Source organism: Centroberyx gerrardi, chromosome 9 (genome assembly GCF_048128805.1).
Source record: "Centroberyx gerrardi isolate f3 chromosome 9, fCenGer3.hap1.cur.20231027, whole genome shotgun sequence".
Lineage (NCBI taxonomy): Eukaryota > Metazoa > Chordata > Actinopteri > Beryciformes > Berycidae > Centroberyx > Centroberyx gerrardi.
The window spans coordinates 16966704-17253041 of NC_136005.1; the positions used below are offsets into that span (position 1 = coordinate 16966704).

At 43.2% G+C, this 286338-nt stretch overlaps 13 protein-coding genes across 34 annotated transcripts in view; 4 read left to right on the forward strand and 9 right to left on the reverse strand.

Moving 5' to 3' along the window:
• Positions 1-342: 342 nt before the first annotated feature.
• dcun1d4 (DCN1, defective in cullin neddylation 1, domain containing 4 (S. cerevisiae)) lies at positions 343-7509 on the reverse strand. Of its 3 annotated transcripts, none has more exons than XM_071895571.2 (11): positions 7432-7509; positions 5505-5575; positions 5322-5361; positions 5008-5095; positions 4628-4716; positions 4139-4209; positions 3773-3864; positions 3500-3608; positions 2920-3024; positions 2638-2740; positions 343-2540 (listed from the first exon to the last, which is right to left on the reverse strand). In XM_071895571.2, the coding sequence occupies exons 4-11, from the start codon at positions 5076-5078 to the stop codon at positions 2485-2487; spliced, it is 696 nt and encodes a 231-aa protein (XP_071751672.1). In that variant the 5' UTR covers positions 5079-5095; positions 5322-5361; positions 5505-5575; positions 7432-7509; the 3' UTR covers positions 343-2484. The 3 variants fall into 3 exon arrangements, with proteins under 3 accessions (XP_071751672.1, XP_071751669.1, XP_071751671.1); XM_071895568.2 differs by lacking the exon at positions 7432-7509 and adding an exon at positions 6966-7014; XM_071895570.2 differs by lacking the exon at positions 7432-7509 and adding an exon at positions 5986-6285.
• Positions 7510-9214: 1705 nt separating this feature from the next.
• Positions 9215-12916, forward strand: ociad2 (OCIA domain containing 2). Its single transcript, XM_071895659.2, has 7 exons — positions 9215-9427; positions 9515-9599; positions 10900-10953; positions 11055-11102; positions 11193-11304; positions 12653-12727; positions 12825-12916. Exons 1-6 carry the CDS (start codon positions 9335-9337, stop codon positions 12723-12725), a joined length of 465 nt encoding a protein of 154 aa, XP_071751760.1. The 5' UTR covers positions 9215-9334; the 3' UTR covers positions 12726-12727; positions 12825-12916.
• Positions 12917-15227: 2311 nt separating this feature from the next.
• On the forward strand, positions 15228-90407 carry fryl (furry homolog, like). 12 transcript variants are annotated; one of them, XM_078285776.1, is made up of 64 exons: positions 15228-15365; positions 22540-22609; positions 33960-34025; positions 46429-46637; positions 47927-47980; positions 50128-50267; positions 50416-50512; positions 51488-51567; positions 52078-52158; positions 52345-52513; positions 53401-53493; positions 53637-53735; positions 53923-54024; positions 56498-56542; positions 57816-57919; positions 58069-58177; positions 58291-58377; positions 58471-58642; positions 58769-58901; positions 59004-59111; positions 59234-59471; positions 59639-59818; positions 59962-60048; positions 60141-60409; positions 62062-62281; positions 62623-62747; positions 64392-64449; positions 64543-64634; positions 64768-64940; positions 65107-65267; positions 65368-65478; positions 65608-65762; positions 65874-65973; positions 66126-66294; positions 67001-67269; positions 67382-67522; positions 67626-67794; positions 67902-67986; positions 68960-69072; positions 69166-69316; positions 69403-69506; positions 69746-69928; positions 70712-70913; positions 71266-71387; positions 71487-71674; positions 72200-72294; positions 72422-73029; positions 73375-73643; positions 73785-73925; positions 74687-74887; positions 74999-75160; positions 75275-75385; positions 75521-75697; positions 76762-76962; positions 78585-78794; positions 80802-81169; positions 82801-83008; positions 83136-83285; positions 83527-83625; positions 84485-84553; positions 85534-85551; positions 87262-87372; positions 88084-88277; positions 88388-90407. In XM_078285776.1, the coding sequence occupies exons 4-64, from the start codon at positions 46518-46520 to the stop codon at positions 88626-88628; spliced, it is 9291 nt and encodes a 3096-aa protein (XP_078141902.1). In that variant the 5' UTR covers positions 15228-15365; positions 22540-22609; positions 33960-34025; positions 46429-46517; the 3' UTR covers positions 88629-90407. The 12 variants fall into 12 exon arrangements, with proteins under 12 accessions (XP_078141902.1, XP_078141901.1, XP_071751786.2 ...); XM_078285775.1 differs by lacking the exon at positions 33960-34025; XM_071895685.2 differs by lacking the exons at positions 15228-15365; positions 22540-22609 and adding an exon at positions 31847-32073.
• Positions 90408-91663: 1256 nt separating this feature from the next.
• zar1 (zygote arrest 1) lies at positions 91664-93510 on the reverse strand. The gene is made up of 4 exons (XM_071895679.1): positions 92866-93510; positions 92279-92371; positions 91895-91969; positions 91664-91807 (listed from the first exon to the last, which is right to left on the reverse strand). The coding sequence occupies exons 1-4, from the start codon at positions 93508-93510 to the stop codon at positions 91664-91666; spliced, it is 957 nt and encodes a 318-aa protein (XP_071751780.1).
• A 935-nt stretch (positions 93511-94445) lies between these two features.
• slc10a4 (solute carrier family 10 member 4) lies at positions 94446-96310 on the reverse strand. The gene is made up of 3 exons (XM_071895690.2): positions 95889-96310; positions 95342-95552; positions 94446-94976 (listed from the first exon to the last, which is right to left on the reverse strand). The coding sequence occupies exons 1-3, from the start codon at positions 96281-96283 to the stop codon at positions 94446-94448; spliced, it is 1137 nt and encodes a 378-aa protein (XP_071751791.1). The 5' UTR covers positions 96284-96310.
• A 2711-nt stretch (positions 96311-99021) lies between these two features.
• Positions 99022-115950, reverse strand: slain2 (SLAIN motif family, member 2). Of its 6 annotated transcripts, none has more exons than XM_078285792.1 (10): positions 115267-115950; positions 112159-112301; positions 106220-106390; positions 105957-106130; positions 105486-105839; positions 105207-105353; positions 103746-103829; positions 101604-101642; positions 100932-101142; positions 99022-100791 (listed from the first exon to the last, which is right to left on the reverse strand). In XM_078285792.1, the coding sequence occupies exons 1-10, from the start codon at positions 115746-115748 to the stop codon at positions 100728-100730; spliced, it is 1869 nt and encodes a 622-aa protein (XP_078141918.1). In that variant the 5' UTR covers positions 115749-115950; the 3' UTR covers positions 99022-100727. The 6 variants fall into 6 exon arrangements, with proteins under 6 accessions (XP_078141918.1, XP_078141917.1, XP_078141921.1 ...); XM_078285791.1 differs by having other exon boundaries at positions 103746-103832; XM_078285795.1 differs by lacking the exon at positions 103746-103829.
• A 441-nt stretch (positions 115951-116391) lies between these two features.
• On the reverse strand, positions 116392-125164 carry anapc4 (anaphase promoting complex subunit 4). The gene is made up of 28 exons (XM_071912830.2): positions 125035-125164; positions 124301-124416; positions 124098-124203; positions 123850-123982; positions 123670-123744; positions 123525-123551; positions 123375-123419; positions 123156-123240; positions 122282-122389; positions 121982-122152; positions 121820-121884; positions 121503-121545; positions 121316-121392; positions 121120-121220; positions 120971-121022; positions 120767-120822; positions 120402-120448; positions 120229-120285; positions 120088-120144; positions 119900-119993; positions 119623-119720; positions 118299-118360; positions 118158-118196; positions 117956-118057; positions 117776-117844; positions 117480-117644; positions 116996-117119; positions 116392-116734 (listed from the first exon to the last, which is right to left on the reverse strand). The coding sequence occupies exons 2-28, from the start codon at positions 124406-124408 to the stop codon at positions 116498-116500; spliced, it is 2403 nt and encodes an 800-aa protein (XP_071768931.1). The 5' UTR covers positions 124409-124416; positions 125035-125164; the 3' UTR covers positions 116392-116497.
• Positions 125165-129600: 4436 nt separating this feature from the next.
• Positions 129601-185987, forward strand: palld (palladin, cytoskeletal associated protein). Of its 4 annotated transcripts, XM_071912825.2 has the most exons (22): positions 129601-130598; positions 151421-151596; positions 151947-152007; positions 152833-152950; positions 153084-153152; positions 154340-154481; positions 154606-154629; positions 155501-155620; positions 156568-157027; positions 157955-157990; positions 172165-172872; positions 173849-173993; positions 174396-174497; positions 176220-176258; positions 177652-177873; positions 178874-179023; positions 179469-179557; positions 180757-180889; positions 182880-183087; positions 183186-183351; positions 183713-183846; positions 183957-185987. In XM_071912825.2, exons 1-22 carry the CDS (start codon positions 129601-129603, stop codon positions 184115-184117), a joined length of 4461 nt encoding a protein of 1486 aa, XP_071768926.2. In that variant the 3' UTR covers positions 184118-185987. The 4 variants fall into 4 exon arrangements, with proteins under 4 accessions (XP_071768926.2, XP_071768927.2, XP_078141622.1 ...); XM_071912826.2 differs by lacking the exon at positions 157955-157990; XM_078285496.1 differs by lacking the exons at positions 129601-130598; positions 151421-151596; positions 151947-152007; ... (5 more) ...; positions 156568-157027; positions 157955-157990 and adding an exon at positions 164764-164886.
• A 117-nt stretch (positions 185988-186104) lies between these two features.
• On the reverse strand, positions 186105-190085 carry cbr4 (carbonyl reductase 4). Its single transcript, XM_071912847.2, has 6 exons — positions 189968-190085; positions 189188-189338; positions 188243-188363; positions 188012-188148; positions 187619-187753; positions 186105-187481 (listed from the first exon to the last, which is right to left on the reverse strand). Exons 2-6 carry the CDS (start codon positions 189330-189332, stop codon positions 187303-187305), a joined length of 717 nt encoding a protein of 238 aa, XP_071768948.2. The 5' UTR covers positions 189333-189338; positions 189968-190085; the 3' UTR covers positions 186105-187302.
• A 3450-nt stretch (positions 190086-193535) lies between these two features.
• On the reverse strand, positions 193536-229255 carry sh3rf1 (SH3 domain containing ring finger 1). Its single transcript, XM_071912820.2, has 12 exons — positions 229065-229255; positions 227528-228034; positions 207730-208005; positions 207056-207151; positions 205332-205637; positions 201837-201947; positions 200029-200156; positions 199053-199223; positions 198100-198383; positions 197690-198006; positions 196683-197032; positions 193536-196526 (listed from the first exon to the last, which is right to left on the reverse strand). The coding sequence occupies exons 2-12, from the start codon at positions 227906-227908 to the stop codon at positions 196358-196360; spliced, it is 2589 nt and encodes an 862-aa protein (XP_071768921.2). The 5' UTR covers positions 227909-228034; positions 229065-229255; the 3' UTR covers positions 193536-196357.
• Positions 229256-233206: 3951 nt separating this feature from the next.
• nek1 (NIMA-related kinase 1) lies at positions 233207-250550 on the reverse strand. The gene is made up of 35 exons (XM_078285767.1): positions 250515-250550; positions 249962-250110; positions 249735-249831; positions 249499-249596; positions 249130-249213; positions 248956-249023; positions 248758-248844; positions 248175-248229; positions 247649-247849; positions 247481-247553; positions 246578-246729; positions 246294-246359; positions 245901-245960; positions 245767-245814; positions 245568-245648; positions 245183-245382; positions 244982-245104; positions 244742-244844; positions 243570-243653; positions 243393-243470; positions 243180-243275; positions 242464-242667; positions 242323-242376; positions 241941-242178; positions 241484-241597; positions 241191-241349; positions 240105-240290; positions 239888-239993; positions 239641-239717; positions 239005-239222; positions 238002-238159; positions 237189-237550; positions 236324-236457; positions 235280-235412; positions 233207-234110 (listed from the first exon to the last, which is right to left on the reverse strand). The coding sequence occupies exons 2-35, from the start codon at positions 250076-250078 to the stop codon at positions 234097-234099; spliced, it is 4128 nt and encodes a 1375-aa protein (XP_078141893.1). The 5' UTR covers positions 250079-250110; positions 250515-250550; the 3' UTR covers positions 233207-234096.
• Positions 250551-258471: 7921 nt separating this feature from the next.
• fbxl5 (F-box and leucine-rich repeat protein 5) lies at positions 258472-267699 on the forward strand. The gene is made up of 11 exons (XM_071912822.2): positions 258472-258564; positions 259316-259531; positions 261211-261306; positions 261469-261664; positions 262277-262462; positions 262584-262709; positions 263777-263922; positions 264048-264130; positions 264294-265025; positions 265723-265871; positions 266422-267699. Exons 1-11 carry the CDS (start codon positions 258481-258483, stop codon positions 266496-266498), a joined length of 2091 nt encoding a protein of 696 aa, XP_071768923.2. The 5' UTR covers positions 258472-258480; the 3' UTR covers positions 266499-267699.
• A 221-nt stretch (positions 267700-267920) lies between these two features.
• Positions 267921-286338, reverse strand: part of cc2d2a (coiled-coil and C2 domain containing 2A) — a 19483-nt gene continuing 1065 nt past the window's right edge. The window contains exons 3-36 of the mRNA XM_078285672.1: positions 286233-286338; positions 286003-286083; positions 285751-285852; positions 285558-285638; positions 285242-285460; positions 284553-284712; positions 284095-284231; positions 283870-284001; positions 282334-282543; positions 282025-282131; positions 281761-281901; positions 278401-278557; positions 277747-278006; positions 277149-277326; positions 276839-276992; positions 276478-276625; positions 276197-276335; positions 275875-276078; positions 275673-275765; positions 275473-275564; positions 272946-273113; positions 272356-272458; positions 272140-272249; positions 271395-271491; positions 271169-271267; positions 270893-271069; positions 269994-270197; positions 269766-269855; positions 269561-269674; positions 269145-269279; positions 268898-269020; positions 268751-268809; positions 268469-268646; positions 267921-268229 (exon numbers count right to left, since the gene is read on the reverse strand). The exon at positions 286233-286338 is cut by the window's right edge and continues 50 nt beyond it. Coding sequence (XP_078141798.1) covers positions 268044-268229; positions 268469-268646; positions 268751-268809; positions 268898-269020; positions 269145-269279; positions 269561-269674; positions 269766-269855; positions 269994-270197; positions 270893-271069; positions 271169-271267; positions 271395-271491; positions 272140-272249; positions 272356-272458; positions 272946-273113; positions 275473-275564; positions 275673-275765; positions 275875-276078; positions 276197-276335; positions 276478-276625; positions 276839-276992; positions 277149-277326; positions 277747-278006; positions 278401-278557; positions 281761-281901; positions 282025-282131; positions 282334-282543; positions 283870-284001; positions 284095-284231; positions 284553-284712; positions 285242-285460; positions 285558-285638; positions 285751-285852; positions 286003-286083; positions 286233-286338 — 4744 coding nt within the window. The 3' untranslated portion in view covers positions 267921-268043. The remainder of the gene's footprint in view (positions 268230-268468; positions 268647-268750; positions 268810-268897; positions 269021-269144; positions 269280-269560; positions 269675-269765; positions 269856-269993; positions 270198-270892; positions 271070-271168; positions 271268-271394; positions 271492-272139; positions 272250-272355; positions 272459-272945; positions 273114-275472; positions 275565-275672; positions 275766-275874; positions 276079-276196; positions 276336-276477; positions 276626-276838; positions 276993-277148; positions 277327-277746; positions 278007-278400; positions 278558-281760; positions 281902-282024; positions 282132-282333; positions 282544-283869; positions 284002-284094; positions 284232-284552; positions 284713-285241; positions 285461-285557; positions 285639-285750; positions 285853-286002; positions 286084-286232) is intronic.

Below are 286338 nucleotides of genomic sequence, written 5' to 3' on the forward strand. Positions count from 1 at the left end.
AAATGTTAAATAATTTAAATCCAAGGGATTATTGTGAGATGGTACCCTATATGTTGCACATCTTGATTTTTTATTTCTATAACTTGTTTTTAAACTCATCCATCTATTTTGTCTACCTTTAATCAATTTTGCAAAGAAAATTCATCATGTTCTCTTAATCATGTGTCATTGATAAATTAACTGTAAGAGACCTTAAACTCGTCTGTTCATCTATGAGAAATATAATGTTCATCTAATAATCATCACATTTACACATGACAACAGCAGTGACGGTATAGCAAGGAACATGTGTTGTATAGTTATGGATAACCTGTATTAATTGAAGAGGCCAAATATCAGACATTAAGTTAATAAACCCCTTTATTTTTGTATATAGACATAGGTTATAGTGAAAACAGACATATAGACACGTACATACATAGTTTACATACATATATACAGTTAGGACTAGGTTGTTCATCCTCCTGCATTATCATGGAAGAATACTAAATGAATTAGCTCTTATACAAGGATTTAGTGAGCAATCTATCAACTAGGTCCATCTTAAATTTTTATATGCTGATGATCGATGCATTGCAACATTATGGCAATAGAAGCTTTTACACAGTTTAGACTGCAATGGAATGCACTGACATGAAAGCTGATAGTAATGTTTGATATTACTTTCAAAACTAATTTCAATGTCAATTTTTTGATGTGTGTGGTTGAAAAGTTGTAACAAAGGTTAAGCACTTCCAATAAATAAAATTAGACCCTGTACACTAGAGGCCCGTTCCTAGAGCTTTACAGCATGTGTGAGGATGTGTAATATGGGGTAAATGCAGGAGGGAACTCCTGTTCCACCGTGAGGTTACAGGTGTGTTCCAGGTCTTAACAGACACGATCATGACTTTCATAAGTTAAGAGAACATGATCGTGAATATCAAATGAAGCACAAAACACTTGCACAAAATTCCTGTACAAAACAAAACAAACAAAAAAACATTTTCAAAAAACTCATCCATTCACAAAAGGCTCTGATGGAGCATGCATGCAAATATTAAATCTTCTGACGATTCTGCATCACACCACAGCCAGAGACAAAAGTTTATACATGTGTTACAAGAACATTATACTAGGCGAAAAGAACAGCATAGCATCATTACACAGTTCCAAACTGTCAGTGTCCATCGTTTTGATTAGACCCTAGGGGTGATACAAAGCAACGCATTCAGCAAACCTACCTTTCTACTTGAGCCTAAAGGACCTCATCCTGAGAGGGTCACTGGTCTTCCACTGTAGTTCTATTAACACTGTCAGTGTTGGGGAGAGATGCTACTAGTAATTGGAGACCTGAAACTATCAATGGACTAAGGAAGACACAACAGATGCCACATATCAAGACAAAATGGACACCAACTAGTTCTATTTCAACTCAAAACACAGCCCCAACAGTCTGAATTCATCCTGAAATAATCCCTGACCACTCGGTGTGTTTGTGTGTGTGCGTGTGTATATACATGTGGGTTTGTTGGTATGTGTGTGAGACACACAAAGTGACTTCCATGTTTTGAGGCACAAAAATACTCTTACCAACACAGCATAGATACATAAATTGGCCATTAGACCAATAAATGCTGATCAGAGCGCCAGTGACTGATCGCTGTACTGTAATAAGAGTTAGTAAGCAGCAATGCTGATTTGTTTAGTGTTATGAGGTCTGAAGCCTTTGCAGGGGGTTAGCAAACTGTAGCATAAGCTGGAGCAACAGAGTAAGAGGGGAGAAAAACTGAAAGAGAAAAAAAAAAAACTCACTGGCACAAATCAATAGTAAACTGTCCAGGCATCAGAAGCCTGCATTCAACCATTTGACACAGTGTGCTTCTTTAAGAATTCCAATCCAACTCAAAATAGGAGAAACTATGGTCGCTGTCATCTGTCACTGATGGTTATTGTCATCTGTCCAGACAAGCACGAGTTCAAGTTCAATGCACAGATATACAATATTCAAATGTGCCCAGGCCAAAGTGACCCTATTTAAGACTCAGACAAAATGCATGAATGGTCACTTCTGTTGGTTTCTCTGTGCTGGAGACAAGGGGTGAGGAGTGGTTCTCCCACACAATACCATTTTGCTTACATCATCCATTTATGATACCATGTTATCCTAACACAGACAGCAATATGACATGTCACAGTGAGGGAGAGCAATGCCACTGGGGCTTGCTGCAAGCTTACCCACTATGCAACATTGGTAGGGAACATGACTCCACAATGACAGCCCTCAGCCTTAACACTCTGGGCAGCATGCACCCAGGCTGAAACACGGCCCCCCGACCCTCACCCACCCACAGCCCAAACCCCTCCGTTACCAGGAAGCACCCACTGTCATTGCTGACATTCACCTTTACCATTTTTGTATTGTTTACTTATTAGTTGTTGATTCTCAAAGCCGTTGTTGTCATAGTCATCTTTTTTTACAAGTCTTCTGTTTTTGCTCTGCAGCTATGACATCTCTCTTTCCTTGTACCATTCCACAAACTCATCCAACAAAACTGGCCCTGACAAAAGAAGGAGATTAGAATGGTTATTTGCACAACACTCTCCTGAAATGCTACTGTCAAATATATGTATGGCGTTCACAGTGTGTTCACTCACAGGCACCATCCTCATCATAGTTACTGAGGTCCAGGTTGATTGTCCTGCTGAACTCTAAAACATTGCACCATTGGTCTTTGTTGATGACTTTGTACTTGGATTGCTGAAGAACACATAAATGCCTTGGGTCAATACAACACAACAACCTTTTTAGTTACAGCAACTCTATCCAAGGTCAAACTGTAACTGTAACAGTCTTAGATATACCTATGAGATATGGTCTGATCTACACTATTGTAATGGCTGCTGGGGCTGGCAGAAAATTCTGGACAAGGCTCTTACCTCTAGAAACTGATTAAACACAGGAAACAGAGGCCACGTCTTCCCAAGAAGAAGTCCCAGCATACACTTGGCCGTGTTCAAGTCCAAACTCCTCTGATCCTTTTCCTGTCCAACCAAAAACACCCAGGGGTTCATGAGGTCAAGGTGTAATGTCTATCAACCATAGTTCAAACAGAGGGACACTCCAGTAACATCATTATCTGCAACCTTAGACCCCATACACAAAACAGATCAAATTCTCAAACCCATTGCTTAATGATTGTGTTAATCAAATATGGCATTATTGTCGCAGTCACTGCATGTTTTCATTCACTATTATTTATGCTTTCATGCACTATAACCTCCGAGTGAGTTGCTTTCCTGAAAGCATGTCTACTTCAGCCAAACGCCAGGATATGTAAACAGATCAAGCTACACGTTTGATAAGAGCTTTCGCACTGCAAGTCAAACTGGAAAATGATCTTGGCATACTCAAATGATCAAGAGTGTTCCAAACACTGGTTTGGATAGGTCCTGAAGGAGGTTTTAAGTACTACTTAGCAAAGAAGTATGTGAGCATTTTAGGCTTTGCTGGACTCACCCGAGCAAAATCAAAGGCATATCTGTAAATGAGCTTAAAACTGGTGGTGTCATTTAGGACAGATCTCAGGTAGTCAAGGGAGTTCCTCAGCCTCTCCGTGGAGTCACACCTGACAACAGCAGAAAACCACCTTAGCCACACTCCTCACTCCACCAGCTGCTCTAGTGACCACTGAAGCACCATTACAAGACATGAGAGACAGAGAAAAACAGCAAGGCAAGAATCAAACTTGAATACAACATCTACAAAACAAATGGTAGGAGACCGACTTACTGCAGCGAGCCCATGCCTCTCAGCCACTCCTGCAGAGTGAAATAGCCCATACTCTGGGCATCCAGCTTCCAGGCCAGAACCAGCATCACCACCTGGGCACAAACAACACCCTTTATGTCCACAGATATCCTTTCGTGTGAGATGATGCTATCGATCTAGATTATTCATCCAACAAGTGAACTGGCAAAGTCCATTAGATGTCAAACAGAGAACAGATGTCCAGATGCGTGTTTGATACTTTGTTTTGTCAAAGAATCAATGTAAAGAAGTAGAGGGCTAAAGAAATTGAAACTATGCAGCTGTAACAAAAACTGTATAACTAGTCAAAAAATTGAGAAACTCTAAAAAGGCAAATAAGCTCCTTACATTCTCTGGTTCCACTCCAATGTCCTCACAGAACTTCTCCATGCCCTCTGGACCCACCACATCATCACAGCCTGTTTTAGACAGACGAGCATGAAGCCATTATCCACCATGTACAGCATCAATCTAAACACCTGAGACTAAACACCGATTGTATTGACCAGTGGTCTTATATGACACCATGCATACGATACAGTAATACACTTTCTACAGCATAGTTGCAAAGAGTAAACAAAGAATGTATGATGGTCATTCCAATCCAAAATGCTCTGCGCACAGCAAGGTGCTAGCGGCAAGAAACATGCGAACCTGACGAAGCTTTGGCGAAATGCGTTGTTCGCCATCTTAACCTGTCTAATAAAGTAATGGTATAAATGATGGTTGGCCTGGCTTCTCAGTGAGTGCGGTGGACTACTTAAGATTTGAAAGAATGCATGATGTTCTGAACGGAGCGGCCGATAGCTGATATTAACAAATACGCCAATACCTCACCTGCATACTCATAGAACCACTCCAAGCATCTTTTACTGGAAAATGTCTCCTCCTCACGGATTTGTGTTGTCTCATGTTTTCTGAAAACACTGCAGATAAAAGAAGACAATTTTAGTCACACGCTGAGCAGGATTACAGCAAGCATAACACTTCCCTAACTTCAGAATATTAAAACTAGACAATGTGATTTAAAAAAAAGCCTATTTCTAACAAATCTCTGCAGGGTGTGTACACACATTGTGCTATAATAGGCCTCCTCAACACTCAATGCTTCGACATGACTGGAGAAGATTATGAGTTATCACTATGCTATTAGACAGGCAGTCTTTGAATCTTTTGTAACATTTTAATGAGAGTTATGAACAATAGGGATGGCATACCTGTCCTGACGACTTTTCTTGGCTGACATGTCATCTCCAGCAGAGGGTCTCCTCTTTTTCCTAGGAGGCATGGCTCTAGAGCAACAAGCTGGGGATGGAAGGGGAAGACAAAATGAAAGAGCATATTATAAGCAATTCATAGATAATGCATATTTACTCTAACGTGCATGTTCTCTAACATGTTGGCAGTAAAACTCAGAGCAGCAAAACCCCACCATGGTAGGAGTTTTTACACGACTATGTCCCAGTAATAGTGACAGCATTTAAAGTTGCAAGCTATAGCAAATGCACACAAGGACCAGCTGTGTTAGTACCTGAGGGGTGACTATCCTGTCCAACGTCTTCCGTCAGGTTCTGTCAAGAGAGATACACAAAAATGTTAGCCACATGCTTGTGGGCAGACACACGTGTACACAGTGCACGCTCACACACGCACTGCGCTCACTCACACACACACACACACAGCTAAAATATACAAGCTGCCAATATGTATTTACCAGCCTGTGCAGGGTGTGGTAGATCTTGTGGATGCTGGCCAGTGTAGTCAAGTGGGAATTCAGCTGAAAATCTATTCCCACAAAAAAAGAGACAACTTTATGAAAATTAATACCATACCAGTGTACATACGCTTCAGCTCTTAATAAAACTCAAGAGCAAGATACAAGTAAATGAGCATAGTTCACACTATCCTGCATATTGAGAACAGTTCATTTTTAACTCTATCAAAGCAGTTGTGATGACTGGACGGTGACATCATTATGGCACTAAACGTATAAATCTGAGCTCGAGCTGTTTTCTTCAATAATCAAGATAGATCTTACAATGCTCAGATTACTCTCTTCTCGTCTCAATTCCTATGATTACAGGTTTAAAAAGTATAAAACGACAGAAAAATGATCATGCACGCATGAGGGAGTCTCTGTCTGCTCTCCTCGACATACATGCAAACACTAAAGTATTTTTTGTCGTGCAAGCTACCTTGTCGCCAAATGTCATCTAGTCATTTGTGTTCAAAAGCTGTCATCCAGTACAGTTGCTTTCAATATGTTTCCAAAGGCCAAAACGAGACAAATCAACACAGTGCCGAGTAGATAGCACTAGCTGCATACCTAAAATAGCAGTGCAGACGCACAACTTGCACAGAGTTTACAAAGTATCTAGAGAGTTGGGTACATGGGCGTTGTAGTCCATTTCCGTAAAAGGGGCCATAGAAACCTCGGCTCTGCTTGGGAAATCAAACTACAATTCCCAAGCCTTGAAAAACAATTATTTCATTCAGACCCCTCTCCCCCCAACATTCACCCCAACTGATTGAATGCATTTTACATTGTTCCAAAAAATGTAACATTAAATGTCTACTAGCACATAAGCATTGCGCAGATCTTTTGCAGCAGCTGATGTAGGTGCCGCAGAGCCCGACAGCACTACTGCAGCAGGCAATGAAAGATGTTTTACACAACTGCGTCACAATTTTCATTCTCTGTAATTGTCCGCAGTTGACTGGAAAAATGACCGATTTACAATTGCATTATGTTGTTCCCAAGTTTGAGTTGACACGCATAGCGCAACCTCAGTAATAATCCATATAGAGACTCCAACGCATCAATTATGGCCGAAAATCTTGTTAATTTTAACTCACGTAGGCTGCATTCAACTGAACAACGCTAACGTTACACGAAAACGGACTTAAGGACAACTGCCGTGTCAAAAGTAGCCTACTGCATGTCCACAGCAACTGAAATTACACTATTCCTCCTTTGTTGTCGCCCCAAGACAGCACTGGAAAATACAAAGAGACCAGCAATAGCACGGAATTCATGCGTTATCAGCTTGTACAGAACCACGGGCCAAAAGCGGGCGTAGAAACACAAAGCATCTGGCTGCTTGTCTCCGATAAACGCTGTATCATCGATGTGTATTAAATGATCGACAAAAGCCTCTGTAACGTTACTACTTACTTGCCGCATCAGAGTGCATTTTTATGAAACATACAACTGTCTGTGGGAAGTCCGCAGACCGGCCAATAGGCGGGACTTGTCAACGTAAGCCACGCCCACTGGTGATTTAGATTAGAAAGGAGCCTGTTGGCCGCGCCTTTGTTCGCCGTCGATTGGCTGCTCAAGGTGTCATGTCACGAGGAGGTAGACAAAGAAATACATCCCTCCCATGAACAAATATGACTGGTCAGAGTTCCCAAACAGGCTGTGCTAGCGCAGCCATTCATTGGTTGGTGAATCTATATGCACACGTCAATCACCAGAATTTCCTCGTGCAAGAATGAAAACCAGCCCACGATGGAATTTTATTGGTCAATTCAGTAATAACGAACCTCCCCTTGTAACCCGCTCTTTGGGTTCGTTCGTAAAGGCAACCGGGTTGAGATTGGTGCGTCGGTCAGTGGGAGTTTTGTCGGTCAACGCCTACCTCGCCTGCCCTCCGCCTGGGCAGCACTCGGTAGAGACCGTTCTTACGGGCCACGGTAGAGACCTGAGGTGTCTGCTGATGTCTCGACCCAGAGCATCGGTTACGGTGCAACTCTTGAAGTTCACGCAGTCCGGAACAACACCGACGAACAGCACTGCTCTGGTCAACTCGGTCAGATGATTGGAAATCCTACATATGATGAAAACGAGCGACTCCGATGCTTTCACTCAAACGCAGTTACGTTGGTTGTGAAGTATGATTGGTTTGGACCGCGAAGGGTGTGATTTTCTGTTGTTGGCCCCCTTAGTTGTTTTTGAATTGCTGTAAAGTGAATTACATGGCACTGTGTGCAAAGCAGAGTTATACAGCGAGTAACTACCACTAGCCTAATGTACTCTGGTTAGTGTACTTGAGTACATTTTTAGAGTTAGGAGCGGCCTTGGTGATTTGGGGGCCCTATAGGTAAAGGCAAGCATGGAGCTCCCTAAATCCCAACTCTTTACAATCCCTCACCCTTTCCAATCTCCATCCTTTCTACCTTCAAGTTGCATGCATACTTCAAAGTATGTATGTATATTTTACTTGTGCATGAGTATATTTTCAGGATTTGTCCAGGAGTATATATTTTTTTTAGACCTAAGAGTAGTTGGCACATATGATATCTGCCATTTATAGTCGATCAATAGGGTGGCAGGGTTGCATAGTGAATAGGGAGACTGCTCCTCAAATGGAGAGCTTGGGTTCAAGCCTCTAGCCAAGCCTACTGAAGTGTCCTTGAGCAAGACACTGAAGCACCAGGGAAGTTGTGCTGTCATGGATACTGCTTCCTTGTGGAGAGGGACAAAGTGATTTCCCTATCAATTGAGTATCACATTCTTATTAAACCATTCATTAAGGACTCAAATTCTCACAACTGTAGTGTAATCTGATATGAGCTGAAAAGGAATCAGCCCCAGTCAGACCTTGGACTAGAAGCAGGAGGCTACCTTTAATTACAGTAAGTAAAATATTTCAGTACTCTTTTCTCCTCTGCTGCAAAGTAGGGTCTCACCTTTATGTAACGTATTTTGTTTGTTCGTAATTGTACTGTCCACTAAATTGTGTATTTCATGTATGAAAAAACAACCCATTCACCTGCTTATCAGCACGAGAAACACAAGATTATTTTCAACATTCAACCATTTCAACATGAAACACTGATTGCTTCTATTTTACAGTAGACCTAATGTTAAGATTATGGCAAGACTTTGGAAGAGACAGCAGACTTTGGACCAACTCACTCATTTATGGATTTATGATCACGTTTTATCATTATATCCCATGAATAATTGCAAATGATAATGATTGATCTGCTAAACAAGGATATAAAAGAAAGACATGAAAGAAGCCACACTAAACGCTACCCATATAAATCAAGGTGTTTCTTGCAGTGTACAGAGGTGAGCCTGAACCTGAACACTGTATCAGCCAGATGGCCACAATGTGTGTCTTTCACCTCAAAAGACTCAGAAAAACATTTTATTTTGCATGACACATTTTCTTTTCTAATTTTTTAAATCTAGGTTTACTATCCAATTAGTTTTGTCCTGCACAATCTCAATTTACCCATAATGCCTAATCAAATAGAGTGAGAAATAGATATAGAGAGAGCTGCTCTGGTGGTCTATACTATGTTAAAATGTTTCAACAACCCTTAATGGATAGGGCCTCTTATTTACTCCAAGTGGGGTGGAGTTAAGGACGTAGTAATGGGAGGACCAATTACACTTAGATAGACTTGAGTAGCTGAGAGAGGGAAGGATACGCACGGCTGAAAAAGTTCCGCATTACAGATCCAAAAGGGATTACTGGAAGTTGAGAGACTAACACACACAGCGATATTTTGTTGCTGACCATTTGCATCATGACTTCTGAAGTAACTGAGCAAACGGTTGTAGTTAAGGCAGAGGGAGCTGCTGCTGCTGCTGGTTCAGCTGCGGTGCAAGGGGAGAGGAAGGTGAGAGGCAAGGAAGTGATTTGTACAGGTCGGTGTGGGCCAAAGTGGGCCAGATGTGATATCTGACTTGTCCTGTGTGTCTTGCAGTGTCCCCTTGGTGATCGCCACATCCATAGAGATGATGTGAGACAGGTGTGGAAGGAATGCCAGGAGGAAAGCTTCTGGTACAGAGGTATTCTCTTTTAGACACACACACACACACACATACGTTTTAATGTTTCCTCAAATGGAAAACTAACAAATCCTCAAGGTGTGAGACCATTTGGCATGGTTGGCCAATCTTGGGTGTATTCTTCCAGGTGTATTATGTAAGTCCTCTATTATAGCAGCAGTTGGGCAGGACTCATCGATCAACACCCTGTTCACTAAACAATGTGTGTTTACATTCTGCTTAGTGAAATTCAATCTGTGGCCTCTGAAAACACCATCTGTGGAGACAGAGTGATGTTAGAAATGGCAACATGATGTTATTATTGCCATTTTACAAAAACCCCACTAATGATTTAGGTTAGGAAAGGGTTTGTCTCGTTTACTTATACTTGTACTCATACACTTACTTATTTACTTATGTTCATTCTCTATAGTGAATACAATGGATGAATAATATAATTTTTGAGTCATTTTCCAGGCCTCTATAGTGTTTTTTTAAAATGTTTTTAGAAGAGAGTAGATGATGATGTAAACTTTGCATATTATTTACTGCCATATCATGTTATTTCTAAATATCTCTGTGTAATACATTCATAGCAGTTCCTCTGCATTGTTTGTTTTACAATTTCTGTCCTACAAAGAGAAAAAACAATAACCCAGATTTTTGGTAAAAAAAAAATAGATTTTATAATTTATGTCATATTTTGGTCTTGCTTTAGCTTGTGGGAAAATATTTTGTCTCTACTGTGTGGCATTTCAGATAAAATATGGGACAGAATGTACCAGAGAAATCAAGGCAAATCACAGTAACTTTCCTTACTGTATTTTTGCTTTTGCTGCATCAAGCATTGAAGTAAATTACTGTACTATGGCTTTGTCCAAATCAAAATGGAAAACTTACCATAAAAATTATAAGCCTGATGAGAATATAGTAATAATGAGTAATAATAACAGTTTAAATTGTAGTTCCTACCTTTTGCTTTGGTATTACTCTTCCTTTTGTGTTGACCATACTTAGGTAGACTACAGTAATTTTCATATAAGAGGTAGAGGTCAAGCCTGAGGTCAGTATTAATATGGAAAGAATTACCACTTACTAAATCAAAAAATTTTCAAATATCACAGTCATTTGGCTTGGCAAATTACGAAACTTTAAAGGCCATTTTTCTCAGTTTTATACTCTGAGCAGCTACTGCCTTTTCCTTTTGTAGGGAAGTTGACTAGGATGTGATATATCAAACTTTGTTCTGATTCTTATAGGTATCAGTTTCTGGGCAGGTGGCGTAATTGACCTCAGTCCTTCTGTTTACATTTTCCCATAGCTCTCCCCCTCTCTCTGGGTAGCATGGCTGTCACTGGGGGACTCATCTACAATGGTAAGACACTGACATTCAAACCTCACTCTGCTATCATATTATAAAGAGATCAGTAAAGCAACTATTTATGTAATCACCGAATTTATACTCTTTCCATGCAGACATTTGGAAATCATCAAAGCGATTTGGGCCCTTTCCAAAACTAGCAGGTTTGTCTATTGGACTTCATTTTGTAGGTGGTAACACTTACAACTATCAGTCAGCAGTCACTGGTTCATGATTATGACTTTTTTCTTCAGTGGCTGGAATCCTTGGTTATGCAGTGGGGAAGGCGTCTTATGTTGGAACTTGCCGAAGCAAGTTCCAGAAGCTTGGGTTTGGACCTGGTGAAAGCCATGGCTCTGGACACAGGTGGGAAAAATAAAGTGAATTTATAGGTTTCACAAACTTGTTTTGGTGGGGAGATCTAGTAAATCCTGTTTCTTATCACTGCCTTTTCATGTCAGGAGCTTATCTTGTAGTTTGGAATTAAAACACAAGTCTGCATGAGTATGCCAGCGAAAGAAATGTGGTGCTGTGTTATAGTAATAACAGAATCACTGGCGTGCACAAGGCAAGAGTGAAAATCTGAAAAAGGTGCTTCTCTAAGATAATATTCTTTGTAAATCCTACATTTTGTTGACTTCTGAGAAAGGAAACCGTATTTAATTCTAAACCTAAAACAGAGTATCCTTATCATGGAAAACCAAATGAAGGGACTGGGGACTTTTTTTTTTTTTTATGAATTCCAGAACTCTTAATTCAAGATGCTTTTGATACAAGAACCTCTTGATACTGACAGTATAAGACAGATAGTTTTGAATTTTTTTTAATACATATTTAAATTGCAGGAGGTTTGCTTCTCTTTGTATAACAATTGCCCCCAAGGGACAAATTAAGTTCTATCTAACTGAAAACATCGGATTGAAATTATATATGCAATGGTGGAATGACATTTTTTCAAAAAGCTTATTTTCCATCCATTAGTCATACCATTTGAGAATAGTACAAGTGAAGAAAAACTGCAGATTAAAGATGCAAAGGTCACATTTTGACTGTTAAATTGTAGCTATACTCAAATGTGGCCCCTGTGGTCCATCTGAATGAAAATAGAGCATAAAACCCAGCAAGGTGCTGATGGCATGAGTATATCAATTTCACACTCTTTTCTCAATTGTGTGATGATTATTGACCACCAACGTTTCAGCACAAGCCATTCAAAGATGAAAGCCTTTTATCTTTGTGCTGAAACATTGGTGGTCAATAAAAGTCACACAGGGGCTTCCTGGTGACCATGTAACAGTGACGTCCTGGGCTTAAATTCGGCCTAAGACCTTTGTCACATGTCATCCCCCTCTCTCTTAACCATGTTTCCTGTCTTTCTCTACCTTGAGCTGTCTAATAAAACAGAAATGTCATAAAAAAAAAAATCCATCACACAATTGAGAAATGAGCCTCCTGAGTGGGTCACCTGTGTTCAGGTTTCACTCAAGGCCTTTACCAGAAAGCTTGTTCCTTAGTATGACTTCTGTTGAAACAAATAGTCGTCTTCGTGTGTGAGCTTTTAGGCAGAATTAAAAATTACAACTGAAATTCAGACCGACAGATAGATTGCCCTTTGCCCTGCTCAGCTATTGCTTCAAGAGAAAGATGAATGTTAAAATCCCTCAGGCAGTGTTTAACCCTGTGCATGTCACTGAACACAGTCTTATCCCAACAGATTCTGCCACCATGTGTGTGAGCAATGCAAGAGTAAAGCTCCACCTGCACCTGCGGAGAAAGCGCAAAGCTAGAGGTAAATGGATCATATACTCACAGAGCTACATACACAGACACACGCATGCACACACAAATAAATGCATTGGTTAAATCTATTCCTCTCCATTTTTCAGCCTCTACAGAACACCAAAGGACTGACTGTGGACTGGTGGAGATCAGTTGCAGCTTTTTGTTTCTACAGTGCAATAAATACTGCATATAAGAATTTTTTTTTTCTGGTGCGACATACCTTATTTTGTGACATGGTATATGCATTCAGGTGAGGCCATGCAAGGCATTGCCACAAGGGAGAGCCACCATCCTTTCAGTCTCAACTCTGTACAGACTTGAGTGGGGCAGAAAGATCTTGAGTGTGTTTACAGTTTTATTTGAATCGGGACCAAAGGATAAAGTCAATATATCAAAGTCATTAGGTTTAATTACCAGCTGCCTTGTAGTTTTGCAGGACAATCTAAGTAGGGTGAAATATAAAATCTTCATTGCTGACAATTAATCTGTACTGTTACAGATTAATTGTCAGCAATAAAATGAACAACTCCTATTTTCAGTTGAGCGAACCAATCATGTAGACTGTCCATCAGTGAATAGAGTCACAGTTACATTTACAGTAACAGATGAACAACAATTCCTTTTCAACACAAGTTTTACAATGGCAAAACACAGACCAACACTGTATGCGCAGGCTTATCAGTCTGGTTTGACATCATAAATGCAGCTCTCTCAAACCGATAGCCAAATCCTTCCTCACTCAGTTAAACATTAAGTCATTCAAACTCGCTACAGATAGGGATGGCTTTCACCAAGATGAAAAGATACTATCAACGTTGTCCTCTTCATCCTCTTTGACTCTGCGCTGATGTTTGGGACTTTTGTGACAATATTTGTGTTCTTCAGGAGTTATCATACTGTGCATTATGGGAATATTACTTCTGATACAGCTCCTTTAATAATCTCACTCATCCCATTTATCTCCACATTTGTTCTGACTATGAAGAAAAAAGTCAACAATAGAAAATCAGACACAAATCAGACCCTCTGATTGTGTAATTGACAGTTCATTGTCTCACTTAATGACAATAGTGTTTGCTATGTTCAACCAAGATTTCCTATTCATTGTACAGAAAATGCTCACCATCTTTTTGGGGGACAGGTATTTCAGAAGAAAAGTCCTGAACCAGTCCTTTGGGTCAGGGTAACTTCATAGTTCTCACAATTTTTGAGTCAAAGGTCCTCATATAGGACAGGCTTCTTTTTGGACGTCTCATCACCCAAGAAGACACTGAAACATGAAAAAGTCAAGGTTAACTGACATAATGAGCAAGGTTCATAATGCTCTCCTAGAAAGAAATGCCATTCTTCTTAATCAGAGTCTTGAGTTTCATTAAGACAGAGACCACCAAAATAAATATTTAGTCTAATACTCATACTACAGGCTACTTTAGGCAAGGAACCAGTGTGGTGCTGGTGTCAGGACTCCTACGTGTGGAAGACAAAGTACAAGCCGTTTCCAGAAACTTAGTTTTGAAGATATACTTTGTAAGGCAAACTCTTGGGAAGACAGACCTCTTGAAACAAGCAATTGAGTGGCAGTCATTCAACAAACAAGGTGAATTTCCCCTTGCCCCTCATATGATGTGTGCGACTGAGAATATGTAAAGACATAGCTACACTAACTGTCCTAGTGTTATAAAGCCACTGAACAGGTTACAACATGTACTTGATCCATACATTGCATCTGTGAGTGGCTCGTTACTTCAAAAGTAATCCATGAATGTTTTAACCAATTATTTACAACACAATTTAGGTTAAGGAGAGGTCGAGCAGTTTTAAATAGAGAGACAACTCTACACACAAATTTCACAGCTGACCTCCTGAATTACCAACTTTGATGAAACTTGTTTACTAACAAGGGATAGCCCGATTGGGCGGCGCTGACGCTCTTGTCTTTCCTAACAATAAAGTGACACAAATCAGTAAAATTGTTAGAAAAAGAGTCATTTATGTTTTCCTGAAATTCATTTGATTTCTTCCATCTGATTGATACTATTTATTACTATGTTGTTTGCTATAAATGTATGTATTATTTCGTAAAACGATATAGGTCATCAAAGGTGGGTAAACTCTACTCTATACATAAAAGGGTAAACGGTATTTGGGTGGGTCTACCCTTCACTAAATTTGTGATAATATCTGTTTGCCTTTGGTTATCTTTGAAATTTGTTCGATCCACAAAACAAGGACTCCGACTGTCTTTTCTCTGCCCCGTAACGGACCTTTGAAATAGAAGGTAAAAAATATCTCTCGGGTCCTGAATCGAACTCATCCAATCTCACCCCCAAAATGTCATCCAATCACCAGGGCGTTTTCTTATGATTGCCACGTATTTGCTGAAATAGAACGGTCGATTCTATGTGGGCGTACACAATCACAGCCAATCCTAAGCAAGAAGGCGGGCCAGATAGGCTACTGCTCTGACAGTGGCGCTAGCTCCCACCACTAGAACCCAGATTGAGAAAAAAAAAAATCACACCTCTACGTAAATCCTTCCGATGGAGGAGGGCCAGGACGTTGAAGCTTGTTGGTCAAAATGAAAAGAACGTTCCAATCTGCAAGCTAGCTACCTAGCTAAAGTAAAGGAAGAGGAGACAAAAGTTGTGAGTAACGTTAGCTGAACGAATGTTGAAGTAATTGAGGACACAGCAGTTGCTATCTAATATAGTTAACGTTAGCTAACGTTAAGTTTCGTGATTTGATTAACTGCACCGTTAACGTTAGCTTTCAAACTATGGTACCAAAACTGGCTACCGTAGTTTAGCATGCTAAAGGAGTTTGGCTCGTCCGCTAGTGTTGGATAATTACCTAGCTACCTTGCCAGTTAAAGTGTAAGCACTGTCGAGATTCCGGTTCTCATCAGTTATAGCGTTGTCAGTTAGTTGGGCTATTAAGTCAGCTATTGTTTTGGCTTGTTGAACGTTAACCTTCAGTTGACAACTGATTGGCCAGCTAAATCAAGTTGCTGCTATTGCTAGCTAGCCACCTGCTTAACGTTAGCAGCTTGCCCAACACAGTATCGACATCAGGCTAGTTGCTAACTAAAAGCTACCTTAGGCTAGCTAACGTTATCTTTAGCTACTGCATGCCAGCAGGCTCCATGTCTACTTATGCTTGTTTATGTTAGCTAACTAATGTCTACGTATTCACTAGCAAACTTGTAATATGCACTGACGTTGGCAAACGTTAAAAACGTGACTTCACAGCGAATATTACAAGAATGCAAGCAAATCTGTTTGCCCATCGCATTCATCTCCAGGTATTTTTCCTTGTGGCCGTTCCATGCCACCGCTAGCTGGATAATATAGCTAACCCTAACTACAAATAGTTTTAATCTTGTCATAAACTAAACAAACAAAACTATATAGGTCTTTACAATATCAAAATGTTCTGCTATGTTCTCCCTCAGTATCAAAATAACCATGCACTCTATTAGCTACCTATGCTGTTGTTAATTGCAGTGATTTCTCTCTGGGAACCAAAACAGTTAAGGAAAGCAACCATTTTTCTGTATATATCCATGAGAACAATATTTTGTATGTGTGAGGTCACTCAACAGAAGAAAGAGATAGTGTATTTGACGGGACTAAGCAAAAAAACATGCCTAAGCATGACAGTCCTCTGACAGTGAGAGAACTGTCAGCTATCCATTTAACATTCTTCTGAGGACTTTATTTTCCCTGTTCAGAGTGCATCAGACATACAATGAGGGATTTGTTCTTGTTCTGTAGCGACCCAAGCAGTGGGCCTGGGACACAGACAGAGAAAGAGGAATCTGGTCAGTCTGCTGTGAGGCTGGAGGTGGAGATGGCCAACTATTTCAGACGTAGGCACAATGCACAATGACAGGAGACAAGTCAGTTTGTTTCACTCATGGGCCCACATGAGAGTTGAATATGATCTGAATAATAAGTATCCACTTAATACAAGGACTTTGGTGCTCTTGTATAGTGTCTTGAATACTTTAGATCACAGTAGTTCAGCAGATAGAAACTCTTGTACTCCTGTTAGAAGAAGATGACATTGAATTTAATTTCCACTTATCTGACAGTGTTTGCTTTTGCTGCAATGTTATGTCAGTTGGCTAATGCAGTACTGCTGATGTGACGCTGCTATGGAGAATAATATATTTAAAGTATTTTATACACAGAGTTGACAATGTTGTGCTCGCTCTGGTCAGCCTCAGTCATGGGTCTGTGCAACTGACTGATCTCCCATGTCTCTTCAGAGATAAGCCCCTGATGGTAGTGCAGATGTGTAGTGTATTCTCCTGCACACGCACAACTACATAAACTACAGGGAATCCCTCTAGATTGCAGATAGGCATCTATCTGCGATTATCCGGGGCATAATTCCAGGGAATGTGTGTGTTTGGTTTAATCTGGTAAGACATTAATGGCATTGATGAGTATGGGGATAAAAACCAAGCTCTGTAAAAACGCTCCCTCACTGGCCCCTCACTAAGCTGCCCCCTGCTAGGATTAACTGTTAACTCAGCAGTTCAATGGTGGCTACAAAAATATTATGTAATACAGGAATAGGAACTCCATTTTTTCCTCAGTGTTCTTCCTTTAATAATCCTGTTGTTTGACAAAAAGTCTGTTGTTTGTGGATGTGGTGGTATGTTGTGTTTTATTAACACTTCTGCAGTGATGAAATGCTTCCCTCTGTTGAATTTTTTTTTTGTGTCCTGCTAGCAGCTGCTAGCATACTAGCAGCATTTTTACCAATTAAACTGTTGGATTTATCATACCATCATTCGAATTTTTTTTTTCTATTCCTTGTTAATCTACGCGGCTGCTACTGACTGCCGTTTTGCCATCTGCGGAAAACAAATTTGAGGTGTTCCTCTGTTTACATGGACTGGGAACTCACAGCTGCACACATATCTTGGCTGGTTGATTCCCTTCACCACCTGCTTCTATGACCCATGACCTCACAGCAGTTCACCTGCTTCCATATCAGCAGCACTTAGGGGAAATCCACAACTGTGTGATGTTCTCTTATGGCCATTATAACAGGTTTCATTTGTTTGGCCAGTATGCAGCAGATGACCCCTTATCTAAACCTAGACTGAATGGTTGGATACAGGTGTGTGTGTTTGTGCATCTGCATTTGCTCAGGGCTAAATTATTAACCAGAGCAATGAAGATGTGTTTAAGGATTTGCACATAAATTTGATTTGAAGCCACTCAAATTTTAATGAAGTTAAATGTTAGGCTTGACTGTTCCACTTTTGACTAGCACCCCTCTTCGTGGTCATAATGAATGATGATAATTTTTTTTACTCCTCAACATGGAAGTGTAGCATTTTGGAAATTAACAGGTATATCTCATTATCTCTCTGCTGTTCATGAAGCTCACCTCTGCCCAAGAGGCTTCTTCTCATCACAATAATGCCCTCTACATAGAAACACAAATACCCTGAAACAAACCGATTGAAAGACAATTTTGTTGATAAACTTGTCAAACTTAATGGAAATGTAAGAAGTAATATGTAACGCATATTCTGTTGTCCCCATGGAGAATATATGCTATCAGAGTAGGAATGACGTTGCGCCGCCTCTTACGGGCAAGATGAAATTGATACCAAGTCAACTGAAAATGTTGAAAATCACACACATTCATTTTAAGATTCAGTTTAAGAACTATGTTTGTTTGATAAATGTGGGTCACTGATCATAGAATAATTTTTTTTGCATTGAAAGAGTTAGTATACTGTAGTACACAACATGGAATGAGTTTAGCTAGAAATAACCTATAATTGAGCCCTGCTGAGGAAGATTATTCTTGGCTTTGGGAGAAAGGGTTTGGAGCATAATTGATGTTTGGGTCTGCCTTCACCAAAGAAACCACCCTGTCTTTGCCTTGAGGAAAGCCTCGCCTGGGTTGTCTGTATTTCTACCGTGTTTAGATCTATTGGAGCTAGTGGGATGCCTCATTTTCTGGCTATACACGTCATCCTGTACAAGATAAGGTGTGAGGAATATCTGTTGAAACATGCAAATAGGTAGTTGTTTATGCGTAGCATGAAAGCCTTCCCCGTCAGAAGAAACCAGCAATGTTTCCGCTCTAGAGGTAGTGATTACACCAGGGCCAGGCCTGTCATTTGGTGTTGGAGGAGCCAGATGTAGGCCGTTTCCCTTTGTCCCATTCGCTGTATAGCATACTGCTTGGTTATTGGCTATGAGCTACACCAACTTTTCAGGACAAGTACAACCTATGAGATTATTGCTGTGAAGATTGGACTTCCTTGTGTTTGTCCTCTGTATCTTGATGGCCGGTGTGCAACTGTGTTGCATTTTATGGCTGAAAGTGAGGGAAAATATGCAATATTGTTGCAGAAGTCGATGTGTGGCAGAAAGGTGAAGGGCACAGGGTAAAAGCTCCAGTAATAAGACATCACAAAAAACAAATAAACTTGTCAAGAGCAAGGTTGTCTTTGTCAGGCTTATCTGCTATTTCCTGGTTTGACAGATCAGCCTCCTATTTGCAGCATCCTCGCTGTGTGTTGGACTCAGAAAATTGCAGGGTGATATTAGGTGAAGTCAAGTTAACCATTGATCAGATCAGCACTGCTCTGATGACCTTTAGCTGTGTTCATGTGTTGCTGTTACAAGAGTATGTACAATGTTTAAACTTCTCACACAGAACCAACCATAATGTTATGTTACATAAATGGTCTGATTTGTTAGAATTATTTAGCATTGTTTTACTAGTGCCAGTGAAATGCATGTGTGTGTGACTGTTTCTGCTACACTCCAGTCTAAATATAGAGCAGGAGCTTAGTCTGTGGCTGTATTTGGTACAGCCTCCACAATGTACGCAGAGTTTGTCTTAGCCTTATTCTGTGGTCACACTTTTTGTTTTTTGGAGTTGCTGAGCTGGAACAGGAAGTCAGATGCATTATTCACAGGTCTGTCAGCGTGAGAAGCTGTTGTGTACGAGTGCGTCTGAGAAAGTTGAGAAAGCTTATTTTCCTGTGCTTGCGGTGGGTAGGATATGTGCGATGGTGCGTTGCTGTGACATGGGTTTTGGGTTCTCAAGGGTTTTTTCGTTTTGACTTGTCTACTCTGACCTGTTCACACACTTTGTCCACATTGCTAGAGTGGAAGTTATTCTCACACTTCAACTTCTCTGTCTGGCTCCTGTGTTGGGTCTGTGACTCACTGTCTTGCTCTTCCTCCCTTTGTTTGACTATAGTTTGAGACTGGTTAGAAAAAGCTTCTAGGCATTTCTTTTTTTTTTTTACTAGGGTTCTTTATTTTTGTCTGTCTAATGTCACTGTAGTTGCTCTGTTATGATTGCCTAATATCCATTTTCATTCTTAAAACAACCTGTGCCAGTTTTGTTTTGACCCCTTTGTATTGCTTTGGATTTATAGCTACATTCTGCTCCGAGGCACACAGCAACTGTGATTATATGACTGGAGATGAGACCTGTCTAAATGGAGGCCTTTTCAGCCACTACGATGATAAACTGGATGGAAACGTTGTGGGTTTTGGAGGCTCTGATCACTTATGTAACTGCCTCTTGGATGTAGTGGGTAATCTTCAGATTATTACTCTGCTCAGGAGGAGGTTCTAATCCTGGCCCAGCACAGAGCAAAGCAGGCTGGAGCCAACAATAGGCCGACCTACCGCTCTGTCCTATGGACTACCAAATTAAGGGTGTAGGCTTAACAATTATCTCGGTACTCAGTTACCCGTTTGAATTTTAAAACTTGGCTAATGCAAACGAATAGCTAATTGCCATAAAAGTATTATTCGCATGTGTTAAAACTGTTCGAAAAGTTCATCTACTAACCATGCACACGATGCAAAACAACCAACGCAGTCAATCATAGAGTTATTTTACACAGTCCCTTGACACTGTACAGTGCAAATTATGTGGTATTGTTTATATGTAGGTGGTGTAAATATGTAGGTGGAACAAGTAGGCTAGTATGCCTAACCACCTAAAAGCAAATCATCCTACTGTCGCTAGCACAGAGCGTCATCTCAGCTATCAGTGCTCTCATTTACTCATTTACTAAACCCACACACACCAGAAAAGAGTAATCGAATGCTATTCGATTAGAGGAAAAAGAGAAACTTGGTTACTAAATTACTAAGGGTGCTCCAATCGATCGGCCACCGATCGTTATCGGCCGATATTCGTTCTAAATAGTTTGACTGGTGGTCTCTATAAAGGCCGATCAGAAGAGCCGATCAGATGATGCAAAACACGCAAGACAATTTCTCTACGCGCTGCTAAAATGGCTTCACCGGTCTGGCAGTTCTACCAGGTGTCTGAAAAAGACAATAAATTTGCAAAAATGTTAGGGAGAGACGAGTTGGGAAGAGATCCAAACAGAAGTAGTCTCTTTGTGCGGTCTGTCTCTCGCTCTCTCTCTCTGTCTCTCGCTCACTCCCTCTATGTCGCTGTCTCTCTCCCTCTCTCTCTCTCTCTCTCTCTCTCTCTCTCTGTGTGTGTGTGTGTCGCACTCTCTGTCTCGCTCACTCTCTCTGTCTCGCTCACTCTCTCTGTCTCGCTCACTCTCTCTCTCTCGCTCACTCTCTCTCTCACTGGACCCGTCTGTTCGCCTCCCATTGCACACGCGGGCGTGAGGGATATTTTTTTTTCCATGCCAAGAAGACGACCGGCTGAATTCCCAAAAAGAAGAACTAACGTTATTCGGAATACAGCTGGGTTTCCGAGACTAGCAGATTAGCTGTATATAGGCTACTGTAGGTGCTAGTCAGTATCCACTGAGTGGACTGAAAACGTTAATATTTACTTTTTAACTCTGACTCTAAATGTTTGCTCCCTCAATCCAGATTAATATTGAAAAATATTTTGTTATGTTGCAGTTTTTATAGTCTCTAAAGTTGGAGTAAATTGATAAAGGCCCGGTGTTTTCCGTCTATTGAAATTGATTTTTGTTGCCTCAGTAGGCCTATATATAATTTATTGTTCTAACTTGGTGTGTTGTGCACATTTAGCTTTTATTCTAATTTTTATTTTATAAAATGTTATTTATTTTATTCCACAGGAAAGCTATATTTGTTAAGCTCTAAGCTGCTCCCAATAACCAAGCGTAGGCTGCTATGGTTTAAATTGTGTCTCTAAGAAAGAGAGTGGAATATGTTGCACATGTTGCCTGCCAATAAACAGTTGTCAATTCATGATACTTTCTCATCTCTTAATTTTAATACTTAATATACAATGTTGTTAAGAATAGTTAAATAAATAAATAATGCTACACGATGAATAGAAGGCTTCAAATAGACCCGGTGATCGGTATCGGCCGATACTGCTTCCAGCGATCGGTGATCGGCCCCAAAAATCCTGATCGGAGCACCCTTATAAATTACTTGTTATTACGTCCCTACACTAAATACAGTGGCTGACAGGGATTGGTGTTCTGCGGTGTAGCAAACCCTCAGAAGCTCTCGCAAATGGAGGATGGACTGTTCGAGGGGCATAAAAGCACACAGTCTAATTTGCCGTTCAAAAACTTAATTGCTTGTGTCAACAATGAACTTCCAGCACTATTATTAGAAAATAGGTTTTCATGGCTGCAGCTTCTATTCATTTTACCCATTTTGCTGACCGGTCAGGTTTCTGTCAGTGATTTAGATAAGAGGCTCTATAGTAAAGTTCAGGTAAAAGGGGATCTGTTGTACTTGGCAGTGATAAATGGCAACGACATGGGTTCTCTTTATGGTTTCTTTGACTGACTGTCTGCTACTTCTGCTGTTGAAAAAGCAGTGATTTCTGTGCTTTGTGTTTCAGGTTCTTGTGTAGTGACATTGTGGGACCCCCTCCTTCCTCCCAGTTCCAGCCACTGCTCTATGGCCTTAAGGTACGTCACACGGGTTTAGCGGGTGCTGTTCCACTGTGTGGTGTGTTTTAGGTTTTACAGGAGCTGCGAGTTAAGTAGTGTGAGAATGAATATAGTGTCGGATTAATCACTTTGTTGTTTTGCTGAATTCTGAAAAGTAGCACAGCAGAGTTTTCAGTCTTTTTGGCTGCCATTTTAAATTCTCCCTGGGCTCAGATGTGTCCAGCCTGACTGTTGTCAGGTGAGGAAGGCCTCATTCTATTCTGTCTGCATGGTTCTCTCACAACATGAGCAAGATGAAAAAAGTTTAAAAGTAATGCTTTAATCTACTACTTTCTACAACCACTAGTTGGCTTGTGTGAGTAATTTGTAAACAGTGTCTTACTTCTGTAGGCCAACTACAGGTAATATTCAACAGTGGAAGAGAACTTGCTAATGATCCTACCTGTGCTGCAGCGTTAGATTCAGTGTTGCACAAGTGCACTTCCTGATTGATTTGCAATTGAGAAGGCAATTGGCAATGGTGGCGATGGACCCCCCCCCCCCCAAAAAAAAAAAAAAAAACCTAAAACATTTGCATAACCGGTTGAGCAAATAGAGTGCATATGTGGGTAGGGTTAACCTGGTTGGCTCTAAATGCACCTCTTGCATGCATTTGTCAGTCCTGAAGATCATAGTGAGTGCTACCTGGAGTTTGACACTTGAATATTGGGTTATTGTGCTTGTTCACACCAGACATCTTTGACATCATCCTCGGCTTTGACTGGGTGCACTGCACTTGAAGGCGCTACGCACACCCCTCCCCCCCAATGCTTGTGCACCATGTCAAAGATGGCGTCACACGGACGCAGTCACATTCTCGTGCGTGCATGACATGGAGAATTTCCCCTTGCAGCTACTCCCCCATGCAATTGTTGCAAATATGAACGCAATGTTAGTCAACTTCCCTGGCTAAATAAGGGTCAATGACTACTGTGGTTGGTTCACGTTAGTTGAGCAAGCAACTGTAAATGTTGCAAAGCTAAAATGGCACTGGTTTGTTCCTCTGAATACTGTTTTTTAGTACTGTGCATTATTGTGGCCTCTGGGACATAAGCGTGATTGAAACCCTTCAGAATGTTAATTGGCCAGGACAGAGCAGAGTGTGATTTTGACCCAGGGGCTAGTCAGGTCACATTCTCACATTCCTCAGTGGTGACAACCAAGTTCCCTGTGGGTTGCCTCACAACTGTCATTCAGGATAAGGCAGAACCAGCTTGATCTCTTTGTCTGAGTGGACTGGAGTTTGTTAACCCCCTATGCATTTGTTGTTCTTATTTACAGATGAAAGACGTTTTTGTAATATGACTGAACAGCAAACTTCACTTGTAAACATTCAGATCTGAGACACTGGCATCCAGGGTCCAAAATTAACTTTTTGGCTTACCTGCCAAGGTGGCTGGTAGATGAAAAAATTTACCGCCCAGACAGATTTTTTACCAGCCAAAAATAATAAATTGCTTTTTACTATTGCAATTTGAGTATTACAAATTAATATTACATTTTGAGCTCTCATGAACCAAGATGTTCTCCAATTTCATAGTTGTAGTGCCAACAACGAAGGAATTGCCTCTGCGCTTTTCCTTTGCGTTAACACGACACACACTACAAAACATGACCCCCCTCCTTAAACTCCAGCCATGTTCTTGGAGCACCTGAATCATTGTATCGCCAGGGGGCGCTTGCATTGGCCGTGGCAGCAGTGGTCTCTTCGGCCTGAAGTTCGCCTGTTTTCTTTCTCTTTCCTGGGGGCTCCACTCCCGCAATAAATCTCCACATGGCTGGGTTTGTTTCAACTGCCCGGACGACAACAAGTACCTCACGTACTGTAACAAAAAATTACGCGGTTTGATGACTGACGCAATTACGTACTACGCACGACACACGCAGCACGGCAGATCTAGCAGATTGAAGTGACAGCAAATCAGCAGCTTTCTCCAGCGCGTGTAGGAAATTCATTTTTTTCTACCGGCCAGAGTGGCGGGTGGTCTCCATAATTTACTCGCCAAAGACTAAATTTTCCTGCATTTGGCGACTGGCGAGTGTTAATTTTGGACCCTGCTGGCATCAGTAGAGGAGTCACAGAGAATGAGAAAGTATATCATAGACAAGAACAGACAGGGAAAGTGTCTTCAGACAGCTGAGCTCTAAACTAACTTTACTTGGTAGCACTGGTGCTCCCAACCTCCAAAACTTAAGAGCCCATAAAACATTTAGGCGCACACCCAAAACATTTAAAGGAGCACCATTTAAAAAATTTAAAAAATTGAAAAATAGGCAATGCTATAAAATCATTGTTATTTTCTGTTCTGGATATGACCCATATCCAGATATGGAAAATAGAAACATATTAACACTAATTATTTACATAGAATGCCAAACACTAACTAATAATAATAATAACAATAATAAACATCACTTTTACCATCAGTTGACATGGCTTCTATGATATCTGCTCTCCAAATGTCACATCTCAGCAACTTGGTCTTCATAGAAAAACCTGAACGGTAGATTCAAAACAAACTGGCCAGTAGGGTAATGCAAGAGTCCTTGAGTGGCATTGTACTCATGTTCACTGTATATCTGAGTGCTGGACAAACCTAGACATCTCCGACTACTAACAAATGTCAGCTACTATCTAGCACACACCGGTACAAACACATGTGCACAGTTTGTAAGTTTCACTTAAGGATAACCGGCACTTGTGGAAAACACTGCCTCTTTTTTTCCTTTTTAACAGGACAAAAGAAGAAAACGCTGCCTCTTGTGAGAGGAAGCCTTAGTAAAAAAAAACATCTTTTGAACTAAATTTAAATTTGGTGTTTGATTGGCTATAAAAGAACAAATAACAAGAGTTGCCATGCTCACTCAAAAGAAGTTATTCAAATAAAGTCGCACCAAAACAGTTACTTGTATGCTCACAGTGTGCCCAAATGTAATTTCCAGGTTGCATAATTTAAATTTTGGTCACACTGCCCTGGACAGGAAGGCAGGACTGTAGCCCCAATAATGCAGTGGCACCATGAGGGGGCAGTGCAGCATTGCTTTGCAGTCCAGCTTACCTGACACAGATCTCCAACTGTTTTCTGAAACCAGATGGTGGGAGTTTCAGTTCAGATATGTGCATGCTCAAGGGTCATCAACAGGACTGTAGTAGGACCAGTGCTGACAGTGTACTGACCAGGCCCCAGCTGATTGGAGAATGGGCTCTGAGTTCTGGGCCCCAGCCCACAAGTTTTCCTGTTTTCTCATGCTTGAAAGCAGAACAAGGCAGAGGCGGGCGGGACCCAGAATGGCATAGGAACGCTGCACATTGTTCGCAGTGCTTCCTCTTCCACATTCCTGGGCTGATTGGGATCTGGGCCTCCTGTGCTGGGGTATTGTTCTAACCCGACCGCACCGCAGACCTGGCCCCAGCTTGCTGCAGCTGCCTCCACTGACCATTGTGGTGCTCAGGCCTAGCGATGACTATCTCTCCCTCATCACTCAGCTCTCTCTCTCTCTGACTCTTAGTGACTCTTACCGGGATCTGCTGCCTCAGCCTCTCTGCATCTTTGTCTAGGCCTCAATGTCTTTCATCGGCCCTACAAGCTTCTCTCCTTGCAACTCTAGGCTGTTTTTTTCTCTCTCTCTGGTGTCTGTTCGATTTAGATTTTGTTACGTCTGCTTTGGCAACCTAATTATAGTCTGGAATAACAGCAATGCTTACTTGGATCAAATTGTCCCAATAATCCATGTCTCCCGTCCTTTCTCCATGGCTGGACTCCAGATGGAGGTTAATCTGTGACATGGTTTTGGTTGAGAAAGGTTTTAAGATGGAGGCGGTGAGGAGGGGCTGACATTTGGGACAATGGTACTTAACTATTTGTGTAGCACTGTTTTAACCTGAAAGCTGACTTTGGTAGTTGACATGATGTATGAAAAGAAACAGACAGTGTAGCTACTGTTTGTTGAACATAGTCGCACATGCAGCCAGGCATTTTAAATGTAAGGGAATGGGAACTTGAAGCATCATAGTCATAGTGGCGATTTCATCATTTGGTTCATCTCGGCAAGGCCTCTTCAAATAGCGTGGACAGAGCTTTTCCACCACACAGCAGCAACTCAACATTGCATTGATATCAGTATTGGTGTAGCTTCTGTGACATTGTAATCCAGCTGACAAAACAGTTTGGAATTTAGTGAAAAACAAAACTGGAATTTTCTTTGCTTATAAATTGATTATGACAAATGGTGAACCCTGGTTGTGATTGGCCCTGTAGATAGACCTCTTAATCAACCAGTGCACCTCCTTGCTAAGGCAAATTTTTCCAGCTGACTGACAGAGCTTGCTACTACTCTCTCACTGAGGGTACTTTGGACGATTTGGCTTTTCGACTGTGACGGCCTGTTTTTTGATCGTTATGTGTGGTCACTATTATAATAATAATTGAACGTGGTAGTTGGTCAGTTTCATTTCAGTGATAACTTAAAACATGTGGCATTAGTCAATTTTTTTCACATTCATTCTAAATTTTAAGGAAAAAAACAAAAAAAAGGTCAATCCCAGGGGTGTCAATTCACTAAACCCCAAAGTATTGCAAAGTCCCTTTATCTAATATAACTTGCCACCAAAGCATGTTCTTGTATCAACTAAATTTCTATGGACAAGTGGAGTAATTGCTGATGACTGACAAGATATTATTTGCTCAATGTGATAAGTCATTAGACATGGGTCACCAAAATATCAGCCTAGAGGGAACATTAGTCGTGAATGCTCCCCTGATGTTATAACTCAATCCTAGTTTCCATTTTGCAAGTTAAATGGATTATTTGTTCAAAAGTTCTACTCTAATTCTAATGACTATAATCAGGTCCCCACTGCATGTGGCATATGGGACTGGAAAATGCTTTGAACGCACTTTTACACATATACTCGTTATCTCCTGTCATTTCCTCTGACCCACATTGTTTGTATGGGCTAGTCCTGCACACAAATCAGTTGTTGCAGGTCAAGCAGTTATCCATACACTTACTGTTGTGAAATCATCGTGAGAATATTATGTGACAGCACATGGTTCAGTCCAAACGAGTATCCCATTTTTCTGAAATTATTACAATGCCTACAATGATTCATCCCTGCGATCCCATGCATAATGAGGGGCAGTCATATCTATGTCTTACCATATCACACATCCCAATAAAATATGCATGAATAGACATGAAATACGGGTAGATATGACTTGGTGGACACCCTCACCCTTCTTGTTTAGACAAATGTTGCTCTGGCCATCTAGAGACATTCACACTTTTAGGCACCCTTGTTTGACACTACTGAGGATTAAAACAACCAGTTAAAGATCAGATATTGAGCAAAAGTAACAGCTATTCAGGATAGATTGGAAGATGGCTGTCATAAGAAGCTGGTAATTATGTTAAGATTAGAACCTGTAAATTACAACAGTGTCCCCTTAGTCCTCCCATACCTGCACTCACAAATATTGAACTGATCTTTGGAAACATAAGAGGACATTTTGGTACGTAAAAGATTGAATAAATCTAGTCATTGTGCCATATTGTGATGAATGACCTTTTAATGACTGTTTTAATGCTTTTTTTCTTTTTACATCACAGATCATACTAAAATATGCACAAATTAGTTTTATCTGACAAATGTTAATGAATTTAATATATTGTTTTCCATCCATCTGGTAACCCTAACCCTTTATCTGTTGATTAAAATAAATCTTAACATGATTTATAAACATTTCAACATGGTGATGATGATGTCGATGATGCTGTTAAAGATGATATAGTTCAGTCTTGTTCGGACTGTTTGTGTATGATTTATTGTAAGCCACATGGGCATGAATGGACACTTAAGCCTATTTTCATGGATCTGGAATGAACTCTGGTGCAGTGGTGCGAGTCACCTTTGTCACTTTTCTTTTAATGTTTGTATGTGATACTATATGTTTTATGTTGTGACGTGTTTTTATACTTGCTGCAGCAAAATCGCCCATCTGGGACAGTAAAAATTTGTCTTGACTTGACATAGAACAGTTAACAGCGAGGGGACACAATTTTATGGGGACAGAAACAAGTGCATTCCATCTATCAAAAATGCCTACATCACGTGGAGAAATGGGGTGAGGGGGTCTGAAACCCCAGCACTCTGCAAAAGCGGTGGTCAGGCAGAGTACAGCTCTAACAAGCCTTCCTGCGGTGAGGTTTGCCTTGAAATCTTGTTGAGATTTTTTTCAGCAAGCTGGGGTGGACCCTTTATCAACAGGGTTCAGTGTTTTGTTTGTGCTGCTGGCAGTGCTTTCTGCCAAATGGCCTCTAGAGGGCAGGGCTGCTGCAAAACTGCTGCACTGCATTTATCCCAAAGGCCACTTGTGTCCATTATTTGGCTGGCTGTGTTCATCGCACTCTGCCACTTTGTGCTTACTCTGCAGTCTAGGTTTGGTGCTGGATGAATGTAATGGAGAGGCATAGTTGGACTGAATAGATAATGGGACTACAATGCATTTGTGCAGAATTTTCAGAAATCAGTTTGTGTGTGTGTGCAAGAGAGAGAGAGACAGTGAGCAGTTTTTGCCCTCCCAGGCTGTTCAGTGGGTTTGTATATTGAAACAGTTACATCATCTCACTGACATTTTCACATGCTGCAGCAGAGGGTGTGAGCACTTCCTTAAAAAGTTTTTCTGACCACACATAGGCCTACATGCTTGCGCACATGCACACACACACACACACCACATTATGCACTCAGTAGCTTTACGCTAAGCAACAGTTTTCAGTAAAGGAGATGGGTACTTTGGCCTGAGGACAATCAACCCAAAATATATCTGCAACTTTGACTTAACATGAAATTGTGCTTTTTCCGTTAAATACTACTATTAGTAGGTTGTCAGGGGAGTGAACAGAATGAATTCCTAGAAGCATAATGTAGGCCTAATTATTTGTTTTATGTCTACGGCTTACCATCGCTGTGATAGTGCAACTGGAATGCCCCATGTTAAATTCAAAAGTCGCTAAAGAATAATGCACAGGACCATGGAAGAGCATTTGCCAAACAAAACAACAAAATCAGCGAAACAGTGAGGGTATCTAAAAGGGAGGGAGCCACCCGTTATACACAGATATAATGTGGGAATTTTCTAGCCCATTTATAAAAACAACATGAATGCCCTGTAATGAAGTTTCCTAGCCACCGTGGGTCATCATCTTCGGACATTATCCATATTGCTCTCCTCTCAAATAATCACACAAGGGGAACAAACAACTCCAAATATAGAGAGACTTGCTTAAGTCCTGCATGGTGCTGAGCTTGTGTATAGTCAATAAGTGCAGAATTTTGGCCCAGTTAGAGCTTTTGATAAGAAAAAAAATCTTAAAGGCACCTACAAAAACCTGGAAACATGTAGGCCTAAATAAAAGGATTTAGTCTATATTGAAAGCAATTCTGGTGTATCTGCTGTGTGAGTGCATTTGGCATTAGTTAGGTCTTGCTAGAAGGCAAGATGCATGATGCGAAACATAACACCACTTTAATGGATCATCGTCATCTTCTGATGAAGCCTTTTCTTCATCACGGGAGTGGTCTCTACTACGAAATAGGTGTCATATCCCTGCTGTAGTTAGACATTTGTAGAGTTGGCAAATGCAGCAGTAATTAACAGCATGAATTTAACATTGTCCTTGGTAAATTGCAAAGATATTTGCTTAAGATAATTGCTTAAGATGCTTAAGAAAAAATGCCATTTAGCCTATATTTGGTTGATAAATCAGTTGCCACGCAATTGTACTTTGCCCTAGTAACAGTCCAATACCACACTATTACACACACCAAGCCAAGTGACTTTGTCTTTGTGTTATTGCAGGATAATCTCACCTATTTGTTTTATAAACAGTCATTGTCCTCATGCTAAAACTATGCTTAGCTCTACAAAACTGAATAAGACCTAGGTAATGTCACCTAAAAACATTAATTTTTTTGCAAACAATGTAGTGGCATAGCCCAATTGCTTGATTGCGGTGCAAGGTGAAAGCTGTCATTATTGATGAATCTGCAGAAAAGGCTTGTCTTGAGGGTAATTTAACAGTGTGTTGGACGCTGGTACTGCAGTCATCTTTAAATTTTGTGGAATATTATAGTTTTGTATTGATATTGAGGACTGGCTATATTTGTGCTTGGATGGGCTATTAATTTTTATACATGCTTCCAGGGAATAGCAAATTGATTATTTCTTTAGGCAGCAAGCTTTTGTGAGAGTCAGCACAGTACACTCCCCCCCTCTCCTCAGCTGAGGATATTTGGAGGAGTTTGAATTTGCTGCAGGTACGAGCTGTGCAGCCAAGCAAAGCACAGCAGTCTGTCATCACACCGTTTCACAGACCCTGTCAGCTTGCTCATTCGGCTTCTCTTCATAATACTTCAGCACATTGAAGTAGAAGTGAAAGCAAGGAGGGAGGAGTGCTCTTGTTATTTGACTAAGTTAGCAAGTAAGCAAGTAAGTGAGCATGAGTGTGTTTGTGTGTTTGTTTATGCGTGCTAACACATGACACAATTCCGTCCATGATAAGTGCTATCAGTAAATGCATGCGGGCAAGTGTAGCTAGTTACATGAAGCTCAGCTAATTTTCAGGGTGTCTGTCAATCTTTTTTCCTCCCCTCTTGCTCTCCCCTTTGACTGGCGAGAGACGCAGGCCAGCAGGGTGTGGCTGGTGTCGTCTCTGTTGTGATTGGCTGGTGGCCCAGGCGTGTGTTATCTCCTGTGGAACATGTTCTAGTCCCGCCCCAGATAGTGCCTGGCACCCAGACATGGCCCGGCCCACTCCCGATTACATCACGGCCCATGAAGAGGGCCATGTCTGTTTGCTTTCTCCCTCCACTGTGAGCAGACAGGTAATGTTGTAGCGCAGGAAGTTTCTCACTCTGACATGTAGGCTACCTACAATAGACAGCTACTCCACTGCTAGCTAGTCCGGACAGAAAACTTTAGAGAGCCAGACAGGTAGTGTCTCTTTTGGTCTATAAGGGCAGTCTCAGGGGCCACACATACAGGCCGTTGCAGTAAGTGAATGTGTAGATGCTGTATGTAGACAGCAGCTCAACATTGGGTCTATACCCTGTCCGCCTGCTTGTCTGTAAATGGAGATGAGGCCGGCAGGTAGTTTGTGTGGGAGGATGTCACGCCACAGGCTGTTGAACTGCACACTAGAGTGAAGGAGAGAAAGAATCTAGTGAAACATGGAGTTTCTGAGGAGCTTGGTCCCGGCAGTCATCTCAGGCGAGGGGCCCATCGAGCATGGGGGAGCGTTGCCCAGGGAGACGGGCCCGCGGCTTCTTCGCATGAAGCGGCTGGGCCTGCTGGCTATGGGGCAGACCATCGAGGAGGATCCGGTAGACCCGGTGACTAGCTCCTCCAGACCTGCCCGCTCCATCCGGACCCACCTCAAAGGTACGACTGACTGAACAGCACAGGGATGCAGGAGTTATCTGTATTGGCTTTTGTGTTCATCCGTACTTACTAGATGGACACTCTCACTTCCTGAAACTTTGCTGCTGCTTTGCAATAGTGGTTATCCCTCAGTTGGGCTTTTCACCCTGTACATTATTAGTTTAGTTTTAACATAGGGTTGAATTATCTTTAACCCTATGTTAACACTTAGCCCAAGGTTATCTTAAACCATCTCCCCATCCCCCCATCCCCACACACACTCGCACACACTCACACACACATACTATACTCACACACACAAACAACCCAGAGCTTGCCTTAACCTTGCTTTTGAAAATCACGTTGGCGATTATTATGGCTTTTTACGGCTTGTATCTAATCCAAAGAATCAAGATAGACCATTGCTCATTTGATTGATTGCATTTATGATCCTTGGATTTAATTATGCGATACTCATAAGTCATTGTAAAACTCAATGATTCATAACTCAATAACAGTGTAACAACACAGCCAGCGTTATTTTGCTATTTTGCTTTTTTGCTTAGCCCAAGTAGCCCTGGGTTATCCCGAAAAATCTAACCTTGCTGCTTTTGTAGTGTGAAAAGGGTTAAGAGACATGTTAGCTTAGGGTTAACCCTGGTTTATATCAAAATGCAATGTAAAAAGCCCTAAAAGCTTGTTTCAATACAGCTGTGTTCTTGAACACCCAGCTACTCCAGTGTTGGCAAGCCCCCACCGTCTGTCACACTCAAATCATTATTATCATAGACATAGGGATTTACAATGAATTGTGAATTTCAGATTTAATAATCATAGAATATGTTAATATTGAAATATTTGATTTCATTTAAAACACCCACTGGACTTAAAAATAATTGAGTTGTTGTAAGATGCAAAAAGGACAATACAATAATGTAGTTCCCAAAATCATCAAGACTATTAATCTTGATTAATAATCATGATCATATTATCTACCGCAATTATTGCAATTACCATTTTAGCCATAATTGTGTGACCATACATAAGCTATCTTATAACATGGGAAGACATCTGTGGAAGTTAGGAGGCTGGCATGCTGTCATCTACTTGTCCTCTACTCCTGACAGATGGCACCGTACAATACAGAGTTTGTAGCACAAATTTAGGGGCTGTTCTTGAGCAAAAAGCAAATCCCGCTGCCACATTTAGAATGTTTTATGGAGGTCTAAAAGTACTTTTTAAAAACACTTTATCTGCTTGTACCATGTTAATTCTGTGATTTAGCTGGCTAAATGATGGCCAAGTTTTATTTTAAAGTTTAAAAACTTTTGGTTCTTTATGGCTCTAATGATGACTTGAGTTGAGGACGTTTCCCGTTTAGTAGCCCATTTGCATCAGCAGCAGGGTGATGACTCGTCGGTCTCTCAGCATGGCTTTGTGTGCAGTGCTGCCTGTCAGAACATGCCTGTTCCCTGTTTGCTCATGGCTAAAACATGGCGGAAGGCTTCTTACTCCTCCACTCACCCTGGGCTTTAAGGATAGGGCTAGGCTACACATTGACGGCTAGCTAAACTAACCTACAGCCTACTGCCAGGGATAGGTTGGCTTGGGCAACAATGAAGACAGAAAGAAAATGTTTTGCTTTAGCTTGACTGGGTCAGTGTCGTGTGTGTTCAGCTCAGACTGACAGTGATATACAGACATTCATATTGAAAGACAAATAGGTGACTTGCTTCTGGTTAGAATGGACAAAGATACCCCCCCCCTTCCTCTACCCTAGTTCTTTCCTGTATAGAGCTGGTAGGGTTGTCCAGGTTAACACCATCACCCCTTCACACAGAATGGCTTGGAGAAGCAACCAGGAATAAAACTGTTCTTTTTTTCTTTCCTTCTTTCTTTCCAACTAGGACACATCCGAAATAATAGAAAAGTCTCCTTTGCAAATCTGGCTGGTCGTGGTAGAGGTCAAGATGGTGAGTTATGTAATGGAAGGAAGAGATGTGATTTTTACAGTAGTTGGGGCAAGGAGAGGTGTGGAGACATGGTAGTTAGTATGGTTTAAGGTATTCGTACCTCAGGCTTCAGAATCACGTCCGTGTTTATTACAGGGCTGAGTGCCACTCCCTTCTGTTGTCTAACTGGCATGGCTTGAGTTGGCTTTTAAGGTGGTGCTGCTCTTTTCTTTCTGTCATTTGTCATTCTACGCACACAGTGACATCATCTGATTGCTGGATGTACAGCTGAATTTTAGGGAAGGGTTTGATTAGGAGGAGTATTTGGTTAAAGGGTGCTGCAGGTTTCCCATTTGTAATTCGGGTGTGTTTGGAGCATGTGACTGAACATGGGTGTGTGCTGGTGGGATGTACTACTGTAATGAAAGATGTGTATGTGATTTTTGTCTGAATAGCCTGGTTCATAGGGTGTGTATCCAGACAGCTTGGACAAACATATTCACTGGGTTTCTTAAATAGTTATTAGCCAATGCTGCACATTACAACAGCAGTGAAAGAAGCCCCATAATGGTGCAGCCTGGCACTGACTGTGCACTTAGTGGGAAAACCGTGTCATAGCTGGGGAGACAAATGCTATGAATCATTGTTAGTGCTCTTCCACCAACCAGCTCTCCCATCACATGCTCCTCCAAAGTGAACAACTTGAAACCAGCTCCTTGTGAAGATGCTATGAGGCATGGGCTGACCTTTCTGTACCTGTGTTAAGATGAGTTTTAATTCTAATTTGGCTGTGCGTTCCTCTGTGCTGCTCCGTCATTCCATAGAGACAATATGCTGCCGACCTCAGAATGACTCTACTGAAATTACTTGTCTCTCAGGATTTGGTAGGCAAATCTCAGCAAAATGGGTTTGTTCACTCTCAGCTTGTGCAATGGAGAGAAGAGGTGAAAGGAACTCTCATTGTGTTTGAAGGTGTTGGTGGTTGGTAAAGTCGCTCATGAAAATCTGTCATTTACAAAGGAGTCTGTGATTACTCGCATCATTATGGAACCACAGAGCAATACCTCCTAGCAATTAGCCAGGAGAAATCTAGCCTAACTATGTTTGCCTAGAAAGGCCCAGAGTTGTGTGTCTTTGTAACTATTACGAGCGAGTGTGAGATTGCTTGCTCCTGACTCAGGGGAGCGAGTGGAAGTGAGGACCTGGGCAGGTTGCAGAGTTGTGCTGCATACTCAAACTACTGTGATGGATCTAATGGCGTGTCCTCTGCAGCCCAGGCACCACTGGGGAGGTCAGGGATTGAATTACAGCTCCTATCGATTATTGTTCCCACCGCCGCCCTTCAGAGAGGCCAGGACAGGAAATGCATCCTCCACTCTGTGGGCTCCTGGGAAGAACGGCTCCCCAACAATATCTGCAGTCAGGATGGCTAGCTGTCAATCATTGCTCCCACTTTGTGAATGGAGCTACTTTAACTTGCCTTGGTTGTGCATTTAGAGTGGTGATTATTTGATCAGTGAGCTCTTCTTTCCTGGAAGTCAGTTATTAATGATGTTTATTTGAAGCCTTGAGCTTACCTCAGCTCTGTTGGACAGTTTCTCTTAGCTCTAATGTTCCCAGAGATACAATGTTATTGGTTATTCCTCTGCATTCCTCAAAGAATGAAGCTGATTTACACAAAACATTGTCTTCAGAGGTATTGTTGATAATGTGTGAACTATGCTCTCGTTCTATGTTTTTGCAGTTAAGTATGTGTGCACATTAGACTTCTGCCAAGTGCTGCTTCCTATTTTTACCACTGCGTCGTGGTCATCAAGAGGCAAATTCAGGTCAGTTAATCATGCACTGCACTATACTGTACCAGTGCTCCATCAGACTTCGTCACAGTTTACAGCACTTGAGAAAATCTTTTTCTACAAATCATGTCTGCTCTTTGTTGAGCAGTATCTAGTTAATAAAAGGAAGTAAGAATTCTATTATTGTGATTTTAACTATGACAGGCATTTTGCTGGTTTAAAATGGGTCTTTGTTGTAAGGGCCAGATGGCGTCACATAAGTTTCGTCAAGGTAAACCTAAGACTTTTAATGCCCTTTAGAATTTAATATAGGACTAATTTAAAATGAAATTTCAAATTTAGTGTGGAAATAAAAAAAATTATAAAAAAACTTTTGTCCTGTCACAGTATGGGTCAGCATGACTGGGCTGATTTCTCTGGAAGAACATTGTACTAAGACACTGCAACATTTTTACGACCTCTACAACTGAATTGAAGACTCAAAGACTGTATTTAATAGTATGCTTAGCGAATTTCCAAGTTGTTAAACATGCACCCTCTGCTGGTCCAATGGCTGCATTTTGCGAAAAGTCAAATGATTCAGTGATATTTTTTCCAGTTTCTTCTTCAGTTCCTCCTTTTTTTTTATGTTAGCACTAAAGGAAAATGCTTTAGCGGCTGCCAAAAATGTCCCTGTCCAGAAAAAACCCAGTATGAATCCTCACACCTTAGCTGCAAATTTTCATACAACTCACACAATCCTCTTTGCATATTCAGAAAGATATCATTTCCACAAATGCACCATGGGCCTGTACAGAATCTGTACTTGTTTATTAAAAGGCTAAGTTTCCCAGCCCCTCAGTCAAAGCCTGCATCAGGGTAATGCCGGCCAGGGTTTGACAAAGCATCTGTTTGTGTAGTGTTTGTTTGCAATGAGCTCTGCCTGGTTTTGCATAACTTGTGTTGTGAAGGACTGTCATGTGACAGAGGGAGAGGTTGAGGGCAAGAGAGAAACGAAGAGACTAAGCTGGGGAGAGGAAGACAAAGGGCATTTGTCTGTTGCAGTCTTATCTGTTCTTCTCAGAATATTTTGTTAACAAACTTTGTCCTGCGCTTGACCACAAATTAGCTGATGTCATGTGACTCTGTTTTAAGTCTGCGCAAGGGGAGGAAAGACTACAACACAAGCTCAAAAATGCAGATGAAACGTGTACACACACATACAGGCACTGTGGGCTTTTCGTCACTACTGCAGTGTGTAGTGAGTTTGTGTGTCATTCTGTGTGTTACTGTGTCTCGTGGCTTTTGGACGGAGCCAGTGATGTAATCCCTATGATTATTCCAATGGGTGTGTTCAGTTACTTTACCCAAACGGATGAGGTGTCATCCCTATCATGCCATGCTATGGGACTGGCTGGCGGAAGGCACCAGCTGCAGAGTGTCAGGTAGCTGTGCCCCCATGTCTTGTTCAGTTGAAATACCCCAACATAGCCCATATTCTTTCTATGCCTGACTTCATTTTTATGGGTGGGATAACCTTTTTTTTTTTTACTTTTTTTTTTAGGAATATCATATTCTGTTTATGTTGGGACAGACATTCGAATAGCAGTAGGTTGTACTCTTCTGGTTTGTATGCCCCCCACCTTCCACTTTATTATCTCTTTCCGCTTCTTCTCTCTTCCATCCTCTCTCATTCTTTTCTTTCCCTCCTACTGCAGTCAGGGATGACGCATCAGTATTGCTGTGGAGCTTACAGGAAGTGTAGTTTTGATAGGCCAGTGGAGAGGCAGCACAGTAGCAGCTCTGACATGCGTTTGCATCGCTGAACCACAGCCAGGGAACACTCGCAGCATTTTGATGACATCACCCCCACCCCCCTTGCTGTTGAAACAAGCTCGCTCTCTTTCCCTCTCTCTCTCACAGAGAAAAGAGCAGGCATCAGTAAAAGAACAACAGCTAGCTAGGAAGAGGAGGGGCTGTCCGCGAGCGAATGGAGAGGGAGAGAGCTTGGCGGGGGGAGAATAGCTGACAGTGCTAGCAGGGTAGGACTCACACACACAGGAAGAGGAGAGGAGAGGGAATATTGCCGTGCGTTGTTGAGACTTCTTTCGTGTGCTGCTCTGCTACTATTCCTCTCCCATCAGGAGCAAAAGTTCTCCTGCGGTATTCTCCCTCGGCTTTCTGGATTTCTCTGCGCTGGGATGGGGATGAGGGACTGTGTGGATTGGCAAGTGGGCAGCAGGCGCCGGGGTGGAATACTTCTCTAACTAGCCAGGCTATGCTCTCTCTCCTCTCCTCCCAGGGCGGTTTCACTCTCCATTGAACTAGGCGGCAGGAGAAACATACTGGTTGCCCTTCTTGGGCCTCTCTCCTCCACAGCTGCTCACACTGGCTCTGTCGTTCAGGATGCCGTTCTTAACCAGCGCCTGTGGAGGGTAGTACTCGGCTCCGGTCAGGGAAGAGGAGCTGCAAGTGTGTGGGGCGTAGAGAGTGTGTTTGTCCGGTTCTCGACGGGTATAGGGAGTTGTATGTTTTCCAGGAGAGTGGAATGCTTGTATTTTGCGAAACAAAAGTGGGAATTGCCCTGTAAAATTAGTGCCTTTTTGTGAAGCCTAACTTTTGACAGTCGTCATGCTGAGCCTGCAGGATTCGGTCTTCTTTGAGATCAGCATCAAGTCTCTGCTCAAGTCCTGGAGTGGCAGCTGTGAGTACCCTGCCAGGCTTGCACACATGTTTACATACCACACTTGGCCACCACGCTTATCTACCACACACAGCCAGCAGGCCCCGTGCAGCATTGTACATGCTCGCATGCAATCCATGCATGGAGATTTCCTATCTCCTCCCTGTACAAGAAAAGTGGTTATTAATGGGCTTGTCAGGGTGATTGATATGTTTGGTCCAGGTGTAGCCAGGCTTTTTTGATGTGTATGCAGGTAGCAGCAAAGTTAACGCCCTCCTCTAGTATAGTCTCCCCTCCTCCACCTGCTCATCACCCTTCTACTGGCTCCTCTTTGTCCCACAGGGAATGTTTCCCTTGATGAGCATCTGCAGATACAGACTCTGATTACACACAGGTGGACTGGAAGTGCACTCTCTCTGTTCCCCTCATGGCGCCGGCTGCTCCAGCCTTTCCCTTGCCCTCTCTTTCCATCTTTGTCACTTTTTCTACTTGTTTCACCATCTAATTCTGTCTGTCTCTTATTCTCCCCCAGCTACACACAAACACACTCTTCTCCATCCCTCTTTTTTTCCCCTCTCACTTTCATAACCCCCCCTCCCATCCTCTGGGATGGCTAATGTTTCCCTACTATTGATCTGTCTTCTGGTTTCCTCCTATTATTAGCTTCCCATACAGCCCATATTCCATCAGACATTAGAAAGGGCCTGTCTCTTCCATCCCATTGAAATATGTAATTTGTCATAGAGACAAATGTGGAAAGCAGATAGTATTTTAAAATTCCCAACTGATACTGCTTCATCATCACTCCAGTTTTTCTACATTAATAACTACCTGATTCACAATTCTTAATTTTTTTATTTGGTTTTACGTCTCATGAAACGGGTAAACCCCATTATGAATCTCAGTTTCTGGTAAAATGTGTGCCTACACCGTTAAATATCCTGTTTTGTAGTACTATACATTTTCAAACTGACAACAAAGACTTTTTAGAATGTTTTTGTTCTGAACCCACATTCAATGTCTATATAGTGAATAAGGTCAAGTCGTTGACAACAAAATGAAATTTTTTGATAACGGAATTAAAGGATGACTAGCATGGTTACTGACCATATTTTTATTCTTTAAAGATGTTGCCCAGGGACATGCTGCCTCGAGTGGCCTCACAATTTTCAACCAAACATCACAAGCAAACCATTGGTTTATAATGCAAATTAGGAGTAACAACAGATTCCTACCAATTGAAAAAGGCCCAGCACTGCATCTCTGCCCACGTGAACTTCAGTTTGACTGGGATTGTGACCGTTGGACATTATATTCTTTTAATGTTTAAATTAATTTTAAAATTACATTTTTGAAAATCAATAATCCTAGACACATTGAACTGATAGCAACATGTTTTCCAGTATAGCCATATGGTCATCACTTTGGTTCTAAAACATACTAACTGTATACTCAAAACACATCAACAGTGAGGTTAATGCCAGAGTATCAGACCGAATGTCAATGAAAAATTCAGTTGATATTTACAACATTGCCCCACAGTCTAGATAACATTTTCATCAGGTTTCAGGATTATCTTTATTGAATATCCAAGGTGAAATGACACATGGGACTCACCTGCCTCACAAGATACCCAAGTTGTAAATGTTAGTGCATTGCATGCAATATAACATCAAAATTTTATGACATGGATGCTTCAAAAGGGTAACTTATAGCCCTTGAAAAAGATACTGATGAGTCAATATAAACTATTAGTAGCCACATTTTAAAATGCTGAATGTTGGATAAAATGCTTTCCAAACTGTTCTGGATGTGACTGTTCGCTGACTGTTAAATAATTTGAATTAAAAAAAATTAGGATCCTTGAGTTGATTTATTTTTTCTTTTATGTACTTATTTGAAAACATAAGTTCATTTTAATGCATAGGTTTACACAGGCATGGAATTTCCCAATGTCAGTTCAGTTTGTGCCATTAAAAAGTCGTCTGCTTGCTGTTCGGTAAAATCCAACTGTTGAGTAAACAGCTTTTTTCCATTTGCCCCTCTTGTCTAATTAATGCCCCCCCCCCCCCATCCTGTGTTGGTTGCCAATTCTTCTTCATTGGGCCTCTCAAACAAAGAGGGTAAGGCCTAGTTTCAGCAACTGTCTCTATGCCGCCCTGCCAAAACTTTCATCCATGCACTGACTGTCTCTTCCTCATGCTTTTTTCCAATTTGCTATTAACATATGAGATGTTTCAGAATATTGCAGCCTGCTGTGTACTTTGTCCTGATGTCCATTCTCAGTTTAGTTCCTAGACATGTTCAGTTACAACACCCAGTAATTAGATTTTTCAGTAATAATCCTGTATGGTGAGGTCACAGTTAAGTGTCCACAGTGTAATCAGTTTCTGAAAAAGGTTGATCTTGAGGGTGGAGCAGGCCTGTGTTTTCATGTTGGTGTCTCATTCTGTGCCTCTATTGTATCGGTGTTTTGTCAGCTTCAGATGTCAAATTTGTTTCACCTTGTATCTTCTAGCTCTTTTTTTTTAAATTTGGAAGAAGCCAAAGTGCTGGGCAAACCAGTAGTAACTCGTTGGAGTCTGAACATGTTAAGACACAATGGCAGAATAGGCACTGCCACACCATATAAACATTAGCACAACACTGCATTCCAACACTGTGTATATGTATGTGTGTGTGTGTGGGTGTGTGTGTGTGTATGTATGTGTGTTTGTTCTATTGTTTCTGGCTGTCCTGAGAGCGGAAGTGAGCAGGCCTTGGGGAGGGCTCTATTTTTACTGTGACAAGGTGGAGTCGCTGCTCTAATAGTTGTGTAATCCTGCTGGGTGCTCTGTTCCTTGATTGCAGCCATAGACTTCTCTGGCACAGTGGGGTTTACAGGCCTCTCACAGCACAAACATGATAAGCATGTACTTGTACAGCAGTTCAACTTGAGCTAGTCACTGCTTTTTATCAGTACTCTATTCTCTACTTGGAGTGGAGTCCATCTTTTAGGCCTTGAAGTTCTGAGTATCTACAGATATTGATGTTCTCTTATGTTGAGGTTCCCCCAACTTTCAGGCTAAAGGCCCCCAGACAGGCCCCCTATTTTCAAGAGGACTGGTCAAAAGATAAGAAGGAAGATCAACTCACTGTAAAATTGGTAAATTTGATACTAGTGAAATTTAACATTTTCTCAGTTGAGGGGACACATGGAGAACCGTTAAGCCTTATTTGAGTTTTTTTATTAACTGTTATGTTTTGTTCTATGCAGTGGCCTGTTTTCAAGAAAAAATTCTTCATTGGGACTAAAGATGTAACAATATCCAAGTATGGTTCACCACGACTAAAAACAATGATGATTATCATACTGCATTTAAAAGCTATTTTTGTCATGTGCGACCCCATCATTTCAATTAGCCTAGATGTTTTGAGTACTAGGACTTGTTTGAGCGCAATGGTTTCTCCTAGCTCGGATATCGATTATCATACCGCAAGCATTTTCTTCCAAATCATGTCCACGATTTAAATATCATTGATGATTTGTGCTGCTGCTGTGGCCTGCAGCTGTGCCAGATGCAGCATAGCAGTTGTAGGTTAAACAGAAAGTAAACAGCGGTAGATGTAGAAAGTTGGAAATAAAGGGTCTTGTTTGAATTCCAAATTCACAGTCGCTTACTTCCAACTGTGCAGGTAGCAGGCCTGGTGAATGCAATGGTATATGTGTAACCTTTTATTTGCACTGAATGAATATCACCGTAAGCTACAATGTGATTCATTACATGTATGCATTATCTACAAGAATGTAATTGTTTTTATCTTTACATCTGCACAATGCATTCTTGCTCTCGCACATGGCACAGCAAGCTATATGCCTGTAGCCTCATATTTACCTGTTTTCCTATGGAGGCCTGTGTCAGACCATTAGAGTTTATTCACATAATTATAATCTGCAAAGTGAATGTGTAGAGATGCTGAAAACTTGGTTTTTGATGGACTAGAATAATAAAAAATGATACAAACCTGTTCACTGTAGTCTCTGGAAAAGTATATTCCATTCTCTGTCTCGGTCTCATTTTTCTTATGTCTTATACAGCTATCATTCACTCCCTGTTTTCTCCTACTTTTATTTTGACATGGAAATATATAGCTTGTATTTAGTGCTAATCACTCTAGTGAGTAAGTGTCCTAGTGACTGGAGTCTGGACTGGACCAGAAGTTGGTGTGCATCACCTTTCATCTTTGAAAATGCATTTTGTGCCAGAAAAGGTTATACAATACTTAATGGTGCAGCATAGATGCGCTTACACTGGTTTCGCCACACATGTTATTAATGGAGCATGTTTGAATTTTCACATTGATATTTGAATGGGAAATGGAACCTGAGCTGTGGGCTTTGGGTTATGAGTGAGTCAATAGAGTTTGCAATGAGTCACTGGCCTAAACAGTGAGGGGTTTGTCTGTAACCTTACAGGTTTTTTGACCACTTGCTAAGATTTGTGCAATAGGGTCAGTTTGGGGAAGGAATGGTGGTTTGGCATGTCACAAATGACTCTCCATTGAGAGAGAGAGAGAGAGAGAGAGAGGGAAAGAAGGGGAGAGCGATGCAGAGACTTGGCCCAGAAAAGGATGCTTTGCATTTTTTTCTCATTCTGTTGTTGAGTGGAAAAGTACAAACAATGTTGGGTTTCTCATTTCTGTGAGCCAGTCAGCACTCCAGCTGGCCCAGGGTAGGGGAGAGAGACGGAGTAAGACAGACAGAAAGAGAGGGATGGAGGGGGTAGAGGACACAGCAGTGATTGGTTGTGGGGAGCTGGCTATGTGACATCATTGGGGGTGTTGGTAGAACACAGTAAACAAAGAGGGAAATGTTTGAAAGGCTCTCTGTGCTGCTGGACAACATTACCACCACGCAGCTAACACTTGCCATTACGGTGCCCCCGGTCCCCCCAAGTGAAAGTAATAACAATAATAGTAACTGCAACAATGGCTATTATTTATTTTACTAACATGATCAGCCAATAGCAATTTGTATTTTAGAAATATTTCCATTTTATTTACTTTGGTTGGATGTATTTTTCTGGGCAGGTTGTTGAGTGGTTGAAACAAAAAAAATGGCTTAATGCACATTCAGAATTGATTAATCAATAAACTGTTGCAGTTTTATATGGTAGAATGTAAATGTTGCCACAAGTACTTGATGTAGAATGTAATGCAACACTCTGCTTGATGACCAACAGATTATAAATAATTATATCCAAAATAGGTTTGGAATAGTAGTCTGATTACCAGACAGTCAATATCCTATCTAGTGAATCTGCGTATACCAGTCTATTTGATCAGTATACATAGGTCATGTGTCGCCCCTGAGGTACTCTGCATTTTGACAGATTTGCATATTTTTCTCAACACCAAAACCCCAAGTTTTACCAACTTATACTGTATAAGTGTGTTGAACCTGTGTCACCATATTTGCTCACTACATTGCTGAAAGCCAGTTGCTGGGTGGGAACATTTTTCCTCCTCTGAAAGACTTGTTAATTTTTACTGCAGTTATGCTCCTCACTATTGTTCAGGCTGTTCAGAACACATGGATGTTTCTCTGACAACCAGGAAGAAACAGAGCGAGGTTTTTCCCGGGAGGGAAGGTGGTCAAGGGTCAGTCACCACTGACAGCTCTCGGCTGGACTGGAACCAGTGCGGATGATACTAGAAATGCTGTCCTAGTCCTGCAGCATTCCTTTACTCCCAGAACACACTAGAATTATCCCCATGGGCATGATTTTTAATTCAGTGTAGCCCAACTTTGTGCCCACCAGTAGATGGCATCTTGGCTGTCTGGGAAAAGTAGCTGGACTGGTAGTTGGTAGTGCAGGTTGCATGAACACATTTTATTGGCAAATAGCAAATCATCTGGAACTCCAGTAATACAGGTAGTTTTTTTTTTCTTTTTTTTCTGGCTTATTCCATTGAAAAACACAGCTTTTGTGGTTATGACACATTTGGGCTGTAAATTGGTGTGAGTGAATAGCCTATTAACATGAGCCTAAATAAACATGAACATGGTTTAATAATTGGCTTGGAATTGACGTATTTTATGTCAATAATAATCATCTTCACGCAGGTCAGTTTTGCCTATCAGTGTCAAGCCAGCCAGAATAAAAGAAAATAGAACTTCCACTCAACTTTAAATATAAAGCCCAATGTTAAAATAAATACTATTTTCTGGAGAATCTGTGGTGAATGAAAATTTTGTTATTTTGAAGGCAGCTTTCAGCATTATTCTGGCTATCTCTGTCTGGAGTAACACAGTTTCCTCACCTCTCCTTCACTATATGAATTTGCTGAACAGTCCATTGCTCTCAACACTGCCAGAGACTAGACCTGAGCCATATGCCACATGTAAATGTGCAGACGGAGCTCTGGGTTCTCGTGGTGACCCCTAACAAAATCATCCCTTGGATCCTGTGAAGCTCACCAGTAGACGGTATTAAACCGCAACATTTTTTTTAAGGATCCTATTCTTTTGGAAGGATTGGGAGAGAGAAGGAGATGACATGTGACAAAGGTCCTTGGTCGGATTCTAACCCAGGCCGCCCCTCAATTGTCATTTTTTTTTTACAAATAGTATGAATTTGTTGTTTTTGAGTATTTGAATTTTTTTTTTTGTCTGTCATTTTTATGTACTCCCAGTTAAGATAAGAATGGTTTTTTTTTCCTGTGCAGAATGAGTTGTAAAAGTTGTTATCTTATCAGGCCTATACTGGCCCAGGTTGCCGATGTGCTTACAATCAATATAAATACGTAGGGATGTAACGATACATTCAGCTCATGGTTTGGTTCAATACATGTTACTGTGTTCACGGTTTGATACCACAAACAGGGTTAATACAAGTTGACTACAGTTCAAATAAAATTTGAACAAGCAAAGTATACATCTGTGCAATCGGGTATATTTCTCAGTATAAGAATAGTGCAAAGTGCTACAGTTTTAAGACCTCTGAAACCATATTTAAGACTCAAACGCAACATTTAACCATATACCCACATAGCAGACTTGAGACTTGATGGAGGATCCTCAATTTCAGTTTCACCTAAGTTTTAATTGTTTTAATATCCATGCTGCTCAACATCTGGAATGCATATTTACAGTACGTGTTTGTTGACTTCAAAATAGTGGCTTCATTGGTTCAAAGTTTAGCATGGTTTTGAAAGTTAAGTACTGGATACCAAAGATGCTGAACTGTGCTTTCCAATTCCTCTATTTATAGTTTGTTTCCAGTGTTTCCACAATGCTCCATTGTAAAAGGTTTCTTCTAGGCTTGATGATAAATGTCAGTATGAATCTCAGTTTCCTTATTTGAACTACTAGTGCAGTGACCGTTCGCCCCGCTACTGCACAGAGTGCTGTTCGCTTGTTTATTCAAAGTTTATTAATATTGAACGTGTCGCGTGTCCAAATTGCACCAAATCCGACACTGCACGTCCTTGGGTCCCCAGCAATACACCCGCCAAGTATGAAGTAGATCGGACGAACGGTTCTTGAGATATGCGAAGGACACATACAGACAGAGATTCCTTGCTTTATAGTATGATTATCCTGCCATGTATAAGATTGACTGTTTTTTAATCAGATTCGCTTTGAGAGAAAAACATTTCCAGGAGGTTGAACAGTTAGTACAGCTCTTTCAGAGAACTGTTATTCATTTAATTGTTGAAGGAGTTGGCATAAAACATTCTCTTAGGCTGGATTTAACCTATGACTCGGCTCAAACAGGAGTTGATTTGTGTTTTTAGGTTAATAATGACCATCACCCTGTTCAGCTCTTATTTTTTGTCATACTGTTTGGATCAGAGCTAGCATATAACATTGCATACTTTTCAAGAGTGTTTTTCTCGATCACTGATTGACACTGTGTCTGACCCTGCAGCTTTGACTCCCTCTGCCTTACTTTCTAACCTCTGCCCTCTGTCCTCCCTGCAGCTTCTGCACCAGTCAGCAGCAGCGTGAGTAGACGCCGTGCCCCCGCCTCGGTGACTCCCCTCTTGTGGGAGAAACGCAACGTTGCCGCCATGTCGAGCATCACCATTGACCCCGAGCTCAAGCCTGGGGAGTTTGTCATCAAGAGTCTGTTTGCTGAGTTTGCCGTGCTGGCTGAGAAGAAGATCGAGGTGGTGATGGCTGAACCGCTGGTGAGTCCACAGGGGTTGCAACACTACTGTCAGGAAACAGGCAAATGAAACTCAAGACACAACACATTCTCTAAAACTGTGTCATAAAGACTTTGAATCCTGATTCCAGTCAGATAGCACATGGTCAACGTTTGTCAAACTTATTTTCAATTATGCCTACACCCACAACGTCTTCTCTTTTGCAACTACTTGCCATGCATTCAGCCTATGCTTACACCACTGCAGGCAAAACTGAAACATAAATTAGATGTGTAAGGGAAATGACAGGAGAGGGACTTTTTTTCTTTCTTTTAATTGGCTACAAAGATGAGGAAATACTTATATGAACCCTTCTTCAATAGAATTTTGTACATTTGTTGTAAAGTGTGTTCCAATTGAATCCACTGAATTTGTTCAGTTTCTTTCTAAAATTAAAGCCACGGTGATGAAATTTTTTATCTTCCACCAAGGAAGGAGAAAGAGGAAGCTCACAAAATCTTAAAGTTGAACTGAATGAGTTCATTTTTACATGCAAACGGCAACATTTAGGCTATTGTTCCTGTCTGACCTGCAAAATTAAAATATATAGGATTAATCTAACCTGAAGAATGAACTAGTTCAAAATCACTTGTCTGAACATAAGACAATCATTATTATAAACAAAAATGTATACCTTTCCCGACTTTCTCAACTCTGCAGTAAGCCTCCAGATACTGCGGTATGGCATTATGGCAGTAAATTGATTATTGTTGCAACTCTAATTTGTGCCAACTCGATATTCAAAGTGTATGCCGACCAGAGTTTTAAATTGTGCATGTTTTAAAAAGAATGCTCGGATATAATATCAACTGGAAGGAGTGTCGTCAGATATCCTTCTTTTCTGATAGGCTTTCCCTCCATTCAGCTTTCTGTTTAGCCCAGTTTATATTCTTGGTTGCTACCCTTGTCTTTGGTCATCTCTCCTCCCATTTTTCACTCCTTAATTTCCGCTGACGGACTATTGTTTGTCTAGTGGTGAGGTTCTAGATACAGTCTCCTGGCTAGCTGTTTACACAGGGGCTCCTGGCTTGGTAATGACCTCAGGCTGATAGTAGACTTACCTCGCTATCATTCAGCTATTGCACCACTGTAGATCTACAGTGCTCTTCTGTTTCACCTGCTTACTCATCATCTGGCCTGCTGATATGACTGACATCAAGCTCCTGTTGTGAAAGAAACAACAACATCTACCCTGCGTTAGTAACACACTTTTTCTCTGACTCTCCCGTCTCTCTCTCTCTCTCTCTCTCTCTCTCTCTATGCCCGCACAGGAGAAACCCCTGTCCCGATCCCTCCAGAGAGGGGAAGATGCACAATTTGATCAGGTGAGTTCAGCTGTAATAATGACTAGAAAGTGTGTCTCTTTTTTGGTGTTGTGTGTGCGTGTGCCCTTTTCATCTCCCAGGACCGATAACACTCCTCTCCCACCTCTGTATGAGTGTGTGCAGTAGTTGAATCCCCCAGCTCCACCCAATCAATCCCCCACTCAATGGCCCGTCTGTCCCTCATCTCTGGCTGGTGCAGAACTCTATACAATGGGCCTGCCTGCTGCAGAGTGCTTTGTTCAGCACAACACAAAGCCAACGAGGATATGGTGCTATAGATCCAGCTGTCTCCATTGTGAGTGAGGGAGAGAGAGTGGGCAGAGAGAGAGCAAAAGTGAGAGTGTAGAATCGCTGTGTCATCCTCAGCAGTAAATCAGCATTGGGTGCTGGAGTGTGTCCGCCTGGTGCCGTGAGGGCAGAGGGAGCAGTTGCATAACTCTCCCGCCTAGCATCCATCATCCAGCACCCTCAGCACACTGCACTGGCCCTTAAACACACACATCTACACACAGACCTACTTAATACATACCGGCCACTTCATCTCGTTGTATATGTTGTCTGAAAGTTTAAACACCATAATCTTGAGTCGCTAAAATGCTGATTTCTTGTTTTCTCTTTTTACTTGTTAGTCATAGGATTTACTATCCTTTCTTGTAAGAATTAAATTATGACCATTCAGTACAACATACGCCTATTATACATCATCCTCTAACAATGGTTTTATGAGGCCTGTTAATGCAGTACTAGTTGCACAGTTTACATTCTGACGTCATTATCATCGATGTGATCAAAGTGCTGATGAGGTATTTAGAGGAGAGCCTATCAGTTGGGTGGTCTTGAGTATGGCCACTGCAGAGGCGTGTGTACTGTGGTGCAGCTCAATAGTATAGCGGGACCACGCTGTGCTCAACATGTCATCCAACACCGCACTCCCAGTCCCAATCAATAGCTCCAGTATATCACCCACTGGCTGAGGTCACCTCTGGTCCGTACTCACCCTATACGCTGCACTCTTCCTAAATATGCACTTTCCTCCATCTCTGTTGGGACAGCCTTCTCTACACACTTTATTTATTTTATATGTTTAGTTGACATGTACAATGCACATTAATAAACATTTCTGTAAATGTGCCAGTTAGCCAAAAAGGCTTGTTTCATCCGTAGTCCCTAATGGCTATCTAGAATCAAAAGCAAATGCGAAAACACAAACACAGGCAGGCACATACACAACTGAACATATCAATATGATGACATCATACATCGAAGCCATAATTTGTGTAGCAGAGTATTGGTGGCAGGACAAGATGAAGGCAGATACACATGAGGGCATGTAGCAGGATATCAGCAACAGGACAGCATTTAAGCTGATATTAAAAAAACAAGGATGTAGGCATGTTGAAAAAGACACAGGACATTTAAGCACACAGACCTTGATTAGCAAGATATGAACAGGAAAGACCTGGACTGACAAGTTAAAAGAGTGTTAGATTGGTAAGATGGCAACAGAGAGCAGCTCTAATTTAGTGCTTGCATTTTTGATGATGAGTAAAGATAATAACTGACAAGAAAAAGACTGGTAAATATTAATTTCTCTGATATCTACTAGTTTCCTTGTCTAAGGCACTCGGTCTGTTTGAGATTCCACTGGCTTCAAAGTAGATTTGTTGGTTGGTGACCAGCAAGTTTAACAGTAGGTCATGTGAGCAATATGTAGTACTGACTATTCATTTCAGTTTCAGTTTCGAGTTTATTTGCCATTTACTTAAAATGCTTTGGAATTTTTGATTATGAGCCTCACGTCATTCAGGAAAAAAACACATAAGAGACAGGGTTAAAAAAAGGACACAAGCAAAATTGTCATCAAAGTGCAATAAAAGGACAAAGACCCATAAGAAACAAGATAAAACCGTCATAAAACATTTGAGTTTACCATCAGATTTTTGTTCTTCACACACATATGGACTAGGAGAGTATTTTATTTGCATTAATTTAATTTTTCATTATCATTGTTTTGAATGTCTTTGAATGTTGTGCAGTATGTTAGCGAGAGGAATTTAACACTGATGGTTCACTACTGATAAGTGATCATAGTGTGAGGGTGAATAGGTTGATCAGCTTAATCTAATGTTTGTCATGTTGTTTTCCAGTTAATAAGCTCTATGAGCTCAATAGCGGAACACTGTTTGCCCTCCCTGCTGCGCACACTGTTCGACTGGTACCGGCGGCAGAGCGGCACTGAGGATGAGTCTTATGAGTACAGGCCTCGCTCCAGCACCAAGTCCAAAGGGTGAGATACTCGTCTTGATTCACTTCCTTCCCTCCTGTCCTCCCTTCCCTCTTGAGCAAGTAATCTCTGAGTGATTACAGTAGTGTTTTGGGTGTTTTATGTTATGTCCTTCATTGTTTACAATATATCTCTCTCTCCTTCTCTGTAGAGATGAACAGCACCGGGATAAAGACTACCTATTGGAGCGGAGGGACTTAGCCATAGATTTCATTTTCTGTTTAGTTTCAGTGGAAGTTTTAAAACAGGTGAGCTATCTGACTCTGTTTTTGTATGCTGTCTTATACAAAGTCTCAAATTAAGACTGGTACTAGTCACGGCCATAAAGCTGATCCTTGGAATACTGACATAAAGAGGGAGAATATTTTGCCACTTGTGGTGATCCAAGGCCGGCTTGGCAGCCGGACACAAGCTCATGTTCATCCCGTTCAGCTCAGCCTCCACAGCTCTTATTCAAATCGTTTTAGGTCATGTTTGCATGCTCCCTCAGGCATTTTAGGGCTATTTTGAAACTGTTTCTTTTTTGGCATCTTAGAACACTTGTCCATTCATGTCTACCTTCCTCTAGCCAGGAGTCCTGCTCTGTGAGTTTCTGTTAGTGTAGATCTGAGATTTGAAGAGGTGTCTTTGGTCAAAAATGTCAAACAAGTACTAAGACACAGCACAGATGTAGGTTTACCTTGGCCTTGCCTAAACGGACATTGGATTTCCAAATAGAATTGAGTCAGAAAAAGGCTCCACTAGCTTTAGTTTGACATTTGCTAAAGTCTCTGTCCACCTTTTATTGCTGCTAACCATGTTATTGACAGTAACAAAAATGTCCTTAACTGCCAATGCTTCCTTAGTGAGGGATACAAGGGGTTGAGATTACTCTTTTTTTTTTTTTTTTTTTACATATCCTCCATGATACAGGAAAGAACTGCAATAGTTGGTGAAGTCTATGTCCTTAAGGGTAAAACAGTAAATAGACACGATGGCAGCATACCAACTCCAACTGCGCTTGCTTCTTAGTCTGTTATGGATCCAACTTCAGCACAGGGTCTAAAGGAGACTGTCCAGATCTAAGCCGCACACTCTGAGCTGAAAGCCAAACCCTGGAGACCGGAGCTAAGTTGTCCTTGGCTCTGCTCCTGTAGGGAGGATAATGAATGGTAGCAAAGAGAAAGAATGAAGAGAGTATCAATGCTTCTAATAAGACTAATGATTCCATGTTTGCGTCACAGATTCCTCTTCATCCAGTGCCAGATGCTTTAGTCCATGAAGTTCTAAACCTGGCATTCAAGCACTTTAAACACAAAGAGGGGTAAGTACAAACACACACACACACACAGATAGACAAATGAAACGCATACACACACAGAGAGACCAATGAAACAGCCTTTTTTGTCACATGAATAAAAAAACTGCTTGATGAATATCTTCCATACTGTGACTGTCTCACTCCAGTGTGGGCTTGGCTCTGCACTAGGTCAGAGTCAGTCATTTATTTATGGCTATTTGGACAGACAGACTTTATGGTCAATGTGTGATTTTATGAGCTGTCTGTATCATTAATGTCACTTAAAGAAAACACTATTGCTTCATGTTGAGCAACTTGAGTCAACCTCAAGTAAACACATGCCAGAGTGCTCCTGGTGCTGCTAGCAAGAGTTAAACACATCTGTAGGCCAGGCCAGTCGTAATGACTATTTGAAGGCATTTCTGTTTTGATGGTATTTCCAGTGATATAGCACAAGTCTGTTGTCCTACAAAGAGATATCCTGAACCCTCTACTTGTATATGACTTGATAACACATGCATTATGAATTTACAGGTACTCTGGCCCCAACACTGGCAATGTGCACATCATCGCAGATCTGTACGCTGAGGTCATCGGAGTCCTCACACAGTCAAAGTAACAGCAAGCTTTATTCTGCTCCTTGGTTCTGAATACTGACCAACTGTTAAATGTAGCATTAAAGTTTACAGCTTATCACATTCACAGCCAACTCTTAACAAGCTCTCGCTTAAAGCTCCAAGTCTGTTTTCTAATAAGTGTAGATTTATGCATCTCTGTGTGTGTGTTTGTGTGTGTGTCCAGGTTTCAGGCAGTGAGGAAGAAGTTCATCACAGAGCTGAAGGAGCTCAGGCAGAAAGAGCAGAGTCCCTACGTGGTCCAGAGCATCATCAGCCTCATCATGGGCATGAAGTTCTTCCGGGTCAAAATGTATCCTGTGGAGGACTTTGAGGCCTCGTTTCAGTTCATGCAGGTAAATTATAGCGGTAACTTCATGCTAAAAGTCCGCCAGTCTAATTGTACTCTCAATAAGGTGGACTGATGTGTTTGTGCTAAATTGTACAACAGAAGGCTTTTTTACTGCTGCCCTTTTGTTGAAACTCAGCAGCTCTCTGTGGCAGTGGCTCATAAAGCCAGATGAGTAACGATCAGATGTGAGGTTATATTGCCAAGAAAGTGTGTGTGTGCGTGTGCCAAGAGCTGTGAATGGAGCAGTGCCTTTTTCATTAAGCTCTATATGGCAGTAAAAAGCTCAATATGCTCCTCTCTTAACAAGACCATGATTTCCCAGTGTGTTAATGGAAGACGTTGGGTAACATGCCATGGTTTATGCCCACCACTACTCTTCTGTACATCTTGGTTTCTACCCATGTGATGCCTATCTGTTAAAGCCTGAGTAATACAGGATTTTTGGATTTGATATCTATTTTTAAGGAGCAAAATTCATTACCATTTATGGTTAAAGACAATGATAGAATTTAAAAAATATTTCTTTGTATCACACACTCACTTAAAAATTATGATGACAGGATTCTCTGATTGTAGATTTCTTTGCATATCAGCAGCAATCTTTGTTTCTGCATCAGTTAGTATCACAATTACTTCATATCATCATCTATAAGTACAGGTAATATTTAGGGATGTTAGCCTGTACAGATATATTTGGCTGATACAAAAATATAAGCATATCTGCCTAATAATTGTTCTCGTAATATATCCATAAATAAACATCCATCTCAAGCCACACTGTCTCCCACCAGTTTGACTGTTTATGTATTCATTGCCTATGTGTTGGTGCATCCATGTTATCTCTGTAGCTAGGCATCACGTGTCTTTACCTGTGTGCCATAACTTTCCCAGGAGTGTGCGCAGTATTTCCTGGAGGTCAAGGATAAGGACATAAAGCATGCCCTGGCAGGCCTTTTTGTGGAGATCCTCATCCCTGTTGCTGCTGTGAGTAACACTCTATACAGCTTCCCTAAATTTTCAGCACAAATTAATGACAATTTCTACTGTTTTGCTCTGTATTTAGATGGCTCTCTGAATGCAGTCCTGTCAAGTTGAGCTCTGCGGTTACTTCTCTCTCTCCCCTTTAGGCGGTGAAGAATGAAGTCAATGTGCCATGCCTGAAGAACTTTGTGGAGATGCTGTACCAGACAACCTTTGACCTTAGTTCCAGGAAGAAGCACTCTTTGGTAATGATACATTTACCACCCCAGTTTTCTCTTTCTCTCCCTCCCTCCCCCCCATCTCCTTACCCGCCATCTCCTCCTGCTCTTTACCTTTACTCCCTCCTTTACTCTCCTTCTTCCCTCACCCTTCCTTTATTCCTCTTCCATCTCTGCCCCTTTGCTTTGATGCTGACATTGTTTATCTCCCCAGGCTCTGTATCCCCTGGTGACGTGCCTGCTGTGTGTCAGTCAGAAGCAGTTCTTCCTCAACAACTGGCACATCTTCCTCCAGAACTGCCTCTCGCACCTGAAGGTACTGCCACCCTGAGCCTAGACTCCTAGTCCAGTCCCAGAAACAGTTTTTACTCCCTAGCCCTAAAGAGTAGCACAAAGACTGTAGTCTTCAGAACAGAGAGAGGACATCATGCTCTGTTTGACAATGGTTAATTCAGTTTGATCCTCAGAAGTCTTATGACTCTCATGTTATGAAACTTGTAATGAAATTTTGCTGCTCTCATTGGCAGTTTAAAGTAACATGAGCCCACTTAAATAGAATTCTAACCAACACTTTCAGTCACTTCAGTGCTATTGATGACATTGTCATGGCGCCAACATTTGTCAGTTGTAAAAAGAAAATGCATTTCTTGTATTATGATATTCCATGTAAGTTAGTGTATGCTTAATGCCACTGTTGGCAGAAGTTGTCTTGGTTGTGAAGGGTGTGCTCTGCGGCTCTGTCTAAAGATCATAATGTACTTTCCCTTCTGTGATCAACAACCAGATCTGGACAGGAATAGCACTTGATTCGATAAGGTAACAATGGAGCCCATGAAAAATTAACTTCTGTAGGATTTATCAGTGGAATTTACCAGTTTGATATTTCAAAATGTTCAGATGACCTCAGATTTATTGGGACTCTCACAAATGCTCAAATTGGACTAAATAAAAACACAAAATAAAAGATCATGGGAGGTCACTGTTATTAGTGTAATCACAGCTAATTTCCTAGTAATATGTTAATGAGATAATCCTACATGTAGTATCTTTAACCACAGTCAAAATATCATACGTATTGACTAAACCAAATTAAGTGCATCTTATGTATGACGTGTTATGTCAAGTGCTGTTTTGACTCAGGTCTGCTAACAACTCCTTGTAAACCAATCACAAACTGATCAAGTCAACCCTCCTCCTGTCCTGTACCATCATGGAGCTAATTCAGGCCCAAGGCATCGTAGTGCTGTGTGACTGACTGACTGACTTACTGACTGTCTCCTCAATTCTGCATTGATTACCCTTTGTGGAGATGGAGTGTTTGATCTTGTGGTGGACATATTTCCCTTTGCTTCCTTGTGATGGTGATTCCCCATGGTTTTGAATGGCCGTCTGTGATTTCAGTGATCTGGTTGCGTTGTTCTCTTTGACCATTTTAATTGTTTTAGATTCCCTTTTATTCAAAATTGTAATCAGTCTCCTGAGTGGTGATGTAGATTGTTTGTTGCAGGGATAAATTTCCTGGTTTGTGTGATGGCTCTTGAGTGTAGTGGCGATTCACAGTGAGTGATTTTGGGCTTGCTGTCCAACCAGCCATTTTAACCCTGTGGCTGCTCTTAGAAATTCATATTGTTAAGACTAATAAAAGACTTGGATATTTTTAACTTTTAACGTTGTAACATTTATTAAAAAGTTAGTTGCTATATAGCAGGGCTGCACAATTAATGGTAGATAATCTTATATCGCGATTTTATGTTTAATACAGGTGTAATTCAGCGATAAGTGTTTGTTATATTTTCAGTTGCCCTTCAAGCCCCAGTGTGGTATATCGCTTCCATTACGCTTGACCATTCACAACATTTGAAGGTGAAACGTGTACCCATGTGACTAAAACAAAAGTTAAAATGAAGTTTGAATTTTGTAAATAAGAGCCACAATAAGAGTAAGACAGTAACGGTGAGAACAAGGCTTTGCTGCTGCTGCTACCTCGAGAAATACTGCACTGAAGAAAGTGAAAAAGTATGTTAAGGAGCAAAACTACAATAAAATTGTTTTGTTTCCTGAAATCGATTAATAATTGAGATCACAATATTTAAACAAAATAATGGGGATTATCATTAATGTATTAATCGTGCAGCTCTACTTTACAGAGTATGATCCACACAGGGTTAAAATAGGACAACCTGCATAGTGAGTGTGCTAGACATGGTAATGAAATTGAATGGACTGCTAATTTATCTGAGTGTAGTTGCTTGTCGGTTTTGTAGGTGTAACATAGGCAATTGGTTTTAACATTTTTTTTTTTTTACCGTCTTTCCTACATATCCTTTAATGTTCTTTTCCTCATCCTATCTGTGTTCCCCTCATCTTCAGTCCTCTTTTTGTTTGTATTTTCTGTCTTTGTCTGATTTACCATCCACAGCACACCTTTTAATTTTGTCTTGCTCTTGCACATTTGACATTTTAGAATATTTTACTCATTGTATGTTGAAATATATAATTCCATATTGGTTATAGTATATTATTGATGCACTTTTACATAACTTTCCTAACATGCTACTGATAAAATCCACAATTTGCATCTCATACATTGCATTATATTGCAATAAGGTACTGATGATTCACTTGGTGTCATATTGACAAGGGTTAGGCTACTTTGGACTGCTCTTGTCATATTTGTGTTTTCTATTATGTTTTGTCTCTTTTAGTCTATAACTTGCATGTTTCCCTCCCCAACCCTACACTCCGTGTCTCCTGTCGTTTGATCTCTCTCTCACATTCACTCGCTCCAGATGCCGTCTAACAACAGCATCCGCAAGCAGATTGAGACGCTGCAGGTGAGTTTGTCAGTGACCTGCCCCCCTCCTTCACAAGGTCACCTGACCAGGAAGCAGGGGAGTACAGCTCTGACTGTTTGGCTAATAGGGCAGTGAGTTGTTGGAGGCATATTGTCCTCTTTAATGACAATGAGGTTTAAGTGTTGCCCTACAAAAGGAGAATGGAGGAACATGTACTAGTTGTAGCTTGCCTCCAGGTGCGATGTTGCCTTGTGCTTTGTTGTTCAGCTGCTTTGTCTTTATCAGCATCAGTGGTGAATGGCTTTGCTGTCTTGTATGTAGTTGCAAGTAGAGCACAGTGCTGTTTGTGTTAATAGAGTGGACTTTGACATTCTTGTGAACAGACATACACACACACCTTTATTGGGGGTTAGAGAAGATCATCGGCACATGAGAAGGTTCATTGATTTGCCCATCAAGGAATTTGGTGTTTTTGCAGTCTATTTCGGCAGCAGTGTGTGTTTGTTTTTCTGTCTGAATTGGTAATAGGCTGGCTGCAGCCACACCCTGTTCTCTTCTTCAGTTTTCTTAAGCGGTCTGGCATCTTTGCATTCACATTCCCAGCCGACAAGAAGGAGGGTTACAACAGTAACCTTGAAAGAATCCTTTGTATCATGCCTGTTTGGAGTGTACACTATGTTTGTTGGTATCCAGTGGGCTACCAATCTGTCTGATTGCACTGTTGAGTTGCAGACTGAAAGTTCAGGTGATAACAGTTGCAGTACAAATATAAAGGGGCTGCTGGAACATGGTCTGCAATCCAGCATTGCACAGTATCTTAAACGATTTGCTTTTTTATTCCAATAGATGACTCGTATCGTACTCGTATATAATGTACTTTATTGACCCTGGAGGGAAATTCTCTTCCTGCTCTGCCCAGAGCACAGGGTCGGCTACAGGGTCGGGCTTCCGGTTGAAGAGCGGTCTCCATACGCACTATGGCACCCTACTGCCCATAAAATAGTATTGCATTTTATTAGAGTTTTGCTGTTGACTAAATCAGAACTTTTCAGTACACTTAAACCTCAGCAATCATCAGACCATACATAGACTTTCTACGTGTATAAATCTATCAATGACTCTTTATAAATCCCTCTTACACAAGGCTGAAAACTAGTTAATTATATCAGTTTCTACATGCGGCTGCCCGCAGTTTTAATGTGTCACATCTGACTCCAGACAACAGCAGCCTGATCTCTATAACCTCACGGTGGGTAATGGAATTGTAATAATGAAATTGTGTGGCTCTTAATATTCCCTTTTTGATCCACAGAACAAAGATCCCAAAATGTCCCGTGTGGCGCTGGAGTCGCTCTACAGACTGCTATGGGTCTACATTATCAGGATCAAGTGTGAGAGCAATACTGTCACACAGAGGTCAGTCTCAGGGCCAACTACTCGCTGTGCCCCACACTACACACACATAATCAAACCCTCTGCTGTCTGACACAGAGTTGTTTAAATGAGGGGCCTTTGTTGTTGAGTATTGAACATGTTAGACAAAGTTCCCTTTTTTCTCCTCCTAGCCGACTGCTCAGCATCGTTTCAGCACTTTTCCCCAAAGGCTCCCGCAGTGTGGTGCCCCGGGACACGCCCCTCAACATCTTTGTCAAGATCATCCAGTTCATAGCTCAGGTAGGATTTGACCGTGAATTGATGTATGTGGATTATACAGCTGAGCTAAAACTGGGGATGTGTCATATAGTAGCTGTGTCAGTGATTTCTGGCGTGTTTGTTTGTTCCCACAGGAAAGACTGGACTTTGCTATGAAGGAGATTATCTATGACCTCCTGTGTGTGGGTAAATCTCACAAAACCTTCACCATCAATCCAGAGGTAAAAGTATAGATCAGTTTTCTTCAAGCGCCTCTGCATTCTCTGTCCTCCCCCTCCATACCTCTTATCCTCTCCCTCTTTCTGTCCTGATAGAGGATGAATATCGGTCTGCGGGCCTTCCTGGTGATTGCTGACAGCCTACAGCAGAAGGATGGGGAGCCTCCTATGCCTACCACAGGGGTCATCATGCCCTCTGGCAACACCCTGCGTGTCAAAAAGATCTTCCTCAACACCACCCTCACTGATGAAGAGGCCAAGGTCATAGGTAGGTCTGACGCTTCTGGCAGAACATGTCAGGATGGGACATTTCAGGAACTGTGTTGTGTTATCTGTGCTGTGTAATATTTGTCACCGTAATGTGCGTGTAATGACTGTGTCGGGGGGTTTTCAGGCATGTCACTGTACTACCCTCAAGTGAGAAAAGCCTTAGATAACATTCTGCGCCACCTGGACAAGGAAGTGGGCCGCTCTATGAGCATGACCAATGTACAGATGTCCAACAAGGAGCCTGAGGACATGATCACGTAAGTAACCACAATCTGGATCCAGGCTATTACTCCTGTGTTCCTGTTCATGCCTGTGTGTGTCTGCCCTGGTGCAGGTTCTCATGAGCTGTTGTGTTACAGGGGAGAGAGGAAGCCGAAGATTGATCTTTTCCGTACATGTGTGGCAGCCATCCCTAGACTGATCCCAGATGGCATGAGCAGACAAGACCTAATAGAGCTTCTGGCCAAGTAATCCACCGTTCCTGACCCTATTCTAGACACGTCACTGTACAGTCTAACTCTTAAAAGTGTTCAGCCCTCCACACATTCTTTGATCTCTTTCTCCCCGTTTGCTCCCTCCCCTCCCCTAGGCTGACCATCCACATGGATGAGGAGCTGCGTGGCCTCGCCTTCACCACCCTGCAGGCCTTGATGGTGGATTTCCCAGAGTGGCGCGAGGACGTGCTCTCAGGCTTCGTCTACTTCATTGTGCGAGAGGTGACGGACGTCCACCCCACGCTGTTGGACAACGCTGTCAAGATGCTGCTGCAGCTCATCAGCCAATGGAGGCAGGCAGTGCAGAGCAGCAATAAGAGCCACGAGGCACAGGTTGGTCGAGGAAATCTCAGTTGTGCAAAACTCTGGGGTAGTTGTTTTCTTGTGTTTTGTGCATCCATGTACTCTTTGTGTTCATGGCTTTTTATTTGTTATGTTACAATCCTGTATCAAGTGCACTCAGGTTCTGAGTGATTTTAAGTTTAACTTCTTTATTGCAGCAGGGCCCAGGTAGTGGTCCGTCTCTGTCCCTGGAGCGTACTCCTCTGTTGGGTGTGCTGCATGTGGTGGAGGGCCTGGCGCTGGTGGTGCTTTGTAGCTGTCGCCCTGCCACACGCAGGCTGGCTGTCAACGTCCTCAAGGAGGTCCGTGCCCTGCACACTGCACTGGGACTTGCAAAGGTAAATATACTAGCATCAAACCACAGTGCATGGTTTTGATGTGACAGACGTCATGAAGAATATCAGTCTTTTTCTATTGCAACAGGAACTCCTCTCTCTGTCCCTTTCTTCATTATTTCTTTCTTTCTTCTGCACACTTTCAGGGGGATGAGGAATTGGCCATTGATGTGATGGATAGATTAAGTGCATTAGTGTTGGAGAGCTTCATTCATCTCACAGGAGCTGACCAGGTAAAAGTGCCTTTTGACTTTTATTACACATTCATAAAACATGCACACCTACTCTGAGACTCAACCTTGTCTCACTCTGCTCTCCCCTATAGACCAACCTATTGTACTGTCCCAGTGGGATTGATCTTCAGACATTGGCAGAGTGGAGCTCATCTCCCATCAGCCACCAGTTTGACGTGGTGAGCCCCTCGCACATCTGGGTGTTTGCCCATGTTACGCAAGGCCAGGATCCCTGGGTCATCAGCCTGTCCAGCTACCTGCGGCAGGAGCACCTGCCCAAGCACTGCCCCACTGCCCTCAACTATGCCTGGATGTTTGCCTACACCCGCCTGCAGCTACTGTCTCCACAAGTTGACATCAAGTAAGTTTCTTCAGGCCTTTCTGTGTGTGTGTGTGTGTGTGTGTGCGTGTGTGTGTGTGTCTGCCTGTATGTGTGCCGCTCTGTCTGTCTGTGTTTGTGTGTGTGTTTCTGTCCTTGTGTGTGTTTGTAGTCTGCCTTTCTGAGAGGCTCAGGTGATGATGACACTAGAAATGTTTCTGCAGGGTTGGTGCCATTATGTGCAGGGATGGTGGATTGAAGAATTTGCACCAGATAAACTTTGGAAAACATTAGCATGAGGCTGTTGAAACTCATTACACGGATGCAAAAGGGCAAAATCATGTTCGGTACTCATTTAGTCGTCTTGTTCCAGAAAAATATACTAAATATTTGCATGATTTGGAAGTTTGTCTGCTTCATATTTTCTTTCGGTTGTTGAAACACTAAGCTAAGCCTGCTGAGCAAACATGGAGGGGAAATGGATGTGTGTAGCCAAGAGTGCAACCTACATGTCCTTTAGAAGTAGGCATACTGACCAGTCAAGTCATACAGCCCTTCATCCCAAGCATGTCTCAAAGGACTTTCTTGTGATGGACCAGTGAAATGGTACTTAGCTGAAATGACTGTGGTTGCGGTCCGCTGCCTGGAGTGACATCATCCTATTTGTGAATGTACCCACACACTTTAATACCATCATTTTGTGGATGATGTGATCTTACCAGTAGTGGTGGTCTGAATGGCCTGAATTTTATATCATCGTATTTCTTTAAATGAACATAACGTCATATATTAGTGTAGTTGTTTACCTGGTAATGTGAACCCTTTGCCCTAGGGTTTTAACAGCGCAGCTACTTTAACAATTGTTAATGTAAGGGCAGGTATCACAATTAAGTACACTCATTCAGTTCATTTGGACACTCATGTACATTTTTGGATAAAATCTAAACAAAGAAACGTACAATATTCGTACTCGCACACGTTCTGTCTTCAGGTGGTAAAATAGGTTGCTGACGGTGACAGTCGTGCAACAAAGCCTACAGATTATAGTATCCTGCTCAATGTCTGACTTTTTATAACCAGTCCATGTCCACACAATAGAGAATGCCCCCAGTCAGTGGGAGTTAAGTTAAAGGGGGAAGAAAAAGAATCGGGTAATGTGTGATCCCTTCCCTTGTCTTCATGTGTGATGCCCATCTTTGTCCTGTCAGCTAGTCTGAACGGCCTCCCGACCAGATGGAAAACTTTAAGACTGGAACAGTCTTGTAGTCTGTCCAAGTCTTTATATAAACAAACGCACATGGGTGCTACTCATAAAGCAGCCATACCCCTGTTTTCAGCAATTTTGTGACAAATGACACACTGCTTGACATCAAGTGAACGTAAATATGTAGTAATATATAGAATGTAAATACACAAACCCTTCCTGGCTCATCCGGTTGAAACAGTGTATGGGCAAATCTATAACTTAGCACAGATTTCATAATTTCTATCTGTATACCGCCCACAACTAATTACCATGTGTCAAATATGCTTGACTATGAACGTTGTCAGGAACCAAGTTAATTTGCTTGTCTCATAGTGGTTTTTCCATACCCTTTAATATGAGTTTACTACCATAAATGACTACAGTAGACTGGTCAAGCTTTGGATGGCATGTCATTAACCTCTTCCCTCTCCTGAATGCCCATCTGCAGTAGCCCCATAAATGCCAAGAAGGTGAACAGTCTGAGCAGCAGCAGCGACTCCTACATCGGTCTCTGGAGGAACTACCTGATTCTCTGCTGCAGCTCTGCCTCCTCCTCCTCCACCTCTTCCTCATCCTCCTCATCCTCCACCTCGGGCTCCGTCCGCTGCTCCCCGCCTGAGACGCTGGCGTCCACGCCGGACAGCGGCTGCTACAGTTATGATTCAAAGGTCAGGAGCAACCCTACAGACTACAATCTGTGTAGGGTTCCTACACAGGTCTGGGAAGTCTTGAAATGTAATTTCCAGGTCTTGAAAAGTGTGGAAATTGCATAAAAAGTATGGAAAGATATTGTTCAGTCCCAATATACGTCCGTCTATTTTGTGTGCTTGTAGACTCGTTACTGCATAGGAACCCTGCCTATGTCCTCTATGGCATTCTTTAACCATATAGTAGCAAATAATGCAGTGCAAAACCCTTAAGCTTTATGTCGAGTTGAGACGATGCTTAAATTCATTTTTACAATTTTTACATTTCAGCAGTGACGTTGGTCTTCTGTTTGTGTTAACAGATTGTTGGCACTCCGTCCCCCTCCTCTCTGTTTAAACACGTTGTCCCGATGATGCGCTCTGAGAGCATGGACATCACAGAGTCTCTTGTCTTGGGGCTTGGCAGGACCAACCCCGTGGCCTTCAGGTAAACAACACACTTGCCATGATCTTGGGCAAAAAGAAATGGGTAGGGGATGGCTAGATGTACCCTAATATAAGAAACTGTACAAATCTTTGAGTCATTTACATGTGTGAAAGGTGTCTGCTGTCTAAACATCTTGAGATATCTTGAGCTATAATAACTAGGGATGCACCGATCCGATACTTGGTATCGGGCCGATATTGGCCTAAAATGCTGGATCGGACATCGGTGGCAGCTAACATTATAATCCGATCCGATCCAGAGCAATCAGTTCGAGCCCCCGGAGTAATAAACGGGCATAGTTGCCTGCCGTAAAACATGCCTGAGTTTGCACGTGATGCGACAGGAGTGAGTGAAGAAGTTGGAAAAAGAAAGCGAACGTGCAGGCAATGTGCTGATGTAAACATGTCAGCGGTTGGGAATTATTTTAGCCACAAAGGGATGCTAGATGGCTATGGTATTACTAGATGGCTATGCCATTACTAGCGTCCCAAAGATCTTTATCCAACTCACTTTACCAAGAACTTCATCTGGCGACGCCTTCCAAACGCCTGCTCCTTAGCTCAAACTTACATTGAGTGTCCTTGGGCTTAGTACCATGTACACGCCACCATAAAGGTTTCAATTAAATCTTCCGTTTTCACAAAATGAAGCTTTTTGAAGATAGGGGCTAAAGCTAATGCTACCGCGCTGATGACGCTGACGCGACCTGTGCGTGCGTCAGCGTCAGTGACTGTCAACACTGTCAGTGAACGGAGGAACAGGCTGACAGCAGAGAGAGGTGAGATGCTTCTGTTTCTGAAGAAAAACCTGCCTCTTGTCCTTAAGTGATTAAAACTAGACTAGACTTGGCACACACTGGATGTTATGCCCAGAAAAAGCCTATGTGTAGCAGTATTTTTTCTGTCAGTTATTCACACTAAAGAAGAGGAAAAAAAATATAAGCAAAGGCTGTATGGTTGTTTCAATATTGTTTTGTAGCAGTATGCACTGGTCAGTTTATTGCTCTTTTGCACTTTTGTGAGTTTTTTTGCACTGTATCCCTATATTGCAGCAATCTTTTATATATCCTAGGAACTGTCATTCCTATTTTGGTCAGTTCTTTTGCCCTGCTGCTTTTCTTTTTTTTAACAATAAAATTATTGTTCGCATGTTATTTACATGTTGTATGCAGCTGTGTAATTACAGAAGAAAAAAAGCGGTCAATATCGGATCGGTACTCGGTATCGGTTGATACTCAAAATTCTGGTATCGTTATCGGATCGGCAGTAAAAAAACGGTATCGGTGCATCCCTAATAATAACAATACATTTTATTTGTATAGCACTTTTGAAGGTACTCAAAGATGCTTCACACCAAAAAACTGTCAAAAGAATTACGATTGAATAACATTAAACACATAACAAAAGCAGAAAGATAAAATGACTCATAGCAATATAGAAACAACAGTGATGTGATAAAAAAAAAAAATTAGCTGAAAAGAAAAAAAATTTGCACAGGTGAGTTTTGAGAGCTTTTCTGGAGGTGAGTAGTGAAGGAGACAGGTTGCTTGTTCCTAACAGCTGAGGACAGGAGGTTGGAGTCAGCTGATCTGAGCCTATGCAGGGTGCATGACGGGTATATAACATTCCTTTTCTTGTCCTCCAGAGAGTTGATAGAGGAGCTGAACCCCATCATAAAAGAAGCTCTAGAGAGAAGACCTGAAGTGAGTGCAGCTCATTGATAACTCAGAATCTGTATTCACTGTTCTATGTTTAGCAAAGGACTTGCCTTAAAAGCCACTGTCTTCCCTTTGCAGAACATGAAGCGACGCAGGCGTCGTGACATCCTCAGGGTCCAGCTGGTCCGGATATTTGAGCTGCTGGCCGATGCTGGTGTCATCAGTCAGATGTATGTGGAAAGTGAAAACCAGACCAAATCTGGCCAAAACATTTTTGTTAGGCCTGAACTTGCCCTTTTATCAATCTGGTTTATAAAGGCTAGGATACTGTTCTTACCCTTTTCTTTATTGGTATAAATACAGAGCTAGCGGAGGATTAGATGGGGAGAGCCACTCTCTGAACAGCACACTGCTGGAGTACGTTGATCTGACCAGGCAGTTGCTTGAGGCTGAAAACGACAAGGACTCTGACACACTCAAGGACATCCGCTGCCACTTCAGTGCACTCGTGGCCAATATCATTCAAAATGTCCCAGGTATCTCTCTGACTCACTCACTCACTCATTCATAGATGCATGCCCGTACACCCTTATTCATACAAGATGTGCTTGAGTCTATATTTTTGTTTCATTTAACCAGTCCTGTCAATTAAGAACAAATGTTTTTTACAATGAGTGTCTCATGTGTATGTGTTTTGTTCAGTGCACCAGAGGAGGACCATCTTCCCCCAGCAGTCTCTGAGACACAGTCTGTTCATGCTGTTCAGCCACTGGGCCGGACCCTTCAGCATCATGTTCACCCCCCTGGACCGCTACAGCGACAGAAATATGCAGATCAACCGCCATCAGTACTGTGCACTCAAGGTACATATAAACACATATAAAGATAATATAAGTGCTGAGATGTGTTCTGTGCATACAACGTAGTCATTACTTGCCAATAACTGCTTTGTTAATCTTCCAGGCCATGTCTGCAGTGTTGTGTTGTGGCCCAGTAGCTGATAATGTCGGCCTCTCCTCCGATGGCTACCTCTACAAGTGGCTGGACAACATCCTGGACTCTCAGGACAGGAAGGTAAGAGAAACCCCCCAGTCTCACCCTACCACAATTATCACTCTGTGTTTGCCATCACTTAAAATGCCATACTCAGAATTGATATTGGCTGTTCAAAAAGTGAAGCCCTTGCTCTGTGGTCTCCTCCAGGTTCACCAGCTGGGCTGTGAGGCGGTGATGCTGCTGCTGGAGCTGAATCCGGACCAGAGCAACCTCATGTTCTGGGCCGTGGACCGCTGCTACACTGGCTCACGCCGCGTGGCTGCTGGCTGCTTCAGGGCCATCGCCAATGTCTTTCACAACAGGTACTACACATTCCCTGCTTGAACTGGTTCTCCTTATTGTGTGTTTGTTGGTGTCTTTGGACCCAGCTAATTCTGATTCAAATACTGCCTGTGTGTGATATTTTCTTTCAGGGATTACCAGTTTGACACTGTGGTGCTGCTGAACCTGATCCTGTTCAAGGCGGCTGATTCTTCCAGGGATATCTACGAGGTGGCCATGCAGCTGCTACAGGTCAGAATTGCTTTCTCAAATTCATATACAAAGTTCACTCACACATCTACACACGACACTGGTACACAAATCTGTGGGTACTGGATGTTTTTGACATTGGTTCTAGTTTCATTCAGATATATTACTTTTGTTGTTTTTCTTTGTCAACCCAGATCTTGGAACCCAAGCTCTTCCGTTACGCCCACAAGCTGGAGATCCAGCGGACAGATGGGATCTTGACGCCTCCCTCACCGCTGCCACACCTCTACTCTGTGTCCTACTACCAACTGTCTGAAGAGCTTGCAAGGACTTACCCAGAGCTCACTCTGCCCATCTTCTCAGGTTTGCTACGTTACAGTTACACACAACTACTGTCTGGGCAGCAGGGTGGTGCAATGTGTAGAATCTGTCCTTGAACTGGAAAGTCTCAGGTTCACTCGTATGTGACAGCAGTTATCTGCCCTTTATGTCTGAGAGCAGGACACTGAGGCCCAGATTCACAAGGTTTGTGCAGGGAAGAGCACGTGCTATATCATCCGACCAAAAATGACCAGAAAGCCATGCTATTCACTAACCGTGTGCAAAAGTGGAAAGTGTGTCTTATAGCACTAATCAAAAAATGCACCTGTCATGGTCATGCATATGTAAAACGTGAAATTATTTTGCCCTTGTAACATTTATTTGTGGGCAAAGCCATGCAAATCAAGATTGCACCCAATTTACTAACACTTTGCAACAACTACTCGCCCAAATTATTGTAGCACATAAGATCTCAGGCAAGCAAAAGAGAGGTTATTCCATCCTAGAATCTCGAATCAGATCCGAGAACGCTCCAAATATAACGGGGCTTTAGGGTGCAAGGGTGTCTGCCTTGGTGGATTAGTCTTAAAGCTGCAGAAGTACGCAACATGCACTTGCAAATCGTGGTGAAGGCGGCTAATTGCTTGTGCATACTGTTAACATAAAGTCTTAAAGTCAAAGGTTTTTTAAATTGTAAAACCTGGGAGTCAGCTGTCTTCCACTCTGACTGTCTCTGTCCTCACTGCAGAGGTGAGCCAGCGTATCCAGACAGCGCACCCTGGTGGTCGCCAAGTAATGCTGCACTACCTCCTGCCTTGGATGAACAATGTGGAGCTGGTGGACTTCAAGCCATCAGCACGGCGACCAGAAGAGTCTGGCGGCGGCGAGGATGAGGAGGACGCACACGACCGGGAGATGATGATGGTCAACAGCCGCCGTTGGCTCCGTGGAGAGGGCTGGGGCTCCCCTCACGCCACGACCATGGTGCTCAACAACCTCATGTTCATGACCGCTAAGGTGGGACAGCTGATGGACCATGCACACTCTAACTTACTCACATTTACATGAACAGCACTGTCAGTGTTAATTGAGATCAGTGATTAATCACCAAATCATTGTGTTCTTACAGTACGGAGATGAGTTTGCTTGGTCAGAGATAGAGAATGTATGGACCACATTAGCAGACAGCTGGCCAAAGAACCTCAAAATCATCCTGCACTTCCTCATCAGCATGTCAGGAGTCAACAGCGACCCCAGCCTCCTGCCCTATGTAAGTTGCAGCATATTTACAACCTGCAATGTCATTTCCCAATGTGAAGTATCGACTGCTTGTTCCTCATGTTGATGACTGTGTGTTACTTGTTTGTCCTCAGGTGAAGCGAGTGGTGGTTTACTTGGGCAGAGATAAGACTATGCAGCTGCTGGAGGAGTTGATGTGTGAGCTAGAGTTGACTGATCCTGTTAGCTCAGCTGTCACTCACATGGACAACCCTCCCTATTACCGCATCACCTCCAGTTACAAGATCCCCTCAGTCACCTCAGGTTAATGAGCAGTCTAATTGCATAATTCACGGTCAGTCCATGTTGCCAATAACTCATGTGTTGTCATTCCTAGATGGTCAATGGTGTGTGTGTGTGTGCTCTCTCAGGAACAACCTCCAGCAGCAATACCATGGTGCCAGGAAATGATGGTCATCATGACAGCAAGGTCAAAGACTCTAACATGGAGGACAGGTGAGAGCTCAAATACAGTGCCCTTCATCTTCTTGTGTCAAACACAAAAACAAAGTACTAAAAGGGGAATTAAGTAATCTATGACCTTTAGTGACCTCTATTGGCAACAAGTAGGAATTGCAACAACATTGACAGGTCTTTGGCCCAGCTCACACGTCCTGTCCCCTACAATTACAGAAGTCTGTTATTGACACAAACAATAGTCACATTTTCGTACTAGAAGCAAGTGAACTAGCTAATTAGAGCAGAGATCCAACAGAAACATCTAGTGAAGAGGTAAGAGGTTTTTTTGGCTTGAGAACAATGCTTATTAGCCTTCACAGCTGAAATGTATTGTGACACTGGCACCGTCCTCCAACGTTGAGCAGGTGAAAAAGCAATTAGGTTGGGAGGAGGAGTTTGGAGTGTCTTGAAACCAGGTAGCTTTTGTTCCAAAATAAAGTGCGGTCAGGAAAGTGAGTTTTGAAAGCCAGAAATCTGTACTTATTGCACCTTTAGTCCATGGACAAACTCCTTTTTGGAGCATCCTGCATCATATAGTTTTCTACCTCACCTCATTATGTTTGTCTGTTAGCTTTTATAAATTAACGCTGTTCACTGTTGCAGACAGTATGTCAGTGTTTTAGTATGACTTGGTCTTACCTTGCAGCTCCCATGTACTGAAATACAGTGGAAAAAGTTATCTTAAAGGATCTTCTGTTTGTCTGTTGTAATTCCTTTTATAGCTAAATTTAAGCCACTGATAATTGGAATACAGCTGTTTGATTTTGTCACGAGGAGAATTCATACAGATGAAAAATTTAGGCTCTCAAGCATGTTTTTAGATACAATTTAGAGACACTGAGAGCTAAGACACTTTTAATTCAAAATATCTGCTGAGGCAATTGATTGATCTAAAGTTGTCTGCTTTTGGGGATGGGCAAAGAACTCTATACTGGCACTGTCCTTTAATACAAGCGTGTCTACTCTGCAGTTACACCCACTTGGACATCTACAGTGGTCTGAACAGTAACCTGAACCGCCAGCACCATCGTCTGGAATCTCGCTACAGCAGCAGCTCTGGAGGCTCCTATGAGGAGGAGAAGAGTAGGAGCTAAATCTTTTTCTATTAAGTCATCTACTCCCCACTTTACTGTAATGAGAAATGTTGCAACATTTCTGTTAATCTCTCTTCATCAGGTGACTCCATGCCGCTTTATGCGAACTGGCGTTTGAAGGTGATGGATCACAACCGGCCAGAGCCTCTCCCCTTCCCTCCTACAGGGGGCTGCTGGTCTCCTCTGGTGGACTACCTGCCAGAAACCAATGCCCCTGCTGTACCGCTCCACAGGTAAACCAGACACCACCTTTACTCTCCCTCTGTACAACGTACTATAGTGTTCTTTTGTAACTGGTCCCCCCTTTTCTGTTTTTCAGATGTAACATTGCTGTCATCCTATTGACAGACCTCATTGTGGACCATGGGGTCAAAGTGGAGTGGAGCGCCTACCTGCACCTCTTGCTGCATGCCATTTTTATAGGTAACTCACTTCCCAACTCTTCGATTTTGTTTGCCTGTATCTGCCTGACTATTGTTTTCTCTCTGGTGAGGCACAAGTCCACTACCAATTAAGTTAATTAAAAAATGCACTAGAAAAAAAGTCATAGGATAATATATGCACTAGATGAGTGAGTTCAACTGACCTCTTCAACTCCATTACACCTCTACCTGTAGAAATCATATTATCTGATCTCTCCCCAATTGTGTGTCTTCCTCCAGGGTTTGATCACCAGCACCCTGAGGTCTACGAACACTGCAAACGCCTACTGCTTCACCTGCTGGTTGTCCAGGGAGCAAACAGCAGCGTCCAGTCCCTGGCTATGGTGCTCCTACGCAACAGAGAGTACAATGACCCCAGGGTCCTGACTGTGAAGCCTGTAGCTCAGGAGTTGAATCTCACAGGTCAGTTCTGCTTTGCAGCTCTGTAACAGAGATAAAGAGAAAAGGGCAGTAGTGAGTAGGAACACTGTTGTTTAACTGTAAGACCCTGTTTCACGCCCATGTGTCGGCAAGCGTCTGCCCTGCTGAAGTTTCCTTGAACACGATACTGAATCGCTACCAGCTCCAGGGCTTCTCTCTTGTAGGTGACCCTGCACCCTGACCTCTCCTTCTGGAGGGAGGGCAAGCAAAAGAGAATTTTCATGAGGATCAATAAAGTATCGTGCATATGTCATCCTGTTTTGTATTTGTATTGCCAGAAAAGATCACTTGGTGGCAGCAGAGATCCAGCCCTGCACTGGCAGGTTTCCCTTTCATAGAATGTTGCATTGTATTTTTATTTTATTTAACTTTTATTTCTCCCATTGAGAAAAAGAATCTCTTTTCCGTGGCTGAGAATGCAGCATCATGATCAACATAAAAGTTGCAGACCAACAGTATACAACAATATACAGTCAGTCACATAAAAGAGAAAACAAAGTAATATTTTCTAGACTCTCCAAAAGGCAGTAATCATATATCAAACCAGCAGGTTCATAGGCCAAACCTATTTAAATCTTGACTGAACAAACCAAAGACGGCTCTGTATTAAATCTGCCAGATACTTCATTATCAGTTTAAATTCCCCAAGAGAGACCAGCTTTTTCAGTTTTAAATCATTTCGTTTCATGAAGAGCGAGCAATTCCTTGATATACTTACTCAGCTTGCCATGCAGTCTGATATGTTTTGGTCCATTGTTCATATAGGAGTGCAGGAGTTTTTGCCAGAGTATCAGCCATCACCCATGACAGACTCGGGCCTCAGCTCCAGCTCCACCTCATCCAGTATCAGTCTGGGAGCAGGAGCAACTGCTCTGTCCCACCTCTCCCCCACACTCCTCAACGAGGTCGATGTCACTGCCGAGCAGGACGAGAAGGTCAAAGCCCTCATTGAATTTGTCACCTCAAGGTGAGAAGACCGTACTTCACTAACATTTCCTTTACCTACTTACTAACTAATTTACTTTGTCTGATATGTTCAGACATATGATAGGTTCATTGTGTACCAGTAATATATCATCAGTCTTGTACCATGACTCCATTTCTCATCCCATTCATGTATTTGCTTTCATGCTTCCAGCAATGTTTGAGAGGATTGGGTATTTTCACATTGCATGGGTTTGAGTTTGGGGTTGTGTGCTAATACATATTGGTTCTTTTTGCCTGGTGTGATAACATGAACATATTATGAGGTGTGGTTTCATGACATGATATTTGTGATAATTCTCTATGCCTGATGTTTGTTTGTTCTTGCCTTGTAGAAAGCGTGGTCCATTATGGAACCATGAGGATGTGTCTCCCAAGAACCCCAATATCAAGAGTGCTGACCAGCTTAGTGTTTTCCTCAGACATGTAGTGACTGTCTTCAAACAGTCCCAGGCAGGTCGGTACAGTTCATAGTTGCTTATTACCAATATTTATTGGTTTGAGCTTATGGATTTGCATGGGTATTGAGCGTATATGTCTCTGTTCATCCCTTCAGGGTTCCAGTTAGAGTCGTTGCTGAGTGAAGTAGCCCTACAAACGGCTCTTTCTTGCTCTTCTCGCCACTACGCTGGCCGCTCCTTCCAGATTTTCAGGGCGCTAAAACAACCTCTGACCGCTGCCACGCTGTCGGACGTTCTCTCTCGGCTGGTAGAGACTGTAGGAGACCCAGGAGAGGAGGCTCAGGTCAGAACATGACAAAACTTGAATGTTCCTGTTCTTTATTATTCTTGTCATATTACACTGAACACTGGTGGCGAATGATTGAGATGCAGAGATTCCTTTACATTCATTCAGCTCTGTTGGAAATACAAAAAGGAAAAACGTCTAGAAATATGTAAATACAATGAAAATTAATCATCTGGTCCTATCCCAAAAACAACAATTACAATTGTCACATTTGCTCATATATCATGATATAAGTATCAAAATAAAAGCCCATCTTAAACTGCAACAACTACTAGAACTGAGCCTGGAATGAGCCTCTGTCTCAGATCAAAAATTATTCACACTCCGAATCTACAAAAGACTTTACAGGATGCACAGTTAATAAATAAGTACAGAGATTTAAAAGTTCTTTGAGCAAGAACTTGCTGCTTGTCTGACCCGTACTTGTGTTAAACAATTGCTGTGTAATTCAAAGAAACCTCAGGCATCCAGGGCCATCAGTCGCTGTCTGAAATGCTGACTTCTGTTGTCGTCTCTCCTCAGGGCTTTGTTATTGAACTACTGCTGACATTGGAGTCAGGCATTGACACGCTAGCAGACACAGTCAAAAACTATGACCTCCTCACTGCCTTGGCACAGTAAGTCTTCCTACTGGTAACCTCTTAATTCTCTTAAAACCGTTGACACGTTTACTTTCAATCGCATACTGACTGATACATGTATTAAACCGGTTACTTACCAAAATGTTTGTTATTTTTATTACAGGACCTCTACCCATGATCACCTGTTGGGGCCAAAGTTCGCCGCCAATAGGAAAAGCACCGGCCAGCTGAACCTGAACAGTAGTGGTCTGTTCCATTATGTCCATGGTCATGCCCGCAGCAACTCACTCCGTGCCAGCCTGATGGGTGAACGAAAAGCAGACAGACGAAGGAGCAACACCCTGGACATTGCTGACCGACTTGGAGGTAGCCATGGGAACCTGGCACGCACGCGGAGCTTGTCGTCACTGCGGGAGAGCGGGGGAGGGGGTCCGGGAGGGGAGGCCATCCCGCCCGTGGACCCCGCAAACCTGATGGCCACGGTGTTCTGGATCGCAGCCTCGCTGCTGGAGTCAGACTATGAGTTTGAGTATCTGCTAGCCCTGCGGTTACTCAACAAGCTGCTGGGCCAGCTGCCTCTGGAGCGAGCAGACAGCAGAGAACGTCTGGAGAGGGTCCAGGCCAAGCTGAAGTGGTACAGCTTCCCTGGCCTTCTGCAACTCTTCCTGAAGGGCTTCACCTCTGTCTCCACCCAAGAGCTCACCATCCACCTGCTCAGCAAGCTCATCAGCGTGTCCAGACATACACTGGTCGACCCGTCACAGGTGGCAGGTAAGAGCGTAGGGCACAGAATATTAACATGCACGCCGCTGGCTTGATCATTCTTTGAATGAATTCTTTGAAGGACTGTTCACTGCTCTGATAACCGGATTTGGAAAAAGTCCAAAATTTTGAAATCGAGACTGTATAGTAACACTGATACAAGCACAATTGCACACCAACTCTCTGCATTGCACTGATGCTCAGTTAAAAGCTCTTCACTATCCTCTACAGATGTGTACTCAAAACGAACAATGATTTCCTGTTTTGTTTTTTTTAACATGATTTGGTGTAGATAATAATAGTAATAATGTGATGCTTTCTTATATTGGTATTCTTCCTGGGGTTTGTCTGCAGGTTTCCCTTTGAACATCCTGTGCCTCCTACCACACCTCATCCAGCACTTTGACAGCCCCACTCCTTTCTGTAAGGAGACGGCTGATAAGATAGCCAAGGTATGTGCAGAGGAGAAGTCGGCCACGCTCTCCAACCTGGCCCACATGATGAGCCTGTACAGCACACACAGCTACTCCCGCGACTGCACCAACTGGATCAACGTGGTCTGTCGCTACCTCCACGATGCCTTTGCCGAGATCACCTTCAACCTGGTCACTTACTTGGCTGAGGTAAGCAGCAGCAGCAATATCAGGTCTGCACCACGAAGATCAGACTTGTATTACATAATATTGCTGTTGGTCAACAAAGTATCTTCTACATTTGATAAGATAAAATCAATATTGACCGACTGTCTATCCCTTGCCTCTCAGTTGCTGGAAAAGGGCCTTCCCAGCATGCAGCAGTCCTTGCTGCAGATCATCCACAGTCTGCTGAGTCACATCGACCTATCAGCAGCTCCTGTTAAACAGTTCAACCTGGAGATCATGAAGATCATTGGCAAATATGTTCAGGTGAGTCTTCACCCCCCCTCCATTTGGCTCAACAGCAGCACCTCTGACCTACTGACAGCCCCCCACGCTGGAGTGAATAGAGGCACAGTAATAATTCTTTCCATGACAGGAAGTATTTCACTGTATGTGTATTACTTGTCTCTCTTCATAGTAGGCACAGCCTTATTATCTGTGTGGGTGGATGTACATGTGTGAATGCAGGAATGCGTGAAAGAGTGATGTATGTGAGAATAAGAGAATAACATGTCTAACGGGGTCAAGGTTTACAGGCCTTTTGGATATGGCCACAGCTCTTTATGGGAGCCTTTTAGCAGCCCAGGGCGCTCCATGCTTCTCTCTCACAGCTGCATCTGACAGCTGTTCTACCCCATAGTGCCTTAGGCTACTTCTTTACTCACTTAACCATCACCCACGCCAGTGTAACCTTTTGTAGGAGTGCATTGTGTATGTATGTTTGTGCGCATGTGCCTTAGTGTGCACTGTGAGTAGTCTTTGTGTGGAGTTCTTTTAAGGTTCCCTGAAAAAGACATCATTCTACTGTAGTATAGACCGTATACACTGTAGTATAGACATTTTGATACTGTATGCAATACAGCATCCAGATGGCCTTATAGACACAGTCTCTAGCTGGTGTGGGTAGTGGATGCTTTGGCTATCTGAGGGAAAACATGTCCACTTGTACTTGTAAATTATTCAAAAACACCTACACAGCTTATTATCTCACAATAGAACCACTGTATTTGTGTGTTTCTGTTTTACAGAGCCCATACTGGAAGGAGGCCCAGAACATTCTGAAGTTGGTGGTGTCTCGCTCGGCCAGCCTTGTTGTTCCAGATGAGGTGCAGCGCTCCTACAGTGTGGAGTCGTCCGGCTCCCCAGAAATCGCCTTTACACGCATATTCAATAACTCTTCCAAGGAGTTGCCTGGCAAGACCCTGGACTTCCACTTTGACATCTCAGAGGTCAACATCTCTCCTTCTGCATCTCCTCCCACTCCGCCTTTTCCTCAGTGCACTTGCTTATGCCATTTTTTCTCCCCTGAACGATAAGCTCTGTAATATTTGACTCCACAGACACCCATCATAGGGCACAAGTACGGTGACCAGCGTAGTGCAGCGGGGCGGAATGGGAAGCCGCAGGTGATCGCTGTAACCAGGAGTACCTCCTCCACATCATCTGGTTCCAACTCCAACGGCCTGGTGCCGGTCAGCTGGAAGAGGCCTCAGCTCTCTCAGGTATCTACTCAGACAGACACACAGCGCCTAACACTGTGTCAGAGTTTAACCAGATTTTGGGGGCAGCAATGACTGTGAAAGTTTGCTCATCTTGTTTACGTTTTCCTGTTGCAGAGAAGAACCAGAGAGAAGCTGATGAATGTCCTGTCGTTATGTGGTCCGGAGTCTGGCATTCCCAAAAACCCATCTGTAAGACTCCTCTCCTACTCTAAAGCCTCTGACAAGGTCTCTGTAAATTCACTGTTAAGAACATATCTGGAGTACAGCTGTTTTTGCATATTTGTTCTTTTTTTATGGCTATACAATGAGTGTGTTTTACTATTTGGCAACAAAGAATCTCCCTCCTCCCTGTATGTGCAGGTGGTATTTTCATCCAACGAGGATCTGGACTCTGGGGACCAGCAGACCAGCCTAATACCCACAGTGGAAGAGGTGGTTAGGGAGGAGGATGTGCAGGGAGAAGATGCGGGCAGCGAGCAGCAGTTCGGCGTCTTCAAGGACTTTGACTTCCTAGATGTGGAGCTGGAGGATGCTGAGGTGAGACTTCAGTTTTCAGGTGGAGACACTCTTTCACAAGTGTCCATTACACTTAAGGTGTATGTGCTTTTATACACTAACACACACAACAGGGTTCCTACACAAGTCTGGAACTGTATGGAAAAGTAATTTCCAGGTCTTGAAAAGATAGGAAATGACACAAAAAACGAAAAGTATGGAATAGTAATGACCCCCTGTCATCCTACATGTTATGATATTTGCTGTTGTCAGGCATCTGTATACAGTAGCTAATGGCGGGTGGACAATATGAATATTAGCAGAAATCATTTTGAAACAAATTTTAAAATCCAGTCAAGAAATTAAGGAAGAAGTGTAGGAACCCTGATGCAAGCACAGTTGCACACAAACTTCACTTTTTCTCTCCAACACATTGATGCTCAGGTCAATGTCTATCACTACCCTCTACAGTTGTGTACTCAAAACACTGTCATCACAGATCACTATGATGTCTTGTTTTGGTGCGTGTTGTTTAACTGTTTAGTATCTCATTTGTCTGAGTGTTGTAGTTAAAAAATGTCTCAATGTTCTCTAACTGTCTTTAGTCTTCTAACCCACTTATTCCTTCTCTTCTCTTGCCACAAGGAGTTGCAGGTAAGTCTTTGGGCCAGTCAGCTTCTTAGAGCTGCCATTCTCTCCAGCGCCCTGTTGTCCATCTGGTGATTTTTGCCAATCTTTTAAAATCATCTGTGTTGTCAGCGAGTCAAGTGATGATACAGTATATTGCGCTTTGATTAGAAACCACGGCTTCTGTTGTCAATCCTTTACTAGTTGTTTTTTGTTATTTTTTATTTTTTTAAACTTTGCATCCCTTACCATCTAAAAATGTTCATGTTATAAAATGGTAAATGAGGGGGGAAATCATTTCACCCACTCATGCACATCACTGTTTGTAGTCTGTGGTTTTTTGTGTTTGTTTTTTTAAGTTGTGGATGTGTATGTTTGTCTTGTGCTTTGTTTTCCTGTACTGTTGCAAGACCTGCCCCGCACCTTACCGTTGTGTGTGTTTGCTGTGTCTGACTGCTATTTACTTGGCTGTCCTGCAGGGGGAGAGCATGGACAACTTCAACTGGGGCGTGAGACGTCGCTCCCTGGACAGCATGGACAAAGGGGACACGCCATCTCTGCAGGAGTGCCAATACACTGGCAGCACGCCTAGCCTCAACCTCACCAACCAGGAGGACACGGATGAGTCGTCTGAGGAGGAGGTACTGAGCGCTAGCCAGATTCTCACCCGCTCTGGCCTTGTAAGTCTGACTCTAATCAGGATGCCCCCTCCCACCCCCCATGCCGCCACCACCACGCTCCTCACACGGCCTGCTGGCATGGTGTGTGTGTGCGCGCGCGCTGAGCTGAACCTACTGCCAGTATGGGCAGGGGCTAGACGCTTGCTTCTTCGCTGGTGGTAGACTCCCCCCTTCAACCTCAGTCTTAGACCCACTACCTCTCACTGCTAAATAAATGCTGCTGTTGTTTTTTTTTTGTTTGTTTTTTCCAATAGGTAAGTACAGTGTAGGACAATTTAAGTAAATTGGTTCAGATTACATTGATTTAAGGCATATCATTGTTTATTCATAGGCTTATTAAAAAGATCATGAACAAAATTAGATTTTCACAATTGAATAAAATGTCACAGATCCAACTGAGGTATAAAGTCGAGGACAAGACTCAGAATAAGAGCATGTTCCTTTGTGGGCTTGATCAAGGTTTTTTTTTTTTTTTTTTTTTTTTTTTAATTCCCAATTCTCTGGCTGCTTGTCTCTAACTCCTCTTTGCTTTGCTCTGCATTGCAAGTAAGCTCTTATCCCAAATGTCAATAATAATGCTATTAAAGTAAGAGCTTCACCTCAGTCTAATGAGGATGTTTTCTTTTTTCTTACCTTTTCTCTTCCTCTTGCTCTTGATAGTGCACTGTGAGAGAATGAGCTTTTGCCTCTAGTGAACTTTTGCCCCCTGAAAACCTCTTTACAGTCATCCAGTATTACACTGTAACAGTATAACAATGAGCATGCAGCATTTTTACTTGATTTAGACATATGCCTTGGAAAAAAGGATAATTGATTGATATAAGTTATTGACTATAGCATGAATTTACTTTTTGCCTGAAACAATTTAAAATGCTACACCAATTGAATGGTAGACTAAAAAGACTAAACATGGCCTGAATTTTTAACTATTGTACTTCATAGAAAAATATCAGTAAGATGAATATTTTCTTCAACCGCCTAGAGTAAACCGATAATGGGCAGCACCAGCTAGGGCTGTTACTTAATCAATGTTTGTAATTATTTTGAACCTCCTGACAGTATAGATTGGATGAAGGAAAAGTGAATTAAATATTGTAATAACTCTGTTTCCTTCATTGACATTAGCTTAGCCCCACTTTGGTGGGATTTTCTCTGTATGGTAACAGACATGCAGTGGACAGAATGGCCAAGTGGTTCTAAACCAATCCACTGCACTGTTATGATGAATCATGAGAGCACAATGCATAATGAAATATAAATCCCAACAAACCATTGATAAAGCATCTTGGTCCCCACAGTAAGGCAGCATAGATTTTCAACATTTACAGGAGTATGTAACACAGTGCATTAAGGTTTAGTGAAGGACCTATTTGGCATGGCAGCAGACGCTGTTCTGCTTGCATCCTATCATTTTTAACTGAGAATTGAAGAAAAAAAATAAAGTTTCCTAATAAAAGTTTTGTTCAAACTCAATTCTGAGAGAGTGACAGCCCTAGCCCTTAGTGTACTTTCAGCAAAGGTTTGTATCAAACCAGATGGCCAGATACTATCATCTGTTTTCTGTCTATCCAATGTCTCACCAGAGAAGCTAACCAATCTATGCTTGTTTTTCTCCCCTCCAGCTGAACAGTGACTCTGCTACAGATGACGCGACATCCAACCATGTGGACTCTCTGCAGCAGTCCCAGGAGTCGTCCAGCAGCGCCCTCACTGAGGAGGCAGCTATCCTGCCCTCTCTGCCCTCCCTGCCCTCCCTGTCGTCCCTTCCTCGACTGGATAGCCCCATTCTGGAGATGGCCCACTCAGACAGCACCAGCAGCCAGCTGCCTGAGGTGCGATCAATTGGGAGCAGCAATAAACTGTGGTGCTCGGGTGCTTTCTAGCTTGCCTTTTCCTTTCCTTTAAACTTTTATCTGCCTTTGCTGTACTTCATTGCTCATCTGTCATTTAGGCAGAGGGTCAGCTGGGAGCGCGTTGGGTGGGGTCAAGGTGCTGGCTCTGGCCTCGAGTCAGAGCATTGTGGGCTGCTTTTTCTGCTTCTGTCTCATTCCACTTCTGTCTGCTTTGTAGCTCTGCTCTGGGTGTGTGTGCTGAGTGCTAGCTCTTACTCCCTTAATAGTTGTTTGGTGGGGCTTGCTTGTTTGATTCGGGGAGAGATCAAGGTGAAAAACCAAACGCTCACCTCAGGTCAGCTGTCACTGCTCGCCTCCATTAACACAGAACCTGACCATTCCAACTAAATCTCCAATTTAATACTTTGGACACCAGCTCCTTTATCTTCGGCAGACGCATGTGTGAGTATAAGTCCTTTACAATTGGTGTTAACTTTTAAAGTGCAATTAAGTTACACTAGAATACACCAATGGTGCTCTGGCCAATTAAAGAAGCCATGTCATCAGCCAATTAATTTGCTACCATATTAACATGCCACAGCTTGTCTTTTGATGAACTAACAGCTTTGCCATCTACTGCTACTGACATTTATCACTTGTACTAACCGTGGTGTATATATTATGTTCTCCTGGTCTGCGTTTATACCTTACAGTGTGGGAACTGCAGAATGCAACACCATGGCCCGTTCTTTTACTTCACCTGTATACCATGATGCTCATACATACATGATGTTGGGGGTTGTGTGAATGAATTTTAGAGAGGGTGTCCCTACCCCTCAGTGACCGTGTCCTGTGCTCTTCACTATACGAAGAACTGAATGGAACTTCCTACGAGCTCGATCTAGCCGATGGTCTCAATATCAGCCCAAGGACATCTCCTCCATCACAGCCCCAGCTCTTAGTGTAATGAGCCCTAGATAAAACCATCAATACTCTTACTCATTCCCTCCAGGATGGCCACGACCACTTCTAAAAGCTTTCTGTAATATAGCTGCTGCCTCTGTGACGTACTGGCTGCCTGCCACACTCAGCTTTCCTAATGCATTAGACTCTTAAATAAAATAAAAAAAGGCAGGAAGAAAAAAAACAAGTGCTTTCAATTAGACCGTCTCTCTGTGTCATCACCCTACATGCCCCTCCCACCATGTACGTGCTTTACATGAACATGGTCACTTTACATGATGGAATTTACCTAGTGTTTCCCGTGTCTGAGTCATACACTGTAACCGGTTTGGTACTGATGTAATCAAATATACGTGTATTATCTTCAGTTGGGGGTTATAAAACTGTAACTTTGTGTAATTTCCCTCGGTGCAGGCCTACTTTTGATGGCTGCTGGGCGATGTATTTCCTAAGCCAGTATTACAAAATCCGTCTTTTGAGCATTGTGCATAGTTATCCAGTGCAAGTCATAAATCAGCAGTTTTTTGTCCATACAGATTGAACTGCGTCAGAGCACATACTTTCCATTAATCTGCTGTCCTGTTGGCTCTCACTGCCTGTCGTTTCACCGTGATGTCCGTATTTTATTAGCGTTCAGGTCACACCCATAATGGCACCTCAGTGATAGAGTGATATTGGTCTCCTATTTATTGATTTAGTTTTTTTTTCTGTACTCGAGACACTAGCGTATGAAGTGACGTCAAGAGCCGTCTCCAAGGAAGTGAACATTGTGAAAAATGCTGACTTAAGATTCCCTCTTATAATATTGAATTGCTTAATTAGTAGAGGCTATAACAGTCCTAATTCAGGCTCTGATAAAGGTTAAGATGTCAATCCCTGTGTCCCACGTTGGCGTTAAGAGCAGTTGTTGTCATAGGAACTAAGTGATCATCCCACTGCTCTAATAACTCTGAGAATTCAAAATGGTTATTATAATGTGTAATGTTCATGTGGCGTCATCTGCCAAGCTGCTCCTGAGCGCCCCCTCCTGGCTGTGTATTACAGGATGCCGTGAGCATGACGGCAGCGGACGAACTGAGCAGTAGTGTGAGCGAGGACACGGGGTTTTGCAGCGCCCCCCCTCTGCCCTCTGACGCACCAGAGCTGTGCGACCTCCCGGACTCCCATGACCCTCAGGACCCCCAAGACGACCTGGATCCAGCCCCCCCTCCCCCTCCGGCCATAGACACCCCGCCGGGGTCCCTCTGTGAGGAGGACTCCCCGACAGCGCTGCCTCTACCCCTGTCCCTGCCTCCAGACCCAGACAGCCCCTGTGGCTCAGTGTGCGACGAAGATGTGACACTGGCCCTGAAGGAGCTAGACGAGCGCTGTAAGGAGGAGGAGGACGGGGCCGACTTCTCTGGCATGTCCAGGTAGGTGGAGCAGAACTGGCTCACTTGAAACTTACTTCTGCTTGGAGCAAGAACACTAAGCTATATGTGACAGGGATCAGAACAGGTGCAGGTCATCTGGCCTACTCCATCACTGTAGATCGTACTGCAGACATTGTAGAAAAAGCTTCCTTGTATGTCCCTGACCTTTACTACTGACTGACTAATCAGCAAAATACTGCAAATGTCTTTTATTGTCTAGAAGAGGGTTTTTTAAACTTTTCCAGACCTGGACCCAAATGAGAAATTTAATCTGGTCTTGGGATCCAGTTTTCTTAACACATACCGGTACTCTTGTTATGTGGGGACCCCCCGAAAACGGATGTGACCCCTTTATGGTCCCAACCCATAGCTTAAGAAAGCAGGGTCTACATTCACAGCTCAGCTCAGCTTACATTCAAACTATCAATTGTTACATTACAATTTTCCAATTTGACTTTATCATGATACAAAGCAATATCTGCTGTGTGTGGGTGGAAAATGGTTTGGCTGTGTCTGCTTATGATGATATTTGAGTTTATGTGGCCAGTCTGGCTTCTGTGAGATGAAGTACACTTTTTGAGTTGCTGTGATGGGTGAGTCCATCCCTGGCATGGCTCCCGTGTGGGCCGATGCTGTGAAGGTGGGCCAGGCTAGGCTCCAATCTGCCGTTAAACACTCCCTCCTGAAGGTGGGCCAACTCTGCCTGGAGGACAGTTGTCACACTCTGGGTTTTAAACTACCCTGCATAAAGATGCAATCCCAAACAAACACATACTCTTGCTCACTTAGCTTCTTACTGGCATACATCGGTGCACTCAAGGTCTTTCACATAGATCTGCCCTGCTTGATTGATGGGTAGTGTGAGTGGGTTGTACTCCAAGTGATTGTCTGTCTGAAAACAGTGGGATTCTACTAAATGGTTCAGTGTTGGCGTGTGTGTCAGGATTTATGTGAGTGGGAGAGAGACAGAAAGAGCAACTCAGCAGCAGTCTACCACTGTGAGGTTGGGGCCTTGCTCTTTTTTGCAGCAGCGTGTGTATGTGTCAGTGTGTGTAGATGCTAAGCTCAGATAGAGCTCTCTGCAGTCCTGTGTGGGACGGGAGTGCAGTGCGCTAGTGCAGTTAGCAGTTGCAGCACAGCCGTGCTGCAGACGTTAGGGAAAGAGGGAGGCAAGGAGAGATAAAGGGAAAGAGAAGCGCTAGTAAATGTGAGGATGAGGACAGAGACTGTGTCCGCTACAGCGCTCGGCAGCGCAGGCTTTAGATACTTCTATTCTGTCTGCTTCTTCAGGCTCTTTGGTCCCACGGGCCTGTGAGTATCTGTGTGTGTGTGTGTGTGTGTGTGTGTGTGTGTGTGAGAGAGAGAGAGAGAGATATTTGCATGATGCTAAAATGCTAATAGCTCCATATGTTGTTTTTTTTGCTAGAGCACTGCAGTAGATTAGAGTTCTCAATAGACTGCAGCAAAAACCTCTGCAGTGAAAGAGGCAGAGATAGTAAGAACAATGTGAGGTTGTTTACTTGCAGTCGGTGAGGATGAGCATGTGTGTGTTTACATTTGCCCTTCAGTACAGAATGAGGGGAGTGTAGTACGTGTCAGATTGTAGCTAACTGGCCCTGTGTGTGTTTCAGTCAAGATGAAGGTGACGCAGACTGTTTCCCAGAGATCCAGGCCTCTCCGCCCCCTTCGCCCTTCCTCTCTGCCATCCTGGCAGCATTCCAGCCCGTTGCCTATGACAACGAGGAAGATGCTTGGCGTTGCCATGTCAACCAGATGTTGTCAGATACAGATGGTTCCTCCGCTGTTTACACTTTCCACGTGTTCTCCCGACTCTTTCAGGTAAATGCTATTTATATACTTTTGTTTTTGGTGGTCATGTCTGCATCCTCTGTGTTGCATCTACAACCTTGTTTACCACAGAGCATTCTCAGCAAGTTTTTTTTTCCTTCCACATCCTTGTTTACAGAGCATTCAGAGGAAATTTGGCTCCATTACACATTCATCTGTGCGCTTCCTCGGGGAAAAGCTGCAACGAATGGGTAATCAGTTCCTCAGCTCCCTGGAGGTCATGACCTCGCGCTCCCAGTGCCCCACTGTGCTGCTGGACGCGGAGACGGTGAGGCTATTCTGCACAGTTACCCTTGACAATTTTAGTATAACACCTAAACTTAGAATAAACCGCATGAACAGGTACATATTCTTTTGCATAATTAGGTTACCTGTAAATAAGCACTGCATGTTATGCATATTGCTTGATGTGTGTTTGTCCTACTGTAAATGTTTTTGTGTCAAGTACTGTGTATGTATCGGGTGCTGTTGTGGGTTAATGTGTGTGGTGTCCTGTCTTGCTGTTGTAGTTGGTCTCATGTGGACTGCTGGAGACTCTGAAGTTTAGTGTGCTGGAGTTGCAGGAACACCTGGACACCTACAATGGCAAGAGGGAAGCAGCAGAGCAGGTGAGCCGGCACATCTCTCCCCCCATCCACCCTATCTGCTTTCCCATTCTCATCTGTGTACCTGCCCCTCCTCTTTCCCCCCCCATGGCACATTGCATCACATCCACCATGGTTCTGAACACTGCCATGCCTGCAGATTCTGTTTCCATGTCAGTATGTGTGTGTGGGACTCTAAGGGACCGTCTCATAATGGCCTCTCGTCTCAAGATAAGCTTAGGAAGTATGTGTAAATTACCATTTATCCCTACGCTGCCACGCCACCGAAAGCAAAGCAGACATGGAGACAAAGAGCTGATGCTTTACAAGATAAATGCCCCACTCCGTCTCATCATTAGGGCAGGCATTGAATCAGTGGATTGTATGAGTGGATTTAGCTGCCGTTAGTGTCTACATTGCTAGTGACATCCCCTGCTGAAGGGATAAAAATAACCCTCAGCGCTCCTAAATCAGTTATAGACCGCCAGGCAGGAGAAACTGGGAGGGGCAGAGGGAGGGAAGAAGGGGGAGGGGAATAAAGAGAACAGATGAGATTGCAGAGGGTTCTGGGATGCAGGGGCGCTAATTGAATGAGACAGCTACGGTCCCTAGAGGGCTTGATACTACCCCCTGCTCTGGAACAGACCTTCTTTAATTTGCTAAGTACAACAGTCTTATTAAATCTCCCCCCCGACCAACCCTTATTATGTACGCACACAAACAAACATACACACGTCCTAGGAAAAAAAATAAGCACTTGTATTGGTTCTGTTATCGAACTCAGTGGATTATTCTGTTTATCTCCCCATCCTTCCCTCAATCCCTGTACTTTTCTGTCTTTCTGTCTTGTCTCTCACCCATCCCTGTCCTCCCAACCTTATAGTGGCTGGAAAACTGCAGGAAGACGTTTGGCGACAAAGACAGCAACCAGCGACCCAATACTCAGGCCCAGGTAGGACTGAACACTCAGTACTTTGATTACTGGGCATGTAATTAGTCATGTGTGTTAGACAAAAAGTCCTGTAGGAATCCAATAGGAACGTCATTAAAGAATCCAACTGAAATCTGTTGAATTTTGTTACTAATTCATTAAGACTGGGTACTCCTGTATTAAGACTTATAGGACAATCCACTAGGATTTTTTTGATACGAGTCAGATAAAAGTCCTCTAGGACTTTTGCATTATACACAAATCTTAAGATTTTTGCCTACAACTAATTCTGTGAGCTAATACACAAATCTTAAGATTTTCAACTACAACTAATTCTGAGTTCATACCATCTTAATAATCATGATCATTTTGTTGTTTTCAGGAAATGAGAACTGAAATGTAGAAATAATTAAATCAAAAGGAATGAAGAAAGATGAGGATTGCAAGACACATGGGTTTTATAGATGTAACTCATCTGACCTCAGTTGCTAGGAGGCTTTGCATGGTTTCTCTCTCTGCACCCTAGTATTGTTGATGCTTTCACTATCAACTATCCGGAGCTTCTTGCATAAATCTGTGGACTTTGCACTCACAACTTCACTCTTTTCGTTTTCAGTTCTAAGGAGATGCTGTCATAGATTAAACCTCTGTTGTGCTGTTTGCAGTCATGAGGGAGACACTTAAGTGCATTCAGAGCTCTCTTACTCCACCCTCCTTCCTCTGTCTTTAGCCCCTACATCTGTCTCTTTCTTTCTGTCCCTCCCTGTACAAGCTGTTTCTCAGCTTCTCTGAATATATGTTTCTGTTACTGCTGAAGTGAGCTCGTATGTGTACTGGCACTGAGCCTTCCCTGACCTGTATGAAGAAAAGATGATATGAAACCGCTCGTTGCCCGCCAGGTCACTGTGTCTCAGCTGCCATGTTAAAGCTCACTAATTCTTGGTCTTTCTCTCTTCCTGTTTTGTTTGTTGTTTTTGTGACCTGCTCACCTTCTTGCTTAGCAAATGGAGAATCTAGCAGTAAGTGGTTCTCATATTCTAGACTCTTAATAATCATGACATCCGGACAAAACACTGACCATTTCATCTCTCTGCATATACCTGCGCTGTTGACACCCACAGACTGGGCTCTGCCACTCCACCCTCCTCTCTCTCTCTCTCTCTCTCTCTCTCTCTCTCTCTCTCTCTCTCTCTCTCTCTCTCTCTCTCTCTCTCTCTCTCTCTCTCTCTCTCTCTCTCTCTCTCTCTCTCTCTCTCTCTCTCTCTCTCTCTCTCTCTCTCTCTCTCTCTCTCTCTCTCTCTCTCTCTCTCTCTTTTGATCTCTCTCTCTCTCTTGATCTCTCTCTCTCTCTCTCTCTTGATCTCTCATATAACCCAGCTCAACTCCCCCACCCAATCATAATGTACTTTAGCTGGTATTGCACTATATGCTTTACTCTTGGTTACATCCTGACTGGATAATCAACTTCTTAACCCCTTTCGTATTCCATACCGATTCTGTCTGCAGATAGAAGATCTCTAAACTTCTAATCAGCGTACAGGGTTACTACTGATTTCAGAGGGGGATGCTGCCTTGGGTTATCAATAGGACAAGATCGATGGAGAGATCCATATTGCCGTCAGGTTTAAGGCCCTGACACACCAAACCGACATCAAAGAACCAGCAACGACGAAGGCCGACTGTTGCGTCGCCTCATGTCGCCTGTGTCTGGTCCAGAAAGTTGCACTTGAACACACCGCAAAGACTACAGCCAACGGCCAACTAGCACGTACGTTCTGCGCCTGCGTGAGGGGAAATAACTCTCCATACCAGCAGGTGGCAGTAGTCTGTATTCGTCATTCAAAAAGGGAAACCGGAAGACCTAGGACTGCGGATATACAAACCGTAAACAAAGCAGCGTTTGCTTACCATTTTCACACCACTCTCTCTCATCACAGACGGTTTCGCTACTTCTAATCGAGAATATGTCTGATAAGAAGTTGCAAATAGCACTGGCGTTGTCAGCCCTTGGTCTTTTGGTTGTGGAAAAACGACTTCGTCGCTTGCTTGCTTTCGTCACTTCCGTTTCTCTTCTCGTGCCAATCAGAGTGATCTCTCTCACCGGGCTCCGCCGGCGATTCAACACGCTCAATCGGCCGAAAAGGCCGCCGACAGGGGTCCGACTAGTGCCAACGGTGCGTTGGCACTAGTCGGACCCCTGTCGGCGGCTTTTCGGCCACACCGCAAAAACTAGGGACACGGACGCTTACCGACATTGGCCGTCGGCCTGGTGTGTCAGGGCCTTTAGATTACTTTCATTTTGCATGTGTTTTTCTCCATTCCCATACCTGTTCAAATCACCATTTTTTTTTCCCTCCATGTTTTCCTGGATTAGGATCAGTTCTCTAACTCTTAGTCATTGCCTAGTTCTTTGGTTCATTCATTCATCTATTTAGCCGTACCCGGTCGCAGCGGGCCGTAGGGAGCGTGACAGGAGGTGGTGATGGATAGCGTTCTAATCGAGAGCTCCGTGACTAATGCCGGCCTGTGACTAGTGATAGACCCTCACCTCTTGCTCCATGGCCTGAACTGGACGGCACTCCGCTCTAGGCTGTGTTAACCCTTTCATCTACTCCTACGTCTCTAACCCAGGATACCCACCTGTCTAATCATATGACCGTGTGAGTAATTTCAATGCAGAATAGGCCATTATGCCTGGCATGTGACTGTCTTTTCTTCTGTCTCTGTAGGAGTTGGAGTTATGTCGCAGGCTCTATAAGTTGCACTTTCAGCTGCTGCTGCTTTTCCAGGCCTACTGTAAGCTCATCAGCAGGGTGGACACCATCAAGAGAGAGGCAGAGGTGAGACTAAAACCGTACAGGATTTGGTGTTTGGGTAATTGTTTAAAATGTGGTGGTTGTGCATAAATCCAGTTCAGTTGTTTCGGTTCCCACACTAAGTCGTAGAACACACACCACATTTTATGTCTGAGGCCAACAGTGAGATAGTTGGGATTTAATTGGGCTTCAGGTTTGGCTTGGAAAGGCACTGTGACACTGTGCATCTGTCCCATCTCCCTTGTCAGAGAAACAAGAATTGACAACTTGCACTTCATTGCACTTACGCTAGACAAATGCACTTTATCCACATGTTATTCCCATTGTTTTGTCTCACATTAAGCTGATACATAAAATAGCACTAGGTGCTTTTATGCAATATAGGTATGTTTGTTTTTTTTGTTTGTTTGTTTTTAAACTACAAGTTTTGAGACCAGCCACTCCCAGTCCTGGTATCTAACCATCATCAGTTCACTGACTCTCTGGGCTGCAGACGACCACTATCTGGGCTGCAGGCCTATCTTACCACAGCTCTTTGGAAGAGCTTTAATCAGATTAAACGCACTTTATGAGATTGAATCATTTCTCACATGGAGCGATGGGGTCAGCTATTCCAGTTAATAATTGGTCAATACTAATAGATTTTTTTATACTGACTTCCTGTGTAGATTTTGCACATGCATGCTTGTGTTATGCGATGGTATGATATGCGTGTTTTTATGTCTCTCCCTTAAGGTGACCAACATGTCTGAGGAGCTGGCTATCCTGGAGAGCTGTTTGAAGGAGGCGGAAACGGGAAGTGATGGACAAGAGGATGTGTGTATACCGGACTCTGCCCAGACCAGCACAGAGACGGCCATCCAATCACTGATCGAAACCCTGAGAGCCAGAGACTTCAGCTCTGCCCTCACACAGGTCAAAATCTTCAGGCAAGTCGAACAAAACCCCTCTATCAGCCGATTAGAACTTTTAGTTGTGCATCGTTAGTTATTAAAGTTCTTCTCTGCATCTACTAACCCTCCTCCTCTCTTCTCGACAGGTCTTTGTGGCCCAATGACATCTTTGGCAACGAGACAGATGATGCAGTCCAGACCCTTCTGCACATCTACTTCCGTCACCAGACGCTGGGCCAGACGGGCTGCCTGGCGGTGGTGGGCCCCAGCAGGGACCTGTCCCAGGCTAGCACCCGCCTCATGGAGCTCAACCTGCAGATCCGTGAGGCTCTGAGTCAGGCCCAGGCCTGCCAGCCCCACACCACCATGGTCAGCACTGGACTTTGAGCCTGTGGCACTGCAGGCCCCAAGCCTGGACTGGACTAAAACAGCCCCCCTCCGCTCTACCCAGACCTCACCTCCGCTGGAGAGAGTGGGTAGACGGCGAGGGGCTTCAGAGGAGGACAAGAGAGACTCCACCTATAAGGGCTAAAGGATGTGTGGGAATAACTGTGACTCTTAATATATATTATTACATGTATGAATACTTAAAGCTAATATCATTTTTTTTCCCAGACTAAGCCAACTCGCAAATTCAGCTGCAATAAGTCATGTGGTGGTGTGCTTGGTATTGAGACTGGCCTGGGAAAGAGAGTGAGTAAGAGAGGACGCAGTGGGATGGTGACAGATTTTTTTTTTGTTTTGTTTTTTTTGTTGTTTTTTTCTTTTTGGCGGAACTGACCTGACGGGCCTGTCGTACCGGCCGGTGGCCTCCTCGGCCCCGGGGCTGGGAGACGGTGTTGAAGCATGTAAGTCAGTCCGGAGGAGTTGTCGTATGCGTGAGGACAGACTGTCCTGTCAAGATTCGTAAGCAAACACACAAAAATCTAGTTAAAAAAAAAAAAAAGTTTTCAAAAGCATGCTTGAAAGAGAAAAGCACTGCAAGAATATTTTTTTGAGAAATGTATTTTTTATTAGAGCTAACATCCTAGGTTGTAAATGTTAGGATATTTAACATGTAATTGTAACCCTGGGGGAGCTGTTTGCCCTCGGGGAGTGTAAAAAGAGAAATATATCTGTTTATTGATCTGCTTTGAGAGGAGAGTCCCCTTCAACAGGTCTTCATGCGAAACTCACTCTTTAACCAAATAAGTAGCTGCCTTTAGAGACTTTTGACTGTGTGGTATATATTGGATATTCTGATATACGCTCACACACAAATGCATATAATTGCACACAGGTGCAGACTGGCTACAACTCATTATGGAAACATCAATAACTTATTTTACTCTGTATATATTTTAGAAAATGTATAGTGTAAAACCAGTATTTTTCCCTTGTACTTTTTGTGTAATGCACTGTTAATCCGAATAGGATGTATGAAGCTAATGTGAGAAGAGAAAAGCAAGACCAGATTTAAGTCATTAATGATCCGCTCCACGATTGTCATCCAATCACACAAACTTCAACATTTCCCAAAGACTGCCTTGGTTGGTGTTTGTGGTCCTTCTCGCAAAGGGGGGTCAGGGGTCATTTGGGACTGGCCACTTCTCTAGCATTTTGATGGTGATGGCTCTAATGCAGCCTCTATCTCCTGTTGGACCGCACCAACCCAGCCAAGCCAAGTCATATGCATTCCTTCTCTCCACTGTGATCTTTTTGTTACCCTGCCCCCCAGCATAGGCTCTGCTTAAAGCCTTATGAAGGGAGACTGAGGTTTGCGTTTGTCCATGTTGGCTGATCCCGTTGCAAAGCAGTACTCATCGTCTGCCACAGTTTGATCCTGTTTTCCTCGAGGAAACAGCTGCCATCGAAGCTCTGCTGCGCTTTCAGAATGGCCCTGCTTGCTGCCGTGACTGCAGGACACGACCCGTTATCTGAATGCTTTGTGGAAAACTTGTCATGGCACATTGTAACAATCACTGTACTCATTCCTCAGAGAGCTTTTTTCTGCTTGTCTGGTACATTTGAATGCTGTTCTTAATTATTTAATGGATATATTATTTACTTGGAAGATAATGTTTTAATGTAGAGGTGCATTATACATTTTCCTTTTTTTTTTTTTCTCCTTGTTCACTCACATACCAGCCTTCTCTCTGGATAAATAAAAACCTGATCATACAGTAAGTTTGGTCTTAAGTATTAATATAGGTATTAAATGGTGGAGGAGACTGCTCTGGCCACAGCAACACTACCAACTCTCAAAAAGGTGCTATTTTCATCTACAGCACCATTGTCTCATGGTCAGCTGCAACTTGCACTACAACCTAAACTGAGCTGCTTCCTGGTATGTGAATGTGCAGCCAACCTAGAGCTGGCTCATGCTTGACTTCTACTGTACTGCCTGGGGTACCAGTGAACAGTATTTCCCTTATGAAGCCTAAACAATGCCTACTATAATTCCCCTAAGCACTGTGCATTGCAAAAAGCGCACACAAGTAACAAACCCACGAGAGCCCAGCTGTTAATGTATACAGAGGAATGGTGACACAGGAGAAAATATTTTGATGTTAGCATTTCCTAGGACACTAAGAGCACATCATTTCAGATACGATGATCTTGATGTAATGTTTGATTACTGTAGGGGAATTCTGTGTGAACTCGATGGGACTCTACTGAAGGACACTTCATCAATGTGCTTGCTGACATGGGGTTTCAACCCAGGTCGTCCAGTTGAAGAGTCTTTCAACTCATCCACCCTACCTGAACACAACTTTGGAGCAGTTTCGTCTGCCTGTAGACTGGAACCCATGTGAGACTGTGAAGGATTTTAACTGGGTTATACTCAAGACTACCAAAGTATTGTGATACTAACCCCAAATTGTACATGTGCAGTGGTTCTCTATTCAGTAGTGGTCACCACAGCAGGAGGTGCCATCAATGTTTCAGCATCAGCTGCAACTTGCACTAGAAGCAAAAGCACCACTGCAAAACAAACCTTACATGCTAAAAATTCAGAACTTTAGTATTAAAATTCAAGTGTCACTGCATCACCTCATTGAAACAAAGGTTACGTTAGTTAAGGCAATTCTGCAGACTTTAAACAAAACTGAAATGCATTACAGATTCAAAAGCACTTTAACAGGCTATTTGCAGTTAGTTTCTCTCCATGTCTTGTACCAACAGAGTCTCAACACAAAGTGAGTATGGGGGGAAAAAATGCTCAAGTAAAGATTGCTGGGTAGCCATTTTATTTTACATTCACAAGTGGTGCATGCCATCAATTTCATAACGCAAAACAGGCATGAAATAAAGTATTGAAATGTCAAATATCTAGCCTGCATCCCAGATCCCTTTGTGCATCACTGGTGCCCTGGGCTGAGGACACACCCTGCTGTCCTGATGTAGGTGTGTACGGGGTCAAAGTTCAGTGGCAGAGCTCCCTAGATGATGTACTTGAAACTGAAAGTGCTGTCACAGGAGAGCCGCTTGCCCTTGCATCTGCCACACAAATCCTGCCTGTGTGGCCGTTTGGGGTCAACGTGGCGTGGCGTCACTGCACAGCAACAACGCGCCTTGTTGCAAGTCTGGGAACAGAGAGTAAGGGTTAACTGGATGAGACAATGGACCATTTGAATGCCATTACTCATTATTGCAGAGCAAAAAGGGCTTACATGACATGTGATGTCCTCGACATGGTATGGGTTAAATTCCTTTTGGCATTTTCTACAAAACTGTTTGAAGTACACCTGGAACAAGACACTTCAGTTAGGGCAGGGTTCCCAGATGTTTTCATGTCAAAGCCCATCCAATTAGATATAGGCCCCAAGTTGGAGCCAATGACCCCTATAATATTTGATTGCAGGACCCTCATTGGTGAAGAATTTATATGATTTGGTACAAAACTGGACAACTGTTTGAAACCTACTCTAGGTGGGAAGATAACAGTGGGGTTGAGTGAAATGACCATTAACCATTCCTCAAACTGAATTAGGGAACTGAATTATGGAAATGAAGGGACAGAATGTGGTTGATTTGGTCTAAAGAAATGAGCTCACCTTGTTGGTGCCCTGAACGCACCACACATAGGCACTCTCCCATCGCAGGTTGCATTCTCTGCAGTGATAATATCCGTACTTCTGTTCCAGAAACTAGGACAGACCCAAAAAAAAAAAAAAAAAAAGTCAAGTCAGTCACGGTCTAGTCCGATTTTCATCGATTGACTAAATCTCATGATTGGGACCTACCAATAATAAAAAGAAAAAGTTGCTGCATGTGTTATCATCACTCTCATTAGACAGATGTTTGATTTTCCCCAAAACATGCTATCCCCGATTAGTTTCCACACAAAGCTAGTTTAGAGCTTAAAATGTCAGAAAAGTTGACTGTCCGGAGTAATCGCCACTACTTTAATTTCACTGAGCAAACACTGGACATCAACACTAGGCTATTTGGTTACTCTGATGATAACGAGTAGTGCATGCTTTTGAAGTGGATGACGCAAATTAAGATACCCTAACGAGACACTTTGTAACTTTTTAAAAAGGCAAGCAACGAAGTAACCAGTTATTTTTAAATGTAACGTCCCCCAACAGTTTGAGTAGGCTAACCTGCCCAACTGGTGAGCGCGTGATATGACACCCACCTGGAACCGTACGCGCGCCTTGACCTTCGACCCCTCGGGAACTGGCTGCACATCTTCAGTCTTCACTGGTGGTTTTGTCTTGGTCTTTTTGCGCTGGCCGGCGGGCTTTGCGTCCTCGCTCTTCTGCCCCTCGCTTTCCCCCGCGGCTTCGGGCGGCTCTCCGGTCTGCGCCTCGCACGACGCCTTGTTGTCTTCCACGAGGAACGAGGTGACGCTTCTGTAGGCGATGGGTGAGTATACAGCAAGGGTGCGGGGGTAACGCACAGCGCCCGCCTTGGGGCTACCGCCGCCGGGCGTCGGGGCCTCCTGTCTCCTTTGGCGCAGAGAGTCCCGCTTCATGGCCAGGAGGGTCCGGGGGCCGATGGAGCACTGCACCGAGGCGTCCTTCTTCGGGTTCACCTGCACCGCCACATCTTTGGTGTTCGCCTTCCTGAGCCTCGGGGTGAGTTTGGGATTGATTTGGGATAAGATGGACTTCAGCTGGGCGCGCTGGTGGTTGTTAAAGGCATCCGAGTTGTCCCCATAGTGGGAGAGATAACTTTTGTATTTCCACCCCGCGTCTTTAGGTTTGGGGTACCTGCCCGTGTAAGGGTTGTAAGATGAATAGAAATAGCTGTCGACTGGCTCGTCACCATACGTAGCCATTTTGTTCAGCCAACTCAGGCTGGTTGGTGTAGCCATTTAAATAGATTGGGGGAACTGGGCTCTCCATTAGTCCTAATTGTGGTCAGGTGTGGGACTGCCTGCCTTCTGTCTGAATACAAAACAGGTCAAAAACACGAGACATGTGACAAAGGTATAATTAGAAGCTTTATTTTTTGTCCATACCATATATTTTCTTGATATACATGTGTTAATAATATACACAATTGTACATTTTGTTCAGACTATTAGTCTTATGGAGCATATAGTTACTGGATTGGCACTGCGTGGTTGGAAATGTGTACATGTGTAGGTATTGTTGATATGCTTGTCTGACAGACAGCCTCCCAATCCCTTTTCCCTGAAGTCTCTCTCTCTCTCTCTCTCTCTCTCTCTCTCTCTCTCTCTCTCTCACACACACGCACACACACACGCACGCGCACACACACACACACACACACACACACACACACACACACACACACACACACGGTGGACTTGAGGAAAAAAGGTGAGTAATTGGGACGGAGTGTAGATCTGATCCTCTTGTTGAAACTAAGTGCTGTCTTTCTTTGGTGATGTATTGTGAACCTTTGAGTTGGTTGAGCTGGCGTTTATTGATGAATATTACTTTCAGATTAAAGTAACGCTTAGCTGATGAAAATTGCTTTGTAATTAACATAGCTATGTTCTCAAATAAACATGTTCATGTTTTTCCTTTGCTATATTAGACATGAATCTGGCTTGGTTGGATTTGGCAACGTTTCTCTTGAAGCACCTTTTTTTCAGCAGTCAATAATAAACATTCTGTACCCACTGGACTCCCCTGCGTAGTCTCCCTCTGTTTTCCGGAGGTTGTTTATGAATGACAATAAATAGTATAATAATTCCATCAGCAGGTCTAACCACAACTGTAGTGGGGAATTGTCTTTTTCACATTAAACAGGAGTTGAGTCAGGAGGACAAGGATCCAACATGATGGTGTTTGGGTCACTCACTGTCACCGCACCATAAGATGAGTCAAAACCAGTATCCTCATCTTGAAACCTTTGATATGTTATATCCGTGTCATCGCCACCCCCCATGGGGTCTTGTTTGTGCAGAACCTCCTTTCTGTACATCCTGTATGCCAGGATGAAGATGCCAGCCTCGGCCGCTTGGAACAGAGCGTACAGCAGAGGGAACATGTACATGCCTCCCATCAGGTGAGGGGGGAAGGTGAGCTTCAGGATGGCGGTGCACAGCTGCACGTTCTGGCACCCTGTCTCCAGAGAGACGGACCTGCGGCTGTTAGGCGGCAGGTCAAAGAGCATAGCCAGGCCATAACCTGCAGCGTAGCCACACAGAGGCATCAGCACGGCCACCACGTACACAGAGGGAGGGATGGTGGACAGCAGCTCGGGCCCCAGCATCGCACCGGTCAGGATGAACAGCAATATGAGAGTGATCAGCAGAGACCAGAGGGATACCTGGAGAGACAATATTACAGGATGAGCATGTCTTTTCCAACTCAGGTCTGGAATGAATCAGTGTATCTTGTATTTGGTACTACGTTTCTCTCTGTTGTAAATCAGGTGCCCCTCCCTCATGTGAGCGACTTTTATCATGAAAGGGAGGAGCACTTACTGACAAAGTGCCTCTGATGTCATTGTGCCCTACGGTCAGCATCGCCTATTCTTATGACAGGCATGGAAAATTACGCAGTGCGCTTTTACGCAAAAGTGGTCGTTAATCTAAAGTATTCAAGGTCGACAAATCACATGAAATAATCAGGGTCTTTAATTGACTCATTTTATTCACTTTAAGTGGAAAACTAACTTTGCTCTTAAATTACCTTTAAAACGATGTCGGCTATCCGCGTGTAGCGATATCTTAGCGCCACCCCTAAGCCAATTGGGATGAGAGTGCTGCACAGGGTCAGGATGATGGCCCCGAAGGGCATGAGGTTCACCAAGGGGGTGTTGATCCAGGCACGACTGTAGATCCACAGACACAACGGCATCAGCACCAGCGCCAGCAGCGTGGACGATATGGTCATGATGATGCTGGGGAGATGAGAGCGAAGACGCACCATTATAGCATTATAAGATGGATGTGATCAGCGGCCATAAACAGTGTTGGATTCTCTGAATTAAGTTTGACCAAGTTGTCACAATTGGCATCACAGAAAATACATAAAACGCATGTGATTAACTTTAGAGCCATGCGTAAAGTCTAACCTTTGCTAATCTCCGACACCTATGCGTAATTGCTGAATATTATACTTAGAACAAACACAGATAGTTCAGTTTTGTGCAATACATGTACAACTTCACTTGGTAAAGCACTATAGGTTATTTTAAGCCAAGCAGGAATAACGTGATTGTGTATTACTTAGTTACCTGAGATTCATCTCTCCGTTCACCAACAGAGACATTATATTTGACAAGTTCCCCCCTGGACAGCAGCCACAGAGCAGAACGGCCATAGCCGCTACATCATCCAGAGAGAAAGCTAAAGCCAACAGAAAGGCCACCAAGGGCATGATAACAAACTGACACACGAGCGCCAGCAGCACCCCGATGGGTCTCCGGATGTGCTCCCCAAGCTGGCTGATGTCCACCGTGCAGCCCAGCCCCAGCATGGTGAAGCAAAGGACAAGTCCCACAAATACATTGATTCCGTGACTCAAAGGGGAATCCCAGAAGGCAGGCATCAGGTGAGAGGACGCTGACGGCGGAGCGGCCATAAGCTCGGCTCCAGCGGCAGTCCTGAATGTGTTGGCGTCCCGAAACATGGGACCACTGGCCACGCGTAATCCGGCCATGGCAAAGTCCTCCGGAGAACCGTTCAAGTCCACCACTCGCTTCAAAGTGTCAGTCATCAAAAGGGCTATTAGGTCAGCATTTGGAGCATCGGTACCCAGCGTGCTGGAGTTCTCCATGGCGCAACCGGAGGACAGAGGCTCTCCACAGTCGGTTTCTCCCTGTAGGTGTTGGTGCGTAAAATGATTCCCCTAGTGGCGCACTGTCACAAATGACGAGCAGCGGAGGCTCCAGTGGTCAGAGGATGTGATGGTGCCATGGCAGTGTGTCTTAAAGCGACTCACTGAGTCTGTCTGGTGCCACGGATTGGCTCCCTGATAGACGCACATTACTGGAGGGGAGTCTGCACACGGGCTTTGGAAAGCTTCAATAAGAGTGGATGGGCCTGATCAATAACACGCAGGCTGCCCTTTTATATTGCGCTCCGACCCTTATATGGAGAAAAGGTCCTTTGGAGAATATCAACCTAATCATTATATATTGACAATTTTCCATTTGGAAAATTACGCCTTTAACTCTTTAACTTTAGTAGCTCACCAGAGGTTACTTTTCCTTACGATTTCTTTAGAATTACACGTGCTCATTTAGGCGCGTGGGAAATGGAGTTTTAGTTGAAACAGCTCTTGGTCGAGGGTGAGTAAGCACAGCCTGCATAAAGGAAAATTGTGCTCGTCTTTATATTCGTGCATCGACTGTAAGAATCTGCGTGCCCGTGTCTTTTGTTCCCTGTGCTATTTCTGTCTTTTATGAATCGGTTTGAGCGTTGCGCATGAAAGTCTTGAACTCTAGGTCCATGTTGCGCATGTCTGATGTGTGGTGTTGTAGTAATAGTTATTAATGTGTGTTATTGAGCTCACAATTATAGCCAAAGTGGAGCCTTAATGGCCTAATATGGCACGATTGTATTATAGCATTCGTCACCACAAAAGCTACTTTTTCAATATTTAAGGTGTCAGCATCAGATATGACTGAAGCTATTAATTAGATAGGGCTATAGTTCTTTAGGGATTTGTTTGAAATCTGGGCATGTGGTAGTTGAGATTAGAAAATGATTTCTTGTGTAACAATAAATAAAAACACAAATCACAGTTTAAACAGTCATCATTCTTTTCAGCAACCAACCCACAAATAAGAGCTACCAATTATGAAGGTACATCATGTTATATACTGTATAATTCATCAGAACGTGTTTTATCATACTATTGTGTGTAGGTCAGATAATGTGAGGAGTATTTGTGAAAAGGCTGCGGTCCTGGAAATCCACACAGTCTGTTCAGCTGAGTGATGGTTGAAGGAATAAATGAATAAAAGCACAGGAGGAGTACAGCTCTCCTCCTCTTGTTTGGGGTTTGGCTTCACCACATCTCTACTGTCTTGCCCAGTCTGTTTTTGTGTCAGCAGAGAGTGGCACAGAAAATACTCTCACTAAAAGCCCTGTAGAATAAAACCATGGTTGCGTAGCGTGGCACACATTGAGGAAGCGAGTGAGTAAATGCATGTCAGATGGCCTCAGGGCGCCGGTCCCGAGAGAGGCTGGAGCGGGATGGGACAGCTTGAACCAGCCAGTGACTTGTGTTGAAGCATGGTGATCAGTCTCCTCCCCCTGGTGGAGACTCCGGCTGTGACACCCCCTGGCTCTGTGGGGACTCAGCTGCAGCACCTACTGTATCTGTGTACAGGATGTGGAGCAGAGGGGACTTTACTTTAACCTGAACCTCCACCCAGCTCAAACTGTCCCCGAAGACAACTTGCTCGAACCTGTGGTGTTGCTGAGGAGAAGTCAGCGTTAGTATCACTATATCAGTATTGTCAATTTTATGTTATAGACACACTGAAAGCAGTATTCCCCTGTGCAGGGTCCTGCCTCTGTCCTGTCCTACCCATTATCTGAAGCAGCAGATATGTAAATATATTCATTCTTTATTACACCATCACTGACTGAACATGAGCAATAATGTGACTGAAGCAAGTCAACAAATAATGACTATACTATCTGATTTTTGGGCCGATGTTCCTTTTGTTTTTAGAAATAATAATCAATTTAAGCTTACTCTGACAGATTTAGGACCAAATCTCTTATAAAGAAGTTCTATACGACACAAAACCTGCTGGAAATTGAAGAAATCTATTCAGGGAGCCTGGTGATGCTTCACATTCTGATATGTCGTATGTTAGCCCTTTTTCCTGTGACACCATGAGGTCAAATGCAGCTCAGGTGCTTTTTCCCTTTCTCTTAAAATACACTGGGTTGGAATTATTTTCAAAGATAACTGTTTTCACGAGAGTTGATTTTCCAATTTGGGGAGGTTGAAGATAACTTGAAAGCCCATGTATCAAAACTAAAAAGTAATGGCCATGGTCCAGCAAATAAGACTACAGTATTCACCCAGACCATGTTGTTGTTCTCTGATGTTCTTCTTACTCCCAGGGAAAGCAGAAGGTAGTGGAGGAAGGAGAAGTAGTTTGCACACAGCTGTAGATTGCACCAAAGAAGCCAACAGGCTTTGTACAGGGAGAGGATGAAGTCAGTCTTGCTTCTGAGCATCTGACAATTGGCTGTGGTTCGGTTCATTTAGGTGTAAGTTTAGGTTAGTAAGGCTTCTGTATACAAAATTGATTCTAGAGTTGCTGCCCAAAGTTTGGCTGTCACATCAATATAAGAAACCCACGTGTTCTTAAGTCTGCAGAAGTCACAAAAACACACAGCAGGAAAGAGCACCTTTTCAGCTTTTATTTGAAATGTGAGTTTACACGGGGAAACTGAATGTCATGTTTGTGGATATAAAAAAAAGTTCAATAACAAAAACTTGCACACAAAAGGTGTGGCATGTCTTTTTGCAACATTCTTTCTAGCTTCCCACTAAATCTGAGCTTTGACAGAGGCACCTCTCTCTTCAATAAATAGTCTCATTTACAGAATGAGTAATTAGTTATAAATATGAAGGCGCATATTAAACATACTTTTTTTTAAAGCAATTATAAATGTATTGATTCAATTACAAAAAAAAACCAAACACAAATAGGCAAGCAAATCAATCAAGCAGAGATGCAAAATTGTAAATAATATTGGCAAATCCAGAAATTGGCACAAAATGATAAATGAACAAATAAAGCATGTTCAAAATAAAGTGAAACTTTAAATTATAGGCACTAGTTTAATAATACCCGGCACACCAATTACCAAAACACCATCCCTAATATTGGCACACCTCTTGATTAATTTTTAAAGCACAAGAGGCAGTGACCGCTCTTAACATATTCAACTTTTCATGTTACCGAAGATATTTTTTCCCTCTTTCTCATGGCATGAATGATATACACGGACACAATGTTGTTGCAGGGGTTCAATTAACTACATCAAGGTGGTTAAGTTTCATTCTTGGTTTCATTGGCTGCAAGGGTGGAATCATGACGCAGTATGATTCAGAGAGCTCAGGTTTCTGCTAGATGGATTTTGTGAATTACACATTTCCCAGATATCTGCTGGAACTTAGACCAAATGTCAGTTTGAAGTGAAATTGAGAGGAATGTCTTTGCTTGACCGATTTCAGCACTGCTAAGGAAAGGTATGATTTTGGCAAACTGTGGTACAAGTCTGTCAGCACTGAGGCTTTGGCCTGTGTCATCTGTCACCTGGGCTCCTTGTAACAAAAAGAATCACAAATCCTGTTTTGACACTGGCAAAAAAAGGCTTTGGAGAGTTAGCTTGCAGTTGAGGTTCAAAATGTACATTTTTAACAATTCAAATCTTAAAAACAAATACTGATATGGATGTTTGGACATAAACTCCTTAAATAATTTGAATAAATAATTTCCAAAAGAAACATGTGCATACATTCTGGCTGATTTCATGAGAGGAAAAATTCTTAAAATGAGAACCATACAGAGGTGCTTTCACTGCCGCAAGACATCAACAATTCTCTAACATTAAGGGACATTTTACCTGCACAGCATCATCATAGAGATCTCTCACCAACATCTGTTGAACACAGAGCGTAAAAAGAGAAATGTGTTGAAACATTTCAACCTGAGGGAGGTGAAAGATGAAGAGGGGAGGGGAGTGAGAGGAGAGCTGGAGACTATAGTGATATGGACTGTTTGACAGATGATTGCAGACACACTGAGGCAGGTGAGGGTTCCTCTGGTGGCGGAGCTGGAGTTGGGCTGGTTTCTTTGGCATTTTCTGGGCCGTCTGCACTACATGCCTGACCGCTCCGGAGCCGCTCCACACAGAGAAACACAATGGGAGGTCCTCTTTGAAACAATGTAGACTCCGTCTTTTGTGTGTTTTCTTTTTTTTCCGACATGGTCTCTCTGTTTTCATGGTAAAAGTAATCTTGGTAGATAAAGTGCCGTATTGTAATGTCTGCCTCCTGGTGTTGATAGTTTGACTGGAGAGCCCCCTGCTGGCCCACCTCAGTAACAGCCTTCTCTCCAGTTCTCTCCTGTGCCGCTGTATGACCGAGGAGCAGGAAGAGACCTGAGGAGGAGATGATAAAAAACACTTGACTTCAGAATATACTGCTGGTCAAATTTTGTGTACAGCAATACCCAGCAGTCTTACATCTTCTCCAGATATAGAAGTATAGGACAGTGGTGTGTGTGTCAGGATGTGCATACCTGCGCACAGGTTGGGCCAGTTTGCTGCGGGGCAGAGGGATGCCCCCTCCTCCTGCGGGGGCACTGGGGCGAGGCAGGCCGCTGCGTGGAGGAGCCAGGGAGCGGGTGGGGGTGGAGGTGCCAGAGCCGGGGTTGGACGTGGCCTTTACTGGCTGCCTCAAGGCCAGCGGGGATGGGGTGGCTGGAGTCCGCAGCTTGCTGGGAGAGGGGACTGTAGACAGGCAGGACAGAGGAGAGGGAGCACAACATGAAACAACTATAGTCAAGTATGACCGGATTATGGTAGATTATTCTGACAGAGGCTTCAGCTCTTCAGTAGTTTCACAATCAAGCAATGATCAAGAACACAATGGTGAGAGGGAGAATACATATAAGAATACATATAATAAAAACATATCAATATATTTGAAATGTGGCATATATACGCAAACAAATCAAATCAAAAATCATACCTCTTGATGGAGGGTTTAAACTACAAAATAAAAAAAATGTTAAAGGAATAGAAAAGGCCAACTAATTAAGCTACCTACTGTGCTTGTCCATGAAGTGAGACACACATGGCATCTATTAGTGATAACCAGGAGCACAGATCATAGCACAACATCAACACAACCACAGCAAGGAACCACAATCACAATATTGAAAAGGTGGGAACCCTCAGTGAATACTCACTGAAATCACCTTCTTCTCCAAAGCAACAGGATAGAGGGACTAGACAAAGACGAAGACAGGAGAGACTGGGCTTAATTCAGAGCTGTGAGGAAACTTAACAGGTGACATGAATGGGGGAGTTGAATGTGGTGTCTCTTATTGCCTGTTTATTTTCTCATGAAACTGTTGACGCTACATGAGTCTTGACTTACATGACCGACACTCAAGTGTTGTGCTGGACAGTGATGAGGAAGATGAGGGAGCTAACAGCGTGTTGAAGGACATTCTGTTGTCCCACATGTGACAATCAGAGCAATTCTGTGTGTCCTGGATGAGTCTATAGGTGCAGCAGACCGGCCACCAGGAGCAGCTGGAGGTAGTGCTGAATTAGACGATATATCAAGGGTTTCATTCCAAAACAATATGTGCCCATTTTGGAACACATTGCTACCTGGAATTCATCAGTCGCCGTTCCAGAAACACAGATAATTCTATCCTCAAAAACTATGTTAGTAACCCATAATGTATTTTACTTTAATGTCAACAATCATTTTGTTAGAGGTGTCATTTCTTTGTCTTCTTTTTTTCTTTTCCAAATGACTGATATGCTCATTTTGGGATGAAACTCTTCATGTGCAGTATGCTATCCACACATACAGTTACTGTGGTCATTCCTCTGTAGCAGAAGGACCCGCCTGACTGCGTAAAATATCTTCACTTTCTACCTGGAGTGTCACACTTAACCAATTAATTTCCCTAACCTTGGGGATTTGTTCAGGAGCAAATGATGTTGATCAAGACTCAAATGCTTTCCTTAGCCAATCACTTATATTTAGGGTTTTGTGGTAGTTTCAGACTTGATTCAGCAACAACAGAATTTTAATGAGCAGGACGGACAAAACCATTCAAAAATGCATTCTTGAATGGTAAATTGGCTGGTACAATAAAAATGGCTGCTATAATCCTTTTTTTAAGATCACTTTTTGGGGCATTTTCTGCCTTCATTTGATAGTCACAGAGAAGAGAGACAGGAAAGACTGGGATAGAGGGTGGGGAAAGACATGCGACAAAGGTCCCAAGCCAGACTCGAACCCAGGACGCTGTCGTTACATGGTACGCACCTTAAACAACTGAGGCACCAGGACGCCCCTATAAACCTTTTGATGTCAGGGAAATGAGTATTGGTAAAGTGCATGAGACTGATGAGTGCATCATTTGACTGAACAATGAAGTAGCAGTTCACACAATCCAAGAGTCTCATGTACTGTCCAATCAAAAAGCAGTGCTGTAACAATTTTCTGCAAAAATTCTATAGTTGTTTTTTTATTTATTTATTTGGAAATATCAGCAATCACTAATGGCATAGGGGCTACCTTAGTATTATAGAGAAATATCCTTAAAGTGCTATGTAACATAGAAAATGACAATGTATATCTGGCTTAGGATATTATATTTGCTCATAAAATAATGTCATAAATAGGAGAAAATACAGAGAAATTCTGTGCAGTTCAATCAAGGATAAGTTGACCATTAAGGACGGATAGATAACACTGTTCGTGTTTCATGCAGAGCTGAGTGACAGTAATGAGAATCTCATTCTCAGCCATGGACCAGCAACCGCAGAGAACTGCTGTTTTGACATTACTGTGTCTATATGACCAATTTTATATTTTTATAGAAAACAGCTTGACTCACCCTCAAGTGGTTCAATTCTCCCTTTGAAATGTGAATATAATTATGTCCTTTCAGTGTTGTGGCATACCTGTGGGAGTTACACTCATGCTCTTGTCTCTGCTAACAAGCACCCTGCTCCCCCCTCCTCCTTCCTTTTTTCGTTAGCCACCAAACTGTCTTGTTCCATTTCTCAAAATGGCAAAAAGGTCAGAGAACAACAAAAACCGAGGCTAACATCACACTCAAAGTTACCAAGGACATTCAGGTCTTTCAAGCTGTCCTGCCAACGGTGCATTACTACGCCTTCCTGGGATCCACGTCAGCTCCATTCCAATATATCTATCTCGTCACTTACAAATTCGCTTCAGTAGTCTATACCCTCAGTACACAGGCAGCTGACTGTGTAGAATATATCATTAAGAGTGTCATGTGTCTGTGTGTGTGAGAACCATCCCACACCCTTCAGCTGGTTCAGAAGCAGGCTGTTACCTCGGAGGGCAGATGGGCTTTGGAGGTGCTGTTTGTGTTTCGGGGAGGAGCGAGAGGGGGCCGAGTACCTTGGGAGTTGGGCTGCTGCTGGAAAACAGGGACATTTCAGCATTTCATGGGAGTCAGAGCTTATTCCGACTGAGATTCATAGCGCTAATGGGGGAAAAGGGGCTAGTGAGTCAGTGGAGGCCAGCCAAGCCCGGGTCAACTCTCAGCCAGAGGTGCAGTCTACGGCCACTAGGGGGCGCTGCAGCCAAACATTCACGGTGGAGAATGAGCAGGCTGCCAAAGCAGAGCCTCAATGCCACTCTCAGGTTTAACAGCCAATGTACCAGTCTCAGCACAGACAGAGGGGTTTTGGGTGAGACAGGTAGCACATGCTTTACAGTCAAGAGAAGTCAGAGAGAGAGCCAGGAGTTTAGGTGTCACACATGCCCAGTACAGCCAAAGCTCGTGTAGAAAAAACACCAACTATCAAGACAATAAATCTCTCAAGTGTAGAACTACATCTTGCTGGACTTAAGTATACAAATAAAGATCTCCTATACTGTGTCAACTGACAGCAGAGCAAATACCTGCTCTAATAGGTAAACAAACTTAACAATCAAAAGGCAATCAATAGGATGTCCAAAGCTCCCTCCGATCCACATGAACACCCCGAGAGAGAGCTGGTTAAGACAAGATAAAGCCATTTAACTACAGGTTTAACCAGCTGAAATCTGCCCTTTGACCCCTGTCTTCTCTGCCTCCAATAGCTGTGAGGGATTAGTGTTTCTGGATTAAGGACAACACTATCACTATGAGAGCTGTTTATCTCTCTTTACAGGATTACATTAAGTGTGCTGTCTTAACTCAAAGGTGGGATCTTAAGCTCTTCGATAATATAACCTCTTGGAGACAAAATCTAAGACAATACTAGTGTAATTCATACAAGGAGACGCTTTTAATTCTTAAAGTTGCTGGAACCATGCTCTAATTCAGCATGGTGTGTCTGTTGATTTGAAGTGATAGTGATGCAAAAAGGATGAGAGGAAGGATGCGTGTGAGGAAAAGATATTAAAACTGAAAATGATAAAAGACAAAGAGGATCCCAAACCACCAAAGCCATGGCACTACAAAGCAATAGAGCTCTTATAAGGTGCAGCCAAAAGGATTAACAGAATCCCCACTCGTACAAACTAGAGATTACAGAACGGGTCACACTGTTGAATGTTGAGTACACTTACAGAGCAAAAAAATGTTACTTATTAAAAATCAACTAACAATACAAAGTGATATCGATTTGATAATCTGTCTCTGGTAGTTACAGCAGGGTAAAGGTGTATTTACATAAAAATAACTGGTTTTAGATTGAAGGTTTGTGTGTTGTGCAGTTGAATGAATTCAAATCAAAATACAATATTGTGTATGCGTGTCTGTCTTTTACATTATTATACCATATCTTCTTTCTGCAATACTTACTAGCAGACTGGTTCTGGTGTCTGGGAGAGCCTCCGTTTGGCACTTGCAGGTTGGACTCACAGCTGCGGCTGTTCTTGACAGGCTCTGGGCCCTGAGCCGCCGCCGCTGAGGAGCGGGTGAGGTTGGGAAGACTACGACGCAGCTTCTCTACAATAACAATAGCACAGGAGAAAACAGACGTGAACCACAGATGTACAGTATGTCTGCCATCTGTGCTGCATCTCTGCACTGCGGTGTACAGCCCACCAAAGTTCAGTCAGGGTTTATCTGCATTCCTACCTTCATTCTTCACCACATTGGTCTGCATGTCGGGCCCATGGCCCTGCAGCGAGTGGCGAGGCTGCTGCAGCCGGCTGATGATGGGCTGAGGCGAGCCGCGGCTGTGGCTGTACTCAATAGAGCGGGCCGGGGAGCGCGAGCGGGGCGAGTTCCTGGGAGAGGCGCGGGGGGAGTGGCGAGGGGAAGGGCTGAAGCGGTTGGAGGGCAGGTGGAAGGCCGGGTGCACCGCCTCCTCATCGTCCTCCAGACTGTGCGCATCTAGCTCCTGGTCACTGAAGGTGCTGCGTCGCAATGAGTGGCAGGACGAACCTGAGCTCCGCCTGGACGCTGTTGCGGCATAGTCCTGTCTCAAACCTGACAACACACACACACACACATACACTCACAGTTAGAGCATGCTGTAAAAAAGAGCTTGGTCATAGCAAGCCAACACCCAATTCTACTGGAGAAGACATTGGTATTGGTACATACTCTCTTCCTGCATGCGTGCCAGTATCTGGACATCAGTGACGTCGTTGAGTTTGTAGGTAGTTGAGGAGCCGACTGAGTCCTCATCCATTTCTGAGGTGCTCAGCTCACTGTCCACTGATGACTGAGGGCTCACGGCTGGAGGATTCCTCTCTGCTGCTGCGTTACGCTGGTGAACTAGTAAGATAAAACATGAACATCTTACAGTGGCACATTTTCAACATAGATGTCTTACGATTGTTAGCCAACCATGGAAAGGGTCCTACCTGCATTCCCAGGCATTAGCTGCTGTCTGACAATGGGCACTCTGCTGGGGGTGGAGGAGGGGGAGTTGAAGCCACTGCTATAAGGGCTGTTTGCTGTGTTTGTGCTATATGGGCTTCCATAACCCACCTGTGGACTGTAGGGGCTTCCATACAGACTCCTGCGCTTGTTGGCTGTAGACAGACAGAGAAGAGGAAGAGGGGGTATAATATCAGTACAATATCATTTCACAACAGGAAGGGAGAAGGCCATGATTGGTATTATGTGTTTCAGTAATTGACTTGAAAGAGTGTATTCTAGTTGACAGGTCAAAAACACTGCAGGCTGCAACAATAATAGTAGCAATGATAACAATAATAACAACAACAATAATAAAGTTCTGTCTTGTGTCTTAAAAGAAGATGATCTCTCCTTCACTGGTCTGGACATAGTGTAGACATCCAAACTAGGGAATGGGTCACATGAGCCATGGGGCATTTTAATGGGGAAAGGTACCCTAAATATTCTTTAGAGCTGATGTTAAAACTCTGACCTACAGTTTAGCACCATCTGTTGAAACACTGTTGCCCTGCAACTTTTTTTTCCACATACTGATATCTTTTTTGATATTAATACTCAACTAGTCCATACCCGGGGATGCGCGCGCCACAACTCCGTGCAGACTTGCCAAAAATGTGCATAAGCAGCGTAAATTTGGGTAAATGGAAAAATCAGCTTCGTCAGTCCCTGCCTATGCCAATGCTCAATGCCCATGTGCAGTTTCAGATTGATTGGCCAAACCATTGAGGAGCAAAATGGATGCAGACAGACAGACAGACAGACAGAGTTTTCCTCATTTTATAGTAGGAAGTGTGTGTGGCTTAACACAAGTTTGACATGTTTTTGAGGCTTCACGTGTGATGCTTGTACTGGTGTAAAATGGGACCTATATTCTTGAGTTGTGATCAGTTAAAGTTTGATATAGCTTATTTTCCATCAATAAGTCAAAGTCAAATGTGAATATACAAAAAATTTTACACCCAAAGCCATGATGTAAAATGTCAATGTTAGATGTGTGAAATGGAGCACATCTGAATACTCTGTGTTCAGTGTTTTGTTTGCCCAGTATGTGTACATGGCTGCAGCATAAATAAAAGGCCGTAGTGATTAATTGCTCCTACATACTCTAATAATCGCCTAAGCCTGTTGGCCATCCCAGTACTTGCCTACAACGCCAACAATGCCAGCTCACAGCCAACCCCTTTCTGAAAGCTCTGCAGTGTGCTGACACTTGCAGGTTGGCATTCTGGTCAAGAGTCTCTTAAACCGTATGGTAGGCGTGGGCCTGATAAAGAGTTCCTTCATCATCAGCTGGGAGAAACACTTAACAATACACGCCATTCAGTCCATACACAGTTAATGAGAGCACAATGTAATTCTCTGTGAAATCCAGCTGGAGCAGCAGTCAGAGGCTTCACAGAGTCCCATTGAGACCGATTCTTCGCAGCGCCTGGTCTCAGTCATGAGATCAGACCCTGGACAGGCTGCCGGTCACTGGGACAGCACAGTGGTTTGGCTGGCTAGCATTTTTACACTGCAGACCGCTCCGCTCAGCTAATACTCAATCAGTGCTTGCTGTGTGCTGTGTACTCTCTCATCTCCAAGGCCACTCATTTACTCATCCCTCCGTTTCTTCCTCCCTCTCTCTCTGGATGTGTTTACACAGCTGGGTGGTGACTGGAAAGGAGCCTTTTATGATCAGCTCCCTCTCCTTTCCACATGACTCCTTCCTCTCTCTCTCTTCATACTCTGCACTCTGTCCTCCTGCATTATTTAGGAAATAACATCATGTCCACTCTGCTGCCATGCTCACGGATCAGCTACTGAGGAATGTCAACAACATGACAACATGTAGCTCCATACCACTCTACACCATTAACCAAGGGCTGCTTAGTTTTCCATACAAAGAGGTCAGGCTAAGAGATTAAATCTGATTATCTGGTAACCTCCGACATCAGAAACAATTAAGGCTGTGCAGAAATCAAAACAGTCAAGTCGTCCATCTGTCCAGTCCTACTGAGTGTTCTTATGGCTGCCAGTATCATTCTGTATGCTCACACTCCTGACAGACAGGGTCACCGAAATTACATCTTTGTATCTAGTTGTGAGTATTTAGACTCTAACACGCTCAGAGAAACCTCTGTGTGTTTCCCGTCTAATGCTATGAATCAGAAGAACCACACTAGCCATGATTAGGAGCCTACTCTTGACTCCTGGAGGCAAACATAACCTAGTCTGAGCCAGTTTTTAGCTACAAAATCATGAGGGGGGGCTGCTGCCCATATGGTCCCACCAAGGGGTTCAGTGTTGGAGGGTTTGGAGGTGGTTAGAAAACAACAGGCTCTATCACAGCAGCTCCAGTAGTAAATCTTCACTAGGAAGAGAGACAGACCAATCTACAGGGATCTGCAGCACAGGGACCACCCAAAATAGAGTGTCCTCAAATCCTCTGTCCTAAAACAAATCTTAATCAAAAAAAAAAAAAAGAGAGAAGAGCCTCTTTCCGTGCCCGCTGATCAGTGTCGTTTCTCTTTACTGTGATGTGAAATCGTACTAGAGGCTTTTCCTTGTTGACAATTTGGCTGTGGAATCTTCGGGGCAGTTTCCGCTTGGCAAAGAAATAACCTAAATGAAGTCAGCATACAGCAGCCTGATAAAAATGTACAGCCTAGAGGGCCTAAAGGTTGGGGCGGAAGAAAGAAGACAACGCTTTGTATTGAGTACTACTTGATATTAAAAAAAATTAAGACAGGGTGGCTTAAAAGCTTAGAGCACTTCACATGAGAAGAGGAAACAGAAGAGCTTATTGTAAATCAGAGAGATTAAATATGCAAAAGGAGAAAACGGAGGAAATTGGCAGAGAAATGAACGAAGGCAGAAACCTAACTACATATTATTAGGCCTAAGAAATGTAAAAACTGTTGTGGAGTGGAAGTAGGCCAGGTCAGCTATGTGACTGTGGTTGGAACTTTCTGTTTCCAGTGTCTTTTGTCATCACTGCAGGACAGCAGTCGGCGCAGCACTGTGGAGAAATGGTGTTTTCAAGCAATTGTTCAGCTCCTGCAATAAATGTTTTGATTGCTGAACAGTGCTGTCTTACTTTAATAGTTGACTCTGGCAACTATCCCGTGGAATAGTCCTTCTCCTCCCTGCTGTTAGTTATATAACCGGGGCACGGCATTTAGGGATTACATTTTCACAGGGTGTGCACAGACAAAAGGCTTGGTCACCATGGACAAACTAAAACTAAAGTTCATGTGTGAAATATGTGGGTGACAGACACAGACACCTCTTCCTCTCAAATTTCTCATTGTAAGACGTCGGAAAGTCTTTACTGTGACTTGTGTGTGCATCTGCCACAAGTGTGGTGAGATTTGAAATTCCTTAGTCAATACAAACTCCACACCAACACCATGGCAACAGGCTTTCCACAGTCGTGTCAGAGACAGGGTGTGAGGAAGAGTAGCCAGGAGCCATGAGGGTGTAACTGTGGTGAGTCTGTCTTTCACTCACAGACACAAATGCTCTCTGCATGTAATGCTGAAGATGTGCTGAAGTCATCCTGTGTGAAGCTGTCCACACACTCCTCTCTCCACAGGTGGCAGAAAAAAGCTCATAGTTACCAAACATCGTTACTACTGCAGACCGTGGGTGGCTGATTTAAAAGTTTTTACAACCTGACCAATGAATAGGCAACTCCAAGGAGGATATAAGTTGTTCTGTCTTTTTACAACCCTTTGTGGAATTATCTACAGGGGGTAGTAGTGACTGTAGTGATACTTTCATACCCATTATGGATGACGTTATCCTCTTTCCACACCTATGATGATATCACCACTAACAACCATGCTTCCCTAGCCCCCACTGAACTGGCTAGTTGTAGCATTAGTCATCCACTGGACAGCCAGTGTGCTTTCTTCACTATCCCTCTCAGGATCTGTATGACTTGGATGCATAAAAGACACAAAGCCACTGCAGCGGCCGTCTGTCCAGGTGCTGTTCAGAGCGGGTGTTGTGCAACTGAGTTGGGAAGACCACATCCGCTCCAGTGAACAACCTTCAGCAGACTGTTGCTCAATATGATCTAACTGTCACATGGACATACCTCTGTAAAAATGGAACTGACCCCTCTCGTTTTAGCTGGAAGGATTTGAGGCCTGTCCTCCTCACTGAGGGACTAACTATAATTAGTGTCTGTCAAAAGCTGAGAAAACAGGCACAGCAGAGTATAAAGGACTAAGGATGATGCAAAGAAAACATGTATACCGTACTCTTTTTCCTTGATAGCACATGTTTGAATGCTTGAGTGGATGTGAGACGAGAAGATCAAGCAGACAGCGGAAAGTGAGGAAGACCGGATGGGGAGTGTTAGGGAGAAGGGAAAAGAATTTCAAACACATTGTGACACTTACGCTTCATTTATTCTTCAACGGTAACAGTGGTCACAGAGCTGCACAGGGTGTTTGAGGCACCCGCAGAGGGCTGCAGAGAGGGTCCGCAAACGTGGCGTGCACAACTTGACAGATGTAGCTACGCGCTAGGGGCCGCAGATGCCGCAGAGACATTGATTGGCTTGTCAGAGAGGTGAGGCAGGATTTCAAGTGAAAACACTACCTCACATCCATTCTGGTGCCAAATACAACTCATCCAATATGAACCAATCTGAAGAGAGGGTAGTGGAGCAAGTCTGGCATCTCTATGACCTATGTTATAGCGATTACAAAAAGACTGTAACCACGAATTCCTGCTAATATTCTGCAATCTGATACTGAAGAATGCACAAGAAAGTTGAAAAATCTTAGAGACAGATTTGTTCAAAAAACCTAGAAAAACCTAGCTAAAACAAAAACAGTACACAATTTGCACATGTAGGCGCAATACTAAAAATGACTAGTGTGTGCGCGAGACGCAGACAGGAGTGTGCACGCACCAGGGCGCAGTACTATAAATACAGCAGTGCAAAGGAACAAGCAACAAAAAGGGGAACACTGGATTCTTCCTTCCCATTACTTTTACTCTAGATTAAGTCAGCCCAAAACAGCCTGATGAAGTAGATAGCCTAGAGTGTCTAAGGCTTGGATAGAAAAGAAGACAACACTTGGCATTTAGGCCTCCTCAATATGAAAAATCAGTGGAGTCATCACAAGTCAAAGTTAGAGGGAAAAAAAGGAAGAGCTGGAAAAAGAAGGGAGAGTAAATGCCGGGTGCGACAGCTGTTTCTACGATCCAACAATGCAAGGGAGCGAGGAACAAAAAGGAAAATGTTGAATCACTGAATAGTTTTGATCAGGCTGTACTGACCTGCAACATCCATCAACAAACGCAGCCAGCAGCTTTGCACAGCTGTGGAAAATCACTGTTTTTGTCTCCATTCCAGTGCCATGAGGGGTCTACTACTCTTAAAAATATGTGTTGATTCTACATGGGCTTTTGTGAGCTATAAATGGAATTATCACATTACTTTTATTACAGATGGTTTCAAAGTTAACTAGACTTGTTTTTATGATGAAGATGAATCATCTGCTCTCCCATATTAATTCACTTCACACAGAATTAGGAAAAAAAAAGTACACACGTCATGCCCAGTTTAAAGCAAATGGCTCTTAGCTCTATCAGAGATGTGATCATGAACACATAAAAGGAGGAAAGCAGCGGTTCCCCATTAAAAAAACAAGTCGTGTGTGCAAAAAAATATGAAAGAAAGAAAATCATAAAAAAATCATATCTCTGTTTTCTGCTGTCGGGCAGCAGGGTGACGGTGAGCAACTAACTTTCAACCACAGAACCCGGGTCACAGTATTTCTATTATTATAATAATACATGTGAAACTGGAAAGTTTACTGGATATGCTTGTCTTGAATTTAAACTGTCATTAGAAGCGGAAAGAAGAGGTGCTGTGTACCTGACATGGTGAGATCCAGCCTGTGGATGAGGGAGCGCTTGGCTGACTCCATGTCAGGACTGGGGTTGTCCAGAGCCTGGCGGCACCACACAATAGGACTCAAGGCTTTCTGCAGGGGGCTGTTCAGTTTCGCCTCGTACAGCCTGGGAAAAAACACAGTTGCATACACAATTAACAGATTATACAACATGTTTATAAAGGTGATAAAAGCAAACAGTTGTTATCAGTTTGTCCTCCCTTAATGATGCCCAGCTATGAATTAAAACCTCATGAATACAACACTATCCATTATCTGTTTGGGCAGTGTTTGATCACAGACTGCTCCAATACCAATGAGAGAATAAGAAAGAGAGGAAGCAAGGCATTTCTGGGGTTATGGTTTGGCTGTCTATTTTAGATATGTATTATTTGAAATGTTTGGTGCTTTACATTATTTAAGATTGTGTAGAAAATCCCACCATCTGAAAACTTGCAAAAGGTGATTTGTAGATATGATTTAGACTTGACAATACAGTCTTGAAAATATTAGTTCGAATCCAGTTCACTTATTAGTGCAGATACTGCTATTTTAGGCAAGACTTTGCAGAAATCAGTGCCATATGTCTCTGGGGTTATTACTCCATCGACAATGAGGACAGTGCAACTTGCAGCAATGAACTTTAAGAATGAACTTTCGATAGCCTAAGTCGTTTGAAACTAAGTAATTAGCTTCAGTGCTTATTCAGCTGCATTGATTCATACTGTAGAACCTTCTAAAGACTGATGGAAACAGAATTAGCAAGGTATGGAAGAAAGCTACAAGCTTACAGAGTTGGCCGATATTTTCTGTTCAGTCAATTATTAAAGTGATGGAATACAAACCTTTAGGTTTATCAACTTTTGAGAAGAGAAGAGAAGAGAAGAGAAGAGAAGAGAAGAGAAGAGAAGAAAAGAGAAGAGATTCCACCCAGAGGAGAAAATCTGAGTCAGCAGCTGTCAGCTCTGTTTCAGCCACAGAGGAAACCTTTCATGATGAGAGCAGTAACAACATTACAGGCCAAGGCGGGCTAATGCAGAGAAATATAGGCCTACTTTTAAACTATACCAAGGGAGTGAAATCCAGAACTATACCATTTAATTGTTTGTCAACACAACTATCATTCACATTCAGTATAGCACATAAGGCTACAGGTTACAGAGTTAATCTTTCCTGCTTCATACATCAACACCAAACTCTGAAAGAATGAGATGTATCATGCCCACACGCAGCAGCATAAGTGTGACATGCATCTATTGATCGCCAGAGCGCTACAGGACCAGGCTGCATTTTAAATCCAGTCTGATGCTAATTCAGAGATTACAGGAGTCTATGACAGGGGCTGGCAAGAGCTAGGTACTACTGGGTAATCCCAGATATAAATCTAATCCAGTGTGCAGCGAAACAGCCCAGGCAGAATGAGTGGAGACTGGGTTTGTGGGGCATGAGTGAACCAAGACCGAAAGTAGTGTAATTTATAAGTGTTGCTCACTAGCTGGCACAGGCATGCTACTACAAGCAGCAGAGGAAGACTTTGTTTGCTCTGATGATGTGATCAATGGCTTGCCAAAGAGCAACTAATTATCATATCTGGCAGTCTTTCAATTTCAATCACCTCAACCCTCATTTAGTTCCTCACAGCCTAACCTACAAGATGACCATAGCCTGCTTCCAGAGAACAACGGTCTGATGTGACCTACCTTACAGTGCTGTTGCCCTAAAAGAGGTCAGTCACGACCAAACAAACCTTCCTTAACAAGACATATAACAAGGGCCGTTATCGGAAGAAGGCCCATTGTTATACTGATGTCCAGTCAGTCACTGAGCCTTACAAATAACTACCCCATGTTCTATCACTATCCTATCTAATCTTCTTAAACCCATCTACCGAATCAACATGTTTGACATCAGCCCTGTAGTGAAGCCTCATCTCTGCCTCTCCAACTGTTGGAGGGATTTCCTCGAGTTGGGATGAGCGACGAGATTTACACAGCAGCACAAATCCAATCATAGTGTCCCGTTTCAAGGATTACACTTCCAAGGGATATCTATGTAAAGCCACCTAACCCTGAAAACCATAAATGCTCAGTGATGGGGCAAACCCAATGTAGTGTGAGAGGATTAAGAAAAGGAATATGGACAGTGAGGGTTGCCAAAACGATGCTGATAAAAAGGAGACCAACATGGTGCTGAATGGCCATCCTTGGCCACACAGCAACCTACATAACCTACAAACACTGTCATATCAACGGCAATATTTAGCAATGCCCTGTAAATAGAAAACTTATGATGCACTATGTAGGGACACCGCAGTGTTTTACACTGACATAACTACATAACTACATCATGTGAGATGACAGTCTTAATTCACATCTTTAGACTCTTGCCTTCTCACTTAGGCTGCTCAGCACTTGTAGCTGTGTGCCAACTGGTGTGCTAATGGGAATTCTGACAAGGAACGTAACCATGGCTACTTCTCCCAACTGGCTTTGGGCAGGCAGGCAAACAACTTCCAGTTTCACTGTGCACACTGATCTCCTGCCACCACTGCCATGACAAGCCAAGCAATCTGCCACATCACAACACCAAAACGGTTCAACAGATCATCAGGGACTGAGATCTCACAGCTGAGGGCCTGAGGCCTACTACTAGCCGTGCGATAAAACATTTAACTGAATACACAGTGACAGATTTGTGAAAGGTGGCACGGTTGTAAGCAGGGTGAGAAGGAAAACCATTTAACAGTGATTGCATGACAAAGCATGTATATACCCTACGTCAGAGAAGTGGCTTGGCAGTTGGCAGCGCCCACATATGATCTCATGAGCCAAACAACATCCTTCAGTGATCGACCGTGAATCTCATATGACTTCAGAGGTTGAGGCAAGCTAATGGGAAGATAGTTACGGATTCCTATGCCCTGCACTGCCAAACATTTGTCGTGGTAACTGCTAGCTAATGTCTCGAGCAGCTGTGCCCGGCAGTTAAACCTGTCACCAAACACGGGGGACAACAGACACGGGTGTGCTGCATGTAAAGGCTAAGTTACCTCCAGTTACCCAAGACTAGTCTGCGTGTAAACTGTCACTTACCAGCTGTCTTCATCTTCGTTTAGACAATCCATGTCTTCGAGGTCTAAGATTTCCACTTCGTCTAGGATTGAGGTTTCCCCTTCGTCTTTAAAGCCCCCAGCGGTATCTGGATAAAATGAGTTCATAGTCGAGACAGAGGTGGCAGCCGATGCCCCCTCGCCCTCATATGCCCTCCGGAAACTGATGCCATCATATGACAGTCTGGGGCTCAAACAACGGTTGTTCTCCAGAATCCCACCATAGCCACCCGTGCCGCCGAACCCCACCCCAGGGAAGCCGGCCAGACCGGCTGCCATCCCCGCTGACAGGGACGAGTCGTATCCGGCGCTGAGGGGTCTGTGGTTCCCTGACACTGCTCCAGACGAGGACAACAATGTAGACCTACTCCGAAGCTGCTCGTTTTGCTGTTCGAGTTTCTTCACCAAGTCCTGTAGCTTCCGCACCTCCAAGTCCGCGTTGATATTTGAGTTGATATCCTCCATAGTGGCTCTTCAGCCCTACGAAAATATGCGGTGGTCTGTTGTATTGTTAGTCGTCTATCGGCTGATGGTCTCTTTAGTTTTGCTTACTTAACTGTTCTACGTGTTCAATGAAGACACTTTGGTGTTCAACGGAGTTAAAAAGCACAACACCGTCATCTTCTCCGGTTATTCGTACGTACGGGTAGGGTCGAGGCCATTTTCACAATACTCGTTGCCAACTGTGAAAGACCAACAGGCGGCGAATAGTACACGTCATCACGTTCTGTAGCGGAGACGAGCACGTCACCAACACCTATTTGCGCGCACACACTACACTCTCCCTCTCCAGTACAGTATGGGACAAAAACACATTTGTCTTTGTTCTACAGAAACCTCGTATCTACAAAGAGTTCTCTTTTTACGATTGCTGTTTTACAAACGACGCCCATGCATTATTTAAATTCAATAAATGGTTGGGTTAGGGCCTAGGGTTATTAAATACAGTGCTGGCCCAAAGTCAGTTTATCAATTACACTAAATTTAAAAAACGAAAAAAAGATAATGAAGATAAATTAAGAATAAAAGTAACAACTCAAACAAAATGAGCACAGAGTCTTATCAAAATATCTTTATTTCCATACACAACCCCCCCTCCCCCCCAAAATGGTGTCAGAATGAAACATAGTGCTCAGATATCATTTTGTAATGGGATGGAGTGGAGTCCTATATTACTGTGTTAAACTTGCTTCTGTGTCTTGGGGAGTGGAGTCTTAAGAGAGTTCGAGGGCTTCTTCTGACTCCAGATGCTCCTCGACCTTTTGATACACATCCCCTCCACGCTTCTCAGCTTCACCCTCAGCCACCTGCTCCCCTTCCACCTGGCTGGTCATCGCTGCTTCCAGCCTGTCCTGGTCAGCGCTGGCATTCTGTGACTCAGCTCCTTCTTCATCCTCCTCATCCTCCACGTCCATCTCAAAAACGCGAACGTGCCTCAGATTGGCACTCAGCTGACAAAGAAACCCCCCAAAACAGGTACATTGTTATAAGCAGTCTTTCTCCTACATTCGTGCAGCAGTGGTGCCCCCCACTGCTAGAAATGTGAAAATATTGAAAGTGCATCATTTGGCCTTATTGTTTACCAAAACAAAGAAATACAGGAAATGTCTAGTACAGTTAATTCACATATCATAATATCTAATCCAGGTCCCAAAACCAAAATCACCCTGCACAAAATTCAAAGGGAAACACTGGAAGTAAATCAGACGTACCACACACGCCACTTTGCGGATTCCGTTGACGGCTACAAACTGAGCCTTCATGTTCTCTAGGTCCCGCCACTGATTCCCCAACACCACACTTTGGCAGGGGATGGCTCCACTCTGCTGGTCCAACCTGACAACACAGGTGACAAACACAGTGTCCCAGAGTCACACCTTGTCTCCACTGGCTTTAGCTGTGCCTGCCGTGGCCTAGCTTACTTTTATTCTGCTTTCATCATCAAAGTGATATCTACATGACTGTTTGAATAATAGCACACTGTCACTTGTCTCCCATTTGTTCCCTCCCATTTGCTGAAAATAAACATTGATTCTAAAGATGCAATGTACACTCACTATATTAAAAATTTTGCTTCCTTTGACAGCTTTGCACAAGGCATGAGTCTAGGTAGAGAAACAAACTGGAGGTTCAGAGAGGTGAGGATTGTTGTTATGCAAGGGAGATATTCCTAATGATACACACACACCCACCCACCTGAGGCTAGGGTCCCAGTTGAACTCAGTCTCACAGCTGAGGGCGGAGCTGAGAGGGAGCTGAGCCAGGACGTGCCCCCTGATCTCTTCTGGCCCTTGCAACACCACAGTTAGCATTTCATCGTCATAGAAACGAGCATCCAGGCAACTGTACACCCAGTCAGGCCTGAAAAACAAATGGACACTCCAAATCATGGTAGCAACACCTTCATAAGTTGAGGAAAAAATTATCACAGTAGTTTGCATTTATGTCCATTTAAAGAGTTTCAGGGTAAGAATGAGAGGACAGGCACTCACTCATTGTCACCAAGATGGTGGCTAAGAACATTGCTCAGGTCAATCGACATGAGATTGTTGGGGATATGTCTGTGAACAAAAAAAAAATAGAGTTATTAATAGACATAGATAGACAGACACAAAGAAACAGACACACACACACACATATGCACAAACGCACACACAATCATAGCAATCTACCTGTATGGGTCTGTTCCCTTCCGCAACAGGTACAGCTTGCAGGGTGAAATCTCTGGCATGCAGAACACAACATAGTGCATATTGGCCTTCTTGTCATTCCACCTGTATGACAACCAAACATACCAAGTACATAATCAATACAAACCCCTGTCTGATCGTCACAGACCAATACAAAGTTACGGCATGTTTGTGTTTTACGTACAAAGACGGAAGTTCAAAAAGTCGTGGAGTATTTTCAGAGCTGGAAAGACAGTAAACAAAAACAAATAAATGCATCTTTATGTAAATTAATTCTATCACATTCCAGATCTTATCAATCATTAACAGAAACATTAGAGCTTACCTCTCTGGCACAGTGTACAGGGGCAAAAACACAGCCTGTTTTACAGACTTCCCAATTACTTCCTGCAAACAAACAAACAAATGAATAAGTTCAAATGCCTCTGCATGATATGATATTACGAGCAGTAACATGAAATGGAGTACATTTTGTTATTGTCATAATTGTGTAGTTTTTGTATGACTTGATATGTGAGAGTTAACACCGTTTCATCCTTTGGGTGTTGGGTTACAGCACAACATTTTAGTCAGGTTTTCTTCAGCACCATAACACTGAAGCCGTCCTTCTTAAGGTTATAAATGAGCTCCTGAGGAACGCAGATGCAGGCGAGTGCTAGTCCTGCTAGCTGATCACAACATTCTTATTACTAGATTTAGGCCATGGGTTGGCATCTCTGGGACTGCCCGGGAATGGTTCTCATCCTACTTGTCAAACAGAAAATGTTGTGTTTCCTCTCTCTCTGTAGTTAGTTATTTTATACCCACTATTTATTTGTATTTCTTTACTTACACATACTTTCAGCTAGGGACTCAATTCAAACTTTAAAATGTTCTTTAGGAGTTGTGCAGATGTATTCAGCTTTTTGATTCTCTTTATAGATTTTAAAATATTTAAATTTGTTTCCCATAGATATGAATGATAGAATGTTCAGAAATGTGACAGTGAATTTTTGCGTCATCTGCTGACGACAAGGCGATTCACTCTAGCTGGACCCATTAAATTCATGGTAATCAATGCACTTCACAGACCTCCACAACTACTACTGCTCCTACCACAACTCCTTCAACTGCTCCTCTTAAAATAGAAAGGTGAACAGGCTTTCAGTGTCAGCGCCCCTGGCCTTTGGAGAGCCCACCCTGAGGCGCTCAGACTGGCTAAATCAGTGTCAACCTTTAAATCACTTCTCAAGACCCATTTGTAGTAAAAGGCCTTTTCATAGTTTTACTTGTTTTCTACTGATGTTAATTATTTAATCGTATTATCATTATTAACATTTTATTTGATTTTTACTTTCCCTCACTATTGCCATTTTTTTGCCATGTTTCCTTTTACTGTCTCTTTGTTAAGCACTTTGTGAATTCTGTTTTGAGAAGTGATATAAAGTGTATTATTATTTTGATTATGCTTGTGCTTATTATTATTATTATTATTATTATTATACTAAACCGGGTATACATTGCTGGTTCATTATTTTCATGAAGGAATGCTAGAGCCAAATAAATATGTACGAGAAAGAATGAAATGTGCGCACACACACACACACACACACACACACACACACACACACACACACACACACACACACACACACACGCACACAACTTACTGCAGGTTTCTGTAGACACAACTCAATCACACCTTCCATCATCCTCTTGACGAAGTGCAAAGACTTTTGGGGATATGAGGGGAACAGCAACGGGCTCTCTAGATAAACCAGTCAAACATTTAATTTGTTAATCAGTGAGAGTTTAGTAAATCCCCCTGTCAAATAATCAAGACATGCTGTCTCACCAAACACAACCTCTGACACCTCATTACAAAAGGTAAACAAATCACTAATTTGCTGCATGATTAGCACTTCTAAAGCAAAGGTCATAGTTCACCCTTCAGATGTGTGCTCTCCTGTAAAAACTTGAGCCACTGGTTTCCCTTGGTGTTGGGTGGAGACACGAGGTCCTCATCCTCATCCTTCAGGTACTATAACAATTTCCGTAAGAACAAGAAACCAGAATGTTGTAAGACAGTGGTCCCATTCAAAAACACATGTAAACACAAATACAAATCCCCTTACCTGACCAACTCGTTCTACGTTGAAGTACTTCCCTTTACGATCGAAGAGCTCTTCATTCTGTTAAACCAGAGAGCGATTAATGTCACTTTGTGAAAAGTTATAGAGACATTAGAAATTAAAGTGCCATTATGTTGATCTCACCTCACTAAAATGCTCAGACAGGAAGTCTGCCACAAACGCAATGTCCTTCTGGGTCATCTGAGGGATTAACCAACGGGTTAAAATTGTATAATAATTTTAAGAAAAAACATCATGACACTCATCGCTCTCGCTCTCGCTCTCTCTCTCTCTCTCTCTCACTCTCTCTCTCTCACCTTATTGAGCTCTGGTGGTACATGCTCCTCACACATTCTCAGCATAGCTGTGGGGAAATAAAAGCAAGAAAAGTTTGAGAGGAAAATCAAGAGTTTAAACTATCTACATGGGGTTTTTGCAACCTACTGCATGTCATGTTGCATGAATGAAAAAATGACTCTTTTGTATGTTCTTTTGTTTTTGTATCTAGAGTGATAAAGATATGTAGTCCACAACTTGCACTGAGTATGAGGTTCTGTTGTTCTAGTTGTTGTGCCAGTATGTTGCTATGTCACTATGTGAGTTGTTAATACGCCTCTGCGTCAATGTCACCAAGTTAAATTCCTGTACATTTACTGCATTTGACAAATAAAGTGATTCTTACCTACATACAGCCACCGGAAAAAGGCTTTGAAGTTTTTCATACTCTTGTCAATCACTCTGTATGAAAAAAAACACAAAAACAGGATTATACACAGAGGAATGGCATAGGGGAAGAAAAGGGGCAGATACACTATTTATGATAGCAATAACATGAACATTACTAACAGTTCAAGGGGTATATCAATTCAGAAATCGTCAAACTCACTGTAGAAGTTCATTGGCTTTCAGAGAAAAGGAACCCACAGCTGTAATGGCATCTGAAAACAACAAACACACACACACACACACACACATGAAGATATTGATACCAAAAAGCTTAATTCTCAATAATCATGCAGGTGAGGGAAATGGTACCTTCTATTGCTGCAGAGTCCAGACCCAGGGGCTGAAACTTTTGTTTCCATAGAGACATCCCCTTCACCTCACTGAGGTGGTACAGCAGCGCCTCAGAGCCACTGCAGAGAGAGAAAGAGACAGAGGGAGCGGTTTTAAATGAGAGAAGTCCAGGCATCAGTTGAAGTGAGGCAAGGTCAAAGGATAAAGAAGATACCTCTGCAGGTGGCTGATCACTAGCTTCTGGATGCTGGAGTAAGAGGACTCTATGGACTGGCCAAGCTTCTTCAGCCCCTAAGATATAAATGAAAGACACAAATAAGAAACAAAAAGATGTGATTTTAAGCTATACCACCAAATGCATCTGTAATACAATATCAGAAATTATCAAAAAAGATGCTCACCTTGACAGTCAGCTGGTTCATGAGAAGAGCCTGCAGTTCAGGGCTAAATGAAAGCCAAGAGAAGTTACAATCCTTCCTACAATCACGCATGTTGTACGTTTTAAAAATCCAGGAGCAACTTTCTGCAAACTGAGATAAAATCCCAAACCACTAAAAGCTGTTAGATGAGACCAAGGTATTTTGTTACCATCTACAGGACACTCCAAGTATTGCAGTCAAAATAGCAGTCACCCACCACATTTGGATAGCACACAAGATAGTGTGGCAATGTGTTGTTGTGCAAATCGAAATGTAGAAATTGCATTTTCTTTCCTCACCTTGATTGCCCCCACAGCAAAAGCTCCAGAAACTCATCTTGAACTTGAGTGCTTGTGTTCTTTTCCTAAAAATAGGTAATAAAAATTTTTTAAAAAAAACATTTGTTGATGCACGCTTTTCTTTTTTTTAGGTATTTTAGAAAACAAACCATGACTACTGACCTGAACAAATTTGGTGAGTCGAAGATCCATCTGCATGAGGATGTCCTCCCACGCCTCACACATACATGTGAGGGAGAGGCGCAGGTACTGCAGCAGGGTGGAGATGTGGGTGAACTTGCGTGCCATCCTAGTGACCTCAGGCAGACAGTCAGACAACAAACCTGTGTCCAGCTGGAAGACAAAGACCGCAGGCGTAGTGAGCAGATGAGTGACAGAGGATAATGACAGTCACAGCAGAATTACAGGACACTCAGGGAAAGCAGAAAGAAGAAAACAAACAACACATTTCATCTGTCTTACCTGAATGTAGCAGATCTCTGGGTTGTTGTCAACAGACCGGACCTCTGTGATGACAGACAGGGACTTGAGATCGCTGGACAGACTCAGGCTGCGACAAGTTCCTGGAACCTGGAGAAAATAATTGTGTTAAAGGAACAACAGTTACATGACAATTTATAGTAGGGTTCTACCGATATGAGTTTTTGAGGGCCAATACCGATAATTATAATTTTTTAAAAATTAGAACATTTTTCTGCCAAAAAGTACAACTATTCAGCATTTCCTCCAGAACTGGCAGGGTGGAAAAGCCTCTAAAACATTTAGACACATAGATATAGTGACATAGATCATGTGACACTAAAACATTCCACTGAAACCCATAATGATATAACATATAACATATTCATGCATACTTGTGTGGAATCCAGTCAAAATGTTGCATTAGAATCAATTCAGGGCTTCCCATAGACAACCACTGTAATATTGATCAATTCTACAATAAATACGTAATCAAACAAACTGCATCATATCAGAGGTGGATGACACTGAATGGCTGATATATATGGATTGATTAGTGCCAACAGAGATTGTATATGAAGTGCAGACATTTTTATTTGTCATGCTCATTGATATGGTTATGCTTATGACTACTTTGAATTAAAAAATACATTTATTGACTGGATAAATTAAAAAATTGAATTAGCAAGGCACAATTTAAAATTGAATGTGATTATTATTAAATTTAAATTCAGATACAATCTCTGCAGGCACTAATCTCTTTCAATAAATATATCAGCAAACTGATCTATCAGTCTAAACCTGATTTATAGAAGTGCTTCAGAAGATGCAGTCAAATAGTCTGGACAACTGTAATGAATGAGTGAAAGAATCTTACCCCAGTTAAAGTGGCAATCTTGTACATCCCATAGGCATAAAGCTCTACAAAGCCAGTGCCTCCTCCAAGAACAAGTATGTTCAGTCTGCGTGAAAACAACATCAGGTGTTGAAATTATTCTCCATCCAATTTACAAACAACACTACATTAATAAAGAATCTGAATCTGTTGTTTCTGTGTATCTGAATGGGTATGGCCTGCACATTAGGCATCACTTACCTGACTTCTCCCAGGAGATTCATTATCTCATCAGACTTTTCCTCACTGTAACACAGATGGATAAATACATATGGGTTCTATCAGAAACAATCGAAACATATAGACAACTGATATAGGACTAATGAGTCGCTCATGAAAATATTGCCTTACCTGAATATCTTTGATGTTGTGCTATAGCTGAAAAAAAAAACAGCATTCACTGCACTGCAATCAGACAAGGTGTTGTCCTTTCCTGGCCCGAACCAGGACAACAGTAATGGAACGTGATCTAATGTACAATCAATGCTATTATTACCTTTTAGGAAGTGTTGGTAATTTGGGAAGAAAAAGTTTGGATTCATCTTCAGAGTTGTAGAAGGAGCTGAGGGCACTGAAACACAAATCAGTTCTTACCATACAGACCAGACATTATAATTATTCTTGAAAACTAGAGGTCCTTCCTGCCACTGGATTGATCCCTGAGCCTGATGCATACCTGCTCTCTTCGATCACCTCCATCCAGTGCATGCAGGATACAGGACTCTGCACTGGAAACAGGTGGAGGATCTCTGCTTTCTCAACATCACACAGGACCACCTGCTTGGTATCTCCAACACTGAAGGCCAGGACTGTGGAGAACACAGAGACAATTAAAATATAATAATAACACATCATGATTCCATTAATAAGCAGTAGCCTTAAGACTGGGAAAGATGCACCCATTCACTTTCTGCAATTTCTTACTTTTGCCATCAGGTCTCCATGCAAGGGCAGTGATCTCCTTGCCGGTGTATTCATTGGGTGGCAAGCTCCAAACACGCTGGAAATTGGCCAAGCGATGTAGTAGCAGCTGCAGACAGACATAAATGTTAAGATTATAAAACTGTGTAAAAGATGGCAAAACCTCTTGTTCCAGATTGAATGGTAACTGTGGTTTTTAAGCCTACTTCTCCAGTAGTGTTGGCCAGAGCAATTAGATCCCTTTTGGGAGACCATGCCATACACAGCACAGGGTTGGGAAGTTGCTTCTCTCCCACTTGTCGGAAGGCAGGCATGTTTTAGCCTGGAAAATGTGAGAAAGTAAAAAAAAAAAAAAACAGACATTAGCTATTGATTTGGACAGCCACATTTTAATGCCTTGGGAAACGCTGTACTGTAATAAAGTATTCATATCAATGGTTAGCTGCTGCCATACACACACATTAAGTTGCAAGAAGTCCAGTGCTTGAGGAGGCTAATACTGGATGACAGCTAACCCTTTTTTATTTGGTTTCTGGTCTTGCTTACATGCACCTTTTCGTTACATGTATAGTTTCTGCTTGTATCTTACTTTGCTGGCAGTAAATTATTAAATCATTAATCGGTCATTATGAACGTTGTTGCAGTGTGCAACAGCTGGTGATTAGCTGCTAGCTAGAAACAGACAGCACAGCTAACGTTACTCGTAGCCAGTAGCTGATAAACAGATCAACTAACTCAAACTCACTACTTAGTAAAACCCTTCAGCGTTGACAAGTGAGGCAACTAACTACCATTAACTATTTCAACGTTAACGTTAGCTACGTTGTTAGCCAGGTTGGTTAGAAAGTGTCCCAGCAGCTTCACACAGCCGAGGTGCTGTCAGAGCTGTCTACTGTCTCACCGTGCGGGACATTATGGAAGCAAAATGACTGCAACATACCGTATTGAAACGCGGAAGCGTCAAACAAACGCTGCCCAACTCAATGTGAACTTATTTCAGTTTTCTTCATGAGGCGTTAGCTATGTGTTTTCACAATTACGCGGACGGCGCCATCTTTTTTCCTTCGACCAATCATTGTGGAGCAACGGAAAACATGAGAAGACAATTTTGCTCTGTGGGAAAACGCAAACAGGAAATAGCCCAACCTGACTGGTTATGTACAGGTGACCTGTAGCAGCAACTAGTGTACTACTGCGGTTACAGTTGGCGTTTGTTAATGAGTGAAAAAGGTAATTTTTGAAGAAAAGACAACAAAAATCACACTGCATTATCTATATTTTCCATGTACAATGTTATATGTTGTAAAGTGTAACATAGTCACTACTTGCCAATCTCAAGCCATGATGATTTCAGATAAGTTGACAATTTCTTTATTTATTTATTTTTGGGCCTATACTCACATTAGAGGCGTAGATAGTGTAACGCTGTTGACCTCTCTTGACGAGACAATGCTTTTTAAGACATTCAAAAAGTTGAGCAGGGACATTCCTTACAGTGTTTAAAATGTGTACTTCCTAAGGAAGTGACATCTTGTGGGGCAGATCAAATAATTTTGGGACAAACCATTGTTGAGAGTCTTTTTTTCAATGAGTAACTTAAATGAAGATGATTTTATAAACAAACTGTTTTATATCACACCTACTATATAGTAGGCTATATTTGTAATAAATCACTACCTATCATGATTATCTCATGATCATTAAAGGAAAATGATGAAAGTAATTTATATATAAGTTCATTTTACATATTTTTGGTTAATGAGAAGGTTGCACTTGACAAACTCAGACAGTTTTTGATGGTATCCAGCTTTTTTTTTGTAACAAATGAAAGTTCATAAAATTGGCCCATGTAATACTGGTATTTTTAAAAACATTATCATGTATTCAAAAAATAAACATTAAAAACAGATATTGATGACAGTACATCAGAGATATCTCCCACAGACATGAAAATGCACCCAAAATGATAGAATGCTTCAGCTGGTAAAGTTTTCACTGCTGAAATAATACAGTCTCACACAGTTTATTCTGTTCTTCAGGTATAATCCACTTGTTGAGCAGAAAAGATGCTTAGGATACTGCTAACTGATCATGCTAGGAATACCAGCCTGAGATGAGAATGTCTCTGAGGCGTTCACCAATATATTTAAATAAGATATGATGCATAGGCTGGGTGCTGCAAAGGGAATACTGCTCTGGTGTGCATACTGTATAAAGGAGTGCTGGAAAAGCTCCAGTGCTATTCTTACATAGACCATAGACATGTTGCTATAGAAGTCAAATGGTACCCTCCAGAATTAGGGCTGTTGCTTATTGGGGTAAGATGTGGAGGTCAGTAGACTCTTACAAGGTTACTGATTAGCTGGCGTGTGTGTGTGTATGTGTGCATGCGTGCATCCCTAGGTACAAAGACACATAGTACATAGATAGAGTTGTTACAGTGGAAATTCCTTCCTGACTTGTCACTACCACTTAACTGTAATCAGTAGATTGTGGAAGAACCAGAATAACTGTGATAGCTCTATATGTGATAGTGGCCTACAAATAGACCAAGTGAGGCTGTGTGGTCCACGACTGTCTGCGCCCTTCTAACCCACAAATTTGGCAGTAGACCTTGGCCATCTTTCTCTGGTACAGCAAATAAGATAACAGCATTAATGGTGAATATTGTAGCAGTCCAACACTTCAGTGTGGCAGGCTGGGGAGAGTGGTGAAAATGCTAATGGTCTTTGTCTTATTCAACCCTTTAGCATTGAACTTGGCCAAACCTAGCCGTGACCCTTGACCACAACACCAACTGTGCAGAATCCTCCCATGCCCAGTTTGGGACAACTTGCATGTAGACAACAGCTAAGTGGTGCGTCTGGGGTCATGGAGTCAACTCAGCTGAACACAGTGGCAACTGACGAGACGAAGCTGTCATGCTCCTGTTTGCCCTGTGTTAGACGAACCACAACCCAGCAGGTAGGCCGGCCACTAGTATCTCTCCACTAACCCAAACCCCTGGTTATAATAGTGGCAGATGCACAATGTGCAGGTAGATGAGGGAGCTTTTGAATATTGCATGACCACTGGTTGTATTGGCTTAATAGTGCTGCAGTCTTGTGTATTGTGGGTGTGTGGTGTCAAATATTACAACCTACAGCCTATAGTAAACTTTATTTATTTAGGCATGCCTTTATTCAGTACCGTGTTTACAGTATTTCATTCAGAAATACTGTTTCTGTGAGACTTTGCAGCATTTGCTTCACTACCTTCTGTTCCCCTGGACCCCCTTCCCTCTCTCTCTTTTTTTTTCCAGTATTCTGGCTGTGAAACCTGAGCCAGGGGCCAAATATAGCCCCACACAGTGAGCAGTGAGAGCCTGGGACAGATGGGACAGCAGGCCACTGCGGAGGCACCACGCAATTGGACCCTGAACCTGAGTGTTCCTGCTCACTGCCCGACCAGTAAGGCTGCTTTTCTGAAAAAGGACGCTTCTTTCGGCTGATTCACTGTTAATAAACAAGAGAAAGCTGGAACCACTCGAGCAGGACAAAGCATTTGGACAAATAGCCCACTTGAAGGTACGTTTTGCCCCGTTTTTGTTGATAAATCAGTGGCATTTTATGGTTTGGTTGCTGTTTTTTATAACAAAAATTTGTAATTCCAAAATATGACCTAAAACCTTTAGCAATAAAGGTGTTTAAAAATAAATTAAGCCATTGTATGTCAGTGTTAATGGAAACATGCTGTGTTCCTGTTATGCTCTTTTCAGATCTTGTCAATCATCTTATTGTCAGGGCATTCTGTTTACTTTTCAAACAAAGTATGTCTATATAAGTATGTGTATATATTTAAATATACCTGAAATATGAAAGTATGTTAAATGTTTTTAATATAACTTAATAGAGTTTATTAAATCTAAGAAGAATAGAAGATATAGCCGACTCTCCTCTGCCTTTAACAACACTGACAGTTAACATTCTGTCAATCAATCTCAATATTTAAAAATATTCCACATTCATATTTAATCAATGCTGCATTGTTGTTATCATTTTCCTCCGATGATCGTAGGCTTTGAAGGAGAATGTGTTTGTCTATCCCCGTTGTGTTTTAGCCAGTGTGTGTCAGCGTGTGTATGTGCATGCCCAGTTATGCCTGTGTGTGTGTGTGTGTGTGTGTTCTGAGGTAGTGACTGAGTTTAAAGGACCTCTCCTGTGCCGAGGGCGGGGTTGCACTGCTGCTGAGAAACATAGCCCAGGGGATTAAAAATAACAACAGCTGGTCTTCAGGACTACATGAGGGCCTGAGTGTCACGCTCTATACCAACAGTGACACAACGTATATATCTAGACTCAAGCATAAAGAGATCAGTCCTACATAAAGTCCTAAATAAAGCCCTTTTAGCTACACTCACATGTGACATTTTACATCTGAATCAAAAAGTGAGACTCTCATACATTAGTTGTACACTCACAAGTAAAGATGCATCAGATGACGTAAATGTACACGTGGTCTTATGGCTTATGTTTGATTATGGCGTAGCATGCCCTCGGACTCCTTGTGAGGGTTCTCAGACACTCATTTGCAAAATGGCAGAGCCCTAGCTTGGAGATAATGTTCACTGTAACAAAACTGTCTCATAAATTTGTGGTATGATTAGGGATGGGACAATATATCAAAATTCAATATATCACGATCCATAAATGTGACAATGCGTATCGTGGGGCAGAAAAATGAATTGCAGTATTAGCTTCTTTTTATTCTGCTGTTGTAAACACAAATGAGACAGCTTGTCCATCGCAATTTCACAAGCTCCCCATCAAAAGTATATTATTTGCACTTTGTAATGACATTTTTAAATTGTTGTTTACATTCTAGCAAGCCAATGCCATCGCTAGAAAGATTTGACAAACATAATTCACTTTGTTGTCATTGAACTTTTATTTATTGCATTGTATCGTGGTTGTATCAAGTCGTGAACCCCATATTGCGTATCGAATCTATAAGCATATTGTCCCATCTCTAGGTATGATCATGCAAACATTCAGTGTTTAAAGTCGACTATGCAAGGACAGAGGACAGGCATGGTGCGATAACATCATTTGATCGATGCAGCTATAGGACCTACACTACCTTTATTTCTGTTTATTTGGAGTTAAACAAATCTGAGATGGGTATAGAAAGGAAAATAATGACCAAGTAAATGGACTGAGAGACATAGAGCTAGTGGAGAAATGCCAGTCATGTCCCCTATGACCTAACTAAAGGCCCTTGCTAATACCCACCAACTGTGTCCAGAGAATATCGGCCTGAGTCATCCTGCCACAACTGTGTGTGTGGCAGGGCAGCTGAGGCACTAGTTACTGTAAGGTCTGTTTTTAAGCATGACTCTTCTTCTGTTAGGGGATTGTGTCTATTTGTCATTTCCCTCCTACTGATGGTTATCTCAGGTATGAACTGTACTGTCAACGATGTGTATGTGCGTAATTGTTGCTTAGTGAAAGTTGATGTGTATTTCAGGATGCAGGACGGGAGTTGGAATCAGCCACTCCCCATCTCCCTGCTGCTAAAGGACCCGGCAGGGGGCAGGAATTTGGAGGGGGATGGGGGTGTGTTTTCTGAGGCGTCCTCTGATGGGGACCTCTACCTGGACTCCGTGGCAGAGCTGAATTCTGGAGACGGGGACTTTGCAGATCTTACTGCCTTCCTCAGTGCGGATGAGATTAATCGTAGCCTGGACCTGGCCCGGGAGGCCTTCGGCGGCGCAGGTGAAACCGGGATTCCAGACCCCACTAATCCTTTACCCCAGGAGCAGGTTCTCCATCCCCTCCCCTCCCTCCCTACTTTCTCTACCCCCGTCCAGACGACTGAACAACTGACCAAAAGCCCAAACCTGCACCAGCAGACCAAAGCCCCCTGCCCAGATGACAGTGTCTCAGTCAAAGTCTCCTCCAGCCAGAACGTCCTCCTCAGCAGGCCCATACAGGCCTCCAGTGAAGCTTCGGCCTCTGCTGAGAAGTTCGTCTGCCACAAGTCCATCATGCCAATGTATAAGCAGGATAAGCCTCGGCTAGTTCATGAAGGCCTGGAGCTGAATGAGCGGGCCTCAGCCACAGAGTTCTGTAGCCGCGCTGCCACTTTTATCGAGGAGCTGTCCTCCATCTTCAAAGGTTCTGCTCGCCTGGAGCAGCAGGGCGAGGAGGACTCCTCCTCTCCTGACAGCGGCTACCTGTCTCCAAAGAGCCAGCGGCCGGTCCCACAGGGCTCAGTCTCTGTTCCCCCGCAGCCTCTCAGCCAGCAAGAGGAGGCACAGTACAGCCAGCCAGCCGTGGCTCCCCAGCTAGCAGGCTCGGTGGAAGAGACAGGGTCTATAAGGTACCAGCAGTCTGGAGCTCAGAGCACATCTGGACCTCTGTCCCCGCCTCGCTTCTCCCAGAAGCTGAAGAGTCAGGAGGTGGCAGAAGGAACCCCCATTCGTCTGGAGTGCCGAGTCGGGGGAAACCCCCTGCCACTAGTCAGGTAAGGTTCGACCTGATTAATATTACTTTATTGGTCAGTTTACACAAGATACATTGAATTTGTCTTTTTGCATATTCCTCCTAGATATACACACACACATAGCCACCTGCACATGTGTATTTCATCAGAGAGGTCAGAGCACAGGGTTGCCCGGCCCATAGAACAGATTTGGGGTAATATTTCTTGGATCTGGTCTTGGGGATTGTCGCTGATTCCATGGCTGTTAGAAAAAAATCGAGGCAGTTGGTTCTCTTACAAGGTCAAGGTAATTTATCTGATATACACAAATCAATCCATTGCAGGTCCATGCAATAATAATACTTGTTGGTATACAACTGGTTTAAAATGTGTTCTTGGTTATGGACAACATTACACATTGTCGGTTAATGTTAATGAGATTTCTCCTTTAGACTCAGAGCACATGCAAGGATACAAGATTCAATTCATTTTTTATAGCTACCTATACATTCCGTTGCTGTCTGGTGAAAACCTCTTCTCTCCATCATGTCGACTTTTTAGGAACTAAGAAAAACAGCCTTGTTTTCCACTTGATCACCATGCATTTTGAGCTTTGAAAGGGCTTTATAAGACCAAAGGTGGTTGAAGTTTATTAACTCATAGAGGAGCACAGATTCCTTCAACTGAAGTTAAAACATGAAAATCACCAAGATTGGAGTTAGGAGGTTTTCACATGACAGCAGCAATTCATTCAGATGCTGACTCCTGTATGAGACAGAGTGTGATTGATATTCCTGGAATTTTCTGAAAGGCTTGATAGAATGATTATTTTAACTTCACTGGTCCACTGGAGGTAGGTCACTGTTGTGATAAGTAGTTGTATAGTAGATACCTGTTCTCTCAAATAATAATAAATAATTTTGCTGTAGTATGTTTGCATGGTGTTGTAAAGACCTTCTGATACTGAAAAGCACAGACACTCTCCTGTTATTGGTCAGACACCAAGGGAATTTGTATTATATTCCTTAATAATAAGAGAAGTTGTTTCCTTGTTAGAAGGTCAAAGGATTGCTGGAGCATGGTGAAATAAGATACAGTCAACATTATAGGGAACAAACTTTAAGAGAGTTTCATTTCACAATGTTGAATGAAAACGGTCCAAGAATACACTGATCTACATGAGCAGACCTTCATGCCACAGTGTCAGTGATATTGACCAGACCGTGCTGCCACAGATAGGCTCACTGGCCTAGCTGTTGGAGATAAGGTGAGGTAGCCAGGAGGTGGGAGTTGTTGTGTGTTGACAAGCTCCCTTCTAGACCACCTGCTATTAGGTTGGGGGACTTCCACTCTGTGTAAGCGGATTTGTCAATCAGTACCTTGGCCAGTTGGAACAGAGGCGCTGTCAGGTCAGAGAGTTTCTGCCTGGATGCACTACTACTCCATTTGAGACGACAGCGCCTCCTGCCCCTGGTTATTTGCACCAGTTCATAAGTAAACTAAAAATACCCTCCTCTCTTGTTTCTAGATGTGTCAACCTCAAAGCTTAGTCAACATCCTTGCTGTTTACTATGTAGCCACACCTGAACTAATTCAAGTTCTATTAAATGCATACTATTTGAATATGATGCTTTCATTGCTTTAAAGGGAGTCATTCTGCAGTGTTCGGTTCTGTGTGTGAATGTGTGTGAGTGTATTTCCTCCTTGGAGTTGATAGTTCAGCTTTTCTGACTGAGGATCGGTAACTCTGGACTGGGTGAGAGGAATCCAGTGTTCATATGGATCCCCTTTAAGTGTGGGGGTGTTTTGGGCAGGTCTTGTCCTTTTAGGAGTTTGTGTAACCCACAAGACGTAACGCCGGAGGCCTGGGACATGTATCTCTCCTGCGGGCTATAAGGGGCCTCTTCCACGGCTGTATAAATAGTCTCCAGGCCAACAGGAGCCAGGCGCAGGAATGCAGGCAATGCAATGACAAGGCGTTTTCAGTCGCCGCGCTCTCCATCTCTCCACACCTTCTTGGGGAATATGAAGGTAGTGTGTGGTGTGTTTTACCACAGGGAAACAGGAGAGTGCAGACACTGTGGCGGACTACTGATATTGTATAGCAGAGAAAACGAGTGGAAAGCAGAAAGGAGTGAAAAAGTAAAAATCGAAGCAAAGTGTTTTACCCTTTTCCCCTGTAATTTACTAATCCATAAGCAGTTTTCAAGTGTCCTGAAAACAGTTAGAATCTTCATGCTGTTAAAATGTTATTTAGCAGTCTTCACAGACTGAGATGAAAGGGCTCTGAAGTGAGGTCTTGGGGATTTGTACAGCAGTTTATGTCATCTGATGAGTTGTGTTTTTTTTGGCCAGAGTGTCAGCTCTTCAAGAGACAAACACATATTTTCTGTGCTGTTTAAACATGCTGAGAGTTCCTGTATTGGCCCCTCTACTGTTGATGAACACTAGATGGCAGCAGGGTATTTACTATTCAGAACAAAGTTGTGCAACTTCTGGAGTTAGCTTCTTCTAGAAAGTGTGAATGATATCCAAGATACTAAGACGTAGAATTGACAAGTGGAAAGGATGTATCATCTGTATCTGTGTCGAAACCCAAGGCCAGTGCTTTCTCTGCTGCAACCTTTTAGCTGTAGGTGGGTTGATAAACATATATTTAAATACAAGGTTCACAGCTCCTGGGGACCATTCTTATAAACACAGTGTCCCTGTGCTCAACCTCATAAATACCACTCAGTGGTGGTAGACCATGAGGTTTCTTATATCATTACACACAATTAGTTCCAGGTGTGGAGAAGACGCATGTCATCATTCTAAATACTAAGTCAGGCAGAGCAGCCAGAGTCAACTACCTGAGCCACTACATCCTTTGTCCGGCAAATAGTTATCCTGCAAATAATTATCTTAATATTATCTTTACGTTAGCACAACCCTGAAAAATGACACCACTTCAGTTTTGTCTGTGTTTACCGTTTACCCCTGTTTACCATTAGCTTTAATGCAGATTGGCGGTTAGAGGTGGGTGGCAGGGGTTTTATTTACAGAGACTAAAGCAAGGCTGACAGTTCACTAAAGAAAATAAGGTGTGATTTTCTACAGAAATACAAAATTAGTCATACAATCAGTATGTTAGGATTTTAAACAGGAGTGGTGTTTCACCTGATACAGCAGAGTATTTGATGAGTGTACAGTTACTCTTTAAGTCCAGATATTATTGGCATGATTGAATGTCTATCCATTAAAGCAATACCTTGATAGTACATTTTCTCTTCACAGCATGTGCACCACCATAGACACTGAGGGGCCATCAGCCTATTGCCATTCAGGCTTTTGTCCCCAGCTCTCACTATCAGTAACTGCAAACAGGCAAAATTATCTCTTAAAAAGTATAATCCGGGACACAGAATTAAATAATAAATCAATACATTTGTAGGTGTAATGATATGAAAAAATAAGAAGCCTAACTGTAGCTATAGGGTCGTGCAGATGATGCTAGTATAGTTGTTGTTGTTGTGCATCCCCTCTTTCTTCCCACATCCAAGATTCTACAGGTGCTCACCCACATAGCACAAGGGATAGTTACATCACATCCTGTGTATTGGTAAATATTACCTGGATCTACTTGTTTATATGTTAGAAGTACGATTTTTTTGGCTGTGAAAGTAAGATAATGATGCACTATTGGCCCCTTGAGTGGCTCATTTTGATGGCTACCAATTCATGACCTCCTACACAGAGTGTACATATCGGTATGTACACTAAAAAATAAAACTGCTCCACCAAAGTAAAACATCACTTTAACTATGATTTTGTTATAACCTGACCTTACTTGCAAACACTACTAAGTCCTACAACCATGGGCACAGAGCTACAATCTGCAAGTGAGAGATCCGGAAGATGCAGCAACATCTACTCATGTCCAGTGTGTGTTGTTGGAATGCCAGAACACAGGCACTTATTGCACTTGGCGCCAAAAGTGATATATGTTTATCTTATCTTCTTAAAGATTTGGGAATGTAAATATCTATGACTGTCCACAGGGCATATGATCTACAAGCTATATTAGCCTTAGGGCTCAAAAGTACTGTGTGTGTGTGTGTGTGTGTGTGTGTGTGTGTGTGTGTGTGTGTGTGTGTCACTGAATTACTGTATAGGCCTGGTCATATAATTTCTTGATGATGCACAAGAACTTTTCCCCTATGACTGAAGCACCATATCTGCATTCTGCATACAGCACTAACCATAAATACTTGTGGGGAGACCCTCAGACATAGTTTATTATTTGCTAGGTATATAAACCCAGACATCTATCTGAATGTCTTATCTGCAGAGATGCTTGCTGAAATACCAGAAAGCAGTATGCAGGCTATACATGATGGACTGTATGTACTGTATGTGTGTTGATAGTTGTCTAGTCATGTCAGTTAGCCTTGAATGAAGTTTTCATTTCACCTTTCCTGTACATTTCAAAGGTTAGGCCTATTCTCATGCACATGCATATGTTTTTTATGTGTTCCACAGGAAGGCTTGTCTATTATTTATTGCTTCCCCTAGCTTTTGTTCCTCATTATTTTAAATTATGTTGCTAACAACCTAACCTTCTTTAGTTGGTTTGTATGCACATGTGCAATAAGTGTGTCTGCAAGCATGCACCTCTGTGTGTGTTTGTTTGTGTGTGTGTGTGTGTGTGTGTGTGTGTGTGTGTGTGTGTGTGTGTGTGGCTGTGTGTGTGTGTGTGTTCAAGCGTGTGTTTCTCCTATTTTAATTTCATACAGGTTGAACTCAAATGCTTTCTCCCCATTTTAGAGCGCTCCTCTCCCCTGGGCAGGGGCTTTGAAGGAGTTGCCAGACCTGGCAGGTGATACCCCTCCTCACCTCCACATTCATTCACACTAATGAGTTGGTGCTGAGCTGATGCCAACATTTTACATGCCCAGTGAAAGAGGCATTCCTGGTGGTTGGGTGCTGGGCGCGGTCTCCCGTGGTCGACCACAATTTGTCTTGGTAGGAGAGTCTTATGGTGCTGAGCGCCTGGTATTCTTCAGTATATACTCAGGCTCCTCACACACACTGTTTTATGCAAAGGCCTGTTTATACCAATGCCTCACAATGGTATTGTGGTGTGTGTGTGTGTGTGTGTTTGTGCTTCTATCCTTGTGAGAAACAGTTTTAGACTGTCGGAGTAAGGACATTTTTTCGAAGTGAGGTCATTTTGGACTTTCCTCACTTCAAGGAGCTGGTTGAGGGTTAAGGATTAGGCATAGTGGTGAGGGTTAAGGTTAGTGGTGGGAGGTAGGGAATGAATGTAGTCAATGGAAGATCCACATAAGGATAGTTCAATGGTGTGTGTACGTGCATGTGTGTGTTAAAGAGAGCATTTCTAAACACAGTTGATGGTGTGAGGTCTGGTTTTATAACAACACCAAACAGGCTGTGGGTGCCTGATCACTGAGTTCACACTATTTCAATGCTATGCAGAGCAGACAGAGAAAATCCATCTCCAATTGTGGTGTGCTCAATGTGCTATTTTAGGCATTTTGTCTGATGCTCTTCCATGTCATTACCCTAACTGCCTGCTGTGCAAACAAGGCATTTAAAAACTTGACTTGGCATTGAATGGAGGGAGATGGGCGGCTATGGGGGAGAGCAGCCTTGGCTTCTTGGTTTCAACCAAGTACACAGAACCACAGAGGAAACTTGTGGAAGATGAGAGGCTGCAGAGGAATTCTGCGAAGAAATCCAAGCAAGGCAGTGTCTCCAACATCAGGAAGATACACTGGCCCATATCAAATATGTGATCCTTGTTTAAATTAAAACACGGTACCCCTGCTTGAGCTAATATTTACCAAAGGGATCATGGATACCACACACACACACACACACACACACACACGTAATCCAATTTTTGCCTTCATCTTCCAACTCCCCAAATTCCCCCCTCCTACGATCCCTCCATCGGCTTCCTGTGTTCTCACTCCACTTGGAATCAATTGCTGGAATAGTCATCCCATTCCAGTCAGAACAGCAGAGTCAGTCACCATCTTCCGTCACAGGCTGAAACCTCATCACTTCAAGAAATAGCCCTTGTCACCTTCTTCCCATTGAATGATATTCCCTCTGGTTTACTCACTCTGCTCTCAAAAAATACCCCTTAAAATACTCCTTAGCTCTTATTCTATTCCTTTTCCTAGAACTTTGCTCTTACGTAATTGTCCTATGGTCACAGGAATATTGTAAGGCCCTGACCTTTGCACTCCTTGCTGCTAGTTACTTGTAAGTCATGTTGGATAATGTCTAAAATATAAAATACAAATATAAATATCTCTTCTTCATTATCATTGCTACCAAAAACATGTTACTACCTTGGTTCCTCAGCCTGGTTCAAATGCGACTTGCTGGGAGATTTGAGGACAGACAGAAGGGAAAGAAGTGTGCTTGCCATAATAATCTGCTGCTGCAGAAGTAGTTACTGCAGCAGAGGGCTACAGTAGCCCTTCCTCTCTCATTGTGTGAAACAGTCTTGGTATGAGGTCATCGCAGGTGACCCGCTGCTGACTCATGACGTAGCCGGACTGTAATGCTGACTGTTTGGCCTGTTTTAGGAAGGCCATAATTTTAACTTCTCCCTCATGGGCTCATTTGATCTCCACGGGAGGGGGGAGTACTGGCGTTTTCATACCTGCTTTTTTTAAATTGTGTGAGCAGTACATAACCATGATGTCATATCATACTTAAGCTCCAAATAATGAAAGACCGTAGAGTTTGTGTGTGTGTGTGTGTGTGTGTGTGTGTGTGTGTGTGTGGGGGGGGGGTTACACTTAGGCTCAGGCATCAGTACTATATGGGAACTGTTTACAACAGCTACAGGTACTGTATGTCGATTTTGCAGGTTGATGTGAGGTAGTCAGTTTGACGTATTAGTTAGTTCTCATCATGCTGACGACTGAACAGTATGTGTGGCTATGTGTGTTATTTATATATATATACAAAGATGTGCTCAAGGCATGACTACATTTGAGCTTGTTCACACCAGGCTGCCAAGGAATTTACTGAGGTAAACAAAAATAGACAAAGCATCTTTCATCTAATCTTTATGATCATTGAATAGATTGGACACCTATGTGCCAATAGCATCGCCACTGTCACGTTAATTCTCGATAATGGCTTATTCTAAATATATACACATATACACAACAGGATTCCAGCAGTAAAACATTCAGATGGACACGCGTCAGCGCTATTCCTCAATGGGACGTTAATAGCAGCTGTGACGAATGGAGCTGTCCTGTCTGAGCCTCAGCGGTGGCCCCCGGCCCTCCGCAGGCCTGGAGACAGGGTGTGAAGTTTCACCCCAGGAGGTGAAACTTTTCCTGCTCCTCTTCCAGCCTGGGAGTCTGGGAGGCTCCTGACCCTGCAGCCTCTTATCACATACCAATATTCATGCTAATCCTCTTATCCAGTCACACATGCTTGCATCCTCAAATGCACATGCACAAACACACACACACACACACACACACACACACATACACACACAAGCTCTGGCCTTATATATTAAATTGTGTATTAAATGTGTTTGTTCTTTCTTGTTTCTATCTTTTCATTTTTTATAACCTAATTTGACTTGACCTGACTTGAGTCTTATAAGCCTTGAAGTGAAGAAGGAGATTTTTTTCGTATGTGATTTTTTTGTTTGTGGCAAGTAATTATCTTAATAACTATGTGATTTGGACTTTGTGCTATTGTTGAGACTTTAAAAGAAGGAATGGTTTGGTTTTGGTGATATTTAGTGTAATTTTGATGCCTGTGGTATATGGTCAACTTGGGGGCGGTTAACAAAATTATTACTTCACCATAAGGGAATACAGTCAGGTAAGAAAGGGGTTAAATAAGGAAGGGAGAAGAGAGGGAAATGAGAGTTTTAGGGAGTTATATAAGTGGATCAGTGACAGTTGAAGAAGTAGAATACCAGATTTGATATAAAGCATGTCTGTGGCAGACAAAGGCAGCAGTCATGCGAGGCAGGAGGATGGTAATCTAAGACAAGTTCAGGAGGAGGATGGGCAGAGGACAGTTCATAAATCTTCCTCGGTACTGCAGCCTCTTCACCACTCCAAGTGTCAGCAGGCCCGTTCAAGCCCGACGGTAAACACGCACACACTTAGGCTTATCAATAGCAAACGCCATCAAACCTCACACGGTCATTGAAGCATGCATTCTCAAGCAAACTACTTCTCTCACCATAGGACCACATTCACCTACTACCAGCTCAAATAGCCTAAAAGCTACACCCCAAACAAGCCCACAAACATCACTATTTAAAGTATGTAGTGAACTAAATTCCCACTCAAGAATACATGAAACATGTTAAGGAACGGGCCAGGCTTCCATAGATCTGCTTGGACCCGCGTTCCCACAGCCTGCCCGACAATACCAAGGACTCAAGTTTTCCCCTGAGAGAGTCGGGACCTGTCTGTCTCTGTTCTCGGCTCAGGTTTTTAAGGTTTTGTGGCTCTGAGTCATCCGGGCCTTGGGGTCTGTTCCACAGCTGGGCTGTGAACAGTAAGCACTGGGTTACATTCCTCTGTTCACCTGCTAAATGACTCTCTGCTATTCATCATGCTTGATAAGGCATGGCCATTAGATTCAGCTTACAGTAATCTGCCTTTTGATGAGATATTTTAGGCTGTTTTTTTTTTTTTTCTTGGGTTGGATTCCTGTGTGGCTGCCAAAGAGCCGTGTTTGATGTTGAGCCTGGTTCAATTGTGTATCTTTGACAATATTGAAGTGGGGAATTCAGTGTGGGCTGTTATATGCGTTTGCGTGTCTTTGAGTGGTTTTCTCTATATGAGAAATAGCAAAAGAATGTGTGTGTGCTTTTTGTGTGACAACATTCCTCCCAATATCCCAACAAATCTCCCAATACAGTGTAATTTGTGTACATGTATTGTGCACTTGGCTGCGTGCTGTGTGAAAATTTGAGTGTGTGTGTGTGTGGGGGGGGGATGCTTGTTTTATGAGCAGACAAGAGGTCAAATGGGACTCGTAAAAACAAGCTCAAGTCTTCCTTCCCATGTACATGTGACAGGATAACAGCTGTGAATGTTAAACTGTCTTTCACAGAAACTCCAGATATGCATCTCTCTTTCTATCTCTTCATGATTGTCTTTTTGCTCATCCCTTCTGCTGTCACTTCAGTGGAGTTTCCCTACTCCTCCTGCCCCCCCCACCCCCACCCCCACCCCCCACCCCCAGTTCAGTGCTGAGGTTCCTGGCTTCAGCGGTGATATCATGGGGGGTCCGTGTGTCAGCAGGATTGAGTTTCATATGAAGGACGGAGGAGGAGGATGAGGAGAAGATGCTCCATGTCTGGCTTATGTGTGTCTGATCAGAGAATAGATCTAAGTCTATAAAAAAGGAGGAGAGGTCACAGAGTCTAACTCCTGACTACAGCAACTTCTATGGAGAAGCCTGTTGCCTCTTAGTAGTTGACAGACCTGTTTGATAGCTTATTTCCCAGCAATAGTGATGAAATCAAATGGTTTCTATTTTCTGATCGCAATCTTATTTTCACAAGGTGTTGAGGAGTGTCTCAAAAACAGAAACAGAAATAGAGGGTGTTACTGCTTCCCTCTTGTCTTTAATCTGTATATCAGTCACTATCTCCCCCTGTAAGAGCCTCTTGTAGCCCGACTGATCTCAGGCTTCAGAACTGACATTTCTCCACAAGAAAATGTACTGTTCTTCAACCTCATTTCCTAAGATGCCCATGTTTTGAGTTGAAATATAACATATCCACCCACATAGCAGTAGAGGTGGTTGGGCTGTCATGGGTGCAGATGTATCTTGGTGTGTGTTTGTGTGTTTGCGGTGAGGTCGTGGGTGGGTGGTGGGTCGGGACTCATGGGCATTTGTTTTTTTGGGGAGATTGAGTTGTCATGGACTCCAGATGGCTCCAAGTGTCTGCAACTTCCTGTGTATAAAAACTCTCTTGACTATCAGACAGCCGGAAATTGTGCCTGGCCTTCGAAATATGACAATTAACACACATCAACCAGGAGAGGACAGAGAGTAACAGTCATTAGTCCAAGGATAATCCTGTAATTGACTCAGAGCTTAAAAAAAAACATGTGACTATGATCATGTATCAGCTCTGTGTGCTTTGGCTACCTTGAAGCTAATTGTTGTCGCCAGAAAGAGAAAATTACGATACAGATCTAAATTTAGCGCTGCCACATGAGACGTCTCCAACTCTAATCCCTCAGTGCATGACTAGTTAAGCAGAAATATTGATCACGATGATTCTGGAAGAACTTATCCATTGGTAAATTGAAGAAGCTTACCAGAACACAGGATCTTCCTTGTGTTGTGAACATTATGTAGAAACCTAGCTTGGATGTTAGAGGAAAGAAGGGTTGGGGTTCTTCCTACTCCATTTCGGACATGTAATATTTATTTATTTATGTTGTTTATTGAGAATTTGTTGTATATGTTTACTATTAATTTTATTGGTTATTCTTGTTTTGTTTTCTTACGTATGTATATATATATATATATATATATATATTTTTGTGTCTTTTTTAACATGTTCGAAATAAATCTAAATCTAAATCTAAATCTAAATCTAAACATTATGCCAAAGAATTTCCAACCTCACCATTGGTCTCAACAACAGTGGGCGAATGGTCAGCGGTCCCTTTCCTTTTAGTAGTGGCTTCATTTTCCTGTTGTCTAAATATGCGGGATAATTTATTTTATATGGCTGATATGTTTAATTCTGGGCTCTTCTAGATGTTGGTTTTGTTGGGTTTCACGCTGGATTTATTTGACATTTGGGAAGATATATAGTCCTCGCAGCATGACATCATGAGAGGACAAACTCTTATTTTCGCTTGTTTTTGTTAGTGTCATTTGGTTTCCTTGGAGCAAAAACAGAGGTTGTCATGACAATGTGCACCCATTTTTTTTTTTTTTTATGATGTCAAGTGACCCTCATATGACCTTTTTAAACAACGAAATATTATGTGTAAGCGGGTATGTGCTTGACCACGCAAGAATGTTTAACAATGTTTGGTTGTTTGTAGTGTGATCGAGAATTTAGTGTGTGTGTGCGCACCTGTGTGTGTGTGTGTGTGTGTGTGTGTGTGTGAGTGTGTGTGTGTGTATGTTTGTATGTTAATCAACCCAGCATGTTGCTCCAAGGGAGGAATCTCTTTATTATCATTGACTCACATTTTGGAAAGCACATACACTGCTACCATCTGCACATTTATGTTTTTTTTTTCTCCCTCTGGCATTCCGGTCAAACAAAGCAGTAGGTCTGAGCAGGCTCCTGTCGGTCAGCCTGTAATTAATGGGAACATCCAGAGACTGTAAAAGCCCTTCCTCTTATTAGCCTGTGTTTTACAGTCACTTAGGGGGAGTACGGTGCTTTTCATGTTGTTATCACCGCAGCTGAGCTCAGATGGAATGACTATGAAACAAAGTTCTTTTACAAACCAGAGGAATTTAAATAAAAGAACCGCATGATCACAGTGTGTGCCACCAGGACAGGACGTTGTTTAATCCTGTATTAGATGCGTGTTTATCTCAGTGGATCTCTATGTCAAACAATCACACACACACACACACACAGATACACACACACAGAAGACCTTCCTAGTAACAAGGACCACAAATAATCCCACCTGCCACGTCCCAGCGGTAGGCTCTCAGTCTTCTCTGACAGCGACCAAAATATCACGAGTCCGCCCTGTGTTTAAGCCCCAGGGCCAGAACTGAACCCCCACAGAGCGCTACATGGTGAAACACCACACCCTCATTCTGCATCGGACTGACTGTGCATCAGCCATCGACCCACTGGCTCTAAACAAACCTCAAATACCAGATTCATATTTGCTGATCAAGGTGAATTCTGAGTGTTATGAGTATGTTTGGGATTATTATATGTTCTCGCTGTGTGTGTGTGTGTGTGTGTGTGTGTGTGTGTGTGCAAAGCATAACCAGACACAGTAGCCACAGCCATCTGTCCTGTACTTGCCAGGTGCTGCCCACTCAAAGTGGTCTATTTTGATCCAGACTTATCCAAGCTATTTTTGTTCAGTCCTAAGTGGGCTTTATAAGTGGTCTATTTAGTTTTGGCATGCATGACTTATTGAATAAGGAACGATATATATTTAGCGCCCTCTGTCTTTGTGTCGCTCTGTAGCACTATCATCTTTTATTTTCACGATTTCCCCTCCTACACGCACACATCAGAGCCCCAGAGGTTTCCATGGTGACAGGTCATTTGGCCGGAGCCCAGGGTTGCTGTGGGGCTCGTCAGCCTTTGATGGCCAGCAGACTGTGGCCCGGGCTGCTAAACTTGTATAGCGGCAGAAAAACAGACCAAGCACAACCTTTGTTTTTGCATGGGAGACAGATTCCACAAAGACACAGCTAGAAAAACACATTGCGTGCCGGTCAGCTTGTTAAAATGTTTTGTAGCCCACAAAATGTATCAGAGGCAAACCGAGTTCCTGCGTTGATTCGGATGTGGAGCCACTGCTTTACCTGTGTCCAGCCATGATGGGTTTAAAGTTGCGGTGGGTCTGACTAGTGCAGGTATTGTCATTACAGTTTTTTACAATTGGTTACAAACTTTTCTCAATACTGAGTCCACTTTTTCAAAACTCTTCACACTGTTGTCTGTACCAACGCGCAGCTTGGCACAACAGTTACTTTCACACCCAAAATGCACCAAAACTACCAAAACACTGCATACCTGTGTCAAAATCAAATAATTCTACCAAAACACCAGCACTAGTTTTCTCCAACAGCAACACTTTGCCACTCATTACAGTAGATGCGTCATTTTATGGCAATCTTTGATGTAGTAAATCATTTTGTGCTCTCTAGTTTTTTGTTGTGTGTATATATATTTTTTGTTGTTATTGTTACAGTAATTGTATAAGAAATGTGTACATTGTCTTATTTTACAGTAAACAAAGTTCCCATTACAAAATACAGTAAGAATGGTACCTCTTTATAGAATGTACTACAGTATACTACAGGAACAAGTCATAGGAATGCAACAGGGAAACAGGAAAAGCTTCAATGTGCTTTATTTTGCCATAAAGTAATTCAAAAATAGAGTAAATGAAAATTGCTGTAAGGAAAACAAAAGCCAATACTGTAATAGTTTGCTCAAAAAACAAAACAAAAAAACAAAACATACAAATCATGTTACGTAGTCCACCCGGTCTCCTGCGTTTGGCCACATATTTTCGTCCACATCACACCTACTGTATAGGTGGTAATGAGATGGGACTGAGATGGGAATCACCTGTGGTTGGTCTCATTTACATAATTTCAATCAATAATTTTTCACTATTTGTCTCCATAACCATCTTTTTTTAGGATTTTGAATGTATTTCAATGGAATGGGCTGGCAAATTGCTGTCCACTTGAATGTATGTTAGGTTTTGAACTTGTAAATTTAAGTTTTGAAAAGAGTATGTAAGCATTTGCAAAATGGGCTGTAGATACACATGGTTTTGCTGGTGGTTGACTTTGAGTGAGAAAAGAATTCAAGAATTTTGAAAGCTGTGGTCATTGAATGTCTTTTGTGTTAAACCAATGCATTTTGTGTTAAAGCAAGGCAAGAGTCAGTCACAGTTTGGTCCGCATAGACTTCTGTTGTGCTAACAGTGTGAAGAGTTTTGAAAAAGTGAGTCTAGCATTGAGACATGCTTGTAACCAATTGTAAAAAACTGTAAGAGAACAAGGTTTGAGACAGAGAGACAAAGCTACTGGAATTATACCAACAATCAGGGTTTAGTTGGCAGGCAGCAATGAAACTGCTTTTGTCTTTGACATCAGTCATAAGTGTCTTTTTCTCTCCCTCTCTGTGTCTCTTTCTCGCCACTTGTGTGGAATTTGGCAGCTCTCAGCTGCTCCCTCCCTCTCTCCTCTCCGGTCGGTTTGAGCATTGTGTGTATGTCTGACTGCGACTCACAGTGGCAAACGTGGTGTGAGAGTGTCAGTGTCTCTGGCAGTGGGCTCAGTGAATGTCAGTCTGTCAGGAGGAGACGCTCTGTGCACAAGTTAAGATCAAGGAAATCGTTAGTGACATAGTTCTAATAATCGGGAGCAGCACAACCGCTCAGGTAAGTTACAGCTTGAACTTTGTTGGTGATGTCACCTACCGTTATTCTCGGGTAAACGTCAACCTTACGTGGTGAAACTCTCTTAATGATCTAGTCTACTGTATTTTTAAAAAGGAGATTGTCAGATTCAGGGACTCAGGAATACAGGAGTAGGGTCATGTGGTTGACATCTGAATGTGGTTGGGGATTTAGGTCCATGAAGAGAACTTTGATGTCTGTCACTAAAAGGAGATTCCAGTGGGGAAAAAATTTGGCTTTGTTCTCTGAAGCAGTAACAAATATTATCATGTAATTATATATTATATATTATATATGAATATCTTATATTTTTGGTGGTTAACAAGATGGAAAACCTGTAAACCTGAAAAACTGAATGAACTGAAATTGAGTGTGTGTGTGTGTGTGTGTGTGTGTGTGTGTGTGTGTGTGTGTGTGTGTGTGTTGTGTGTGTGTGTGTTTGTACGCGGGCATGTGGGCATCCCCGTGTGTTTGCATGTGTGTGCATTTGTAGCTCAGCTGCTGCACATGTGTCTGTCACTATCTCAGTTGGGTCTCTCTCTCTCTCTCTCTCTATTTCTCTCTCTCTCTCTCACACACACACACACACACACACACACACACACACACACACACACACACACACACACACACACAGTCCAGTTTGTTGAGTGGAAGTATGGAGTCATACATCCAAGTTCCTGGTATAGTTACTCATGACATTCTATTAACCATGGTATAAATATTCCACATTTTTCATTAATGCCCATTGCCCACAATGATTCATCCTGAACCATTTGCCTGCTTGGTACACAGACATTGAGGTCCGCTCTGCAGTAATGTATATCAGTGAGTGATGTCTGTAGACCTTGGACATTCATTACAACATGAAGGAGACCATGTCAATGTAGCCTGTATTCCCTCTATTCTGGCTTTGCTTCCGATCTGACTGCTTCCTCCAGCTGTCTGCTGTCTGGAATATTCCTGTGACCTCTGACCCATGATCCTTAGCCCTGATAAATAGGGCTACTCAAGCATCTAATGGCTTTTTCCTCTTCTTTATTGAGATGGATTCTTGCATTTATCATGTTCAGTTTTCTGTTTGCATACACTTATGAGCACTTGCACTTGGAGGGGAAGTAGCAGAATGGTCAGGCCAAGCCCGGACTCAAATCTGGGATGCTGACGTTTCCTGCTCAGTCCACATGATAACACCCAAGAAAAACTGACTACAAATGAATAGAATCTTGTATAGAAGACCTCCACTCTTCTGCTGCCAGCACATCTAGGCCTACTAAGATCACAAACATATGGAAGCAATTATGAACAAAGTATTATCAGCTTTGGATATTAAGTACAGTGTCACATAAAAAAGTATTTTGCACCAGGCGGATCAAAGTAGTGATGCACCAATACATTTTTCTATCGCTATTACCATCTCAGAAAAATTACATTTTACTACTAAATGAATGATTGCACAAAATTTATTTTCCTCCATTGAAGAGAAGTAACGACAGAAAATCAAGTTGCTTTGCTTTGATTTGTGGCAAGTTAAGTAGCTGTTGGTGTGGGATTTTACTGTTGGGTATATTCTGCTGTATCCTATGTTTTAGCTTAATATCCTATACCAGCACTGGCACCACACTGTCCCTGGAGGGCAAGTGAATCATGCAATGCATTAAGTGGTATTATGGTAAACGGTTGTAATAAGGAGAGCTTTGGTGAAAATTAATATTTTGCACGAATAGTCTTTATGTGGTAGTACTTCTAGACCTTTCTCAGAGTCTTATAGAACTGTAGTGACACTACTGAACTGAACTTAAAAACTGAACTGCTCTCCATCTTCCGTTTGCGTGAACTGGGAGATTTCTCTGTCGTGAATAATAAAACCGACATGGCTTGCTTTGAGAGCTTGGGCAGTTTCACTTGACCTCTATTGTAGTTTGTAATTAGGAATAAAGACAGCCTAGATGCTGCTCTTTTCGTCCAGTTGCACTTTGGTTGACTTCTGTGGTCCGTAGCCTAGAGACTGAACACTGACAGCAGAGCTACCGAGACAAACACATTTCAGGAAGTATAGGTCTAGTCCACCCATGCCATACATCCCATATTGATGTACAATCAGTGGGTGTGGTTTTTGCAGGCAGCTCACCCTGCCGCTCCTACATATTGTCAAGGTCATTTTATGATTAAACCCTGCTTCTTTCTTCTTCTTCTCTTCTTCCCTCTCCGCTCTGGCCTCCACTCTTTTGGGTTTGTGGTGAAACTGAGCCTTGCTTCATAAAACTTTCCGTCAACAGCAGCAAATAACAACAGGGTCAGACGAGGAGAGTGTGGCCCTCAGCACGCACTATAGAGGCCAGGGCAGCAGGCTCTGGTTTGGCCTCACCCACAGAACGCTCCGCTCATCGTATGCGTTGCCATATGGATAGGTTAGTGTAGGGAGTGCCGTGAGAACGAGGTCTTCCTCCCTGGAGATATCCGAGGCAGAGTTCTGCATAATCACTTTCTCACATGCTATCTGTAGCTGGTGACTGGCTGGTTGAGAGGTTGATGCTGAGGGTGGTTGGTGTGGTGTTGGGATGTTTGGTCATTGTCTGGCTGGGTGCCTTTGGGGTGGGAGAGGAATGAAGAGGCTAGCAGTTACAGCCAAGTAGGGATCAGACATTGAGTTAGTGCGGGCTACATGCACTCAGCTATTGCATATGCATGTGTGGTGGAACGGTTGTGTTTCATAATGAGGAAAAGGGTGGTAAAGCTAAATTCTGCCAAAAATTATACTTTCAGTCAATTTTATCAGAGTACAGAGTGGCTGCTATTGTAACACACCCTGCTTCCTCTGCAGAAGAAGCCATTGGTGGTCGAGTTCCTTCTCTCCCTGTCTCTGTTTTTTACGGCTAGACTGTGTGCGACTCAACAAAAGTCCCCACTCTCTCCTACTGGGGAAAACACTAGTTGGTGTTTAGGCCGAGCACCACGTTCAGCACATTCCACAGAAATGGAGAGGGGATTAAATAAACATTACCGTCTGTCTCTAAATGAGTTTACTCAGTAATTATGCATAATAGTAGATCATTAAGGTTGATTAATATGGGGTTTTATTGTTGTTCTCATTGGGAATGGCTTGTGCTTCCTAGTTTATGCTCGCTCCCCCCTCACAAGCTGATGAGTCCTGTGCCCTGCTCTGTGTTTCATCAAACTGTGCCCAAACAAATTTACATTTCCATTGCTTTACTCCTACTGAGCAGAAGGACTTTATTTTGGATTAAGCAAGGAGAGGCTGGTAGCCTTACGTGCCATAACCAGAATGGAAAACTACTTGAAAACTTATCATAAAAAAAACCCAGCCCCGCTCGCAAGACCACTGATGAATGCTTGAATTACAACTCTATTTTTGCATTTTAGTACACATATGGTTCTGCACAGAAATGCAGTATTTTCTTTGCTTGGGATCTGGACAGTTACTGGCCTCCCTGTGGAAAACATATTCCCCTGCTGTTTGCTGGCCTCTGTTCACTATAGCCACACACACACACACACACACACACACTTACCTCCATTAGTCTTAATGTCCACCATCACAAAAACCACAGTCAGGCTATGCATTCGTTAGTTTAATGATGTAATGTGTTACAATAGGCCTTTTCCTGTATGTGTTTAATTTAACGCTGCTCAATAGATGTCTAAATGGTTTTCCTATAGTGAAAGGGATTTGCATAGTGCGGTCCACATGTGGTGCACTTCAAACTGGGAGCATATGGCTGTGAAGTCCAAAGTGAACCAATCTGATTAATACAGTGAGAGTGACTCAAAAGAAAGCCGTGAGGTCTCACCAAAAAAGAAACCTGTTTTTTGATCCCAAGAAAATTCCCAGCAGTCACAGCAATAACCCAAGTTGTTTTCCCCTTTCTCCGCCTGGCTATAATCCTAAAAAATGGATTTCCAAACCACACAGACATATTGCTTTGCTGAAACAATCAACTTCTTAGTCTCTATTGCCTGCCGCTGTCAGTTCTGTACCCAACAACTTGGCCTTTGAAATTAACTAGCATTGTGGAACTGTGTCGTGTAACAGTCATGTTGTACAGAATCTCACTCCTGTCCCGGGGTTTCTCTGTCTGTCTGGGTCGTCTGTGTGGTGCACAGATAGCTGCTGGGATGTTTGGAGCGTGGCGGATGACTCTTAGCCTCAAGATGCCTCTAGGGTTGACACACCAGTGGATAAGGCCATGAACAGCCCTTTATTAGACTCATGTCCCGATCTGTTTCCTATCATTTAACACACCGGCGTCTGGCTGCATGATAGAGCCAGCCAGGCTTCCGTTGTTTCACTTCGTCAGGCGATAAGGCAGAGGAACTCGTCTATTGTGCTGGGAGGTTAATGTTGAGGTGAACAGAATGACTCAGGCCCTGGACTGCTCCACCTGCCACTGCTACTAATGAATTGCTCAGTGTGATTTGTCTCAATAATGACAGAGCGTATCATATGCGTTTGTCCCTGTCTCACCCTGGCTGACTCATGCTCATTCATCTCCCGGTCCTGTAGTCGTACAAGGCCCATTCTCACTTTCTCTGTCTCGTTCTCCACTCTCCCTGGGCAGCTCCCACACCCACGCTAGGTGCAAATCCTAGAGTATGAAGTGATGTCTGAGTATTTTGGCTGATGGATTGCTTTCTGGAACAGTAGTTAGCCTGCGGTTTGACTGACACACCAGAGTGTATAAAATCACGTAATGGCCATGCAGCAGAATGTAGGGAATTTTTATATAGCGCTCCAAGCTAGTTGGAATGTCCTTAGGTCGGGACTCTAGCGGAGCGGAACAGCTGTGCTTCCAGCATGTTGGGTGAATTCCTGCTTCCCCCTTCGCTCTTGTCAATGCAGGGGTCAAGTGGTGAACCACACACATATATGCCCTCTCTTTTAATAGGGTGTTGATAGGGTGTACAAAGTGTGTGTGAGCAAGAGTGTGGGTGTTTTGAACAAATGTGTCACAAAGTACTTTAAAGTGGAGATAGGACATTAATACTGATAAGAAACAGAAATAGAAACAAGAAAGAAGAAACATCACAAATCCTAAGATATGAGGCCATATACGATATGTGTGTGTGCGTGTGTGTGTGTGTGTGTGTGTGTGTGTGTGTGTGTGTGTGTGTGTAGAAGATGGACTATGCGACCCATGGGGGTTGGCCCAGTACTTGATGTGGCAGCGTGGTGCTGGGGGGTCTGGTTTAATCATAACCCTGTGAAGAGAGATGAGACAGATCAAGCCGGTTGAGTTGTAGCCTCTCTCATCCCTCCTGGGTCGCGGATCAGGGAGCGAAGCCAGAGTCAGCAGACCCCAGGGAGGTGGTGCTGGGCCAGACTCCCGCCCAGACACACAGACCTCTGATTGGAGAGAGGGGGAGGGGCGGCAAGGGTGTGTCTCTTTCCAGTAACACTGCTTCTCGTCAAAGCCTCAGGGAGGCTGAGATTGAGCAGGTACGGAAACTCTTTCTCAGAAATGCCCAGAGGGTGTTTGTGTGTGTGTGTGTTTGTGTGTGTGTGTGTGTGTGTGTGCGTGTGCGTGTGTGTGTGTGAGTAGTTATTGTTATGAGTTAGATTGGCAGGGCTCCATCATATTCGGCAAAGGTATATTTAAGTTCAAGTATTTGTCAAGAAGAATAATGGTGCTTGTCAGACAAGGTTTTATTGAGCAGAGATATCAATCATAGTAATGATCCCTATTGCCTGCGGTCCATACTGTAAGTCGTTGCCTGTACTTGAATATTCATCAGTAGCTTTTGGCAAGCAGTGAAACAACTACTCATACACAAGAAAATGGTGGCTCTTTGCTGTATGTACAGTGAAATACGATGATATCAAAGCACCTTTTCCCATTATAGTGCTAAATCTTACGAATTCTTGGAATTCTCTCGAGCAGAGGTCCATTAAAGGCCTATAGATATGAGTTAAAGGAGTACACTAAGCTTTTAGGAGTTTGGCCCATTGGTCAACTAACATTACCTTAAGTTAAGCTATGAGAATGTAATGTATGCTAACTCTTAAGAATACAATATGTTGAGTGTTAGTAAGCACCAGTCATTATCTCAAAAGTAAGAAAATGAGAACTTGTAGCAGCTCTAAAGCTAAACTGTAAGGAATCATAAATGATATGCAGCTAAGTCTGCCATTTTTTGTAAGAAATTGGTAAAGTTTACACAGTATATGATACAAAAATAAAATACTGTATTGAACCACCAGGGACTACTTTCCTTGTTTACATAGGCAGTGAACGTAGTGGGCGATGAGAGACTCTGTACAGCTACGAATTACAGCAGATGAATATGTGGTTGTTCACCTGAAATAGTTCCAAAATAAACCTGGCTACATCAGCTGCATTGAGTTAATGATATTTCTTTTAAAAAAATATATGAACCTACAGGCAATAAAACCACTAACAACATTTTATGAGTAAAAAGGTCACTCGCCTTACTTTGGATAATGCGTACGATCACTCAACATAGTATGCTAATAGCATGGAGCACTAGAGCGAATGATCTACGGGGTTCAGATGGATAAGTTTGGTGTCTGTTCTCATGGGCCAATTTCCCAAAAATGTGCTGTAGCCATGCTATCTGTCTGACTTTTTAGGTTGATTTTGGTTTGGCTCAATTATACAAACTAATATTTATCGACACGACATGTGAAGTGACCAAAGTGTGATTCCCCTCTTTGGCCAGGTGGTTCTGCGAGGGCCGTGAGCTGCACAACTCTCCTGACATCCAGATCTGGAGGGATGGTGACCTGCACACACTGGTGATTACTGAAGCCTTTGAGGACGACACGGGACGTTACACGTGCGTGGCCTCCAACAGTCTCGGAGCAGACAATACCTCCGCTGAGGTCTACATCGAAGGTCAGAACTAGAACAGTGCTCTGCAGGGAAAGTGATCTCGTCTTTGTAACAGGAAACAACAGGGTTTATGGGAAATGTGATCATAATTTTGAGAAATTCTAGCACTAACAGTACCACTGGTGTAAGATAGAGGCTGCCAATCATCTCAACTATGGTCTCATATTAATGCTACTTATACCAAGGTATCGCAATTATATTTTATGTTCAAAAATGCTATATGCAGCACCTTTAAAGACAGCAGCACAAAATTTCCTAAGCATCTCTTTATTGTGTATAATGTTCACTGTGGAGGAGATGTTTTAGACTGAGAATTACCATAACAGACTGCTTTTATTTATGTCCCATTGCAGGAGCTTCGTCATCAGACTCAGAAGGGGAAGGGGCAAAGTCCAGATCAGGAGCCATGCCTCAGTACGTGTGTTTCAGCATGACCCCTCCCTGACCCCGTGACCCTGTGAACCCTAAACCCCCTGGAACAGGTTAACTGAGCCCTGCAGCAGCTCATCAGCCCTGCTGCCTGCTCCCATTTAACTAGGCCCTTAAAAAGCCCTTAAAGAGCCATTACCCTGACCCAGGCACACAGGCTACGATCTAGCTAATGAGAGGTGCAGAGGGTTAATATGGTAAAAAATAACCCTGCCGAGATTGTCCCCTGTACTTAACTTTCAAACGTTTAACTTTTCACCCCTTGCCCTCTTTCACTCTCCTTCGATCTTTCATTTCTCTCTCTTTCTCTTGTTCTGTCTTTTTGTCTTTCTCTGTTGCATATGATAAACACTTTTCTGTGCTGGCCTTCGCAAACTTATTTTCCTTTGGTCCAATATACAGTATGATATTGGTAATGTATTGTTCCCACCTCTCTCTCTCTCTCTCTTTCTCTTTCTCTCTCTCTCTCTCTCTCTCTCTCTCTCTCTCTCTCTCTCTCTCTCTCTTTCTCTCATGAAATCCAGCTGTGTCTGGTTCTCTAATAAGTTTTTTGGTCATTATCTCTTATATAATCTGACTCCGTGTGGACTACTTCCTGATTCCCTTCTGTTTACACATTAAAGTCAGGCTCCTCTTCTCAGTGATATCATCTTAATTGCTGGGGAGACAATTTTCTTTGACTCAAAAGTTAATAATATGTTCACTGAAAGCATTTAGAGTTGAGAAATTCCTCCTTTGCACGTTTGGCATAAGAGACAAAGAAGAGACAGAAGAGAAGAGACAAAAAGTATATACTTTTGTTTCTTTTAGAGTTCAGAAGAAGACCACTTCAATGTCCCTGACAATCCGCTCCTCTTCACCCAAGACCACTGACGTCCTTCCTCATCGCTCCACTCTGGTCCAGTCCCTGTCTCAGCCCCCGCAGCGGGTAAGCCACACAAAGTACACATGCAGTACAGCACCATACATCTGGAAAACTCTCTTGAATAACATCAGCAGACATGTTTCTCATTGGATTCTGCTCTCAGTGTTCAGAAAGTGAGTTTCTGTATGTTCTCCAGATGCAGAGTCCAGTATCGTCACTGTATGGTGGAGAGGCTCCTCTGTCAGCACCGCCTACCTTCACCAAGGTAAGTCTGTATACAGAGAATACATACACACACACACACACACACACACACACACACACACACACACACACACACACAGTCTTTGTCTCCCTGTAATAATAGTACACAGTGCTGTGGCTTTCACCAGTGGGGGTCAGATAAAACATAGGCTTTGATGAGAGCTCCACCTCCAGCTCCACAACGCCCCTTTTCCAGCCCAGACTGTTCATCACCCCCCACCCCCGCCACCCCCGCACCCCTCCCCGGCTCCCTCCTCCTCCTCTACCCCACCTCAGGCTATGTGTCTTGTGATGGTGGGATTGAAACGGGCCGAGGCAGAGCTTCGAGCGGGCCTGCCAAACCCACAAGGGTCAGGTCTGTTTCACTCTCATCCAGCCAGCCAGCTCCTAAATCATTTTCCACTTCATTACAAAAAGACATTTGTTTTTCTTCACCTCCACCCCCACCCGCACCCCCACCCCCTTCAAGAGCCGTTGCAGGCTTTAATCATCTCAATGAGAGGATGTCCGCCTCTGGTGAAGTCAGCCCTGTGATGTCACCCATGCCACACGCACACATGCACACGCATACACTGTCAAGACACATGATGTACATTCCACCCCTGGTCTTCCCAAAATATACCCATGCGCCCAAATAGACACACACACACACACACACACACACACAGAGGGAGAGAGAGGCCCAGGCTCACATTTATTCACGCAGGCAAAGCGATAGAGTGTCTCTTGCTGATGGATATGCCAATCCATTTCACTGGGGCCCCGTTCTGTTGACTAGCGGAAGAGTCAACACAACACTGTGGCGTCTCCGTCCGCCCCGACACGGATGGCTTCCTTTGGTTCTGCAACACTAGAAGCTGTCACAGGATTGGCCGGACAGCACCGCACTGTCCCGCAGTGAAACAGAGTGGCTGTAGATAAGGGTCAGTGTCTGCCGGCCTCCCAGTCCCTCGAATGGTGTTACATGACAAGTGTGTCATCTCCCTCTCTGTCTCTGTCTCCATTCATCCCATGCGGTCTCTCTCTCTCCGGACTTCCCCGTTTCCCTATCTATTTCACTCTCCTCTCACCTCCTTGTCATCCTCGCCTTTCATTCGCTCGCTCCTTTTTCCTATTACTGCTCTCTCTCTCTCTCTCTCTCACTTTATCACTCCTTGCTGTTTTTTGTGGTCCCCTCTTTCTGTGCAGCTGTTGCAGGATGCCCAGGCGTCCGAGGGCCAGGTGGTGGTTCTGGAGTGCAGGGTGCGGGGAAGCCCTCCTCTGCAGGTCCGATGGTACCGCCAGGGAGAGGAGATCCTGGACTCCCCAGACTTTCGCATCCTCCAGAAAAGTGAGACATTCAGTGGCTCATTGTAGCAAAATGCTTATTAAATGCACGGTAATCATGATTGGCAGAAATTGACAACCTACTGTTTTTCTTCTCCTCCCTCTGCCTGTGGCGTACTGTGTAACAGAGCCTCGATCTGCAGCTGAGCCAGGTATGTCACCTCACTTCCTGACAAATCTATTATAGTATTAATCTGCCAAGTGCAGTCTTGCTGTAGCATTCAGCAAAATTAGTCACGGATTATTAGTTGTGTCTGTGAAACCTGAGCTGCGTTTGAGGGCTGTATAATCAGTTGCAACCTGTCACCCGGTTATGACTACAGTAATATCACAATTTGATAACTCCATGTCTCGCAAGACATTCATCATCATATCTAGGACAGTCAGAGGGAGTCCCTGGGAAAGTCTGACAACTACACCCCCACCACCTCCAAACCCCCAAGACACAAACACACCCACATATAAACACTGACACACACACGCTAATTTACGTTCAGATTTTTCCCGCCTGTGTGACTAAGGGGGCACATCAGGTGTTACTTTCAGGCTCTGACAGAAACACTGTGAGTCACTCAGACATCCCTGAACATCTGTGTGTGTGTCTGTCTGTCTCTCTGTGCCTACTTGAAGAGTCACATCCATGCCTGCTGTATGTGTCTGTCTTCTCTCCCCCCACCGCTGTCTGTCTGTCTCGTCTGTTGATCTGCCGCTGGCCAGTGAGTCACCAGTCCGCATGACCTATCCATCATCAGTCTACCGTGTACATAACATCTGTCTACCTGTCCATCACATGTCCCTCTTACCTCCCATTACAAACAAATGGACAGTCAACATGTCACTCGGTTTCATCCCTGCGCACATCACTGTCCATCAAGTTCAAGTCTGTCCTGTTATTCTGCTCATCCACTATGCACACATCGCCCCCTGACAGATTTCAGACTATTTTACTAATAAAATCTAACTTCTAGGATCATAAATGATGGTTAGATCATTTATAGTGTATCTATGGTGATTGTTTTCCAGAGGAGATCTGCACCCTGGTGATAGCTGAGGCCTTTCCAGAGGATGGAGGTCTGTTCTGCTGCACTGCAGCCAACCTCTACGGCTCTGTCAACAGCACAGCCCAACTCACTGTCACCGCAGGTGCGTCTAACACTGCAAGAAACTGATCATCAACATGTTGTTACAAAGCAGAGTTTGTGCATTACACAAGCTAGAAGGCACACGATTTAACATGGATATAGTTACTGTAAACTGAACATGTTTTTGGTTGTTCTTAATGTCCCAAAAAGTGTAATAGCATGAACGGGTGGGTTTAAGTTGCTCTCAATGTACTCAAATGGTTCTAACAAAATATTCTACAAATGAAGAAAATTGCTGCCTGAAGTTAATTTTGCAATATTTTCTAAATCAAATCTGATTATATCTTCTTTGTTGCCAATTTTTAAGCAACAGTCTTTTGTTACCTAATAACTTGAATAATATACTATTATGACTTTTATTCCAACATTAATGTTCTATTAGTAGGTCTTAATGTTTTCAAATGGTGGATATCTCATTTTGTAATGAAACTCAAATTTCCACATTTGCTACAGCTGTATTATTGTAGCACAGTCCATTTTCCCAATGAAATTAAATCTGTCAAATGAATCAGGACTTGGTCATGACATTGACCTATGATAATCTTTCCTGGAGATCCTGTGGTTTTCGGTCAGTTGGTATTTCCTCTGATCCAGATGACCATCTTTGTCTTGTTTATTATAATGTAGTCTGTGAGGAAGGTGAGAGGCTTGAGATGATGAGCAGCTCTGTGTGAGTGTTGGAGGACACAAATATCTTTGTGTTTATTCTCACAGACAGATCTGTGTATGTGCAGTACAGTACTCACCACACAGTTGAGGGAAAGGCTGAATAAACATGAATTGCATCAGTCTGACTGGACCCAGCTGCTGCTTTAGATCTGTTCAGATCAGCATCACGTAGCTTTGATGCAGCGTTGTGTGTGTTATCTTTATCTACTGAGTAAGGTGGTGGCCAGAACAAAATGTAAACTGAAGTCAAGCGTCTTTGTCCTTGTTTCTCTCCCTCAGCTGTTGAGGACTCATCCAGTAATGGCGCATCTGGTGATAGCTCAGGGTTTGAGGACGCCACAGGCTTCCCCCCTCCTCCCCCACCCACAGAGATCAGCCTGTTGGAGCTGCCGCCCAAGACGCTGCCTCAGCCCAGCGCCGAGGGTTTCCACGTCAACGAGCTGGAGATCTGGCCCAGCTTGTCGGCCTTGCCGCCCGTACAGATGGGCTCAGAGCTGGAGGGCAAGGGGTCGCTACAGAACGGCCGACCCCCGAATCCACCGTCACCGCCCAGCCTGCCTAAGGAGACCCTACCACCACCTCCTCCACCTCCACCCCTACCTCCACCTCCGCCGCACTCTGAATTTATGACGGAACCTCCACCCCAGGCGGCGCCAGACTCACCTCCAACCCCAGGCAAGCTGTCTCCATCCCCTGGGAAGGAAGGTCCTCCGCTGCCTACCAAGCCCAAGCCAAAGCTGTGAGTACCTGTCTCTCTGCCCTGGGGGTCAGCTAGTCAAGGGAGGGCCAGCGGGAAGCAGACAGGCTGGGAGGACCGACTGAGGCCTGGTGGAACTGATAGTGTTGTGTCTCAGCTTTGTGAAAGGGTTAAAGGGGAATCCCAGCCTTTTTTTTTTTTTTTTTTTTTTTTTTTTAGAACAAAAGCATTCCTCTGCCTTTATGTTGGTGTCAGTGTGCCATCATGTGTGCCAGGGCCGGCCTGCCAGCTGCTGTGCGTCTGTTGCTGTAAACAGATCTGTGTGGCTTTTGCTGGATGGCTCCTATTGTTTCTATCTGACCTCGGTCTGCATGCCCAGCCCAGGACGGGGCCATTGTTTTTTCCTCAGCACCTTTCTGTGAGCTCTATAGGGATCGGGTAGGATGTCTGTGTTATTGGAGGAGAGTTGGGCATTGAATGGCTTTGTTTTCAGTGGTCCTGTATGTGGAGCTGACTGCATGGTTCCTCTCTCACTTACTGATGCATGTCTGATCATGAACCCAACTGCAGGCCATGTTGACAAAAATACATGAAGTGTGTTCTAGTGGTTGGTTTTGATGTATTTTTCTTTTCTTTTCTTTTCTTTTCTTTTCTTTTCCACTCTCCTTTTAGAAAGGTCTCCAAGTTTTCTTTTTAGCTTGTGAAAACTTACAGAACCGAGACAGGATTTGTTGCAGCGTTTTTTTGATGTTATGACTGGCACAGTATAGAACAATATGTCATCAACAACCAAGGGATGACAATGTTGTTATGATGCGGCAGGATGCATGTAGACAGCTAGGCCTGGCTCTTGCTTTGTGCAGCCTACAGTGCACTGCATGTGTACTGGAGTTCTGAATCCTCCTCATTGATGCTCATTGTGTAACTCTTGACATAAACCTTGATGCTTTGTTAATTCTGTGCTTCCAGAGCGGAGAATATAGAGGAGGAGACAGAAAATGACAGGTAAAGAATTGGCTGTGTGGGTGAGGCTCTGGGTGTGAAGTGAGTGGGGCCTCGTGTGGCAGTCAGACTTATTGTAGCTGAGGATTTTAACATGTTGGAACATTGTTTTGCAATGGTTTGGGGGTTCTCCAAATTGCAGGATCACAGTAAAAGCTGATTCTCTGACAATTTTTCCACAATAATGACATGAACACACTGCCAGAAACAATCAGCTCCCCACTGTGAAGCATGCAGATGGCATAAGCCATCCCTCTCCTGCCCTCTCCCCTCTGTAATTACACAGTAAAAACAGCAGGCCTGCCATTAGCTAAGGGTCATGTTTCTGTGCCGTGTAAAAGAGGTCAGACTCCACTCTGTTTCCTCAGGGGAGCTGTAGGAACACAGGCTGACCACTCTTGACCTAAAACCCCTGAGCTTATCATAGACTTCATCATATCCTGCTTGTTGTCCAGCACATGTCCTGAATAGACTGATACTTTATTTCTTCTCTGTAAAACCAAATGCTGCTGTGCAACACCAAAACAGCACAGCAAAGTCTGCAGCCTTTGAAAAGTGATCCTGTTTTGTTACTTTCATGACCTTTATTTCAGTGTTTACAAGAGTTGATTTAAGGCTCCATAACTTTAATTGAGTTTCTAATTGAGCACTTTGTTAAATTGCTATAAATTGAATCGAGACAGAATGGAAACTATGACCCTACTGTCTTAAACAAAGCAATATCATGCAATAACTCTTGTTTCACTGCATTTAAAAAAAAGGGACTGGGGGTCAGTGTCTATTGGAAGGAGGTTTTTTATTTCAACAAGTGACTTGTTCTGCTTGAGACCCGAGTGCCAAGACTCTCATCTCTGATGTCATCATGAAAATTATTTCTGGAGCTGCTCCATACAGTGGAGGCCAATGAATGTTTATTTGAGCTTTTACATCCAAATAAGTATTGTTTTATTTTGGTGCTCTTAGACAAAAAATATACTCATATCACCAGAAAATCATCCTGGGTTTTCACCTTAAAAGTCAATCCGCCACTGATTATAAAGGGACCGGCTGCATAGAATAACACTAGAATCTTGACATTTATATTTATAGCTATTGGAGACATGTGTTCATGTTCGCAAATCTAGATTAAATTGTTCTAAATCCTAGGAATAACATATGCAAATTCTCTGTTAGGGAGGATTTTTGCTTTAATAACACTGAGCTGGCGGGGGGGAGGAAGTGGTTGTATGACTTGGCAGGCTGGGGGGCTGCAGGAGACCTGAGCTGTGAAAACAGGCCTGCTGTCTGTCTGCGCTGAAGGAAGAGAGAGGTGGGTCGGTTGGCGTGTGGTTTCGATGCCCAGCGCTGGTGCCAGGCCCGAGGAAAAGAATCAAAGGAAACTCTCCGGGGAGCGGTTCAGATCGGCTCGTTGGATCGGAGCCATGGCTTGTGTTGAGAGAGAAAACAGTCTTTCAGCACATGGTAGAAAATAGACTGATAAAGCATGGAGAGTGAATTGGCAGCACTATCTCTCTGTATGCACCAGTGGCATTCAGGCTTTTTCCCACTTTTTCAATCAATTTTTTTAATGTGCGATGCCAGAACACGAATAATAATGTTTGTGTCAATTGCTTTAGTTGGTAAATGTGTTAGAAGTGTGATTTTCAGACTACTGCAAGGAAGACAAAACATTAGTGAGTGACACCACAGTTACAGATAACTGGGACAGCCAATGTTGGTGGTTGCAGAAACTCCATTGAAGATTAAGTATGTAAAAAATGTTATGCCAAAGTGAAATATTGCTTTAAGCAGGCGTGCTATGTGCGGCTACTGAAAGATATTTTAGGATCGCAGCCTACTGGACTGAGAGAGTCAGTTGGGTAGCGCTCTAAAGACTGGCATTTGTGTACAAGAGTCTGAACGAAGATGTGAAAGGATTTGGGACGATAGCAGTGCTGTGAGACAGGCCATAATTCAAGTGGATGAGACCTAGCATCTCAGTGTAAGGTCAGTGGGCTGCCATTTTGGAGAGAATAAATGTTCTCTCCTGATTTAGTATGAACTCCCCTGTGTTCACTGCTCACAAGGGGTTTAACTGTACATGCATGACCATCTACTGTATAAAGCAATATCACAAACGGACCGATAACACCTGGAACTTGTAAATTTGTGTGTGTGTGTGTGTGTGTGTGTGTGTGTGTGTGTGTATCCATGCGTTTGTGTGCATGTGTGTGTTGATGGATGAGGTGTCAGTGGAGGCGGTGTCTAGTGTCAGCTTTCCTGTATTGATAAAAGTACATACTTGCCCGGTGTGACATTTCACAGGAACTTTTTGTATTTCAAAGGCATTATGACATATCCTTGCCAATATTGGAGGAAAAACACCGCGCACATGCACATGCTTGTGTGTTTTCAAATTTTTGCCATCCATAAATTGTTTATGGTACCTGTGCTGCTGAAATGATTTCAAGTGTTGGTAACTTGCCTATACCCGCAGGTAATAGGTAAGATCTGCTGTCAACATACTACATCTAGATCTGCCAGTATTATATAGTGAAACTTTAAGGCACGTCATTCTGTTATTTAATGTGTGGAGAGTTTGGGAGACAACCATTTCAAGAAACCACTTCACTGAGATCTAAAAACAACTGTTGTAGGACAAAGAAGAAGACAATCATTCATTCATAAGTGACAAGCCAGTGAAATATGTCAAGGTGTGACCGCCATGCTATTGACCGTGATAATAGAGGCAAAACATTATATTACAGGCTGGGATAATCTCTGGGTGGGCGTCAGACACTCAGTGCTCTGGCAGAGGCAACAATTATCCTCCAACCATTCCAAAGCTTAATCTCTCTTTCATAAGACCAGGAATCAACTCTGACAGTCGAAATTGTTCTCTTGCACGTATTTCATTTCAGAAAACGCTTTTTATGTGTTTGAGTTGAGCTCAGACCAACAATGCCTGTGTTGGATGTTTTTTTTATGGAGCTCTACTTTCATTTTTACTCAATATGCTGAGATTACACTAAGATTACTGATGATGAAAAGCAGGCACATATCAGCACTTGACAGCCTCAGTTTTGCCTTTTCACATAACATTGATTTCATGTTATTCCCAAGAGCCTTCAAGGATTCAGTCACACGTTTATGTTAGCTGGTTCTCTGGTTCTGCTGTTGATTTGTACAAAAAAAGGCTATGATAATGTCATCAGGTTGGTAGTGCAGAGGGAGAGAGAGAGAGAGAGAGAGCTCCCCACCCCTCCCAATGTCCAGTATTGTTATACATTGACGTCAGTTACTTTGAATGTATTGAAATACTTTTACATTTTTGATATGATATGTATAGAATCTGTAGAATTGTTTGTTTATTATCCATTATTTATTTGACTTTATCCTTTGCAAATGCTTTGGCAACATAGATCCTTTCTGTCATGCCAATAAAGCAGATTTGAATTTGAATTTGAGTGAGAGAGAGAGAGAGAGAGAGAGAGAGAGAGAGAGAGAGAGAGAATTTAAACAGACCAAGGATTAAGCAACTTCTGCACTATATTCTACAGTGTTTTGAATTGATACTAGAATGAAATGAGATTGGAGCAGAAGTAGCCTGGGGAAAGGCAGGTAGAGGTCAAGCTATGTCTGTGTGCATCTAGGGAGGAAGTGGAAAGGTGCAGGCAGCGTGCAACAATTAGCTTCCTGGGGCTATAGATCAGAGGTTACTATTATGTGTTAAAATGCTGCCAGAAAATGGCAGGGTGTGAGGTCATGACCCAACATGTGGTGCCTCAACACTCATGGCATCCGGGAACTCCCATTCCTGACTGCATAACGCACGCTCTCGCTCTCTCGCTTTCCAGCCTCTTTGGCTCTTTCACTCACTCTCTCTCTCAATCAGGTGCATGTACACAACACACACTTACATACACTTACACACACACACACACACACTCACACACAGGGTTAGCAATTCTAAACATGCGGGAGCTTAGAACAACATGGCCGGCAGTCTGTAAGTGACACCATGTGTGTATAACTTATATGTTTCTAAGGCATGCATACTTACGAGGAAGGGCCTAATCCACTTTAATGTGCTGTGTATAGCATGCGGATTGACCCTATACCTTTCAGTCCCTTTCCGGCGGCATAATTGCCATACCAGCGAGATGAAATGATTTCTGCAGTAGCTCCAAACCTCTTTAACCCCCAGTGAGGTTGTTGTCAGGGCAACAGCAGACAAACTGAAAGCAACAAACTATTCTTTGCCAACTTTCCATCAGTCTCATGCTGTCACACACAGAACGTTTACTTGCAAAAGTGTTTACAGTATGAAGCCTAATACACTTGCAGGTGATATGGTGTTGGTTTTTATGACTATAGCTTTATTTCAGACTATGCTTCATATTGGATGTGTATGTGGGACGTTACTATTAGGATTCTGGGTTGTTATGGGGTTTGTTGCTTTCAGTTTGGACAGTTTGGAGCAGCATCTATGTATTTGTGTTGCATTGCGAGCTGAGCAAGGGGCTCTGGCTGCCAGGCTTTGTCACATATCTGTGCTGTGACTCAGAGCTTCCTCTCAGCAGTGTGTTTGTGTTTATGAGGTGCAACTCATGAACTCTCTAATGAAGTATTAACAATCACTTTCTTGTAGAGGTGTTGCGTGTGGTTTTATGGAACGCGGGAAACATGCATGTTAAAGAACCACATATGGTGCTAGGTACACACTGAGAACTTGGGTTGCGGTTCATCGTCATCAAAAGTCCAATTAAAAATGGAAGTAAAACAGATTGTGGATCAGTTCTCTTAATGGATGCCTTTTGCCTCGGTGAATGCAGACCAAGGGGGTAAATTGATTACTAGCAAATGGAAAGAGGCAGAGACTGAAAGAAAGTTTGAACAGTGTCATCGGGGAGAGAAAGAGTCTGCAAGAGGGGGAAAAAAAGCAAAAAGAAGTCACGGGAGACAAGGGAGCCACAGAGAGCAGGAAAGCAGATAATTCCACATCAACCTCCAGAGTCAGAGATGGGCAGTCCTTAAAAGGACATGGGAGACACAGGATTGGCTGAGACACCACACGAACTAACCACTGGATTGGTCGGTCGGGCTAGAATGACCTGCATGGAATGGAGAAGCTTTCCAAATAAGGAAGAGAGTTCTTTGAGCTGACCTTCATAACATTAAGAGGGGGCTGGAAGAAAGAGGGGTGAGCAGAGAGAAAGAGAGCGATGAAAAGAAGCACAGAGAGAGAGATGAGGAGAGCGAGAGACGAGGGTGTATGCTTGGGAGTTGACAACATGGAAACTCAGAGGCCTTAGTGATCCCCTCATAGAAAGCAGGCTGTGTTTCCCAGGAGAGAACGCTGTGGTATGTTAAACACTGAGAAACACACACGGATAAATACACATTACCGTACACACACAGACACACACACACACTCAGGGAATCGCATTGTTTCCGGATGAAGTCAATCAACCTCTGATTAGATCCTGACCCTGGTTCCTGGTGCGAGTGTGTGTGTGTGTGTGTGTGTGTGTGTGTGTGTGTGGTTGCATGTGTGGTATAGAGAGGATGTGCCGTTAGACACACTCCCAGTCAGACCCACATCCATACACACACCACTTCCACTTGTGGATGTTAATTACATGGTGTGTGTGACATAACAGCATAATGTATACATGCTCCACTGTCATGACAGTGTAGACGCCAAACCTGACTTTGAGTGCGGAGGAGATTCACTCTCTGACTGGGCTGTGACTCAACACATGGGCGATGACTCTTATCTCCAGAGAGGGAGGCCCCTGCCCCAAAAGCTCTTTGCCCTGCCCCCGTTACACACACACATACACACGCACCCCACTGGGCCGGATAACCTGGCCTCCCACCGTCCATCACGGTGCTGTGACTCATCGCCAGCCATTGAAAGACGGGAGCAGCGTAGAGGAGTGCTGGAAAACACAGACCACCTCTAAAAATAGAGACATTGCACACTAAAATAGAAATGATTAATGCCCCAAAAAGGTTTTATCTCAGCCCGCAAAAATGAAGGAGAAAATCTCATATTGGGAAACTGAGAAATGCACATATTTCATTGACTGGAACCAGATCTGTGGGGTGGTGGCGGGATGGGACTGTGCATGCAGTGGCAGGGGAACGTTGTGTCCATTACTCAAACTGTTCCAAAGGTCCTCGACTGTAGTGTTACATAAAACTGTGACTATTATTCTCTCGCTTCCATGTGGCTGGCATGTAGATAATAGTGACTCTGTTCTATTAACATGTGAAGGACAGATAATGTTTCTGTGTGGCCATGAGAAGTACACAGAATGTGGATTTTATTTCCAGGCAGGGCGTAGTTAACAAATGATACCTTACAAAAGACATATCTTATTTGTGTCATCCGAAACTGAGAGAATAGCTCAGATGATTAAATTCTTAAATGAAAGTCTCTTCAATCATTCAAAGAAACAATATAAATTCAGAGACAGCGGGAAGAGTAATGCAATGAGATCTGGGTGTTTCTCTTTCTCTCACCCTCTCTTTCTCATTAATCTTTTCTTTTCCTCTCACTTTAAAAACAGTTGGCTGTTGTTATTTTTGGTGCCCGACTCTGAAAGGGAAGTTCCTAGGTCAGCAGCCCACACTACAGCCCCAAGTCATGGAGCTTTTATTATGAAAGGGGTGTCTTAGGGCAGGCTGGGAGCTTTTATTGTGAAGAGGTGGAGCTCAGACAGACTCAGCCTGACTCATGCGGAGAGAGAGAGCGAGAGAGAGAGAGAGAGAGAGGCTGCGTCTGTCACTGTCTGGCTGCTCGCTGCTCTATATATGCTCCTCATACCTGGCAGACCGGCACTCCGACACACACTTAACTTTCCTGCAGGGAAATATCTGAGCTGCTGCACACCTAGACCACAACACTGAAGGTAAAACTCTTAATTACTCTCTTGTATAAACTGACAACTTAGTTTGCCTAAGTTAAATTAAACAGACTTCAGCAAGAGTGAGAGAATGATGGAGAAAGGATAAAGTAGGAGTAGACTGAGTAATGTGTTTTGTTTTTTTTTACTTTGAATCGTTGAAGTCTGAGAGAGGAAAAAGTTATTGCCTGTTTGGCTGTTTGTGCCAGTGAAAAAATACACATTCATCTTTGTTTGGAAATTAAACAGCACTCGACCCAAACCACAAGTTTAAAATCACTTTGTCATTAAACCGAAATGGGCTGATTTGAATGAGGGGAGCAGAAAAAGGAGAGGACAAATGATAGAGGGAAAAAAAGTTTTTTTTTTTTTTTTAATGTTTGCATGGTTTACCGACTCAGCATGTTAATGTCTAAAGCATGTGTTTTCAGAATGGATGTGTGGTTTTCTGGAGCACAAAGAGGCAGAGTGAGATACCCATTCATTTGCTGGAGGCTCAGGAAAGGTAGTGAGTTGAGACTTCTAGAGAAAGACACAAGGGAATAAGTGCGGTACTGACGGTAGTGTCTGTCTGTGACTTAGAGAAGAGCTACATCAGTGTTGCTCCTAAGGCTATAGCAAAGGCAATGTGTAAGTCTGTAGTTTTCCCATTGGGTATCAGTGTTGTGTCTGTGATGCAGAGCCGATTGTGTTCATGCGGTGAGGTTGGTTTGTTTGCGTTGCTCCTCTGCGGAGTCAGATGGATTAGTTGCCACAATAGAGTCTGTTAGGTGAGAACGGTTGTGGCGTGCTTGGCTGTAACTCTTTCACAGACTTGAGTTCTTCTGTTTCTGAGCCTCTCTTCTCTGTCTGCCTGTCTTTTCTTTCTCCGTCTCTCCTCCTCCTCCTCCTCCTCCTCCTCCTCCTCCTCCACTCACTCCACTCCTGCTGTTAATCCCATTTGATGGCGATGTCTTTCCCATTCCAATCCAGAGAAGAATGTCTTCAGCATTCCTGCTATAGAGAAAAACACTCTCCGTCTCGCTGGACAGAGAGAGGGGAAGGGAGGAGGAGGAGCGGGGAGAAGAAGAAGAGGGAGGGATGGATGGAGGTATAGAGAATACGCAGGGCTCGCTGATTGTGGCGTGCCCTCTTCACCTACACTTCTATATGAAATACCACCAGAAAATAATTGTGAAAGGAAGAAAAGTGGGGCAGGGAGAAAGTGGGTGAATTGGAGCAGCCGTGAACTGTTGGTCTGGTTGGAATAAGACAAACGCTCTGTGCTACGTTTTAAAGAGAGGGGGGAAAGGAAAACAGTCTGGTTCTGTTTTATGTGGTGTGTGTGCAATTAGAGCCAGAGAGCAGGAGGAGAGGGGGGTGGGGTACCAGGGGAGGAGAGGGGGAGAAACATGTAGGGGTTGAAAATAAGTTAAGGACGTTGGGAGAACAAAGACGGAGAGAAAACATGTCAGCTGACAGTAAAGAGCTGAATGAATGGAAGTCGCAGACAAAGAGTAAAGCACTTTTTGTATGCGTGTCGTGTGAGAATCTTTTGTTCCCTGCTGTATTTGCATCTTGTCATGGGCCGACGATACGGCACCCTAGTTTTGGGGGTCGGCCGGCCTGTGGGATTCTACTGAAATGTTCTTGGAAACTTGGAACGGCTCCTTTTGAGCCTCTGCTCTCTCTTGTGAAAGTGCAGGGAGCCAAACTTGGAGAGGAGGGAGTTAGGAAAATAATTTGTGTCTGTGTGTGTGTGTGTGTGTGTGTGTGTGTGTGTGAGAGAGAGAGAGAGATAAAGAGAGAAAGGGAGACAGAGAGAGCAGGGGAGTTTTTGTTAGAATCAACTGATGATACAGGTCAGGTCAGTGTGTTAACCTGGGTTCCAAAGACATGTACCCAGGATTTGACAACATTTGGACATCATTAAGCTTAAATTGCCTGATTATGTGTGTGTTTTGCCTCTATTTCTCTTGGAACTGAGGCTCTTGAATTTTCTAGATGTAAAGTTAAGATTATTTTGTATTTACTTGTGCTTTACACAATAGTATACAGTGGAAAAGAACAGGAAAGATGGGAGAGAGCCTGCTGCGTCACCAGGCCCCCCGTATGAAAGTTTATCCAGCAAACTGTGTTTACACAACACTATGATCACAAAGCATTACGTGTGTGTGTGTGTGTGTGTGTGTGTGTGTGTTAATCTGAAGATGATGTCAGTCATAAACAAACACTCCACTGTCTGATGATATCTTGGTGTTTTCATTTTTAATCTAGTAACCCATCATCATACCACCCCACCCCTCACCACACACACACACACACACACACACACACACATACACAGACACTGCAAAGGTCTCACTCTCCTCACAAGTGTTTCAAATATCCACAACATGACGCAGCTCCTGTCATAGATGATAGAAAAAACAATCACTTTCCTTTACGTCTGTCAATCACACAATACGTAGGACACCAGCAGTTCAGTCTTAGTCATAGTCTGTCAATCTACTAGTCAGTCAGATGTTGGTTCAGTCAGTATGTCAGAGTCTGTTCCTGCTGGGAGGTGTGAGGCAAGTTCAGGTTGACGCATTGTAATGATGACGCAACGCTCAGCGGTGAGTACATGTGAGCGAACTGTGAACCAGGTGTGTGTAGGCGCAGCAAAACAAAACGCACCCCACTCCTGTGTGACTGTGGATAGGTGTGTTAGTCTGGAGGGGGGTAAAGGTGCATTATGCATGTATGCAGCTGGAGTCACCCATAGAACAGGTGATTTCACCTTGCATTCCCGGTGTGATAAACCCCTGGTCCGAGGCACGGGCCCGGCTCAGGCTGTGTGGTTGTGTAACCGCCTCAGGCCGGGTTTCCACTGTGGTGACAGGGGCTGTGTTTGTTTTGGAGGTGTGATACCGGAGCTGCATTTGAGTATTGGGTATAAATCACTCACACTTGGCAAGGTCACACTTTAACTAAGCCACAGGCGTATGCAGAAACAGATATAATGCAAACATACAAACAGCATATAGCCTGAAACTGTGCCTTCCTCTCCCCACTGCATTAAGCTTTTCCTAGTTACACTTGTTGCACAGCAGATAGCTTTTGCCTTTATAAAAGCCTTAGACTGTTAAAGGGAACCTAGGCACAGCCATAGTTGCTGCAGGAAGTTCCCCTCATGTTGTTGTTTACAGAAGGAATCCCCTCATTACTGGCAATTTACACTCAACAACTTCCTGTCCTCCCTGTCTTGCTTCCTGTCATCTGCCGGCGGAGTCTAATAAAACGGCTCCATCTTCTTCTTCTCTGTCTTCAGCCAGCTGCGGACCTAACGAGACGCCCGCTCTTCTGCACCCAAACAAGGGCAGCAGTTAAACCCGCGGATGGCTCCCAGCTTGCTCTGCGCTGTTAGTTCAGTCTAACAATAGATGGGTTTCTCACGCACCTCGGGCCATTATTGTCCAGGAAGCGCAAACAAGCAGCGCTGAGTAAACACGGCCATTTTTATATGTTGATTAAAGCCCTCATTGATTAAAGCAGGATGATTGGAGTGCAGGGAGTGGAGGCAGCTGCTGGTGAAAAACCCACTGTGTCGTGTCTGGCATGGTCTGTGTTTAGCTGGGTCTGACTGATACATCATGGGGCTTTGAAGAGACACTTCCAATTAAGTGACTGTCAGTTGATCTCACTGTTGCTGGTAACGTTTCCATGTAGGAACTGGAAAGACAAAGACAAAGCAATTACACAGACAAAACAATTTGAATTTTTGCCTGAGTCCTCCTCTCACTTGCAAAAGAATTTACAGACAGAAACCGGCCCAAGAGAAAGTATTTCTCAGGATGAGAAAGGAAGACATAACATTTAACTGCTTTGCCTATTTATACCACCAAATGGAGGGAGAGAGAGAGGCAATGAGAGAGAGAGAGAGACATAAGAGTAATGTAGTGTTACAGTTGGAATGACACTGAGGAACTGGAGCGTTTTCTCTCACCGAGGCCCGGAGCTCTGTGGGCCAGTTGGCTCTGAACAGAACAGCAAAACACTGGGCCGTTGGCATGGCGACAGAAGGAACCGTTCCCTCTCAAGTCAGCCCCGCTCCGCCACAGAGACAAAGAAAGACAGAGCGAATGGAGGCCTGAAATGAACAGAAAGTCAGTCTGTTCTGCTTCTTGAGCCCTTTGTAAAACATTTACAGTAATTTTCACAAAGCGCAGGTCGGGTTTCACACTGTTTTAGACGCATCTGAGCAGACCTGCAGTACGGAGACAGAGGAGACAGCTGGAATGGGAGGGCAGGACCGACTGTGTGTACTGCAACCTTGTCCAGCACTTTGTGGTCAGAGCGGTCTGGACGATCAGAGCTGGAGGCTACGCTTTTTGCAGGGTCACAGAGTCTAGATGGATGCAGATCTTTAAGTGGGCCATAAAACTATTCATGCAGCTGCAAATTACCCAACCTGACCTTTTCACGCACTGTCAAATACATACCGAAATGTTTAAAGACTAATCAGAGTAAAATATAATCAGACAAAATTAGAATTCTGTTGAGCTGAATGTAATTTAGACTGAAGTCTAAATGTCAGTGCATTTTAATGTGAAAGGATGAATTGATTCTGTGTCATGTGAAACTTATTTAGAATTAAAAAAAGCTGTCTGACTTCCTGAATCAGGAATTGATTGACCATACCGAGAGAGAGAGAGAGAGAGAGAGAGCTGACAAGCAGAGAGAAGGTGGTTGCAGAGCACTTTGGCTTTGTAATGAATGAAGGTGTTTGTTTGGAAGTAGCGGCTTTATATAGAAAGAGAAAGAGCACCTTTTAAGGCAAGGAGATGATGTCAGTTACAGCTGGCTAACATCCACACTGCCTGCCGCTCATACATACTCAGGAGATTTTCAGAGAGAAGAGGAAAAAAAACCTTTTGGGTATCTCTTTGAATAAATTTAGCCGACTTTGTAGAATGTGATACTCTATGTAGGAGGGTATTAAAAACATAGGCACACGGGCAAAACTTTTTAAAGGTCTTCAAGTTCTTTCATACTGAGGCAGTAAAAGGGGTCTGTTGGGGAGAGAGACGAGGCGCTGAGGAAATTAAGTGTGTTTCCCCTCTGCTTGAGCAGGCGGGCAGGGTGCTTCTGCCTGACGCGCCGAGAACACAGCCAAAAAAGGAATCAAACCGCTACAGAGGACTGCAAGCCTCGGGAGCTGCCAAACTATTCCTGTAAAAGCACTCTTTTGGTGGAGGCCTGAACAGGAGACCTTTGGGGAATGTAAAGAAAAACGTATGCAGAGAAGAGGACACTTCTGAGAAAAAAACAAACAGGCCAAATTCTAGTTCATGTGTTGCTGTGATCAGTGAATCCTGTAAGGAAAGCGGCCAGGTTGTGACAGATTGGCGTGATTGCATTGGACGCTATTGAATTAATGAGTATTTATTTGGGCATGTGGAGTCTCCTTGGGAGGGGGAGCATGTGACCGATGTGGCAGAAAATAACTGGCTAAGACAGACTAATCAGTCATGCTGCTGTTGGCTGATGTGGTGGATTTGTTTCACTATGCTACAACTGTCAGGTTTGTCAAATGTTCGCTAACTTTGTTTGATTTTGCAAATGTCTATAGAGATAGAGGGGGGGGGGGTGAAGGGAGGGGCTTTCCTGTGCATTCTCGCAGATGAAAAATAGTAGAAAAACTCCACTGATTATTCAACATCTGGAAAAGATTTGGGCAAGTGAACTTGGTCCTGGTGGACTCCTGACAACACTCACCACTGGGATGTACAGTATATTCTGCCTGAGCAGAACTCATCAGTCTCACATACACATAGACATTACCGCTGAAGGTTTATAACTTTAAACCTTTCCCAAAGACCCTCGTCCTCCTCCTCAAGGACAGCTCCAAAAAGTTCACTTCTGTTCTCTGGTTCCCAAAGTTAGTCCTCTTTAAAACCCTCCTGGTGCACGTAAAGTTTGTTTCAACATGCAGCGAGCAAAGAGCAACAGTGGACATAAGATTTATGTCTATACTCATTCTAATTCTAATGGCTCAGCAGGATTTGTAACTTCCAGAGAACTGTGCTCCCTCTCTCCCACGCTGAAGTGACAACACAGTGAATCAACCAAGTTGGAAAGCCACACCTCTGTGAAAAAAAACAATACTTCATCATCAGGACCCATCCCTGGCAAAATGACACAACACAATGCTGTGAGCCACACGTAGAGCATGAAGTTCACTTTCCCCATATCTCAGATAGAGCAACATCATATCTGAGATCTGCCTCTGCGCATCAGTTTATAATCCATCAGGGTAAACTGTTGTAAGGGAAGACAGCATGAACGGAACTGTTTTCCCTGTTGTTCCACTTATCTCCTCATTGCTTTGCCATTCTTGACGTATTGTCGACAGGCTGGCCTTTTAACAAGTCTTTGTTAAAGGCTTGAGGCTGATAGCCTATCAGTCCCTGCTGCTGGTGCAGCGGTTTCCTTCCCAGAAAACACACACACACAAGCACACACAAGTTGCGCACATACCACTACACTGGGCTGCTGCACTAACCACACCCTGCAGTCCCCTCTGAACAGCGTAACCTCAGGCCTGACAGGCTATCACCTCGAGAGCAGAGAAAAAAACACTTTAGCCCCTGTTCAAAACCCGTGGACTGACAGCTTTGTGCTGATGTCATGTCACAGTTCAGTGCGTCTCCAACAAACAGCATCTTCACAATGCATCGTGTTTCTGCCTGACCAGGATGCTCTGACACTCTGATTGGCATTTTAACTCTCCAGCGATTACGCTCACATCTGGTATCTAACATTTCTGCCAATTCTGTTCTGTCTACAGTTGGACAGAGCACAGGCTATTGTATCATGCTCAAATTGAAGACAGCCGCATGCTTTCTTAACATTTTTACAATGTGTCTGTTACTTTGTAGCGAGTCATCTCCCACCCCCAGCAGAATAGTTGAGAGGATGTTGAGCGTTAGCAGGGTATTTGCACTATGTGCTGATTTGTGGAGGAGAGGAGGCTGCATAAAAACCACTGCTGACTCTGGGGAGCTCATCTGATCTTGTAGTAAATCAAACATGGACACAGTGGTGGCTCTGTGAGTCAGTGTGGGCCTTTATTAAGTGCTAGTCTTGTGATCTCCCAGTATGGTATCCCTGCTTTGATTTGAGCGACAAGCCTGTTTCAGCTTGTCCCAGGCCCATTTAAAGCCATATGTTGTCCAAAGCAGCACCAGATTCTGTATGAATATGACATTAATTTTGTATGTGATAACTGTCACTGATGCCCATGGCTCTTCTTCTTCACAGGAACGCAGCTCAGCTGAAGCAGCTGCAGGACCAGATTCTTTTGGAACAGCAGGAAGCAGCCAATTGGCAGCAGGAGCAGCAAGACCAGGAAGTCCCGCCTCCAGCGCAGCAGCAGCAGCAGCATCAACCCCAGGAAGTACCTCCACCTGCTCCACCCTCTCCTCCTCTTCCCCCTCCTCCCTCCTTCCAGGAGCTGGAGAGCAGTGCAGCCATGCAGACCAGCACCTTCAACTACGCCCGGCCAAAGCAGTTTATTGCTGCTCAGAGCCCCGGGGGGGCGGGGCCTGTGGGGGGCTACGTCACTCAGTCCTCTGGCTCCTCAGGCTCCAGCCTGTCCTCCCCTCTCTCCCCCCCCACCTCACACAAACCCTTCAGCAGGGTCACCCTGCCCCCCTTCAGCAAGGCCAGCAGCGTGGAGTCCCCGAGTTCTCCTTCCTTCCCTCCTCCGCCTCCACCCTTCCTCAGCCCCAGTAACCTGCCCTCTCCATCAGGCCCTGCCCAAGACTTCCCCCCTCCCCCACCTCCTCCCCCTCCGCCTGTCTCCTCGGGCTTCATGTCACCAGCCCGCTCCGACACCTCCTCTCCCTTCACCTCCGTCCCTCCGTCTCCAGCCTCCAGCTTCCTGTCCTCCGTGCTTCCCTCCACACCCTCCACACCCGGCAGTCCAACGGTCAATGCCCTGGGCCTGCCTAAAGGCAACGGGACAGTGTGAGTACCCTCAAAGACAAATAACCCTAACACACACAACAACAGATACTACTTTCTCAGAGTCTCTATATCAGCTTATGTAGTCTGTATATAGGGTTTCGTAAGGTACAGTCTATATTTACATCATGAAGGAGGGACAGTGTCTCTCAGGCGTGTAGAGCCGCTCTCCCTCTATCAGACCGGCCTGCTGGCAGCAGCAACTGGAGACTGGAGGCTGGATGTCTGCTGCTAGATGCAAGATGACATGTTTACATTTTTATACAGCATGTTTACAGGAAAGCGCAAACTGAAGAGGCCTTTTAAACACACACAAACCCACACACCCACACGCATAGACACAAAAGTGTTCTCAAGGTGCAATAGTCTTAGCCCCCATATGGCATGAAAACATACCTGATGACTGCAGACTGAAAGGTGTGTCAAAGTCAAATAAACAGATTTCAGTGTCAGGGGTTCACATATACATTCTACCCAGCCGCTGGGTATTTCCCTGTCAAAAGCAAACACTTCCCAGAGTCCTATGTCCAGGGTTGTTGTCCGTTTGACTCTACATGTTGAGCTAGCCGATAGAAATCTGCTGTTGTGTGGATAATCCTGGGTGTGGTTCATCTTCTGAAGGCTGCCCTGGAGGGAGAAATCACTCGGCTTGTTTCCCTCCATCAAGGACGTTCCACCTTTAATTCTTTGCCAGTCGTTTTTCATCAGCCCCTCACTCAGTCCTGCACTCCCCTCTCACCCTGGCATTCCTGCTGGAGACGAGAGAGATAAGAAGACACTGTGTGGAATGCTGTAGCTGGACACATCCAGATAAGGGCTGATGAGAGAGACCTAGAGAGGGAGGGGGAGAGAGGAAGAGAGGAAAGAGGGGTTTTGACGTGTTGCGAAAACGTGTTTGTCAAAAAATGTGAAAATGTGTCATAGACCAGACAGCGTGGGTTTTAATCTTCAGCAATGTTGCTGTTTTGTTTCTGTCCAGCAGAGCGTTCCCCCGGAAGTCCTCCGTCACCAGAACGCCCCGCTTGACCTCTGACTCAGACATCCAGGGATCCAAGGATGCCGTCATCCAGGATTTGGAGAGAAAGCTGCGCTTTAAAGAGGAGCGCATGAGCAATGGTCAACAGGTGTGTGTGTGTGTGTGTGTATCTGAGTGTGTGCGTGAGTCTTTGTGTGTTCGAGTGTATTCATTCATACTGAAATGATTGTGTTTGTAGGCAATTAGAGAATGAGCGTGTTCAGTAACACGTCATTAACACTGATTAACAAGCGCCCCATCAAGTCAAACAACTATTCCTGAAATAAACCAACATTCTGCTATCCATAAAGTGTCTTTGAACATGTGATAACCAAAGCTTTTGTTTCATGCACTCATTAATAAACCTCATAATATATTGTCCAGACATGACGCCATCCCTAATTAGTGCAAGGTTTAGATACAGTAGCTAGTTGACGGTGTGTGTGTATGAGTGTGTGTGTTGTGCAACTCACACACTAACCCCCGCTGACCCATTAATCCCTGCTTCCAGAGGTTAACCTATGAGGAGAAGATGGCTCGCAGACTGCTGGGGGCCGACAACGCTGCCACAGTCTTAAACACACAGGACACAGAGGAGGAGCCAGTCACACAGGTATGGTGGGCCTTTACTAGGATACACACACCTGGAGAGGAAACACACACACACACACGCTCACTCACTCACCTGACATCATACATCATACTTTTTACTTTCTTTTTTTTTTCACAAAGATGTCCCACCGTTGCATGTACATGACACAGATACAGTACACCTCTGGAACACAAGTAATGTGTGTTATTTTGATACTCTGCCAGTGTGTAAACTGTCATTCCTATCTTATGACCACTGGCTTTCCTTCATATACTATTGAAAAAGACTGCACCCACCTCCACCCACCACCCCCCACCTCCACCCCTTGGAAACACTTTTTGAAGAGCATGTTATGAAAGCAGGGTATAAACATTGTAAAGTCCTCCAGATCCCTCCATAAAAAGCTCTGTTTATGAATACTGGCAGAAACCACAGTGTTGTTGCGTGCATGCTGGGAAGTAGCACTCTTTGAAGGTTCATGTAGCTATTTGTCCCCCTCTGAGCCACCGAACAGTTCTGCAGAAGTGCCAGTGAGTGAGAGGCACCTCTGTACAGTGTTGGCTGTTCGTTCATTCACAGATCAACTTGATAGAGAAAGGATATTATCAGTGTTTTTGTTAAGTTTGTGCCAGCCGTCTAGGTTGCCTGCCTCCTTTACATTATTCCTGGTTTGTCTGCACATAGTCGGCGTAGTTGGAGATATCAAGACTTGTTTTCCTACCTTCAGAAGAATTTGCCATTTGCTGGCATTTATTCTTGTACAGTGTGAAAAACAGTGTGATAATCCATCACAGTAAACATGAAGTCTTAGTTTGGTTTTGTCAAAGTTTCTGTTTTATCATTATTTCATTGGGTTAGGGTTAGCCCCAGTTGAGTGTTTTCATATCAGTGTGCACATTACATTGCACTTTGCTTACAGTCAATCACATGACACTTGCAGGAAGAAATGGAAGTCTTGGCCAGGAAATATTTTTGTCGCCTCACAAACGTTCTTGTCACGTCCATATATTCTTATTTAGGGCATCTTTGTTAGCCGAGACAGCAGTTCATTTCAAGCTAGGTTTGACACCGTAAAGCTTGTGTTTTAAAAACGACAAAACGAGAGTAAATGTTTTAAAAAAAACGAATAATAATAATAAACTCTAATTACATGCAGTATGCATTGCAAAATGATTGGGGGAAATGTAAACTGCACGTAGACAGAAGTAAATGGGCTCTATTCTCCTTTAACAACATTAGACAGCACTCCACTTCAGCACGTAACACACACACACAACACCGATTAGTTAAGTAAAGTCACAGTGCAAATACGCACCACTAGAACACAGGGTTTGTCCACAGCAGCAGATGGGGTCAAGGTAGCAACGTGCTGCCTCAGTGTGACGCTGCCTGTTGGCATGAGGGAGCGATCTGATTGGCTGGGGCGCAACAGCACTGCATGGCTCTGAGCCTGGGAATGTGACTGGGAATGCCAATGCACTGTGAGACAAAAGTATAGGATGTGTTTCTGTTTCCCTCTGATAATATTGTACCTTGAATTTTCTGTTGTGAAAGCAGGTAAGATTGAACATGCACACAAATACACACACACACACACACACACACACACACACACCTCTCTCTATCCCTCTCTCTCTGTCTCTCTCTTGCCTATGTAGTTCATGATGAGCCAAGTGACACCCATAGTGACTAAGTGACACCATAACACAGGGACAATATCTCTGTTCTTCTATCTCCTAACAGGAAGACAAGTCATCTGATAGAGAATCTGTCCCTCAAAAGGTTATTTCGAAACTCATACTTTGTTCTTTCCTCTCTCACCTTCTGGTTTTCTCATTCACTCTGTGTGTGTGTGTGTGTGTGTGTGTGTGTGTGTGTGTGTGGTCACTCCCTAAGTGTAAGTGTACACACAAAGTCACACTGAAATGTTGGATGTGTTCACTTTGACCATAACAGGACCAGGCCTGGGAATGAGCTGATATGGGAACAAAAGGCAAACAAAAGGCAGCGATAAGGCATTTGTTCATGTTTGTGGTCACTGTGGTTCTACATCGATCTAGTAGAGTTCATTCCCAACAGTTGCAGGTGTTTCTGTTAAAGACAACGGATTAGACAGTCTAGTATATTGTGTGTCTGCAGATAATCAAGCATTGATGGAGCATGGCTAAGGATTGCTCTCTGCACCAGTGTATCAGTGTTTGTTGCCATACAGTATGTGATGTTTGAATTGATTCAGATATTGAAGCATGTTTAAGCTTGACTGCACAACAAATGTCTGTGGGCAGATGTTTAACTTTTCCCATACTGCACTTTTTCCATCACATAAGGTGCATGCTGCAATGTTGCTCTGCATCTGAGAGGAATTGTTTGGAAACTTATATCTTTTTGAGCCATAGGAAGACACAAGGAATGGTCTAGTAACTAGTTGTTCTGTGCGTCTTAACAAATTCAGTTTTTGGGAGCAACAGTGTTGGCGGACATCCTTCTTCTATTGTCATTTTTGGTAATTTCTGATGTCCTGCACCTGATTAAACTGGATGTGCACATTGTACCTTCTTCTTCTATGTTTATAATATGCCTGTTTAGAGTTACTTGACATTTTAGAAGGAGTATTATTGCAGGGTAGAACCTCAATAGATCAGGATGGGCGACTTCTAAGGTTGCCATCACTATGAGCGGAGGAGTGAGTTCAAAATAATAAATGCTGCCTCTGCAGCTGTGCCTTAGGCCTGTCATTATCTGTGTGATGTGTCATCAGACCATACTGCTCTCCAGATGTTCCCTCTGCCTCAGCAGAACTTCAATGGTGAGAGATTGATGGAGATGGTGGGAGGGAGGAGTGGAAGATCTGGGCAGAGAGGAGTAGGAAACTGGGAGAAAGTTGGTACTTTGGGTGAAAATGAAGACAGGTTGATGGGTGTGTGGAAATTTGGAATAAGACAGGATTTTATTGATACACTTGTGTTATTACAAGTGCTTGAATAGGAGTGACTGAATCAGTAAACTCACAACTCACGCACGCTCTAAAATGTGCTTGCCTTGTTCTCGTTCTTTTTCATTTGATTTAAGTTTGTCTGTTGATCCCCCGCATTACTGGGAACCAGTGTTGATCATTAACATTAGCTTTCCTCTCTCTCTCTCTCTCTCTCTCTCTCTCTCTCTCTCTGGTGTTTAGGAATACAAAGTGTCCAGTTTTGAGCAGCGCCTGATCAGTGAGATCGAGTTCCGTCTGGAGCGTTCTCCAGTCGAGGAGTCGGACGACGACGTGCAGCATGACGACGACTCCGCTGGCCAAGGGGTGGCGCCGTCCTTTGACCAGAAGCTCAAACACTACAAAGTCTTCGAGGGCATGCCAGTCACCTTCTCCTGCAAGGTCAACGGAGACCCCAAACCAAAGGTGGGAGGTTACGCACATCGCTAAACGAATGTCATCACTCTGGGTGTTAGAACATAGTGTTGGTAATGTAATGCTTAAATATTGCTCTGATGATGTGTAGGTGGCTATTGTTAATATTATTATTACATCAATACGTCTATGTTATTTCATGGCATTTATGATGGCTTCACTTTCTTGATTGGGAGTTGCTGATGTGTGATGTTGATGATGGAGGGTGGAGGTACATGTACAGTGTGTTGTGATAAGGGGAGGCCCACTGCTGGAACAACCTCTGCACTCACACTGGGCCGGCGGTCTGGGCCGCAGTAATGACCGGGTGATGACAGGCTTCAGGACGAACTGAGGAGAGAAAAGAAAGGCATAGAGATAGAGCACAGCACTCCAGAGGCTTTATTTATAGAAAGGCTCTATGGTTTTACTCTCAATTTTCCATCGTACAACAATTTCAAAGAATAGAATAATAAAAGTCAGTCAGAAGTTTGAATGTACTATGTTTTTCATTATCTTAAAGCCATTTTGATCTAAAGGCTTATACTTAAATGCTTGAAATTTGTGAAGTGAATAAATAGTGAAGTTGATGGCTATGTATGAATTTCTTTCCAAAGCCTTTGCACTGCATACCATAATTCCATTTGTGGTATTTCATAGTGTTGATGTCTTCACTATTATTCTAAAATGTGGAAAATAGTAAAAATAAAGAAAAATGTGGTGTGTCCAAACTTTTGACTGATAGTGTATGCCATTCATAGTTTGGATAGTGAATGGAACTTGCATAGGCCTATAGAAACAGAAAAAATTGAGAAAAACAACGTAAACCACTGATTTTGATATCAGGCAGCATTCAGTCTCATAACTTTGGATCAGTTCAACCAAAGTTCAACCAAATCATAAGCTTGGATTTGGTTGTAAGTGAAGCACAGCATTTGCGTGTAAGAACCTTTAATAAAGTAGTCATCTTGCGTGACCGTGTTGGTCTGTTCTGGCTTGTCTTGTCTCGCAGGTCTACTGGTTTAAAGATGGCAAGCAGATCTCCAAGAGGAGTGAACACTACAGGATCAGCCGTGACGCCGATGGGACCTGCTCTCTGCACACCGCTGCTGCCTCACTGGACGACGATGGCAACTACACCATCATGGCTGGCAACCCCGAGGTGAGAAGATGGGTGCCAAGGCTCTGGGAAAACACCCCGAAACACCACCAACACACCATTTCATAAAATAACGCACACACACACACACACATACATACACACACACATGCAGAACCCGGCACCTTGTCTGCCTGTTGGAGATGTCAGCGCTCATTAGTGAGAGAATAATAGGTGTCAAGATAACAGTCTCCAGCCAAAAGAGGAAGAGGGCGTTGAATGAGACAGGAAATCACTAAAGCCTTCACGAGGGTCAAAAGTTCATGTGCTGCAGGCTTTCCAACAGCCTTTCCAACTCTCACACTCACATTTTATTTCCTCCTCCCAGTTTGACTTCTGGTTGTGGTGTGGTGGAGTGTCAGCACCTCATAAGCTCTCTCTCTCTCTCTCTCTCTCTCTCTCTCTCTCTCTCTCTCTCTCTCTCTCTCTCTCTCTCTCTCTCTCACAGGGCAGGGTGAGCTGCACTGGCAGGATGATGGTGCAGGCAGTGAACCAGCGAGGGCGTAGCCAGCGCTCCACGCCTGGACACATTCGCAGGTAAGGCTGCGCTGACTGACAGGAGAATGTGTGGAGAGGCAGAGGAGACAAACAAAGTCTCTTGGTGTTTTATTCACAACCTTTAATCACTGGCTTGCATGCATGTTGCAGGCTACTCACCATCTGCGTGGCTTCTGTACTCGCTTACAAGTACGCACTTGCACACAGATTTAAAATTGGGTCAGTTATATTATTCTGATGCAAAATGGATTCAACTTCTAAGCATAGAAAGGCTGCAGTCTACTATTTCACTAAATGTTTGCTGTCTGCTGAATCACTTTCTCCTTTTTTGACTGGTCTGTTCAGGGATGAAAAGCTCAGTATTCATGAGAGGGAACACCTGTTTGCTCTGTTATGTGTTTTTAATTGCTCTAACGATTTTCTATATAGCATGTTTTCATCCACACCCAGATATTTAGAAATGCACACATGATCATAGACACTCAGACAGCAGACAATAACATCTGTAATCTGATATCTAGATGTACACGCCTAGATTAGATAAGGCCTCATATACGATCTGAGAGAGTACAGATAGCAAGATAGCAATCAGTGTCTCCCCCTCTCTTTTCTCTCTCCCTAGCGGAGGTGTATTCACTCTGGAGGGGCAGGCGGGGTGGTGATGTCATTGTTGTGATAGAGCAGAATCACGGGAACACCTATGGGTCCTGACCCGCTATAGAGCGCTAAGGAAGAGCGCCATAGACCAGGACAGTGCTAGTGGAACGATGCCAGAGCGGGAAATAAACCTCTGGGTCAAAGTGCTCCTGAAAGTTCAAATAATGGCTCTGAGAGTGGAAATATAAAAATGACCATGAAAAAGCGAGGACAGAATGTGGAAAAGAGGGTGGTCAGTCTTTCAAATCTGAAATCTTATTATAAATCAAGTCATTTTTACATTAAAAGGAGAATGTGCTTATCTCTAGAAAGCATGGGATTCAGATTCCAAAGGGAGTTTTACATCTGAGCTTATGAAAATTGAACTGGCCTATCCATAGGATTAACATCTGAAGGCTGGAATTCGGTGGTATTCAATTTAACATAAGTTTGTATTTTTTGATAGTTAAGACAAGTTTTTGGGTAAAATTACACCATTAATGGAATAGAAATCAATTCAAGGTTAGAGAAAAGCTTCCACCAGAAAAAGGTAAACTTTAAAATCTGATTCACTTGTCTTTCCCTCTCTCTCTCCCCCTCAGGCCCAGGTCCAGGTCTAGAGACAGTGGCGATGAGAATGAGAACATCCAGGAGCGCCACTTCCGCCCCCACTTCCTGCAAGCACCTGGTGACCTCATCGTTCAGGAGGGCCGACTCTGCCGGATGGACTGCAAGGTAAAGACACGCGCTTTACCCCTAAACATCTGGGTGACGCAACACCCGTAAAGTTCAATCAAAGAGCGTGCAAAAGGCAGAGCACCAACCTGTTAGCGATACCTGTAACAACATGTGAACGCGTTGTAATAAACAGAGAGGGAAAGTCATCATGTTGCCCTCTGGTGGATAAGGCAAGGCTTATCCAGAGGAAATTTGATATAAAACAATTGTCCTTTATTGATTGGGATGACATAATGGAGAAAAATGAGTTTTGACCATGTTTTATTGCCCTGGACTTTATTGTATGTTATAGATTAGAACCCTATCTATTCAAAAACCACTGCTATGGTAAAGTTAATGCGGTTAATTGTCATTGGGAATTTATTTTGCCTTTATCAATGGGTAGCAGTTGTCTTGAGTATGAGCGCAGCCAGCAGGGTCTATGAATTGTTTCTTTCCCTCCCAGTTGCATTCATTGTTAACAGATTCACATGAGGAGTCATGGGAGGATCTTGAGGAAGAGTATTTAGCCAGCGCTCAACTAAAAACAAATGAATAGCTTTCGAAAGGGCACTTACTGAAGGATGTATTTAAACCTTAAAAGGAGAAAAGTCAAAATTATACAGTGTTTTCTTGGTTTGGTATGGTATGATGTTATGAACTTGTAATGTGAAAGAGACATTTTTATATATGGCTGCAGATTCAAAGACTTTTTTGTGGACTTAGAAGCTATGTTAGATGTTAGTTGTCTCCCAATCAACAACCAACAACCAACCTCCTCATATTATATAGAATTTCTGGTTTAATTCAATTACTGCCCTTTTTCTGTAGGAGAATACACTATCCATGCTGCTACGCTTTTGATAAAGCAATGAAAGTGAGAGGGTTTAAAATAACTGGGACATGACTGGAAAGGAAAATGCTCTCACCAAAAAGAATATGTTAATCATAGTAATAGAGAAACCCATTTCAGATCCACCCTTTAATTCTGTGTCTGTATTGCTTTCAGGGAGGGTCTGTGTCTGTCCTGCCAAAGAAACACTTCCCTTCCCATGCATTCCAATTTCTTTAGAAAATAAAAACAAGTGGAGACGATAGGTTTCATCACTTCCTTGCGTTATGAATGGCTCACAGCAGACAGGGAGGACACACTGGTGTCATTTTTCAGGGATTAAGTGGGCTCATGCTTTCTACAATTATTTCCCCCTTTCCACTCCCCCCGCCGCTCTTCCTCATTCCCTCTCCTTCTCCTCTCTCCTTCTTCACTGCACCTCCCTGCAGCCTTAAGACACTGTCTGAAAACTGTTACAAATCAGTCAGAAAACAGCACAGCACCAGACCCACAATTCACAAACTATAAAAAGACTGTCTGTTTTTACGCTTGTCAGAAATAAACAGCGAGTCTCCAGTGTCTTAATGTCAATGATATTTATAGACAATATTTATTTCCAAATCATTTATGGCTTTCCAAACTTTCCATGCCAAAAATGTCTCGACTACAGGAAGTGTATTGGGGCCGCTTCCAAAATTGCTTATCACAACTCAGTCTGCCCTCCTTGCTGATATCTTTGAATACTTCGCACTTAACGGATGACTGTTCATTTGCACATACATAGACAGACTTAGACACGCACATGCAGATCCATACCAGCACGCTCTCACAGGTGGCCTCCAGTGGACGCACCTGAGGCAGGGAGGGGCAGGTGTAGGGTTTCTCTGGCAGGCTGCGGGTGCTGAAAAGAGCTCTTTTCACATGCAGTCTGTTCCCATGAGAAAGCATGCGGGCGACCCGACTCCTCCAGACAAACACAACACAGACAGATTAACCAAACACTGCTGTTTCCACGCCGCCAGTAAACACACACTGGCCCACAGAACACATACAGCTAATATACTCATTTTTTTTACAAACAAAAACAAGCACGGGCTGCGCAAACTCAAAGCATCATTCACTGTATGAATAAGCATACAGTGGGTTTCAGTGTGTGCTGTGTTTTGCCACCTGCAGGTGAGCGGTCTGCCCACTCCTGACCTGATCTGGCAGCTTAACGGACAGACCATCCGCCCCGACTCCGCCCACAAGATGCTGGTGAGGGAAAATGGCGTCCACTCACTGGTCATCGAGCCTGTGTCTAACCGCGACGCAGGCATCTACACCTGCATCGCCAGCAACCGAGCCGGGCAGAACTCCTTTAACCTGGAACTCATTGTCGCAGGTAAATAAAAAGATACTGCAGTACATAATCCATATAGATATTATAGTGCATTTGGTACATTTTGGACCAGGAATAAACCTCAGTAACTCTTTCCCCAGCCAAAGAGATGCACAAGGCCCCTTCATTCGTGGAGAAGCTGCAGAACACCAGTGTTGCTGAGGGTTATCCTGTGCGTCTGGAGTGTCGTGTCACCGGGGTTCCCTACCCACAAATCTTCTGGAAGAGGGAGAATGAGTCGTTCACTCACAACACAGACAGAATCAGGTAAATAATATATAATCTATACATTTGTTTCAGCCTACATTTGTACCAGATGGATGGCGTTTCCAGGTGCCAGAAAGTTTAGATAATCTCAGGTCAATTTAGTATACATTTTCTGGGTTTTACACCTCAACTAACATTTATCATCATTAGATCATCATTATACAGTAAATCACACCCAACTGTTAAAGCAGGTTAAAACAAATGCCACGAAATATCCACACACTCTGTAGGAATGCAGGTTTGAAAGCTAGTCATTATGGAAGGAAAAGCGTTTGACACTCCCAGAGAGTTGTTTGTGGTGTGTTTGTGAAACTCTACCTACTCTCCCTAAATACGATGTTGTATTGATGTTCCTTCCCAGCATGCACCAGGACAACTGCGGCTACCTGTGTATGATCATCCAGCCAGCCATGAAGGAGGACGCCGGCTGGTACACTGTGTCAGCCAAGAACGACGCTGGCATCGTGTCCAGCACCGCGCGCCTCGATGTCAACAGTAAGTCAAGGATTCAGCTTCTAAAACACTTACAGGCGATTATAGTTTATTGTGCTCTTCTACTCTCATGTCTACTATTCCACTCAACGTTGAACCTGTTCTGTCCTCAGCTCAGTGGCAGCAGCCCAACCTCCCCAAGCCTAAGAAGGTGCGTCCCTCCACCAGCCGCTATGCCGCGCTGACGGAGAGAGGGCTGGACGTGAAGGCGGCCTTCTTCCCCGACTCCAGCCCCCTGCAGCCCGGCGGCCTGGTGGAAAGTGACGACCTGTAGAGACCACAGGGGGTGGGGGGTGGGGTGGTACCACACGCCATCCCAAACCCTGAAAACTTGCCCTTTGACCCCAGCGCCACCAGCCCCGTCCCGACACTCCTGAGACTGATACTTTATGACGTAGAGGGTAAAGGGTTGGTGGGCAGAGTGAGCCGGTGCAGCCGTGGTTTTCCCCATGTTTTTTTTTTATAGTATCCCGTAATATTACAGCATCCATCAAGTCTGGTTCCCCCATGCTTCATTTTATCAACTGGACCTGCTCCCTGGAAAATCACTGACGTGTTTACCTGTCCAGGAGAAAAGACTGTTCATAAATATCCTCTCTAATGTTTCATGAACTGCGCGGTTGACCCTGTTTTGCAAAGGGTCGCCTGTTTAAGTGCCTGAGATCTCTCATGTCTATAAAGGTAAAAGCAGAAGGTTTAAAATTGAAATGAAAAGTAGAATTATTATGCATGTTAAAGTGGTGCCATTTGCAATATACAGACTGTAATACTGTATGTATTAGTAATACTCCACCAACTAAGAGTAGAGGGGGGGGATATGTGAGAGAAAAGATGGCTTTGGACTCATTGAGAGAGACTCAAGAGACTGAACGGTTCAAAGCATCGCAGCTGTGTGTCGTGTCCCGCGACTTGAGTGACGAAGGAGAGAACCCAGATCATAACTTCTTCTATTATGTGGGCATCCATGGTGTAGTCTATCTGGGCTTATGTAGCACAGTGCTGATATCTACAGTATCTGGTTGTAGTTAGAGCAGTGTATCACATACTGTATCAGTGTTGTCAGGTTATAGATTAGCACAGTACTACAGATATTGCACAAGGCCGGGCCTTACATACAGTACTTTTCTCCTTTTTTGTTTTTTTTTGTAGTAACAGAAATGAGGTTTGGAAAACAGAATGTTGGTCCAACGATCGCGCACAGATGGGATGTGTCAGTGTATTTGTGGTACAGCAGAAGGAGAGGAAGGTGGGATGAAACACAGCAACAGAGGCGGCGTCCGTCTTAGTTTCCCCACAGCAGTCACTTTCTTAAACTGTGTGATCTGAGTGTGGTTGTCATCAAAAGCAGAGGAAACGCAGCAAGTTTTTGTGATGGGCATCGACCTACATGTGGTAAGATGACATTTGATAGAAGGATGTGAATGACAGTGACAGTGGTGATGATGATGATGGTGGTGGTGATGATGATGATGATGATGATGATGATATTGAAGACTTTGGTGATTTATTTTCTTTGATGGTTTATCTTAGAAGTGTGAATTGCAATGTTCTCACTCAACAGAGGGTGCTGTGAAAGGTTTCATCGTGTTTGTCGCACACACGCCGCAGATTGTCCGTTTTATTTTTGTATGAGAAAAAAGTTATTTTGACTTTATTTACTTTCCCAGCAAACTTGACATAAATTATATCAGCAAACATTTCTCAAATTTTCAGCGATAAAACATAATCCTTCCTGTATCATGAAGTGTTATAAATATATATACTGCCTTAAATCACTTTTAGGCTTAATGCAAACACAATTTCTGTGCATGTTATTTTTGGACACTTGTACAGTGCCAAACAACTTTTACCAGGATGTATAAAAATACAGCTTTTCTCCAGTGTTCAGGGTTAGCAAACACTCTAAGCTGGTGAGACGTGCAAAGCAAGGTATACTTGTATCTCTACTCTTTTTGTCACCTCTGTAATACTATATCAAATGGGCATCTTTTTCTGTGTCTGTTCAGAGCTTCAGCTGACAGTTACTGTGGTCACACATACATAGATATGAGACTTAATTTCTATGCCAATCAATGCCTGTATATGGATTGTTCTCCTGATATTATTTTAGGTTATGAAAGTTAATAAAAATCAAACTCTTCAGAGACAGGGTGAGATGTTTTTATAGATTGACGGACTCTTCCTAAAACAACATCAATCACAGTGGAAACACCATTCTTTGTTGAAATGCTCATCAGTGCATGATGTAACACAATTCTTTATTAAAAACAACAGTCATGATGCACAGCAGAGAGAGCTGGGTGCAAAATGCAGTCTCTCACTAAAGGCCACGATTCCGAGTCATGTAGAGGGCAACAGAGCGCGTTTCAGCGAGGAATGGGAGACGTAACACAAGAGATCGCAGCATTTCAAATCTCATCATCACCGACAGCCACCTCCAACCCCGTCCCTCCACACCACAGGACCAGCGCTGTAACCGGACACTCAAAACATTCCCAGAGCTAAAAATACCCCCCCCCCCCCTCCCGCCTCTAATTTCCTCCAGCTGCAGCTGCAACATGGCCGACCCTCTTCCCGGGCCCCCCTCCAGAGGTGGGCTCAGGGGGGCCGGGGCAGAGGCAACATGTGCCGGCTGCGTGGGGGTCTCCCGGGGGGAAGTGGGAGAGAGAAACACGAGAGCTTTGGTCAGCGGCGGGTGCCTCAAAGTCGTGGAAAAAATAACAGCATTAAATCTGCTGATCAAAGTTAGGGCCTTAGGGCACGAAGGTCTGGACTGGGCTAGACACTCTGGAGTCAGCGGCGTTTAGTCATGAGCGACTGTCACACACGCCAGGCCACGCCCCCCCTGCGGCCGGGCGGACAGAGTGACTCAGCACCGAGGGAGAAGATGGGAGGCCACGCAACCGAAGATGATAGTGATTCTCTGGTGGATGCAGCCTCATGCCTCCCATGTCAAACAACAAGCAAGTTTCTTTTTACTTTGAAGGCAGTGCCACCATGTTGTGGAAAGAAACAGCAGACTGCTTTCTTTCCAGCGAGGATTCTGACCAACACATGATGAGGCTAGAAATATATCCATGATCACAGTGTTTCACTCTTTCAGTCCCGGTCGAAGAACTGTGGCTCTGAATTTTACATGGCCACAAAACCACAGTCAACATCAGTCATCAAGCCTTGCTCAGTCCAAAAGCAGACATGTTCACTTACTTTTATGAACAAAGCTCATCTTTAGCAAAAAAATACACCACTTGTGCCCACTGTCCAAACACATCAGACAGATGCCTAGTAATGCGTCTGCTCCACAATGACACAAGATGAACAAGCATCCCACAATGCCCTCATGTCCAAACCATGTCCTCTGGCCTCGAGTATCCTCTTCAAAGAGACCTCCAACTTTCTATTCCTATAATAAGAGTGAGGCGTTCACCAGCCCTGCTGACATCGCTTTGGCTTCATTCTCTACATGGCCAGCTGCAGCCCTCCGTCCACCAGCAGCACCTGTCCAGTAATGTAGGGAGACTCCAACAGGAAGAGGGCAGCCTGGGCTACCTCCTCCGGCTCCCCGAACCTCCCCAGGGGGATGGAGCGCACCCCGTCCTGCTCCCTCAGCCCTGCTGTCATGTCCGTGCGGATGAAACCTGGAGGCGAGAGAGAGAGAGAGAGAGAGGACAGCGACATGAATAGGAACAGGGAAGGGCAAACGCGGTATGAGAAAAGAGGGGTCACAACAGATGCTGAGGGAGAGGATGGAGAGAGAAGAGTGAAGGAGTTGTACCTGGAGCCAGCAGGTTGACCCGGATGTTGCGTGAAGCGACCTCTTTAGCCAGGGAGCAGGTGAAGCCCTCTAGACCTGCTTTACTGGCACTGTACACACACTGGCCAGCGTTCCCTTTCAGGCCCACAACAGAGCCTGCAAACAGGACACAAACACCCATCAAGGCTTCTTTGTATGACAGAAAATTTGCTTGAAATTAGAAGACAAAATGTAAAGCCATTATGTTTAATCTAACACTTCAGAACAAAAGTGAGTATGAGGGAAGTAACAGTGATATACACCGCCTTCTAGTGGCCATACTGAAAATATAACATCATCTGCTGCTGCCACTGGATTCAGACCAGCATGAAGTCTTGTATGGAGAGTGTTAATACTCCAGCACACACACTGTACCTATATTGACGATGGCGGCTCCCTGGGCCTTCAGCATGCTCCGCAGCGCCGCCCTGCAGGTCAGCATGCTGCCCAGCAGGTTGGTGTGAAGCAGAGCCACCATGTCCTCTGGCTTGGTCCTCAATAACAGACCATCCCTGCATCCAAAACACACACACACACATACAAGTCAGCTCCAAAACACATTATACGACAACATCATATCCATACAGCAGTGGATCAGTGGATCACCTGTTGATGCCGGCTGCATTCACAAGATAAGAGATGTTTCCACAGGTCTTCTGGATCGCCTCGAATGTCTTCTGCACCTCCTGCTCTTTGGAGACATCGCAGCTGAAAGCCACATGGTCGGCTAGAGAACAGATAAGTCTGTGTGAGTAAGTAAACCATGACTAGAATGCAGCCAGTTCCTAACAGCTGTAGGCAGGTCTACATTTATTTTAAATTGGGGCGACATAAACATAAGATCAGTGGTTCGGTGTTTGCGTGTGTGCGTGTGTGTGTGTGTGTGTGTGTGTGGGTGCAACTGCTCTCAGTGCCAAGTGTGAAAAACAGAGAAAGGGAAATTATAATATGGATATAGATATGATTGCCAGGGCTTGAGGACATGCTGTCACATAGAATTTTTGTGGTAGTTTTTCATATTTTTGATATTTCATTTTGGCTGACTTGTGAAAGAAGGTGATTTTGGGGGTAGGAACTTTCAGAGGAAAGAAAAAAATGCAACTTTGATACTCTTACATTTCCCAAACTTCATGGTGCTTGTATTGTTAAAGAAACAAGAATATTCAAAAAAGCCCAAAACAATAGTGCTTTTATACTCTTCAAGAGGGAGAGAGAATAAAAAGAGATAATAAAAAGAGTGATTTTGCATGACTTAATTAGGCAATTTGTTGTGCAGCATTGAAAAAAAAAACCCAGTTTTTACACTTTACAGTATATACAGTCATACACATACCCAGCCAACTCTCATTTCAGCAATCATTCCACAATTACCACATAAAGTGCATTATATATGGGATTTCACTGCATTCTAACATGCATGTTTTTTGCCTTTATTGATCACAAGAGGATCTCCTTGGGGATCAATAAAGTTAATCTTATCTTCCATGAAGGTTATTGCTCTGCATATTGAAGGTATGCCTATAAAACCAATTGATAAGCACAGCATCGTACCTCCCTTCAGAGATGCCACAGCGGCCTGGGCAGCGTCTGTGTTCCTGGACACGACAGCCAGCCTGCAGCCTTTCTCCGCCAGCAAGCGGCACACAGCCGCTCCGACGCCCCTGGACCCGCCACACACCACGGCCAGCCGGGACATCGCCCCCTGCAGGTGAGACACGGCACTGCATCACTGGACCAGCGGACTGCAGCACAACAACTGTGATAACCCTGTAATACATTTTGGGATACTGTGCAAACGGAACAGTACATTTTTATATACGAGTGTATCACCACAACACTTTAAAATATCATGCAAAAATGATACCACAGAAAATCCTAAAGAAATCAAAGTCCGACCATAAACTCATTGAGTACCACGGGCAGGCTATAATACGCTATGAGAATATTATACACCATAGGAAATACTACAATAAGGTCACCGTGAATTCACCATATACACACTCCAAGTCCCTGTAGGAATATTACAGAAATATTATAGTAAATTGTCGTTACTGGACAGACACCCAGCACTCAAAACGTGCAGCCACCTGGCTGAACACAGACTTTAAGGGAGAGTAACTCAATGTAATTTAGATGAATTTATCTTTATCCATTTTGTTAGTAGAAATATCTCACTGTCACTGACACCGGGCCCAGTCATGACACTGACAGTGATCGTCGGTGATATTTAACAGGGTCAAGGTTTGCCCGGCTGCCTGGTAGCAGGTCTAACTGAGATAACTGTGATTGCATGACATCACCGCCTTCAAATCAATCTCTCCGTCTACTTACGTTAATGTTTACTGTTGTTTTCCCGTCGATTAAACGTGATCTTCAGTGAGTAAGTTTATTTACTGGAAGCAAGACAGAGTATCAAAGTGGACGCTCGTGGAAGTCGCCATGTTTCTTCTTCTCTCTGCAGTGTTGCTGCGTTACTCCCTGCTGCCCGCTAGATGGCGCACTGCGCACAGCACACTGACACGTGCAGGGCTGGACTGGAGCTTCTTCCACGATTTCCGTCTCGTCCTTCCTTGGGGATTGTGTGTTTAGGTTTTGATGCCTTTGTGAATAGTGTCTGCAAATTATGATTTTGATTGTCTCTACGCGGCAAAAACACATGATCATCTTTGTGAGAAGATCACATGTAAGACTTGGATGCTGCAAGTTCACAAGCTTGGCCTACTGACATTTTTGTCTTTTGTTTTGTGCTCATAAATAGACTACTAAATCTTTTACTCATAATTATTCCAGTAGGCTGTTATTGATTGCTTTTTGAACAAACTGACTAGAATTCCATAATCAATATGCAGTAAGGTACTGGAAGTGGAAAGTTAATCATGAAGAAAACTCATTATAATATCTCTAATATTCCTATAGCAAACTATAATGTCTCTGTAGTACTCAATAGTGAGTCTATAGTGACCTCACTACTTTATTACATTTGTATAGTATTCCTCTACAATATAGGGGCTTATATTTTGTTGCTGTGATGTTTATAGTATCCATCTACAATGTATCATAGGATTACTATATTTGTTTTTCTCTGAGGAAACAAGTCAACAAAGTATTGTTTTTACATCTTGACAACATCACAGGTCTCAGTCGTCTAGTTCCTGGCTTTAGGAGAAAGCTATTTATGTTCACAAATGACCAGACTGCCCTGCCCTGCCCTCTGAAGTAACGAATGGATTCTTAATTACAGCCATTCATTCTTTGAATTATGTATCATTGTTCCCCGGTGGAAAATGTATTTCCCTAGTAAAGCAAAACCATCGCTGGTCAAAGAAAAGCGGGTGATGTTGAGACTGGGTGGCCTCCGCCTGCAGCTGGACAGTCCATCAGGCCGGGTGACGCTCTGCAGGATTGATTGGCTGTGGCTGGTCCAGGGGTGACATCACAACATGTGCCAGAGATGACCTTTGACCCTGCCGCATATGAATCATGTCCCTGTAGAGGAGGAATAAAACAACAGGATATACAAAACAAAGCAATACAGCTTGCCAAAAATATTACCTATTGTTTACACCACAGTGTTCATTAATATTGACTGTGTGTGTGTGTGTGAGAGAGAGAGAGAGAGAGAGAGAGTGAGAGAGAGAGAGAAAGAAAGAGAGAGAGAGAGAGAGAGAGAGAGAGAGGGAGAGAGAGAGAGAGAGAGAGGACTTGATTTGTATTCAGATCACCCTCCTGAACACCAGGACCTCATTTTCCTCCTTCACACCTTTGTGATCTAATGATGCTCGCCAACAGACACATATGTTGCTCTCTCATGCACAAACACGCACACAAACACACACGCACACACGTGCACACACACACACACACACACACACACACACGCACACACACATACAGATATGCATCTATACCCACACATGCATGCATGTGTACACACACACACACACACACACACACACACACACAAAGTTGAATCAGTGACACAATTCCATTTGGGTGCTATCACCACAAAACCATTGATTTATTGTAGTTACACACCATACCCCCCCCCCCCCCCCCCCATTCACACACACACACACACGCACACAGAGCATATTAACCCTAGCACTTCAGATAAATCTCCTTCATCTTCTTCTTGCCTACTCGCTTGCCCACACATTCACTGTTCAGTATTCAGGATTGTTTCAAACCTGAATGACTAAAACCTGATTGTCTTCCAGGTTCATATATTTGATTTTCCTCCAAAATTATTTTAGAAATTTGACTCTATTTTTTGTGCAATATTACATGCTAGACACATGAAACTTGAAACAGAGTTGGCACAACTGTTTCAGAATCTCAGAAGCTACATCTTTCACACTGGTCTGGAAACTTCGTGCATGTGGCCTGCTATCATAACTCCACAAATTAGCCTGGACTATAAAGACAACTCATGTGGAATTTTTGAAAGGAAAAAAAAAAGTTATGCTAGGCTGACCTATCAAAACCAATCTTCACAGGGTTGGATTATAGATCAATTATAAATCATTCTGGATAACTATTTTGAGTGGCCAACTGGGGCCAGCACAAATGCCAAAAATTAGCATCTCTGAATTTGGTTGATCAAATGTTGTGAAGTTGGTACACCTACTTATGGGCCATGTATTAGCCAATATGAATTTTGGTTGTATTTCGGGAGTGTAGGCGAGGCTTATCATAATGGCCTGTACTGCAAAGTGGGTTACCATCACCACTGTGAAACATGGTATCCAGCTCAAGTTATATCACTGAACCATGCATACTAAATCCTGTGCAAATCTATCCAAGCGAGTCCAAATAATGACACTTCGAGTGTTAAATAGTCACAGTCATCCTAGTACAATAATGGATTCAAACATTTACGTGACATAATTCCTATCATTATGGGACTTGAGATGGCTGACAAAACCTGTGCTTTAACAATATCACACAGTTCTTAACCTTGGAGAGACTTAATTCCTGAATCCTAGATGGCTTTTGCAGCTATGTACCATGAGCTTCTTTTTATATGAACAGTCTCAGTCCACATTGCACACACACACATTTATTAATGCATCTCATTCAACTCCAGCTTTCACAGTCCTAGTCACCCACCTACAACACACATTTCTCTGTCAGACAGCAGGATTCTTGGATTAAGCTTCTCATTTATCTGCCGTTATCTACCACAGTAAAACAGAGCCCAACACAGTGGAAGCGGATAAAGGATCAGATAGAATGATTAAAGAGAGAGACACACTCTTTGCAACATGATAGCACCCGTTTCTGTTACCACTGCTCGGTACAGTCTTATGCTCACAAATTGGAATAACTCATTTCCATGGTAACCCATCATCTGCACCACAGTGACCTCTCTGGGTGCCTGTCAGCTCCTGTCAGCTGAACATCCTACACACAGACTAATAGCTAGGCCACTGGGATGGCTCACCTCCCACTGCAAAACGTCTCCACTGTAAGTCAGCGGAGAGGCTAATCTACAGCAAGAGCCTTTTGCTTCTGGAGACACTAATGAATGCATGTAGTTTTGTGTTTGACCTGAAATACTCTCTTCACTGTTATCTAATCTGTGTGTAACTGTGTGTTACGTATACACTTTTAAACACACACAAGCTCAGACCCTGCGTGCCTCAGGTTTATTGATGCCATCCAAGCCTAGGCATGTCCCTGTGGGAAGGGAAGAGATGGGGAAAGATGAGGATGTGAGTACTCAGTCCTGTCAACAGCGGTCCATGTCTCCTTTCATGTTCCTGGTGAGGCAGCTCTAACCTGGCAGCAAATGGCCAGCAAAACACAAGGTCATGACAAATACTGGTGCAAACAGAGAGAAGACATCACAAAACAATAAATTGGCCTGAAAACAAATATGGAAACCATTAGCTTTTATTGTTATAGTCATTTTTTACAAAATGTGCTATTCCCTCAAATACTTCAGAATGTTTTTCACATAGACTTGTGCCAAATAAGTTGATTTCAATTTCACCATTTTCAGACATACAACAGACTAACTATACAAAAAAAAATCATTCAAAAAAAACAAAAAATCAAGTAAGTCACCTTGGCATGAGGAAAATCCATTAAGTTGAATCAAGCAAACTTTAGTGTTACCTTGTGTTCCAAGACATGAAAAGACAGTATAACAACTGCTGACAGGAACACAATGCTTCACTTTTTATCAGTCTGAAACTGTGCAGACTGTTTGATCATTGACCAATGTGACGTCAGTATGATTAGAAATGCTATGATAGTGCATATGTCATGATGAATGTGTGCATCTGTGTACATGTAAGTCTGTTGTGTATATAAAGGCTTACCAGTGAAATGAAAGACACTCAAAGAAACAGTTTAGCATATAGCCTGAGGTTGGTGTGGTGATTGCCAAGACAACTATGGAACATCAGGTTAATTCTACATAAGTACCAACTGAGAAACAAAACAAAAAAGGCCCTAACAGTGATTTGTACCACCCTTTTCCAGGCTTTCTCCAATTTTCAAACAAACACAAACTACAACATATCCAGCAGTCAATTACACAGTGGTCCCCGTCAATTAACAATAAAACATTTGAAAAAAAACAAAACACTTGAAAATCTGGGTCCAATTCAGTCGGTGAATCCATACTTCGCGTCGGATATGAAATGTCCAAATTTGGCATAATTCAGTGATTGCCTCAACACTCAAATGTTTAAATACCCCCCAGACCTTGTAGGTCTTTCTGAAGATTTTCAGTAGCAGTCACTTATCTACAGTTGAATCAATTACACTACATTAACTGTTTTGGGGTCCACTGACAACTAGGACAATATTAAGTATTTCAACAGTTCTGGCCCCATTCCTTACATCTTCTCTCATTGCTACCTTGGCAAAATCAAAGACCTTTAATTATATGGTAGAGAAATCCCTACGATCAATCCTTTTTCCAATGTATTTTTGGGAATAAAAAAGGAGAAGAGGCATTACGTTTTGACAGATTTGTTTTGACGAAACAAACCGATAAGTTTTCATCCTCCAAACTACTCATTCTATCACTGCTCATTATTTTTGTTTTATGTTCAACCAGCAACAAAACTGCTACCAAATCCCTTCCAATCACAAGTAAATCATACAGTAATTCAAGTCAGTACAACACTTAACATCAAACACTTTGTATAGACGTAATGTACAGCAAAACCCAACCACTAAATCAAGAATCAAGGGCGTCAAAGTGATTGATTTCTATTAAAACCTCGCCTTTCAAGACTCGAGAGAATTACACTACATACCTCTTCCTGTAGAGTGATATGTTACTTGAGGAAAACATTCTGTGCTCTAGCTAGTAGTGTTTTTATTGCAACAAGTCACATTAGGAATGAGTAATAGTATACAGAAGTTGAGAGCTTGTGAAGGGCGACCTTCAGCGCTAAGTCTTGTGTCTTGCTGTGTGTCCAGGTTAACTATACGGCAGACACTCTGTAAGAGCAGCTGGTGTCAACTCCATGTGGAATTTAATGAACATAAATATACATTAAAAAGAATCAGTTGTGCATTGTTATTGAAATGATAGGTGTATGTCGCTCTTGTGATGTAGAGCTATGTCTGGTGCGGTTAGGCTACTGCCAAGGGGTTAGGGGAGCAGCTACTCTGGTCAGTAAGTACATAGAAGGTACAAAGTAAGCAATATTTGTTTGCAAAGTCTATTTTGGAGTGTATTTTCCGCATATTAAAAAAAAGGCAAAAACGAAGCAATCCCCTAACAAATCTATCCCCAGTTCATCCTCCTGCAGAAGGCTTTCCTACTGACATGCAAATATTTGATGACCGCAAGGTAACAGATCAACAACTCAGCACATCAGCCACAACAGGAAAAAGGAGGAGGACTTTAAACGGCCTGGTTTTGAAAAAATACTTTGTGATGTGCAATTTCCACATGGCTGTGAATGATAGCTAGAGTATATGAATATATGCAATATTGCAGATATCTCTTCTGGTCAGTCAGATCTTAAATCAGGTTTAGGTAAGACCTTTGGAGCTGGGGAAGTATCCTTTTTCCTGCTATACAGCACATGCTGATGATGACACTGCTCCTTTTTTCTGGTCTGCTGCATCTGATATACCTTCTCTTTTCAGCTGATAGTTGAAACAATTGTAAAACTCTTTCTGGCAGTCTAAGACAGACAAGCATAGACAATGTAGTAAAATATGGTATAAGGCATGTGCCAGCTTAACCCCTAAATGTGTTGCACTGCAAAAAGGCCAAGCTCATCTTTTCCAGAAAACAAAACTATGAAATAAGTTAAAATGTGTAACATATCTATTAACAGGTCATATTGTTTGTTTTGTGACTAATCATCTTTGTCTCCTTATATACAATAAAGTGAGGAACAGTACAAGGCACACATTTAACATCTGAATTGTTACAAAGATATAAATAACCAACAAAAAGAAAAAAAAGTTCATGAGTAGTGTGCTCTCCTCTAGCTCTGCCCACTGTGCTTTAATTGCCGACATATCCTGTTCTTCTCTGCAACCCTCTCTCCTGTGCTATGGCCATCACTGTTCCATTTCTGTGACTGAAGCCACAGCGGCCTCTAAGGAGGTGAAGTGTCAATCTGACGACACCGTCCTGGGAACCTTGCGAGTGCTGATCGGTTTGGTTTGTATTGTGCCATGGTAAGGCTAATAGCGGTCAGCTAGGTGATGGTGGTGGTGACCGCGGTCCACTGTAGTGTGTTAGATGCTGTCCACAAAGCTGCCGGGGAACAGTCCAGTCCTGCCGTTCCTCTGGAGCGTGCCTTTGAACCAGCCGTCTTCCCTCTTCCTGTGAACAAACACGATGTCTCCCTCCTTCAGCTCCAGCTCAGCCTCGCTCTGGGGAGGATAGGATACCACGACCCTGTACCTGGGGAGCACAGCCAGCGGGAAAGTCAGACACACTGCTGGAAAGACAACTGATAATTCATAATAACTATAATATAGTTTTACACTTTCTATGTAGGGGTCAGATAAGCAAAATCACAAAACAACACTATATAACAGCGGATATACATCTCTGTACCTCTCACATATGATGGGCCGTGCATCATGCTGTTGAGATAAGAGAGAGGAGCAGGCTTGGCGAGGAGGAGGAGCGATGGGGGCGCATCCGTCAAGGGGACTGCTCTTACGGTGGGATGATTCAGGGGCCGAGGAGGAAGAGGAAGATGAAGAGGCGGAGGCGACAGCAGCAGGGTCAGGCTCCACTCGTCCGCCGTTGCCAGACGGAGGGGTGGTGTCCGGCCCCATGGCGCCCTGCAGCATCTCGCCAGCAGCAGCCTGCTCCGCCTCGAGCGTGGGAGAGGAGGGGGGTGAAGGACGAGCCTTCTTCTTGTTGGAGGACAACAGCTTCAGAAGGCCTTTCTTCTCTCTCTGCAGCAACGAGACAACATAGCTTTTTATGCTGGAACAATGGCTACCACTTCCAGGCAGTGAGGCATACGAGCAATTTTCACAAACCACAGGCAGACTTTCATTTTAAACTGCAACTTAGATCTGCTCAACAATAGCCACGGTCATTGTCATTTGATTATTGGCTGCTTTTCAGCTCAGAAAATGTTTAGATAATGTGGTTCAGGCCAATCAGTGTTACACTGAGGAGCTGTCAGGGACAAACCAACAGCTGGTGCCTGTTGGCTGGCTTCATCTGACTTCCTCCCCCTCTAACTCTCAACTCTTTTAGTCTCAAGAATCACTTGAGAAACAGACGGTACTCTTGTGTGTAAATACGGTGCTTAACATAAACTCCCCTTGTTGACTGCTATTTTCAGCGGCGAGCAGATTGTTTGGTATTCTAATAATTGTCAGTAATCAGGAGCCCCAGACACTCCCAACCGATGTTAAGTATTTCAGTCATCTGGCAAGCACTGCTCTCTATCAGAAAATATGTCAGAAATATAGATATATCCACAAAGGCAGACAATGAAACATGCAAACATCTACTGGTGATAGCAACAGCAATGGATAGTTATTTACAGATAGCGTCAATACCATTCATGGGAGCCCTGAAAATATTTAAACACTGCCAACCTTGACATCCTTATCCAGTCGGCAGGTGAGAGCCACGTTAGGAGCGGTGCTATTGAGAGCTGAGCTGTTACCCGGGCCGACAGGCACAGTGAGGACAGCTACAGGCCGCAAAGCATCGCCCTCCAAGGAGGCGGCACTGACGTTGGGTGGGGTCAGGGAGGCAGCGGCGCAGCCCATGGCCACCCCGGCCCGGGCGCAGCCTTGGGCAGGGCTGGAGGAGGGCTGGGGGCACACTGTGAGGTGGGGCAGGTAAACAGGTGTTGCAGACTGGATGGGTGTCACTGCTGCTGTGGGCCGGTCTTGATTGTGACATGCAGCTGAAAGGAGAAGATAAAAAACACTCTTAGATGATTAAAAACTCTTACAATAGAGGCACTCTCTGGCAACCATTTCCCTCACAGTGAGCCTACCTGTCCTGACAGCGTTGCGAGCCTGGTTAACAGTCATCTGAGAGCTGACATGCATCAGTACTTTCGGCTGTTGACCTGTGGCTGTTTGAGCTGCTGTTACCACAACAGCAGTTTGGGGGCTGGCAGGGACAGGGCCGGAGCATACGGTGAGGGGTTTGTTGAAGTCAGGCCCAGGAACGATGGCCCCAAGAGGAGCGGAGGAGGGGCTGACGATGGTGACTCCTCTGCCAGCCTGAGTGCACAGACTCATGGGCACCTTGGGCTGGGTGCTCCCCGACGCTGTCCTGAGGGGAGACCGTGTGAGGAGGGGTTAGGCCTAGCACTCTGACGCAAGTTACAAGGATAAATAAGAGGCGAGATGACAACAGTGTGGACATGATTAATTCCACCAATAGGGTGCATTTTGTTTTCATGATTTAAAAATTACATTTCAGTCTATTGATCTTGGCTTGATTTGTATGCAACATTATATATACATACAGCATATATAATTTATTTTCCTATCAATATGTGAGCTTTTCAGGCTTTTCTGACTGTTGCTTTTGCACAAAATGCCAAGGTAGACAGCAACTAGTTTTGGAATTAAGGCTAAAATCGACTGTTACTCCTCAGCTGAGAGCATAGGATCACATGGCAGGTACAGTATGTAGTGAGAGATTACACATTTATTAAATGTAATTTGGAATTCAAAACCAAAATAAACAATATACACATGCAGGTATTAGTTGTGCTTTATCAATGAACATATGAAATAACAATATATTGTATAAAAGAGATTTTGAATTCATTGTTGGCAAACATTTTACAGAAATTCTATTAAAACATGTGAGAGCAATGCAAAAGACCCAAATCGGTAGAGTGACTGGCATAAGGCAATTTGCATATCAAAGAGAAATGCGCACGCAGCCAAATGTGTGCATGAGTGCATGTTGATGTGCACGTTACTGACTGACCTGCTCACAGGACTCATGTAGTTCCCGGGGAAGACTCCTATCTTGCCGGTGTGCATGGAGGTGCCCTTGAACCAGCCATCCTGACAGCGTTCCAGCACCAGAAACATCTCTCCCTTCCGCAGCTCCAGCTCATCCTCCTTACGGGGAGTGTAAGGGAACATGGCCACATAGCTAGACACAGAACAAACAGTAAACATGGGCATGGAAACGATAAGGCATAGCAGTTTCCAAAAACATCAGAACAAAACACTCCTACATAGACAGAGCGCTCGCATGTTTGATTTTTCTCCCTTGTGGGAAAGCAACTACAGTCACATTTTGTACATCATGCCATTTGTTCTGGATTTGCCCTGCTGTGACTAACAGTACATCTGCCATCATCTCCTCTGAGACCTTCCAGCAGAGAGTCTGCCCTCTGACCCAGAGAAAAGTATCCTGGAGGACACAGCAATATGTGGGTCATCTCTCCACAGTAGTGCTAGAACCGGACTGGGATGGCAGGCGATGCAATGGGAGTCTCAGAAGGGATGTTTTTGGGCCTCACAGTCTGATTTCAATGTTTTCAGGGGAATGGGAATATAAATGCCTCAGAGTCTGACATGCATGCACAGGCAAACGCAGTCGACTGAGGGAGAACAGGCACAAGTGGATCTAATTCTTATCAGGTGTGTGGAGAGTCTTGGAGGAGTAATGAGGGGAAGGGTGAGCGGTCAGAAGCCAGGGGTGACGGGGAAGGTCTCTCAATGGGTCCCAGGAGACTGTCGCCCACAGGTGTCGACCCCTTCACCTGTGCACAGGCTCACACTCTGCAGCCCTAGTCTGACAGCTGAGGGGTCACTCAGAGGCGAGGACTTCACCCTCTGCAGTGAGCATATGCATTAAGCCCTGGGCCGCTGGTGTGTAAACCGCTTCTGACATTTCACTGCACATCTAAGAAGACTGCATATTTTTGTGCGAGACTGTTTTTATAACTCACACTGTGGGTCTTTGTCTCCCACTTTGGTCGCTTATGCTGGGGGAGGGTCTCTGTCCAGCAGCCAATGAAGATGCTGCTCCGACAACAGAGGATTGTGGGGGTGGAGGTGGGGGAGGCGGGAGAGCATCCTGTAGGGTCAAAAAAAAAAAAAAAAAAAAAAAATCACATTAGCAATTGGATAACGTTCTACATTAAATTACAATTACATAACAATTAAAACATTTACTTCCTGTCAGTATATAGCAGCAGGACAAAAAAAGAGTAACATGAGCTCCGAAAAACACTGAGTACATGTTGCTAAAGTGGAGAAACCGGTCTGTTTATGAGCAAGAAAGAGAGAAAGAGAGCAAGAGATCATCTGTCATCTGGCAAATTCCATCCCACTTGCTGACACCAAGGGAGAGTATGGCTTGGCAGAAATTTCGGTCTTGTCCCCGACTTCCCCCGTCAACTGGGAATCTCCTTCTATTCTGCTTGTTTGTTTGTTGCTAGGAGACCACATAGCTGGATGTTAAATCCATTGCAGTATTTAATTGGTACCATATGAAATGAAAAACATGTCTATAGACACTCTTAAAAACAAGTCTCAAACCAACCACTAGCGGATTCTTCTAGACACACTGGTTTTCCCTTGTTGTACTTCTCTAATGAAAGAGAGTCAAGCTTTGCAAAGAGGCAAATGAGCGAGACATTTATAGAAATCCTAACTTTATCGTAGCCTTTGTGTGCTTCTGAGCTACTTTTTTTTTTTTTTTTTTTAACAATATTTTTATTGAGGTTTTTCAATTATAACAAACAGTACATATTTAAAAAAAAAAAAAAGCTTCTGAGCTACTTGCTCTGTTCTTTCGGGTTACAGGAATAAAATTTAAGTCACCAACCTGTTAAGTCACCATGAAGCAGACAACAACAGCACTGCTATACAATTACACCCACACACACACACACATATGCAGACTCTCCACTGGCAGGATAGTGCATATAGAAAAGGTCTGAATTTCTTTCCCGACATGGTAAAAGCCTAAATGACAGCACACAGACATACCTAGGAACAAGACAAGCCTCAGCTCAACATTGCCAACACTGAGCAGCAGAGAGCAATAGCTGCCATAAAACAGTGGGGGAGGAAAGGGGCTCTCAGACGGCCCTGCGGTATGTGTATATGTGTTCATGTGTATTTCGTGAGTGTCGATGTGTGTTTCGGTTCACTGCTGACGCTTGAGCTGAGATAATTAGGTTGCCTGCAGGCCACAAAAATCATCTGTACAAAAACATCATGTAGAGTTCCCAAGTGAAGCGGAGAGCTCAACCTTTTGTGTACACATTCCTGCTCATTCAGAAGCACCACATACCAGCGCACACACACACACGTACACACAGACAGACGGGAAGTGTGCTTGCTGATTTGTGTAGGTTAAAGGGGTTCCTTGACATTTTCAGTTTCACTCATTTTTCTTCAGCAGAAACAAGCCAGATCGGGAGGCAAATTTCCTCTCAAGTAATTTACTTTCTCTAAACATGTATTGTCAGCATTCACCATTCCAATCAAATTTTGCTTGCAGCTAGCCATTCTGAAAAATAATGAATAAAACTAAAACTCAAAAATTCAAGGTATTCCTTTTTGTTTGAGCCCTAATGGCATACCAATTGTTTTTATGAGAGATGTGTGTTAATTATTCTATGTGAAGTAATGTACTAGCTTAACATTTATTATTACAACAATGTTACACAATTTTTTGTTGTGGGTGCTTTGGCCTGGTGTTTGTACTCTGCAGGAATGTATAAGACCTGTAGAAGAATCCACCTACCACAGGGATGGATGTGTAGCTCGTCTCTGAGGGAAATGTGAAGACCGTTGCTGTGGTTACAGGACTGCTAGGGGGTGGAGTCACGATTAGTCCAGTTGTGCAAATGTGTACCTGTCAACGAAAAGGAAATTGTGGACCGTCAAATAACATCACCATAGTGACTACATTGCAGTGGACATGCTTCACTCACACATCAAGAATACAAGACGTGCTTGAATAGTCACAACATGATCGTATTCGGCCTTATTCCAATCCATCAGACAGGAAGCAAGGAAATGTGCCCTGGGACGTTTGTGCTAATCTGTCTCTCTTAGTCTCACATGGGAAATGAGATGACCCATTTTCGAGCGCGCAGACCACATTTTCATTTTAAAAACCGTCTCCCGCTCTAAAAATGTCACATTGTGTGGAAATGTCCCTTTCAGAACAGTGATGCACACATGCGGCTCTGTATCCTAGTGACTAACCCATAACCACAAGGGTGTTCTGATGATCTGATTGGCAGATTTAAATCAGGTGACCACCCGCAGGAAATTTCATTGGGCAAGTGGAGAGAGGTGGCTTTCCCAACCAGGAGAAAGGGAAACCAATGGTCCACGTGTTGCCTGAGTCATGGTGGTGTCCTGGTAACAAGGCCATACTGTTGGACACACAATATCTCCCTGTACCCTGCGGTCTCTCTCCATGCATGACTGCCCCAGACAGAGCCGCCTCTCAAGGTGAACCATTACAGAAAGCAGGCCAACCTCAGATTCAATCTATACTGCTGCCATATCCATGGTGCACTGGGTGTGCCATGGGAAGGCAAAACTGAACAGTAGCACTGTCAGTACAGAGGCTAACTGGAACACATGTATATGCATACACTGTACACCACATTTTTCAAAATAACACTGTGGCACAGAGCAAGTATGTTGCACCATATGGAAGAACTAACAAGTTTCATGAGAATACATGTAGGATGCTATCAACAGTCACCCTCTTTCCTCCTTAACAATCCTCTGTCGCCCCTTGTGTAGTACAATGGTAGACAGGGGGCGTGCCGCGTGCTCATTTCCAAGACAGACTCCTCAGGCACCTAGGCAACTACTCCTTACCTTTGTTGTTTTTCTCTGTACGTTGAAGGGGGAGAAGATGAGTAGAAGCAAGGGGGGGGGGGGGGGGGGGCTGTGTCATGCATACACTGTCTAGGGAGTCTCGCTTTTGTGTTTTTATTAAACACAGTGATCTGTAAATCCACCAGATTGCTAGTCCTAACCTTTGTCACCAGGGAGGATCACCTTACAGGCGTGAATGGAAGTTTTATAATGCAGACAGTATCTTGTTAATAATTAGCGGAGAAAGGCCAAGTTGGGAGTCTGATCACACCACAAGCATGATTACACCTTCCCCATGGATAGAGGTCTTTAATGAAAGAAAAAACAATTCTACATGAAAGGGTGTGGGTTTATAAAAAGACAAGACAAAAGATCCTTGAGACCCACTTTTCTGTACACACACAATCTCTCTCTCTTCCTCTCCCTCTCACAAACAAACACATACATACATGGATCAAAGCATTGACTTGTGAATGGCTCCTCTTTAAAAAAGGTTACTGATTCCCAGGAGCTGTAAACATGTCAGAATGTCTGACATTAAGACAGTGAGAAAATATGGAAAGGACATTTAAGGACAAAAAAAACTTTCAAAAAAGCAGAAAAGAATATAAAAATAGAATTACAGCTCAGAACAAAATTCTGCAGCTCTAGCTACAAGCTCCCAGAGCCTGGGAGAGAAATAACGGTGTCAGTATGGGGCTGCCAGTGGATATGAGAACTGGCTCTGAACATTGTCAAACCAATGGCACTTCAAAACTGGTTTTGTTGAGCTTGGAAAACACAAAGAAAATTGCTTGCTATTGTGTGCACATGCCAACAAATGTTTAAAGGAATGATATAGCGCCTTCACACGATTAGACTTTATACTCATTCACAGCAAACATTTGGCAACACTTTATATTAACAAACACATATAAATGGTGAATTAATCACTATTCAATATGTATTAAACATCATTTTAAGGGTTAACAACTAATTGATGATTAATAATTGATAATTACCTACATTGTCTACTAATAGCCATTAGGTGCAACTTCATAAGGGCCCAGATAATGTTCATTAATAACTTATTACTTCACTTGTTAATAATTTACTAACACTTGTAAACATGAGTTACACCTTTATAATAGCAGCCCACATGCTTATTTATATTTAACAAATCATTTGTTAAAATCATTCATGAATACTTAACTAAGCACTAAAAAGTGTTAACCTGGATAACAACAAGTGACTGATTTTAACACAAATCACTGATTGAATTTCTCATTAGTGAATGATTAAATAATGTTATATCATTTACTATTAACTGGTAAAAAATGTAGGAAAATAATCATCAATTAGTTACGCAACGTTCAATCATAATTATTAAATGTTAGGAAAATGTATTGGTGATTGTTATTGTAAAGTGTTACCAAACGTTTTATGTTTAACTGATAAGCACACACACACACACACACACACACACACACGCACACCTCTATTTTCAATGTTCTTTTATCAGCTTCAGAGAAAATGAAAAAATCCTCTGAAGGTTTCCTCTCCTCACAGCACCCACTCTGTCACAGACAGCCTGAGACTGTGACAAATCAGCAGGACAGTTTATCTGACCTGTCTATCTGCGTGTCTGTCGTTCTGACTGTCTAGCTCCAAGTCAAAGCCAGTCTCCAGCGCCTGGCAACCACACAGCAGCTGTGAGTTGCTGCCATTCCGGGGTTGCTGTGGAAACCTTGGGGGCTAAGCTGGAGCCTTTTTTGCGGGCGAGTGGAGTCACGCATCCATGATTTCAAACGCTTGGACGGAGCGATGGCCTGTTCGGTATGATGGGGGAGAGGGAAGTCAGGGTAATTGCTGACAGAAGGAGAGTGGAATCTTTGAAAAGAAACAAACATCTTGTGAAAACAAAAGTGCTGAATCTGGACAATGTTTTCCAGCTTCATGATTGTCTGCTGTGTTTGATTCTTCTTTCATGGTTGTGTACTTGGATACCACTGAACAGGATGTTGACAAGTCAGCTGGTTGAGAGAGGAATATCTCATCCAATACACTGAATTAAAAGAGTGCTGTGGTGTGCATGTTAGATGGAATTTACTGGCACCCACAGTCAATAAGCAACACACGGTGCGGGGTAATGTTGTAAGCGTTACACTTTCCCCAATTTTGTGTTTCAGAGAGCACATTCTTCTAGGTACTGTAGTAAATTGTGAAACAAATCATTACCAAGGACAAAATAAGAGCTATGGCTCCGGCTAAATGGAGCCTATTCATCATACTGTGCGTTTCCACAAATGAGCTTTTCCGCCTTTAGTCAGCTCACTGTGTACAAGATGTAGGACTAGGGACCTGCAATGCAGCAGCAGCAGCTCTCCCTCACTCTCTCCCTCCCCATGGAGTATCTCACCTGTGAAGGCGCGCTGCAGGAGAGCCCCCCGCTGATCTCCCCGATGCGGGCAGCGGCTGTGGGGTTGCTAGAGCTGATGAGGACCGGTCCGCTAATCTCCATGGAGTGGCGCTGGGGGGGAGGAGCTAGCGAGGGTTTGTGGGACATGGTGAGGGAGGTGAAGGAATGGCGCTTCTTGCTGTTCTTCTTGTCCCCCGCCCGCTGGGCACCATTGCTCTGGGGCCCCGAGGAGGCCCCCTCACCGGAGTCTCCACTGGAGTCCGACGGCTTGTCCAACTCTATAAGCTGACGAGCCGCCGAGTTGAACTAGGATAGAGGAGAAGACAAGGGGCAGAGGGCAGGGGGACAGCAGAGAGAGAGAGGGAGGGAGTAGGAAGGTGGAAATAACAGATGAAGGGGAGGTTGTTAAAATGATAATGAAAGCTGTCACTCTCCATAATGAAGCTGGTTGTTTGGAGCACTTCTATTTGGTCAGTAGAGATGGTGAGCAGCAGAGTGATCTATCAGGGCTTTACAGCGGACCTCTGGCTCCGAGGGAGTGGATGGCTTTTAGACAGCCGAGAAACTGCAGGCTTTCTGACCCTTTCATGCAAGGCAAAAATCAAAGGAGGAACACTAAAAAGGTTTAGTTAATCACAGGGTGCTCTCACTCGCCGTCGCACGTTGCCCCAAGCAGCTCTCCCTCTACTTAGGACATAAAAGCTAAGCATTTCGCACCAATCCAGCAGAAAGCCTGTGCTGAGCCAGGTTCATCACTGACACATCAGCACACTAAATCAGACATAAGGATTAAAAACAAACACAATCAGGTCCAGATCCTCAACCTCATTTAATTAAACGGCATCTTTGACACCAATAGTAAATTACATAAATAATTGAAAAGGCAATAAAAAGGTATGAACTAGATAGTGATTCGTTCACTGTACCACTACAGGAATAGTTCTGTGCTACTCTATATGCTATGCGTCTGTGCTGATCTTGTGTTTATTTGTTTGTGAAACCCAAACACGACTGTATACCATCTACTCAGAGAAGAACAAAATATTCTGTTCTATTCTGCTCCAGTGGCTCCCCACTGTGAAAACATAGACAATTTATAGCCTGGGAAATATTCTGCATTCGGTTTCTGCAAAACACTCAGCCTCAGGGTATTACAATGTGGATATGTTATTGTCACCAGATAGAATACAGGGGAAGGGAATAAAGAAAAATGTCTTGGCTTTAAAAAATTGCTCTTCTTCTTCAGACTAACCTCCACCCACTCCTACGCTGCTACAACACTACTTTATTCAAGATTGAAGTGCTATTCTGAGATTCTTTCAATGGGCCAAATAGGTTTTCCAAGATGAGATATTTTCAGCTTGATTGTCATATTCATAACAATGTTAAGACACTGTCACTGTCAGTTGGAATGATCTTTAAAGGACAAAGATTTACTTTGTTCTGCATGGATTATTGCTAATGCTTTTAAGTGATACCTATGGAGCTCAGAGAGCGAGAGACTGTAACTGACTGAAACTTCAAAGACATGTTTAGTACTTCTGTGAAATATATGAGCATTTCAAAAGGTTAGGAGAACTATCATACAAATTTTGCAAGATATCACGTAAGGAAAAAGACTGCATTCAGAGAAACTCAGCGCTTTCCTGCTCTTTATGAAGCACATGCTGTACTAGTGATTAGGGACCGTCTGACATTAAAGAATCCAGTTACGGTTTGCTTACCTCAACATATGAGATGGGAAAGATTCCAATTTTATCACCCAACATTCCCTCCGCCCAGTTTTCATCCACTCTGCGGATCACAGTCAGGATATCATCCTGAAATTCAAGCGAGAGAGAAAGACCTTGTTATAGGGAAGAACATTAAGGATGCTGCTAACTAAGAGAGTTTCCCATCCTCTAGGAACAAACAGTGAACAGAAATAATGAGGTAGGGACAATGTTTTATTAAAGGGAACGAGCCCGGGAGTGAAACACTGAGGTCTAATGCATGGCATGCCATTTGGAAAACAGCTTAGTAAGCATGTTTCTATTACATTTTTGCTCATGTGGCATAAAAACACAGATGACAGAATGCAAATACATCAAAGTATGACCCTCAGAGTCGGACAGATGTAACCACTCAATTACTATAGTTCTTAAAGTTTCCGCTGTACATAGCTCCTGTATGGTATTCATACTGTCCAACCTAATTACAGCTGCTCATCTGGAAGGCTGCCTCAGAAACTAAACCATGTCTCTGGGCCTTTCAGTTAACAACCCTTATATTCTAGCACACTCATAACTTGAGAAAATGAATGCTTGGAAGAGAGAGTGTCACTGTAATTAAAGCCTTTTTTAGCTTATGTGACCACGTGGCAGAGCTGTGGGTGTTGCAGTGCTACTGTGTCTCTCACCTTGGAGAAGGGCAGACAGTCCTTGTCTGCCTCCTTGTCTTTGAGCTCAAAGTCATAGAGAGCTTTGCACTGAGGAGGAGGTTGTGGCAGCGGCTTGATGATCTGGACAAAGTTGGTGGGGAAGAAACCGTGGACTCCACCCATCTCCCCGTGGTACCAGTTTTCGTCCACTTGACGGCGCAGGATGATGATGTCACCCTTGCTGAACTTGAGGTCTCCTGGTTCCTTGCCGTCATAGTTGTAGAGGGCCTTGGCACAGGGGAGCTGGGGTACACCCTGAAAACAGAGATTGAGAGTGAGGGGGAGAGAGGGGTGAAAGGCATAGATAAGACTTAGTTCAAAACTGCAGGATTCATGGAAAATTAATCACCACTCAGAAGCACATTCATTTTTCAGAAAGGTACTAGAGCTAACTGTGGAATGGAAAAAAAAAATCAAGATACAAGCACAGGGAGGCACAGTAACAAGCTAGAGAACAGTCAATCTGCAAGCCACAGACTTTCTCTAAAGTCACTGTCTTCTTACTCCTAAATCAACTAGAAACCAGGTACTATGGGAAATGAAAGAAGTATCCTTGTTATGTAACTTTTCACAAGACAATTACAAACCAAAAAGAGCCTACACAAATCCGTGAGTGTGTGTCTGAAAGAGACAGTAAACTGTCTTGTTTGTGCCCTGAGAGTGAAAAGGTCTATGTTGTGGGTTCACAGTGAAAGTGTGATGAGCTTGGCTGGCTCTGACTAGTTGACTAATGCCTTCTAAAGGTCCAGGGCCCTGTCCCTTTATCTCCTAGAGGAAGGTTTTGTGTCTCAGCCTGCTAGCCTAGGGCCCTGAAAGGCCCATTCAGGGGGTGACAATCCAGGGAAAGAGGGACAGGGAGTACGGGGGGGGGGAGTAGCAGGATAGAGGAGTGTCAATGCGCTCCATTCAGGGTGGGTGTCCATGAGGAGGGCTTTAGTCCAAAACAGCCCCCCCATTTCTCCCACTGCTGTTAGACATCCTTTGCAGTGCTCAGAATCACAATCACTACCAACTGACTGGCGCTCAACACTGGAACTGAAAACTGAGGAAGCAACAAGGAATACAGAGATAAGAGAAAAGTAAGGTTGGAACTCAGGAGGACAGAGTCGGAGAGGGAGAGCGAGCCGGAGAGAGAGGGGTTAAAGTAGACTTTAGAGCAGGCTCTGCAGTCTTGTTAAAGGCTAATGAAGCGTTTAAAGGCTCAGAGGAGAATAAAAGTACAGAATGAGCCGTGATGGTGAGCCAGGGTGACATTACCCCGCTGCAGAGAATCACACAGCCTGGAGCACAGAGCCAATCGGTCTCTGGCTCTGCTCATCCAGCCTGTAGGGAGAGAGAAGTGGGAGGAGGGGTACTGCAGCCCCCAGCACGCTGCACTAGAACTGGGCCTCCTTTCAGGGGAAAACAGGCCTTTGAGCCCACCCAGGCCTGGCAGGGATTTTTGTGATGGAAATGCAAATGAAAGTGGAAGCGGTGCCATTTTTGTTTCAAATGACAGAACAGGTTCAAGCTGCAAAAAAACCAATGGGATCTAATTACATGGTAAATATGGAATGCTTGTCCACTTGTACAGTTTGCTAGTGCTTATTTGTACACCGAGTGTACAAAATATTAGGACAATCTGCTCTTTCTATGAACTAGACCGACCAGGTGAGACTAGGGGAAAGCTATGATTTTCTTACTGATTTCTATTGAATCCACTTCAGCCATGAATTGATATTTACATTAAGGAGAAGAGAACGATTAAAGGCTTTTAGCCCTTGAAATTGAGGCATGGACTGTGCACCTAAATATTAGGCAGGCAGAGCTAATTTTTTTTTTTTTTTTTACACAGTGTATATCAAAAGCCATCTGGCAAAAACCTACACCCAGTTTATTGTCCACAAATATTGTTCTGGTCAACAATACAGAACACCCTCACTCCAGACGGGGTAGTTGTTAATGTTTTGCCCCTACACTCTGGCTTACTACTCTATTGGTTCTTGATATCCCTATCCTGGCCTCACAAAAGAGGGGTTGTCAGCAGATTTACATTTCCATGTTTCACTCGGCTTAACATAGTGAGAGGGAAAACGAGAGAGAGAAAAAAAGAAAGAGGGAGAGACAGAGAGAGAGAGCAACTGTAGGGGCCTCTGAATGGAAGAGGAGGTGTGGGTGTGCAAGAATGAGAGTAAAACTGGGGGTGGGTGGTGGTGGGTACGGGGGCTAATATCCGGTTTGCAGCCATGGAGAGAGACTGCACTGATGTGTCTGCAGTGGACCTGTATGAAGGAAACCATCCAGGCTCCAGTCCTGACCAAACATGCATCTGGACTCAGAGAGAAGAGACAAGGCTGTGAGAGGAAGACCCACTCCCACACAAATACTACAAACTAGTCTCTTTTCAGGCCCTAGGAATGCACACACACACAGCTCCTCTTTGCCTTTATGGCTTTTAACTCTTCCCCAGGGGCAGCGAGACACTGCATTAGGGCACATCTTCCCTGCATGAATCTCTGCCACAGAAAAAGCCTTGTCCTGAGCAGAGTTGGGGTTCTAGCACCAAAAAGTGATGAGAAAAGAAATCTACATCAGATAGACTTTATTTCTGGTAAGAAAAAGAGCAAGCAAGGTTTTTCCCTCCTTCCACCTCTCCAATCGCTCTCTCCATCTGCAGTGAAAGTTTATGGAAGTAATTATACAGCAGCATAAGCCACTGTCGGGTGGCTATATCAGACTGTTGCACCTCTAATGAGAGTCTGCAGGCAACATCTAATGACTTCTCTAGCCTCTTTAAAGATTTAAAGTGCATGATTACGCACAGCAGCAGCAACCTTACACCATGAGTTGACTACAAGTATTGAAGTGCCAGAGTATCAATAAATACACAAAGGCTGACATAAAAGTTGGTGAAACTGATGAAACACCTTCGTAATTGTTATGCAAATGGAAGACAATCACTTAACCATGTGAATTACCATTGCTTTTAGGCCTATTAAACATAAATGACCCTGCAATTCACAGCTAAATGCACAGAATTGTTGGTTTCAAGTCAAGTTTATGTATTGAGCTCGTTTAACAAAGCCACAAAGTGCTGTACAAAAAACAAATGACCCACAAATACAGATAAAAAAAATTTTAAGAGCTGCTATTAAGAGGCTGTTTGTGTGTGTTTATTTATACATCCACTTATTCCACATGTTTAGGCCCTATGCTTTCTGTTTTGTAGGAAATTCCTATGGAATCACAGAACATGGACTTAAATTCACAACACACACAACAAAAGCCCAAGAGCCAACGTGCAAAACCGACATTTGTCACCACTGGAGACATCCTCAGTGTTACATTAGCAAGTTTGTAGCCATTACTTGCTGAAAAATAATCTGTTGCCATCCAATGCACGAATACAACAGTAGCAATTATTTTTCCTCTGTTGCTTCTTTTCACAAATAACAAAACACGGTAAAGGGGATTTCAAGGATATTTCAAACATAAACACACTGAAAAACCATTAATGTAAATGGCAGCGGGGCTATGTGTCTCTGTATGCACACCTGAACATGTTCATTTGACAACAGCCTTCAAGAAAGCTGCCTGCTGCTTCTCCTTCTGATGTCTGAAATGTGTTGGCACAGTTCAGACTGAGCAAAATGGCATTTTAGCCCGCTTGTGTCATTTACTCCCATTTGGTCCAGTTCCCAGAATGTGCCATTGTGCTGTATCAGTTGGATAAACAGAGAATGTGCTACAATAGGTAATGAACTAGGCTATATCAGGCAGTTCCTTTCACATCCTCTTTACACCAGATTTTAGTCAGTCTGTGCTGAAGAGTTTAAAACTATCAAATCCTGCAGTGAATTCTCATTTATTTTTAACTGAAAGATCTATCCCAGACAACCAAAGTAGAGTTGGTTTGCCTTTAAGCAGACCTGAAAAATCACACACACAAGCAAACCAAGTGGCACTAGCTAATGGTATACCAAATCTCTGCAATAGCATGATTAATTGGAAAACAGGTTAGGCAATGGGCCAAGTGTAAATTTGAGTAATTTGCTGTGATCAGCATACTGTCCTGTCTGACAACACTGACCTCTGAAATAGTGCTCCATTATTACATAGTGCATTAATTTGCATTCAGTATAAATCAACAGGTCAACATGAGCATGCACTGAATCAGAAATTGATTCAGAAATACTAAAACAAAATTATACGCTACTGGACATAGATACCTACACAGATGTCTCACTTATGCTACCTTCAAGTGTTCCTCATAAACTTCTACTCATAAATACAACTTCACGCACACTGAAATTCTTTTGGTCATAAAAAAAACCCATATTGGCTCATAAAAAAAAAAGAACACACAATAAAATCCAGAACTTCTACCATAGGTTGTTGACATGATTTCCATGCTCTCCGCCCCCTCAAAATCACATTTCAGCAACTCGGGAGTCATAGAAAATTCCCACGTTCCCAGTCGTATTTACCACCCATGTGTCCTTAATAACAATGTTTCCGACAGTACTTGAATGCAGCATTAGTTTCAGGAAATTTTTCTCCTCCTGGCTGATTATGATGCTTTTTAAATCTTTTTCCTAGCTTAGGTCATGGCGGAGATAGATTATGTGCACTTGTGCAACCAAAGAAAAAATTCAGTGGCACTAGTGGAAGAGTTGCTAAATATGACCAAATGTTATGTGACATAGCCTACATCTTGTTCCCTAAAATTTGCTTCCCAGATAAGATTAAAGGGCAAGTTCATCAAAAATGTCTTGCTTACTCTTAAGGATTGGTTAATCATTACTGAAAGTAAGTGATAACTGATCACTTGTTTTCAGCTAGCTGGAAGGAAGTCCTAGTCCCACCGTAGGAGAAATTGAACAAAATGTATTTCGCCTGCAACATTATATGTTTACTTTTAAACACTGCAGTAGAGTGTGCTCATGCTGTGACCTGTGTGTGTGTGTGTGTGTGTGTTTGTGATTGTGAGAGAGAGATATCAGGCCCAATGTGCAGAGCATCAGCTGGTGTGTGCAATTACTCCTTTATTGCAGATAATGCAATTAGACCTGAGTGCTAAAGGGATTTGGCTGCTATAGTGTTCTCTTCCACAGCACTGGATCATTACTGAATTACACAAGCGTTCAGCTCTACAGCACAGCCAAATGTCAACAACCAGTGAGCAGACAGGCATAACAACACAATGCATGCACGTAGTGCCACAGAGGTAAGACTAGGTCAAATGGCAATAATTAAACTGGCAATAATTAAACTAACAACTTGCCTTCACAGCAATGTCTGCAAGAGACATTTTAAAAACTAAGAATTAGACCTCCTAAAGGCCTATAAAATATGCAGTTTCAACAGGCTGTGTAACTATCGTGCTATAACCATAGTTCAGACAATCATCCAGCATGATGTAATCACAATAAATTATGAACCTCCAATGTGAATCAAGTGCAGTGAAACAACGTGACGCCGTCTCTTAAGTACAACGGCTTCTCTTCACAGCTGTTATGTGAAGACTGCAGGTAACTTTTGCTCTGTCAGCAGTTCAAGCGTTGTGTGTAACCACAGCAGACACAAACCTTTACCCCTCACGTCTCCGTGCCAGACAAGTCTCCGCTCCCATATGGAGACTCCAGTAGCTCAGCAGGAGGTGGGGAACAAGCAGGGGGCACTACTGCCAAACAGGGGGGGCAGTCTGTCTGGTGTGCCCCTCTACTACCACTACCAGGCCAAGACATCTCAGACATTCGTCCAGAAGGAGCAGCAGCAGCATCTGCCACGTTGACCAAGTGGTCGTAGGACATTCGTTGTTCATTACCAAGTCACTATTTACTGAAGACGCGGCCACCAGCGTTGTGGTGTGCAGCACAGGGAGTGACACATGGAAGTGAGGAATTCTGAGGACACGGCCCATCTTGTTTTCATTAGAGGTCCATTACTTCAAATTGGTTCCTAATGGCCTTGTTTATGACCAGTGTGAGGCAGCTTTCCTTGACTGCCCCCCTCGCACTGTCTCTCCAATCCTGAGGGTTTCTCAGTGTCACATACAGGAACGGGGTCACAGACAGGCAAAGAGAGAGGAGATTACCAAGCAGACAAAAGGAGTCAGTATCAGGTGTATACTTATGCAAGCCAGTGGCCAGACAGAGACAGTTTAACAGGTCATCAAGAAAAACCAAGCAAACTAACTGGGTAAGTGATCAGATACACAAAAACCAGGATGAAGGCAGGAATCGGAAATCTACCTTTAGAAATGAACGGGAGGTGTGTGTCCAAAAAACAAAAAAAATGAGAAAAATCACATCTCTGAAAATAACCCAGCAAATTAATCAACCCAAAGAAAGGAGATGATGAATAGGGTGCAGAGATAACTTTCTCTCACTGGCATTCCAACAATGCTGTCACCTTGAGAGGTTCAGATGAGCAACCTTACTCTTCTCACAGCAGAACCTCATGACACAGCTTACTCATCCGGAGATGTTGTCTCCCGCTAAGAAGTCTGAGACAAAAGGAAAAACTTCCACTCTCTGGTTTCTATGGAAACTCCACACAGGAGGGCTTTTTTTGGGCTATTTATGGGTCTCTTGACAGTGTAGTGAATCTTATGAAAGAGAGTCATTCAGAATCCAAGCAGTATCCAGTTCTGGGAGAGGGGGGCAGTGAAGGGGCCCAGGGCATTGGTGAAGTTAATGGACTATCACCTTAAGAGGAAAGGTAAGAATAAAGCACACAGAGAGAAAAACAGTGGTGCAGCGGGAAATATTTATCCACGCTGCATTTCAGAAGGAGGCGAAGAGGCAAGAATCCATTCAAGCTTTCCAAGAGCTTTGCTGTATGACAACTCATTCTGCTTGTTTGCTTCCCTCACTACATAGCAAATGAGGACCCACACATTGGTCTACAGTCACAAAAACACACAGAGCAGTCTGGAGGCCAGATGGAAGTCTGGATCACATGTGAATCGGAGAACACCAGGAGACTTCACCAGCCCTCCTGTTCTTCCTCCCATCTTCCTAGGTCTGTGAACGCACCACCCGGTCAGCCTAATAGTGATATTATATACTAAGAGAGATGGTTCCCCTTGGTACCAGTTACAACACACATCTTGGGAGTAACCAGTCACTGACCCCTGCAATTTACAATTTCACTGCCAGTTCCTGACCTTGAGCTGCAGCCTGGGGGCTCATGGGAATCTTCATCCTACACTATGATCAAAGCCATCATTCTTGGAGTCGGGGGTACAGGCCCCATAAGGCTGCCATGTGCAAAATCAGGACCTACATTGAGATTTCAGTTTAAAGAGATAGGTGGGGTGGGGTGGGGGGTGGGGGGTCTATAAAAACATTCAACACATGGAAGTACAACCAAGACATTACTGAGGCGGGAGCACTTAGTAAGCTACAGATTAGTCATCAAAAAGAAAGCATTTTAGCAGGAGGGGGGTCTGGATTTATGGAAAAACTATGGAAACAGAGCCGCCAGCCATACGGTTTTCATAAAACTGCATGTGTGTATGCGTGCACCCATATGTGTGTGTAGGTTATAGTGTGAATGTGCAACTGTATGAAACCACTTGCACATGCACTGGCACATATCTGTGTGTAGCCCAATGTGTATGGTGGGTGCTGTCTTTACCTGGCTGGCCTCAGTCGAGAGGTAAAGGCTGGTTCTGGGTGGCCCAGGGATCAGCCAGTCTGCTTGTCTAACTAAAGACTGAAAGAACAGAACCCTCTAACTCTGTGCCAGTTCATACACTGGGCTTAACGATCACTCTCACAGGAACCCACTCACATTTCAGAGCAGACAGAGAGAGGGAGGGAGCTAGATGGGAGCTGGAAAGAGAGGGGCAGAGAAGTAGTGTGAGATCAAAAGATTGAAAAGAGAATGAGGCAGGCAGAGGAAATGAGGCAGGCTAACCTGAACCTGTCAGAGTGATGGTTCTGTGGTGTAACAGGATCGACAGAGGCTGTTCTCTTCAACAGGAGCCACAGACATAGGTCCACTGGCCAGGAGGACTAATCTACTAAAGCAGGAACAGCTGGGAAAGTCAAGAGTAGGGGTACACCAATCAATCGGCCACTCAACATAATCAGCCACTAAATGTTCTAAACAGGTAATTGGTGATCGTCCGATCACCGTTTCAACTGCCCGATCAAAAGTTTCAACTGCGAGATCAGGAAAGAGGTCAAACGAGCGTAGGCATGTCGTCCATCTGCCACTGACAGTTCATTTCTTATGTTGTGTTTTGAATTTCACAGCCTATGATCATATATTAGAACCAGTTTAATATATTGGACAGAAGGCAGAGCCTATGCTGCCGCAACGAAAAACTTTTCATGCGATACCTGTGGCAGTAAGTGAGTAAGCACCTCAGTCATCAAGCTCACACTAACGTGTATTTACTATGTTTGGATAAAACCTATGATTTGTTTACAAATGGATAGGTCAGATATGACATGCAGCCATAAGAACAAACACTGTTAAAAACAGTGCTTTATTTGAATTTGTCTATTTATGCTTGTTGTGCACTTTTACATGATGTGCCGCTGTTAGTAGAAAGTCTGAGTAAAACGCATAATTTCAATCAGTGATCGGATCAGTGATCAGCGGATCACACTGTTGGAAATTGGAATCAACCCCAGAAAACCTGATCGGTGCATCCCTTGACAGAAGTGACAAAACACATTACAATCTGTTCAGTTCCAAACATTTGTGACTCCAGTGAATCTAGGGGGAGCAATCTGAGAAAAATGGTGGTGCAAGTTGTTTGTTTTGCCTCGAACAGTCCCAAATAATCCAAAGCAAATATAGAATATGCAAATAATTTGCAGTAAGAGAAACCTCTTAAAATAGGCCTATGTTTTCTCATTTTACTCCTGAAGCTAGACCATGGTCCCCAAAGCTTGCGGGGATGAATGTGGAACTGGCTGTCTGTGCATCGTGCTGCTGCAGGCTTGAGGACAGAATGGCTAGTTGGCTGTTTTGTGATGAGATGAGACGCAAGCTATTACAGTCTGTCCTGAGACTAACAAACCCACAAAATCCTCTCCCTCATCTCTGTCCTCTTCTTGCTCTCCATAACTCCCTCGCCATTTCTCGGGTGCTTTTTCACTCCCCATCACTCTAAACTGCTAAAGGCTGCTCTATTCACCCTTCATCTCCCTCCTTCCATTTCTCTCGCTCCCCCAGAAGTCAGTCTTTAGACTCATTCTGAAACCGCAGGGGTCAGAGTGAAGTCAGTGGGTGTATAATCTCATGTTTCCACCCAAAGAACTGACTAACCACTCTGGGGGGAAATGCATAGCAGAAAAGAAATCTTTTAAAAACGGCAAAGAACTCACAGAGGTGTTGCACATAAAGAGTGAGCTTATAGCCTAATACAGGGGGATTACTTACAAATGTCACAGTATCTGTGTATTGAATGCCAGTCGGTATGAGCTGAATACTAAGCATTTCTTCACATCACTCTCCACTGTGCTGGTGAAAGCGTGCAGTGTCTGTGGCCTTTTGTTCCACTCAGTCATTCAGAGTGAGCCACCTGCTCTGCTCGGGCAGATTTGAATGATTTACCCATGGCATTGCCATAGCGGCAAGGAGTATTTGACTGGGAACTGGATAACCTGCCGGACTTCTGTAGCTTACAGGACCATAAATAATGTCTGGAGACATGGCAACAGACTATGGCCACTTCCATGTTGCCTCTCAGTCACCTCTTCATTAAATGACTGTCTCATATGCCTGCTTATCTTCCAATTGTCCGATGTGGGATTTCAGACCAGTGGGCAGCTGAAGAACACTTGCTTGCATTGGCTGGTATTTGGACGCCTCTACAGTGGACAAACAAAGCCAGGATATTGACGCAGTCATGGCAAAGGGCCAGGGCACAAACACTGCATCTGTTCTCCAACTCAAGAACCAGCACAGCACTGACCATCTATCACTTTCTTGAGAAAGTGTGTGAGTGTGTTTGTCCATTCCATCCCACCACCCACCCCAGATGTAACAAGTAACTGCTAGCTTTTCTTCCTCTCCCCTGAATGCCAACTGAGACACTGGGTGCTAGAGCCAGAGTGTCAGTGAGCAGATCTGAGGAACTCTGGGTCTGGGGGCTTCACTTCTCTCTTGTTTCCCCCTAGAGTTTGCTGAGTGCTTTGGCCTTAACAGGCCTGTGCTAGACCATTACAGAATTTACTCAAATGTAACTAGTTCATGACAGTCCCGTACTGAAGGAAGCTTCAGACTTGTGCTTCTCAAGGTTGCCCTTTGTGCCTTTGTACTATGCTGTACTCTGTAAAAAGTTACATAATTCTAGATTGCTCCAATTTCATGCATTCTAAGACTGGGTCTATGCAGGCCAACATGTATTATGTACTCAGCAGTTTACAGTGTAAGAGAGGAAGGAGAATTAGTATAGAATTTATGCTTTCCATTGCCTCTTGTTTCAGTCCTGACTGGTCACAGCCAGCAGAGGCAAATACATCGCTAGGCCTCATCAGACTAGAGACATTTGACAAGTAGACAGGTCTGCTTGTCAAATGACAGGTCTGCTCGTCTCATGCCAACAGTGCCAGGTCGCTGTGGTTGCTCATCAGCCCACAATAATTCCATTTGAGGCTGGGGAGAAAGGAGGGACAGATGCTGGTGCCTCCTGAATGGTCAGGATGTCCATATACATGGTAGCTAATGAGGCTTTCTCCTTGACATTATCGGCACAGAATCACACCTTCCTACCATGTAGAATACAAACACAGGCAGGTTGGCTCAACCCTGCACTGACATTTCAACATAGTGTTGTCACAGGTCCGTTTGTGTCCTGACTACGCACCTGTGTTTTTGTGGGTGTGCACTGTGTAATGTGCCCTCACAGATCTAAATCAGTCTGTGACTCATTAAAACAAACATCACTGTGGGTTGGTCAGACCCACCCCACAAAGGGCTAGGTGTGTGTGTGTGTGTGTGTGTGTGTGTGTGTGTGTGTGTAAAATAACTAGGTTCAAGTTGGGTACATTTGTCTCTAATCAGAATACTTATAATGGGATATGTGTGCAGATGTATGTCTGTAGTCAAAGTACTTATAGTGGGATGTGTGTGCGGAAAAACAGCATGTTATGGCTGACACCCCACCCCTCCACCCCTCAGTCTTCGTCAGCCCTCCTCTCTATTCAAGCCCACTTCAATAATTAATCACACGCTGTCAGCAGGAGAGACCCCACGCATGTAGAGTAACTGAGAACGCAGTCTTTCAATATCGTGGTTTCCAAGTTTTCGTGCCACTGAATTTCTTCCAAAATAAAATGTAAATGATTTGTTTTGTGTCCTTATGGCATCTGTAGTATTAATTAGTATTACATGAACAAAAAGGGATATGTGGGAATGTGGGAACAGTCTTTCCCCAAGGATTTTTTCCAGCATGGTTTACCTGTGACCGGATTCTGCACATGCGCTCTCACACACACACAATATTATTACAACTTAATAGTAAGCTACTTTTGTTTGTTAAATATGGAAACTTACCTTTAAGCATCATTTATTTTAAGAACCAAATTATTTAATCTCTCATCTTCCTGTCTCAGAAAGCTAGTACTTTTCCATGCTACATCACAGCTGTAGTAACAAATATTATGCCGTGGCCTGTGTGAAAATCCTAATGCATTCTGAATGGCTGATGGACTGTAATAGATAAATATAGGTCTAAATTCAAACATCATCTTTAAACACATTTTCCTCACATTTAAGGGAAACAATATCTCAAGTTGAACACAATATAGCCGAGATGTTTCTTGCGGAGGGAAATAGTTTGTACGCATTTAATGTTCAGCAGCCTAACCTGAAAAGATTGTACTTCAGTGACTAACTGACCAACTAGCTGGCAGACTAGAGACACAAGAGACATTTTGTTTAGAATGATCCAGTGTTATATTGACTGCAACAACGACGTTGTGCTTGGCTAGATATCAAGCCTTTGAAAAGCCATTTTGTATTTGGAAAATGGAAATGATTAAGAGTTTAGCTGTAGCATGTAGGCATCGACGAACCATGAACCTTCTGTATCAGCCAAGTCAAGTGTCAATCCAGGCAGCACTCCAGTGTCCATCTGGCTACTGGTGGTATTCAGCTCACCAGCCCAGAGCTGGCTCATTTTTCCTTTCTTTCAATATTTGGATCATATACTGATTTCAAATAAAATAGGCTAAACAAAATTAAAGATTTTCATTACACATTTTGTGATCACAAAATCTTAAATTGCCATGGCAAGACACCACTAGACTACTTGCTGGATTTTTAATTTGTGGTTAACATCACCAATGTTTGGCTTGCTGTGAAACATGAACTCAAATGTATCACCCACTAAGTGCTTGTGTACTGAATGTTGTGTGCTGATCACAAACAACTGCAGTCTACAGAAAACTTCAATCATGGCGTTTGACACTCCCAAATGAGTATGAACGCGTGAACACTTCCAAGTTGTTGCTTTAAGCTGTCAAGTCGTTTGGACAGTTATTCCTATATGACATGAATGCTACATGATTCAACAAAAGATCTTTAATAGTTTAGCAGCACAAGGGATAGTTACTCCAGATCCTAAGGATTGGTAAATGCATACAAACACAGGGAGCTACTGGATATGAGTAAGTGGGCTGTAGGAGACACAGCACATCATTAGAGAAGCCCGAAGGGTTGCACCACATTGTCTAAGACATTGTGTGTGTGTGTGTGTGTGTGTGTGTGTGTGTGCATGTATAAAGTTTTAGACTGCTTAATAAGCAAGTTTGTGTTGGACAGGAAACTCAAGGGGGGGGGGGGAGTAAGAGGATACTCTTTCAGATTTTACATTCTCTCCACACACACAAACCTGCAATTCAGTTTCACATATCAGCTCAGTTCCATTCTGTTTACCTCCAAATCACTGCTTGACAAACAAACTCAACTATACACTTATATTTTGCCTGTTTCAAGAACCACTCCACAGTTTCCTCAGCTCTTCTGATTCCTGATTCCTACTGCCTTCCCTGCAGATAAGTGTGTTATGGCCACCCACGGTGCAGGAGAGGTGGCTGTACAGTAATCCCATTCACATCGTCCTTATTAGAGCCCATATACATAATCATACATAATCACCCATAATCGCTGCAAATCACAGTGGGCAACACTACATCCACCGAGCTCAGCACCGGATCACCCTGTGCCCCCTCACAGTTGGGAGAGGGATGTCACTCAGGGGACAAATGCAGATTAACTGCGCCCCTGGGCCCCAAAGCAAAACAGGAAACTTTTCCGCACACAGCAGAATAGCAAACACACGGCTCTCACAAGAAAGGAGAGAGATCTGAAGATTTAGAGAAAACTATGTACAAAAATATTTGACAGAATCATTCTTTTCCCCATCGCAGAAGCAGGACCAGGACCACTCATCTCTGTGAACCAGCAGCAAGGTGAGCCAGAGGCTGCTGTTGGACACATCCAGAGCCAGTAATAGTCCTGGGGCCAGAGGTCAAACAACTGAAAACGAAACTCCCAGCAAATCATGATTCAGCCTCAGGGATGGGAACTGAACACTTAACATGCCAGCAGACCAATGGCCCATGGATGACCAATCCTGGCCCACCAATCACAACAAGGGGTCAGAGGTCAAATTGCTCTGCTAAAGCCGGGTAGGTATGAGGGGCACCTTGGGAATAGAGGTGGGGCACCATGGTGGACATGTTGTCAAACAGCTGACAAAACAGTCAAAGAATCAATTCCACTGAAAACAGACAGAAATCAATTTAGTGTCAATACATACCACTCAGGCCTGGATAGTAGTTGTGCTAAAATTACTGAGAATTACCAAGAATGTGCACTTATGCATTGTTATTATATCGCACTGTATATTTAGTGGTGATGACAGGTGTGCTCAAACTGGGCTGTAAAATAAATTGTTGACGACAGTTGGCCCATGAAGCCGTGTTTTATCAAGAAACCTTGGCCATTGGACCACACACATACAAGGAGTGGTAAAGAAAGGCTTTCGTTGGCCACCACAGGTGTGATAGCACTGAGGTAAAGAGGAGGTCATGGCTGCTTCCCCTACTGTTGTCATGCCGACAGACTTGGCAGGAGATGGGACATGTGGATGGAAGAAGTGGGGGGTGGGGTTGGGGGATGATGGGGTGGGGGATGCTGTGGGGGGGGGGGGGCATGGCAAATGTGGCATTTTGGCTAGTTGGACCACCCAGAGTTGTAGTGTTAAAACAACTGGGAATAACAACCAACATTAACACACCTTCATGAACAAAACATAAACACTGAGGTTAAATGTGATCTCCAGTACACAGAAGGAGTTAGGAAATTGGATTTTTACACTCCACAGCAATTATCCACGAAAAGATGGTCTGATCCCTAGCACTTTGTGTGAATATGAAAGGGTGTCTTCCACCAAGACACAGCTGCTGCAGGTGAGTCTGCCCTGGGGCTTTCAGGTGCACAGGCGCGCCACTGCCTGCGTGGCTATCAACACACCTAGAGACTTAATTCATATTACAGACAGACACTGACATCTCCTGTCCTACCAAATCACATCAGGTCAACCTACATTCGCTTACCAAGTAGAGCTTAGCATATCTGACACCAAAGGACAGACAGAAAATACACGTAAACGTGTGTGGATACTCATAGAGGAAGGTCTACTGAAGGAGGTGAATGTGATGTGAGCTGGCAGGTGGGGCGAGACTAGACAAGCCCAATGTTTAGAGGAGAAACAGTGACCTGCGACTACTCATGGCATTCCTCAGAGACAAACACACACTAACACATATTCACACAAAACACCCTACCCTGTCTGGGGAAAGAGGTTAAAAGGAGATTCAACAAAACAAGCAGTTCTTGTATGTGTCTGGGCAAGAAAATCTTAAAAGCTCAAAAAAGACAGACACACACACACCCTTCACCAGGGGACCAGTGTTACCCTATAATGAGGAGGCAACCATGACTGCACCTTAATCACATGATTAGGTCTTTTGATCTTCTCCTCGGGAATTATGTAAACCCAAGTGTGGAGTATAGTAATTCCCACAGCATAACCAACCACTTGCACTCTGCTCATGGTATATTTTCCAATCTTTTCAAATGGCAAGTAGGCTAAATCTCTGAGGGCCATCCACCACACTGGAGGGCAATTGTTAATGAGGGAAATAGTTTAATACCCCAGTTGGAAGAAATGAAATTTCTCTGATAAAGAAAAAAAACGTGTCCTGCAGAACTATCCTATGCTTTTTGATTTTGATTGTATCAATATTGATAAGGGGTTAGCACAAAATTACAGTCCACAATTCTTCCACATGTGCAACATTCTGCACTCTGCATTTTGCTCCATTCGCAAGTTTGTAGGTGCAAATCATTCATTGTCTCCCCATTTTCAAGTTAAAATTAGTTGACATTAAAACAGTTCATTCAAACGCTTGCAGTTTAAAAATATCATATACACTCTGACATTGAATAATTGCGGTCGTTTATGGGATGCAGACTGAGCAGTGTCTACTGTTATATATAAGGTAGGTCGCACGTCAAACTATAATATCCATAAAATATGCTGCCTATTTGCTAGGAACAAATGTTCCTGCTGTGCTAAGCAATATGCTCTTTCACTCACTCACAAGTGAGTTTATGTATGGATAGGCATGTAAAAATACATAGCAGCAAGCATAGACACAAACACACTAGTGGCAGCACAAAATAACAAGTGTTTTGTTTCCCAGAATGAGAGTCAGCAGTCAGCAGTAAGAGGAGAACAGGGAGCGGTGCCGACTCACTGTCTAATCAACTCTAATCTCATTAGACCTTTAACAGGCTCCAGCCTGGCTTTAGACGGCAAGGAGGAGGGAGGCACATTGCAGATATATGGAAAAAATACAGGTTATGTCAGTGTCTCATAATAGAACATTATAGGTGGCTCAAAAAACCCTGACATGCAATGTCCAGAGGGTCATGGCTCCTTCTGGACCTCCATGGGAAATACAGAGGAGGCAAGAGAAAAGTGTGAGAGTGTTGAGAGAGCAGGAATGAATAGACCTAAGCCCTCATGAAAAATTCCCAGTGGAAAGCAGTAAGTATGTGTTTGCCAGTATGTGGGCAGAGTGAGGGTGTAATGAAGGGGTTCTGTCACACAGGCAGAGGTCAGCCAGACGGCCAAGGGAAAGGCTCAAACAACAATATGATGTCATCAAAGAGGGCCAGCGTGACTCATCGACCTCAGACGAGGGAGGAGCACAAGAATTTTAATGAGATACCTCTACATGAGGAACCCATAAACAACATTCCTTCTCTCTGAAGAAATAAATCAACTACAAAGAGATAGAACAAAAACCTAGGCCAAGACATTTATCAAAAAAACAACTTAGAAACAAAGTACTTGGCCATTTCTTAAGCATAACAGGAAATTAGAAAGAACTTCGTTCAATCAGCGGCAAATAATGCAAATTAATGGGCTATGTTTTGCTTTCTGTTTGTCTGAAACAATTCAATGGATATGGAGGTAATGAGAAATAAGAGCAGGAAGATAGGAAGGAGCTATAGGAGAGCGAGGGGCCTATAAAAGAAAAAAGCCTTCCCTTGTATCAAGCCCTCATTACCACAGAGGAGACAATGGCCTAATTACATCCCCAAGAGCTCAGGAGAGAATAGTGTCTCATTTCCTGTCAACTAAACACAAAAAGACAGACAGGAAAGTATATGTGCACACATATACATACCCTCGCACCCCATAAGTAGTTGTGTAAAGCTATTATTGTTAATTACAGCCTTATTATACAGGCATTATTGTACGTATTAGGCTTCTAAATGTAACCTAAAATCTACAGTGTGGCTAATGGACAACACCATCAATGATGAACACACTAAAGCTTTTATGACAAACTCTGCAGAGCCATTATCATAAAAGCAGCTATATTTTAAGTCTTTGGAAGTACAGGCTTAACTCTTCAGAGGACTAGAATGATAACTGAAGACATTCAAGGAAACCTCTAATTCTTTTCTTCCCCCTCGTTGGCTCCGATCCCCCCGACTGCCATGACTCCTGAACTCTGACATTTGGCTTCCAGACAGTTCCAATGGCTTTACTCGCTTGCACGCAAAAATGCCACTAAGCTATCTGTTCTCAATCTGTGTGAACAAAATACGGTGTTGTATGAGTCAACAAGGGCGAAAGGAAGACAAAACATCCATGTAACGTGAGCAGTATGGAGGTGAGTCATCACCCTGAATGTGAAGCGCCACACAGCCATAGCTCTACATTCAAGACAAGTCTTTTCATTCCCCTCATCAAAGAAATGCCACGGCACAGAGTGTCACACAACTGGTTGACTGCTAGAAGCCTGGAGAGGGGCAGGGAGCTGACTGTGCAAGGTTACCCACTCAACATTTGTCCCTTTTGGTCCTGACACCTTTACTTAGCACTCGTCACCTTCTGTTACTGGTGGAGTCCAACCACCGCGCACACACACACACACACACACACACACACACACACACACACACACACACACACACACACACACACACACACACACACACACACACACACACACACACACATCTTGGTCACTCCACGCGTGTCGATCAGTCAGTAAGATCAGAGGGGAGCCGAAACAAAACCCTGTTGCGAAACTGTCGGCCAGGCCCCACCCCTCTCCCCTCCCAACCATTCTTTGGCCAGATAAGAATTGGAGGGGGAGCTGGGGTTGAGCTGGGGCTGTACTGGGGCGCTGCACTGGAGGACCTGGTTCAAGCCTTGGGATGCACCAAAAACAGAGGGACAGACTACGGACAATAGGAAAGTGGGAGTGAGGGAGTCACCCAGGGGCAGTGAGGCGAACGGTCCCCAAGGAGCTGCACTCTGGCACTGGCCAGAGATCAGACTGGGCCATCAACCAGAGCTTTGATCTCTGCCTTTTATGTTCTGAAAATGTTCCACCTGCACAGCCGAGTCTTTTCCTGTTCTCCCTCTCATCAGCAGAATGCCTTTGGACAGCAGAAAAGACTTGAGAGACGTTACAAGTCCAGGACATGACATGCTACAACAGAGTTGGAACTGCAGAGATAATCAGAATCAGAAACAGCTTTTGAATACACTTCACAATTCTGCACACTCAGAAAACACTTTGATAGACTGTGTGTGTTTGTATATGGGTTGTGAAGAGCGGGGCTTATAAAGCATTGTGTCTTCCATGCCTAGACTAAGGAATCAGGATCAACTGTCAATCCTAAAAACACAGAGGGGTCAAATAATGGAGTAGCATGCCCATCTCTTTCTGTCCAACAAATAGGCTTTTCAGAACAGAGGGGAATTCCACTATGCACAAACTCCTTTGAAAAAGCACAAACCCTCTGAAGTGATACTATGGTAAATGAGGCAGGTCCCCCAGTAGCAATTTACAGCAAAGTCTCTGATCTTCGTACCTGCATGGTTAGGCAGATACATTATCAGTGCATTGACATTCCAATGATTCTACGCAGAACCTTGACATCTTTTCATCTACCCTACCCTTTGTGTAGGCCAGAGTTGCTCAAAGAGGGGCCCATGGGTCAATTTTTTTTGGCCCAGCGAAGGGTTCCAAGGTGTAAAGATGCGGAAGCAATACAGTCAAATAGTATCTGAAGTGTGATTTTGAGAAATCTACTGCATGGAATAATAACAATCTTGATGATGCAAGGCTTAAGAAGCTATCATTTACTGATTTTCTGGTCTGCCCCCCATATTATGTTTCCATGCCAAAAAGTCTGGGCAGCTCTGCTATAGAGTTTCAGAAAAGGTAGCACATTCACACGCAACAAGGATAATTTTGACTTTCATGTCTAGTACACAGCAGTAAGCGCACACGATACAACTGGCCACGGAAACACTTATTAATCTAGCTATCAATGATTTTCAAAACCAACAACTTGGAACACGTGGCCAAAAAAACAATTACAAGAAGAGGCGTGTGTGTATTGACTTTCCCAGAGAGAAGTGTAAATAATAGAGAAAAAACAACAGGATTTGTTATTTGTACAATAAATGGCATTAAAACAGCACAAAACACCAAAGCAAGCACTGTCATGACAACTATCTGGCGGCATCAGCACCTGGTTTCATCTTACATGTGGTGGTTCTGCATAACCATTAATGGCAAAACACCAACAATTCATATCAACCTGTCTTTTCTCTTGGGCTTCTGAAAGGAGGAATCTGAGGTGGTAATTCCCATTTCCCCCTCAGTAAAAGCATTTTCTCTCATCTGCGTAAATTTTCCTGGAAAGACAAAAGCTTGTTGCATTTTACTATTTGCTTCTGCGTTTCTAACTATACCTTATGACTAATCTCAGTGCTGCAGCATAATACAACTACAACCCCACCCTGCATTTCTCACATACATTCACAAGCAACACTACAGCAGGAACCTCAGAGTACAAGAAAGACTCTTGGCATATGGCAATGTCAGCAACTAAGAAAACACAGAGAACCCTCCTTACAGGCTGAAGCCTGGCTGCAATCGGCACACAGGGTAGAACCATTTGTTGGCTCAACTATAAACTGTTCTCAATCACTGCTGTTTGTAATGCTGGGCTGCTAGTCAGCTGGCTGGCTTTGGGATCACCATGATAACTGTTAATCCGCAGCAAAGATTAGAGAGCCAGTAATGCAACATGCTGTTTTCAATCCATACAGATTTTCTCTGTTTTGTTTCAGCTTGACCCTAACCATGGGAAACACAGATTCATGCTCACTGAGCCATATTCAACCATGCGGAGCATCAGCCAGGCCGAGCATACTAACCCGGACAAGGGTGCTCTTGGCCTGAGCTCGCTGGGGTTGTGCTCCTGGGGCGCCCTGGTCCCTGGATCCACTGCCCTGTGCTCTGGCCCCAGCTCCAGAAGTACCGTTGGTGCAGACTCCTGCACCAGGACCAGCCCTCCGAGGCCTCTGCTTGATGCCGTCCAGCAGGCGCACCAGGAGGATGTTGCTGGGCAGTTCGTCCACGGCGCACTCCACCAGTGTCCGGCACTCTGGGCAGCGCAGCTCTCCACGAGAGCCTAGGATGCCTTGGAGACATCGGCGGCAGAAGGTGTGCTGACAGGGAAGAACCTTTGCTGAGGCATCTAGCCGCTCCAGACAAACGGGGCACTCGAGCAAGTCCAACAGCACAGACTCATCCATTCTCTGTGTGTTCTGCCTCTACTTCAGCAGAAAAAACATGCTGCTGATAAGGTTTTTGTTTGGAAGCAGGACCAGCACTGTCACGTCACTCCCATGCCTCGGCTATGGCCATGGCGTCTGCATTATCTGTAAAAGAGGGTTAAGATATGCAAATCGCTCAGCTGTAAACACAAGAAATAGGTCATGGTATTCATTCAACAGACAGCACATATGGCTGAAGAAATCGTGTAGTGTTGCTTCATTTGTTGAGCATGAGAAATAGCCTATTCAATTTCATTTGCAACACTGGAACATTACAAAGTTCTGTCCTGTTAAGTCATATGTCACATCTAAAACTGTAGCTTAAAGGCGAGCTGACAACACTGGTAAAACACAAAATCAGGCTGCCCTATTTCCTTTCACGGGATCAACGATTGTGGCAATGAAATTCAAGTTTATCGAATCTAGTCCACAGTTCAGTTAAGGATACATCTCGACGCTGTGGTTTTGTATGTATGATTTTTGTATGGTCAACATAGCATAAGCGCGACCAAAGAGAGAAAGATGCAGCAACAGGGCAAGAGTGAAAGCCTGTGATTTGCCTCTGAACAGCGAAGACATGAAGAGGATTTTATTACGACTACAGCCAACTGTCTGCTTATTTTGTCAGCAATCTGAAGCAATGTTACAGTTAAGAACATCCTGACGTCCTTGTTCGGGACTATACGGATGTAGCTTAGATTAATGTCAAATGCTGACATGTTAATGGAAAACTAGCTGCAATTTCGGTAAGAAAATCCAAATGGCGTATTCTTGAAGCTTGTACAGCAACGGCATACTAAGGAAAATAATGTCAACATTATGTAATACTTCATAACAGTGGATATCACATGCATTGTTAGTTACATTACTTTTTATGACAGGAATACTCAGCACACCAACGTTTTCTAAGAGGCCGTTAGTTAACATTACAAGTTTGCAAATTAACGTTAGTTAGCCAAGATCACTCGCTAGCAAAGCGGCTAACGGGCTACTTTAATATTGCCGTCTTAAAAGTGACTTAGAAGTTTTTACAACGCTTGAAACTGACAAAAATGTTTCTTATGATTGTCCGTACGCCACGTAATGTATCTACAAGTTTAAAGCTCATTCGCCCACGAAATACAATGTAGCTTACCTCTTCCAAAACAGGACTCCTCCTCTTCTTGCCCTGTATCTGCCAATTGCTGCCTTCTTGCTACTTGTTAGCAAGCTAGCTGGAATGTACTGGCCACTTAACTAGTATTCAGCTGACAAATACTGTTGTTCTCCCACGGTAGTTTTAGTTTAGATGCAGAAGACGTGTAGTTACATGTAGCTGTAAGAGAGACTTATATACAAGTTAACATGAAAAAGGCAGAGACGGGAAAACTGAACTCTGGCTGCCGTCCGCATCTAGCGCCATGACGAGTGCTAGTACTACTAGACTGTGTTGGTGGAAACAAGCAGAAAGGGGGAGGGTGTACGTGGGCTTCAGGGGCTGTCGGAAATATTGGAATGATTGGTTGAGTACACGTGAACGACCAACAAAATACCAGAGTTGCCGAGATGTGGCGTTTAGGGGCGAAGAATATTGTACAGTGACAACAGTTGATCGCAAAAGTGATGAAATATACAACATTTGACTAAGAAATCAATTAAACTTCAATTACATGCCTGACATGCATTTTTTCTCTTCATTCTCGCACTGTAGCTGAAAGTGTCTCTCTGCCACTTGAGTTCTAATATAAAACAACAGTCATCAGAAAAAATAACTATTTTTGTTACAATGTCCATATATTGTCATTTTTTCTACCAAAAGTACCTGAACGCGCGACAAATCGTATTTACGACTTTTAGCTTGGAAAGTAGGAGCTTACGAGGCGCGCTGGAAGGCAGCATCTCCCCTCGTCTGGAGGGCGTGAATCGTCTAATGATGTGTCAAAAAAACTTGCAACATCAGTCCCAGTCGAAGTGAAAAATAACATGTTTTTCGTCCTTATTTAGCTACCTCTATTTAGTTATTAAATGGCTAGCTGAAAACTAGCACACTCATGCAACTCCCGCTATTTTTTTATTATCATTATCACCAAAATATTAATCTAACTACTACTACATTCTCTCAATTAGTCTACAACTTAAAACCTCCATGTACTAGGTGATGTGCGGACGCATTTCTTTTTAATATTTTGTGATTTTTTAGATTATTATCTTTATTCTTAATTTCCCCCATATAATTGAGTGACGGAGAGGGGAATAGGGGCATCTGGTGGTCAAATTTCAAGCTGAAGCAAGTAAACTTATCTTTCCAGATAGCCCGCACATTTTCTCCTGGAGATTTTCTTTTCTAGTCTAGGTGAAGATACGCCCTAACAAACTGTAATGCGAATGTGACATGTATGTGCACACTACTACAGTACTTATAGCCCCTGGTAATAACAGCTGGCTGACAACATTTCAAGCTGTTGTGGCAGCTACAGTAGTAGTGAAAGTAGAAATTTTGGTTTTGTGTTTCATAAAATCACAGAGCAGCTATGAACAACCATAGTTTAGAATGCCTCATCACACTATATCAAAATGTGAATACCCTTTTTTTATTTTGAAAATGCTCCTTATATTGAAAATGTGCCCTGCTGTGGACTAGAATATAAATGACTTTTTCTTGAAACAAAAGCAAACTGATGGACCTGTCAAACAGATATAAATATAGAAAAAGAGGGGAGGCAGACAGAGAAAGAGAAGGCGCTGCTTTTATTACAAAGAATACATTAAAGACAGACCTTTGACCCCTAAGAACCTTAACAGCAAAGGCACAGCAACAAAACTACTTGAGGGAGAGGAGAGGCAATGAGACACTGCAAAATAATAAAAATGAGATTTATTTTTATCTCGTTTGGAGGACACTGCATATTGAGCAAGAGGGGGAGAGATGAAGGAGAGGAAGAAAAGAGCAATAAAGAAGGAGATTTATGTGGAGGTGGCCCTCTTCTGTCACCAGTGATCCCATGGGAGCTGGCAGGAGCCCTCAGGTCATATTTCCTCACTGTGAAGAGACACTGCTCCGCCCCCCCGCAACCTCGACTGAGACAATGGCCCCTGCCCTCCTTTCCTGCATGAACCCTGTGCATTACCCACAATCATCTTGCACACATTCAGCCTGTGTTTTGTGAAAGCCTATAGTAGGAGTTATTTTCAGCGATATAGAAAGGGGTGATTTGTAGACCATGAAAGGCAATAATCATTCACAATGGCCGCACCTGAGGACAAAAAAATAGTTCACTTCACACACACGCACATACACAGATGATGGAGGAGACAGCTGTGTTATTGCCTATAAAAGGGGAAGAGGAAAGCAGGAGAGGACAGGACAAGACATATGTCCCATTTTCCCCTGAAGGGATAAACCCTGGACCTGACAGCGGTAATGCCCTCTCTTGTACGGTGCAGTGCAGTAAAAAATCCCCTCAAGAAGCATAGTATTGAAATGTAGCCAATACTAGAACAAAATATGATGAACATTTTGAAAAACCAATTTGTCTTGCATATTACAGGGCTGATTTATATTGTGTGTCATTTCTGTTCACAATGACAAGGTGACAACACTACGTAAACCACATAAAAAAAAAGAATTGATGGCTTAATTGAAACCAGACAAAAATCTCCTGGGCTTAATACATTATTAAGAACAGGACACTCAGTTGCAGTGATCTCCATTTATATTGCTCTGATAAGGCTTTTAAACTTACTATCTCAGCCTGAGGCAAACTGCTTTCCAATTAGATTAGGGAACATAGCTGAATGTCAATGAATGCTGCCTGATAATGGTTGAGTGCGTATACGTCTCTGCGGGGCAATTTTTCCTTTGAGAGCTGAGATCAAGCCAACACAGGCCTTATGGAAAATTCAAACCGAGAATTGAATTAATTCCATCCGAAGTATAATGTCAACCCGAGAAATGGGGTGGGACAGTATGAGACAGTAACCTATTAGCCGTAATCCATTTCTGACCTGTCTCCTGTGATCACCCGCTCTAATTTTAGTGCAGTTGTAAAGTCCCTTCACAGGAATAATCTGATTAAACTGGAGAATTTATGGACAAAGCATTGAAGGGAAAAGTTTCATTCAATGCTAAGAATACAGGTTTAATTACGCTTACCTTAATTTATTTGATTCCTTTGAGTTCCAACCAGTAAACACCAATAGGCCCAGGAAAACAATTGGATTTACTAAAAGTAAAGCCCAACCCTTGATGCTTTAACACATCAGTTATTGGTTTATACAGATTAATGAGTGGCAGGATTTTCTGAAGGCAGATTCTGCAGGAAACTTTATAATCCCACTGTAATTTAAATTACAATTGTTTTGTCAGTTTGAAAATTAAAAAGTTGAGATTCTACTGAAACGAACATGAACAAAGCCAACGGTGGTGCTATAGTGCGATTCCAGATTTGGCCTATAAGGTGCTTTCCTCATCATGTATTCTTCAAAGTAAGCCATGAAAGCCCTCCCTTCAGAAAGCCTTGGCATATGAACAGGCAGCAGCCTACCTTCATGTATATGCCTCTCAACTAGTAAAATATAATTCACTGCTGAAGATAAAACAACCAACCATGCATAATGCAATTCAGAGAGCAGGACATAAAATAGAATTTGTAAATTAGAAATGGAACAACACACAAACACAACACCAGCGTGCACCATAAATATTGAATGCACTGCTTTGTTGTGTACACAGATAACGGCAGTAAGTGCTAGTCCTCTCTGGCTCTGTATTATAGCCTGGATGAAGGCAGGATATAGAGGGAAACAACCAGGAATTCTTCAAGTTCTACAGTATGTAAGTCATGAAAGCATGTAACATCATTTATTAACATGGGACCTTTAGAGACGGGGCTGTAAACCCACTGTAACACCTTCATCTGTTCATATTGGAAGAATGCTACAGTCAATTATTTGGTCATGGTCTAACTCAGAGGAAATACACCCATCCTAAATTAGATGGGGTGTTCGAACATTGGAAGCTCTCCTTATATTAAACCAAAGGGAGGGAAACTACACATAAATCTTGCTAGCTGACAGAGGGGTGAGTGGTCGTTTGAAGGGTATAGGATGAAAATAGTTTTGTGTAGTTACCAGAGGACAACACACTTATGACTCGTGAAAAACACAACAAAAGATTTTTTTTTTTTTTTTTTTAATCATTTGAAATCGGCAGCTAATTTGCAAGCATCAATGCTGAGCCACACATTAAAGTCCACCTGGCACTAATACAGAAAGAAAAAGCAAATATAAAACTTCAGGTTCTTAAAAAAAGGTGTTTATTTTATATAAAGATTTACAATATTTACTTAATTATCAAATATGAACTGTTGTTAACATCTATGCCATTGCTTCCGTCACCTGTACAATTCTCTGGGCACAATATCAATCTGACCCGACACACTGCATCACCAGCAGCACTCGTGTGCGGCAGTCCTGCTACAGTACCATGGCAACATACACCATTCTCACACAAAATGTCACCTTCCCTTTGAACTAATTTGGGTTAACTGAATCCGTAGGAAATGTGGAAAAAATGCATTAGATAACAACTATTTGTCCGGTGAAAAAGTTGTAAGAAAAGGAGGTTCAACTGGTTTTGTGTGATCATAATAAATTTGTTTTGAGGTTGACCTGGTTTACCTTTTGAAGCTATGGTGAGTGTGTGACACCACCCTCTGAATTAGAATGAGCACCTGAGGGGATCAGATCTCTGCCCACCAAAATGTTGCCATCAAATGAAATGCCACTGTGGACTCTGAACGAACCACGAAACACAGAACAGGGTTTATGCTATCAACAAACGTGACAATACATGTGTTTCAGTAATTTATGAACACATACAATCATATATATATATATGTCACAAAACCTTGAAGTTAACTTTGGTTAATAAGAACACGTATTTGATAATGCACTTTTGTAATGTATGACGATTGGTTAGAAAATAGTGTCAGGTGCTGATAGTCAAAGTACGAAATACAGCCTTAAGTGTACTAGTTACTCATCATGCAAGTGTGCCTGAAACACTGTTAGATGCGTGGCTGCGACACTTCATGCATAGATCCTCCTGCCACATGACGTGCGTCATGGGAAGACATCAGATGGCTAGCAGATTGTCATAGCTGCCAGCGGCTTCATTGCACAAAACACTATTCATCATTATCTAAAAGAGAGGGAGAGAGAGAGGGACAGAGAGTGAGAGAGAGAGAAGAGATAATTCATTAGATAGACAGCAGCCAGAGTGCTTGCAGCACAGAAAGACTCCAGAGGTCAATGGTCACATCATGTCTCCTAATCAGAAGTGATGGGAGAGGAGCTAATGACTGCGAAATTCCAGAAATAGGCAGTAAACATTGATCCTGGACTCTTCCTATAGGTCACCCATAAACATAAATGTTGGGCGGCATGCAACACAAAAGTTTACAAAAACAACATCAGCAGCATCAGAATTGGCCAAGTCCTCTCAGACTTGGGACTGTTTACGTTGGTCTAAACTTAAAGGAGAAGTCTTGCTTTTTTATGTGATATTCAGATAATTTGTTTGCCTGACAGAAGTCTATAGCCTAAGAATACATGGGTTCGTTCTCTGGTAATGGCCACACAAACATCTTAAAATTTACCCACTGTTAATGCTGAATGAATGGGAATCATAGGTGCATGTTTTAGAAATCCTGAGAAGGGTCCTTGAGAGAGAAATTAGACTTTTACATCATTCATTTCATCCTAGTGAAAAAAAAGGAAAAATTAAAAATTAAGAATAGTAAAATGGAATAGTTCAGCAAAAGAGAGAATTTATCTGCAGACTGCTCCCGTCCTGAGGGAAACCTGTCAGACTCAAACGAAATCCTCTTCCCGCCCTCTTATCCGCCGTGGCCCTCGTCTGACAGCTGACTTGGCACAGAGCAAGTGGGCGCAGACAGACAGTCTTAAGGGTGTGTTTCACATCTACTTAGTCCCTACGTGACTGGGTAAAGCCGTGGGGGCGTGAGGAGAGAGAATAGGATTTGGCAGATTAGATTAAACTGCTCTCTGCGCTCTCACACAGCTCTCCGCTATGGGAAAACCGCACAGCTGCCGAACAGAACAATTAAAAGAGGAACACGTGTATTCCTGCGGTTTACACAAGTGAAGAGAAAAGAGTGTTGAGGGAAACAGAGATGAATAGAACAAAGGGAGGAGGAAAAAAATGACAAAAAAAACAAGACCAAACCGGTGATTATGGTGTGATTCAAATTAAACAGACGGGCAGCATGCTCTTCAGGGACACAATGGAAAACGATAAAAAAGACAAAACTACCTACAATTAACTAACAACCAACTATTAACACCAACCTTCTTGGTATGCCCCATCTGCCATTACTAGGTGAAGGATGTTGGGATACAGATGCTGGTGCTCAGTTCCCAAAATGCTCAAGACTAAACTGGAGCCCAGGTCAATATTCTCATCTTCATCTTCATGTATAGCCTTCAGCATCAACAACAAACACAAGGCAATGTGTTAAGTGAGTCTTATGTTCTACCATGAAGCACAGACAACCTCACAGTTTAGAGGGAGATAAGTAAGGGATAATGCCCGACGAGGTGTCCATTATCAGGAATTAATGGACGAGGGGGAGGCCAGAACCCATTAATTCCTGATTATGGACACCTCGAAGGGCATTATCCCGCTTATACCATGGTCACTTGCCAAAGAAAAAAAAAATGAAGACCATTAATTTATATTTTCATGCGTTTTGTAATCAAACTATAAAGTTTTTCACAAGCCATAACTCAGTTTCCCTGGTAACACCTGAGGGTTTGACTAATACCTGGAACAATCATTACCATCTCATAAGGTTCTTATGCAATGGAAATGCTGTTCACTACTCCAGTAAATAGGACGAACCTTAGATACGACTTGGCAATGGGAGATATTTCTAGTCCGCTCAGCTCATAGAACCCTTTGGCTCAGCTATGAGCCAGAAAGCTAACGTTATGCTAGCAAGATTCAAAGTCAATAACACTGCGTACGGTTGACAAACAGTAAATATAATTTGACAGTATTTAACAACAAGACTAGCTAGCTATCCAGCCATGTCATTGTCCCCAAATCAATATCAAGATTTTCACGAACAAATGATAGGCCATGTGTACTGTCGGCCGCAGCCTGAATTCAGGTGACTGTGTCCCTGTTGCTATGGTTACTCATTTTAGATACAGGCTGATACTACGTAGCCAGTGCATTAATTTAGTTTTTTTTTTTTTAGTTTAATTTAGTAATTCAGTTTCACTGGAACTACTTAGTAGGTGTCCATTATCAGGAATTAATGGACACCTTGCAGCCAATCAGAATCGAGTATTCACCCAGACCATGGTATAATGAGAAACATTCCATACCTTAATCTTATTGTAGGCCTCAATGAACTTCTCAAAGCCCATCTGCTGCTCCAGGTTGAAGCGGAGCTCTTCCAGGCGGCTGAAGATGCTGTCATGATGCTCGACCTCTCCTCCCTGCTCCTCCCCACTGCCATCTACGGTGCAGTGGGATTACTATTATGCTTCACATCGGGGTCTTGATCGCCCTGAAGGGGCTTATTTTGCAAAAATAACACGCTTATTATATATATATTAACTAATATATTAATCATTTGGCATGAAATAGTTTGATGAAATGATTTCATTACAAGCTTAAGAAATTTACAAGCTTCTGCCAAAAACATAGTTCAGCAGGTCTGCAACCATAGCAACATAAACAAATACAGTAAGATTGACGTTTTGTCCTCTCTGAATGACTTAAGTAATATCGGAAAATCTTCCTTGTATCTAACTTAGGTTAACTGAGTAGTTGTCTACAGTAACCAAGGAGTAACATCTTTTTGTTACAAGGTATAGCTAGTTAATTTGATTGTAAGTCAACAAAATGTACTGGACTTCTTGACTGCAGAATGAGATGATTGGATATGAAACAGTGGTGTTTTACATGAAATAGCGCTCCATTTTTCAGAAATGCACATACCTCAGAATGCATTCATTAGCCAATCAGAATTGAGTATTCAGCAAAGTCTTGTAATAAAATATTTTATTTCATACAAGCATCAGCTGGCACCAGTCAAGGTGGCGGACAGGTGGTGCATTATTTTTCGATAACCACACACCTTGTTGTGTATTATCTTTTTCTTAATGTACTTTTGCATTATAATCATTTTATAATTTTAATGATCTCACACACTTGCAGCACTGCTAACTCCAGCAGCCCTCTTACCTGAATGCCACTCTTCATTGAGCTGGCTGTTACTGCTGTGGTGCTCTTCTCCCACTCCATTGGTAAGCAGCTCCCCAGCGTCTTCATCACCAGGACTTCCATTGGAGCATTCCTCCTCCTCCTCCTCCTCATCCTCCTCCTCTTCCTCCTCCTCATCATCATCTACAGCCATCCGATGGGGGTCGTCCTCCTCAGCCTCAGCAGCAATCCTGTTGAAAGGCTCTTGGTCTTCATCCCCTGGAGGGTTTCCATTAAAGTCCCCTGCTTCATCCTCTGGAGGGCTCCTGGTTAAGTCTCCCTCCTCTTGCAGCAGCCTCTCCATGGAGGCCCTGAGCTCCCGCAGGTCTTCATCCTCATACGCACTGGGAACAGAGCATACTCTGATTACACACTGCTGTGTGTAATCGCCACCCCTTGGCTGTATTTAAAGAGTTTTATTGCAAATTGAAACATCCACCATTTGAATTTGTAATGTGCCGTACTTTCATGCTATCAATCATTTTGTAAGCATGAAAGTACGGCACATTAAAATTATGAGTCATCTTAAGACTGCTGCTTGTTTTATGACAATAGAATCATCTATGTTTTTGAAATATTAACCGAGGAATTTCAGTCAGCAACTTTTTCCAAATTGATATATGGTGTTTTGGAATGAAACTCTTCATTTGCTGTCAAACTGAACAAAGTGCACATTCAACATGACACTCAAGTATAGCCCTCCATCCTACAAGTATTTATAAGTTGCCAAATTCATACAATGGGGCACTTGACTGTGCAATGTGCATGCACTTTGTTTGTGTGTGTTTGTCTTACTCCTCAGTCTCGGACTGATCCTCATCTTTAGCTGGCTCTTCCAGGTCCTCTACTTCCAGGTTGTTGTCCGGGGCAACAACAGTCTCTCTAGACATGGCAGAGTCCTGTTGAGAGCTGAAGAGACGACTGAGGTCTGGCAGAGAGCATGTCCGCAGCATCTGAACGCACGACACAAACACAGCCACAGCCACACACAGACACAAGATGTTTTGATGGGCAAGACAGGAATCAATCAAAATAAAAGGCTCGTCAATTACATGGTTCCAGTTCTGACTATGTTCAGACAAAATGCAACTACCACTTCTTGAGGAGAAACTGGTGTGGATGTGAGTGTCTGTGTGAGAGAGTTTGAGTGTGTGTGTATATCTGCATAAGAGAGGGCAATGGAGAGGCCAGTGGAATGCCCTCTGGTATGGTGACACATCAGAGATTTCATTAGTAACACTCTAGTCAGGCAGGCACAGCCGTAGCTGATAAAGCACGCACACAAACACAAACAAAAACACACAAACACACACTATAAGGTTCTCTATGTACAGATAAATAATGTTGAGCCAAGTTCTGCACATTTCAGTGTCCCTGATGGAGGTTATGGAAGATGTAGGATGATGGATGCTCTTTCTCGCCTATCAGACCCACTGCAGGTCCAGACTATGTGATTAATAGCCCTGGCTCCATTCCAGACCCCTCATTAATAAAGAAGACTGAAAGCCTACCTAAAAATACCCCCACAAGCCTCTACATTACACCAGGCACAAGGACAAGTGTGCATTTCCTCCCTTGAAACAGCTGTTCTCCAGATCACTGTAATATCCAGTATTATCATGGGTCACATATTCTGCATGGTTTTTACTGCACTTAATAATCATGCATTAGACAATAACCATTAGAAGCTAAAACAAGAGGTCTTACTTCATCGTACTACTGGGAGTCAGACTAGGTAGAGGTCATTTCCATTTAAAAGTGAACTTTTGTTTTTCATTCACGCTCCACCGGCATTCACCTTGGGGTTGTTGGCGTCAAACATGCCCGTAGAGAGGCCGATGAGGAGGGCGTCGTGGTGTTTGGAGCGGAGAGGTGAGACGGAGCGTGAGCGAGAGGCCAGAGAGGAGGACGATTCGTCCATAGAGGACTGGGCTGAGAGCATTGCGAGAGCAGCAGTGCGCCGGTGGGCCGGGGAACACAGCTTCATGAACAGGGGCTCCTCGCAGGGCGCCGCACCTGGGGGAAGGGGAGGCAGGTTCAGACAGTGGTTCTCAAACTTTTTGGCTTATGACCCCTGAACCAAGTGATGCCTTCTCACTCAGGCTACATATGCAGAGTGAACAGTTCACCCAAAAAAAAAGATTTTCCCTTTTCAGGTCGTTTTATGTGATTATCAGAGGAGGCCTAGAGGATGAAAACTACTCAGTACTTCACAATAAAAAAGCAAAAATTACAGAAAACTTACACATGATAATAAATACGTACAGTAGAAATATGTTTTCTTCCTATCCCATAAATCCCCAGAATTATCTTGTTAAATTATCTTGACCCCCAATTTGAGAACCACTAGCTAAAGACACTATCACACACAATCACACATATAACACACAATCCTCAAAAAAGCAGTTTTGAGCGTCTACCACACTCATCTCACCGGAGGATTCTGTTTGTTTCTCTGCACTCTTCTCAACCTCCTTGGTCTCTGCTGGTCTTGTAACGCCCTCCGGTGGCCTAAAAGTGAAACACACTTTAGCTCTACAAATACCTCTAATGTCTTACATGGTAGGATTTGACTGACTAGCTGAGTAGCTAATGACTGAATTTTCATTTTGGGGTGAACTACTCCTTTGAGTGGATTTTCAATTTTGTTCATGAAGAGATGACCAGTAATCTTGACTCACGCTGGCTGCTGGGCCTGCTGCTCCCATGCCTGCTGTACTCCACCTGGGGGATGTGAGGCCTGCTTTGGGCACTCTTCCAAAACCATTGACTCCAAGTCTGATGGATCTGCAAGTGTTCAGGCCAGATGTGATGGTGTTGCACAGAGAGCACATTTGTAAATGATCAGTTGAAACATCTGGTCAATGTCAGTGCGCCAATGTCGAGTGACATACTCACCCTGAGTGTCAGTGAGGTCGGGGGCTAGTGTTAGCCTTTCTGCTGCACCTGCCACAGACTGTTCCTGATCTGAGACTTCTGTTGCAGTTGCACTCTCCTTCTGAACCTCGGGGCTCTGAACTACAGCAGGTGGACTTGGCTTAGAGGGCAGTGCGTCTTCAGGCGCTGCTGTCTGTTTAGACTTGTCTGGGAAAATATGAGGTCATCAGTAGCGGGGATGAATTATCTGGTTCATTATCTAATGATCAATTCATTCACTTAAATAACACACTATGCTATAAACACTGAAAATGAAACCGTTTAACAAAGGGTTCTTCATTTCTCCATGCACCATATAATGACACCTGTGGAGTAACTGATTTTACCCACAATATGGTCACTGAGTACCCCAGCTGTTTTCAACAGCCTGCTACACACACGCAATAATTATGCACAATCAAATTTGCGAGATGCCTGGTTTAACCATACAAATGATAATCCATTTTGCAACTCCTCTTAAAGCAAGTCAGTTTTCAAGGGGTATCAGACAGTACTAAACATTTTCAGCTTAAAACCAGTTAGTATGATTGTATAATATTGAAAGACACATTTTGGTCAAATTTTCAACCACTGAGTGCACTTTTGAAGTTGTGGCTCAATACTCCCCCTAGTGGTAGAGATAAATCCCAAACGTTTTTCCTTTCCTTTTTCTGGTTGTTTTCATAACTGACATGAGGATGGTTTCATCACATCATCTGTCCTATGGCAGTGCAGTTGTTGAACTCAATGTGTCTGGGCTCAACAAATCACTGGCATTTTAAATCGCCTTTTGTGTTTGACTGGAAGAGTTTGCATTGGCCCTGTGTAGGTGTGTATTGGAGCTGAGGGGTACGTCAAGCTCTGCAGTGAAGTGAGTACATTTTGAACACAGTCAGTCGTCATACTGGCAAAAACTACGGTTGTTATTCTTAAGGAAGGCTAACACTGCCTTCGTGTAGGTCCGAGTATATAACATGAAATTCACAACTTGGCCTGATTATGCTTGAAGAATACTAAATGGGCCTGGATGGTGAGTACAGTTTGACTAACCAGGGCTGGAGAGCTCACCCTCACACATGCTGACGTTCTCTAGCAGCTGGGTGAAAGGCTGAAGCTCCGCCTCCTGGAGGACTCTCAGCACCTGAGAGTCTGGACTCCTCCCCCACGCCTTCCTAGGAGCCTCTTCCTGTAGCACACCCATCTGAATGACTTCACCCACTGTCTGCTCTGAGACATTTTACACACACACACACACACACACACACACACACACACACAGAAGCCCCAAAGTCAAAAAATATACATTTTTATAGGCCCCCTGAGGATATTAGTGCTTATCACTCGGGGACAATGTAACTCACCAGTGGTCCTGATGCAGGTTTCCTCTAGAGTTTGTTGGGCTACAGGGAGGACAAGTGGGACTCCTGCCTCCCATTTCTTCCTGTCTCCACCAGAAGATGGAGACACTGAAGCAGCTGGAGAGAAACAATTTGGGGGCAAAAAAAATTAGACCATAACTTCCTGCAAAAACCTTTTCAGACGTTTCAGACAAGACCATTTAAACAAAAGCACAAATTTGTATGTATTCCTTGCTAAAGAGGATACATTTTAATCACAACATTTTCACAGTATGAGAATGGACATGCAAGATCACTTACAAAATGGGCAAGTCCAAAAAAATACATTATGGAGCCAAGCGTACCACCATGTTAACTTCCCCAGTGTATAGACTAAGCATGATAGCAAATATAAGCTTGTTAATCTGTCTTCTGTTAATATGTGGGATGGAAAGCTTTGTTCTGTGAAGGCTCAACTCACCAGCCGTAGTGATGCAGGTCTCCTCTAAGGTTTGCTGAGCCACAGAAAGGACGGGCGGTTCTGCAGCTTCCCACTTCTTCCTGTCTCCTCCCGAAGCCGGCCGTTTCTCTGCGACAGACTGGTTCTGTTGGGCAGGAGGGGGACTCGTGTCCTCAGGGGGTGGAGCTGAGTCCTCCTCCACTGGGCTCTGGGCTTTTAGATTCTGGTTAAGTCTGCGCAGAATCTGCTTTTTTTCACTCTAATATAAGAAAAACATAAAGCAGCATTATCTTTTAAGGACTGAGGTACAAACATGAATACTGATGCTGTATGCTCTGTCCTCAGCTTTCTTGTTAGGTCACTGTTGCTGCAATAAATGATTATCGACTACTGATGAACTCACCTGGATCACCATAGCAGTCTCTGGTTTGGACAAGTCTTCTTTTATGGGAGAATTCTGTCAAACAAACAACGCAAAATTGGTATAACCAAGCAGTACAAACTCGAACACATATTGTGATGTAGGATGTAAATGTATACTGACTGCGCCAACATCCTTCAGGGCAGCAGTCATGGATATGGCTGGGGTGGAGGGTTTAGATGCAGGCAGGACTAGAGCTTTAGCGGCTGGTTCTGGCTGAGAGGGGCTGGGCTGTGGAAGAGGAGTCTCAGAGGTAGATGCTACTGCTACTGATGCTACTGATGCTGCATCTGCTGCTACACCAGCCTTCAGCCCCCGAACTGCAAGCTTCCACAACACACAACAACCACGATTAGGTTACACCTAGGGCTGTAACTAACGATTATTTTATAATCAGTGAATCTATCGATTATTTTTTTGATTAATCGATTAATTGTTTAGTCTAAAAAATGTCAGATAATAATAATGACAGATGCCCATCACAAGTTACCAGAGCCTAGTCTGACCAGCAGACAAAAAAACCCCAAAGTATTCATTTTATGAACGACATGAAATGGAGAAAAGTAAGCAAATGTTAGAATTTGTGAAGCTGTATCCAGCAAATATTTGATATATTACCGATATTTGGTATTTTACTTGATAAGTGACTAAAACAATTAATTGATTATCAAAATTATAATCGATTAATTTTCTGTCGATCAACTAATCAACTAATCAATTAATCAACTAATCGTTTCAGCACTAGTTACACCTACAGTAGGGCACCAGTAAGGCTAAGGAAAGGCAATGACTAAGGAATGGCAGGGTGAAACAAGGAATGAAAGAACATAAGAACTTACATGGTCCTCCCAAGCTCTCTTCTCTCTCTCGTAAGCTTCTTTCCTCTTCTTCTCTAGTTGCTCTTTCAGCACAGCAGCACGGGCATTTGCTTGGGCCTGGTAAGTACACATACAAACAGACAAAGAAGAATGAGCCTATAGCCTAATACAATATAAAATGTTGAATACTGTAAAACATGATACTTGATTTTCCAAAGGCAGAGTCAGACTCACTTTCAAAACCTCTATCTTCTTTCTTCTGAACTCCGCCTCCTCACTGGACTCCTGGCTGTCAGAACCATCGCTGTCATACTGAAACACACAACAACAACCAACAGACAAAACGTCAGAGAAAAATTAAAATACTTTTTATCAAGGATGCTCTCAGATGGTAAGAGTGGAGGATTGTACCTTCTCCCCTCTGAGTCGAGCTTTGATCTGCTGACGCTCATTAAAGTTCTGCAGCCGGATCTGCCTCAGCCTTGCCAAGTACTCCTGAGTACAAAGACATACATGTTACATGGGCTAAACACGCCCGTGTGCACGCACGTACTCACGCACACACACACACACACACACACACACACACACACACACACACACACACACACACACACACACACACAGATAGCAAAGATACTTGAGACCACAATCATACAGACATTAGCATAGGTAACACTTACATAGACAAAGCTTTACTTAGTAGTAGTAGACAGACTGATGTTGACATCAATACATAAAACACACATGAATATAAAAAAAATCATATAAGGTAACAGCCATGTAGCCAGAGCAAAAACAACAGTTTTGCAATTAACAGTGCAATAAAAATATGTTTTCCCTTCAAAGCAAAAAGCTGTAGTTAAAGAACTCAAAACAGGCAGTGTGGTTATTTGAAATGGGTCAAAATACACAATAAACATCCAAACATAAACAATGATATTGATTGTTGTGAACAACAGCAGCCATTACCGGGAGGCCAAATAAATAGTGGATCAGCTCTCACACACACACTTGTCACGCACAGACACACACCACATTGAGCAACAAGTGGGCATGGGTTTGAGCTGCTGGGTCGCATTATGGGTGTGTCTGAAGGGAGTGCTGTGCAGACACAAATGAAGAAGGACAAGCCAAACCAGGCGTGGTATGGGTGAGGATCAGGTGGAGTGTGGGGCTGGCCATTCGAGCCTGGGCTCCTACCTCCTCCTCTTTGTTGGCTTTGGGTCTCCTGCACCGAACCGACACTGCCCGGCTTCCATAGATGGCTGTCAAGTTTTGCCGGGCACCCTGTTTACCGTTCAATTCAACCACACTTTAGAAGGATGCAGCCCTTACATCGAACTGGCACAACGGTCATGAGTTGGGGGCAGGAGATTTTAAACCAAAATAGATTCATAATATGTGCAAGAGATACACCAGTGTATCCCTCTTTCCATAAAAAAAAAAAAAAACATCTTCAGTCTGTGAGGGGTCATAATCCTTATGATGAAAAGGGATCAGTATGGTAATAACAGGGCTAACTCAAAGCTATTTCACCAGAACTTAATACAACAAAAAACAGTATCAGTTGCACTACGTACCAGCTGTCCCTCAGCACGGACTTTGTTAATCATGGCTTCTCTCTTACGCTGTAAAAACTCCTCGACCTGGTAGGCCCGTTCAGCAGCCATCTGACCACGTTGCCTGAAAACAGAATATGGCAATAATCAATACTCTGACTACTTTTCACAGTGAAAAATGTGCAAACATACAGCGCGTTCAGGCCAGTTGTGTCGTGTCATGTTCAGAATACTGATTAGTGGGACGGCTACTTCACTGACCTGCTAATATGGGCTTGTTTAGAAACATACTGCAGCCTCTGTAGTTCTCTCTTGACAGCATCAGGGTGTGGGAATCGGGCAGGTCCATTGGGTAGCACTGGGCCAGCAGCAGCAGGTACACCCCTTACACACAGAGGCAACGCCGTCAAAACCAGACATTTAACAGACCTGAATTATTTGAAAAAAGATATCTGAACCTACCGAATGGGGCCGTCCGCTCCTGTTGAGGATCCCTCCCTGCTGGCCTCCTTAGGCTGTGGCTTGGCCATCTGGTCCAGAGCAGCGTGGTAGTGTTCATACAGGCCCCTGCTGGGCACTGGGGCTGGAGCAGGACCCTGGACTGCGCCTGGGACGGGGCAAGGACCAGCACCTGCTGCCCTCTTGCCACCACCTCTAAAACACTGAGTTTAGAAGACAAAAGTGTTTTGTGAGCTAGGAGGAGGAGCTGTATTACATTAATGGAATATAATTGACCTGTGTCACATTATATTGATGTAATCAATGAAATGTGAGTTAATGTACAACATAGTTTGTTGTACACAATATGACATATTCTGATATAAATTAGGAAAAGGGCATCCAGTACCTTCCTCTCTGGGCTGCTGCCTCCACTAGAACTCAAGACATGCTTCCAGCCCTGCTCTCGAGCTTGGTTTATACGATTGATCTAGAAGTCAGAGTTCACAGGTTCATAGCACTTCACCAATCCACTACAATGACGTAAGTATAATGTAACAATAATGTAAGAAAGAACTATACTCAAACTGCATATATTTACTACCCACCTTTTCCTTTTCATATCTCTTCATTTGCCCCGCTTTCAACAGGAACATCTGAAGAAGAGACACATCAGAAGACAGCTAAAGGCGTGTTTCCTCACAGAAACTTTACACAGGGACTTCAAGATCAATGCACCCACCTGCTCCCTTTGTTTCCTTTCTTTCTCTATCAGCTCCATCCTTTTCTTTCTCATGCCATCCTGCAACATAAGGCAAAAACCTTTCAATCAAATAGTTTGATCCCAACGGAACCTCCTTTGAGGCAGGAGGCAGGACTGCTCAGTCGTTGAGCAGGTAGGCGAGGAGGGAAATAAATTAGTCTCTGGGTTAGTTGAAAGAGAAAGCTAAATGAGGCAGAACACTCCAAACGGGCCAGGAGAGAAAAACAGGGGATGGCAGTGGTCAAACGTAAATGAGAGGGAGAAAAACTAAGGATGCTGGTAGGAGGGGACCTTCATGTGTGACTAAATGTGGAGAGAAAGGGCAGGAGAATCCAACAGTTAATAGAAGTTACGCGGGGCTCTCAGCTGTACCTCATGTTTTTTCCTCTCTTCCTCCACTTGACTCACTCTTCTCTGGGGGGCTGCTGGGAGAGGGGCCTGAGCAACATATGACACTGGGGTTCAGAGGTTACAAACACAGACTGATGTAAAAACACACCTACACACACACACACAGACACAGATGGGAGAGGCCTCCGACATGCCAGACTAGGAGTTCAACATCAAACAGAGCTCTGTAACACTCATACAAAAAAAAGGCATGAGTGAAGCTTGAAAGCCTTGGTGGCTAATCTCCTCATCAATACCATACTAACCGGTTTATGTTTTACAGCTGGTTTCCTCTCTGCGGGCTTCTTGGCTCCGTCTGACACCTTCTTGACAGTTAAAGGCACTCCGTATTTGCTGGCTGGTTTGGTAATCTTCTGGGCTGGGGCGAGAGGTATGGAAGCAGGGGCAGGACGCTTGGCTAGTCACACAAGTTGTAAATATAAAAACATGTATTTAAGTCAGTATGTTTCTTTTGTTCCTTTTGTTTTACTGCACTTTGTAATACTAATATTAATAATGGCAGAAATGCACTGGTGTGCGTTGGGTCAAACAGTTGAAATGGTCCACAGCGCAATAAAAGCATCAAGTGCCAAACCACCTTAATGCATCTGCTCTCAACATGGTTCAATTTTGAAGTGCCAACCGAGGACCAAAACAGGTGTTTTTGTTAGGTTTCTGGAACTGCAGTGAATGCTGACCTATTTCGGGGGGAAATGACTAACAAAAGTGATACAATTATTGGGAACTAAGCAGGTAATTTAGCTAGCAGCATACAATTGTTCAGCTCTATGGACAAAACTACTCCCTGGTCTCCAAATATAAAACACAAACTGTATAACATGTCAGGAACATATTTCATCACTCTGAAGCAAATATGATATGGTATCGTTATCCATTGCATGGGTGAAATACAGATACCAGTGCTGCTGACGCCTCAAACCTCAGGTCTGCATTAAGCCATTGAAGTGTCAAAAAAGTACGAGTGTCAAATGAAGCAAATAAATCAATTATTTCTTCCAGTGCATTTGGGCCTTAACAATAACACTACACCAAAATGTAAGAAATGTGACATTACCCCCCCAGCATAGAGAGTAGGCATTAAGTTTTGAATGGCGGCATTGCATATTTCAATTTCAGCAGCAAACATGGCAGCAAAAGAGTTTGCTTACCTGGTGACCCCTGTGCCACACCCACTTTAGGCTGCTTGTGAAGAAAAGTATGGCTGAATTCCTGAGCAATGATCTGGAATGAGGAGAAAAAAAAAAATATTTTTACACAGTATGGTACACAGTATGTAACTTTATACTGTATCAAGGACAACTAGCTGTGTGTTCTACCTGTGGTGTGAGGAACCTTTCTATCCTACGTGAGAGGAAGGGTTTGTCCAGTATACTGCTGACCGAGGGCCTCTCTCGGGGGTTGCGCCTGAATAGCTGTCCCAAGAGAGAGCGCAAGTCTTGGGAGTAGTGAGCCGACACAGGAGGGTATGAGCCACGGATGATCTTCAGAACCAGGTTCTTCATGTTGCCAGCCTCAAACTGAGAAGAAACACATGTCGTATGCTGTTACAACCCATAAAAAAAGAATCATTGAGGGCAATCAGACATGATCAAAAGGAGTGATGGTATAGATTAGTGCCTACTAAGACGAAGTGGTTGCAAATATGAGCAGTCATAGATATAGATATGACAGTCTCAAGAAAGACATGATCAGTTCTTTGAAACAAACTCAGTTTGCCATGCATTATACATGGTAGACATCAAAGGCAATACGTCAAAAAACACTTCAAAGAGCACTGTAATGTTGCTGAAGATACACTGACCCTACATTAATTAGTAAACCACTCATGCACAGGATACTTACTGCATGCTTAAGAGTGCACATTTCATATAGGACACACCCCAGGGCCCAAATATCACTGCAGAAGGAGGGAAGGTGGGGAAAGTGAGGGGAGACAGCATTACAAATGGACAGGCCAGGATAGGTTCTGGGGTAGGTTTACATTCATTCAGTAATGAATCAACAGTCATTGGGTAGCCTTGTCTATTCTCCTTCATAAAATGGAGAGAAATAGACAACATTGCTTAGAAAACTGCAGACTGAATATTGTGAAGCTGCTCAATGCAGTTCATTCGAGAGTAATGTAACTAAAGTGGATTAGATTACATACATATTTAAAATAGTTGAAGAGGGAATCAATACTAGCTTCCTGCTATGGATACACACCAGCTAGTTCACTCAATAAAGAGGAGACATGATACCTTTACATCGTCTCAACAGCCACCACAATGACACAACTACCATAGCGATTCTGCATGGCTCAGAATGAGTGTGGCAGAGAACCTGTCACCTGGGTCACTATCAATTATTAATTCTAAACCACACACAAGACAAACACTGGAATCATGGTAACCCAACAGAGTCACCCCAGATGATCAAGTAGTACCTTTTGTTGTTGTAGGGTTTATTTTCACAAATCTCAGGTGATAGGTAATACGGCGTTCCTATGCATGTTCTTGCCAGCTCTACAGTGCTGAAAAATGAGGAAAGAAAGTCATGTAAATTCTACCATGGTAAGCTTTATTACTACAGAGCGGTGGTTTTATAGATATCTGTGTATCTATTCAGATGTCATTTTACATACCTATTCAGCACCCTTGCAATTCCAAAGTCCCCAAGCTGTATGGTCCCATCTTTTGTCAGAAATATGTTCTATGCAGGCAGTTTGAAATAACAGTGTAAATTTTATGAGGCATTGCATGGCATATAAACAACGTATCATTACTGAGACAAGAGTTTGCAGTGCACAGAACTATACCTGTGATTTGATGTCTCTGTGGAGGATCTTTCGATCATGTACATGCTTCAGTGCCAGGCAAATCTGCACAAACCAATCCAGGATCTAGGAAAGAGAGTGAAGCCACAATATACATTATTAGGTTCCACTGTCCACCCAATAATAATCCTGGTGGCTGAACAAGCCAAGGAAAAAATATAGAAACATGAGAGGAGTCCATATATATTCAAAGGAAGGGAACCAAGACAGGAATAGCATCAGATAAGATGATCAATTCTATCAACATGGTATAATCTATTTCACCCTCAAGGTCAACAGGCTGTCTGTGGCATATCCTAAACATCTGTGATTGTCTTGATGCTACCATGGCTCCAAGAATTAGTGGCTTACTTGCGTTTCTGGGAAAAGTACTCCTTTCTGAGAGTTGATCTTCTTGAAGAGGTCTCCACCCTCACAGTAGTCCATCACAATATACAGACATCCCCCCTCTAAAAAGAGTTAATATAAGGCTTAAGATAAACGCAGGAAAACATTTCCATGTTGTACTGTGGCAGGATAAGATTGTACTAGATAATCTCTGTGGCTCTTTATTAGGTTAATAACTGAGATCTTGGGGGCGTGATTACCTTCAAAAGACTCCCTGTACTGAACAATGTTGGGATGACTCATGTTGGCAAGAACAGCAACTTCTTTTCGAGATTCCTGCCTCTCTTTATTGGACATCTGTCAAAATAAGAGAAGGACATAGAAATGTGAGAAAGCAAGATGTAAAATGGAGATCATATCAAGAGTGAAACATCAACCTTGTGGTATAACCTCATCAAGACTAGAAAATGTTTATTTATGAGCTTACCCTTGATATGCCAATCTCTTTGATGACATATTGGTGTCCATCCTCCTTGGATTTGACGAGGATGGCCTTTCCAAATGACCCTTCCCCAATTTTCTTCACCTTTTCGTACTTGTCCATGTTACTGGAATGACTGGCTCCTCATGCTGGGTCTTCAAAGAGATCAAGCAACATATTGCAAAGCTATACTCCATATGAATTATAAATGAGGTTTTCCCCTTAAATCTAAGGGCTACAGTAACTATGGATGTTTACAGATGGCACTAATTTCATCTAAAGCTGCTGACTTATCATGATAGCGTGTCAACCCTTTTATAGCTCGATGTAGCGTTGCTGTCAGACAGAACGGGATCTTGCTCGGACGGGCTGTGATGCTGAGACAACACACAATACACCTACTAGCAAGATTGCTAACGTTAACGTTAATTTGTAGCTTAAACGGGCGGCCAAGAACACCCTGCTTTAAAATATTTGCATGCAAGCAGAGTGAAGAGGCTATCTAACTAACGTAACCAGCTAGCGGTCTACAAATAATATTAGGTAATACTTGGCTTACCATTAGTCTTTTTAGCGGCTGTCTGGTGGAGATTCTTCTACTGCTTTTGACGTATCGAGTCCCTCGCGCTCTCTATCTAACTACATCGACCCTTTGCTGCATTTTCATTGGTCACTGACATTTTCGTCGCTCGTTAATAGGTTAGTAGAGTTGTCAATCATCTTTCACTCTGAATAACGGAGCTAGTCTCCACCCTGGACGGACTGTTGCTGTGAACAATCTTCCTTAGCAACCACAAGCACAAGCACTGACATGAGGCAGAGCCAATGGCGGTGACATGACCAACGAGGTTATATATTATTCCGACCAACTGACATAGCCGTCAGAGGCCGGACTACACAGTTTACTGTTTACTGTTTTTGTTTTTTGGTAAACATATGGCGTTATATTGGTCTCATTGGTCTCTGAAAAGTGGATCTACATAGCCCCAAGAAATGTCCTTAAATAAGTTAAAAATAAAACTCCGCCTTATGCTTGCGGCCCAAGCTAACCACGAAAGCAACCGACATTTCAAAAGAACATGGAGAACATGTATGAGACAAAGTATGGATTACAGAATGTGTGAGTGTGAGTCTAATAACAGCAGTAGCCTAGAAAAAGAAGAAAGACTAAACATGACGGCAGCATAGGATAAGAAAATATACCAGAACTATAACATATATTCAGTAAAAGATCATATTTGATATTATATTGCATATGCAATATAATATCAAATGAGAAGGATATGAGAATGAACAAAACAAATGTGTGCATTTACATCATACATGCAGGATGTGCCAATATGTCCGTTCTGCCTTCTGCAGAACGGAAAGTGATTCAATTTACAGAGAGAAATTCAATTTACTGATGAAGATACAGATGAAGATAACATGTAGACAATGTGCAGAAGTGCACTGCTAGCTGTCTACCTGTTGATCCTTAAGAAACTCCTTAAGCTTTATTTTAACATTTGGAAAGACATGTACACTGTTTATTGCCTATTTTGGTCTTGGCCTTGACTTGGTCTCAACGCCCTTTGGACCTGGTCTTGACTTGAACTCAACTGGACCTGGTCTTGGAATTGACTCGATTAAGGTGGTCTTGACTACAGCGCTAAATTTGAATGCCCTGTTCTTTTCCACAGCTGGAGGTCCCATCGCTGACATCCTGCAGCAGGCCCTCCTGCCTGTGGTCAGCCACTCCAACTGCACCAAGCCTGACGGGTGGGGAAGCCTGGTCACCAAGAATATGATCTGTGCTGGAGGAGATGGACAGCTGGCTAGCTGCAATGTGAGTCACATTAATTTCCCACAACCCCTAAATTTTATTCTACAGTCTCATGTAATATAGAAATGGAGTTCCTGTGAAAATATACCAGCCTTACAGTTTAGAATAGTTTTACTGCCATAATGATTATTATATATGTAGAATATCTAAATGCTTTCGCCATCTTTTGCCTGAACATCACGTCTGGCTCTGTTACCCCTCAGGGAGACTCTGGTGGCTCCCTGAACTGCCAGAACCCTGACGGCTCCTGGGACGTCCACAGTGTGGTGAGCTTCAGCTCCAGCATGGGCTGCAACTACCCCAAGAAGCCCTCCGTCTTCACCCGCGCCAGCGCCTACATCTCCTGGATCAACAATGTGAGTGGAAATGGGCTTGGCTTGTACAGTATTTGTTAATCTAATATGTGCCTTTTAGTGGACGCTTCTGTCCAAAGCACCTTACAGTACAGTGCATAATTGTTTTTTTGGCTCCACTTGACAATGTTAGTGCAGTGCTCTCTCTATTGCTTACAGCTCTGCAGATAGATTCAGCGTACTTACGGTTTACTGTCTTTGTGACAAGGCAATTAACGTTAAAACCCACAGCTGTTGATGGGCAGCCATTTCTTGGTGGTGATTATGTGGCTCTTAAAGTTGGGATGAAATAAAAGCAGGAAAATGGTTTTACTTAAAAGGAAATCATTGAGTGTTAAAATGTGAATGTTCATGAAATTTCAAGTTTCATACTCAACTCCTACTCAAGTGGCAGATAGTTAAACTTAAAATTTGTAGGAGTGTGCCACCTGCCGTACAGGTGTAGAATATCTATCACTGAAATGTCATTCAAGTGACATTAGACAGCATACTTTGAAACCAATTAAAAAGAAAAGTAGCTCATTTAAAATATACTCAAAGTAAAAGTTACTTTTTAATAAATCAATTCAGTGTAATGTGTTAGAGGGAGGAATAAGGGCCATAATACATGGGAAGTGTTGTGAAGCAATGTAAAGTATGTAAGTATTTTTCCATTATTCTCCTATAGCCAGTGTGGTTACACTGATTTTGTCCTGCTTGCCAATCCCATCCCTGTTGTAAGCAATACTTCCCTTCTCCACAGCTTCAAAATGTTGCTTGGGCATCTTAGAGCTTGTGATACAACAAGCAACATTTTGGAGAAGATGACAAGGCAACGTGTCGGTCAACAGGAATTGAAGTCAGACTTGCAGCATAATACCATAGCATTAGAAGTTGCCATGTAGACAATGTGAGAGTGTTTATCCATCTACTTGGGCTGTGTAGTCCTGCAATATTGACCAAAATGTTACACAGTGTGTGTATCAAGGATATAAAAGTGCTGATACACCTGGCAGTTTTTTAGGGCAATGTAGGCTACACTCCCAATACCAACCAACGAGCCAAGTCAAAACACAGGATTAACATCTATTCAAGTGTTGCCTTGCAAAAAGATATTCCTGTGTGATTAAATAAAAAATGTAAAGGCAACTTATTGATCGATCTTGATCATCACATTTGCCCAGACATTTATTTTCCCTGGTCATCTCTGCCTGAACAGCTGAACCAAAACAGAATCTGTCTGTCATAAAGAGCTGAATTCTACTCCCAGTTACTCAACAATAAGTCCATTCCGTCTCCCACAGAAACTTTCTCCCTGAACACCCTCAGTTCATTTCAGCCACCAGTATCAACTGTGTTTGAGTGCTCTTACATCTGTTCTGCAGTTGTGAGTTTGGTTGTACGTTTGATTGTTGTTTCTGCACTGTTGATTTGTCATCCAGTAACAAAACATCCATGGACTGGATTGAAGGAGAAAGGGTCATCTATAGACCCATCAGGGTATGTGAGCATTGTTTATTACAGTTAAATTGTAAAGATTTTGAGCTGATGTATGTATGTAGCATAAGAGGCTTTTGATTGACATCTCATTTCCTTCAAAGGTATTGTTCAATGTACCGGTGTACAGAGAGACTATACAGCTCTGCTGGGAGTGGAAGTACTATGAAGTACAAGTAAGAACCACTTTTGTTTCAGGCTCGCACAAAATAAAACACCTGACAAATTCTGGTAAAGTGTCTCCTATGATTATACATGAGAACATCTGATGTTTTCTATTGTCTTGTAGAAAAAAATGATGGTGCAGTTTTTGAGGCTTCAGCAACAAAAGCAGGTCCCATCTGAGCTGACAGCTGAGGACATGACTGACTGGCTGGTGGAGCAGGGCAAGAAATCTCTCAGGGAGCGGTGAGACTTACTGAGACATACAGACAGTCCACCACTCAATCTATCATCAACTCTGCTAATGTTAAAGGAATAGTTGAAAATTGGCCCACACTGGCGAATTAAATAAATGAAAATTCAGTCATTATCTACCCACCCCCATGCCAGTAGAAAATCGGTTTAATGTTTGATGTCCACTTTAGTCTATGTTCTGTATGTATTCTGCACATTGTAATACATGCAGCGTTTATAGTTAAAAATGACACATTTTATGGCATTTTTCATTATTATTATGACATCAAACTCACTTATTGAATTTGACAATTAAATATAAAGTAATTGCTTTAAAACAGTATTTTAAAATCTCGTGCTTTTATTTGGAAGGCTAAACGGCCAAACCGGAAGTCTTGTTTCTGGTAATTCAAGCTAGTCTTACCTATAGAGACCGGGTGCGTGCAAACGTGACGTTTTTTAAAATCAACAGCTAGAGTGGCAATTTCAGCTAAATAATGGTGTAAATGTTGGTCTTTTCAAGTCACTCAAGTCACTTTGGGATCTTTTGGCTTCAAGAGACTTGGATTATGCTGTAATGCATGGAGCCATTTTATGGTTATTTTCCGTTATTTTTTTAACTCTGTCTGTCCATCTGTTGTATGGACTAACAAACTTTCTACTGGCATGGGGGTGAGTAGATGACTGAATTTTCATTTTTGGGTGAACTATTCCTTTAAGCTAGGCTGTTACTAATGAGAAGAAAATAGAGCAACAGTTAAGATGAACCTTCTGTTTTCTTTCCATGTGAAGATTGTGGAGGTTTGATCTTGAGAGTTTTGATAAAAGTGTCCAGCCTCTCCTCACGCTGGTAAGACCAAGATCATGAAAAGACTCAGTTTGGAGTAAATTATCACATAACACTAGATTGATCCTGTAAATATGTCAAATCTTAATGGTGCATCCCATTTCTTGTTTCAGATGTGGGAGGTGAACATCAGCATGAAACTGATGGTTATTGAGTTTTTAGCCCGAATCGTGCTCAACTCACCTGAAGCCAACAGTCCTTGTTTTCAGTAAGTCACATTTATGAGATAAGATGAAACTTGAATGATTCCCATGGGGAAATTGTGTCTTTTCAGAAAATCTGTATTTCAACTCATTTTGAGCGACTCTCATCGACAGAGACCCTCAGATCATCCGTCTGGCTGACAAAGCCATCAGGAGCCTGGTGGAGAAGCAGCAGCCCAGCTCCAGCCTCCTCGGCCCCCAGGAAGTGGTGATGCTGGTTGTGCCCAAAGTGCTGCAGGGCTTCTGGATTAATCCGGCGATCCTCTTGTCCGTTCCCCCACTGCAGCTCAGCGACTTGGCCGTCGGAATCACGAAGGCCGTTGAGGATAAGCTCTCTGCCTCTCTGACCTCCACGGACCGTCAGGCCGCCTTCTCCCGCTCCATCCGGGATGAGAAGGTCCTTTCTATCCAGAACGAGGTCAGAGAGAAGTACACTCCAGATGTCCTGCTGGAGGAGCTGAAACGCTTTGGGCCAGAGCTGCTGACCAGGATCGTTGACGTCACAGTGGGGGAGATCTGTGTTATGTTTGAGCCACAGAAACACATGGAAATGTCTGAAGTGCTGACCACCAAAGAGGTAAGAAGACCTGCGCAGATGTATGATTGAGTAGCTGGATAAGATACTGTATAGTAAAAAAAAAAAAAAATTCTAAAATTCAAACGGCTTCTCTCCCTCTTTAGGTGGAACTAGATGATTCCACCCAGCCAACTGTAGTGGATGGAGCCATGAACTCCACCCCCCTTGATGGAGATTTGAGCGAAGAGCCCGGCCTGGAAGAGGACACAACACCAAGCCCAGAAATGGACTCTGCTGTTGGTTCAGGTGCTCTGGTTCCTCTGACTCTCCCTACTGAAGCTCCTCTGGTTCCTCTGAGCCTCCCAACTGAAGCTCCTGTGGTTCCTCTGTGCCTCCCTACTGAAGCTCCTTTGGTTTCTGTGAGTCTCCCTACTGAAGCTCCTCTGGTTCCTCTGACCCTCCCTACTGAAGCTCCTCTGGTTCCTCTGACCCTCCCTACTGAAGCCCCTGTGGTTCCTCTGAGCCTCCCAACTGAAGCTCCTGTGGTTCCTCTGCGCCTCCCTACTGAAGCTCCTCTGGTTTCTGTGAGTCTCCCTACTGAAGCTCCTCTGGTTCCTCTGACCCTCCCTACTGAAGCCCCTGTGGTTCCTCTGAGCCTCCCTACTGAAGCTCCTCTGGTTTCTGTGAGTCTCCCTACTGAAGCTCCTCTGGTTCCTCTGAGCCTCCCTACTGAAGCTCCTCTGGTTCCTCTGAGCCTCCATACTGAAGCTCCTCTGGTTCATCTGAGCCTCCCTACTGAAGCTCCTGTGGTTCCTCTGCAACTCCCTACTGAAGCTCCTCTGGTTCCTGTTAGCCTCTCTACTGAAGCTCCTCTGGTTTCTCTGAGCCTCCCTACTGAGGCTCCTCTGGTTCCTCTGAGCCTCCCTACTGAAGCTCCTCTGATTCCTCTGAGCCTCGCTACTGAAGCTCCTGTGGTTCCTCTGCGCCTCCCTACTGAAGCTCCTCTGGTTTCTGTGAGTCTCCCTACTGAAGCTCCTCTGGGTCCTCTGAGCCTCCCTACTGAAGCTCCTCTGGTTCCTCTGACCCTCCCTACTGAAGCCCCTGTGGTTCCTCTGAGCCTCCCTACTGAAGCTCCTCTGGTTTCTGTGAGTCTCCCTACTGAAGCTCCTCTGGTTCCTCTGAGCCTCCCTACTGAAGCTCCTCTGGTTCCTCTGAGCCTCCATACTGAAGCTCCTCTGGTTCATCTGAGCCTCCCTACTGAAGCTCCTGTGGTTCCTCTGCAACTCCCTACTGAAGCTCCTCTGGTTCCTGTTAGCCTCTCTACTGAAGCTCCTCTGGTTTCTCTGAGCCTCCCTACTGAGGCTCCTCTGGTTCCTCTGAGCCTCCCTACTGAAGCTCCTCTGATTCCTCTGAGCCTCGCTACTGAAGCTCCTCTGGTTTCTCTGACCCTCCCTACTGAAGCTCCTGTGGTTCCTCTAACCTTCCCTACTGAAGCCCCTGTGGTTCCTCTGAGCCTCCCTACTGAAGCTCCTCTGGTTCCTCTGAGCCTCCCAACTGAAGCTCCTCTGGTTCCTCTGCACCTCCCTACTGAAGCTCCTCTGGTTCCTCTGACCCCCGCTACTGAAGCTCCTCTGGTACCTCTGAGCCTCCCAATTGAAGCTCCTGTGGTTTTTCTGAGCCTCCCTCCTGAAGCTCCTGTGGTTCCTCTGAGCCTCCCTACTGAAGCCCCTGTGGTTCCTCTGAGCCTTCCTACTGAAGCTCCTGTGGTTCCTCTGAGCCTCCCTACTATCAGAGTCTGATGCTTCTTCCGTCGGCTGTTCCAAACACTGAGGAAAACAGCCGAGGAAACAGAGAGGGACTGAAATCCCTCTGCAAAAAATAAATTCAGTGTTGCATTGCAATCAGTCCATGTCAGTCAATGTTTTTTTTTCATTTGCTGTGAATTGATGCATTGTAAAATTCAGAAATTATCATACAGGAATAGCATGATACATATACATATACAGTCAACTCCAGAATTATTCTCACCCTTCATGAAAATGAGCAAAATGTATTGTATAAAATCTGTATAAATTGTATAAAAGCTGAAAATATATTAAATTAATATTTCGACTTTTTTCTCAAAATTACCACTTTATTCTTTATATATTAATATTATGACTTTTTTAGCGTCATTTGGCCCATGGGGCAAGACCAGCCTCAGAGCCAGGAAAAATAATCGATTGCAAAGGATTACCCAATCAGCAAATAGATCCCGCCCCATTCACTTTGATTGACAGACGGCTGAGACATTATGAAAAGTGAGGAGCAATGAAAAAAGAAAAAGATAAATAAAAGAACCACTTTGAAAAATGTAATTCTGAATAATATCATGTAATTGAAAATTAAAGCCATGTGAAAAATAAAAAAAGTTTTTATGAAATAAAAATACAATTAAATATAGTCATGTTATTATGAAAACAATAAATATGAATTGAATTTTTAAATGAAAGGAAAACAATCAAGAAATTATTAATTTATTTCTGTATTTATTTATGTAATTATTTATTTCACTGACATATTTATTTATTTAACTGTGACTATTTGGTCCTCCACAGGTCTCCTTAGGAAATGTCCAGAAGGACATAGAGAAATGTAATCTAGTATGCTTGTTTGTTTTGCATGTAAATTGCTCATGCATCAAGTGGCATAAATAGGAGCCAGTTTTGCGTCTGAGAACGTGACTGCTGATCTGAGACCAGGTTGCCTCTGGAAATGTACTAAAGTTGATAGCAATATGTATCTAATCATTGGTCCCAGATCAGTACGTCTACTCTTGGAGCTCAGTCACGTGACTTGCTCGCACACACCTCCTGCTTGATTGTATCGCCATGCAAATGACGCACTGACTGAGGTTCAGTGTGTGAAGATGGCTCCTTTTCCAGATGAGGTGGATGTTTTTACTGGCCCACACTGGCGAATGAAGCAGTTGGTGGGCCTATACTGCGAGAAGGTGTGTATGAGTAAATATTGACCATCAACTTTGAGTTATACAGAGGAATATCTAACGATACATGTTCATCTGGCGAGTGAATGCCAGCTAACCCTGAAGTTGACTACCGTTAGCTAGCGTGATAGCTAGCTAGCGTGCTAGCTAACCGCTAGTATACACAACACTCAGACGAAGCAGATGAGATGTTGGGTTGTCTCGAATCCTCTACCGCTAGTTTGCGAACGTTAGCTACGTGGCTAGACATATGTACATTAGATTGAAGCGGTTGGTTGGCCAGCCAAGTGAAGTATGTAGGACTGTTGTTTTGTAACATAACCTGAACCCACCCCCTAACCAACTAACGCTTGCTAACTGTTATATGTTTAGCTCGCGTTAGCGTAACTTGCAAGCTAACGTAGCTGGTTATGCAACATGCCAGTTAGGCTAACGCTACATGTTAGTTTACACTTGGTGATTCATAAAGTCTGTACCAATTTGAGCTATTACTAACTTTAGCTGTCTGGTTTAACATTCTCTGATTCTTGCCCCACCACAGCTGTTGTTGGGGTAAGGAGGAAGTACCAATTATTCTGATGTAATGTTACCCGCAGAAGTGCTAATGTTTATATTTATATTTATCAAATGCGTTAGTTCTCTGGTCGACCTCAGAGACCAGCATAACAGTAGCTAATTCAGCAATTTGTCAGAGTAAATATCACTTATAGTTTTAACATGTGACCCTGATACACACCTTTTCTCTTTTTTTCCACAGCTGTCAAAAACTAACTTCTCCAACAACAATGATTTCCGCTCATTTCTTCAGTCACTGTGTGCCACATTTAAGGAGTTCAAGATGCATGAACAGATCGAGAATGAGTACATTATCGGCTTGTTGCAACAACGCAGCTGCACCGTGTACAATGTGCACTCTGACAACAAACTCTCAGAGATGCTATCCCTCTTTGAGAAAGGGCTGCACAATGTTAAGGTGAATATATAAGTTTTCAAGTGAAATTCATGAACATGCCATGGGCCTAAATCTACTGTCCCATATGTTTAAGTGTTACTCAGCAGAGAAATAGTAGGCTTTACCTGCAGGTAAATCATACATGAGTCCGTCAGAGCTCAGTTAATGCTATATGACCACTGGGGAGGTAACACTCTGTTATTAGAGAAACTATTAGGTTAGCCACCCAAAATCACTATAGCATGACAGTCTGTACATTGCCAACAAATATGGGTGCTGCCTAGGTGGGTTTAGCAAACAGTTGGACAGTAACACCTGTCAAAAAAAACACAAATGTCTCATCAAACAGTGCAGACTATTATTCTGTTAATATGATGGCATTGTATTATTTGACATGGAGAAATTACATGGAAATATAGGCTATTTTAAAAATGTTACAAATATCTACTGAATCTATTGAAATACATGCTTACAATGTGTTAAAGCCATCTGTATAGTGGTAATTCTCCTTAACAAGTGGGGATAAAATTCAACTTGATCAATTTACACTGACATGCAAGTGCACATAATGGCGCTTTTCAGTGTGTCACTGACAAAATATGCACACGTTACCTCTGTATTTGGAAAGCTCATGTGTAGTGTAAATGGAAGATTGGTGTACAGCTGAAGGAATCTTGCACTTTGCTCAGTTGTAATGAAACTAGCAGTGCACTTGCTGTACTTTACATTGAATATTTTCCTGATCAGAATAGGTTTTTCTACTAGGTCGAGTGGTTGGTTAGAGCAGGGTCATTTTTTTTGATGGGTTTGGTCTATACACTGGAACGGAAACAGTAGTGCCAGTTTCGATGTATGTGTTGAGTGTTAAGAAAGGAAAAGATATTTCAGCTCCTGAATGTAGAATAATATGCATTCAAGCCATCTGACAAATTTTAGTATCTGCCTAAAAAATGGCATGGAGGAGTGGGAACTGCGTTAAGACAGATTTTTTTTTTGTAACAACTCTGTACACAATGTTAGGGTGGTAGGTTCTGCTGTGTTTGTCTATGGATGGTTGTGCTGATGAGAATGAGGCCTTTTGCAGAAAGAAGTGGGCTGATATGTTGACCTATTTGAGTTCCATTTGTATAATAGAAGCAGGATTGTTTTTGTGATCTGCTTAACGGTGTTAGGAGACAAGAGTTATTGTTCTCTCTCAAGCCATGGGCAAACCAAAAATGGGCTTTCCAGAATGGTGCAATTGTGTAAATGTTAACTTCCGCTCTTTCCCAATCAGTTTGTAAAAACAGAGGAACATTCCATTGCCTTGGACAAGCCCTCAAACATGGAGATCCTGCACTCTGTCTTCAACTGGGGAAAAACCATGGTTTTAATCCGTTGTGAAAGAGCTAGTTGAGATTATTAATTCTGAAAAGGTTATTCAAATTTTCTTTCAAGAGTTCATACATTATACTAACATTTATTGAAGGATTCAAATTTTTTATATTGCCATGTGTTGTAATTCAGTGACAACAAAAAATGTGTCACTATGTGACCACACCCTATTTTGTCATGGCATTATAGCAGTGTAGTTGTATGAAAGGACTGAATTGGCAGAAGTTGTAGATGGGGCTGTGAATGACTGTCATGTTGACTGTCGATTAGCTGTCATGTTTGAAATGCATTACATAATGTAAATAAATAATATGCTGTGTTTCTAGAGTGAATATGAGCAGCTTAACTATGCCCAGCAGCTGAAGGAGAGACTGGAAGCTTTCACACAGGACTTTCTGCCCCACATGAAGGAAGAGGAAGAGGTATAAAACATTCAAATGTCTGTGTTTTTTATAATTATCTTTTAATCAAATGATTTCCCAAAGAATGGGTGAGCTCCAGGAACTTTATGAAAGCATTTTTCTTTCTAGTCCAGTCTATTGCACTGTTGGCATTTGTTTATAACCTAACGAGATGTATTGCAGGTGTTTCAGCCCATGCTGATGCAATACTTCACCTATGAGGAGCTCAAGGACATCAAGAAACAGGTGATAGCGCAGCACTGCAGCCAGCAGCAATGGGACTGTGCAGCTGAGGTGTTGAAGGGACTCAGCTTGTGGAGCCAGGCAGAGGAGCTGCAGAAAGCCTTCAAATACGCAGATCATGAGAAGACAGATGATGGTTAGTGAGTCTGTTCACAAATTTTTGGTTTTGTAAAACTATTTGTATTATCTTTACTACCTGAGTACTTCCAATATACTTGTGGTTCAAAACAAACATCACCACTGTGGCAGCCTAAAGGTTTGAGAAGCCAGCTTGTGACCAGAAGGTCACCAGCTTGAATCTCCGGACCAGCTGGGCAAATCTTTTTGGAGGAAGCAAAAAACAAAAGCTTGCCTTTTCCGTAAAAACTACCATTGGAGGGCCTTTGAGTAAGGCACTTAAGCACCATCTGCTCCGCTGTAAATGTTCAGTGGCAAACAATCTAAGACTGTGGCTGTAATAGATAGCCCCAGGTATGAGTGTTAGTGAGTGACTGTGGAGCAGGTGTTATTTAATACAAGCAAACAAGTTCAGCATACATTCCCTGGGTAAATAACACTCCCAACTTGCCATCTTCATAAGGAGGTTGTTCCAGTAGATGTAACTAGCTTTTACAGGAAATGAGTTGACAATTTACCTCATGTCTAAGTATTTCAGTCATTGGTTCTACTATGGCATTAAGAGGTACACTTAAAATTTGACTGTCTTGAGAGTCAGTCAAAGGCAAAGCTGTTTTCTGTTGTTCCTCAGAACTGGAGCAGAAGGGGCGTTCTTCAACCCACATCTCCCAGCTCCCTACAGAGATCATGCTGAGGCTGTTCCTCCACTTGGGCCCTGATGATCTGTGTCGCTGTAGTCAAGTGTGCACCGCTTGGTCAGAGCTGACCAAGACTGGCTCTCTGTGGAGGCACCTCTACCCTGTACACTGGGCCAGAGGTGAGCTGCTGATAGCTGTTGTTTACCTCGAAGTGTTTTACACATGTAAGGTATTTGACATAATTATGGTGGCTATATAGTGGTGCTGCCCCACTAATGTGTGTGTGTGTCTTTAATGTAGGGGATTATTATAGCGGCCCTCCAGGTGATCTTGACCAGGAGCCGGATGACGAGTGGGTGAAGAGTCGACAGGATGAGGGTCGAGCCTATCAGGAATGGGATGAGGATGCTGATGTGGATGAGTCTGGTGAGATTTGATCTTCACTGAGGCGCACGCATCAATTGTAGTGACGAAAACAGTGTTTCAGAAAATGTTATTATAATTAATTCTTTATATAGCACTTATCTAAAGCCCCTTTCAGACAGAAGTTGGCAAAAAGGCGCTATTGGAAATGCAGCATTGCTAGTTCTAAATCCATTCACACCTACCTTTAACAAGCCATCAATTTGCCAACTTCTTGCTAAGTAATACCAGACACACGCAAGCAGTTGTTTACACTAATCAGCTGTTAAAGATGGGTTGGACTGTAGAAGTTTTATGTTTTTAACATCTTTTGTAATTGTTTGAAAGTGCGCAAGGCAGTGGAAACTATACATATAGCTACTAGTAATGCAGACGAGTCTTCTAAAAACTTGACCACAGCCAGGAGAAGATATCACGCAAAAATAACGGCACCGTTCTCTACAGGCATGGGCTAGTTTGACATTCCTGATGTTTAATTTGGAAAATCAATGGAGCTGCCAAAGCTGTTATATCTCACGCTCCGCTCAGCTGTTCAACCGCTGGGCTCGAGGTAAACATGGGTGTGTTTTTTTCCAATTGGTTATCTTCGCGATATAACTTAACACGCTATAATAACGTTCACCACGTAATGCCTAAGAAAGATTGCTTTTTAAGGTACTCCTTTCACGCAGCACAAAAAGCCGACTTTGAACTGGCTTCATGACTCGGTTGGATGGCTTCAACCCAGCTTTTTTTTTTCATCTGTGTAAAATGGGCTTTAAAGGACCTGCTTAAAATGTATGAAAGGGAGATAACTGAGAAAAACTGAGAAATGCGTTTTAAATGAAAGTGGTTAAGGAAAGAAATAAAATCATAACAAACAACACAAGATTAAAAGTGGGCAAAATCCAAATTATTACATGAAAGCAAGTCTATAAAGTGTGTTTTAAGAAGTGATTCAAAAGATGATAACAAACAGGTCTGCTGTATAGCTAGGGGCCAAACCTAGCCATGCTTTAAAGGTGATCATTAAAATCAACTCTAAATCTAACATGAGTTAATTGTTTCATCCTAACACTTGTTTGTGTTAGATGTGTCTGGGCATATGGAGGCAATTAGCACTGCTCAGAGGGAGAAGAAGCTTCTGAATGGGATTATCCAGAACCTTCTGCCAGCTGTGGGTTCTTCTGTCAAGTCCATTGTTCTGGCGTACAGCTCTACAGTCTCCAGTAAAATGGTATGTAGTGCAAAATTTTCCCCTGTTGTCACCGTAATGGCACAATAGCTAAATATGAAGATTGCTTCTGACTGAACTGACTTCATCTTGCGAAGAGGATTGACTGTATTTTTGTCCTCTTTCAGGTGCGTCAGATCCTCAGCCTCTGCCCTAATGTCACTCACCTGGACATGACCCAGACTGATGTTACGGACTTTGCATTTGACAGGTAACTGTTGCACCTTAATCTGCACAGTCTCTTTCTCCTCTTTAATTTTCATCCAAGTCTCTTTGCTTTGTAGTGGTATGGAGTTTAATATTAGTCGGCTATATTCTTTATGTGAACTCATTTAATACTCATCACTATGTGCTTGTCTTCCACTCTCTTTCAGTTGGTCATCTCTTGGAGCTTGTCTCTCTTTGGAGCACCTCGACTTGTCGGGGTGTGAGAAGATCACTGACCACACCCTGAAGAAACTGTCTATTGGGCTGGGTGACCTGACATCTTCCACATCCTTTGGGAAACGCTCAGACCGACGAGCCAAGCTTCTTAAAAGTCCCCCAATACCCATCACCCTACTGGATGAGAGGAATCTACATCCAGTGGTGCGGAAGCGGCAGGCCATAATTTTCAAGCAGAGGGCAGGCCGTTGGGGCACTGCCTGCACCCCCACCCAAGTGTGGGTCCTGGACCCCTCAGACCTTGCTGATATTGAAGATGCGGCGGAGTGGAGCCGTCGTGGTGGGGTGTCTGTTCCTGAAGGGAAGAGTTTTGTAGAGACACAGCTTGGGGGAAGTTCATGCTGTTGCAGGAGGAGTAGGAGGCGTGGGCACAGGACTGGCTTTAATGCCTCCTATTTGCATCAGCAGTATGCCATGTCTGGAGAGATGCTCTGTGGTCACTCCACCTGCTGCACTAGCGAAATGGCCCTCAGGACTTTAACTGGGCCTCAGTGTGAGTCAGGCATTACCAGGGGCATCACTGCAGAGCTTCGGACTAAATGCTCCTTTGGGGGCCTGCAGTGTCTGGAGCGTGGAAACAGGACTGACCAGTCAGAGGCTAAACGCTCACTGAGATTTCTCAGTCTCTCTGGATGCTATCACGTCACTGATTTGGGCTTGAGGTAAAGATCATCTCTTGCTTTATTTCAAACAAACCAAAAGGATATTCTTTTTTTGGTAACACTTGGGTATGTTTACATGCACACATCACTGGTTATTGTGAATAATCAGATAAAGGCGATAGCTTGACTAAAGCCCTTACATGATTTGAAGTAACACAATTTCCCCTAATAACAAGGATTTATATGGCTTGATTTGATAGTTGGGCGGATGTGATGCAGTCAGATGAAAAATATCGGAACCTTTGTCAGTTTGCATTGATATTTACAGAACACATTGCAAGCAATATTATTTTGAGTGCTAGTTGAAAACAAAAGACCCATAATAACCCATGCAGTTTATGACATGTGACTGTTGCCATGTTTTCATTTGTACAAGCACTCTGCCACTGCATCTGGGTAAACCCCCTCTGCAACCTTTTTCACATGTGCAGGTTTAAAAAAGACTGAGTGAAATTGGGTTAACATGTTTACATGGCCAAATAAATCGGAAGATTAGGTAGAAATCTTGTGTTAATCAGGTTATGATTCCATCAATTATGATCTTATTCTGATTAAGGCATGTACATGACATTTGCTATAGTCAGACTATTGCCTTAATCAGGTTAAGAAGGGATTATTGGTGTTCACTTAGACATACCCACTGTCTTTAGTTGGTGTGCATGGTGCTGTACACTAAATGTTTATGCATGTGTTTCAGGGCTCTGTCTCAGCGTGGAGGACTTCCTGTCCTGGAGCATCTCAACTTGTCTGGTTGCCTCTTCATCACTGAGGTGGGGCTGCAGGAGCTGGTGTCTGCCTGTCCTGCCCTCAATGATGAGCACTTCTATTACTGCGACAACATCAACGGTAACACACACAAATGGAATTGTTTATGTTGGTGACAGACATTGTTGATGAATGTATGTGAGACAAGGGTCCTGTATAGCTGAGTGGGTAGAGCATGGCACTAGCATTGCCAGGGTTTAGGGGTTGAAACCACTGGTATAGCAAGGCACTTGGAAAAGGCCTGTGTTAGATGTTAAATTGCATATGAAGATGTCATATTGAATGGAAGGTAGATTTGTTAGCAGACTTATTACAATGTGTGATAACTGACAAACATTACTAACCCCACATAGCATGTGTCCTAGTGTAAGTGCCTTAAGTAACCGATGCTGATCTTGTGAGGTGGAAGGTAAGTAGGCATTACAGTAGCCAGTACGATGCCTTCTATATTCACTGTCACAGCTTTTTGTAACCAGTTGTGTGCTTTAAATCCTAATATTTAATTTTCTAATATCAGTGGATTGTGAATACAAGGGCATGCAGGACAGTAAATCTCAACAGAAGCTTTTTCCCTTGTATTGTGGCATGCGATTCAGTGGGCGATCACTCTAACGGTGGTGTTTCTCTGCAGGTCCCCACGCAGACACGGCCAGCGGCTGCCAGAACCTGCAGTGTGGCTTCAGGGCCTGCTGTCGCTCTGGAGAGTGATCTTGCATAGCGCCACTCTCCCACCCTGTCACGTCTCCTTTTATTGCACTTTAACCTGGGAATACCATTCGCTGTATTTTGTGTCACTCAAAAAATTGTTTCTGGATGAAACTGTAAAAGAAATATTTCTCCTGGCACTTCCATTTCCATCTGTATTTCTAGGAAATACTCCTTTAGAAAAGGAAAATATTAATGGGTGTTGGATTTGAAGTATCTGCAAATGTACATTCTGGTTCCTTTTTTTTGGTTTTGAAAAAGTGTTTGTTTTATTTTGTTTTTGAGTTCCAAAAATTTGAGAAATGTGAGCACCAAGTACTTGCTGTTTTCTGTAGGAAATTAAACCATGCTTCCTAAACCGTCACTAACTAACAAGCTGTACTGACTAGGTCCCCTTCTCCCACTCACACTTGTGTGTTTTAATCACTCATTTATTACCATACCATTCATACTTACCATAGAATAACCTGAATGATTGTAGCAATGAAGCGATCTGTTTTAGAGGAATTATTTGTTTTTCACCTTCATGTGACACACACACGCACATTTGTCATTTAATGGAAAGGGTGATGTGGAAAATTAGGCACGATTGAGTTAATTGTTTCCTCCCCCTAGATTGAAGTTGACTGCATTGGACGGCTGTGATGGTATTGACGGTTACTCCTAGAGTACACTGAGGACTTCTGACCCCCACAGGCTCCAATGCTTGTTAACGCTGTCACTATTCATACTGCCACAGCATCCATTGAATTACTGAGACATGAGTACAGGCTGTGCAGGCATAGGAATTGGTATCTGATGTTGCAGTATAGTCTTAACCATCTCTTTAGAAATTTGATGTCATGCCTAATCTTCATTATAACTGTTTGCTGTTGAGACTTTTGCTTATATCTCAGTGAAAAACTTTCTTTTAGCACTCCAATGTTGTGGGAAAAGAAATGGACCAATGCTCATATAGGAGAGACTATTTTGATACAACCCATGCAGTTGTTGAAGAGATTTAGCGTAGCTAAGAGTGGATTTAAAAGAATCACCTTCAGCTCAGAAGAAGCCTACTGTGTTCTCTGGTCAACATTCAGATTGTATTGCATCTTAAATCAATCTGCAAGAGGCATTATTTGCTTGTTCAAAAATCTTGCATGAGGAGTTCTATTGGTAATGTAAAATTCAGAAGCAGAACAATAAAAGTATCTTGGGGTTTAAAGCTCTACTGTTGTTTTTTTTTTTTTTTTTTTTTTATACTAGAGTATAAACCTGATTAAGTGAAGGATAATTGAGAAATCTTGTTAATATATACAAGCAGTTAAAAATGTTATTATACAGTCATGACATGGTAGTAGACAAAGTAGTTTTTATCAACATAAATATACAAATTTCAAGAACCTAATATATTATTAGGAATGATCAATAACGTGTATACACTAGTATGCAAACAAATACTGCAAGTGAATGCAAATGAATTGCATAAAAAAGTCATCAGCCTAAATTACTGAGGCTCATGTACAAAAGTAGTAAAGTACAGTTGTAAAGTGTCTCTGCTATCAACAGTTATGTGCGGATGAGTGAGGCCAAGTACACCCATACAGACAGGACATTATTAGGGTAGGGGTGCACATACACAGCCAGAGCAAACTCCACATTAGATGCCTCCACATTGTGAACTCCGGTGCTGTAGACCGCCTCAATGATGGGACGAATCTCGGAGAATGGGAGATGAAGGGGGAATCCTGCAATCTAATAAAAGGAACAAATGCCAATTAGAGGTACTGTTCTGTATCTGTGGTAAGAATTAATTCATGTGAGATCATGCGCTTTCCATGAGCTGACATTTTGTCAGACCAGAGAATATTCCATCATCGGAAAACAAACTCCCAAGTGGGAGGCACCCCAGATGATTTCATTGTTCGGAACACTAAATGGGTGATTTACAGCCTGCAGTAGCTTTCTCCCAGTCACTCCCTTTTCAGACTTACCCTGTAGTCTCCCAGCAGGCTCTGTAGCTCCAGGCGGTGCTCGTCTGCCACATCCCGCCCCGCGCTCCCCTCCAGCTTGGGCAGGAAGTGTCTCAGGGTGGAGGTGCAGTAGCGGTTCCAGCGGGTTGGGTGACGAGGCCGCCACTCCATGATCTTCTCCTTAAGGATCTTCTCAATTCTATGGAGGGAGAGGTGTGTTTTGTCCTGTGCACAACTGCAGTCTGACCCTATCAATAGCATGACAAGGTGCTAGAAATAACTACTTCAGCTGCCACCACTTGCCTGTCCTGAAGCTCTGCTGCGGCTGCTTTGTCTGTGCGGCGATACACCAGCTCCTCGGGCTAAAATACAGAAGGAGACGAGAGAGTAGAAAATTAGATGACGTTACTGGAGGTCATATACGATTATACAGAAATGCTGAACACTCACTTGTACACTGGACAGCCCAGGGTGGGAGAAGGATCGGGAGAAGAAGGGCTTCCACATATTGGCTTTCGTGACATCAAAAGTCGTCCTCATCGGGGAAGTATACTCCTGAATGTTGAACCACACCTAAGGGACAGTCACAGAAAACTATTGAAAATGATTCAATAAAGTATCCAATTAAATTTCACACTGTTAATCATATTAACATGATGTCAATGAGTTGCACCCTCCTGGCTGCCAAAGCACTCACATTGTCAGCGCTGACCAGGCAACCAACTGTTTGTAGTGGGCAGAAGGTGTCATACTGGCCATAGTACTGACCACTGCTGGGGTTCCAGATCAGGTAGCGGCTCTGCTCATAGGTCAAGACATAGGCTGTGAGTCCCTAAGAGATAAAGAGATCAAAGACCTATTAGTGCCGCAGCAACAGCCCTCAAAACGGCTTTGGTTTTTGAAATATCTCCACCTGAGGAAGTGTAAAACACAATCATGTTTGTTTTCTTTCATCTTAATTGTTTCATATTAATAAAATGGTGGTTGAAAAAAATCACTGCAAAGGTGAAAAATATGGTTGTGTTTTGTTCTATCCCAGTTAAAGGTCCTGTTGTGACACAATAGGAATCAAATAAATATAAAACCCTTCTCAAGTTTTCCAACTTTACCCACCTCAGGGATAGCGGTGCCAATTATAAGCCATGCTTTTTTGCCCATAGACAGGAAGTAGTTGCACAACAGTACAGCATGTTCTTCCTCATCACCAGCTAGGAGGGTGAGGAATTGCTGCAAACAGGAAGAGGAAGCACAAGCTTAGATGGGTGTTTTCCTCTTCTTAACAATGCCAATCCCAGTATCTCAGAGAGGGTCCACTCACATCACAGGTGCTCCACAGGTCACAAACACCAGAAAACGAAATGCTGTCTGGCAGAGAGGGGATGAGCGAAACAAACCGCGTAACCAGTTCCTGTGTAGAGACAGAGCAAGTGTGTGAGACTGGATCCAGTCAAATAAGAAAAACAAGCCATGAGAAACAAAATAGAAGATAGGGGTTAGTGGCCTTTTTACAACATGAGTCAGGTGACGGTGGTGACCCCTCACTGACCGTGGCTTCCTGGGGGCTGCTGGGAAATGCATCCAGTAACTCCTGTGGGGGGTTGAGCGGCCGGATGTAGCGGGTGATGAAGGCCGTCTTCCCACTGATGTCTATGACGGTGGTGAGGCAGGGTCGGTCTGGGTAGCCCAGCGCTGCATCTCTCTCAAATCTCTCAGATGCCTGAAGTAAGTGTTCATCTTCTTGGCTGTCAAACTACATCGGAGGTCAAAGGTCAATGCAGAGAAATAGAGGTCAACATTATGCAACAGAATATGCCTTGGGAAATGGTTGAGTCGGATCAGAAAAAAAGGAAGATTGTTCTAGGAGAAGGGATACTGGTGAGGGGAAGCTGTGGCTGGAGAACAAACTGTTGTCGTGTTTTTGACTGCCTTTCAAAAAGCACAATCTTATAGTTTACTCTAGATAACTTATTCCAGTCAGCAGTTACCTTCACTTCCTTTATCTAGTAAATGCAGCAGAGTAAAAAGGAAAAAAAAATGACACACAGAGTGAGAAACATGAGAACAAATCAATACATTGATGTAAACTACCCACTTTTATGAGCATGAACTATAAAGCAATGGGCCCTTTTCCACTAGAAGGTGTGTAGAGGTTAGTCAGACCGTTCACATTATTCCATTGCAGAGATAATTAATAACCAGTTATAGAATGGTACTTTTTTATACTGTTGTCCTCTTACATTGGACATGATTCATTGCTATCACTCCCACGTGGGCCATGCCATGGCTTAAGGCTAAAGATGCCACAATGGTCAAATAGATAATGGAAATAGAAACTCATCTGAGGAAACATGAGCTGAGACAAACAAGCTAACAGAAAGGCAGAACAGACACTGAAAAGCAACAGACAGAATAGATCCTTGAGATAGACAGTTGGACAGGACTTACTTTTTCTCTAATTGTCTCTCCAGGCACCAGCTGGGGTTCGATAGTGATGAACAGTGTGATAAATGCTCCTTCACTCAGGCTGCGCACGGCGTCATAAGCACCGTCGCTCCCAAAGCTGCGTTCTTTACTGTACCCCAGCAACACCGCCGGTGTATCCACCTTGAAGGTGCCATCAATCTGCCAGATCGAATCGGAAAAACAAGTCAGTCAGCAAGCCAGCCAGTCAGTGTGTCTTTCAGTTAATAAACGTCACCATGGGCAGAAAAGGACTCTCACCCGGGCCTGAGAATAAATGGTGCTGAAGGGAATCTTGACAGAGCCCAACCAGTGCTTCTCTACCCGAGTGTGTATTGATTTCCCCCTGTCTTTGTCATCCTGAGGAGCAGAAGGAGTTAATCATGGAGCAGAGCATGGCCAATGTGATGCAACATGTAACTGATATGAATGATACTGTAACCCTGAGGTGAAAGAAAATGATGCCATGTTACAATGTTTTACTCACCACTCCTGTTTCATAAACCATCTCATCAAATATGTTGATGAAGACCTCATCTTTGACTGACTGCAGGCTGGCAGTGCTGTAGTCACCATTTGGGGCGCTGTAGAGGGAAGTCATAAATGCCTGTTCACCATTTCAGCCAGTTTATTTGTCAGTGTTTTAGCACTGAGTTGTGCCAAACACACAGCTCACTTAATTAAGTGCATATAACTATCTGAGAGAGAGGGTCTTTGTATGCAGTAGTTTGTGTCTGCATTGTAATTCCATCATAACAAAACTTTAGCTGCCAATATTTTGCAACATGGTAACTTGCAGCTGTTCAAAAGAAAGTGGGTGTACAAGCAGTTGACGCTGGTTTGGAACTGACCTCACACATTGCCTAAACAGAAATGGCAAAACTGACCTCATAACAGCAATTTTGGAATAGCTTGGGGCATCTCTGATTTATTTTTCCTGGAACCATTTCCAGCAGTGTATTGTTGACCATGGTTGCGCCCCGACGATGGATAATGTATACAGATCCAAATTTAGTCTCCCAAGCATATTTTAGACGCCTTTGAAGAGTTGGGAGCTATTACGCAAGTAAATATCCATTCAAAATATCTCACAAGGCCATAATTAAAGCTGTCTAGCACATTGCTAGCCACTGGAGGTACCGGTACTTTCCTTTAGCTCAGTGCAAAGAAAGCATTTATGTCTAATTTAAACACATCAAGACAAAAGTCAAGCAAAGATAACAGTTGTTAACCTAAACGGCAGCTCCAGCTCCTCGTTCCAGCAGGGGTTTGGTCCGTCAGCTGTTGTCGTTTGGAGAACTGTGCGCTGGAAGGATACCTCCACAAACGGCCTCACTTGAACCTACATCACACAAACACAAAAAAATACACACACATAAGATAGAACATCACATGCCAGTAGGTCTAGCTGCCATGCAGCCATGGTGTCTGGTCCATGTGTGTTGTACCTGGCTGAGGAGCCAATCACTGCCCTGGATGGCACTCTGAGATGACTGTCCTGCTGCAAACGTCTCAGCGAAAGAACGGGCTGACTTTGAGGCCAGTGGTTTGCTGAAATACAAACAGAAATGTCAGTACTGTCCGGTGTCTAGGAATCAATGCTAAATCATCACAAAAGAGATATAATGTATTTTTGAGGGCAAAGGAGGAGTTTCATTCCAAAATGAGATATCCACATTTGAAAAAAGTGACGGCTACTATTTTAATTGATTGATAGACCAATACCAAACAAATGATGGTACTATTTAAATAATAAGTAATAAATAAACGTAATCCTTGTTCGATAAATTAATAAAACTCCTATAGACTGGATCCTCTATTAGGATCTTTTATGGAATGGATCCTCAATCCTGTTAGAAATACTGAATTTCAGATAAGGATTTGTTTCCAAAATGGATATACAGCCTTTTGGAATTGAACTCTTCAATTGTAAGATGATGACAAACAGGAGTGTCTGATGACTCTGCACAAGAGGAGAAGCTGTGATAATGGAGCTGTCCTGCTGTTCTGCATTAGACTGGGTGCACTGAGGTCCTACCTGGTGTAGGGCTTGCGGACGGGGATGTCATAGGCCCGGATGATGTTGAGCAGCAGTTTAATGTCTCCATCAGACAGATTCTGAGCTGTCACCTTCTTCCTTTCTTTCCTCTGAGGTTTCAAGGGCCGCTTGGGTTCAGCCAGTTTGAAAAGGTTAAGTCCTAGAATCCTGATGGTCACAACAAATAGATGTCAGTTAGTCAACAATCCATAAGTGACTGCAAATAGCGTATTCAAAGACAAATAGTGATCACAAATATTTTTCATTGAAAGTTGGGGATGGGGTTATTACCACCAACAGTACTCAGTCCCTCCAGGAATCTGCGATTTCGCGATCACGATACTTGACACAAATTCAACCAATCCCTGCAATATTTACAAGAACTTGCAATTTTGCAAAATCATTACAGTTTTTAGCATAAAATGGTCCAATCAACAAGCTATGTCTACCATTGTCTTCTGATACTACTTCCTATAAAACAATGACTGCAGTGGAGCCTTTGATGAGGAGATGGAGGATGATTCAGAGGACGATGAGTTGTAGTTTCAAATGTGACTTGTATTCACCAATACAGGTGGAAGAAGTTAAGTGTACTTGGGTTTTCATTTAAAGCTGCTACATGTAGAATATTTACCACAATATATCATTCTCAAATTAATTTTGATAGCATAGCATAATGTCTGTAGAAACATGAGACCATCACAGTGTAAACTGGCTTATTCTATGTGTTGCTTTCTATGTAGGGCAACCAGATTTGTGAGATGGCAATAAGAGATGGGACGAGATGGGACGGTGGTGGGGGTGGGGGGAGTGATTGGTCTGTTTTAGCGTGGTGGTTAATAGATATTGGTTATATGTTTAGGCATATAAGCAGACAACACACGCGTCTTCAAGAAGACACCTCAGATGCAGGCATCTTAACTTTTTTTAAATTAAAATTAATTTGATTAGTCCTAGTAAGGGGTATAGATGTAAATTTAGAAGTGAGAGGGACATTTATGGCGGGGGGGGGGGGGGCTTTTTTTGCTCACTACTTGCAATTTCATACATTTTTACATTATTTGGCATGACTCATGGCACCTCTAGTATTGAAGATTTTTAAGGGATTCAAGTAATTTTACTGCTGGAACCCAATTTCTGATTTGTTATCATTTACTCTCAAAAAACAAATTAGGCAGGCGGAATACAATTATTTTAGCCTTATTTACTTCCTACATCACCTAGTCACCTCAACTCTGCTGTCCTGTCTTCCCTCATCTGAGCCTGATCCTCCTGCCTCCACTCGGGTCTGTCAGAGCAGAGCAGCGCTTCCATTCGTCAGTTATGGGATTGATGGTTGTCTACAGACTTTATAACTTAATAACTTTTTAAATGACTATATTCAGATTAACTCAAAGATAATATATTATGCACCACTGCAACACATTTAGCTAATGTTACAGTCAATCAAACGATAGATAGATACATATTCCTTCACTCTCCTTGCCATGTTAGCTAGCATCTGCTATAGGCTGATCTTTGGTGCCAGGTGTTGTCACCTTCTGTACGACAGATGGTGACATCAAAAAAACCTTAAACTCCACAAACTCCATCTTGATTTTTGAGAAAGCCAGCCACAAAAGCAAGCATTTTTGGTTGCTATAATAAAAAATAAAAAAATCAGCAAAATCCTGGGGGGACTGAATACTACACTAAGACTAATTCCACTACTGGTATTCAGGATTCAGACTAAATGGAGACACATAGACACAGAGGGTGGGAGAAAAAGAAAAAAACTCTAAGAACATACCCGGGACCTGCACCACTGATAAACATGCATAGCAGAAGCATAGCAGAAAAATGGAACATAAGAGATTATAACATAAATTTTCAATAACATATACAACATGTGTAAAGAAACATTCTAGAAGGTGACTGGGGCTGACATACACTATAATGTATACATTCGCACAAATATCATCAGCAAAGGCTAAAATGAATGTGCAATTTTCCATTATCATGTCCACATGCTGTGAAAACTGCTCCAAAACACTGCCTTAAAAGGGGCCAGAGGAGAGTATCTTTGCAGCCAAGGGAATGCAATGTTGAGTTGAAGATCAAACAGACTGGAGCAGCACCAGGCCAAAAACAGACTTACATCACCCTGTGATCCGCACAGGCCCCGTCAGTCTTCATGACAGGTTTATTTGGCAGTTTATCATCGATCCCACAATTCAAGATAAACCAAATCATTAAACTTTTCTTTTACCACTGGAGCGGAGAGCTCATGCACTCTTTGCAATTTTTCAAATCTATTTGACAAGAGGAATACGCGTAGGATATACAGAGATGATAAATTACAATACAGAAAGTTGTAGTATAAATTTGGATTAGTTGTTTGTGATTGGCAGGAAGGAAACATTTTTACTGTGAAACATATCTTTGCATAACATAAACTATCAGGGGAGAGAAAATCAGCTGTGAACATTGTAAGTTAGAAGTGAGACAGACTATTCAGCCGAATAATAATGACCAGAGGTGTATTTACCCAATGCTTGGAACCTCCTCTTCTATCACCAAGTCAGACAGAAGGTAGTGATGCTTGGCAATAAGGAACCTGTTGATGACCGATTCTCGGATCTGAGAGAAAAAGCAAAGGTTCTGCATTTAGTACCATGTGATAAAAATGAGCGTCAATATGAATGTTACGTAGATTAGACCGCTGTGAGACAGTTAATGTCTACTCACCTTCTGAAGGTATTTGGCAACTAAAGCTCTGTGTGAATCCAGATGTTCTTTAGTGTCAATTATCTCTCCTTCCTTCAGTCTCTTCTCATATTCCTGAAATAAAAAAATAAAAAAAGAATTAGCTTCATATATAATGAATTCCTATTTCCATAAAGCCATGATACTCTGCTGCATATTTAGACTAAATGCTGGAGACCCTGACCTGGAACACTTTATCTGTGACCTCCCTCTCCAAAGCGGGGACAGACTTGAAATTGCGGAACTCTGCAACTTCCTGGTTCCTGAGCCTGAGCAGACGAAATCTTTTAGACCTCTCCAGCTCCTCATCAGTCACAAAGTTGAACTCCTCCTGCAGCTGCTCCAGACGGAAGTATTCTGGAGCCGTCACCTCTCCGCTACTCGCCACCTGGACACCCGGAGAGAGGCAGGGAAAGATGCCGTGTTTGCATTACACACATGGAGATTTGCAAGGTTCCTGGACTGAGTTGAGGTCTGTTGGTTATGCGCAGTATTCTGGTACCCACTTTCAGCAGCTGCATGATGGAGGCATTTTTCGGGTCGTTGGGATCCAGCCGCGATTGTGTGGCCCACTCCCCGATTTTTTTCATGTCATTGAGTCCAGATGCACCTATACACATGACAGCATCAAGCTGTCTCAGGCCACTGCACATACAAAAAGAGAGAGAGAGAGAGAGAGAGAGAGACAGATTAGTATGGCTGACAGTCAATACTTGCCCTGGTGCTCTTGGGTATTTTGCTAGGTACACAGGGCACAAAACTCTGGGTTAGATTTAAGAGACAGTACCTGTGCATGCCACCAGGCTGCTGAGACATGGGAGGGGCGAGTGGTACATCATCCTCCCCTATCCCCCATGACACACAGCAGGACAGCTTCCCAGAGGTCAAGAGGGTCTGTTTGTTACTGCCATCAGCCTCGAAGGAGAAGGGCACATCTGACGAGGCAGAGACCGAGGGAGTGAGAAAGAGAGACACAGAAAGACAGAGAGAGAGATGATTGAAAGGGCAGGTTGCAGTCCGATGAACGTGAGGGCTATGAATCATGTTTATATGTCACTGAAATATGTGATGTTCTTGGAGCCGGTCTGTTTTCATGGGCTATGTTGGTTGAGGCCGGTGTTGACTGACTGACTGTGTGTTCCATTTACCACTACCGACGCCCTCATGGTCGAACATGACCCTCTGGTTGCTGCTGAACTCAAACTCCTCAGCAGGGATGCTGCCCGTCACGACTGACGGCTCTGGCACTGGCACAAACACTTCGGCTAGCAGGGAGCATGATGAGCCAATCTCCTCAAACACCTACACACACACACACACCCACACACACACACAATATGGGGAGAACAGAATGCAGTTCCTGAAAATCCCCCACTGTAGACTAGTCCTGTATCAAACAGTCAGAAAGATTTGTGGAGTAGTATGGACACAGAGGCTGCATGCAAGACATTTTTGTACCTGCAATTTGATGCTTTCGGGGCAGTTCACTATCTTCAGATTGAATATCTGGCCAAAGTGGACTCTGAAGTCAGAGTTCAGGGAGCGGCTGTCTGTTCGGGAAACTTCTTTGTCGTTATATAAGACTTTGATGAAAAGAGAACGCCTGGCAACATCCTCTCTTCGAGCAAATTCAGCCCTATGACAAGGAGCAAACAAACATGTGATGAGAAACATCTTGTCCAACCATGAGGCAGTACAAAATCATGAGAAAATCCATGAGAAAACCATGAGAAAATACAAAATCCATCTTAACAAGTCATTTGTATTGAGTCTTAATCTTATTTTCTGCTAGTGAGGTGAGGTCATTTCACTTGTTTCCAATACAAAGAAACTTGTTTCAAGAATTTTCATGATTCAAGAAACAATATCTTGATATTAGTGGTGTGATCTGCCTTATTTCAACATGTTGTCAAAAGTTATTGAAACGTGAAACTGCATTGGAAACAAATCATCTCCCCTTACTGGCAGAATGTTTTTTAACTTTTTACTCAGGAAAACATGATTATTTTTGCAGTATTGAAAACATTCTGACTTTCCTCTGTGTTTCTGCTCATACCTGGGGCACTGCTCATTGGTAGTGATGTTTCCAGAGGCAGACAGCTCAGGGACCAGGACAGACTCTCCTGGTTTCCTGCGTATCCTGTGGGCTTTCTCTCTGACCCGCTCCTCTACAGCATCAAAGTCCGGCTTCTCTGGAGGCTCCGGCTTTGGAAACTCTTCTGCAAGATCTGCTTCAATCACTTCCTGCTCATCATCATCATCTTCTGTCTCATCCTGAGCCTGGCCTTTCTTCTTCTTCTTCTTCTTTTTGGCTTTCTGAAAACGGTGAACATAACGTGCGTGTATCAATGCGTGTGTGTATATAACAAACTTACTACACATGAACAAGTTGTGAGTTTAAAACCTACACAAGTCTCCAGCTGGTAAAGCACTTTCTATATAACGCTTCATTTACTGATCATTCTTAATGAGAAATAATATTTTACAGATATTTTGATGCTCAATATCTGAAAAATACATTTTTAATAATATGTGGTATGTTGAGTTATAAGAAAATTTGACTGTCAAATGGACTGATCCTTGCAAGCCATGTATGTACATTATTGATCTATGTAGACAAAATGAGTTGCCTGTATAGCCAGTATCATGTATAACTGAATAGTCCTATGAAAATGTTCATGAATTTTTCATTTCTGAGGCTGGTAAGTACCTGTTTCCTCCTCCAGACCTTCCATTCCTCCAGCAGTTTCTTGTACTCGGTCAGCTTTCTCTGGTAGTCCTCCTCGCTCTCGGTCTCCAGTTCCACCACCTCCGCCAAGATCTCAGCTTCGTACTCCCGCTCATCTGCGGCCCGCTCTACCTCCTCTCTGCAGCAGGGGCAGACAACACAGCACAGGTGTTAATAAAATAAATGACAGGGGTATAATACTTTTGTAATTCGTTTGTATGTGAGAGTATACTTGATACATTGTGCGGTGTTCATCTTGTTCAATAATTCCGAGGACTGATGAGTGAGTTTTTTAATGATGTCTTGATGCAATAATGATTTCATTTTTCCTAAAAGACGCAATGTTTTAATGCTGGATTTAATGCAATGTTTTAATGCTGTGTTATGTCGCTGAGTTCCAAGCTATGATTTCTGCTGGGGGTTAGCGTAAAGTTTTCAAAACTAGATTTAAAATAAGGTTTAATAAGGGATTTTAAACTGTGTTCTACTGCTGAGTTCTTTAGGCCGGTCAATATAAAACATTTTTTTGATTGACATAGCAGTAGGTGTGTCAGTATAGTCTAAAAATGGGAAAGGGACAGTCAATGGTAAAGCAGGATTTGCAGTTGGAATTGCCAAAAGCTGAGAAATGGAGGGCAAAGGATATTCTAAGGAGCCACAGAAAAGCACAAATTGTTATCCCACCAGGGTTGCCAGCAGATATTGTAAGCAAAGAATTGGGACAGAATTACATGATCCCATTCTCAAATGATTTGACCAAATGCACACAAATGCCAATCGAAGGATCTTTTGCCCCAGAAAAGCTAGACTTTGTGGAAGCAACTGTGATAGCTCAATCAAAACAGTTGGGTTGGGACTATGATTATGTCCAAGCATGTCTTGAAGGATGGAGGAAAATAGCAAAGAAGCATCCCATCTCAAAGCCCAACACAAATCTGAAAGTTTCTGATGTGGAAAAAGGGAAACAAACAGTAGAGATAAAGAAGGAAAAGGAAGATAGTAAGACTATTGGGCCAGAATTGATTGAAATGATTGACAAAATCGTTCACAACACGACACCAAAGGCACTGTCTCCTCTCATGTCTGCTCTCGGGTGAGAAATGCAGAGGTTACTAGGATACAAGACAAATATCCAGATAATCTGTGAGTAAACAGGCTTCTATAATATTGCGTATTTGGGCGCAGAAACAGAATAAAGCAACCCCTGAAAGCCTTTTGCGACACTTGAGAAATGGTGGAATAAATTGTGATCGGTTCTCAGAGAAACCAACAGTAGAAGTAAGCAGTGTCAATCTGTTTCCCAAGCAATGCGTAGAGACACCGGTAGTGTCTGATGATCTTATAGACATACTTGCATGCACAGAGGCTGTAAGGCAGCAGAGGTCAGCTCAGGCAGGCAGGTGGTCTTGCCAACATAGGTGAGCCCACAAGGACAACTGCTTTTTTTCACCATCCTCATACGGGAAAGAAATTCGCTATAAAGAGTGTTATCACCTGTGCCTCTACTCATGTGATCTATATCATACGTTGTCCTTGTGGGCTCACCTATGTTGGCAAGACCACCCGTAAACTAAAACAACGGATCAGTGAACATAAGAGTACGATTCGGTGAAATGACAGGGATTACCCGATAGCTGTCCATTTTAATGACATGAAACATGATATTTCTTCCCTACGCTTCTATGGTATCGAGAAAGTCTCTCTGCCACCTAGAGGTGGGGATCATGATCTGTTACTAAAAAGGAGAGAGGCCTTTTGGATCTTTACTCTACAGACTCTATCGCCAAAAGGCCTAAATGACGAATTATTACTGAATGTCATGCTTTAATTCCCCTTTTTTACTCTAGTTGGAGAATGGGGTTATATTTCTATATTAATTAGATTTCCAATATTAATTATATGTTTACTTATTGTTGACATTTTCTATTTATACTAGCCAATTTATGGTACCCCTTGTTTTTAATTAGGGTGGTCTTTCTCATACTTTTGGCACCCCTCTTGCTATTATGTATGCTTTGTATTATTATGTGAGCATCTACCAATGTCCTCACATGGTCCACTTGACCAAAGATTAGCCTAGCCTACTATATGGCTTGGATCTGCCTATCTCCCATTGGGATTTTACTCCTATGTAGCTACATCTTCAGGTATGATTCAGTTGTGATTGACTCTCCTCCTTTTTGTATAACCCACATTTCTGTGGTCTTTACTCCTTTTTGATATATGTTGTTTGGAGTCGTGATATTGGATGCTATTTATGGATGTTACAAAAAAACTTTTCTGATCGTTAATTAATTTTTTGATTGCCATACCTTGCCACCTGGATGGACCCTTGTACCTCACTAGGCACTGATTTGTACCATGAGGTTACCTGATTACCTTGGCCCTATGACTGGACCATCTTATTTCCTGTTCCCCTATATAAACAGGCCCCATTGTATTGTTTATTCAGATACCTGACGAAGGTCGCTTGACCGAAACGTTGTGTCATTTATTAAATTCTTGTTAACTGAAGACAGTGTGCGGGAGACTACTGATTTATACTTTGCCATGTGTGATTATGAAAGAAGTAAGTGAGAACATTTGGTATCACTCCACAATGATGTGAACAATGTAAACATTTACAACTGTTACTTAAAAGTGTTTACTATTGATACTTACTGCTGTTTCTGTTAGTCCCTGTGATAGCTTGTCAGCTGTGTCAGTCACTTAAGGTATTACCAAACTACTTGTTTGCTCTCATAGTGAATATAGATTCATGTATGCATACAGATGTGTTGTAGTGCACTGTTAAACATATATGTCAAGTATTTCAGGTTGTTTGATTTAGACTATGCAGTATAGTTTAACCCCTTCACTGATGCTTTGCAGCAATGGTGGCAATTCTGTTGCACGGCAGCTTGGATTCATTTACTTACAGTTTAATCAATACCTATATACAATTGTAATGATATCTTATGCATAGTCACACACTTATTCGAAAAATCTTCATTTGATTTACTGTATTATTTACTGACTATCAAATGTGGACAACTTTCTGGTGTTCTGTCTTTAATTATTGCTCTTTACGACTGCGACCACCCTGGTTAAGAGGTTACACCCCATTCGGTGTCTCTAGTTTAGGCAGATTTTGTGGACTAATAGAATATTTAAGCATTTACACAAAAATACGCTTAATTTCATAGTAGTGCTCTAGTTGTAACTCAGAAAATGTACCTATTTATACTATTTATACTATGAACAAAGCTCATAAAACAGAGCTCATAGGAATAACATAGATTGATTTTTTTTTTTCTTATGAGGACTTTCACTTTCAAGTTTAATAATTCAACAGACAGTTACCTTCTGAGGTAGAGCTTGTAGGGAGTGTTGGTAAACCTCTGAAAGTCCCTCAGGGCTTTGACCTCCTTCCAAACTTTGACAATGTTCCTCAGCAGGGTCCTGTCTTTCTCCTGCTCGCTGTCCCGCAGCTGCCGAGTGTTCCTGCGAGAGACAGGGAAAAAACTTACAGCAGGCATCTTACTTGTCATAGTGCCATAACAAACAGCTTTCTAGACTGGATCAAATCAAACAGAACTGGGACGGGATCCAACCTGAAGGACTCACCTAACCTCCAGACTGTATTCAGAGATCCTCTGCTGCATGACCTGAGTGAGAGCCTGCCCACCATGGATCTCAAGCATGTTCCGCAGGGCGTTCCTCAAGCCGTGCAACTACAGCAGAGAGGAAAGATAAAACAGACCAGACATATTGGTCTCGTTGAATGAAGAATATAAGAAATTGGGGAAATGCACTCAGGCATTTGAGGCTAGACAGAGCAGTTCAGGGAAAGCAGTGCCATAGAGCATCAGGATGACCACAGTGAGGACAGCTATACTGTGCTGAGCAGAGCGAGAGCTGATTGGTGGAGCCTACCTTGTCGGTGAGGTGTGCCGTGAGGTTATTATGCTGCCTGGTGAGGTACTGGTCATACAGCTGGGCCAGGCGGGCCGCAAGGACATGCTCGCGGCTGAAGAGCGGGTGATGGGAGAAAATCAGCCCCGAGACGTCCACATCAAGCTGGTAGTCTCCCTCGGGGTCCCCCGCTCCGGCTATGTACAGATTTGCATACTTGGACTTCAGCGCCTGGGGGGAAAAAGCAACACGATCCATCATACAGCGTTCTGCAGAGAATAATCACTATGAAATATATGCAGTGCTTGTGCTTGCCAGCTTGTATCTAAGTAAGTGTGCAGACTGTAAGCAAGCGTGACAGTGTTAGCAAGATTAATAGAACCATCAGGAACTGCTGTAATGAAAAGTCATGCATGACAACAATGCACCACCAACATCCATTTGAACTACAATGAAGTCCCTGTTTTCTACATGACCTCATCTGACAGCTGTGCCTACTTTCCACAGGATTAAATTAGAAATCATAGTGTGGAGACAAGGGTTCTTTGGCCAGCATGGATACAACATATTGAAGGGGTACACACTCGTACACTCCCAACCAAACCGCACACTTTTAGACTGTCGATGAACCAAATCTGAACTTTATCTGTTTTGCACTTGTTAGCCTGAATTGTCAGCTATGTCAACTTTTACATATTTGGCATATTTGTCTCTGTCAGTCACTTTCACTGCAAAACTGTAAGATTAATAACTTACAGGCATGGAGAGTCTAGAATTAGCTGTACCCCATTAGCACTCACATGGCCTGTGTGTATAAATAAGCAGTTCCAGCCAAGCAATCTGACTGCTCAAATATTTGTTCTGACCGTACTCTATGAGCTGTAACACACACCTAACCATTCTTCATGAATCGGTGGGTAAGTTCACAAGTTGTCACCAGGGAGCTATTTAACAATCTTTCACACTTTCACCCATTTGTTTTTCTTATGCTTGTATACTACACTGATGAAAACGTTTCACATGCACTAGTAACGTTTGTGTAAAACACATAGCACCCAAGAGGGCGTTCTATAATGTGATTTTAGCTACTTCAGAGATGCTGATGATAGTTTAACTTGTCTTTCTTGTTTCTGGTAATAGGAGAGGGTATAGACAGACTACACAGACGGTGCCACAGACACATATTTGACACACACATATTTGAAAGCTGAAATTCAACAGCATTCACAGGTTTGTTACTTTTTAGTGCCTCTGATGTCCCTTTGGAGTTTTGATGAAGTGGTGTACTGTCTGTATAGATGATATCATAGATGTGGCAGCTACCACTCCTGCTCTCGTCTCTAATAAATCCCCCCCCGCCACACCCCTCTCTGTTGCTTTGTACCAAATGTCAAACTGCCCTTTTGCTTTTTTCAAAATGGCAAAGGGGTTAGAGAACTCTCAAATCTGAGGGTGCCATCACACTTTCAGTGCATGATTGTGCACAGTGCTTTAGATGTGGGATATGGATGTGGTAATCGAAGTGAGACAGGCAGTGTGTGTGTGTGTGTGTCTGACCTTCCTGTACACAGTGTGCAGTGCAGGGTCCAGGTCCTCCTCCATGTGGAAGAGAGGAGGCCTTGTGGACGATTCCTTTATGGGGTCTGGCAGGGCCATGATCCTGCCGTCATCTCCGAACCACTTCTTTCCCTAAATGAACAAACAAAAAAACAACATATAATCAACAAATAACCAAACAAGCCTGTGATACTGTTGGGCTGTTTGTATGTTGGTTGACGTTACCTCCTCTTGTTTCAAAATGCGGTTCTCCAGAATGTTCTCATTGGTCAGGGATACAGGGGGTCTCTCTCCTACGTACAGCCCCTCCTCTTCCAGATAACGGGGCTGCATGTTATCAGGCAGTTTACTGGAGGCTGGAACTGTGGCAATGATGCATAAAGGTGGTCAGTGCAAACATAAACCATGTGCTGATACAGATCAATCTTAATCAGGGATATGTCTGCCATACATGATGGGTGGCCATATTTCTGCATTGGATGGATGTTCTTCAGGGATACAGACTTCTGTCTGAAACTGCTCTGGCTGAGTGACATGAGATTCTGATTTGTAACTATTTTTGACTCAGAGTAACTATCCTGACATTTACAAGATACACAGTATACTGCACAGTATATTGCAGCTCACATTACAGTATGTGAAAGTTCAGAATGTGAAACGGGTGATTTTACAATACAGTTTACCTGGTCGAAAACTTGGGGTAAAGAGGAGCTCACTATCACGCTGAATACGTTTGTGGTATCCAATGTACTCTGCTTTCTTTGCTTCCAGAAAGTCCTGAGATGATTGCTCAATGATGAATAAATTCCCCTCTTCGTCCTGCACAAGAGGAGCTTCTTCACTCTGAGGCCGGGACAAAGAAAATTAGACTTTTGTTGATCATTTGGAATCTTTTGGCTCTTATCCAACTGGAGCTAAAAAAGAGATGAAAATCACTGTGATGCACATACAGTATATGTGTGCATTCACGATATTGTGACTGATGCTACAGTTCAAAGGCGGAGAGAGATGCAACCTACAGTGAAAGACAATCAGTCCGAACTCACAAGCCAAAATCTAAAATCCAAATCTAGAGGAGGGATGTTGTTTTTTTTATCAAACATATGGTGCCTTCACATTTGGATGTCCAACATCAGAAACATTTGTGGTCTGAATTGAGTTTTACAATGGTGCCCCCATATATTTTCATGCTTAATCCATGCAAATGCAATCCAGGCAATTCACTAACTGCCCAAAGCCTCAACACGATTTGGAAGGTTGAGATTTTTGCTTTGTTTAGACAATGAATTGGAAATAGTCTCAAGTAATGGGAAATGACTAAAGTCAAACAACAACTGACTGATTTCTTCCAATATTTTTATTAGTGTCTTACCCGCTCCTCATTTTCATCTTCGCTATCTTTATCTACTTCCGCATCTTCCTGCTCTTCCACCTCCCCCCCTGCTCCTTCTTCATCTCCATCTTCCTCAGCTTTTGTTGTCTGTTTCTGCCTTTTCCTCTTAACCTTGTCGGTCCCATCTTGAGGCTCTGGGTCAAAGTTGAATGTAAAGAAATTGTATGCTTCCTCTGCAGATGGTAAGCCTTTTTCTGCCTATATAAAAAAAAAAAACATGTTTGAGTTACCGAAATGACAGAAATAATGTGTTCACAAAAGGAGTTTGCATTCCCTTTCTTGCGTCGAGCCTTACACGTCTTGCTGCGTCTCTGAACTTGACCCTGGTGCTGAGGGCCAGAGGGACATCATCTCTTCCTGTCCTGTCCGGATCAACCTGTAAAACACTGGGGATGAAACCTCCACTACTGAACTGTCTTACATGGGTACAATAATTGGTATAGAACTCTCTTTGCAGCCACGGTGGATGCAGGTAGACGCACGCTCACCTCTCTGTCAAACCTCGTGAGAGTGTCTCTGTCTCTGAGGCTCTGTAAGCGACTGGCTGGCTCCAGAGAAGCCTCCTGCTGCAGAAGGCTCTCAGCTTTAGACTGGAACAAAACAGCCCACACATTATGAATCAGCATCTCTTCACCTCAGTGCCTCAATGCAGGATTTGCAGAGATTTCAGAATCTTATTCAAACACAAACAAAGTGCTCGAACCAAAAAGCAAAGTTGTTCAGAAAGAAACTGGGTTTACTCTGGCTGCTCTCAGCTTCTCTTTCATGCGCTGTCTCATGGAGTTGTCTGAGCGGGTCGAGCCGGGGGTACGCTGAGGTCTCTCTGAATAGTCAGAACTGGGTGACAACAATGGGGAGAGGCCTGGAAGACAAAGCACATCATGAAACAGCTATTACATTACATGTGTTACTTAGTATATACCCTAAGCCAAGCCGCACAGAGGGAGAGGCAGGTTTAGTGAGGGCATGCAGGCCAACCTCTCTGAGAACCAAGCGGCGGTCTAGACAAAACCACCGGCCCCGCTGGCTTCTCCACTGATCTCTCATCCTCACTGTAGTGCTGAATGGTGGTGATC

Excerpts from the sequence above, each read along its gene's own strand:
- fbxl5 (XM_071912822.2), top strand. The coding sequence starts at position 258,481 with ATGGCTCCTTTTCCAGATGAGGTGGATGTTTTTACTGGCCCACACTGG. Across the intron at positions 261,665-262,276 it reads TCATGAGAAGACAGATGATG|AACTGGAGCAGAAGGGGCGT; the intron begins GTTAGTGAGTCT and ends GTTGTTCCTCAG. Across the intron at positions 262,463-262,583 it reads CCCTGTACACTGGGCCAGAG|GGGATTATTATAGCGGCCCT; the intron begins GTGAGCTGCTGA and ends TCTTTAATGTAG.
- ociad2 (XM_071895659.2), top strand. The coding sequence starts at position 9,335 with ATGACTTCTGAAGTAACTGAGCAAACGGTTGTAGTTAAGGCAGAGGGA. Across the intron at positions 9,600-10,899 it reads GGAAAGCTTCTGGTACAGAG|CTCTCCCCCTCTCTCTGGGT; the intron begins GTATTCTCTTTT and ends ATTTTCCCATAG. Across the intron at positions 10,954-11,054 it reads TGGGGGACTCATCTACAATG|ACATTTGGAAATCATCAAAG; the intron begins GTAAGACACTGA and ends CTTTCCATGCAG.
- zar1 (XM_071895679.1), bottom strand. The coding sequence starts at position 93,510 with ATGGCTACGTATGGTGACGAGCCAGTCGACAGCTATTTCTATTCATCT. Across the intron at positions 92,372-92,865 it reads AGGCGCGCGTACGGTTCCAG|TTTCTGGAACAGAAGTACGG; the intron begins GTGGGTGTCATA and ends GGTCTGTCCTAG. Across the intron at positions 91,970-92,278 it reads GCGTTCAGGGCACCAACAAG|GTGTACTTCAAACAGTTTTG; the intron begins GTGAGCTCATTT and ends GTCTTGTTCCAG.
- dcun1d4 (XM_071895568.2), bottom strand. Across the intron at positions 5,362-5,504 it reads ACCACACCCTGCACAGGCTG|AACCTGACGGAAGACGTTGG; the intron begins GTAAATACATAT and ends CTCTCTTGACAG. Across the intron at positions 2,741-2,919 it reads TGTTTAATCAGTTTCTAGAG|CAATCCAAGTACAAAGTCAT; the intron begins GTAAGAGCCTTG and ends TGTGTTCTTCAG.
- sh3rf1 (XM_071912820.2), bottom strand. The coding sequence starts at position 227,908 with ATGGATGAGTCTGTGCTGTTGGACTTGCTCGAGTGCCCCGTTTGTCTG. Across the intron at positions 208,006-227,527 it reads CCAAGAGCACCCTTGTCCGG|GGTGTACCCCAGCTCCCCTG; the intron begins GTTAGTATGCTC and ends CTCTGTTTTCAG. Across the intron at positions 199,224-200,028 it reads GGGAGACAAAGACCCACAGT|CTATGTGGCCATGTTCCCTT; the intron begins GTGAGTTATAAA and ends TTCTGTGTCTAG.
- nek1 (XM_078285767.1), bottom strand. The coding sequence starts at position 250,078 with ATGGACAAGTACGAAAAGGTGAAGAAAATTGGGGAAGGGTCATTTGGA. Across the intron at positions 246,360-246,577 it reads CAGCTGTAAAACATAAACCG|GCCCCTCTCCCAGCAGCCCC; the intron begins GTTAGTATGGTA and ends TATGTTGCTCAG. Across the intron at positions 235,413-236,323 it reads AGGCCTACAATAAGATTAAG|GCTATACATGAAGATGAAGA; the intron begins GTATGGAATGTT and ends TTGATGCTGAAG.
- palld (XM_071912825.2), top strand. The coding sequence starts at position 129,601 with ATGCAGGACGGGAGTTGGAATCAGCCACTCCCCATCTCCCTGCTGCTA. Across the intron at positions 130,599-151,420 it reads AACCCCCTGCCACTAGTCAG|GTGGTTCTGCGAGGGCCGTG; the intron begins GTAAGGTTCGAC and ends CTCTTTGGCCAG. Across the intron at positions 154,482-154,605 it reads CTTTCGCATCCTCCAGAAAA|AGCCTCGATCTGCAGCTGAG; the intron begins GTGAGACATTCA and ends ACTGTGTAACAG.
- slain2 (XM_078285791.1), bottom strand. The coding sequence starts at position 115,748 with ATGGAGGATATCAACTCAAATATCAACGCGGACTTGGAGGTGCGGAAG. Across the intron at positions 112,302-115,266 it reads AACGAAGATGAAGACAGCTG|GCTGTACGAGGCGAAACTGA; the intron begins GTAAGTGACAGT and ends GTTTTTTCCCAG. Across the intron at positions 101,143-101,603 it reads TGGAGAAGAAGGTGATTTCA|TCCCCTCTCCCAGCAAGCTG; the intron begins GTGAGTATTCAC and ends GCCTGTCTACAG.
- cbr4 (XM_071912847.2), bottom strand. The coding sequence starts at position 189,332 with ATGTCCCGGCTGGCCGTGGTGTGTGGCGGGTCCAGGGGCGTCGGAGCG. Across the intron at positions 187,754-188,011 it reads AGCCGCCATCGTCAATATAG|GCTCTGTTGTGGGCCTGAAA; the intron begins GTACAGTGTGTG and ends TCCTGTTTGCAG. Across the intron at positions 187,482-187,618 it reads GGTCAACCTGCTGGCTCCAG|GTTTCATCCGCACGGACATG; the intron begins GTACAACTCCTT and ends TCTCGCCTCCAG.
- anapc4 (XM_071912830.2), bottom strand. The coding sequence starts at position 124,408 with ATGCCTGCCTTCCGACAAGTGGGAGAGAAGCAACTTCCCAACCCTGTG. Across the intron at positions 120,449-120,766 it reads TTTCCGGTGGCTGTATGTAG|CTATGCTGAGAATGTGTGAG; the intron begins GTAAGAATCACT and ends ATTTCCCCACAG. Across the intron at positions 117,120-117,479 it reads AACTGGGACCCTAGCCTCAG|GTTGGACCAGCAGAGTGGAG; the intron begins GTGGGTGGGTGT and ends CTGTGTTGTCAG.
- fryl (XM_071895685.2), top strand. The coding sequence starts at position 31,863 with ATGGAGTTTCTGAGGAGCTTGGTCCCGGCAGTCATCTCAGGCGAGGGG. Across the intron at positions 69,073-69,165 it reads CTCCTATGAGGAGGAGAAGA|GTGACTCCATGCCGCTTTAT; the intron begins GTAGGAGCTAAA and ends TCTCTTCATCAG. Across the intron at positions 78,795-80,801 it reads CCAGCAGCCAGCTGCCTGAG|GATGCCGTGAGCATGACGGC; the intron begins GTGCGATCAATT and ends TGTGTATTACAG.
- slc10a4 (XM_071895690.2), bottom strand. The coding sequence starts at position 96,283 with ATGTTTCGGGACGCCAACACATTCAGGACTGCCGCTGGAGCCGAGCTT. Across the intron at positions 95,553-95,888 it reads AACGGAGAGATGAATCTCAG|CATCATCATGACCATATCGT; the intron begins GTAACTAAGTAA and ends TCATCTCCCCAG. Across the intron at positions 94,977-95,341 it reads TAGCCGACATCGTTTTAAAG|GTATCCCTCTGGTCTCTGCT; the intron begins GTAATTTAAGAG and ends TTGTCTCTCCAG.